This window comes from Polyodon spathula, chromosome 6, assembly GCF_017654505.1.
Source record: "Polyodon spathula isolate WHYD16114869_AA chromosome 6, ASM1765450v1, whole genome shotgun sequence".
Classification (NCBI taxonomy): domain Eukaryota; kingdom Metazoa; phylum Chordata; class Actinopteri; order Acipenseriformes; family Polyodontidae; genus Polyodon; species Polyodon spathula.
Genome location: NC_054539.1, coordinates 11,569,115 through 11,857,472, shown reverse-complemented (window position 1 = coordinate 11,857,472; position 288,358 = coordinate 11,569,115). Strand labels below are relative to the sequence as shown.

Below are 288,358 nucleotides of genomic sequence, written 5' to 3'. Positions count from 1 at the left end.
ATCACAAGAGTGCCTAGTGTGGAAAGGGTGCTTCCAGAGTTTTTGATTTGAAAGATTGGAGCCATGTCTGCACATTGTGAGTAGAAGCAGGGCCCTGTTCAGCTGCAAAAGGTGATCCAGTCTCTAAAGAGGCTAGAGTTCTTGGTATGATGTATTTATCATGTCAGAGAACCTGGCTTAGATGGGACAGCATGGGACACACATTAGTATTCCAGCAATGTAGGTGTCATAGTTGCAACGGTGTATATATATATATATATATAATATATATATATATATATATATATATATATATATATATATATATATATATATATATGGCAGTACAGAATGGGAAACATGTCCACATCTAGTTGTGTAGGCTACAAAATGTTTGCTCACTGTAATTAAACGGATATGTGGATTATATTCTCTGTACCAGGGGTAGTAGATTTATTTTATGTGAAGGTCAAGGTTAAGGTGCTGAGCAATATTGTTGTTGGTTTTAGGGTTCTTCACTAGATTTGTAGGAGTGTGGTGTGTGTGTGTGTGTGTGTTTTTTTTTAAATCAATTTTTATACTCTTGTGAGGTTCCCCCCCCCCCCCCCCCAAATAGTCTGCCCACCCTCCGTGAATTGTGGAACTATTCTAAGTTGTTTCTGTGCTAGCAGACCCAAACGTTGTGTTCCACCATTGCAAAAACATAACATTTAGGACTATGCTACCAAACTTGTGGATATCGGGGACTGGACAACTACATTTTAAAGACAAACTACGTACCAGTACAGTGTGCTCTTAGGTAAAGCCTCACGGACATGCTTACACACACAGAGTCAAAAATTCACAGTGGCAGCTAGCAGGAACTTTGTGTCCAGAGCTGATTTGTAAAACAGGTTATTCAGAAATGTTGCAATAGTTGGAATGACATATGGGACAAATTACTTGCTAAGGACAGTTGGGATTAAGAGTGGCATGATGAATAGAAATCACTTTTGGTAGTGCTTGAAGCTCTTTTTTGACAAGCAATTTATAAGAAATGTTGTGGCCCTGTGTCGAGTCGCATGGGGGTGACTGGAAAGAACAGAATTTTTGGAGACAGATTTTTGTTGGCAGATATAAAACAGTGATAAGACAGGATATCAGGTTTGCAGCAACAAAGCACTTGTTATCCATTTAATTCAGCCTGGATCTCTTCTGTATACATTTTTTTTTAGAATGAATGCCTGCAGGAGAATGTAGGCACCAATCTACGTGTGTTTGTGGAGTGCCCAAATAATTCCGGACCAGGGTACTATTGCATGGAAATGTATTCTAAATCTTAAAACAACCATGTTCATATCAAATGTATACATTTAATATACCAATAAGATAACACAAATAAATATCATATTCATCTGTTTGGTAGATTATCTAGTTTCTTCACACATTGCCCTCTGCTGCTCCACATGCAAATATTAGGTAAAAAAAAAAAAAAAAAAGCATGGTAAAGAATAACAGTTGGTGCCCAAACAAAGCAATACGAATACCTTGTTCTTATGCAACATGGTGAGAAGATGCATCTGACCTACTGTCCTGCTAGAATCATCCTCTGTATGAACTCATTGAGCCATCTGGATTTTTACTCATCACTTTTTTTCAGCCCCAATTGGATGCAATTATAATAGAAGTTAACACATGCTTCCTCTGTCTACGGTACAGCAGGCACCATTGTACTGAGGGCTAGTTGAGTTAATTGCTCTGCTAACAAGGTGCAATGAGTCTTTCTTTTTTTTTTTTTTTAAACCGAGAAGCTCATGCAGGTGTGAAGGTTGAATTATTGAATTTAATGAAGTTAGTCTCACTCTTACCATCAGAACTAACTTTGTAATTAATTAATTAATTGTGTACACCCTATTTATACTACTTTTTAAAGGTGCAGCATCATAGTTCAAACATCGTGTTGTACATGCATTCTTTTTTAATTGTAAGTAATTTTCATGTTGTGTTTTGCCGTTTTCCCATTTTCCCATTTTGTAAAATAAGTTCTTAATCATGTTTGTTATTAATATTTGCAAATTTAAAAAAAATAATAATACAGTATTCCTCATAAGAAATCCAAAAGTTATTTATAATCAAAAACAAATGATCTAAGGCCTCGTGTCTCGCCACACGCCCTGTCATGCGTTTTTGCTTACACCCTTGTAGTGCTGTGTGAACCAATTATTCGGATTGAGTTCTCCACAGAAATCTGGTGGGGGTCATTGGTGTTGATACTAGTGAAAGCGACAATTATTAGAATGTTGTTGCTCTAATAAACATAATAATGATAAACCTTTGTAAAAGAAAAGTGAGATCCTGTTTTATTTCTTGCTCCTCTTTCAGATTTGGTTGATTTTGTAAGTGTTATTATTATTACAGAACATATTATTTTAACATAAGAAAATTAATGAATAACTAGCCAACACCAAATGGCGGAATGACCATTCAGTATGACCAGGCATCTGCTAAGGAAAAGGGCACGAGATTACAACCAAACACTGATTTACAACCAGAGTGTGGTATTTAAATTTACTGTATACAATTACCATTGCAGTAGACATTTTACAAAACATTTTAAATGTACGTTTTTAATCATGTCTTTAATTATACAAAAATGGAACATTCCTAAAACCAATAGGACATTGGGTTCCTTTATCCCAGATGAGACTGCTGCACTTGATGCCAGGCAGCTACTGTGATAATAGGTGCATCTACTGACTTTTATCTTGGTGCACCTCCTACTACCTGAGCAGAAAGAATTCTGGGACTGCAGCAGTAACTGTAAACATACCATCAAGCGTGATAGGTCAGAGTCACTAGTATTTGTAGTTGTTGTTGGTAGTAGCTTATTTGGCACACACCTTTGTCCAAGGCAACTTTAAGGGCAGTACAAGTTTACAGTTGTACTTGATTCATTTATTGCTTGTTTGTTTTTAGTAGACCTATTTATGTAGTGTGTGTGTGTGTCATCATATATATATATATATATATATATATATATATATATATATATATATATATATATATATATATATATATATATATATATATATATCAAGCGATTAAACTAATAGGGTATTTGTGCTAGACTGTAAACAGTGCAGTTGACAGTGGGGACAACATAGCTGCTTCTCTAATGAAGCTATAGCTTGACACACCCGTAAAAGTACTAGATCAATCTATTACCATGCCTGGTTTTAGTTTGGACAGACAGACAGCTGTTTTCTCACAACTTCTTGGGAAGAAATGGAACAGACTTCAGTTTTGACAAAAATATTCCTGTCGGTCAAAGTCAAATAAGGAAAGTCACCTACAGTGAGCGTGGGTCTGGCGAGATGTTGCCGGCGCTGTGCTAATATGCCTAGTTATTTGCCTAGCTGCCTTTTTAATTAGAACTCTCTCTCCAGAGAGCAGCAGTTAAAGCACAGAATTCTGACAGTGCTGTGAAAGAGAAACCTTGGTCAGCTGACTTTCCACATTATTTCAACTGTTTATACTGTGGGTGACTTACTGCTGTTAATGTAATTCATAGGATGAACGTCCATTGGCAGCTGTGGAAGGAGAAAATGTGATATGTTTTGCACAAGTATCAAACTGGCTACTTAATTATCCATGTCTGCAGAAATAAACAACTTGGGTTGGTGGTCTTTGTGCTAATGCACCAATTCAACTGCAAAGTGTAAAAATGTACTTCCACACAAAGCAATTTCAAAGCTGTTTTTTTTTTGCTGTAATTGACAATTTATGCAAATCAGATTAAAACAAGAATAATATTAATTATATAAAATCATCATTCATAAATGCATTCTTTTTGCAATGCTGAAATCGAATGACAACATTATGCAAATCACACTTAAATGCATATTTTTACATATTATATTTGTATTCATTTTAACAAGATTCAGCTGGTACTTAGTTACTGTTGATGTATCAGAATTGGCAGAAATGGTGTCCAAACGTGATGAAATCCACTTCATAACACTTTCTCATAAAAACTCTGTTTGATAGAATTTTGCACTTTTAAGTTTGTACGTATATGATAAAAGGCAATGTAGTTTCTCACTTGGCTAGTATTGCATTTGTCCACATGTCTGCTTGATGGAGAACACTGTGTGACTGTGGTAGTTACCAGTTTATGGCCCAGCCTCCAACAAATGAATTTCAATTTTAAAATTAAATGTTCTTTGAAAGATAATTGAGCAATTTAATGGTATTCTGTGTATTTAATTATGCCTCCTAGCTATGCATTAAAATCAATTACGCTTGTATGTTTCCCCCTGTGTAAATCAGCTTTTTTCGAAGCTGAAAAAGAAAAGTTTAAAGTAATTTGAACCTAATTTTATATACGTTTGCCTTGTGTAACAGTACTGCATAATATAACTACAGGGAAAGGTTGACCCCGTAAAACAAATTTTATCCTTTTGAAGGAACATGCTTAACTAATATGGGTGTCTACCAATGGTTCTGAAATGCATGCCATTAAATATACACACTTAATTATCTAGTAAAACTTTCTTTAAATGTCCCCCATGTCGACTTTTGTACTGTTTTCACACACTCCAAAAGGTGTATATGCACTTCTCGAATAGTCAATTTGCAACCTTTCCTCGATACCTTCACGGTGTTCCACTTACATACAGATTATTGCGTTTGACAGTACTTTTTAAATTTACATTTGATCTCTTGCATACTGTACGTACAAATCCCAAAACCAAGGTGCATGGATTGGATGTTTTTACAGGAAGAATTTCATCTTATGCAGTACGGATACAGTTTGCAGTACTTCTATTAAACAGTAGGTTTCGTTTGGGAAACTCGCTTCTTGAATATTTGTAATTGAGACATTTGTGCAGCTTGTGAACACTCCAATTTTTATTTAGTTTTTTTTGTATTGTTTTTTAAATCCTCTCCCTGCTCATATTACTCTTTACTGTATAGTATATAGCATTTTGAATTTATTTATTACAAGAAGCAGATCATATGTATTTCATGCTCATAATAGGAGAGAACTGCAGAAATACCCAAGTGAAAGACACAGCAGCATGTTGCCAGCACAGTGCAGTTGAGAATATGTTCCTTTACCTTTATGGTTTTGATTTAAAACCCGAGTTGAAACTGAAGGCAAATTCTATGTCCAAGTATCCTTGGCAACAATTTGTTAGCATAATAAGGAAAGACTGGCATTTGTAACGGATTGTTGATAATAGCAGCAGAGATTCACTCTATTGAATGCAATCTGTTTTTTTTTTTTGTTTGTTTGAGGAATGTACCCATGTTACTGTTAAAGGCAGACTTACAGATCTCACTTTTTTTTCCCAACAGAAGGTAAATGCAGTAGGAAGTGCTTACCAAATGCAGTATGTTTTTGTGATTTTATTTCGATAAATAATTTTTGTTTTAGCCCTCTTTCTCTTTCATGTTAAACCTTTCTCTATTAGCAGTTGGGATTCCCTTTTAAGTCTTTGGCCATCCCACTTACACAATAGCAGTCGGTTTCTTAGGTGGCCCTACATTTATGTTTTGAGGGTTACAAGTGATTGTAAATATAAATACTACAGAGAAATATAAGCAATAATGTTTATTGCCATTTTTTTATTTGTTTCATTGGTGGAGAACAATCATTTCTTAGAGATCACATTCTGCATTGCCGAATAGCCCTATCCTAAGGTATTATATGTATTTTTTTTGTGTTTACATACAGTATATCATTTTGTTGTAAGTTTGTTTTATTCAGTGTGTTGTAATGAGCAAGAGTATACCTAACCTTTGTTTTTTATACGATTTATAACTGCAACTAAAAACTGAAAAAAAATGTAACTACTAAATCACACCCAAGTGTAAGGGGACAAGTTCAATCCCATCTACAGAAAAGTGAGTTGTGCTAATGTGTGCAAATATAATATATGTTTCACACTGGTATGCCTAATTATATAATAGCTTATGTAATTCACCAACCTTTCCATAGGTTGTCGAGCAGAAAAAAACATGTATTATCCATGCTGTACATTTTAGGGATGTAATAGGTTAAACGGTTAACCGATAAATAAATGCGTACCGTTTTCGCATAAGTTAACGTATTGTTGCGTGCACAGGGGAAGGCAGCAGCAGGGCTGGTAGGTGACGCAATCACATCTGAAGACATAAGCCTGATTTTATATGCTCATTTCAAAAGAGCTGGCTCTTTTGTACAGCGGTATCGGTGCTATGCTTTAGCTCGAGAGGTCCTGGATTCATGCCCGCCCTCTGCCTGTGTGTGGATTGCCTCACACTGTGTGATGCACCTGCCTGCGGGAACCAGGATCGCTACAGTATAATACAAATTGATAAAATGTTTCTGGCATTTTGTAAATATCCAACAAAACATGTGCTCTTTATGCACTGCCTCTGCACTCTGCAACTCCTCTGCCTGTAACTTTTTATTTGGCAACACATGACGTCGGGTTAGGCATGATTAGTCGACTGAAAACTCATCTATCAAACTGGTCTCAAGCTGTCGATTTCCGGTGTTCATGTGCGGAGCAGAGCAGCTGGCATCAAAATAGAAAAGGGAGGAGTGTGTAAAGATGAAGTGGTCAAACCAAAGTTTTATCTGTCGGATACCTGCAAAATAAAAAAAAAAAAACATTTTAGTTTAAGAAGCAGGTACGTTAATATAGTATTTATTATTATTATTATTATTAATATTATTGCCACCTTTTTTACTTAGTTGTACTCCCAATGAGTCCCTCTCCCTACCTTCCTTTGTCTGAAAGTTCTGAACTGGTTACCTAGCAACCAACTTGCCATGTCAGTAGGATGCACTTCTGTAGTCTCTCTGATTTTTGTTGTGAAGGGAGTTCAAAAAGTTGCTTTATAAATATCAAAGAATTTTCTGAATAAGTGTTGGAAACAGGAGTAATGAAGGAGAATCGAATGGTAATGCAGCAAAAGTGCTGACAACAATGACCTGATCAGCAGTAAAAAAAAAAAAAAAAGCTTGTGCTAAATTACTTGCTTTGCATATTAACATTTCACTCAAAGGATGAGATATATTTGTCTTTTCTCTATGAGAAAATCGAAAGCTGGATCAAGAAGTTGTCCTTCTGGTACGAACGCTTAAACCATGGCAGTCTAGAATCATTTGTAATTATATACAGTGCCTTGCAAAAGTATTCAGGCCCCTGACCAATTCTCTCATATTACCGAATTACAAATGGTACATTGAAATTTCGTTCTGTTTGATATTTTATTTTTAAACTCAGAATCAATTATTGTAAGGTGACATTGGTTTTATGTTGGGAAATATTTTTAAGAAAAATAAAAAACTGAAATATCTTGCTTGCATAAGTTTTCAACCCCTGTGCTGTGGAAGCTCCCATTTTGCACCAATGAAAGAAATTGCCCTAACGAGGACACAGTTACCTTACCATTGGCCTCCACCTGTGAACGATTAAAGTTGCTGTCACATTTTCTGGATAAAAACCCCACTGTTGAAGGATCATTGGTAAGGCTGTGAATCTGAAGGCAAATGAAGACCAAAGAGCATTCTACAGAAGTTGGAGATAAAGTAATACAAATGCATAGATTAGAGAAAGGGTACAAAATAATATCCAAGTGTTTGGATATCCCAGTGAGAACAGTTGGATCGATAATCAGGAAGTGGAAGCTGCATCACACCACCCAGGCACTGGCAAGAAAAGGCCGTCCCTCAAAACTCAGCGCTCAAACAAGGGGACTTATGAGAGAAGCAACAGAGAGGCCAACAATCACTTTGAAGGAGCTGCAGAGTTCTTCAGAGAGCTACAGTGGCTGGGAGTGGAGTAATGGTGCACCAGCCAACCATATCAAGAGCTCTGCATAACACTGGCCTGTATGGGATATATGTGGAAAGGGTATTTAGTGTGCCGGTATAACTAGGGTTAAACGGTTAGCCGATAGAAAACAAAGTTGGATTTTTTGTTAAATTATATTTACATCCCTAGTATATTTTAAAAGAAAGTAGAATTAAATACCAATTACATTTTTAAACTTGATTGCTGCTTCCACTTGTTCTTGTGTGCAGTACAGTCAGTAAGTGTAATCACTGCTTGATCATCGTGTATTCTTAAGGGCTTTTCATACTTGCAGCACGTAAGTGTCAATCCTGTTTTAAATCTTTGTTGCAAAATTAATTGGCGGCACACTGGAAATCTTTTGGCAACTCCAAAAATAATGTTTTTTTTTTTTTGTTTTAGCACCTTGCTTTTGTCCACCATCAAATTCTTTTTCTCCAGACACTTCTATTTTTAAACCCCCAGTTATTTCAGGATAAACAATTAACAAGTCAGAGCTGTAATAATCGGCAGAAACTGCTAATGGTCTAATGTACTTTCCCTGTGGACTGTGCAGTTCAGCAAGATCTATAGTCCTACACACACGCTGTTCTGCATCACAGGGGCTGTAGCTCCTGGCTCACTAAAATTTCTTTACAATTTATTTTCCTATAATTGCAATTTCCATGGTTTTTCTTCTGTTACCTCTGCATATTCTTTGTAAATTTACGGTACGTCCTCTTCTGCTTGTCACTGAATATTGTACAACCACTAGGATCAAAGGTTTACTTATTACCAAGATTGGTATAGGCAGCGATAAATGTTCTTGTCTTATATACACACACTAGTTTTTATGACAGAAAACACACTGCCAAATGATAGCAGTTGTGTATTAGTGCTTTACAACTCATAATTTATGCGGTTTTATTGTATCCTGAGTGCATTTGTTCTTTTAAAAGCACTTTTCCATGTAAAAAGCTGTTGCCATAAATATAGTGATTAGTGTAGTCGTTGGCCCGCCTTGCAAACTATTAGAACAGCCTTTCATTTTCGCATTTAAATTTTTAGAGCCCATGTTGAATGCTGTTATTCTGTCTCAAGCAGGCTTTATAAAAATGTTTCCAGCTCTGTATTTACCCCCCATTCCCAGCCTCAGTCTGCTGGTCATTTCTGTATGTTTTGGGTTTTGTAGGGGTGTAGTTTTCAGGGCAAGGAACTCTAAAATGTTAAATGATAACACTGAGTGTAGACTCACTCCTGGATACCCATTTAGTTTGAGGCACTATTAGTCATCTGATGGGACTCATGGAAATTAATAAGGCTCATCGTTTAGCAATGGCATTTTAATCGGCACTCCCTTCACATGGTGTTACATTGGAGGTACCGGTTCAACCAGCATGGCTATCATAGCATACTTCAGAGGCATGCCATTCCATCAGGATTACAGCTAGTTGGGCAGTCCTTCATTCTTCAGAAGATAATGACCCAAACACACCTCAAAGTTGTGCAAGAACTATCTAGCGAAGAAGGAAAGTGAAGGACAACTCAATCTAATGACCTGGCCTGCCCAGTCTCCAGACCTCAATCCCATTGATCTTGTATGGGACGAACTGGACAGAAGAGTCAAAGCAAAGCTACCCACAAGTGCCCAACATCTCTGGGAATTGCTGCAGAAGAGCTGGGAAGACATGTCTGGTGATTTCCTGCTGAAACATGTTAACTGAATGCCTTGTGTTTGTGTGGCTGTTATTAAGGCAAAGGGTGGCTATTTTGAGGAATCCAAGATTGAGACAATTTTCTTGAACATTGCTTTGATACTCCTTTTATGTTTTATTTTGTATACTGTAACATGTGTTTTCATTTTCAAGTATTTACAAAAACGTATACGACGTAAAACATTGTCAATTCTAGCAAGTGTACTCAAACTTTTGACTGGTACCATATAAATAAAAAATAATTAGGGCTGCTCTGATTAACAGGTTAATTGGACCGATTTTAATGAACTAAAAAGTTGATCACAGATTTTGTATTTTGCAATTTAATTGCGCAGATTTTTATTTTTTTTTAAATGTAAAACTTTTTTTTTTTTTTTTTAAATTAACCAATAGAAGCTCTTCATTTTCTCCATGGCAGTCCAATCATAAGTGAGCGGAGGCGGGTCATAAACAGTTTTAGGTCTTTAGTAGGTTTAACCAGTAGGAATAAGTCAAAGATCTGCCCAGGTTTTGCAGCTGTCCAATCATTAGTGAGCAGTGGCAGGATATAAATATGCTAGGGTAAGGGTGTAAGATTAGCTAAATTTTGCACAGTATTGCTTATTATAGAGACTGTTATTGAGAATTATATTGAACTTTTTAAAGTAACAAATAAAAATAGAAAAATAGTCGATTTGGTTATGAATCGATACCCGAACTGACGCAGGAAGGGAAGGCATACTTCCAAAATTCAAATTGTTAAAGGTATCCGTGGCTGACAGTTAGCTGTCAATTAAAAAAAGTATACTGCTGGAACTGTATTTTGTTCAGTACAGAAAAGGTGATATGGAACAGCACTGGCTGCAGCAATCTAGGATACCTATCAAAGTTAGCACAAAAATATGAGCATTCCCAAAGTCACTTGCGAGCCACTATAAGATTCACAACTTTGACAAAACACTGGATTGATGTTCAACTGGATGAGCAGAAGTGTAGGAATACAATTCATCAATGGGCAAGCAAGAAAAAATCATTGTGAGTTTCTTGGCATTCAGAGGGCCCGATGAAAGCACCAATTCCTCAAATAGTGTCTCAGGTTTTGCTAGATGCAGAAGTACAGAAAGCCAGGTATGTGACTGACAGTGGCCTGAAAGAACGGTTGTTCTCTGTAAATTGTTACATTTACTAAATAGAAATAATAAAAAGCCTTTAAAGACCTTTTTTTTTTTTTTTTTTAAATCAACTAATGCCATAAATTAACTGATCGAAATTTTTAACCGAGTGACAGCCCTAATATAATTATAAATATTTTATATTTTTTACACTAAGTATTGAGAATGTATCAGTAATATAATAATGTGTTCTGAAGTTCATTGTATTCACTTTATTCCAATCATACGTTACGTCAATGTAGTCTCTGTATAAAGATGCTAGGATATTCTTAAAGTAGAGTATAGAAATATTGACCCAGATGATCATATAATCATGTCTCAGAATTGGTAAGAAACGATGAATAATGTTAATTTAATGATGTCTTACATGTAACAAAGTTGTTACTCATTTTGAGATACTGTGTTAACAGTTGTGAAATGCTTTACTTACAAAAAAAATATCTATCTGGTCATAACATCTGGTCAGAAACCAAGCCCTTTGATTTTTGAGGATATTGACTGCAATATATACCAGCCCTAATAGAGTAGGATATGAATTGAAAAATTCTCTCTAAATCCTATGAGCATTCATATAATTAATATTTGAGTGCCATGTATTTCTATGTTTTATTAAAACTTAACCGGCGGTCACCTTGTCAAGATCAGATTTTATTGTGGTTTTATTGGATTATGATGATTATTTCCATTACATGAGAGTAGGTGTTAAAATTTCATGCTGATATTTGGACTCTGCTCTTGACAAGATAAGCACCAAATAAGACATAGCTTCTTTTACTGTAAACTAATGTGATCCATCTGCGTTTCCTTCCATCTGATATCGATATCCTCCTGCCTGGTGTTGATGTCTGAAGTGTAATGCTGGCTCCAGGGATCAAACACTGTGCTGCCTCCCTAGCACATCAGCATGACAGCTGTCTGGACTGAGCTGAGTAGGGTACTTCTCTGGGGTCTTCAAATGGGCACCTTCCATCCTTGGTGTTTCGTCAACTAGCCCACGACACTTTAAGAGGATTCGACAGTGATTGTGGCATACCAGCATCACCCTCCTCCATCTCCAACTCACCCCAGCTTACTTACTGTGCTTGAGATCCACAACCAGAATCTTTGTCTCAACCAGAGTCAGTTGCTTCTCCTCTCTGCTGCTACAGATAAGTTCTTCACTATGTGGCGCATCTCTTGACCACTGAATCCGATGTCTGTGAAACCAGGTTGTGGAGTGTGCCACAAATCCTGGACAATCCACCTCCACTGTGTAAACCAGGACTCTCTGTTCTGCTTCACAAGCTAGTTGAGCAAGCCAACGTTTCTTCCTTTCATGTGCCTCATCCACAGCATATCAGGTCGAAGGTTAGTGGTGGCAGTCTCAGGTGGGAAGATAAGTCGTTGTCCAACATCTGCCAGCATTTTCCAGTCTTTAGCAGCTTCCAGTTGTCCTAGATGAGTTTTAGTTTTAATACCTGTTCTTGGTGGTTGCTTGGATGGGGGAATATTGTTCTTAGTGTGTCATACGTTCCTGGAATTGGTGGCAACCTGTTGGTCATGCTGCACATGTCTTCCAATGCGAAGGCCAAACATTGCAGCACCTGGTCATGATGCCAAGTAAACGGTCTTTGGCTACGACTCACCTTACATCCTGTCAAAGTGTAGCTCTTAATGTAGCTGGCGATGAACTCTACTGTTGTTAAAGAAACCTGTGAGTGGCTAGAAGCCTTTGCAGTAGACCAAACTGAAAGCACTGGAATTTAAGTTTGCCTGTTAAAGCGATTCTGTCTATGCTCTTCAACCCTTGCACTGCTTATTGTCTCACTTCTCCCATACAAACTGTGTCCTTTAGGTCCCCATCATACCATCTCCGAAAACTTCTAGGCTTCTCAGACACTGTTGGTATAGTCTAACCTTCAATGTAGAACCTCTTATCCACTACTTTACCTTTTAGTTATGGAGATGCTCCTTGATTTAGTGCCCATTCAATGTTATTAATTAGTTTGCCCAATAATCAGTTAGTGCAGGCTACTGTTGTAGTCATGGTTGTCATGTCATCCATGTATGTTGTAATTGGTGGTGGTCACATTCCAGAAGCCAAGCATTTTCCTCCCATTACCAATTTTGCTGCCCTAATAATTACTTCCATTGCCATGGTAAAAGCCAGTGAAGAAATGGTGTATCCTGCCATTATTCCAATTTCTAGACCTTGCCATGTAGTGGTGAATTCAGAAGTTGAAAAACAAAAATCAAATGCTGCCCAAAGAAGTTCATGTGGTACTGAACCGTATCATTGGCTAAATCCAGGAATGTCACATGGAGCTCCTTCCTCTCCTTATTAGCTGTTTTGAATTTGCTGCCAGATCACACCGATGTGCTCTAAGTGTCCTGGGAGACCTGGAATACTGTCTTTCTGTACTGAAGTGTCAATGAAGCAGTTCTTCAATATGTAATCTGACAATCTCTGAGCAACAGTGCTGAAGAAAATCTTGCCTTCCACGTTTAACAGGGAAATAGAGTGAAACTGACCAATACTCAGAGAATCGTTTTCTTTGGGTATAAAGACCGCACCTGCTCAGCACCATGCTCTTGGAACAACCTGTTTTTCCCATGCTACTTTCATCAATTTCCTCAGGATTCATACAACACCAGGGGCACTCTTGTACACTCTGTATGGAACTCCATTAAGCTCAAGAGATGATGACACCCTTGCTTTTCATACAGCTTGCTAAACACAGACTTGATTTAATTATTTCTACCCTCTTCTATAAAATACAATGCTGATTTCCCCCACGTATGGAAGTCTCTTTCCCATCTGAACTGTAACTATGGGGAGTATTTGATTGGTAGATTTGAGCCTACAACTGAACTGAAATGCAATGACCCCCAGCTAATGTGCTGTATACATTTTAATGTTTTTTAAGTATTAATGTATTTTTGGATGGATTGACAGTATACCTTGGGAGTTGGGTTTGAATGGTAATAGCTTGAGCTTGAATGGTAATAGCCTTCTGGCACCTCCTCTAGAGTCACCTATTCAGACAACACCTGTAAAACTCAAATCTCCCTCTGGACAATATAGCACTCTGCCTTTGAATGCACTTTAACTTGCACTTATCTGCTCCCTATTTTACTGTATTTAATCCTGCATTTAACCCAATCTGTAATACTTTTGTATTTCAGTTGCACTTGTATCTAACCCTGGTCTGTCAACACTTATCTGCTCTGGAACTGCCCGATATGAAATTGTACTGTGTTTTGTATTCACTGTTATTAGGACTGAAGTCACTGTATTTTGTATTTTGCTCTTAATTGTACTGTATTTCTTTATGGTTTATGTACACTTGTATGTAGTGAAGAGTGGTGTTGGATTTGAGTATTCGGAAAGTGTAATGCTCAAGCACTCATGCTATGTATTTATCGAGAACCGCACCCCTACTATCAAAGACTGCAAACGTTTTAATGTCTGAGGCAGACCTTTTAATATCAGTCACAGTGCTCTTTCCAATTTCAAAATCTTATGCTATTTTTTCCCTGGTAACACTCTTTTCCAGAAGTGAAAGTATATGAGTTATTTTTTATATATTTTTTTTAAACGGAAGAGGTTCCTGTTTTTGTTTTTGTTTTGTTTTATTTATTTGTTTTTTTGCTTAGTTTTTTCTTTTTTTATAAATGAACTTTTAAAGAAATAAACTATTAAAAAATAAATAAATAAATAAATTATACTATCCGAAAAAATGTGTTGAATATGTATATAGTTCTCCACTGAAAACTTTTTAAATACAAACATTGGTTAATTTGAAGAGGACATTTAAATATTAACATTTCAATATATACTTTGAGTACATGTTTCAATGTTTTTTTATTTTTACTTTGTAGTTAAGTCTTTGCTATGTTAAAACGTTATTTGCTTATTTAGGGTTTCTTTGCTTATAAAATACTAACATGGGCTGTCCATATACATTAGAATGTAATATAAAGAGTGTGTGTGTGCTGACACTGCATAGCATTTAAATTTTCATAAAAATGTACCAAAATGTCTCTAATGTGAAATGTTTTTTTTTATATATATATATTTTGCAATGAGAGTTTGTGTCCTGATAGACAGAAGTGAGACTGTTAGTAATAAGATTACTGTGCATTCAATCACACCGCAGCAGAGCTGCAGTGTCCAGAATCCAGTCACATCTGTCTCGATTTAGCAACACTCCTGCAGCAGGTACTCTCCTAATAGCTAAATATTTCATCCCAGAAATACCCGACATAGGAGACATGTTGTATGACACTTGCTGGAACAATCTCCATTTTTCTGTCTCCCTCTCTGCCATTCAGTTTGACAAAACGTATGCCTACAGCATCCGCCACAGCTTCGGCAAGGAAGGCAAGCGCACTGACTACACTCCCTACAGTTGCATGAAGATTATTCTGTCTAACCCTCCCAGTCAGGGGGACCATCACGGTGAGTATTATACTGAGAGACTCAAAACAAACACAAAAAACATGTTCATCAATTGAAAGTTGTCTTTTTGCCCTTCAAAGAAAATAATGAAGTGGTGCTTGTCTTTGTAGCATTGCGCTTTAATCCTGGCTAAAAAATGACAATTGGAAAATGTATGGGTTCAGCTGAGATTTCATGTTGTCTACAGTGGAGATTGTAGCTTGTGCAGAAGCGTCTGTGTGTAGACATGTTAAAATCCCAGCGGTTCCACTTTTTAAAAATTTATTTAGTCTGCCTTTTTGGGGAGATAGGGTTAGCAGACAGGAGGTTTACAGGAGCGTGTTGCTATGTGACCTATGCCTCATTTTAGAGAGAATATGGTTGTGATGCAGCAGTGGTTCCCAAACACTTTCCTGTTCATCTGCTATACCTTGTCTTCCAAAACAAGCCTGACCTTTTAGATGAGTTAAACAAAACCAACTAGGCAGCTGTTGAAGCTTTTAGAATGCTAAAATATTATTTCTTGCCTTGTCTGATTAACTCTACACCGAGTGAACTGGTCTCCATGTTGCTTGGTCAGGAGGAAACAAACTGATCTCTTACCCAGAGATCATTTGATGTTATCATTTTCAGCACAAGCTCATGTCACTTCCTCCATAAGGGGGGGCGGGCGAGGGGGGGCGGTCACCAAACACTCTACCCACCCTAGCGACCTTCCCGGCTAGTTAGCATGTTGGAAGTTGTAGTAATGTGAACATTGATGGCGGGTAAGTAAGAACCCCTTTGAAAGATATTAAATGTAGATAGAAAGACTCCCAAGTCCTGCACTGATCTTGGGTCGCACAGAGGGTAACTTCTTTCCATTTTTCCAATCATCTGTATGGACCTAAAACCTGAAGGGCCCCCCAACCCCCTCACCCCACCCCTTTTTGTACTTGTTCAGATAGCCAAAGCTTTTCAGTAGTTGCCCTTTGGTCTTCAGACAGCTAAAATCAACCGCAAAGGATCATGGAAAATATTGTCTTGTTCTGGACAGCAGATCACTGCTCCACTGTAGGTGCATAGACTGCTTCCTCTATTTCCAGGATCTCAGAAATCCAACATTTTTAGGCCCAGTGAGGAACTGGGTACAGGACTGGCTCACTGTTAATTTACTATCCAAATATTGTTGGTTAATTGTCAGGGACGAGTATGCCTACATATGCCAGTCGATAAAGAAATGGATTGGATTCTGTGCATGGCTGCTCCCTGCTAAAAAGTCGAGGAATTATAGTGGCAGCTGGTGTTCTATTGTGTGAAAAAAAAACGGCTACTCCTTGTAAACTAGTAGTTGAATACTTCCTGTAGCACATCTGGCAGGTCTGTTACTCGTGGGGTAGCTTCTATGCAGAGTATATCCAGGATGCTATTAGTAAGTCTGGCAAGTAGGTTGATGGATTGTGGTGTCCTTTGTCTCATTGATTGAAGTAGGGGTTTCAGTACACAGCAGATTGACAAAAGTCAGGATGATTTTAGTGAAGGTGTTAGTTGTCACCTTGTGGTTCATGTTGTAACTCCCAAAGAAGGATTGATGTTGAGGGAAACTGCAGTTTTGCTTCTCTTATCAAGGAGATTACTGCTGACAGTGCCCAGAAACTTCTGAAATAACTGTGCTGTTGGCCTGGCCCCTATCTATAAGTGTATAGAGTTAGGTTCCCAGAAATGCAGAGTGTATGCTTGTGGCAGAGCAGAGCTCTGCCCTATATAGATTGGCAGGGATGGGTTTAAATTCCCCTACCTGCCTGGGTTTATTGTGTTCAGGTGGCTGGGGTTGATTGGAGTAATTAACGATCAGTCAGCACCCAGCCACTTGACATAAAAGGAGGCCTCAGCTTCCCATTAGGGAGAGGAGGGAGCTGAGGAAGCAAGCAGATGGTTGTGCTTGCTATTTTTTTTTGGTTTGCGTGTTTTTGTGAATAGTATGGTCCAATGAAGGCATCGCCCAGCCTGGAAACCTTTATTTTGTAAGTTTTGCTTTGTTATATGTGTTTGAATATCTTTGTTTTGGCCCTTGTGCCCTTTTATTTTGTGTTTATTTATCATAAAAGTATTATTTTTTTGAACTGCAGTCTGTCTCTGGGCCTCTATCCGCTCGCCAGCCTGTCACAATGCTGTAGAGAGAGGTGATATTTCCCTGTAGACCAGTAAGCCTCTGTCCTGGAAAAACTTGCTGTGCTCCAGGGTTTACTGTCCTTTTTATTCTTTTTTGAGAGAGAGAAAGAGAAAGAACTTGGCCTCAAAAGACCTCTAAGGATGTATGTCTATGCCTTGTGAATGTTATACTTGGTGAATACTTCAGCTATGGAGATCCCCAAGGAAAGGGGGGGGGGTTACTGCAACAGATAGCTGGAATGGACCCCTTCTGAAAGAATGAGAGCATAGATTTAATCTCATGCATGGAGTAAAACTCTCTAGCGTAACCAGTTCTCAGTGTGCAGATATATCCGTCGCTGGTGTACTCTGTTCTCAGTGTTGTTGGCTATTTATCCTGTGGGGTAGCTGGGTCAATTTAAGTTCTAGGACCGTAGGGAGTAAATGTATATTTTGTCCACTTGGGGTAGAGATAGGAATATCAGGATATAAAACTTGCCTGTTATGTCCATAGAAAGATCAACATCCCTGGCCCAGCTGGAAGTGAGCTTCCCTTCCAAAGGGTACTAGAATCACTGATGCCTGAAAGGCAGCTGCTTGTTAAGAATCCCCTACTGGAGAACACGCCTCTCACAGCTGCTGAGCAGGATAGATCGCCTGTCTCGCCTCTTTCATATGGAACAGGGGATCCTTCAGACCAGTGCCAAGAGGGAATCCCTTTGATAGGGGCAAATTACAGCAATTTGATTTTGTGCTGTGGATGTCTTCATCTGATCACACCTCCTACCATGATAACATTTGTCAAAGCCATGACATTAGTGTCAAATGTAGAACATGTAGCCTCTATGTAAAATACACTCCAGTTTATAGCTATATAGTAGTTGGTGTAGACCAGGGGTTCTCAAACTTTTTTTTGCTGGGCCCCCCTTTGGAAATGTTTCAGGCTTTGACGACCATCCCCGCAGTACGTTATCATATGAAATGACTGTACATACCACACGCTAAATGAAGTATGGACATGCAGCCATTATGTAACTGTAAAATAATTACCAAATGGAATCATGGCATCATACTAGACCCACAGAGGCAGACGTGTTTAAATCCGCAGCAAGTCTGTCATTTGTTTCTGGTTCAAGATGGTGGTTCTGTGTGAATTAAGACTTCATTTTGCCATCAGAAATGGAACAAAGCATCAAAAGCTTGCATGTAGTATCCTCTGATTTGTAAGTAGCACCTGCTTCTTTTTAAGTTCTACTTTCAAAGTCTATTCTTCAGGGTTATGTAGACAGGAGGTGTGGCTTCATATTACACCATTTAATGTTAAGGATTAAGTGTATATGAGCTGTACTGTAATGCTAAGGATATCAAGTAGGGTTTCTGTTTTTTTTATTATTATTATTCTGTGCCTGTATTTTGGGATTAGAGGCAGCATAATAGGGTTTTTGAGTTCTTGATGAATTATCAATAATGCCACATTTTAGGCAGCTTATGTCAGTAAACTGTAATGTAAATAGAAAATGTGTGTTTTTTTTTTAAAACAAAATGGCAGTTTTGTGGCACCCAGTGAAATTAATAGTTTTTTTTTGATTGTCATTCATGAATTTCTTTAAAAAAAAAAAAAAAAAAATAGCATGTATTTTTCAGGCCCCTAGTTATGACATGGGCTTTTGTAGAGGAAGTGACATGGGCTTGCGCTGAAAATGATTACATCAGTGATTTCTGGGTAAGAGATCGGTTTGTTTCCTCCTGACCAAGCAACATGGAGAGCAGAATTCACTCTGTGTGGAGTTCATCATCCTCAGATGAAACCATATTACAGGTAATTTAAACAGTTGATCATTGATAAATAATCCCTTTTCTATACAATATGACATACATATTGTATAGAAATAAAGATGTAATTTGTAAATGAAAAAAAGTGAAAATTGTGGTAGTGTTGAGTGTATTTTTTAAAGTTTGGTTATTACCCTTTTAAATATGACACTATTTTAAATGTGAATTATTCTTAGTTAAATTACTGCTTATTTTTACAAAGGTTACGTAAACTGCAGATGACTGTAACCTTCTGACAATTAAGTAGGTGTCAAAAAAAAAAAGCAATCAATATATTTAAATAAAATGTGTTGTATTATTAGCTTTGTCTTCAGTTTATCTCCAGTGTACAATATGGTGATATTGTCTTCCAAGTGATGCTCCAGCTGTTGTCTTTATACTTTCTTTCCAGGCTGCCCATTCCGACACAGTGACCCAGAACTGCTGAAGCAGAAGCTGCAGTCATATAAGATCCACACCAATGGAATAAGCCAGGTGGGTCAGGAGTTAGCTTCATTATGCTTTCATTAACACTTTCAGGACCAAGCATTTTTCAGTATGTTGCTCCCCAGGACCAGGTGTTTTTTGTCTGTATTTGACACTCTTCCTATAAAAATTGACACATTTTTTTACACTAGCATCTTGGAAATGCTGTCTTTTTTTCAGAACACTCTGGGGAACACTATAAAGTACTTCAGTAACCATATAATTAACTCCCCCCCCCCCACCCGTTCCCGAACACAATATTCCGTTTTTTTTTTTTTTTAAATGTTAAGTACATGCATAAAAATGTGTTATTTTATGACCCAAGGGACATTACAATACTTCCTCAAAGTGTTGATGAAAAATATTGATGTTTGGGCACCTGACTGATTGCAATGACACAGTACACGTTTATTCTCAGGGTCTTTTATAAGCAATAATAAACACTACTGGATTTTATTTGCTCAAAATAAATTTGTATAAATAAAATAAGTTATTAGTTTCATTATTATCAGTAATAAGGAATAAAATATGTATGTGATAACTTTAGTACATGAAATAGTATCTGCTTATATCCATTCCTTTCTTGATATTTATAAATGTTGTAAAAACATATGTTAAAGCAGATGAGACAGAATAAATGTTCTAATATAACTGTCAAATACATCAGATTTACAGCGTTTTTCCATGTCTGTGGAAGCAGGCTGTGATATTTTTTCTCTGTGCTGCCAAAACGCCCTCCACCCTTTAGATACTGAATCCCTCTCTGACGTCACACAAAAAAAAAATAGAAAAAAATATCAGGAAGTGAACGTCAGCCCTTCCCCTATCCATTGATGTGTGTTTCAAGCCAGTACTGCAAAGTACGGTGGCCCTGTAAGTCATCAAAACAGAGAAACATCCTAGAAGCCCGCTTGAGTATGATTGTGTTAACACCTTAAAGGGTTAATGCTGGGGCTGTAGTAATTGTTCTGCAGCTTAGTGGAATATAACCAGCAGGAAAATACTGTTAGTGTCCCAAACCACAAGGCTTAAAGGATAAATAGCCAGGCACAGGATCTTAGGGCTTAAGCAAAAAATACTTGCACCCACTTGGATGACTTGCCTGTACAAGACAGAAATGTATATCTGCCAGCCTTTTTTTCTAATACTGTACATACTAGCTACACGCTAGTTGAAAGAGTCTCAACGGTAAATAGCATGATCATTCCACAGGATGTAATGTTAATAGATGTTGACCAAAGCTATACTTTACATGCTGAGAAACTGCTGTTACCGGTAATATTACTGTTGTTGTTAATATTGTTATTGCATTTTCTTTATACACTGTTTTTAATACTTCAGTTCTGGATTGCAGATTACCTTATACTCAACAGGTAATTTGTCATCCAAGTATACTCCATTATAATGTCTCTTGCCTTGTTTCTTGCAGTTCCTTAGATAGCCTCTGTGTTTGGACTATTTATCAAGACTGTCACTTTTAAAGACACTCTCTTTTAATACACAGATCTGGATTCAATTATTCTAGTAATGAAATTAGAACGCTGTAAGAGCTGGCATTAATGTTCTCAAAGAATTATGAACCTCTGGATGCTAATTTAATTCAGTGTTCTCTTTTAATTGGGCTTTAAAGTTCACTGTTTAAAATATCTCATTCAGTTCACATACATGCAGCAAAAATGAGATATAATCAGAGGACTTAATATTCAGAACATACATTTTGAATGCAAGCATAATGCCACTAGAAAAATAATGCAGCTGAAGTAATGTCAAGATTTATTTTTATAATCACAAAAATAAGAAGTAAAATCAGTGGTGTGAAAAATGATGGAAATGTCTGAAAATTGCTGGTGTAAGAAATTGGTACTTCTGTATAAGGCCTTGGATATGCCAAACCTTTTTATGAACAGCCAAATACTGTATCACTGTCTCACATATTGTGCATAAGTCAAAATGCAAAACTTTGTTTTAGTAGTCATGTTAATGTTTGAATTCACCAAATTGACTTGATTTCAGAGAAAACTGCATATGTATTTAATTTTTGAATATACAGTTGGAAGCAACATAAGAGAAATGCAGAAGGCTAGTTTGTTTTGAAAGTATAATATGTTTTATATATAAACAGAAAGGCTCATAACATGGTAGCATGATTTATGTCAAACTCCCCATGTACGATACAGATTCAATCACGAGTCCATTTGAGGGTGGAGCAGTAATCATAATTGTTAACTCTTGCAAACAGTCGAGAGTAAAGATGAAATATGGTATTACGAGCTGTAGTACAAGCATGTAGACTACTACAATTGTTTCCATTTATTTTAAGAGTCCTTTATATCAAGGTATACAATTATGTTTATGATTTGAATAGTACTAAAATCAAAATAATTTTGAAGATCGGTAGGGAAATGATTTTATTTGAAAGTGAACATTTAGTTCTATTCAGTGCCTCCCATCTGAGTGACCGTTAGGTGAAGCAAGTTCCTGTCCAGTTAGTTGAGTCTGTATACCTGTAAATGGTAAAGGTAAATGTTATTTTGGAGTAGTACGTTGATTTTGTATCATTTTATTAATATGGAACAACTATTCTTTGCCTCTTTTGGGTGGAATTGTTGAATATAGTGATGTTTGGGATGGAATACATAATCCACCTTTTTTGTTAGTTCTTTTTAGAAATCTCTGAAGTTGCTGCTAAACAGGATACAACAATTGGGAGCAACCTTGAGAAACCAAAAATGCAAAATCTAGTAGCATCTTCCTTTCAATAGGATACAAACAACTTTTTTTTGTCACTTAGTCGATATTTTTGTTAAAATACAAATTTGATCGGCCAGGGCGTCCCCTGTAGCCTGGCTGGGCGCCTGCGGGCCTGCCTGTAAGCTGTCTCAAACTGCGTGGTCCTCCGACACTGTAGCTCTGAGGTGGCTGCATGGCAGGCCTGTAGATTGAAAAAAAAACGTGGATGGCTGATGGCATACGTTTTGGAGGATGTGTGTGTCTGTCTTCGTCTCTCCCGAGTCAGCGCGGGGGTGGGAGCAGTGAGCCGGGTTGAAATAAAAAAAAAAAAAAAAGAATTGAGCTTTCCAAATTGGGGGAGAAAACAAGAAAAAATATTTATTTTTTTTTTTCAGATTTAAAAAAATAAATTTAAATGTAGTAAATTAAACATTGGATTGCCCGAACTAGTAGTTCTAGCTATGCACTATTTACATGTTATCGTCTTGTTTGAAAACCAAACCTAGTCTGACCTCAATGCTTTTTTTTTTTTTTTTTTTTTTTTTTTTTTTTTTTTTTAGGTAATGTTGTGAGAACAAATGGATGATTTGCTCAGAAAGAGCAGCTTTACTTGTTCCATTGAAATCATATGATAATATGACCTTTCAACTCTGCTAGCCGCCTCTCCCTGTCCATATACTTTATATGTAGAGTAAGTGGATCTGACAAGGTCATGTGGTACATGATTTGGATGTTTTCCCCAGACAAACTCCAAGCCAAGTAAAAACATATTTTTCTCTTTTTGTATTAGTGCTGCACTATTGATGTACCTGTGCTGGCCCTGAGAGCACAACGTGACTAAACTTAATCCAAGTTTATACGAGATCTGTTGTTTTTAAATGGCACTTTTGGGAGAAGTTTCCATGTCTTCTATAGCACTAAGGGGTTACTGAAGTGTGAGTGCGTACTGCTTTTTTTCACCAAGTTCCAGAATATGCTTGTAAACAAGCTATTAGATAGTCACATTTCAGAACTTTTATAAAGGTTTCAGGGCAGAAGGCTGCAACTTTTTGTGGCTCTGCCTTTTTCCACTGGAGGAGGGTGACAGAATCTGCTGTTCAGGCATTTCAGCACAATAAACTCGGACACCCCCTCTGGACATTCTCATAAAACAAAATCTAGCGCCTCCACCCGGCCCATATCCTCTACTTTCACCTTGTGGGAAAAATAGTAATATTAGGAAAAATTAAGAAAATGTTTTGAGAATTCTGTAAACAGAAGCAGATTTCCCAGGTACCAGCTTCTATCTGGTTTGACTGCTTCTCATTTCAGTCTCCCCGTCCCAACGGCGCAGCAACAAAAGAGCATATTGGTCAGGCTTATAGACATTTAACAATGCTTTTACATTTATCGACCGGTGACTCTGGGCCTTGATCTGTAATAAAGGATTTAATAATGCCTGGCAGGAAGCCACAGCATGCAGTCGACAGGCTTGAAGTGAAACAGTGCTGTTGGGACAGAAATTGTGTTTACCTGTCAATAACCTTTCCTGCAGTATATCAGTAATGAGCACAACAGGGATTTTTGGCAAAATTCAGTTTCTCATCTTGGATGCATTTTTTTTTTTTTTTTTTTTTTAAAGTCAGCACTTAAGTTATTAGGGGGATGGGGAGTAGGGATTTCATGTGCACATAACAGCTTTCAAGGAGTAGTCGAGGGAAGCATCCTAAATCACATGTTAAGTTTATTCCCCAGGTATTGGTTTGAAATATCAGTTTATATTGGCAGATTTATGAACCATGGTCATCTAAGTTCAATGAGTGAAAGGACAATTACCCTCTCAGTTTTTATACACAGGGCAGTCCCTCCGGAATTGAAATGGCCTGACCTATAGCTGCCAATAACATACCTGCTGTATGGTGAAGTAGTCATTCAGTCTTTAGTGCTGCAATAGATTTAAGTGCTTAATTGCTTGCCAATATGAGAAGTAGTTAATTTCACTTGATGATTGATTGGAAGAATGACTGAAGCAATGACTACCTTTTTTTTTATTTTTCTCAGTGCATTTTTCTTTTTTTTCTTTTTTTTTTTGCAGGTCCTGGATTTAGTCAAGGGGATGCACTATCAGCTGGCCTGTCAGAAGTACTTTGAGCTGACACACAGTGTAAGGAGATGTTTCATTTCTGCCACGCAATAACTGGGGTGCCTTTGTCAGCTTTAGAAAGGGCCAGGAACTCATGCATGAAAACTCCAAAGGCTCAGCACTGTAATCGCATCCATCATTAGCTGTCATATCTTGTTAATTTTTATGGGTTTATTAAAGCACTTTAAAATAATTTGCACAATGAATATTTAAGTTGTTGAATGCCTTTTAGCACAGACCTTAGGATCAGCGGTTTTTTTGTTGGCCAAGGTTACAATTGTTCTGCCTATTTAAACGTACACAAATATAAAGTGCTCCCTTTTTATTTCAGTACCTGACTTACAAATAAACTTGTGAAATATTGAGATGAAATTTCTGAAGGCTGATTACGTAAAGTACAGTGTATGAAATGTATAATTTACTGTCGCTGTGGCCTAACCAGGAGTTGTACTGTAACTTGTTTAACTTTAGTTTTGACTAAGAGAAACAATTTATAAGAAAGTATACAGGTATTTTAATCTTCAATTTGAAATAATAAAATACTTAAAAGCAAGGAAGAAAAATAACAAACACTTACACAGTATCACTATTTTTTTTTTTGTCTGATATCCAGTATTTTCTGCAATAAAATATGCACTTTGCAGGTGGACAGAGTGCCTACAAAACAGAACAAGATGTTTTCAAAGTAACTGCTGGGACCATTTATTTTAAACCTGTGACTATTCTAAATAAAAAGTAAAAAGTTCAGTTGACACTGTTCAAACTAGGTCAGTTTCAAACAGTGCCTTGATTAACCCGTGCTCTCGTAGCAATATCCAACCCTGTTATAGCTTGACAGATACAAGGCCTTCCACGTTTTCAGCAGACACACTTTTCTCACTCAAGATGTCAGTTGGATCACAGGTTTCGAGCGTTTTTGCAGGTTGTTTGATTGTTTGGAGTCTTTTAACACTTTTATATAAGCTTTCCATTTTTCTTAATACATATAGAATAGCGGTTATCGAACTGGGGTACGCGAGCGCTCCTCAGGGGGTACGCAAGAAAAATCCTGTAATGGTGGACAACTGATTTTTTAATTTTATTTGTGTATGTATTTATTTATATATTTATTTATTACCACATTTTAGTACTTTGCGACTTAGCAATCGAATTAACAATGTTGACTCTTCTTTCAAATAAAACCACAGCCCTACTGATGTACGTTTCCTTTCTGTTGGGCGCGGTTGACTATAAACACCCAACCGGCTGCTGACAGCTTTGAGTGCACATGGCTAAATTACATATTTAAATAGCATGGTGGTGATTCTGCAGTCTGTAGGCTAAAAAGAAAAGAAAAACATATAATCATTGTATGATGTTGCTTCTTTTAAAAATGTGTAGTATTTACTAGGTACGTTTGCTTTCTGGAGTTTAAATATTCAGTGTTTGTAGTTTTAGTTTAAATCAGTTCAGTGTGTTTTATCTAAGTTTATGTTTTTAAATAACAGTATTATTGAGTTTAGCAGGCAGCTGTTCTGCCCTCCTTAGTGAAATCACTGCGCTGGAGCGTACACGACTGTTATCTTTACTTGCATTTTTTTGCGTTTTTTGACTAATTTGTTAGATAACTCCTTTGTCGAGTGATTGCATTAGCCTACGCATGTACGGTGATAATTATTAGGCTAATAAAAGTAAAAGACATGATATTATTATTATTATTGCAAAAATGGAATCACAGATTTGAAAAAAATAAAAATAATAATAATAATGATAATCAATCCCTAACTCCTGGATTGGGAAGTGTCTGAAATTGGATTCCCTACTCCAGACATGTTGAGTGTGTTCATATCATATAGCGAGTGCCCATCAACAAGCTGTCTGGCAGCTGATTGGCATGAACCGACGACTGCACTAAACACTAACGTGTAAGCATTTTGCTAAAAGTCATTTTTGACTGCATGATATAAATGTCACCTTTCTACTTCAATCAAATTTAGTTTTTGGAAATATTCACTTCAAAACAATGTTATACTGCACAAGACACAGCATTTTAAGTGTTAGACCATATCATTTAAGTTAAATAAGTAAAAAAACAAACAAAAAAAAAAACACACACACTCATATTTAATGTGTTATTCAATATTCACATAGTTCTGCATGCTACCATCTTTTTTTAAAAAGATGCCTGTATTTGTAAATTTTAAATAGTTTTATGCAAAATGCCCCGTCTCTCTTCTCTCTGCACTTCTGCATTTGTTGGAAGAAATGCGTGACTTTTGTTGAATTGCTTTTTGATTTTGTTTTAAGTTAGCATAACCTGTTTTGGGACTCGTTTTGCCACTTATTGGTCTGGATTTTGAAATAATTTTAGCATTTTTAGTTTTATTTTAATTGGTTTAACAGCAGTTTTCCATAATTGGCTGAACTCTAGCCCCTCCTCCTTGCCTGTGCTTCTGAGCCAGCAAGCAGAGTCCTGTTTGTTTGTTTATTTATTTTTAGTGACCCACTTAAATGTTTTTGTAACTTGAAGTCCTATTTGTTCATTTTAAAATACAGAACATCATAACCTTGTCTAGGGGCTGCATTGTTTACTAATCAGGGTGTAGTTTTACTGAAGTCTGTGATAAAAAGCAGGCACATCCATCACATTGGTAGGTATAAGCATTAAAAAATATATAATTTTTTTTTCTCAGTAAACATTAGTAAGTACTTAAGCCTAGTAATTAGAAAATACATTTTTTTTTCTATTTTCATAGGTATATTAGACTCTATGGGGGTACACGGTAGACTAGATTTTTTGGAAAGGGGTGCAGGGCCTAAAAAGTTTGAAAACCACTGATGGAAAAAATACATTCTCTCCCATAAAACAAAAATGGAGTAGTCTGTTTTGGTTGTTTTTGTTCCCATTGGCAATAAAAAAAAAGTATATACACTTAGAAATACCCATGAATGAGTCCGTTCTCTGGTAGTCAACTTAGCAATAAAAAGGGATTCCTCTCTGGTGGACAAAAACGAGATCCACATTTGTTTTGAGTCCTTGTACAGCAGATGTTGGATATGGCATTTATGAACTGATGCAGGTAGTAGCAGGAGCATGCCTTTTTGCAGCTGCCTTGACAAGGTCTCTCCTTGGGGAGGAGTGAGTGTTGTCTGCAATGAATGAACAATACCTATTGTGGAATGTAAACAATTTAGACAAGTATGATTTATAAGTAACATGAAATAAGGTTGAGGGACACCTGTGGGACAAAATCCTCAGCCCCCCCCCCCCCCCCCCCCCCCCACCCCAATTCTATAATTAAAATTAATTTGATGTCGTGTGTTGTCAATACACCTGTTTTTTTTTTTTTTTTTTTTGCTTTGGAAACGCAATCATAAATAAAACTTGTTCTTTTTATATAAAAAGGTAATTACTGTGGACATGAATGTGTTTTATCTACATCTTTGATTATATCACATATATTTCAGCAACTACAGCTATGAATAATTAGAAAATACATTTAAACATTTTATGTAGCTAGAAAGGTGGGATGAGCAGGGCCGAAAGGTTAAAGTAGAATGATAGTCGCTTCAGTCCCAGCAATTTTTAATTATTCAGAAAAGTTAAACGTTTAAGCCAGGTAAAGGCAGATAACTTAATACTGGGGAAACAAAATCCAGAGCCACTCAAATTGATAGCAAACTTCATAAACAAGTAAATCAGATAGCTATGCAAGTTATCACTTCATGAAACAACAACAACCCTGGTATAGTCGAGCTGGAACGCTGTTCCGGTTCTTTTTTTCTATAGGCAGAACCTTGACTTAAGAATTAACTTAAGAATATTTACTTGTTATGAAAATACTTATATGGCGCCCGACTGGTTTAATTTCAGTGCCTATCTGTTTAAAGCTGATTTTGTATATGGTCACTGCAGAGACCCGGGGATTGGAATGAACAACTGCCCTTGCAACTGGCTTAATATGGCACGTTGTGCTCTGGGGTTAACATTGTACATTTCCAGGGAACAAAAGTGTCTGTTAAGCTATGATTTGGTGTGGGTGGAATGTGCGTTCATGTTTTTGCTGTGTCTCTGATTTAGCTGGGGGGAGGTTAATCAAGGGGAGTGCTGCCAGAATATTTGTGGTTTTTTATTTTTTTTTTGCAACACCCCACCAAATATTGGAAGTAATTGGCTAAAAAGTAGCCAAATTTGTATTTTTTAAACCAGACACAAACCTTACTTTTAGATTTAATATATATTACAAAAGCATAAGTACGTTTTTCAAATAAATTTGAACAGAGGTGCCTATTTTCCAGATACAGCAACTCATTATTGTGAACTGTTTGTACGCACTCATTTGTCACAAAGGATTCAGTGCCTTCAGCAAATACTGTGCAAAGTAATTCAGGGAAACAAGTGCCACTTGACAAGCTGACAAAGCATCTTGGTAGAGTGGACAAGTGGAGCAATTACATTTGGCATGTATTAACCAAGTAGAACCCTGAGCTTTGGCATATGGCAACACTAGACCTTGTGTGTAGAGGAGCGTAAATGGATCACAGCAGTGCCGAACAACTCACCCTGTCAATGTATTATTACATGTGGCCAATTAAACCCCAGACCAGGTCTTGCAGCACATGCTGTTATCCATATTAAACACTCCAGGACCACTTAAGTTGCCCACCACATATCAATCTACCATGTGGTTGTCTGATGCGTGACAAAGTGTATTGCTACTGTATATGGGAATATCTGCCAACTGGTCAAGTGGATTTGAACCTGACACTTTCAAATTTGTGCCCACTTCACTCCATCAGCTAAATTATATTTGTGTTTTGCGTTATTGCCTCAAAGTATACTTATGTAATGCAGAAGTCTCTCTCTGTTTTTCTGTAGCGTTTACAAACCGCTAAAAAGACATTTGGGCCCTACTTAAAGTGATGAAATCGCAGGGATTGAGTATATTGGCAGATTTCCCAGGTTTGTTTTCATTTAGACAGCATTTTATTCCAGCTCGATGCAGCTTGAAATTGTATATTCTTCTCCTTGGTCATTTTTTACATTTCCAAAACAATCCCTTAGTATTTTCGTAAGATTTTCTTAAGATGTGCATTTTCTACAGTTGAGACAATTTGTTTCTGTTTCAGCCAGTCCTGAAAGTTTTGTTTTTATTTTGTTTTGGTTTTCATTTCTGCTATCTTCCAGTTCATTTAATTGTTTTGGGGGTTTTTTGCTGGTAGTTTGTCACTCACTTTTATAGTTACTGTGCCTCTAACTGTAAACAAGATGGCTACCGGTAATATAAATTCTGTGAGGCAGAGCGCAGTGATTTCTAATGTGACAAGGCTCCAACTGTCTGTATCTATAAAATATATGGAGAGCTAGGACCTTGTCAATCACATTGCTTGTTTCATGTTCCATTGCCAGTCCTGGATTATAATGCTGTTTGTATGCACTATTGGAATTATTTATTGTATTTGTGAATGAGTTTGAAGGCCTTTATCACCATTTCAAATTGATAGAGTACTTCTCTTGACAGAGTAATATTGTCATAATAAAGAGCTGTTTCATAAACATCTCAAACTTCTGCACTCTGTGACTCTTACACTCGGTACTTGATATTCTTGTGAAGCGCCATTGACATTTAGTTTGAAATATCAGTTTGAATAGATTTCATTAGAGACACTGTTACAGTCTTACTGTTTTAACTGTTATTTAGCAATATCTGAAAGGCAGAAAAAAAAACATTTATTGCGCGCAGACATTTCTAAGGATGACAATGCTATGGCAGGGCATGAAGCTAAGCTCATGAAGGGCAAGGCAATGTTGCCTTCGTTGGGTGTGAATTCAGGGGCACCAGGCAGTTCTAGAAGTCAAGCACTACATGGTCACATTTTTCCTCTTACCACTTAAAGGTACATTAATTAACACCAACTGTGCTAAACATTTTTGTACAGTCCTTGGTAAAACCCAGACCTTCACTAATTGAAGCAGTTGTTTTTTGTTTCAATGTAAAGGTATTCACCATATCAGAGACCTACTTGTATATGTTGAAATAAAGAACAAAACGAAGTCTCTGATTCATTAATAATATGCTGTGACAGTGTACCATTAACGTACACATTTTCCTGATTTTATTTTTTATTCCTTGGTTATAGGTCGATGATTGCGGATTTTCTCTAAACCATCCTAATCAGTACTTTGTCGAAAGCCAGAGAATACTTAATGGAGGGAGGGAAATTAAAACAGAAGTGACCCAGAATGAAACTCCACAACAGACCAACCCAGCCCCAAAATCAGCCTCTGCGCCAGAAGAGAACGCTGTCAAAACCAAGGTGCCACCAAAGACGCAGGCTGAAAACGAAATGGAGGATTTGGATCAGTTCTTTCAAGAGTATGACTGATTGATATCTGAGGTATTCTGTACTTGCAACCTATAGTTTAACACTTTAATGATATTAGTGATGTGTACAGTAGGCATTGGTTTTGTTATCTTCCTTTCTAATTTGTTACTTTCATGCCTCAGTTGTTTTAATGTTCTCTATGATATGATGCTAAGGGCTTTGTTTGTGTTCCGCAGGTGTGTTTAGTAATGCGCTTTCCAATTTGGGCATCAGATCCGACAGTGGTTGCTAAGAATTGAAACCCTTGCCATTAAGAAAACTGTCATGAATTATTTTCACTCGGTAGGCTTTGTATTAAATCTTGGGAGAAGAACAGAAAAGATCATTGAAAAAATGTTCAATTTTCTGTTGTCTGAAAGGCTTGCAATGTACGTTATTCTTATTTTCATTGTAATAAAGGTAAAAAAATCTGAAACCTTTTGGTATGTGCACGTGTGTCTGAGGCTGGTATTAATAATACAAAGTATGTGAAAATAAACCCAATTCATTTTTCATTGTGATCCTGAATGGCATTGTGGTTCAAGAATTTGAGGCCTGTGTTTGTTTAACATGAATTTTATTTTAAATAGTTTAAGTTCAAATTAAACAGAATTATTGTGTTAATTAAAACTATCTTTTTTTTTTTTTTTTTTAAGTAGGCAAGCCGCTCAGCTTTTGAAGCCTAATCCCGATATGAAACTCATTCGTTCATCTACACCAGTGCTATTTAGTTACATTCACTGGAGGCCATGGTCAAAATCTTGGAGGGGCCATAAGGCACGCACGATGTGCGTATCGGATTGATTGGCTGTTTTAATAATAAAAAATACAAAGCAAATATATTTTTCACAGTAATGCTATTAAAATTGCATGCTATTAGTCTTCATTTTATTAAAACTATGAAAATAAAATGGACATTTCCCTTTTGTCTAAAATTCACGCTCGCACCGTCTTGTTTTCGAAAAATGACTGTGCATCAAACATACAAGTTTAGTAATGAATGCACGTTAATCAGTGGCAGTGCCAGACTTTCCCTGATGAGAGGGCTAAGAGGGGAGGGGGGCAGAACAAAAATTTGAGGGGGCTACACCCAACTTTGTGCAGGCATACATAAAACATTCTAATCATTTTCCATGTTAGAAGTGGAAAAGGCTGAACAGCAAGTGTTTGAACAGCAACCTTTAGGGAAGGAGTTACAGGAGAGGAGTAATTATTTGGAGAAGTTAAATTGTAGTAAACTGTTAAATAAATAAATAAATATTCACCGTTAGGTTATGGAGTGTACTGACGCGAAGGGAAATGAATGTGCATACCGAGTGTGTGACTAAACTAGAGTTCACTGATTGAGGGCAGCTTACAATGAAGGAGAAGGGCTATTACCAAATAAAGTGCAATGAACATTTATTCCTGTATTATGGCATTTTGGCAATAAATATTGCTTCTTGGGGGAGCACAAATGCCCTGTAGAGAGCGACGACCTCCCAACTGTGCTTATCTGCAACTAGCATTTGTAATAAAGGACAGCTGACAGCCGATGGGCCAGATGGAAGGTTGTCACGGGCCGCCAGATGAAGAACTCTGCTTCCACAATCCTTGCACCCACCCATAACAGTTTTGTGCAGGCCACTTTTCTGAAAGCTCCACAGCTGCTCCTCTGCAAATGAAAACCAAATCTTCACTATTGAACAAACACATACAAGCATGTCTGCCGTATTTAGAGAAGTAGCAACTCTCAGATCTTGAGTTTGGATTGACTTCTAATTAAAACAATTAAATGTCTGCAGAATGTCAATATACTAATATACAGGTACACGCAGTGCAGACAACTAATTTGATTTTTGATGGCAGTTATCAAGTCTTTTCAAAGTGATTACAAGAGATAAAGTTGCAACTGAAGCTGCCCAATCTTAATTCGCAGGCTAGGATTAGTTTGTTTATCAGTCCATGACAGGAAAATATCTGATTTGGAACAGAAAATGCCTAGCTCCTCACTGAAACAGAATAACAGTAAATTCAATTTCCATAGTTCAGTCTTGCTGGGGATGGAAATATCTAAATCCGAAAGATACGCTTTTACTGCAGTCTCATTAATTTATTGAAGTTCAATTTTGTTTAGAAAAAAGGAAGCATGCTACTGTACCCAAACGATTTCAACGTGTGGGGTATATCGAATACAGTCAGTGCAGTCAAAGAGATGAGTCTAATGGGAGTGAATTCTACAGTTCAATCTACATTCAGAGCAAGAGTGTACTACAAATGAGCACAGGACAGCTGGATCCAGAGAGGGTGATGACCATGCTGTTGAATAGAGCATTATGCCTAGGTTCTCTTCTATTTCATGCAGCTAGTTTGTTTTGCAGTTTAAAAAAAAAAAAAAAAAAAAAAAAAATAAGAAATTTCATTTATTTTAACTTCTGATTTAACTGTTCATTGGAAATAAACCCTGATGCTCCAATGTGCATAACAATTTAAAGTGTAGTTGTAAAAAAATACTGCAGATGTCTTTTAAATTACAGCCATGTTTTCACCAAGAAGTCTCTCAAATAGCCTGGTTGCATTTCGTGTTTCTCAAGCCATGCAGTTTGAAATTACTTTTTTGATTCCTGCAGTGCTTATTCATTTTCAAGGTGTGATTCTAAAAGCATCTCGTAAAAATAACAATTGTGGTTAACAGGTTTTTTTTTTTTCTTTTATACCTTATTCTACTTTTGCACTTTACCAAGTTTGCAGGACAACTTTTTTCAGATTTTGCTGTACTGGCTTTGAATGTCTTGGCACAGGGAGAGCTTTTTTCCTTGCTCACTGTTTGTTTTCTCCCAATTTGAAATAGCCAATTGCATTTTTTTAGGCTCAGCTCACTGCTGTTGCCCCTACGCTGACTCGGGAGTTGCAAGGACAGACACACGCTGTCCTTTTGAAACGTGTGCCATCAGCCGGCCGCTTCTTTTCACTCTGCAGGCCCGCCATGCAGCCAACCCAGAGCTACAGCGTCGCAGGACAACACAGCTTACAGACAGGCCCGCAGGCATCCAGCCAGTCTACAGGGGTCGCTGGTACACAGTGAGCTGAGGACACCCTGGCTTACCTAGTAGGCCCTCATCCCCTGGGTGGTGCTCTGCCAGTTGTGTTCCGCCCCCTGGGAACTCCTGTCCACAGTCGGCAGTGCTATAGCCTGGACTTAAACCGGTGACGTCCAGGCTATAGGGCGCATCCTGCACTCCACCCGGAGCACTTTTACCAGATGCATCACATGGGAGCCCCCACAATTGTATTTGATATTTTAATATATATATATATATATATATATATAATATATATCTATATCATATATGTGTATATTATATATATATATATATATTATATATATGATATATGTGTATAATGTATATATATGTATATATTATATATATATATATATATATATATATATATATTATATATATATATATATATATAATAATAATATAATTGGTTAATAATTAGTGGTTTCCACAAGTGTTTCGTTGAACTGACCTCCTTAAAGTAGCACCTAACAAGTGTGACAGCTGAGTTACAATTTCAGTATCTTGTAGCACTGAGAAGCACTGTTCTTGGGATTTACACTAGAGAGACAGGCAGACACTGGAATTAACTCTTACCTTTTTATTAAAGGTGGCGAACCATCAGCCAGCCAAGCAATTAAGCACGACTCATAACCTCATTCCACGGTTTTAGCGAGCCACTCCACCACCGATTAACACTGTACAGACACTCATGGATAGCATCCAAAACACAAACAACAGAGCCAAGCTATCAATCTCTGAATTACATAATCCAATCCAACAAGACAATAAATGCAAAATAACAACAATAATTACCCCCCCCCCCAAAAAAAAAAAATAGTCCCAGCATCCTTTGCGTCTATTTACATTATTTGCATAATCCTCCTGGATTTCAGGGTCCCGAGCTTCCTCTCACAGGCAGCAGGTAACCACTCGACCTTGCTTGTTACGAAATGTTCACTATATCTAAATCAGCTAGAATTTGCTACCTGTGTCTGTGGTTGTTTTTCAAAGTCATTTTTGATTACTTTAAACAGTGGAGCCTGCATCTGCTATAGCAGCTGCTTAATGAAATGAGTACTGACTTATATAAATAAAACTGATTTTATAAAATGATTGCAATCTCACCGATGGGTTATTTTCCTGTGCTTTTAATGTTAAAATTTATCTGCTTTATTCAGGTAGTGTACAACATTATTAGAATGACATTAGTTGTAGTATGTCAAGCATGAAAATCTGCAGTGGGGGGTTGTGCTAAATTTATCTTTACTATTCTGATGTTTAATATTTTGTACTGCTGACAGCGTTTGACAAAGCTGTCCCTTTCTTCTCCAGCGGTCTAGATCATTTTGTTGGGGTGCAGTTCTCCGACAAACAGATTTACAAACATTAGCTGTATTACAGGCTCCATTGCTTTGTAATGTGATTTGTTCTACATAAGAACATAAGAAAGTTTACAAACGAGAGGAGGCCATTCGGCCCATCTTGCTCGTTTGGTTGTTAGTAGCTTATTGATCCCAAAATCTCATCAAGCAGCTTCTTGAAGGATCCCAGGGTGTCAGCTTCAACAACATTGAAGCTCATTACCTGATCAGGTGGACCAGAATCAGAACCTAATGGGTATATGAACAGAGCCTAAAGATATTCACTTACTCTATTTTAAAAATGCACCTTTCACTGTGAGCACATCCCAAGGTTGTTATTTAAACCAAACACAAACAATACAAAATATACTTACCTGCAAAAGTAACACGCCAGTTAATGTTATTATACGCAAGGAAATGGCCCCAGCTAAATTAATAACTATATACAAATAAACCAAGCTATAGTATGTGTCTCTTAAAAAAAAAAAAAAAAAAGTTGCTATTTATCCATATTTTAGAAGGTTATACAATCACTTCAAAACTAATTCTCCAACCACTACAAAAAAAAAAAAAAAAAAAAACACCAACTGTAACCACATGGTGCCTTTTGCAATTATAATCCAACTTTTTTTTTTTTTATTGCGCTGTAATAGTCTAACAAGAATATCTAAAGTACCAGTACTTTTTATAGTCTGTACTATAAATATGTATGTTTTTGTCCCATACTGTTGGTGGTACGCAAGAAGAACCCTGAAACTGTGGTTTCCAATGCCTTAACTCTCTTCTAATGCATATTTGAATATATAATATTTTAATATCCAAGGCAACCCCCCCCACACCACTATGCTGGTAATATACAAACATAAGTTAATATTAATTTCTGAATAGTTAGCATGACATCAGGTGGAAGCATTCAGAGTTGGACCAGTCAAGCACTTATTAGAAGCTTAATTGGTCCAATTAAGCAATTTAGGGTACAGTTGGAACAAAAACCAGGAGGACATCGGCCCTCCAGGACCAGGATTGGGCACCCCTGCTCTAAAGGAATTATCACTTCTTGATGTCACTAATGTGGTATTATCACTTTTATTCAAATGGCTCTGGATACAGTCTGGAGCTCTGCATTAAAATTTCACATTTCTCTGTGCTTCAGTGGTACAAACATATTGATACATGTTGGTGCGATTGACAGAGCATTGTGTTTTGAGGACTCACATTGTCATAACAAACTGTCGGCGTGTACCAATGGAAAGCCTGTCGCATACCAGTAAAGGTACGTGTGCCACAGGTTGAAAACCACTGGTCTAGCCGATCAAGTCGAGTGGTTCCGCTAGAACAGGTCATGTGGAAAACTGAGACATTCGATTTATTAAAAAAAAGGGATTCTAAGAGGAATAGAATTCTGAAAATGGATTTGGGTAATATCGAGAACTGGGTAACCCAGGTACTCAAGTACCCTATGTCATCCCTACTTAATATCTAGGACAACACCTCCATTATGTGATTCTTATTTAAATCTAGGGTTTAGTCCTTGACAAATGTCATATTTCTTATAAAATCATATTTACAATTCTATGTTTGATTTAAATGTAGACACAAGCAGGAATAAAACATTTTAACAAACATTTTCATAAGCAAGCAGCGTTCAGTATGGTTACCTACATGAGCATGCGCTGTTTGTGCACATTACGTACAACAGCGATGTTAAGCAGCAGCTGGTACTATCCCCAAGATTGGCGTGATCTCAACGGCACCACCAGGTAGCTGTTCGTTATCAAAGTCATACGGATGCAACTGAGATGAGGCGTGATCTCAACGGCACCACCAGGTAGCTGTTCGGTATTGGGACTTTGTTTCCTTTGCTGCCCAACCAAGCTTGGCAGCCGGATCTTTTTAGAGACAAAAGGAACTAAGGTGGGGGCAATGTAGCGATTTGTGTAATTGTGTTTCCCTCCCTGTATTCCTGCTGCTGCTGTGTTTACCTCAGTATGTGTAATTCTAGCCCTGCTTGTTTGTGTTCTGTGTCTCCCCTGGGATTTGTCCCATCTCTGTGTTCCCATTGGTCCGAGTGTGTGTAAGCTCTACACCCTGATTTACATACATACGCAATTGGGTCACTGTTTTGGATTCTGAGTTGCTGACAGAGCTGTGGACTCTGGTGTGTAATTGAGAGAGTGTCAAAATAAATCTTTTAAAAGAACCAAGCGTCTTTCCTGTTTTCTGCCTCTTGTGAAACGCTACAATACAATGAACATGCACAGCCAAGAGCTATTGCTAGGAAATTAATTAAAAAAAAATAATTAAAAAAAAAAGTGGGATTCTTGCCTTATCTAGAATATGAACACTTGCTGGATTAAACTTACTGTATTTTGTTTTCACAGTGCCTGAATAATTAGTATAATACAAACTAAGCCCATCAAAGAATATGTGGATTACAAGATCACTGTGCCCTGTTTATACAGTAGTACAGCTTCATTTTATGTTTTTTTTTAAATAATCCTTTCTTAAACTGTGTATATTAATACCTGTTTACAGATAAACACATTAACTAGCCTACTTTATCATAATTCATTATACCTGACACATTTTTCCATTACAGTGCAAACAAATGCTTTATTACAAACGTAGCTTTTAATTTTCTAGAACTCACACCAGAAAAAAAAAAAAAAGTAGAAATGTTTTTACTATGTTTTATTGGTGAAGGTTTTGTCCCCCACTAATACATTATTATGACCCCTGGGATCAATTAACATAGTTTTCTATATATAAAATACTATATTGACATAGAACTGTACTTTGCCAGGGCCTTTAAAAACAGTACAGGTTATGGGCACCTTTGTTGTTCCAGTAAAGAGAAACGCTAAGAGGACTTAAACTTCCACCTGATAATTACTTCTTCTATTTGTCAGCCTTTTTTATAATGTTAAAATCTCTGGGAGTGCTGGAGCGCTGATGAGGGCAATGCACACCTGTCTGCTCTATGTACTACCAGCCTGGTGCTCGGCTTCCATATGAGCCAAAATCTTTCAAAACGGAAACAAGGATGGCTTTATCAAGGGGTCGACTTATACCAGACAATAGAAATACACTTGCACTGAAGGCGATACCCTCGATCCAACCTCAATAGTACATCCCTATGGGCATGCCCATTGATTTCTTTGCAGCACATTTTACGTTTTGTTCAAAAGATTAATTATGCTTGCTGGGTGTCACAGTGGCTCATCTGTTTAAAACCTAATGAAGACAATATGTTTTTATTGTCAATAGGATGCTTTGATTCTATTTATCTGTATATAAATTAACTCTCAACCAATAAAACATATTGCAAATATAGCACATTATATATATATTCTTTATATATAATGCTGAGTGGGTGGCACAGGTGTTACACCATTTACCCAACTCGCTGCTTACTTCTTACTTCTTATCTTGATATCCCTGAATAGATAAACGTCTGCTCTTCAAATAGAAATGAGCAAATCTCACAAGAGCAACGGAACCCCAAAATGTTATCCATTTTCGAGGAATGACAAACAAATAGATGTTGGGTGTTTATTGCGCTTTTAACCCCAATCAAACCTTATTTATCAAATGTATTGGTACTGCTCAAAAGAAAATGTTCCCCTCTACAGTAGGAAAAATATTTCAGTAAGCAACACATCCCACAAGTCTAATAGCACCCTAAATGTTACCTGTTTACTACAAATGGAAAAGTTATTTTGGTAGACAATTAATTTAGTCATGTTTAGATTTATAATAATGAAGTGCTATAATTGTTCATGTTACCACATTAAAAAAAATCTGAATACTTTGGCTAGTATAAGTAATCATTGAAACTATTGCCTAATTGATTAGTCACAAATGACAAGTACATATAGCAAACAAATGCATTAGATAGAGAAGTTAAAAGGTTGAATTTATGTAATGTGTTTTGCCACAGCCAGCCTGATCCTGCTGCATAAGGGCAATATCTAGAGGAACATGAGACAGTAGGAAGGAACACATATTTAATAAGACATGAAACTTGAAAGCATTGCCCTGCATGGCAGAAACAAAGCCTGGTTCCCTGAAGCAGGAATGCAGTCAAGATTCATTTGATGACGTGGTAACGTTGAGGCATTTTGTACTGTAGCTGGTGGCAGCACGTAAGAAACATCATTGACCTGAGTCTTTGCCAAGGCAGTGCTTTCCCCTGTAGGGAACTACAATCCCAAGTAAAGTGCTTCCCACACACCAAGTATGAAATTTAACCCTGTACCGAATGGGTATTTACTTCCTGGAGACCCGAAACCTGAAAGGAATGTATCAAAGCTGCGCATCAGAGCCTGTGACGCAGTCATGGCCCGCCCCCGAGGGCATAAAATGCCCGCGCTCACAGATCTCAGCACTATGTTTTGTTTTGGTGAGCCTATCATATAAATACTTGTTTCTTATGACTGTACAATGTTTGCTAATTATGGAATAGTTTGTTATAGTTTACTGTTGTTAGCCATCAAGCATTGGATTATACAATGAAACCATTCTTTGTTTGTCTGATTATTGATCATCTGCATACTGTTAACAACTTTGCCACACTCTTTGTGCTTGTCTAGAAGCTAGCTTCCTAAATATACAATACCATATAGTCAGCTTGTTGAGGCCTTTATTTTCCTTTACCTTGCTGTTTGGATTTGTTTCCTTGTTAAGATCTTAGAAACATATTCAAGGAATGTGAGCGGATAATGAGCAACATTTCTGTTGCCGGAGGATGGAAATTAAAGCTGACTTTATTCACATCTTTATTTAATTTACTGCTCAAAAGCTCAGGCACTGTGACCTTTGGTTCACAAGAAAAAAAAGCTTTGCTCATAGAAGATGTGAACTACAAGATCCTATTCACCTCTGCAGACAGGGGACTGATATTAACTCCCTAGTTACCCTGAACAATTCATTTGACATCTATTCAGACACATAGTAGCAGTCAAAGACTGACATTTTAGGTATGCTGATAAAAAAAAATGGTTATTTACGCTATCACATGAAACCATGGCAGGGTTTCCATACAGTTTAGAAACTCCAAATTCTCTCTCCATTGTTGTGAGAATGTAATGTAGCATGCACATACCACACACATTCCTTATGCTATAGGAAGTGTGATGCCAAACCATGGTACGGTTTAAAAGGATGGGTAAATCGGCTTTTTTTTTTTTATAAATTTATCCAATTTTTTTTTCCCTGGTTTTCTCCCCAATTTAGTGTGTCCAATTATTATATGTATCCTACGCTCACCGCTTGCAAACCCCCCCCCCACTGACTTGGGGAACAGAGGCTGGAGCACGCGTCCTCCAAAACATGCCAATCCGTCATTTTTCACACTGCGGATCCACAGTGAGGCCACCAGACTTATAGCAGTGGAGGACAACACAGATCTGGTGGCTCCACTTCAGAACTACAGATGCCCTATCGGCCACAGGGGTTGCTGATGCGTGGTGAACCATGTATTCCCCTGCCAACCTAAAACCTCCCTACCCGGGCATCGCTCGACCAATTGCGTGCCACCCCCTGGGGACTCCCGGTCACGGTCAGCTGTGACATAGCCTGGACTCAAACCTGTGATCCCCAGACTATAGGGCACATCCTGCACTCCACATGGAGTGGTTTTACTGGATGCGCCACTCGGGAACCCGGCTTTTTTTTATTTTTATGGAAATATGTCTGAAGACATACCTTATGCTCACAAGACCTCAGCAATATAAAATCCTGTTTGGGATGTAACCTTGTGCAACTTTCTACTATAACTAAAGTCTGCGATGTGGATTTGGAAGGAGAATTTCTCTCCCAAAAAGAAAAACTAAATGGAAACCCCTAAAACAGTGTGAGACTTATTAAAATGTTTCCATGGAAACCCCACCATTGATCACTTTTTATATTAAAACCTTCATCAGGCACAGAAACCTATTTCAATGTGTCATTGGAAATCTAAGTGCAGTATATTAAAAAGACTATAAGAGGTAACATCTTGATAAAAGTGGCATGCATTAGATAATCATCAGTAACTTGTGAACATTACAATACATCTGCAATAGCAACAAATCAATACAAACACACTAAATGAATAGATTAAATAATTAAATCATCAAATGACAATAAATCATCATATGTCATGACAACAGCAGCAGCAGTTTATGACTTATTTACAATGAATATCAAACTGGGAACATATTTAACTACATTCAAAGGGGAAGGGAGGCAGTTACAGTATTTAATTAAGTGCCTCTATAAAACATGAGTGTGGTGATTGTTTTAGTCTCATAGTCTGGTGCATTCAATGACACTGCAGCTTCATGTGCAAAGGTAGGCCTCCAATGAACAGTGAATGCCCTTGAGAATGTCTATTTGCATTTTGGATGCAGGAGGTAATACTTTACGTAGGAGAAAACTGTATAATTAAATCTCTTAGTAAAACGGAATGATACAGAGACAATGGTGTTATTGAGTGATGGATGGCCTTTTAAGGTTTGATGACCCAGTTTTTCAGCTGAATGCCTATTATGTTTTTATCACCACCAAAAAAAAAAACAGTCCAAGTTTACATTTGACAGAGAAGGTAATAACAGAGAATCGAAGTCTCATGTCAGATTACAACTTGTTACTTTACCATTTAAACCTTTACCGGTGCTGCTTTATTTAGAATACCTTCACAAGACAAGCGAAACAAAATGCTAACAGACATTCCCCATCTGTTAGCAAGTCACTCGGCATGCCCTGGTACATTTCAGAGCACATGTGAGGGTACATGCGGAAGTCATGTTTTTTGGCTCAGAAGAGATGCTCGAGAACAATGATTTTGGACATAGCAGTGTGGCATTATGCAGCTGTTTGGGGGCATACATGTTATTATACAATGACCAAATACCTTCGGAACAGCAAGGTGGGACAGTTTATGTTTTATCTTTCATGTAGTGCTGATGTACCCTTTAAGTTTTATTCATATTGTTCTATGCTTGTTATTTTTGAAAGGATGAATTGAAGGCAAAGTAAACCCGAAATTAAGCTAATATTAAAAATAAACATCGACAACTGGAATTTTAAAGCCTCTATTCACACTTTAAATACCCATTTTAGAATGTTTTTTCAAAGTCTGTTTTATGAATAAAATCAAGTTAGATATTTCTGAAACTGTTCTGGACTATTGATGGCTCATTAACAACAGTAAAGAACAGTTTCATAAACAGAGACTTTGAAAAAATATTATTTCATCAAGTCATTAGTTAAAGCTTTGTGAATAGAGCCGTATGTATTGTATGTGGAAAATGGAAATTGAACAGGTACATATGGAAAATGATGATACTTGTCACATAATCCACCAGAGTACATGCACAGGAATAGTATAACCTAATTACAGTTACCTAATCTTGACTGAGAACAGGAGGACTTGGCCTTTGGGTACATTCTTCCCTTAAAAAGTGTAAAACCTGTAAATAAAAAAATAAACCACACACACACACACACACACACACACACACACACACACACACACATATATATATATATATATATATATATATATATATATATATATATATATATATATAGATATATATTGTGACAAACCAAGGGGCCGAGTGATAAATGGCAGGTATGTGAGGGCAGAACTGCTAACGGGGCTCTGGAAATGCATACAGCAAAGGAGAAGCAATATTAATGGGGGATTTCAACTTACCCCATATAAAATGGGAAAACCTGATGAGGAGCACGACGGATGAAATTGAAATGGTGGAAATGACAAACGACTGCTTCCTAATGCAATCTGTCAAAGCACCGACTAGAGGGGACGCATGCCTTGATTTAGTCTTTTCAAATAACGAAGACAGAGTAATTAAAACAGAGGTCAGAGAACCATTGGCAAACTCAGACCACAACATGGTAACATATGAAGTGCTTTCTAAAACCCAAAAAGTAATGACTAAAGCTAAGGTTTACAATTTTAGAAAGGCAAACTATGAAGTTATGAAACAGAGACTAACAGAAGTAGATTGGAGTAAAATAGAGAAAACATCCAAAAATGTAGTACTAGAGGTGCAAAAGAATTACATCCCAAAAGTAGACACATCTAAATCTAAAACAAAATTGCCAAAATGGTTTAATAGATCAATTAAAAAAATATTCAGAGAAAAAAGGCACTTTACAGAGCATTTGAAAGGAACCAAGAACAAAGTACACAGAAAGAGTACTTAGAACTATAAACACAAGTCAAAAAGGAAGTTAGAAAGCCAAAAGAGAGATAGAAAAGAACGTTGCTAAGGGGGCTAAAACCAATTCCAAAAAGATTTTCCAATATTGCAACATCAAGAGAACATTCAAAGAGGAGGTTAAATGCCTGAGAGATACACATGGTAAAATCATAGACGAAGAGAAAAAAATAGCAAATATATGAAATGATTACTTTTCACAGGATTTTACAAAGGAGGATATGGACAACATGCCCCACATGTCGACTTGTTCCTATCCAGGTTAAAATAACTTGGCAGAAATGTTAAAGGGACTAGGATCTCTTAAAATAAACAAATCCCTAAGGCTGGATGAGATCCTCCAAATAGTACTCAAAGAAATGAAAGAAGTTATTTACAAACCGCTAACCAAGATCATGCAACAGTCTCTTGACACAGGGGTTGTACTGACAGACTGGAGAATTGCAAACTTAATACCAATCCACAAAAAGGGAGACAAAACTGAACCAGGTAAGTGCAGACCAATAAGCCTTACTTCTATTATATGCAAACTATAACAAGATCCAAAATGGAAAATTACCTATGTGATAACAGTATCCTGGGAGATAGTCAGAATGGTTTGAGGAAAGGGAGATTGTGTCTAACTAACCTGCTTGATCTTTTTGAGGATGCAACATCGACAATGGATGACTGCAAAGCACATGACATGGTTTATTTAAATTTCCAGAAAGCTTTTGACAAAGTCCTGCATAAAGATTAATTTTCAAACTGAATGCAGTAAGAATTCAAGGAAATGCATGCACATGGATTGGGGAGTGATTAACATGTAGAAAACAGAAAGTACTGATTAGAGGAGAAACCTCAAAATGGAGATAGGTAACCAGTGGAGTACCACAGTATTAGGTCCTCTGCTATTCCTAATCTACATTAATGACTTAGATTCTAGTATAGTAAGAAAACGTGTTAAATTTGCAGACAACACAAAAATAGGAGGAGTGGCAAACACCATTGCTGCGGAAAAGGTCATTCAAAATTATCTAGACAGCATTCAGAACTGGACAGACACATGGCAAATGACATTTAATAGAGAAAAGTATATGATCCTGCACACAGGCAATAAAATGTGTATTTTTACTATATATGGGAGATACTGACATTGAAGAAGGAATCTATGAAAAATAGACAATGTGGGGAAGCTGTGAAAAAGGCCAAAAGGATGCTCAGATATAATGAAAAGCATTGAATTTAAATCAAGGGAAGTAATGTTAAAACTTTAAATGCATTATTAAGCCCTCATCTGGAATATTGTGTTCAGTTCTGGTCAACTCGCTACAAAAAGGATATTGCTGGTCTAGAAAGAGTGCAAAGAAGAACGACTAAAATTATTCTGTGTTTAAAAGGCATGTTATATACAGACAGTCTTAAAGAATTGAATCTATTCAGTCTTGAACAAAGAAAACTACGCAGTGATCTGATTCAAGCATTCCAAATTCTAAAAGGTATAGATAATGTTGACCCAAGGGACTTTTTCAACCTGAAAAAAGAAACAAGGACCAAGGGTCACAAATGCAGATTAGAGGCACATTCAGAACAGAAAACAGGAGGCACTTTTTTTACACAGAGAATTGTGAGGGTCTGGAACCAACTAATGTGGTTGAGGCTGACACCCTGGGATCCTTCAAGAAGCTGCTTGATGAGATTCTGGTTTCAATAAGCTGCCAACATCCAAATGAGTATGATGGGCCGAATGGCCTCTTCTCATTTGTAATCTTTCTTATGTTATTTGTGATTGTACCCTCTCTTGTGTGTCTCCTGTACCGATTTGTGTACAAGTTCTCTTATCAAGCGAGAGCTTTGTCACAATATATATTTAAATAAAAAGTATGTATCCATGTATTCCTGTGTTCAAAGTACAAATATGATGAACTGTTGGATCTGCCAGAATTTACCTTTTCACCTTTTTTTGTGAATCATTCACCCTTTTCTTTGGGGATTTCAATTAAGCAGTCATGTAGAAATAAAAAATCTACCACTTTCCTATTGAAACTAATAATTAAATTAAACCACAATACTTTCTACAAGAATAAAAATAGTACTTTCTAAAATAATTCATTTTTAAGGAAGTGATCTTTGAATGTACTGTTTCTACAGTAGAAACTCAAAATTTACGAAGTGAACGAACCGAACGACCCACTTTTCAACAGGATGTATGCAATCACAACCATGCTTGCAATGCAACCAGATAGACACTCCTATAAATGGTATGCTGGTCATGGAATAGACACAATTACTGAACCAACAAATGTATCCAGAATGGTGAGGCAGATTTCACAGTAAGTCCAGACAATTTTACTAGGACAGTTTTAATTTTAAACAAAGCACAGGTTAAGGAGTCTGAATGACTGAGCAAGCAAACTGCACAAATGCATTTAGTTTAAAAACAAGCAGTACATTAACCCAGGTTTTCCTGCCTGTTTAATTGTTTTTGCTATGGTTATGATGTAGATGGTAACTAAAATTTGTCCGTTTTCCGTTTATGATAGTTTTAAAGACTTTAGAGCATTAACAATATGACTATTGCATTACTGTGCTTTATCCTTGTATTATTCTCCAGATTACGGGTGTAGATAGCAGTTGTAGACATTTATTAAAACCACTGAAAACTAATTTTCAGAGTTAGGGACTTTTCAGACTTACGAACAACCTCCACTCCCAAGGTATTCGTGACTCTCAGGTTCTATGCATTTTTGTTAGTGAATACCAAGGCTAGACTGACAGGTTACAGCTTAGTTACATTATCCTTTATTTTAGGCCTGTGACGGCTAGAATGTTAGGATCTGACCTTGTAATCCGATGGAGGTCCTGTCTTATTTTAGCCAGAATTGATAGCTCACGCTTTGGACTGCCAGAATGCGAATTTTCTGGAAGGAGAATAGAAACTGTTGCCAGAAACCCTGTTTAGTATATAATTATTCATCTGGCTATATATGAGTTCATAAGGTTTACAAATGTTAATAAAACCAGACTTATAACCTTGAGTGATGAAATTAGATGCTCAAGAGTGCTGGCAAACAGAGTAAATGCCCAGAGGCTTTTATACAGTTCGGTGAGGCTAGGATTTTTTCTCTTACAATATATATATTTTTTCAGAAAGTCTTACTTTTCTGTTTATATTATTAAGCTACAGCAAGCCGACAAATGATAAATAATGCATATAGAGCATTCGAATGAAATGGAGGCTGCTTTCAATGTGGTACATAAAATGATAATGAAAAAGGAAGAAAAAAACATTGCAATATAATAATTGTTTGTGGGTTTTCAGTAATTGGAACTGGCACCCTCAATGTGGGAACATAATCTCTCAAACAGAATTATTTACATTTCCTAGCGCAGGTTTCATAGGGGCATTAGAGTAAAGGTCATGGTCATACCAAAGTTCTTTTCCCCCCCCCCCCTAACTAACCCCCCCCCCCCCCCCCCCCCCCCCCCCCCCCCGCCAAAGTATGATTTTGACAGATCTGTGCAAATCTAATGAGCTGTAAACTTTTTTCCCCCATAATGTTATCTGCATTAAGATTTTTTATTTTTTAAATCACAATATGTATGTTACTCATACCTTGTGTAGGTGTTACAATAGCTCCTGCTGACATCACTACCTAGTGTCTAATCCAATTCCGTTTTCTCACTCTCCTCTCTGCCATGTCTTTATTATTAATCTTACAATGTGTGCACATGCACAGCATAGCAAGATCTTATCTACATCAAGAAAAAGAATGTTACTGTCTGCAATATTTTTGTCCGATGGTTCTAGAAGGTTAAATAATATATATTTGTATACAGAGTTGGGTGAGTCATGGACAACAGAAAAATAATTACTTTTTGTTTATTTTCTTTTCAGATTGGATTATGAACAATAGCTAGCAAATCCATTGTTGCAGAGTAGGTGCCTACATGAGGATCTATTGAATTAATTTTATTTTAGCTCTGATATATGAAGCTGTTATCCCGTTGTTTGTAACAATGTACATTAATTGAGCTATTTTCACAAAGCTTTAACTTTAATTATCAACAGTAAAGAACAGTTTAATAAATATAAAACTTTTATTTATTCATAAAAACAGACTGTTGAAAAAACATTCTTTAAACAGCTCCTGAATTAAGCTTTGTGAATTGAGCCCGGTATCTCTTAATTACATTAATTACTCTGCATAATATAGCAAATATACATGCTGTTCTGTATTTTACAGTGTGATCTCAATGCAACAACCATGTACAATTATAGTGTAATTGCAATGCAATTAGATACGTTAATGTTTTGACCAAGAAGTGAATCCAGAATGCAGTGTTACTAAATTATAAACACATCTTTACTGGTTATTATTAACATTTTGATGCAAACTATTTAGTGGTTTGCACATTTTTTTTTGAATATACACAATGTCCCACATGTATACTACATGTACGAGCACCTAAATGTGAAGTATATTCTTTAGTTAATCATTACTGTACTCAAAAGGAGAAAACGATATGTATTGTTACTTTGGAGGACTAAAAACACAGACTGAATCCAGTAAAATGATTGTCCTGCTTCTGTACTAAGTTTAATTTGCATGACCATCATTGCACCTCTTCACAATTCCAATTCTCAAAAGAATAAGCAGCTGCTTCACTCCAATATCTTACATCTGGCAAACACGTACTGTACAGCAACAGTGGCATAAAAGAACAATATGCATACAACCAAAGTAAAATCTCTTTCAATGTAAGTGCACTTCAGCCTTGAATCTTCCCACTTACGATAATCTAAAATACTCAAATACTATTTTATTTTATTTTTTTTTGTTTAGTTTAGTTGGTTGGGACCACGTACAATTAAAAACATTCATGATTAAACAAGAGATGCATTGTACATCCGATTTTGCCAAAGCTAATTTTCATCGGTAGTCCCAAAAACGAAATAAAACAAAACATATAAAACAACGATAATAACAATAAAATACAATAAAGAAATCAACAGGGAGGGGGACTAATAAAACAACAATAAAATACAATTAAAAATACAAAAAATAACAATAAAAATATGTAAATATCAGTAAACGACAAATGAAGGGGGACTACACGTGGTCACAAAACTGGTCCCGTTTGAACCAGTATTTCAGTTCTGATAAAAAGCTCATGTAGTCTGATATACTTTTCATAAAGTCTGGTAGGGTATTCCAGAACATGGCACCCTTAATTGAGAAAGCTGTTTGTACAAACTTTGTGCGACGTCGAGACACTGTACAGTCTCCTCTTGATCGAGTGACTCTAACAGCTTTTACTGAGCAGGGCTGAACACATTCCCTTAGGAGCAGAGAGGCAAGTTTATGTAGAGACTTAAAAATCAGACATACATTGGAAAAATGTATAAAATGATCAAAACTCAACAGATTATATTTCTTAAGAATGTAACAGTGATTTACACTTGCTTTTTGTCTAGCACTTTCAAACTCTGTTTGCATAGAGAGTGAAGTGCTTTTAACATAGTCGACCCAGCCTGTGACCATATAGTTATACAGTAGGACATGTAGGGTAAAATCATAGAGTGCAAATACATCTTAGCAGCAGTAGTAAATGCCCTCTACACCATGAGTGGGAAAAAAGAAAGATATTATTACAACATCTAATATGTAATTTTTGTTTATGGAAATTGCTCTTTTAATTTCCCCTGCTGTGCTGAGTATTTGTTTCACAAGTATTGCCAGGTAATGACTGGACTGTCCTCTTCAACATGACACATTGTCAGATCACCAGCTTTACATTTTTTCTTACCAGCACAGTGTGATACAGATGGTTTCTGCATAGTGCCACTTTACGAGCTGTAAAAATATTGAACTTAATGAGATAGTCTGAAGCAGCTGCTAATTCTGGTGATGACATGGAATTGTGAAGCGATGTATGATGGTCACGCAAATAATACAATAATCTTTTTTGGATTTACTTGTCTGTTTTTTTAGTGCTCCAACATTTTTAACGTTTGAGTGACGTTTCTGTTGGTAAGTAAAACAGACATTCTTCTTGAACTGCCCCTGTTCTGCAACCCATTAAGATGTATGCTCTAGTCTAAAATAAAAACAAATAAAACAAAAAACCAAAGATGAGAAGAGTCCTATTGCCCACAACAAACCACCTGTTGAGAAAAACCGACAAGTTGGCCTTGGTGGAGTGAGGGAAGCAAAATGAGATCTTTATAACAGGCAGCAGATTCCTATGTCAACTGGGAGCGGCTGAGCATAGAAAACATTCACACTTCAAGTGTAACACCATTTTCCTCTGTCTAAAATGCAAATGAGTCTCTGACAGGGTCATGCAGAACTTATTACAGCACAACAATTTTGCCACAGGTAAGCTGGGCAGTGTGTGAAAGAAAAAGGCAGTATGGGTGAGATGTGCCTCTGAGAAAATTAACATGTCACCAGGACATATATTAAGAGGCAGCCTCTAACCCGCAATACTGTAAATGATTCACTTAATGTCTGACAAGGGAGCTCTGTGCTACTGGCTTGCTCTTGACTGTCTTTGTAGAAACTGTCTTGAAAATACAAGTGGTAAGGTTTCCTGGGATGTCTGGGAAGATGATTCCATTAGTTTAAGCAGCCATCACAAAATGACCTATTTAGGCATCCCATTTTCTATTTATTTTCATATCTATGTTGTAAGTTTTTGGTGCTTTATAAAAAATATATTCCTGGTTTTTCCACTCATCTCATATGATGGATTCCATTATAATGTAAATCACGTTAATGTCCAAGGTGGCACAGAGAGTTGTGTTTTAGCAGATGGTAGAAAATGCTGAAGTGTTAGCTCTTGTTACTTGTTCATACAGTGAAATATTAAGGTCACCAACCAAAGTCATTAGATGCTCTAGAAGTTGCATCTAATCTTCTTCATTAGCTTGGTGTTGTGGATGTAACTCTTGGAACATAACAAATTCATTTGTATGCCTGATTGTATTCTTTTAAAATTATGTGACTGCTTTGGATACTGTATAATCATAAGCTAATGTTTATTTGCTATGACTTATAGATATGACCTTGAGAAAGGGGTGTGGGTAATTCACTGACTAGGAGACAGACAGGTGTAATTGAAAACACCACATAGGTGCCCAGTTTTATTTCAGGGGCGCGTTGGGTTTCTTTAGCCCGCAGAGGGTGCTGTTGGTCCGTGGTCTGCTTACCAACTATGGTAAACAGAACCACGGGAATGCCAAGCAAGGGTAAACAGTTCAGGCGCACTCGCAGGTGCTTCAAAATAATACTACAAAAATCGAAGGCACAAAGAAACAGGAAAAATAAAACAGTAACAAAACTACAAAGAAAAGGTGCTGCACTCTGCAGCAATATCCCGGTCGCCGCTGCCCGTGCGACCCGGATCACCGTCCTACGCTGCCGGCTACCTAGCCTGCTCAGAATTCCTTATTCAGGGATCTGCCCAAGGGTTCCCCTCCCTCACTGTCTCGCTCTGAACCTCCGTTCCGTTCCGTTCGGTCGTGGACCAGCGTTTCCGCGCACTCTACGCGTTTAAAAGGGCAGATCTGAGGAAACAACAGAGCGTTAATTTATAGGGCTAACAATCTCCCAAAACATGCCTCTCAGCCATTCAGAGAGGGGGAAAGTCCACACACCCACTTTCCCACCTCCCTGTGTCACTGCCATGACTCACAGGAGGTTGTTGGACGACTGCCGTCCTCTTCCTGCAGCCCGTGAACACGCCAGCAGAGTCAGCACAGATCTCTCCCTGTTACAGACCTATACAGTTTCCATTACTGCAGTACATGTAATTCCACTTACCTTCTTGGATAGGGGTGCTGGCCTAGTTGGTACAACTGGTATTTTTATGCCATTATGCAATAAGTCATTTTGTTCACCAATATGAGGCTGGAGTTGGAGTTAAGTGCAGCAAGCTCAAATGTAAGCTAAAATTGGTTACAAAGAGCTGTTTCACCTCACAGAACATGAAAGCTGGAAGCCAAGATAAAGAAAGCAAAAACCTACTGTTGTGGAACAGTGGCAATGATGTCCCCTCTGCAGCAATTCCCCACACAGCTCAGGAGAACTGAAGGTTCAGCATGTCTCCTCCATTGCCACAAGCAAGCCAATTTTCTTTTTTGCACCCAGGACGTTGAGCAGATGTCAGGGAGCTACTGGCCTCTGGATGACAAAGGCAAGCCCTGCAGGTGTCAGCTTGAGCTTACCAAGCGTCTGGTCAGTAGATGTCCAACAGTCCCTTCTGGTTTTGCCTCCGTAACCTGCGGGAGTGCCAGTGCCAATACAAGCTCCCTCAGGAATCCCCAGCAAAGACTAGTTGGGTGTTGCTACTAGTATTGTCTGAGAAATTGTTTTAAGAAGTATTTGTCAGCAGATATTAAATACATCAAAATACACCTTTACCACTGAGTACCAATTCATGTTAATTAGCTTCCTCATTAAGTGTTTTGAAATCAAACTGGAAGCTAATTTTCCTCTCATCCGGGGCGCTGACATTTTTACTGCCGTACAGAGGCAGCAAGCTAACAATGGAAATACCTTGTAAAACTAGCAAGTGCAAATGATTGGTCATGTAAACTTGACTTTTTGCTTTCTTAAACTCGAGCTTCCGTTGTGGAAACTGGGATATGTTTTTACCAGGTGAGCCAGGTGAATTTAATAGTATTCTCTTTTCTTCCTTCTTTCCCCTTAGGGCTTCTCCTTGTAGAAAGCCTGTTCTCAGCATTCAGATGTCCTCTAGATTGTAATGCATTAGGTGGCAAGCTTATGGATGCTGATGACACAACGCTGGCAGTTTGATAACATTGACTGTAATACTTTTGATCAAATCAATAACTGTCTTTACAGCATCCAGAAACAGATGGAATTAAATTTAACTAAATTCAAACAAGAGTCTATTGGTGCCTGTGGAATTATTAAGAAACATATTCTCATCACCTCACAAAAGCTGCAACATGCTGTATTTGATTTTCAGTCTCTCAAAGCCAAGGTTCTATTTATTGTTTGTTTCTCTTCCCTTTAGCAAAGCATGTTTATTTAAATATTTCCAAATCTATCCATATCTTACAGATGGACTAATGACACAATGATGCATGCTTTTGTAAATCCTGTATTGACTACCACAAGCATGTGACTTTGCAATCACTTATCATGCACTGTGTTTCCAGAGCTAACAATGCAGTTTAATGCAGGAACAATGCAGAGATAGACTTGCACAACATATTTTTTAGGTAGATTTCTACAAGATGATTCCTCAATTTGTGAAGTAAAAAAATGTAGAAATACTAAATTAAACTAAAATTTAATGACTAACATTTCGACTGGAAGTCTTTTTCTTGTTGAAACGTTTGTTGTGGAATTTTATTATTTTATTATTTCTAAATTCAGCACTAGCGAGTGTTTTAATATTTATGGTTCAAATAAACTTCTGACAACCATGCCTTCTACAATCTACTATTAACAATGTCTGCAATATCAACAGTTATGAGTCAGAAGAATAGAATGGGATTGCTGTCTTCTGATTGGTTGTGGTAGAGGGCACATTCTGAATGTCCACAAAAGCATTACAGATAAAGTACAGTAAGGTATCAATCAGTTAAAAAGAACATCTAGTATAACTGTCAGAACCAGAATAACCCTGTGAGGCGAGAGTGTATTAAATGGAATGTCCAGACAGTAATTTATGTGTACAGAAATAAAATAATTTATTTTTATTTTCTATACACAACAAAAAGGATTAAATAACAAACGAAAAACAAAATGGTGTGAGGGAAGGAGTGCAGGGGTGAAATCCAAAACAAACTGATGACTCGTCTTTAATTTGTCTTCGTGGTGACCATAAACAAAAAAAAGACAAAAGAAATGTTAGTATTTCAAAAAAACCCGCTGCACAAAACCAGTCTCTCCCTTCACCCGTTACTCCTCCTACTTTTTCTTTCGGACCAACCCCGAACACAGTAGTACGTTCCCTTTAGTATGTAATGTCCCGCCTCTGTAGTCAGTGGAACACCAATCCCCAACCGACACGTGTCCTTCTCCTTCACCTGACTCCAGTGGCTGGAAGTTACATACTCGTACTTCCGCCCCTCACCAAGGTGCCGCCCCTCAAAAGATGACTTTTGCCATGGTCACGAGATCTTGGTAAGGGAAGTCCCGAGTTGGTTTGATGCCACCTACTGTCGGGAGGCTGAATCACAGACCGAAACCCCTTTGACTCATCACAAACCCCATGAAATAACCTTTCACATGGGGGTGTTGATATTGGCGTATATCACCATGGGTTGGTACATTTTCAAAAAGGGGCAAATCAATGGCAGATATCCATACATTTTGGGTAATCAAACTCTAAAAGAGATTTTCGGCGAGTATGTATTAGACACCAACGACACCAATTCAAACCTAAAAGTAAGTAGGCATCTTGAACTTACTGACACTGACAAAGGAAAAGAAGAAAAAAAATACTCAAAGGAACACTGCCTGGGCACCGGGAGTCCTGTTTGACTGCTTAAAACAAACATTGTTGCACATTTAAAATATTCCCTCTGTCTGACATACATAATCTGCTACAGGAATTTTATGCCACTGTCCTTAGTTTGGTGGGAGGGGGGTATTCAGTGTCAAGATAAGTGAATCTACAAGCCGGTTTAACTTGCTTTTTAAATAGTCCTGCCACACTAGACTGTAAGGTCAGTGGCCCGGTATTCCAGAGTAAAAACAATGTATTTATTTGTCAAAGTTACTTGGATTCCGAAACAGTGTGGTACACAAGGGAGCCTATAGGAATACATTACTTATTTGTTAACCATGATGCCAAAAATAAGCAAACTTGTATGTCACAGCTTAATGCTCAACCCCTGAAAGTTAGCCGGGGGTGATCATGCCATTTGGCTGTGACACCTGACTGAGTCGTCGATACACAACCCACAGCATTGGATCAACAGCTGGCCATCTCCTTGCTGATGCAGGTCTCGAAGCACAGCAAATAATGTCTGACACTCATCAAAGGTGTGAAGGAAGTCTTAAGAATTACTGGAAACCTTTATGTGATCAAAAACAATGGAGCCACCTCCTTTCTTGCACTCCCTCAGGCAAGAACAAGGAAAGGAACGAACAAACAGCAGGATCCTCCAGTTAGCTTGCTACAGTACACCCTGCTGTTCAGAATGACAATCTAGACAAAAGGCTTATACAGCTTCAAAACTGCACTTTCAGTGGCAATGTTCAATTCAACAGCTATAATTAGCTCTTCTTGTGTTTAATCAATGCAATGTCTATAAAAATGTGTTTTCTAATTTAACAAAGTTATAAGGGACTATTTTGTCTTAGGTCAGTCTTGGCGGAAGGATATTTTATAAATGTTTTAAAAAAATGTTTCAGTTTAGTTCACCCATTTTATAAACGCAATAAGCTACTTCAGGTTGTGTGTAATATCATCACTTCCTAGGCTTTGCCTCATGACATCCAACGCACCTGGGTCATGGTGATATTAGAGTACAACACACCCCCTGTCGTGCCTTATTGCTTACTTATTTACTGTACTCACTAGTAGTCCCTCATTTTCTAGAGTCCCAGAGACGCTGAAAATAAATATCAGTGGAGAAGGCGAGATCATTCTTTTCAAGCTGTGCCACTCTTTGTTGACGATGACAGGGCAGATGCTTGGAGTGAAATTGAGGTGAAAACCTTAAGGAAGTAAAGCAGCCTTTGAATAAAAAGGAGACTTGAAACAACGTTCTTTGAAAACACTGGAGCTGTTTTATTGACTACACAGTATAACAAAGAAGAGGCGCACAACTCGGCAACCTACTGCCACTTACAGGTCTCTTTATATAGCCTCTGACCTTGTTACATTTATGCAAATACAGTCCCAAGCAGTTTATCTAATCATGCAACAGTTCTGCAGGCCCTGGGGCCCAATCAGACCTTAGCCCAGTGTTACTGATGGAGCATTAAATTACTTGTTCAAAGAAAATAATGTATATGTTTACTAGATACAGTAGTAAAAGTATGAATATATAACTATGAATATATATTTCACATATGAAACAACTGAATCCAGAAAATAAACGTATGTATTTCCTCTGTTGTTTTTTGCATGATAATTGGTGCAAGGAAATGCTGCAATACAATACAGGTTGGTTAGTTTAGAAAAGGAACATGTGTGAATAGTACACTGTTGTCTACTTGATTTCTTTTGATGTCGTGTGAACGGTCCCATATTGACACCAAGGACCACACTAAGCCACATATTTCTAAATGCTGATGTCAAATGAGATAATTTAGGTTCTCTGAAACACAGCGTGGTGCCTCCTGTCACACTATTGGGGTATAACATGCCCTTTTCCTGCATGAAAACACTCTGGAATGGAGGAAAGAGGGACCCTGATTGGCTGGCCAATCGACTATTATATCAATTATGAAATTAGCTAACCAAGTCCCCTGCAAGACATAAAATATTGCAGTCAGCTCACTGTATAATAAGACATCTTTTGATTTAAGTTTGTGTTTTTATTTTTGCATTTCATGCCAGCCAACAAAAACAAATACACTGAAATCTATCGTTTGTTCTGGTGTTTGCTGTTTTCACCTGCCTGACCTCTGCTCATCCTGTCACAAGCTCCAACATGCAACTACATTGTTGTACAAATTGATTTAACACATCATCACATGAGTTATATAGAAAAAGACAAATCAATTGCTGGTTGCTTTCAACAGTTCCAGGCAGCTTCTAAAACTCCTTTCCAATTGCTGTGTCTCCCTTGAGGCATGACTAAATGACCGTGGCTTCCAGGAAATCAATGCCACACTGATTCGCCTGTTACTGTAAATTGCAAAACAAAATCTAATTCCCCTAGGAAGTGTGGTTTTGTCGTAACCAATAATTAATTTTGTGAATTATTTATTACCTTTTACTCCTTTAACTTGCTTTAGCTGACTGTGGTCAAAAGTTCAGTATTCATACACTGCTAGTGTATAATGCTGTAGTATTGCATAGAAATGAAGGTGGACTCACACCGGTATTTCAGTTTCTCGAATGGACAGGCAAAGTGTGCTGCTTTACCAATCAATGGTACAGCAGCATAGTGCTCGGACTGAAACGTGAAAGGATGTCTCAGTCCAGCATACTGTTTTGGCCTTGTGCTATGCCCAAACTTAGTGCTGTCTCTGGCTTGCTTCCTTATTTGTTCCTGAGTCCCGCTTTTCTCTGGCTCTCCTTGGCAGTTTCTCTCCAATTCTCTTTCTCAGTTCTGCAGCCAATCCCAGGCATGCATGGCTTCCCACGCTTGGCCCCTGGTTTCCTGCTCAATCCCTTGCAACATTGTTGTAACAATTTACCCCTGATTTGTGACACCAATGTTGCAACCGGGTCCCACACGCACTGCAAGCCCAACTCCTGATTGGTGTCAATTTTTGACATTCCTGATCACCTGCTGCTGTTGAACCATTCCTAATGTGATTTCAGAAGACCCAGGGTCATTACAATATGAAACTTTTTTTTTTTCACCATGGAACGATAATTATAATGATAATTATCAAGTAGTGTGTTTAATGAGCAATAAAAATACAATACAAAATTCCACTTGCATTTAATGACACAGTAATGTTACTTTCACATAATGTGCAGTTTGTAGGTTTTTTTTAAATTAAGCAATGTCAAATAATCTGCTATAACAGACCAGGAGGAGTGACTGGCAGTTACAGATATCATCAAAATATGAAATTTGCTCAATAAATGTGTGGGTCAGCCTTAATGCTGTTCAGCAGCTGGATGTTGCTTCCAGAGTTGTAGGAAGGAGAACACAGTAGTGTTTTTGTAACCATCACCATGTATACAGTTGAGAGTGCCCTTCTTAAGGTCTGAAACAAATCTAACAACCTCCTCAGGAGCTGCTGTATTATGTTATGTGAATGAAAGTTATAAAATATTCACTGTGGGTTTGAGGCCTGATAGTTACCAAGTTTGATCTCTCTGCCTTTCACTCTCATTGGTATTCCAAATCCTGTTATCCTACAATAAAACAGTACAGTACAGTTTGGATTAACATAGATAAGACAAATGATTGATTCAATTGAAGTCAAATTCAGAGTGGAAGCAGCACTTACCTGACTTTGTATTATTATTATTAACAACCAATACCTTAAAACAAAGAAAGACCAAAGCACTTGTCATATAATAGCTCTAATTAGAAGACTCGTCCCAGATATGCCCTGTAGGTATCACTTAAACAATGTAAAAAGATGACAACCCTGAAAAATAGGACATAGAAGTTTGAGGTTTCTGTCTAGGAAGTAATTGGTGGTATTCTTTAGCAGAACCTTATACAAGTGACATGAATTGTAAAACCTTTAATAAATTATATTATTATTTCCTACTGATCTGAAAATGTTGATTCTAGACTCCAGGCATAAAATGCTAAACCAAACAATGCTTTTAACTTGACAGAGAAAATAAGCCTCTCTAGTGAAACAAAAAGTAATTGAGAGAAGTATTACTGTCTTTAATGTACCCCCATTTCAACATAATTATGGCTAGCAATCATGCTCACTTTTCTTCTTATAAATGGCTTTTGTTTTTATATATTTTAGTGTGAACTAGATGTCTCATTGCTATGTGATGCAGATAGAAAATGTGGCACCGGAATCCGTCCTTTTCAGCCTCTAGCAAGAACCCTGTGTTTTCATTGCAGGCCTCACAACAAACACAGGCCTAGCTTCTGAAGTTTGTAGTCCTTAATAATACCATCTTTCTTATTCTTCTTCTGGCTCTTCAGCTTGTCTCTCCTGTCTATAGACTGATTTAACAGCCCTAACAAGCCCTGCCACACCAGCCACTAACCAACCCACATCCTTCAGTCTTGGGCAGATTAAATACACTGGTGTCTTATGAAATAATAAAACAAAAAATGAACAGTGAGCGTTATTAAAACTATTTTATGTGTTTGTTTTGTTAAAAAATACATAGCTAGACCTAAGTAAGATAACATGAGTATCAGGGCAGCTTTTCCTTAACAGAAGTGGCCCTACCAAAACACAATTAACCCTTTATACACCATAATATCCTTAATGGTAAACACAAGTGAAAACTTTTGAAGTTAATATAACTGCATGCTGAATGTTTTCCAATGTTGTTAGTTCAGACAGTGCTGAAAGGAGACGGTAAGGGACTGCTGTATATTTAGTGTGCTAAAAATAAATCAACACATTTCTGAACATTTCTACCATAAAGAGAAAATAGAAGCAAATATGTAAAGATTATTTCAGTCTTTTGTATTTGTTTTTACTTGGATGAGTTTTCCTTTCTGATCCTGCACAAGACCAAAAAAATACTATATGTTTCTCACTATAAATGAAATTACCAAAAAAAATATGCCCAATATAATTTTAATCAGCACTTTTCTTTTTGTTTAAAATATCACTTATTAACATTCTTTCTTTACTGCCTCTGCAAAAGGTTAATTATAAACACTGTTGAACAGATGTTTAAGAATTCTTGTCTAGAGTTTGGTTTGTTTGTGTCTTGATCCTCATCTCTGTGCTTCCTGTCCTTTATTGAAGGGCGTTGTGCCTACATCATTGCATCCATGCTCATTAACATCTGCTTTCTTACAAAAATATACAATGATTTGATAAACAGCATGTTATAATATACTCTCAAATACAAAGGTCTCAGTTGGCTACACACATGGACTTTATTCACAGATGTTTAATCAAATAAATACAATTATATCTTGTGACACTTCGTTAATATACAGCTTTTTAAAATAAATCATAGGTTAAAACTGTGTCAGCTTTAAAAACAATCCATGTTCAGATACTTACAAAACAGATTTTTATTTTCGAGCAGGGATATCTTTGTAACAGCCTATGAAATTCAGTATGTTTCCTGTATTTTGTATGTATTGTATCTCTTCTTGTAACAGACATATCCCCAGCAAAACATTTGTGCTAATGAGGTCTGAAGGGGAACAACTGCACTTCGAGGATAAGTGATCATGGCTTCAAGATACTTATCTACCTTCAGATCACAGTATCTTATTTCCAGCTCCAGCAGGTGACACTTTAAATATAAGGCTATTACATGAAGTGGAAATGATCTAAACCTGAAGACATTCCTATTGAGAATCAAATCTACATTACTGAGACTAGAGCTGGGGAATATATAGAACTGATTAATCCATGGGTCACAAAATCATTCATATTGTAACAAAGGGGCTGGAGGCGGGACTGTGTTATTGTGTTTGCATTCTGCAGAGCTGTGCTGGACTGAGCTGCACAACCCCACAGCTGTGCTGTTTGTGAGCTCTAACAATGTTTCCCTGTTTGCAGTCCTGTTCCCCACTCTGTGACTATACATGCAACTCTGCACCAGCTCTGACCCTGCCAAGTGTGGGAAAGGCGCCTCAGGGAACGCTGGGCACACTGGGCTAGGGGGGGAGAGGGAGGGGGTCTGGCAGCTTTCTGATTGGCCAGGACTACTTCTGGTTATTACACTGTTGCAGGGTTGGTGGTGTGGAGTGCTTTGGGGAGCACTGAATTGCTGTTTAACCCTTTATGTTACCTGCTTCTATGTTTATTTCTTTCTTCTTCACTTATTACAACATCATTCCTCCATTTGAGATGTATGATGTCTAAGGATTTTATATTCAATATAGGAGCTTGTCTTTATTCACAATTTTTGGTTTCTATTCAAAATATAATGCTGTTAGCACATTTCATATACAGTATTTCAGATTCAAGATTACAATGATTGTGAAATTTAACGTAATGCTGACCTTTTCTTAAACAATTCTGCATCAGTTATTGTGGAATAAGACAAAAATCTGTACGATATTTTCTTCAGTTAATTCTGTATGATGACTGATCATTGATTAACAGGGGGTAAAGGAAGCAAAGCTGGTTAGTTTTATACAGCAGTTAATTCAATTGAATTCTATAGTTGAGTGTATTAACACTTAGAGAAAGTGTCAGCCATTAAAGGACAGCAGGAGCACTATACCCCTATGAAGACTAGGAATTGCAATTAATCTCAGATTAAAAGGCAAAGAACACATTTTTGTGTTGTATTTTAACATGTTTTCTTTGTTACATTACTTTGGTAATCATGTCAAATCCATATGAAAAATATAACACAACACATACAGTACATACTAAATGGATGCAGAAAAAAAAAAAAAAAGATTTTACAAATAAAGCTGCCCCAGAACACGCTCCTAGAAAGGGTCTGCTGGTGGGATAGACGCAGGATAATGATGGTTGGCGTTTGAAGAGTTAACAGACTCAAAGACACCTAGAAGGTCATGCCTGTAGTAAAATGAAAACCCTAAAACCATGGACAATATTTTATTGAGAAGGGTCAAAAAGGAGTCTGTTGAAGACAATGTCCCAATGGATTATGATTCATACAGTGAACAAATGCATTAGATGTCCTTTGAGGCATACAGCAGTAATGCACAGCAACATTGCCTCTTTACAAGTGTACAAAAGTAACAGCTAGAGAATACAGGTCAGTGAAGTTCTTTAAAAATAGAATGAGGAAAAAACTAAAATACATTACAAACACAAGTATATACAAAACCTGCCATAATATCTATAAACATACTTTGCTGGTAGTTTGCTTTCAAATGGTTTGAGTGTGTCTGAAAATATGTTTAAGTTTCACCTAAATATAATGCTATTAATGAACCCAAACAAAGTCTGTTAAGTCTGCTTTTGGTATTATGTTTCCATGTACAATTCAGACACACTTTAGGGAGAATTAGTATTTTTGTAATGAGTGGTTTATAACAACTCCAATAAAGTAAAACATGTCTATTGTGTTACAATTGTTCTTCTTCAAGGTAGTGCCTAAAAGGCCACAGTAACTGTTAATTCCCCTTGTGCCCTTTCTCTCTCTCCCGTATGTGTTAACTCATTTTGCGTAAGAAATATGTTTTACCAGATTGATATTTAACGTTTAGAATAATAAATAATAGCAATAAAAATGATCTTGAACTATGGATTGGCATTTTATTTTACATATCTGTAAGAAGAGTGTCTGGGTCTGAAAGAAAATGTTCGTGCATCAGGTAAATGGATATATTTTTCTAGCTTCACTACTATAATCTGGTTCACAAACTGGCTAAGTTGAAATGTGTCATCATTATATGTGAAATGGTGGCAAGACATCTCAGCAGCTATTTACTATTATTTAATGTTTAAAAATCAACAGGGATCATATTTGGCACAAGGATTAATGGGCAAACTACAGTATGTCAGAGTGAAGTGCATATTCTGTATATGACATAAACAGGGATGTAATTTCAGAACAAAATGTAGGGGGGGAGTTGTGTCAACATTGAACATTCTCTGTCCCAAATAGCATCATGAATGAAAAAAAAAAAAACTGAAATTGCACCAGTTTATAACGAGATAGTGATATTCTTACAATAAATTATTAAAACTGGGCAATGCAAGTATTTTTAAAACACATGTAACTAGGGCTTAGGGTTGCCAACTGTCCAATTTTTAACCAGACATTCGGTTTTAAGGGAATTTGTACAGTTTCCAGTCAGAACCACTGACAGGACAGAAAAAATGGAACGTTGACAACCCTAGTTTTAACTGATAAAACTTGATAAACCGAAAATGTCATTCCACGAAGTCTCATTTTATAGTTAATAAGTGTGTAATGTTACGATCGGCGTTCCCTGAAATTTTTGTGTTTTAAAAGGGGGTAAAGGTTTTAACATTAACCAAGCTGCTCTGCTGCCAGCTTCCGATATGCCAGTTAAGTCAACATTTCACAGTTCCATACTGTAATTAGTGCTACATTATAGATCAGGCATCTGTCAGTGTTCTATGTCAAAGATACTGACTGATGTCACAGATGCACTTTTCCATAGTGCAGGTGAGTATATATAGAACCAAAATACAAACTTTATCAGTTGTCTGGCTTCCCAAACGTGTAATATCCCCAGATTCAAGGAATGAAATTGCTTTCTGAAACAGAAAACATTATCATTCTTTAACTGTGCAGTTTTATGTGCTGCTAAATGTATTATCACTGATGTAGGTGCCAAGTACTCTGGCTCATGCCATGACTCATTTATCGTGGAGAACAATGCCTTGTTCAGAAAAATTCGAACAGGGGCTTCTCAGTAGAGGCTGTATCATTTTAGAATATCTAAAATACATAATTAATATATGACCATTCTAAATTCATATTAATGGTTAACATTTTTATTATGATTTTTCACAAACTTACAGAAAAATTCAGTTATTGCATGTAAGGAATGTGAATATTAATATTGCTTTAGAGAATATATTGTTATATTAAAATAAATTAAGGATTGTTTTTTTCTATAGGCATGCTGTATTCTTCTTCTTCTTCTTTAGTCATTTAACAGATGCTTTTATCCAAAGAGACTTACAGAGGCTGCTGTTCTACATTTTAGGTCTCAGAATCTTTTTTGGACTTCTTTATTTGACCTTTTTATTGAAGGTTGCGTATATTTTTTTGGTTATATCCTTCAGTATTTTAAATTTAACAATGGTTCCTGACCTTTTACTGAAAAATAACAGTTTGATGTGCTAACATCTCATTGAGCAAAAGCTTATCTCGGGTGGCTAAATGGCATTCCTCGTTGTTTTCCAATTAAAAGAAAATGCAGACTATTGAAAAGGGTTTGCGAGGAGGAGAAATGAACCTGTTAAAAAAAAAAATGTAAAAAAATAATAATTATTGAGAAAAGGATGATGTTTGAGAAACATTTTGTATTTGTTTGTGAAGAAAACTTCAACCTTCATGTATGTGATTATATTATGTCTGGACTGGGGAGGGGTAAAAAAGTGGAAGGCATAATGCTACATAGGTCGTCGGGGTGGGGGTGGTGGTGTGGCAAACCAAGGTCTGACCAGGGCAACTGCCCCCTCTGCCCCATAGTAAATGACGCCCCTGGGAATAAAGTTTACAAACTTAGCTTGTGCGAAATAAATAACAAGAAGCCTCGGTATAGCAAGTACATCTTACTATAATCATTTTGTTATGATCACTTTAACTTAATATTTTATTGCAATGGCAACATTATTTTATAACCATGAGTTGGTCTTATTCTTTTTACAACAGCTCATCATTACAATATGTTTTAATAATGATGTTAGTCAGACCAGTTTACAACCGGGAGCTTGGAAATCCACATGGACAATATTATTCTCATTTTATAGAAGTTGAGAAGTATCTTTAAATATTCTAGGAACTTGCATGGGCTCAATGATAGTGCAGCAGTTAACGATTATCTCATTTTATTGTAAAGTGATTCCGTGCTGTTGATAGTTAGACCAATATTCTCATATTTACAGTAAGTCCATTGACTAAATTAGCAACATTAACTATTTATTATTGTATACTTTGTGCCAACCAAATGACAGAGTGATGACCACAAACTGCATCTCTGGAAGGTGATATCATTGCTTGGGTCTCCAAATAGGGTTAAACCAGTCTTGAAATTATGACTGAAAGCATCTGAGAATTGGTAGCAGCAAGAGATCCCACAAGCAATTTCACAGAATACTCATCCCAGAGCAAACAGAAAACACTTGAGTCAACACTTCAAAATTGGCTTGAGTCCCTTTTCCTGCCCCAGAGTGAAACTTATCATATCTCAAAGTATGGATTCAGGCATTTCTGAGAAGTAACTGACTGCTCTGATTTATTGTCAGCAGACAATCCAAAATGTTATTATATTAGAGATCAGTACTTCATTATGTTAGTGTTTTAGGGAAATTAAGTATTATACATTTTTAGGATGCTGTTTATTTCGACTGACACATTCTCTGATTCCTTTTTAAACAATTTTGACAATTCGGAAAATCTCTAAATTTACTGAACATCTGTGTGGGTATTTTTGTGTTGTCATTAGGTTGTTTTATATTTAGAATCATGTAAATGCTTGCTGTATGTGATGAGTATAACTTATATGAGAAGTATAGCCCTGACTGCCAGGGGTGTTCTGAGAGGCAAATATATCTGGCTGTTCAAGGTTGTGGTTCATTCTTTGAAAGAAAAAGGATAATGAGGTTTCATGAGAGTTCCTTTCTGCGAGGGCACCTGTCCTGATCTGAACACCCTGTACCTCGCTCAGTCACTAAAATGAGCAACACGTTTTAACTCAGCAGTACACTGCTTTATATTTTATTTCATTTTTATTTAGTGGTATACAAAAACATGTGGGGTTATTTGCAGAGAAATACAATAGCCTTCATTTTTCCAGTGCTTAAATACTTGTTCTAATCTGCCCTCTGATATATACGATAGATGGTCAAAATACTGTATCATCTTTAAAATATTCAGCTATGGAAAAATATGTCTGTCATTTGCTTCAAAAGAACAAAGTCCCATTTAGTATGAGAGTCTTCTCTGGGACAAAATCAGCCAAGGCTGTGGAGAAGTTAAAATCCTGCTGCTTGTAAAATTGGAAAATGGCTTCCTGGGGCTCACTCTAAACTCACTGTAAATTCATTATTACAACGAAACATGGTTCATTAACAACCTGATAGACATGTGACCCATGCACATTTGATTAACTTTCACAAACTCTTCAATCTTAGTCATCACCTGGAGCAATCCTGTCAGTCAGTACAGATTAAACATTATGTTAATGAAATTTTGTTAAAAAAAAAAAAAAAAACGATTCCTGTTTAATAGTGACACAAACTGGAAGGCCATTTCTCAGGTGCTGCCACGCTGAGGTGAATAAGAAGATTACCAAGTTTTCGCCCACAATTCAAGTAGGGAGAAACAGAACTGGTAACACATTAAGTCCCAGATTTATAAAAGGATAGTGCATGTTTTACCATCGTAAAACGGGCGCTGAGCGTTCTGAATTCATGGATGGGGTTTATAAAAAACACGCAATGTCATAAACATGTAATTAAGATTTGATTTGAAGGGCAATGTCTCTGTGCGCTTTAGCCCTTGATGCATACGTAATTCTGTATATGCATATGTAATTCTGGGGCGTTTCTGAACGAAACCGCTAAAATTGGGAGGTGATTTTGCAAATGAGGTCTGTTAAATATTCTGTCTAATTTATTAAAGCTGCATTAATTGCAGGCCTCGTATTTGCTTAATTATTTTAAAAAGTCTTAAAAGCAGACATTAATTTGCTGCAGTCAGAAAGTAGGCTATATAAAAGGCAAGGTGATGTGGGAGCCTTGTCTGCAGCAAAAAGGAGACATTGTTTTCAAGGACAAAGAAACATTTAATAACAAATTTTGCAAAGAGCTCATTTTTTAAGCCTTCTAATCAAGTCAGTTTGTAAATTGCGGTTTATAATACTGTATTGTTTTGCAAACTCCAATTTTCAATACCTTTCATAGCTTACATAACAAAAAAGAAAGTCTGCAAATAGAGAATACAGAATCCATGTTAAAAAAGCCTTAGAAGCACCTAAAAAGGTGTCCCCACAGTGGCAAAGTAAGATTCTAACGAGAGCCTTTACTTCTAGAGTGTAGGCATTATTATAAGAACAGTGGAGGAGATTAAGAAAAAATGGAACGATATTCTGAGGCGCACTAAAGAAAAAGTCTCATATACATGTAATACAATGAGAACTCATCCTCCACAGTTATTTTAGTAATGCCTACAGAAATTATATTTTGTAATATGGCATTCTGGTATTTAACAATACTGGTTCAGGCAGCATTGTTAAATTCGAGTTTGAAAGAAAATGGTAAAAAAAAAAAAAAAAAAAAAAAGGACAGAGAGACAGATGACGCAGTTAGTTTGTAGCTAGAGCAAATACAGTATAGCTGGTTGTAGGCACATCTGAAAAGTGTAGCTATATTATAGATCATACAGCTATGGTTTAAAATCATACATAAGAAACAGGATAGTTGTAAATGCATAATAATTTAAGAAGATATACTATAAATCGCAGTTAAACTGAAGACTGTTCGTATGAAGCTGTATGGAGTTATTGTTGTTGAACATATTGCTGTATAATGGAAGGATTTTCCACCCGTTTGACTGCCATGGATGTAAATAAATAAAACTTATTGTTTCTGAAGTTTGAAAAGTCTATATGCCTGGAATTATTCTGTACGAATTAAGAAATTGAACTCATATGCGAAGCACAGTAACTGGATGATGCGTCGTAATGTATAAGCAACCTACTACAAACTCTGAAGTGGTCCATTTGTTTATTAAGAAGCCACCGCACATTCCATATTTTATTCCTTTGTCCTGGATTTCGAGCTTGTAACACATCTTCATGTGCTACAAGTACTGCTGCTTCACCTAATTAGTCAAGTTGTTATTCTGACGCGGCTGTTCTGAACACGCACATTACGTGGCTTTTTGCAGTCGGTTTTTCCCTTTTATAAATCCGGGACGAAGTGTCTGTAATTACTGTGTATTTACATAATAGTTACATAGTTAATACATGTGTACTCATTGGCGCCCACAGCAGCACGCGTGGTACGCACGGTGCGTACCATTGGCTTGCAAAATTTCAGATTCTTAAGTGTGGACCTGCATATAATCTCGTGCGATCGTTTGAAGTGAAACAGACATTTTAAGCTTATAGGATTGTACTGTTTGTTTAGAGGTAGTAATGAGCAAACAGAAGCAGGTATGTTTGGTTGAAGCCTTGAAAAATAGCAAAAATCTTTCTTCTAATGACCCAGATATCAGACGGAAAAAATCAGTAAAAGCACCGATCTCTGTTTCCTGCACTAATTGTGGTGGAGTTTTAAGCGCCAAAAGTACATTGGCAGCATTGAATGTTAGTACTGCATTAAAATACAAATAAAATTTTAAATTAGCTGAATTCTGCTGCTTTTACAGGATTGGGCATGGTAAGTGCACATTTCAAGTTTAATTTGTATTTAAATTGTAGGTGTCGTTTATAAAAATTATTAATACATGTCCTAATCATTAATACAAAATTGACAAGTTTTGTTATTATTATTATTAGCTGCCTGTTTTGTCACAACATGTTGTTTATCCCTTGGGCTCAATTCACAACAAGTTTCTTCATAAAATCCAAAAACCAATGTGTTGACTTCACAATAATAAACTATATCTCCCTCACACCGGATGTCCACACTCATCAAAGAAGCAACTTCAAATAATTATTAGTTCATATTATTTTATTTTCAAGGTTAAAAACACAAAAAATGAACATTTGTTACAAAATATCACAGTACAAAGTATCACATTGTAAAATATCACACTATAGAATATCACATTACAGATAAGAGCAAAATAATGAACACAGTAAATAATTACATTTAAGAGTGAGTTCAACTGAGAGCAGTTAAACGTGCAGTAAAGCCCATTAAGAGCACGTAGTATGTAAGATAGATGGATAAGAACGATTTCAAATAAGAGCAATTACAAAAAACGTGAATATGGATACCTGTAAGAGTAAAATCAAGTACAAGATACAGGAAATAATTATATTTAAGAGCAGTAGTAGAATATGGCAAGGTATGGAGCAGTTCATTACAAGTGCAAGCTAATGTGCTGCGTCTTTTCTTTTTTCGAGAGGGAAAGGGTGATGCAATATGATTGCAGTTTTCTAATGTGACAGTGTAGGTGCTGTGCAATTCAGGAAAGAACAGAAATGCAGCACTCCAGTTGGCTGAAACACTTTCCAGCCGTTATCAGCATGAGATGGGATGTCGGTGTGGTTCATCATATCATGTGTCAAACTTAGTGAGGCGATTGACAGCACTAGTCCATGACATAAGTTTCTGGCTGTTTGCATAGCTATATGCAGTTGGCTGAGATGTGTTGTGGCTTGTTGAACCTTGCTTGATTGCATCCCTACAATTAGTTTTGTCATTGGGCTGTTTTTGAGTCCAGCACCAGATAAGCGCATATGGGTTAGGTTAGGATCGGTCTCTACAGTAGCCTGTAAGAGAAATGCAGGGGTGGTGATGAACTGTATTGGCTCATGTTGAGCTCCCACTCGATGTGGCCTATAAGTACAGTGTTGGGAAGCAGGCCGCTGGCTGCTGTTGTTGCCATAGTTGGGGGTGAGACCCTTCAGTCAGGAACATCTTTTCATCTGCTGCTTCACTTCACTGCAGTGTTGCCCACAGTTTGCTATAACATCTTGGTTCAGCTTGCATTCCCTTCTATGGACTCCCACGTAACAGAGAATGTAAGCAGGAGCTTTGCCATCATGAAGTGTGTGCAATCTGTGCAGCACCGTTACTGTCAGAGCTACCTGACCAAGCAGAACTGTAGGGCGCGCAAATGCTTTTCAATTGGAACATTACCTGGAAATCCATGTGGAGCACTTAATCTTCATTTTACCCCCTGCCATATTTTAGACATATTTATCACATTAGTATTTACTCATTCTAAAGCCTTTTCACCAGTTTGTACCTAGTTTTTTTTCCTGGATGATTTTGACAAGAGCGCACAGTGTTCCCTTTTTTACCATTTGTTTTTTGTTTTTTGTTTGATTCACAGTTAGTTTGTACATGTATTGTACTTTGCTGTGTAAGGGCTCTTCACTAATTCTCTAGCCTAAATATTAAAAACGTGGAAGGTTGTTATTAACAATTACTATGCCAAACTGTCTGATCTATGTATCATTAATTATTTAATTTAGAAAGTAATAACTGTACTGTTGTAGGAACCTAACTGTGTTACCTTTTATATTGATGAAATAGGTAAAATTGTAGAAAATATTAACAAGATAATGCTACAGAAAATCCATAGATTGCAGTATGTTGCTACTTCAAAGTCATGCATCTGAACAGTTTTAGAATATTATTCTTATACTTTGTATTCTGAAAAATGTTCTATTAGCTTATAGCAACTTTCATTTTCAAGCAATGACATATATGCACAGTGAAAGAGCATAATTAAATGATTGACGTTGAGTGCGTTTAGAAATAATAACGTCATAATATGTTACCTTCCACAATATTGCACTATTTTGTGGCAGGGCAGAAGCCCTGCTGCTATAAATGGCGTGTGTGGGAATATAAGGTTGGCAGGGATAGGGTTAAATATATCTAGGGCTTCTGATTTTCAGTGTTTTACCTTGACCTCTCCATTGTCCTTTAAGAATTATATTGGTAACTTTTAAGCCATTCGTGTATCTCAATCACAACTGAGAAAAGTGTTAATAGCAAAATTGATTTAATTATTTTTTTTTCTGTCAAAGAACTAAATTGGCTTTTAAATTGGACAAGCATTCATTTTTGATTTACAAGCAGAACTTGGAAATGAGATCGCAACATGTTAATAACCATCTAATCTTTATTAAAGCTATAATGAAAAATAAAGTATTTTATGCTGGGACACACTTTATTACAATCGTTCTGCGTGACTGTATTTACATTAATAAAAAGGAGTCGCTTCTGCTTTGAAATGAAAAAGTAAGACCATTTAGTTGTTTCATGAAAAAAACCTGTAAACTAGATCAATTTTACTATACTACTAACATGTTTCTCAGTTCAGACACACAAAAGGCTGAACTGAGAAACATGTTTTGTATCTGTAGTGAAGGCTAATGCACAGCCTACAGGATAAAATCTCCTTTAGACATTTGCTGTTGATTAACGTGTAAATAAACAACCATCCACAAAATATATTCCTTGACCATTCATTAGCACATTTATAAATGCAAGCAATTAACATTTATTTTCATCTTAATTAATATGTCTGTTCAAAAGGAATGAAAGGAGAAGTAGTGGATCTGAGACCAAATCAGTCCCTCATGTTATTGTACATAAAGCATCACAAACACTAGCAAAATACAAATGCTATTTATTTCACGGCATGTGGGTGTAAAGCCTCATGTGTGGGCATCATAACACCTGTCAGCTCAGAATATCACATTTTGATCACATCATTAAATTTCATTAACCCTCAGGTCCCAGAAAAAAATAGAGGTCTATCCTGAAAACAAAATGTTCAAATAACATAAAAAATGCCATGGTGATGTCAGTCACTAGGTTGGATTAGGATAGCTGGTTGGCAGCTGATCTGCTTAAAGACTTCAGTGATTTGGAAAGGTAGTGCTGCTGACACAATGACAAGTACATGAATACTTTTGGTCCATTGCAATAGGGTATGCTATGTATGAAAATATAAGTTAACTGTGTATGAAATATGATTGCTTAACAACCTATAAGAAAAGATTGGGAAAAACCTGGGTGGAGTCCTGTACTGGATAGCCTCTAAATATTAGTTGAATACAGAGAGCTGAATATCCTGTCAAGGAACATCAAATTGACAATGATTCTAAGGAGTCTGGAGCCGCTGCAGCTGTCCACAGTGCACGTGCAATGCTGAGTACACTAACAATATACAGTAATAGGAGGCTAAAAAGTCACTCCAGGGGAGACCACTATGGTGCCGGTTATGGCGTTGAGATGAAGATCAACAGTTCCCGCAACTTTAAATATAATCACAAGCAATCCTTATCAATCCTTTTTTTAACTATAGATTTGTTTTGTCTAATACGCAAAAGTTAACGTAAAATCTTCGGTTTTATTTGATTTATTGGCTTTTGTCAGTTCAATTTAGTTTGCAATGCCTCTAAAACCATCAGGCAAAAATTTGATGGCTGCTGATCAACTACTCTCGCTGTTGGGTCTGGCTACAGCTCCATGATGCTTGAAGATTTTCGCAGGATTGTCAAGGAAGTTATACGACATGAGATCCATACATGCCAACAGTCCCTATATGGTTGGGACAGTCCCGATTTCTTAGCAAAGCCCCGCATCCCGATGCATAGGAAGAATGTCCTGGTATTTACCCATAGAAAAAAAATTATTTATTCTACACAGTAGAGTTAGTGAAAACCCCATGCTGTGCTGTTCATGCTGCTGACACATCTGCTGATCACTAACTTACACAAAGGTAAGAACGCTTCATTATGTCTATTTTTACTGTGATGCTGGGGTTGTGTCGTGTTGAGTTGGGGAGGATATGTCTATGATAGGATAATGTTTTTTGCGTATGACTCCTCACATGTGTATGATGTGTATGAAACCCCCCCCAACGGAGACAAGCGTTCCGCTGAACAGTTTCCAAATGTTGGCAAGTATGCAAGATCGCTACCCTTCAAACTAAAATACAGCAGGCAATTGCTCCCATCCAAGCCACGTTGTCCTAATGCACAGAGTACATATGGGAGGTGGAGGATTCCATGAATGCTTCTGCAACCTGCCTTGCTGGAACTGAATCAACCTGCAGCTTGCTTTCCTATAAAAATAACAAGCTCTGTGCAAAGACTGATGATCTGGAGAACGGAAGTAGTAGAAACAACCTGAGTGTTTTCAGAGTTCCAGAGGTGATGGAGGAAGGCAGACCCACCGAGTTTATTGAATTGTTTGGGCAGAATGGCCAGGACTCAGCACCTCCACTGGACCGCACACGCCGCTTGCCAGCTCCGAAACAGAGACCGCCCAAGTCCTTTCATTTTGAGAGTACACCATTTTCAGGATTAAGAGCAGCTTTGGCAAGGGAGAGAGATAAACTTACATTCGGCTGAGTCTTTATTTTTTCTGATTTTAGCGCAGATCTGGTAAAGAGCAGACCAGCTTATAATGAAGTAAAGGCCCGTCTTTCTAATGCAAAGGTGAGATATGGCTTGTTGCATCCAGCCTGTCTCTGTGTTTATTTCAATGGAGATGATAAGATCTTTGATATGCCAGAAGCAGCAAAGTAGTTTTATTCGAGAAAGATTTTCTGAAAACTACCTGGCACAGACTAAATATAGATATGAAAATGAGGACTCATTAGATCCTTTTTGACATAAAATGAATGTTGTTTGTGCATATTGCATTTGTATATTTGTTATTTATTATTATTATTATTATTATTATTATTATTATTATTATTATTATTATTATTATTATTTATTATTATTATTATTATTATTATTCATTTCACTGAAATTCTGAGTGTGGGATGTAACTGTTGCTGATGCTATCTGTGGGGACATGACTTCTTATGTCCTTGATTTGGTTGCTGCATGCTTTACTGGCATGTGCTGATGAACGGGAATTATAGCTGCTTCTGAACTACATGCCCCAGGATACATAGTGATGACCTGAGTTATGATGCAGAGGTTATAGTTAGGGGTTAGCTTATTCAAGCCAGATGGCTTGTTTTGTAGCCTTACTGTCAAGCAGCTTATACACTAGTTATCGCTCAGAGGACTTAAAACAGGATTCTTAAACCATTTATTTTATTTTGAGGATGATAATGGGAACAACAATATGTGTATGTATGTATGTGTATGTGTGTAGTATGTATGTGTGTGTATATATACATACATAAGTTTGTATGTACATATTACGAATGCACCAAACCCAAGTTTTTGGGATTCATCCGAATACCAAACCAAATACCGAGTCTACAAAAATTGTCAAGATAATTGAAGGAAACTGCTTATTGAAAAACAGACTGGCAGCTGCTTACAAGGGACGCACACAATCTATAGTTTTGAGGCTTTTAGTTAATAGTATTTTTATTAACGAATGGAAAAATATCCCTGAATAGGATTTTGGTTTGAAATGTACACAATTTATCGCTAGCCCCCTCCCCCCACAACAGAAACTTCAAAATACAGAACAGTTTACTTTACCTTTACAAGAAAGGAGAGCTGCATCTTTTCCATAACCCACTATTTTCTTTAATGACGTTTGAACCTATGTCACCTGATCTGAGAGCTACGAGGAAAAAAATACTGTGATGAGTGACCTGAATGATCTCCCTGCAAAATAAAACCCATGTTGATGTAAATGCACCGTGTGTGTAACACATATCAAATAGGCTACGAAATAGTTAAAAAATATATTTTAATAAAACACAGCAGTTCCCAAGTGGTTCAACTCGTATTGGCACAATAGAATAACGTAATTTAATTTACTAAAGCATATTGTTCAAAAACGTCTTGCACATCTGACAGTTGTAAAATTATATAAATATATATATATATATATATATATATATATATATATATATATATATATATATATATATATATAACGACACGTGACTAAAAAAAAAATTAGAGTCGTAATAGAGATCTTGTCTAAAACTGTTTGTTTCGACAGGTCAGATGTTCAAAAACGGCTAGGATATATATTTGCCGTCGAAATGACATTAGTATTGAAAATTGGTGTACTTACTTTTACCACTGAAAAGTGTGATGACAACGTATACCCCACACATGGGGGTAAGTCGTTTGCTCTTGCACAAATGACACACGTTGTTTAGTGTGTGATTTATCAGTAATTTTTAGAAAGTTTAGAGCTGTGGCAGAGTTCATCAAACGTGTTCTTCTTATTAAATACAACAGTTGCACTCAATACCAGATTCGTGTCTTTCTTTAAAGAACTGAGGATCCTAAGTATTTGTCCGAAACCGAATCCTGGACTCGGTGCATCCCTTGTGTGTGTGTGTGTGTGTGTGTGTGTGTATATATACGTATATGTATCATTTTTATTATTTTTTTATTGTTATTATTTTTTATTACATAGACCTAAACCTAGGGCACTGTTTAATGTTACTTTTCTTACTGTTACAGTATGGGGTTCTGTGGCAGAGTGAGAGCTCTGGCTGAAAATATTGTGAAGTTTGTGGGTGGTTTGGTGGTGGTTGGCAAGGATGGGGTTAATTGCTGTCCCAGCCAGAAAAAAGGGTGAGGCTATGGCTGCGTATTAATTGAACAATTGGTGATAAATGGGAGCAGCCACATCCTATAAAGGTAGCGATCAAGAGACTACCGGGGAACAGGCACCAGAGAGAAAAGGTACAGCTTTTTTGATCAACTTCTAAACAGTAAATGTTGGAGTTTTGTTTGACCGGGAAACAGCTTAGCTATCTGGTATAGCTTAGACTTGCAACAGTTTAGTTAGTACTCCTGGAAGGAGGTAGGTTTTTGGTTTTGTTTATTTTGTTTTGGAGTTTAAAATAAACACAGGCCTGCCCTGTTGAAAACCTACCTGTGCTTGTGTGAAGTACTACTCCTTTTACACAAGACAAGTGAAGACGCTCCTGCATGGGGCAAGCTCACCCTGGGTCTGTCACAGGTTCCTTGAATGTACTGAACAGCTCTATTGTTTTTTTGCAGTGTTACAGTATATATGTCTATGTAAACATAAGCCAATAGTTCTTATGCATAACCTTTTTTTTTTTTTTGGAGATATTTGATAATTCTCCTGATAGGGGGGTGGGTATGTTGATCATAAAATATGTGAATTTATTGCAGTTAACTATTTATAAAGGTTGCTCACATGTTCATAGTTTAGTTGTGGGACTACCAAGGTGTACAGAGGGCTTTGTGGTTGGTTAAAAATCTAAGCAAATTATGCTTTGGATAAGCTGCCACCTCATCTCAAAAGGCGGTATGGTTTGGGGGGGGGGGGGGGGGGGGTTATCTTTTCTATTGCTTTCTTTTCTTTCACTTTACTCTTTTGTTGTGCTTGTCGGTGGCTCCCGAATGGCGTATCCAGTAAAAGTGCTCTGTGAATGCAAGATGTGCCCTATAGCCTGGAGGTCATCAGTTCGATTCCAGGCTATTCCACTGCCAACCGTGGATGGGAGTACCCAGGGGGCGGCGCACAGTTGGTTGAGTGCAAGGTGTCCTTGGCTCACTGCACACCAGCAACCCCTCTAGACTGGCCAGGCACCTGTGTGCCTGCCTGAAAGTTGCCCAGAGCTGCTTGGTCCTCCGACACTGTAGCTCTGAAATGGCTGCATGGCGGACGTGCAGAATGAAAAGAAGAGGATGGCTGACAGCACACATTTTGGAGGACGTGTGTGTCTGTCTTTGTCTGTCCCGAGCCGGCACGGGGGTGGCAGCTGTGAGCCGGGTTGAAATAAACAATAATTGGGCTTACCAAACTGGGGAGAAAATAAGAAATAATTGGTGATTTCCCCCCAAAAATTAAAAAACAAACTGAGGCGAATATACTATGGAGGTCCTTGGTACCTTGTCCCATATTTTCTTTACATCCCTAAAACTTGATGATGACTGCTGGCACTAGCTCCAGCACAAATGAGTGCTATGTTAATTTTGTAAGCTGGAATGTCAAGGAACTTAATCACCTGGTGAAATTTAGTAAAGTATTGTCTCAAACAATTTCCTTAAACAACTCAAGGTGGGCATTGCTTTCCTCCAGGAAACACATCTTCATAACTCAAACAGCAAATCTAGGATGTGGGTGGGGCAGCTATTAAATTCCAAGATTCATGGCAATTCTAGTGCATAAATCTATTCCGTTCATTGCCTCCCAGAGGACTGCAGCTACCCAAATGGCTGTTATATTGTCATGGGTACACTTTTCAACACCCCATTAATTTTAACCAGTGTATATGCTCTAATTGGGATTACAGGCAGTTTTTCACTAGCTTTCTATCCTCCTTACCTGATATGCACACACACCACCTAATACTTGGGGTGGGGAGGACGGACAGACACAGGCACATGACATAAACTGCATGTTAAAAGCCTGGAATGCTTTTCAAATCCAGCACCTCCTTCAAAGTCTTCCTTGACTATTCGTTCAATTTTTGACATGTATGGGGTTTCTGATCTATGGTACTTTCATTTTTGCTTTGCAGTTTGCTTTTTGACTTATCCTTCAATTGTACTCTTGTATTGATTCATTTTTTCTGGATTAAAATATGCTTCCCATTGTCCACTTTTGTACTTACCATAGCATAGTTGTATCAGATCATGCACCTCTGGTTTTGGAGCTTGTTTTTCCCAGACAGATGACTCCTTGCTGTTCTTGAAGACTCCACCCCCTCTTGCTCTCAGATCATAACTTTATCCAGTTTATTTTTTCACAAATGCAGCTTTTTCTTGACACCAACCCAACTCCAAGGATATCTTCAGCCACATTATAGGGAACCCCTAATGGCATAGTTACATGGACAAATAATCTCCTACAACACTCAAATCAACAGACCGAATGAGATGGCTCTCAGAATTAACTGACCTTATTTTACAGCTACATCAGCAACATGCTAATTCTCCCACTTTGAATCTCTACAAACAACGTTTGACTTTACAAACTGATTTTGACCTTCTCTTCACTAAACAGGTGGAGCAACTCATGATCAGATCACGGCATGAAGCGTATAAACACTGTGACAAGGCAAGCAGAGTTTAAGCACATCAGCTATGTCAGTCTGCTGCATCACATTTGATCCCACAAATTAATTTTCACTCTGGCCTGCTTACAACTGACCAGCAGGAGAGCAATTTAAAATATTTTATTCTAACCTTTACAAATTGGAATCACCTGCAAATCCCTCTTTAATTGAATATTTTTTTGGGAGCCTTCCAGTTCTGGCTGTTGACCCAGAATCTAAAGCCCACCTAGAGAAGCCTTTTGCGCCAGATGAAATAACTCAAGCTATTAGGTCAATGCAGAGTGGTAAATCTCCTGGCCCAGATGGGTTTCCCATAGAAATTTAGACCTTGTTTATCACACTTGTTGAGTGCTATTAATCTTTTACTTCACTGACCCTACCCCCAATGCTGTGCTAAGCCGCTATATCATTGTTAATGAAACAGAATAAGGACCCTCTTGACTGTGGATCATGCCGTCCGATTTCGCTTCTTAATGCAGACTTTAAAATTCTTGCTAATGCCTTAGAACACCATCTTGAATCTGTTCTCCCCTCCATAATCTCTTCTTACCAGACAGATGTTGTGCAGGGCAGACCCTCTTATTTAATCTTCGGCATCTCTTGCCTGAGGTTATTGTTTTACTAGATGCAGAAAAGGCTTTTGGCTGTGTCAAGTGGGATTGCCTATTTGCTACTCTAGATCGGTTTGGAATTGTATTTCATGGATCAAACTGTTATATTCCTCAGCTTCTGTTTGCACAAATACCATGCAATCTAAATATTTCCCTCTCCACTGGGGTACACGACAAGGTTGCCCTCTCTCTCTCCTCCTTTTTGTATTAGCCATTGACCCTCTTTCAATATCCTTTCCTGGAAACCAGGATATAAGGGGAGTAATTTGGGGGAGTCAAGAGCAGAAGGTATCTCTCTATGCTGATGACCTTCTTTTATATATTTCTGATCCTATCTCCTCTCTTCCCCATGCTTTAGCTGTATTAAAGCAATTTAGCAGGTTTTCTAGATATAAACTCAATTTACACAAGCCCAAACTCTTCCCTATTAATTTGGCCGCTCTCCATTGTCCCCTTGATAATTTTCCTTTCAAAATTCCATCCGATAGTTTCAACTATCTGGGAATCTCAGTTACATGCTCATAAAGCAAGCTTTTTAAATCTAACATCACACCTAGTAGAACGCATTAAACATGACTTTCTTCATAGGTCCATTCTACCTTTCCCTAGCAGGTCGCATTAACTCTGTCAAGATAAACGCACTCCCTAAGTTACTCTACCTTTTTTAAATGTATCACTGTTTTTATTACAAAAAGTTTTTCAACACCCTAGATGGAATAGTATCTTTGTTTATCTGGAACAACAAATCTTCCAGAATCCACAAAGTATTTATCCAAAGAATAAAACCACATTGGTTTTATTCTTTGGAGAAATGCTTTGTGGAAGTGAACCAACAAGAAGCAGCTTCCAAGACCCTTCATGCAGGCTTGTCTAGCTGGGGGTGAGATTGTGACCAATACAATAGATTTTGAAAGGCTCAGTATTCTCTACTGCCTCCCAAATCTAATGTAGAATTCAACCCTGACTGTAGGAGTGTTATATCAAAAATGTATTCTCTACACTGAAAACCACGTGGGAACAGGAATTAGGATTCAACCTCACAGATGATAGTTGGGAATCCATTCTTGCCCATGTGTATTCCTCTTCAGTTTGTGCTCAACATGGGCTCATTCAATTTAAAGTTTTACATCGCCTCCACTTGTCAAAGGTCAAACTGGCCAGAATCTACGCCGAACAGGATCCAACCTGTGACAGATGCAAACTAGCTCCTGCTTCTCTCATCCAGATCTTCTGGTCTTGTCCAGGGTTGGCTCCATTCTGGACCTCTGTCTTTGAGACCCTCTCTCAAACCTTACAAGTGCCCATTGACCCTGCCCCACTCACTGCACTTTGCATTGTGGTACCTAACAACGTTCTCTTATCTAGGCTACAGTCAGACACTGTGTCCTTTGCAACCCTTATGGTTAGATGCCTGATTCTGCTTGGGTGGAGGCAAGCTTCCCCACCCTCTTATGTTCATTGGATCAGGGATCTGATGCATTCCATTACATTGGAAAAAAATAAGTTCACACTAAGGGGATGTACTGGAAAATTAGGAACCCTTTCTTTCCCATGTTGATGAACTCAGACTGTCCTCTCCTGTAATTTTCCTTCTAAGAAACCAAGCGGGACAAGTCTTATACAAGTCTGGCCACATGTATGGCCATATGGGAACTGTGAAGCTTTAAATAGATTTATAATGTAACCCATTATTCTAAAGCCATTAATCTTTAAGTAGCTTCAGAAGTCAAGCCTGTGTAGATAGGTATACAAAACAGATATTCCATAAATAAATAAATATCCAATTTATTTTTTGAGGTCATTATAATTTTCTCTACAGGGATATACATATTTTACCTCCCTCACCATCTACCAAAAGAAAAAGGTTGGGTTTCTTTCAATGCTGCACACTTACTTTCCAGGCAACAACAGGAAACAAAGTTATCTTAACTGATTTTTAATCTTGTGAATCCAAAATACTTTATTTATTGCTTATTTTCAGGAAACACAGGAACCTGTAGTCTCAAAACCCCAGATCTAATGTGTTTCTTTCCAACACTGTTGTAACACACTTCAACGCCAAAGTAATACATTATCAGTTAAAAGTGCATTACTTGGCATCCCGAAGATCTACTGTGCCAGTTCAAGAAAAGCTCAGACTCCAATATTATCACAGAGTTTCTGAAGACTCAATAAAGATCGAAGAAAGTACATGTATAAGGTAAAAAGAAAGAACCATATTCACCTAAATGCAAGGCAAATATTGTAATGTAAGGTTCTCTCATGCAGGAATAAAGGGAGGTGCTTTATTTATTTATTAAATTGAATATGCTAAATATTTTAAATCTGGCATTTCTTCCCAATTTAAAATCCATTTATTTTCCCACATGGCCAGTAGTGATAATTGTGAGGAGAAACAGTACCTGTCAATTTTGCCTCCTAACCCATGGGCGTGCCAGAGCCAATGCAAGTAACTGGTGGCCTGTATTCTGACCAAGAACCTCCAGGCTTCATGCTACAGGCCTAAACTTCATAAGCATAATATAGTAGGTACAATATGTACACATGATTTTACTGGCGGATCTATGTATGTTTTGCTCTACTGTTGTTTTTAACTATGTATGCCCATGCAATTTCCCTTTCAATTCGAAAGTGACCACCTAAACATTACATATGGGGATATGCCTGCCTATAGGCCCTTTCCTGGCATGATGCCCTCGGTCCTGCCTACCGAGGGTTTAAAACCATCATTCCACGGAAGCCATTTCTCTTTCTGCCCTCAAGACAGTAAGGTAAGACCCTCTGTGTTGGTATCTGAGTGTTTTTTGAAAAAAGCTTGAGTTGACTGTAGTTCCCTTGCCTTTTAGGCTGAAAGCTGGCTTGCCACTTTCACAGAATCAGTGACTCCTGATTCAGACTTTTTTCTTTCTTTCTGTCTTTCCTCAGCAACCTGCGCGCTCGAATTGCAGGCTGCTGCTTTCTATCTGTGGTACGTGAGTCGACTGCCTGTGCAGTATTGATAAAGGAGTGAATGTTGTTGTCTCTTCCAGCCTTCACTCATTTGGAAGTACGCCAATGGGGCTAGGCTTCGCCTTACCCCTGCTTATACTTTAAGCACAATCTTAAACTCAGGAGAGATGTTCTTCCAAAGTATAATGGAAGTGTAGAATATAATGTAAGGACAGAAACTGTCTTCAAAGGCAAAGATTTCTCTATACAACCCAAACAGCAATCAGCTTGATCAGAGATCTTCAGAGCATGGATCACATCAGCTTGTAGTACCAAGCTGAGTGACACTTGACTAGGATTTTACCTCATTTTTACTTTGCCTTTTACTTCAGAAGGGGCCTATCGGCAGCTCTGGTATAGAGTTCAGAAAATACCTACCAGCATATCCCATACCTAATGTTTTGGTGGTCATCTTCTCTTCAGGGAACCAGGGTTACAGTAAGTAACCTAGTGTTTTATTCCTTAGTATTACTCTTTTAATAGATGTCTCTTTTTTGGTGGTTGAATTTTAACATTCACCTCAATTTCTACACCACCATCAGAATTTATATATAGACCCGTATGGTTTTTAGATGTGTAAAAAAAAAAAAAAAAAAAAAAAAAAAATCATTCAGTAAAAACACCACGAAAAGTTTTTATCTTCAGTGCTATATGTTTATTCAAAAAGTGTTGAGGGATGTAGTGCTTAATAACTTTTACTATTCAATGATGTCTAAACTAGCCATATGTTAGTATAGAGCTGAACATCATTGTAGAAAACACAGCTTTAGCTGAGATGGTGCACAACCACAGGCTGTTGTAAGTTGCATACAGGGTAACATTTTTCTGGCAATATCCAGCCTTTTATCTTCTCTGAACTTTATGTTCTGTTATTTGAATGTCTACATTTTTAAAAAAGTTGCCTACAGTAGTTGTTAGTATGGTTTCTTAGGGTGTGTATCTAGTTGAGGTATGTCATGCTGTAAAATTTGTGATTTGTATATATTAATAATAATGGTTTTTATTTGTAATAACTCACATTGGTTTTGATTTAATAACTGTCCTTTCTGAATTTAGTGAAAGTCTACTGTTGCATGGCAAAGCACCTTGTAATTTATAACAGTTAAATCCCCACATTCATTTTAAATTATGCATGCTTCTTCATTAACACAGTCAACAAAAACTGTAATTAAATTATCTTACAACTAAGTGACAGGTTTCTTTTGTATTGTTGTTGAGTGATATATGGAAGCAGCATTTACAAATCTAATTTGAACTCATTTTTGCTGCTATGATTGTTTCTTGCTAACAAATTATGTTTTTTGCTTCTTTCTTTGTTTTTTAAGCTGTCGCCTTAGTACCAGTAGTTTGCAAGCATTACATGGACGGTATTCTTTAAAATGAATACAATATATATTTTCTAGTACTGATTCATTCATGCCTGATGAGTTACCTATTCACTGTGCTGACTTTAAGAATACAACAATTTTCTTCGTTGTCTCCGTGGGAACTGACAGAATGAAAACATTTTGTGACGGATGGCTGTGATGTACAAACCTGATGCCAGCTGTGCCAGGGGTTGCTTCTTTGTGTGTGAAAAGTGCTCCCTTTAATGGAGCTGATGTGCACAGAACTGCCACCTCTGGAGAAAGTAATCGACATGGATTGGTTTACCCTGCTGGTTTCCAGACACCAAAGTGCAACATGTAAAATAGAGGGCCTTTGACAGGTAAGCCCTCAGCTAGAACCTATTGCACTAATAGATACAGGACATGGCTTTGCCTATGCAAAGGCATAGGTTCCATAAAGTGACATTAAAAAGGGAAACACTTTTACCATTGAGGAGTTTGTTGTGACCGGAACCCTTATGTTAAATTTAACTTCATTTAATAATTTGAATTTAAAGTGAATGTACAATAGAAAAATGACAGGCCAGAGGAGAAAACGTCTTTTGGTGAGATTTGCCATCATTTTTATTCTCTTTTTTTAAATCTATATTTCACAGCTGTGTGTAGGCTCTTTGGCCTTGTCATTTTAGAAAATGTGTTTTGTAATAAATATAAATCTGTTAACATTTTTTGTGCTAAAGAAATAAACACACAATAACCATGTTTAATTCTAGAAATTGTGTTTATTTAAAATGTAATACAAATGGCAACATCTTTAAATAATTGTTGGATTATTCTGGTGAAATGAGATGCTACAGGGTGGACTTGATATACTATAATACAAATATATACATCAATACATAAGCATCAACACATAACATTCCTTGGGATTAAATGGTTTATGCCATGTGAAATATGCCAAACCATTACTCTAACACAGTGGACAGCTAGGATAACTTTGTTTTGCAGTCTTCAATGGCCCATTTACAATGTAATGCAGTCAAAAGTTAATGTGTCCAGTTTCATCTTTCTTTGTTGTTTAAATACTTGCAGACATTCATACAATGTACATGGTTAGCCAAAAACTAACTCACACTCGCTCCACTCTTCTCTCTCTCTCCCCACCCCCGAACATCAAAAGAAACTTATCACTATAATAACACATTTATCTAAAAAAATAAATTAAAAAAAAGGTATATAAATTATGGACATTGACACAATGTTTTAATGGTTTCTTTTTAATCACTCGATCATTCATCCTTGACAATGACACGCTTGAGTGACTATGACTGAAGCATATGCACGTAATCACCTAATTAGTGAGAGTTGATTGGACACGGGATATGGAGTGATTTCAGCTGTTGAATTGCAAACTTGAATAAAAGCAATAAAGAAAATCACAGAAAAACAACAATATGCCACGTCTGTCAAGAGAGCAGCTCCTTCGTGCAGTCGGCATGTTGAAGGCTGGACTAGGGCAGCGTACTTTGGCTCGTGGGTGCTCACAGCTAGCAATTTCACCAGAAATAACCAGACACACTTTGTCAATGACAGGCCATGATCTGGGAGACCAAGAGTCACACCACCTCCCCAAGATCGACAGATCATTTTGCAGCATCTTCGTGATGCCAGTTGTTAATCGGCACAATAAAAACTCACTGTACCTGCTCTAAAATAGAGTTTGTCATTTTTCGATCACATCTAGTGAATTTTATCCAAATATAAGTGATACATTTCTTTTGATGCTCAGATTTAAGTGCTCAGTATACTATATATATATCTCCTTTGTACTGTAGTATGAAGTTCAGGTTTCTCACACTGATTGATTCAAAGCTTATCTGTACCTGCAGTGTGATTTTAATTTATATTAATGTGTGTCCATTCCTGTACATGCCTGCATTATCTGCACCATTGCATCCTACACACTTGAGGGAGAAGTGGCATGAAATGATCTGATCTAATTGCAGTTCCAATGACGGCAGACATGCTTGCTTTGAGTTTATATATTCAATACAGTCATCTTACTTGCTACATTTATAATTAAATGTAACATTCGTCTGGTGAGCCTTACCCTGTGGGCTTTTGATTTGTCTGTTACATTTGAAATCAGTGTTACATTTGTAAGTTTACAGACATCAATAATATTTGCAGTGTGTGCAATTTTGGGATACAACAATACTGATGTTTCTTCTGGTTCAATGATAAGTTATGTGTGGGCAATTGTGAGAAGCACAAGGCGTAAGTGCATGCAAAAAAACTTAAATTATATTATTCACTTTTATTTTTCTCAATACTTTATTAGATTTTTGATCCTTTGTGAATTTAGTTTTCTGGGCTTTGGGTTGTCAACTTACATGGTAGATTTGATTTCTCCAGCTTGAGACCCTCTTCTCTATGAAACTGCTACTGACTTGTAAGAGCACTGGTCAACAAGGCTCTCCCAAACATCACACCTGTCATGGCATCTTCATCTAGTTAGGGAAGCATTTCATCAGCTCAATAGACTGAGCCTTTTATTGTGCATAGCTAATTTCTTAAACCTACCATGCTATTCATGTTATGAACTGTACCTTTTAAAGCTGTAATATATTTTAACAATGCAAGAAAAAATCCTTCTAAAAAGAAATTTAGTCTGGAGCACTAGGCCTTTGTTCAACAAGACTACACTTGGTGGGGAATGATTTCCGCCCACTAGTCCTGGGTGGGTAAGAGCCCTTGTATTCCACCGGGAAGCAGTATTTATCACCACTGATTGGCATCTTCAGTTGTCAGGAATGCTGTATAGAGTACTCACAGCAAGAATTATAATGAGTGGCTTTTGTATCCTAACAAAAGTCTGTGCCTTGCAATTTCCTCCAGTTGCGTATTTCTCTTGGCGTTTGATGTCTGAGCCACAGCAGATCTACCTTTAATCCCTACATGTGTAGCTTTAGCAGCAGTTCTTAGTGGAACATAAATTGAGCACAGGGACCAGAGAATACAAAAAAGCACTTCTTTCCTCTAAGGTCCCCTTGGGCTAGCAGTAGTCTCTGTTATAAATAGATTGTTTTACATAGAGCCAGACCACAGAAAAGTCTGCCCCACTAAAGAGAGAATTCAGATATGACTTATAATTTAAGCAACGACCTGGTGTAACCTTTTGTGGTAAACTAATAAGGTCGATGTAAAACGGAGTACAAAGCAGGCCCACCCAATTACCTCTATAATAGTTACATTAACTGAGCTAATTAAAATGAACATCCCTTGGGGAAACAACAGTTTTTTTTTTCATATAGTGCAGGAGAAAGGAAAACTACAAATATTCTTCGGAGAAAAACATGATCTGTGCTGGTTCAACAATTACTTTAGGCCATACATTTTTTTCTTGCTGCTCTTGTCTTCTTGCATACTATAAATTGTACAGGGAAATTCCTACATCTATACCCATCCATTTTAAAACTCATAATTAAATTGTGCGCTGATATTTACAAAGCGTTTAAAGTGTTTAAAGTACTCAAAGCTAATAAAGGAATGTGGTGAATATCACCTTGAGCAGTTACAATAATTGTTAAATACTTGGTTAAGAAGTCTGCTCTGAATGCCGCCAAGAGATTGCCAGCAGCCTTATCTAGCAACAAGAAATCACTGTGTCTCCATCTTGCAATACAATTGAGGACATTCTGAAGTATAATTAAGGGTTTCTGTTTATCTGTTTTTGTTAACTTCATTTTTCGGTGTTTATTTTTTAGTTTTATGTAAATTGCTGTTTTTTATACTGTATGATATTATTGTATTTGGTTACTTGCCAAAATGCTTGATCATTTTTTTCTGTCACAATATGTATAGTAACTCCACAGTTCCTGCACATTTAAGTTGTACCTTCATTCCTTTGCTGTCGCATACAACGTAATCCTTATGGTCACTGGCACATTCTTCTGGGGTCATTGTGTGTCTAAGCATTTTTTTACATATCGCCAGAATTTGCAATTCTATTTTAAATTCTCCCTATCTAACTGTATTATAGTGGACTGTTCTTTTTGTTCAGTTATGTGTAAAGATCTGATTAAAATAAACCAGCAATGTGTTTCAAGGACCAACTGGCTTCGTCTAGTTCTCTATTAAACACCACCTACAATGCTACAATAGCTTTAAATCCCGTGGACAAGCCTTCTAATTGTAATCTCGTTTTAAATCTCGTAAGCAGAGTCTCAGATAGAAATGTTGGAATGTACTGCTACTCAGATGTTGGAATAGGTTTAAAGTATTTAGACTGAATCAATGATTATAAAGATTGCAAGGTTTTCTACAAGCCAATTACAGGCAAGTTCCCATCAACCTATAAATAAGGTATATAACCCTTCTTCCCAAACTCAGCCCTGCCGTGCTTTCAAATTGCCACGTCCTCCCCAACCACTACCTCACCCCCAGCCTCGTCTGGAGGGGGGTTATACGATGCAAATATTTTTTTCACCGGGATGAACATGTCGCATAGATTTATTATGTTATTTTATTATTATTTGTTATTTTTTAGCAAGCGGCACTGGGATGCGCTGAAGGATGAGGCTGTGCTCCAACTATTTTTACTCTAATTATTTTTCTTCAACCATTGTTTGTGTTTAATGTTTTTGGAAATCTGTAAGATTTTATATTGCAATAAAGGTGGTTATTTAATGCAAGACTGTCCTGACTGAAAGAGACATCAAGAAGGAGGGACATTACCCAACTGCATTGGGAAAGGTAGTTTTTTTTTTTTTTTTCGTAGTAGTAGTTTTTTTTTTTGAAGTCAGCATGAATTGAGTAACCATTTCCAGTGTTTTTCCAGGGTTTATTGAATATACACCAATATGATTATTTTTTTTTTAATCAGGGGTGTTTTATCATTTTTTATTGGTTAAAACCAAAAAATTGGAAGCCCTAAACATAATATATATAGCATTTGAAATATATAGGATTTGATTGGTGTTTTAACCTATATCCTATTAACTTTTCTTTTAGAACCTTGGATAAAAATAGTACCAATAAGCTGCACTACTGGCATCCATGCACCAAATTATCAGTACAATCTAAATGTAATTTCAATGCCATTGACATTCTTTTCGGAAAGAAAAGATCTTCATTTTCAATTTCAGTGACTTTGATAGGAGAGCCGGGGCAGACACAGAACCAAGCAGGTATCACACTAAATATGATATGTACTGCATTTTACACAGATGTGCATGCTTATTGTTTTCCAATGTCAAATAAAGATAACCAGTTGAGGTCTTCGGGTTCTTAAAGGGAATGCAGCTTCTTCTGATATAGATACACAGCTTGTATCTATATCTAGTTGCAAAGCTTGTCTCTTACAGGGGTGGGTGCAGCGCGAAGTAGCCAAGACAGAAAATGTACGGTGCTGAGTAAAGCAAGGTAAACATTTTTAGCAGTTTATATTTTAACAGTAGTTGCACATAGCCTATACACTACAAATACAAAGCAAATATGTGTATACACCCTACAGAAACAAACACACTGTACACAATAATTGCACAAACAGTTTCACTTTACAAAACTAAGTGCAAACAGAAAAAAAAAACGAACAAAAAAGCTGTATTGCTTGTTTCTTAGCTTATTGTAATAACTTGTGACCACTATGGACGCCTTTCAGCTTAGGCCGAAAAGAAACTGAACTGAAACATCACAACTGAGACGATTATTTCCTTGTAGTTGGTAACTGAGTACAATTTGGTTGAACAGTGTTTTTACAAGATTTTAAATCAAATCAACTCTGTGGAATAAATTGCTTTGCTAGTGTCCCAATTTTTCTTTTTCATATATTCATTTTCAGAGATGTCAGGATACAAAAAAAAAAAAAAAATGCAGTGCTGATGAAGATAATCAGATGTCAGGGGAAAACTCTAGACACAGATTAGATGCAAGAGTCTTCAGTACAAAGGAGGGGGCTTGGCAGGGCTGTTAAAAACAGAGGTGTACCAAGAGTTTTTACTCTTACTGTAGCAATTTCTAATAGACTTAAGACGCAGAGATTTACTTTTAAAGTATGTACATTGTACAATCATTCAATGCTAGTGCTGGCTTTACAGTCCACATATGATTACAGATTTATGAGATTATCCTGCTCTTTTCATGTATAATTCATATTTGGAATTAAATATCTCTGGTATGTACTGTGATGTATACAAGGTACTTGTTATGTATGCACTGGTAATGTTAAACGAAGCAGGAGCTAGAAAATGAACCTCTGAAGATGATTCTTCCAGAGATTATACCTATTATTCAACAATACCTGCAGAACACACAGCTCTAACCTTTTCCATCGTTCTATTTCAACCCCTTGTAAAATGTAAAGTAGACCTTTTACTCTCAACTAGGTGCTCCGAACACCATGCTTATTTTTCTATGTTAAAAGCTGATTTTGGAGATTCGTGGGCTTCTGGTTAAGAGCCCATGGTCAAAGATTGAACAATACTTGATGTGGGGGGCAATGGGTCCAGGTGGGATACTGCATGCATTATAATCAGAACTGATCAACCCTGTTGCAAAGTCATTTTTTCACAGCCTTCTGCTACCATTCCAGTGCTTTGATGGTCAAGGAAACAAATTGAGCACATTTTATTATTAATAAAAAAAAAAATATCTATAATTGGGTTGTGTTGCTTTGCTTTAGGAACAGCACCATTGGTTTATTTTGTTTTATCATTAAGTGTGAATATAGAGATACAAAGTCACAATAGTCAGCGGTATGTGTTTGCTTAATAATGCATTCATGGAAAATGTAGTATTTATTACACACTTTTTACTTATTTGTACAACTTATATTTCAACATATCACATGTGCTTCAATATTTATGGTCTCTGGGTCAACTGAACAGTTACCTGTGCTAATCTAAACCAGAGAATTGTGTACCAAATATTTACAAGGCTATAAAACTTAGTGTTTCATTTGAATTCAAACAGCTCTTCATGTTAAACTAAACACAAAGACACAACATCTTTCCACAAAGTAGCGTGTCTAGTTAATTGTAATAAAGAAACAGCAACTTTGTTGTCAGTTCTGTCTATAATAACTTTATTTTGCCAAACTAATTTATCAGTCCCATTGAATGATTTTGGCACAAACATGCAACATATGTTATGTAGAAGTAGCACCCCGCTAATTTTAGAATTACATCAAAAAAGACTAGAGACTCATAAAGTGCTTTCAGATGGAGATGAACCGTTTCAAAATTGGTGCATTTTCACAGTAATTAATTCCTTCGAGGCTAAAGAGAACTAAGACATGCAGATATCTAGTCTCGTTGTTAAACCGAAGATTGATCTATCATATTTAAACAATTGGGAATGGTACCTGCATGTGGCTGAATAGGAAAAAAACATCCTCAAAGCACTGAAATAACTGCCAAATTTAGTCTAAATTTATGATTTTAATGTGATCGTTATAACTAAGTTTGGGAGGATGTTATTAACACATGCAAGGCCATATGAATGTATTGTAACATGTTGGTATGGACTAAAGTTAGACAATGACATGCCAATTAATAATATACTGTAGACGATTTTATAATGTCGCAATTGCAGTACTATAAGGCAAAGGGTATATCCATGATCAGCTGTTAAATGTACAGCATTCATATACATTATAAGAGGTGGAGCTATAGAGTTCTTAATAAATTACAACCATTGACGCCATTTATTTGAACTGATTCAATTTAGATTTATTACAACAAATGTCAAGATGCAATGACTACATCTGTAGATGGAATATCCATCAAAGGCTCTACTTACATACAAAGTACTGTATTCAGCACATCCAAATAAAGGTGAACAGATTAATACCAATATGTTGCCAGTATGGTATGGTGTACATTATTAATTGTATATGTTTAGTTAAATGTATTAAGTATCCATACATTATTATTATTATTATTAACCACTTAATAATTTTACATGGTTGCGGTTTGCCGGAGTCTATCCCGGCAGACACAGGGAGCAAGGCAGGACTACACCCTGGATGGGACACCAGTCCATCGCAGGGCACCACACACACACACACACACACACGCACAGAGGGCAATTTAGAGTGACCACTCAACCTGAACAGCATGTCTTTGGACTGTGGAAGGAAACCCACGCAGACATGGCAAACTCCACACAGACAGACCCCTAGGGCCGGAATCAAACCCAGGACTCTGGCATTGTTAGGCAGCAGTGCTAACCACCACGCCCTGTAATGTCAGTAACATGATACACTTACCTTTGTCTGACAAATACCTCCTTACAAATACATTTTATGGAGACAGATTTTTCTCATTTTAAAATGCCAGGGCAATGTTGACAATGTCCAAAGGCAATTTTGAATCCTACCCAACACAAATACATTAAATAACTGCAGTGTGTGTTTTCCTGGATTTCAGGCTCTGTTCCTACCTGCATTTTATAAATATGATTAATTCAATATATTGGCAGTGAATGAACACAGTAGCATATTATATTATTAATTTGTTTCAAATTTCTTGTCACTGCTGTCATGACCTGTTCTTCAAAAGAGGACATCTTTGGTTGACATGGTTATCTTCAATGTAACTATAAAGCAGAAATGCATGTAATACACTGGCAGAGATCATTATAATCCAGATAACCACAAACTTGAATGGACAAGTGTAGACATTTTATGCGAAAAAGCTTGCTGTGGGTCACTAAGCTGCACAGTTAAAATCGATAACTGGTTAATAAATGAGTATCTCAGTTGGATGACAAATACACATCCAAGTCACTTTAGATCTATTTAATAGCTTGGACCAAGTTCAATAATTGTATGACATTTCCCATTCACTAAATCATATTAGCTGTTTTCTTGCTTAGGTTTTTTTTTCATGCAACATTTTTCAATACCAATGTTGCTGGGAATAATGAATATGCCAGGCATTAACACCAATGAGTCATATTATCTGTTTTCAGGCCTCTATATAGGATATTGTGTTAACAGCATATTATCCTACAATATTTATATCAATTACTAAGTTTATTCAGGTAATGTATCAAAAGATTAATTTTTCCCCCCTCATATATAGATTCCAGATCCTTTGAACGACCTTTGGGATTGTAGACATCTTAACAACTACATACATACAATCTAATAAGATACGTTGTGAGCTAAGGATTTCTGTTATACACCACTTATTAACAAAATTAAGATTGAACTAATATTAAACAGTACAAAAAATTGTACATTTTAACAGTGATTGATTTATCATGTTTGATGTATGATAAATAAATAAATAAATTTAATATTTGACACCATTCTGAAATGCAGAAACTTTGTGGGAGTACATCATAACTGAATTAGAGATGAGTGGCAAATCCAATGCATTTAGCTGGTTAACTTCAAAAGAATATTTAGAATAGGCCTGAAAGGCAAAGAAAAGATAAGGGTACATTACTAGACTACTGGATTTTGACTCTTTAAATAGACACATGCTTTCTCAATAGAAAACACTGTCCTTTTGGGGGGATAATATAATTCTGACTTTTCTTGCATCTCAATTGTCCAGGCACTGCTAAAACATTTGAAATCAGGAGCCATTGTCTTATAACCTCATTCATATAATTTGTATGACAATAATACTCTACGTTTCATTGTACTGTATTAGATCACTTATTATGAAGTGTATGACAGTGAATGAACAGTCTACTACTATAAACCCAAACTCATCTGTACTTGTGCACTCTCACAGTAAGGTTTACTGCTTAATGTATGTCATAGCCTTCCACAGTTTAGCATTCAAATGAACTTTTTGTGCTGTAAACAGAGCTGATTTTGGCTCTTTGAGAAAGTATGATGATGAAAATCATAGACATTACTAAGTAGTCTGGGGAGATGAACATAAGATAACTGTTTTTTCACCATTTTGTATATTTTTTGAAAAAGTAAATAAAAATAAAAAAATGAAATTCCAGCAAGCCTTTGTTTTATAAAGGCTGTAAATATGTGCTGTATTACACTGTTTATGTATGCTGTTGTTAATTGTGAAACAGCATTTTAAGATGTAATTGATTTTCAACAAACTGACCTCCAAATTAAATAGGCATGTTATGTTTTTCATTGCGATTTGATTCAATCTTCAAAATGTTAATACAAATTAATTGGTATGTATCAAAATTCCACCAATTATAAACAAAATCCATAAAGAGACAGATATCATCTGCCATGCAGCTATTGATGAACAAAGATGAATTAGGAGTGGGCATGTTACTGACCCTGGCCAATTCCCTCACCAATTCTTGCTTCTGACTTCCTGGCCAGTGTTGAACTACAGCTGAATTTAAAAGTGAGTAGGTTGAGGTAGGTCAGCCATGGTCCTTAGAGAGGACGAATCTGACAAAGAAAAACTGCCAAGCAGTCTTGTTAGCTGTTTGGTCTCAAATGTGTGGGGATGCCAGTCATATAGTATTAGACCATCATGGGTTGCAGGTCATCCCAGATATTACAATTTATCTGAGATTAATGGCATGAAAAGAGACAGAAAGAGAGGATTTAACAGTAAACAGAATATGCATTTGTGGCAAGGTGCCCGCCCCTTTTATTATTTAAAAAATGTACGACTGTGGCCGTTTCAGCCCTGTACCTTTTGTTTTGACTGCTTCCTGAACCTGACGTCACCACCCACATGCCACATAAAGCCATCCATGACATATGGTGTCATTGTGGGATACAGCATCTCCGGAGGAGGAGTCAGGTCAGGAGCAGTAGTGCAGGAGCTTGTTTTGTGTTTAATGTAGTTAAAAAAAAAAAAGGGAAAGAACGGCAAAAGAAGGAATCAGCTGTAACACCAGTCGCAGCCTGGGTGTCACTGCTGCGCTGAGCCATGGCATTTGCTGAACTGTTGCTAGTAACCCCTTGGACAGCCACCACAGCTATGCCCCATCTGTGGGGGTGGGCACTACATGACCAGGCACCTTGTCCATCAGGAGAAGGAACAGCAGGGGCCGAATCGGTCTCCACCACCAGCAGAGGGGGGTAGACTGCTGCTCCTCCTACCCCAGCAGCAACAGCAACAGCGGCCAGAGGAGTCAGAGAACTCCCCTGGTGTACCTGTTGTGGGAAGGAAGATCACCGCTGGAGGGCATGCTCCGAGGTTCCACCGAGCTGGTGTGGGCGATGTGAGGAAGAGGAACATGACTGGTGGGGATGCCCCTATGCCAAATGCCTAGGGTTGCCAAGCCTGCAATGCCTAGGGCTGCCACGCCTACATTGTCTACAGCTGCCGAGCCTGCACCGCCTAGGGCTGCCATGCCTGCACTGCCTAGGGTTGCTGAACCTGCAATGTCTACAGCTGCTGAGCCACCATCGCTATCACCCGGGGATGCCAGTTGGCCATTACCTGGGGATTACCTGGGGATGCCTTCACGATACCACCCCAGGTGGTGTTAACTCCAGCAGCAGCCTTAATGCCGCTGGAAAGTCTGGGACCGGAACCCCAGAAAAGGACACTGTCAGCTACAGAGCACAAGGGAGAAGTGGAGCTCCCGCTGCCGTCTTCATGGCCAGAGGCTCACCTCCCGAGTACACCTCCAAAGCTAGGAGGAGAGGAACAGGAGCTGCCGTGGCCGTTTCAGCCCTGTACCTTTTGTTTTGACTGCTTCTTCCTGAACCTGACTTCACCACCCACATGCCACACAAAGCCATCTGCGACAGCATTACATCAAATTGTCGTATATCAAATATACTGTAAATACATTATGGATTTGGTAACATCTGTAAGACCTATATGGCATACAGTATGACATGTCAGATATACTGTTATATATTTGTAAAATAAATATATATACACAAATCCAACAGTATTCAAATAAGTATTAGTATTAAGTATTGTATTAAGTATTAAATATATAGTATTCAAATAATTGCTTATGGGAACTACAACTCTCTTGGACTGCACTACAAAATACTTATATATTTTTTCGTCTCCAAGGTACACATACAATTCTGTGACAAGCTGGCAGTAGGGGTAACGTCAGACCTGGAAGAAACACAGCACTGTGAGGTGATATGGTGAATGAAAGGGAATCCACAGCAGACTGGGGTATGAATGAAAGCGCTGATGTGCTGATTCATTAAATGAACAAAATAAAAGGTTTGAACAAAAACACACTTTGTAAAATAAAACAGTACAGTAGTCACAACAGACAAACAAAACGAACAATAAACACAAAAAATATTGTTCTGGACCGTCAGCATGATAGCAATTGTTATTTTCTTTATTCGAGTCTCTCGTTCCTTCTCCCTGAACACCCAACCCAAAGTGAATGCTTCATGGGTGTTATAGTAGCAGTTTTAGTGGAAAGCAAGAGCCTGAGGAAATCTCTATGTGAATATAATGAAAATAAATGCAGGAATGTTGCTCTGCCTTTTTCCTAAATAGGTGAAATAAGTTTTCTTCATTTACTATAATTATCTTGTTTATTCAGTGTACAGTACTTTAATACACAGTGGGATCAATAGAATTGATTGAAACAGTAGCAGATGCACTAGCACAATTTCAGTGATTACAATGGCCCGATTGTGTACGAAGGTTATAAAAAACAATATCTGTAAAAGTATGTAAAACCAATGAGAGCACTATTTTATCTGCTAGTTAGATCAATTGAATAGACTCCAACAACTCTAATTGGCTGCAGTGTTGTGATTGTCAAAGCCAATAGAAAAGAGTAACAATGGATGGACTTTCCTTCAGTGTGTTGCAAAAAACTCCCACACTCAAAAACATATTAGCACCCACTTTCAGGAGGACAGAATCAACCCAATTTATAAATATAATCCTATTAAAATCAATAAAGCATATAAACATCATTCAGCAACCTTACCAGACACTGGGTGCAAACAATGGAAGCTTCTCCACTCCATGTTCATACAAGCTCTGTTGAGCAAACTCTGTTGCATCAGCTTTTCATCCTCACTCTATCTTTTTAATCAGGGTCAAGCAGTGGTGCCCACAGTTGTGTTACTGGGCTGACATAGCATGACTGCAATTCAATTACTCCTTTGGAAGGCAGTAGATAGAAATTACTTTGGGACCATCAGAACTCAAACCAGAGATCAAAGGCGAGTGCCTTTGTGTGCAGAGAAACCAATTGAGCAGAAGAGTTGGGATCGGTGTACTCTGTCAAGCACACTACAGGTATTCCCTTCTACTTCTTTTATCACCCTTACATTGCAACTTTCCAGGAACTCTCTGGCCTTCCAGAGTAGGAACATCAGCTGCAAGCAAGAAATAGCTTACTTCCACAGATAACACAGCTTCCAGGTGATTGGTTAGCTGCTCAATATGTAATCATTTAAACCAGTTAAATGGGCAGAAATTTTCAACCAGCCTGTTTCTTCACCAACATTATTACTACTATGTGTTTGCATTCAAAGCTATGTTATCCTATACGCCCAATGGGTTTTCTTCCATGGTTTTTAAAACTTACCTTTTTCTGGTAAGCTAAGAGATTCACAGATACATTGTTTGCATTTGGCTCAAAAATGTTAGCATTGAAAGAAAAAAGAAATACATACTCAAGTAAACACTTTCTGTGCATCACATCACAAGAATAATAATAATAAAAAAAACATACTCAAGCAGGCCTTGATGTATGCAAAGAGAAAATTAGTGTCTATATCTAAACCAAGGGTTTGTGAAATCAGTTCCTTCCATCTTGTGTACATGAATAAAGTAGAGTAATTGTGGATTAGGAGTTTGTCCAGACGAGACTTTAAGCTCCCTTTCAGCTGTTGTATCTCCTTCAGATAATAGCCACTCTCATATAATGTGCATAAGCTCTCTTGAATTTGGAATAGAATTCTTGTATAACTATTTCAAGCCCACTGAGAAATTATATCTTTAGCCATCTTGCATTGCAGCAGCATAATTCAGAACACATTCAAAAACCTCTATATGCACAATCGGTGTGATTTTACAGGTTATATTAAAGAGGCATTCAATTTGCTTGACTGTACTCTAAGCAGAAGGAAAATGTTTTGAAACTGTAAAATGGAGCCTGAGGTGGCATACATTACCCTGGGAAAATACAATGTTAAGCATTTAACACATTTATAAAACAATATTAAAAAATAAACTCATCCATTCCCTTTACTAAACCACTGTATTCCAATTTTAGTGCCACTGCTTTTCAAAGGACCTAGGCTTTAGAAATAACAATTAAAAAGTTACATATTTTCTTGTCAGGTTTATACAAATCTATGTACATACTATTTCAGAAGTAGTGCTAAAAATGCATCCAGAAGAGAGACCATTTTCTCCAGATGATTTGATGATGACAACAATTAAACTAATGTGTGCTTTTACTGAACATTTTACAGTAGAAAAGGAGATTGATAATTGTCAAACCTTGAGCGTAAATGCCAATAAAGGTCAGTCTCATTTGGAAGGTAGGGTTGTGCTTTAGGGTAGGAAAATTCATTTATTTTCAACCATTTGTCTGTCAACTAGCAGTGAGGAGCACTCAGTGATTTATCTGGGGATCGCCTGATTTTTGTAGAGCAAATCATTCTGCATTTGATAGTGTAAATTAAATGCATTCTCGAAGCCAACGACAAAATTGCTGTGTTGCTCAGCAGATGAAGCTTCACATAAGGAAAGTAATTGTGCTTGTTACAGTATATAAACAATATTACATGAAAGTAAAAGGAATGCTGTTTTTATGTCTCTCAGGAAGATGGGCATAAACTGTCCACTATTCGTGGGACAGCATTTATCAAAAAACAACCTTACATTTGGTAGAAAGTCAGAAAACTGTCACAAAAAACAAACATTTCAAGTGGCCATCTTTTAGTTTAAACAGCTTCTGTTTTTATACCTTCAAAATTGTTAAACTCATCTTTGCCCTTACACTCAAAGCCTAATAAGGCCCTTCAGTTACACAGTATTTTGGCAGGATTTTTCTCTGATTTAGAGATCCTGGATTAGGAGGTTTGTGACTGCCCAAACTGGTAAAACAATTATAGGACAGAAGGATAAACGGATCTGAGTTAGGTCTGGTATAGTAGGCAAAACAAAATTAACTGCCGGTAATACGATAAATGTTAGTTTTATTTTAGCTAAAACTAATGGCAACATAAATTGAACGTATAAACATAAGGTGAAGCACAACATACTTTATTGAGATTTCAGCTCCCTCTAAGTTTATGACATGCTTGTTATAAAAATAGATCTGAAACTGCTGCTGCTGGCAATGTCTGCTAGAAAACAAATAAATAAACAAATAAATAAATATATAGAGTATATACAAAACCTCACCACAGGATGAAATCCATTCTGAAAAACAACCATCAAGCAGTTCATGGCCAGGGGAGTTTTCAAAACATTTACAATACTTGAATTATGGGTGCATGATCATATGTACAAAAATAAAAGAAAATAAATAGTACAGTAATAATAATAATAATAATAATAATAATAATAATAATAATAATAATAATAATAATAATAATAATAAAAGAGTTAGTGTGAAGGATTTGTTTGATTCACTGAGTTCTCAAGGTCCTATGATACATGTACCTTCACCATTTTAGTATCTTTAGTATGTACCTCACCCAAATATATAAGCTATATACATACATACATACATACATACATATATACTCTATATTTGGAAGGCTTGTATTAAGAAAACATATGTAGTGTCAGATTGAGTCTTCCCAGCGACAGCGAGTGGAAGCGACAGCAAGTGGGAGAAGTACAGCGTGGAAAAGTACAGAGCAGTTTCGAAGCAGAAAGGAGAAATTGCATCTTGAATTGCTTTAATCGGAAAACAGAGGACATTGGGGAAACACAGCCGCGTGTGTTTTTCTGATAACAAACAAGCTGAAACTCGGAGCAGCTGATTCAAATTCAGCGCCGTTCTGAGACACGGGCGAGGGGAGGAGCCGACAGCACAGCAGAACAACGCAGTTAAACGAGGCAGTCTTCCCAGCGACAGCGAGTGGAAGCGACAGCGAGTGGGAGAAGTACAGGCGTGGAAAAGTACAGAGCAGTTTCGAAGCAGAAAGGAGAAATTGCATCTTGAATTGCTTTAATCGGAAAACAGAGGACATTGGGGAAACACAGCCGCGTGTGTTTTTCTGATAACAAACAAGCTGAAACTCGGAGCAGCTGATTCAAATTCAGCGCCGTTCTGAGACACGGGCGAGGGGAGGAGCCGACAGCACAGCAGAACAACGCAGTTAAACGAGGCAGTCTTCCCAGCGACAGCGAGTGGGAGAAGTACAGCGTGGAAAAGTACAGAGCAGTTTCGAAGCAGTTTGAAAGCAGGTTGACGGCTGCAGAAGAAACTAAACTTCAAAAAAAAAAAAAAACCCTCAACATGGTCTTCAAGCCAGTAATTTGTGACACCTGCTTGATGTGGGAAATCCGAGAAAACCCAGCGGAGCTAAACCAAGTGTGCGTAAAGTGCCGCGCGATCCAGGATTTGCATAAACTAGTAAGCATGCTAGAAATGGAGCTGGAAGAAGTGAGACAGCAACAAGATCTTGAGGAACTGGCACACCCACAATTCATGGAAGTCTGCATCACCCCTAACAGACTGAAAGCCACCAGGGAGATAGAAGGTCAGAACAGCTGGGTTCAGGTAGGCAGAAGCAGGGAAAAAAAGAAACTTCGTCAAACACAACCACCAGAAATCAAAACAACCAACAGATTTGAGTCACTTCAGAATTGTGATGAGCAGAACCAACAACAAGAGAATGAAAGGAACAACATCCAGGACCCCATTGACAGTGGTGACCAGACAGCAAAAAGAAGGGAGGTCATGATTGTTGGGGACTCCATATTGAGAAACACAGCAAGTTCAGTTCGCAGTTTGGACCCCCTTACTACAACAGTGTGCTGCCTTCCGGGAGCCTCGGTCAAGCACATCACTGAGAACGTGGACAGGCTCCTAGAACGAACAGGAGACGACCCGGTAGTAGTCGTCCACATCGGTACAAACAACATTGGAAGAGACAGACCAAAATCCCTGCAAAACAAATTCAGAGAGCTAGGAAGGAAATTAAAAGAGAAAACCAAAACTGTGGTATTTTCTGGTATACTACCCGCACCTTGCAAAGGACCATATGGACAGCTGGAAATAATAAATCAAAACCAATGGTTGAAGACGTGGTGCACACGGGAAGGCTTCACCTATCTTGATCATTGGACCACTTTCTACAACGAGGACTATCTGTATAGACGGGATGGACTGCATTTAAATAACAAGGGAACCAGTCTACTTGGAGAAAAGATCCTCGAGCAGGTTCGGAAGCATTTAAACTAGAAAGGAAGGGGGGAGAAATCAACAAAAAAACAGAAGGGAGACCGCATCAAAACAAGAACAACAACTCAGGTAAGACAACCATTAAATGTATTTATCTAAATGCTAGAAGTATCAGAAACAAAATTCTAGAACTTGAAGCTACTGCACTAACAGGTAACTATGATGTGATAGGTGTTACAGAAACGTGGTTATCTGAGAGTGATGGGGACGAATATAATATTTGTGGGTATACACTGTATAGGAAAGACAGGCAGGACAGAAGAGGAGGAGGGGTAGCGCTATACATAAGAAACAGTCTTGAAGCCCAGGTGTTAAACCTGGACAAAGAAAATAAAACCGAATCAATATGGGTCAGAATAACAGACAAAAATTCAAAAGGCATAATAATAGGAGCATGCTATAGACCGCCAGATTCAGACGGTGAGCACAATAATCTGTTATACAATGACATTAGAAATGTGTGTAGCAAAGGAGAAGCCATACTAATGGGGGATTTCAACTTCCCCCAAATAAAATGGGAAAACCCGGTGGGTAGCGCGAAGGATGAAATAGAAATGGTGGAAATGACAAATGACTGCTTCCTAACACAATTTGTGAAGGCACCCACTAGAGGGGAGGCATGCCTTGATTTAGTCTTTTCAAATAACGAAGATAGAATAACTAAAACAGAGGTCAGAGAACCACTGGCAAACTCAGACCACAACATGGTCTCATTTGAAGTGTTTTTTAAATCCTCAAAAGTAAAGACTAAAGCTAAGGTTTACAATTTTAGAAAAGCAAACTATGAAGGTATGAAACAGAGACTAACAGAAGTAGATTGGAGTAAAATAGAGAAAACACCCACAGAAGAAGGATGGTTGTTCTTCAAAAACGTAGTACTAGAGGCGCAAAACAATTATATCCCTAAAGTAGACAAATCTAAATGTAAAACTAAATTGCCAAAATGGTTTAATAGATCAATTAAAAAAAATATTCAGCGAAAAAAGGCACTTTACAGAGCATTAAAAAAGGACCAAAAAGAAAGTACACAGAAAGAGTACACAGAACTGCAAATGCAAGTCAAAAAGGAAGTTAGAAAGGCCAAGAGAGAAATAGAAATGAACATTGCTAAGGGAGCTAAAACCAATTCCAAAATGTTTTTCCAATATTACAACAGCAAGAGAACATTCAAAGAGGAGATTAAATGTTTAAGAGATACAAATGGCAAAATCGTAGAGGAAGAAAAAAAAATAGCAAATATGTTAAATGATTACTTTTCACAAGTTTTTACAAAGGAAGATACTGACAACATGCCCCACATGTCATCCAGTTCCTATCCAGTTTTAAATAACTTTAGCATAACTGAGGCAGAAGTGTTAAAGGGACTAGGAGCTCTTAAAATAAACAAATCCCCTGGGCCGGATGAGATCCTCCCAGTAGTACTCAAAGAAATGAAAGAAGTAATTTACAAACCGCTAACCAAGATCATGCAGCAGTCTCTTGACACAGGGGTGGTACCGACAGACTGGAAAATTGCAAACGTAATACCGATCCACAAAAAGGGAAACAAAACTGAACCAGGTAACTACAGACCAGTAAGCCTGACTTCTATTATATGCAAACTTATGGAAACTATAATAAGAGCCAAAATGGAAAATTACCTATATGGTAACAGGGTACTGGGAGACAGTCAACATGGTTTTAGGAAAGGGAGATCGTGCCTAACTAACTTGCTTGATTTTTTTGAGGATGCAACATCGATAATGGATAATTGCAAAGCATATGACATGGTTTATTTAGATTTCCAGAAAGCTTTTGACAAAGTCCCGCACAAAAGATTAATTCTCAAACTGAACGCAGTTGGGATTCAAGGAAACACATGTACATGGATTAGGGAGTGGTTAACTTGTAGAAAACAGAAAGTACTGATTAGAGGAAAAACCTCAGAATGGAGTGTGGTAACCAGCGGTGTACCACAGGGATCAGTATTAGGTCCTCTGCTATTCCTAATCTACATTAATGATTTAGATTCTGGTATAGTAAGCAAACTTGTTAAATTTGCAGACGACACAAAAGTAGGAGGAGTGGCAAACACTGTTGCAGCAGCAAAGGTCATTCAAAATGATCTAGACAAGATTCAGAACTGGGCAGATACATGGCAAATGACATTTAATAGAGAAAAGTGTAAGGTACTGCACACAGGAAATAAAAATGTACATTATAAATATCATATGGGAGATATTGAAATTGGAGAAGGAATCTATGAAAAAGACCTAGGAGTTTTTGTTGACTCAGAAATGTCTTCATCTAGGCAATGTGGGGAAGCTATAAAAAAGGCTAACAAGATACTCGGATACATTGTGAAAAGTGTTGAATTTAAATCAAGGGAAGTAATGTTAAAACTGTACAATGCACTTGTAAGACCTCATCTTGAATATTGTGTGCAGTTCTGGTCACCTCGCTATAAAAAAGATATTGCTGCTCTAGAAAGAGTGCAAAGAAGAGCGACCAGAATTATTCCGGGCTTAAAAGGCATGTCATATGCAGACAGGCTAAAAGAATTGAATCTGTTCAGTCTTGAACAAAGAAGACTACGTGGCGACCTAATTCAAGCTTATGTTCTTATGTTCTTAATATCATTCTGTGTATGAAATTAACAGAAATGGAATATACAGGGGGGTGTCTACTTGGTTTCTTGTCACAAACTCCCCCACTGACAAAGAATGCTTTTAAAAAGAGTCATAAACTAAAATGCTGGACAAGTGGTTTCTCTTCACCAGCGCTGAATAAATCCTGTGGCGCCGGTGGTGTCTTTCAAAAGGTAAAACCAGATGGTTTAGAATGCCTTGACACCACTGAGAGAGGACAGGACACCTCATAAATCCAGCCGATAGGGCGAAACAGCGGACCAATAGAGAACACTGTGCCATCTCGGAACAAGAACAACCAATGGGAAAACACCCCACGTGGACTCAGCCACAGCCCAAAATAAACAAACTATCCAATCTCAGGGGTGAAGAAAAGAGAAGAAAAAGACAACGCGACTTTCAATCAGGGCTCCCGACATAAAACCAAAGGCTCTTGACAGAAAGACAAGTCTCTGAACTTTGACAATCTGAAGACCCAGCCTGCGACCGGCTTGAACAGAGATATCATTTTCAGAAAATCTGATACAAAATAACTAGTGTTTGCCTTGCTGTGGGAGTCCACAGACTAAGATGTCTAGAATCCTAAAAGTACTTGTAATCAGATCTCTAAACTTAGCCCTGACTGATCACAGGAGAAAGAGTTGGATGAACATTTGAAGTCGATAGAGATTGAAATATGTTCAGTCTTGTATGAGCTAGCAGTGCCGGTATCTACGATAGAATATCCCAGATATACCCGGATGAAGAGTGTACATTTTGTGGAGGATCTGCTGTTTCAGTGGAACACCTAAATAGTTATTGACTTGTTGTTGCAAAGACATTTCTTTAGTCCCCTGGAGACACAGAAGCAAGGAAGACAGACCCCGGAACCTAGACTTTCTCTGCGCACCTGCTTTGTTGAAGACACGAATCAGCTGGAGGAGGAGCGAAAGTCTGTTAAGTATTCAACACGTAGGGCCTCATTAACTAAACAGTGGTAATGTGTTTTGCACACAGTAAGTCACTTTACTGAGTGTTTTGTATATCTGCTGTATTCACTAACCACAACCTAGGGCATGGAAAAAAGTGTGTGGAAAAAGTACCATGTTCGAGTCATTTCAATATAATGAATAATGTTCATGTGTGGAAATGTTTGCAAATTACATCACAAAATACTACAAGGGAGGTATCTGATATGCAAACCATATTCACTTAAGGGCGCTAACTTTACTAGGTGCCTCAGCGTGTGTTAAAAGTACCGCTTATTGAAACCAAGCAGTGTCACAGAACCAGCACAAGAGCTGCACAGGAGAGCGAGAAGAAGTCAGAGAGAGAGGATTTCAGACCAGGCAGACATTACTAGTGCTGTGTGAGAAGGAGATGATAACTAGATACAGACTGAGCCGAGATCATACTAGCCTTATATGTAGGGCCCCGGGAAATTCACAATATCACGAATTTCACGGAAATCATATATTTGACTGCCTACCGTGAATAATATGCATTTTATTTTCCTTACAGTATTTGACATTACTGTACTCTTCACCTCCCCTGTTCATTTCATACTTTTATGAAGTAGAAGCAGCGCTACAGTAGCTGTACACGGTCTGGTATCAATGTCATGCATTTGGTTACTATGGCAATGGGGTCAAACAAATACTGGCGTTATGATTGGTGAATTCCTCATACTGTGCATTGAAGTAACATGCGAGTCAGGGACGGGATGTTTAAAATGGTTGTTTAAATAGTGTTGATTGATTATCTTGCAGTGTCTGATTAACATTAAAAATGCAGACAACTGACAAATCAAAAAAAGCAAAATTAATTACAACAGAAGATCGCGTTCAGAGCTAAGAAAAGGGGACGTTTCATGCAGCTGGAGGGATTCTGTTTTGCTCAACTTGTCATGTGTCTTTAGATCATCTAAGAAAAGGTACTATTGAGAAGCAACTTGACAGAGCAGTACACAAAAACAAGAAGGTGTCAGAGGACCAATTGAGAACAAGGGGACGTCTTGGAACGAGAACAACCAATGAGAAACACCCCACGTGGACTCAGCCCAAAATAAACAAACTGACCAATCAGGGTGGAAGTGAGAATCACAGAAGCAGCCACGCGACTGAAGTCGTGGGAGTATGATTGTTCGAACTCACGGAAGGCAAGGAAGACCCAATGCTCTGAAGAATGGCTAAAATCAGCCCTAGGTCTTTGCCCTACAAGAGGCTGAAACAGTAAACGGGACACTGCCTTGATCTGAAAGAGGGTCTTGGTTTCCACGTCACTCCACAAAATGGACGGAAGCATAGCCAGCAGCTGGGCCTAAGGTCATGTACTAGCTGTACCAAAGAACTGCAACAAGAAAAACCTCTATGAACTATATAACTTTTCAACTGCAACGCATTAACTGAACTGAGCTACGTCTGATCAACTGAACTATTCCCAGTGGGAAACTGCCAACAAAGACAATGCTGCCAGACTATTGGAAATCAACAAGCTGATCTCCATTGAAAATAACTATTTGTTTATTGTGAGCCAATGCAATACAATACGTACCTCAAGCAAAGTGCCACCTTCTGTCATTGGAACGTCAGATCCAGGGAGCTGCAGTGTTCAACAACAAAGAAGATTGACTTCTTTGTTGAAAATCGATAAGTATTAAGCATATTAAATACTTTGTGACTCAAGTAATTAACTGTAGCAAATGCTATCAAGTTAGAAGATAAACTGATCTAGGAATAGAATATAACTTCCTGTTTTAGAGTGTGTAAGAAATGTAGTTGCCTCGCAAATGCAGAGAATTTGATCACTTGCCCCATTTCTGAGTTAATTTGAATATATAATCAAATGAGGTTGATAACATGTTATTTGTTTTGTACATCACGTCTAAACTAAATTAATATGGTAAAACTAATTTGCTAAATTAGGTACTGGAATGCTGGATTCCATTCTGAATGGGAAGTTGAATTAATTCTCATGCATATTGATAGGAATTACAGCATGAAACAGGTACTGAAAATACTAATGCAAAGTAGACACTTTGTGATCAGACATGTGTGATCAGCCATAATTAATATTACTATATTAACCATGTATGCTAATGATGTTATGGTCATTGTAATCTTTTGACTATGAAATCAATGAACTGTATACTATTCACACATATCTCTAACCAATATCCTTTCCTTTCTGTAATATTATATTAGTTGTACACCCCTTTTTATTCTTAAATAAACTATTGTTTTATATTTCTGACACGTTGTGTGAATGTCGGTTATTGTCAAGGGAATCTGAGTTCTACATGATCCAGAACTTAAATATGGTATGTCTCATTTCTTATATTTTGACGTCCCTGAGTTGGTGAGACTAATTTATATTTAAATACATTGTATACCTAATTCACTATGCTGCTTTTCTGTATGACTTTAGTTTAGTTGTTGCACATTTAATTTTTCCTTTATTTAGTTTTATTTCCAATAAAACTGTTCTTTTATAGTCACTAGAAATGTTGTCCAGTCTGATTATTTTAATATTGGTGGGTCCTACATGATTTTGAATTCAAATAAGGTATTATATGAAAACTTAAACTAGTCCAAATACAAATATACCTTGTGCATTACACATAAAAATGTCAGAAACAGCAAAAGTAGCTTTGCTTAGCTTAATGTTGTTCAGTCAAAAAACTGAAGCTCACAGGTTTAGACACAGGTTGATATTCATCAAAGTCTAAGATGGATTTCAAACAATTACCCACACAATTTTCCACTGATGCAACAATGTCCATATTCACTGCCAAAAAGTAGTTCCTTCTCTTTACCTTTTGAATGTATCAGTATGTAGCTGTCATGAGCAAGCAATGAAACAGTCGTCAAGGTTCATTTATGGATGAAGTACTTTACTGGAATGCTAACCAATTCAAAATAAATCAGATGCCTAAGAGGCACTTCTGTGCACATCATAGGACACTGACAGTGGGTTTCTTGAGCTCTGGACGCCTGATATATGCTAATTCATAATGACTTCAATGTATTTTCTACAACATCGGGAGGTCAAGTCTGTGGAGTGAAGCAACATTTTTAAATTATTAGTGTTATTTGTTTATTTAGCAGACACCTTTATCCAAGGCGACTTACAGAGACTAGGGTGTGTGAACTATGCATCAGCTGCAGAGTCCCTTACAACAACATGTCACCCGGAAGACAGACCACAAGGATGTTAAGTGACTTGCGGTGATTGAGCTGTGATTTGAACCGGGGATCTCCTGGTTACAAGCCCTTTTCTTTAACTACCAGACCACACAGCCTCCTATTATATGATAAAATACAAATAAAAAAGCCCTAATTCATACTCACTTGAATGGTGCAGTTTTTTTTTTTACCATTCTGCTCAGTACCTATCAGAATCGAATGACAGCTTCATTCTTCTAAGCAGCCATTTCTGCTTGTCCCATTAAGGAAGTGTTCTGCACCTGCCAAGTAAATAGAATTCACAGCTAACATCAAAAATAGCTGCAGCACGTGTTCCTCTTAAAAAGGGAAACCCCCCTGAGAAAGCTTGGCATCACATTTGTGCTGTTTATCCATGTAATATCTTAAGAAAGGCCCTACATTTGCATGGAACATGCAGACAGCGGTCTGCGTTTCCATCTTTTTGCCATCACTTTATAGCAATTATAGTTCAGCAGGCTTCAGTTGCTTCCGTGGCTTCAGTTTACAAACAGTCAAATCTACCAAACCATATTACAGTATTTTGATGTTAAGCTCAGCTGTTTTCTCTGTGAAAGAAATGAGGTAAGAAGGAACTATCAGTCAAACTATTATCTCACAAAATAAGGGCCCGTATGTATACAACTTACTGTCTCCTTTATCATGCCAGTAATAGGGTTTAACATGACATTACTTCATCGGTGATGGATAAACACTGTTTACAGTCAAACAACATCACTCATCGCAACGCTACAATAATGTGCCCTTAGAGACTTTATTATTTGTCTGATATTAAATCTGTATTGTTACCTTAATTGACCCTTACTAGCATCACAATGACCAGCGTGCCTCAGACCAGGCGGAGAATGAGATGTGTCTTAATGGTAGCATTTCCTAGCATAATTAATGTGTTTAGGAACATGTATTTAAACTTATAGCAATAATAATAATAATAATAATAATAATAATAATAATAATAATAATAATAATAATAATAATAATAATAAATGTTTACGTTTAATAATCCAATAATTAGATTTGAGCTGTGACTTGACTCTGGATTACTCTGATGAATTGAGCAGGTATCAACTTAGTAGGAGCGCAATTACTCACCTTTGAGGAGAACGGGAACATGAACTGAAGAATTGAACTGCTAGAAACAAATCTGTTCCCATATAATCAAAGTTTCAAACTCACTGTCCATGTACAGAAAGCTAATACTGCACTTTACTACTCTACCGAGAGAGGCAGCTCAAGTCATTTTAAAGTCGTATCCCAACAAGTATGTCTGTTTACTATTTACAGCAATGGCCAAGTGTGTTGCATCACTCTATGGAATTAACTAATTTTGCTTCATAAATTTGAATGAAAGCTGATGAATAATGTTACAATAACATATTGAGGTACATAGCGCTTCGTAGTTTTCCAATGATACTTAACAAAAAACTGACACAAATTGAAAAATGTGACATTTCAAAATCTGTCAAGAAATACTGTGATATGGCATCCGGTAGACTTCTGGTATATCAATATTTATATTTTTTATTATGTCTCAATCAGTCTAAAATTCGAATTGATGCAAAACGTATGGCCATATGTGACGGGGAGCCCCTCCCCTAGGTATACTGTGCGCTATTTTTATAAATTATTATTATTATTATATTATTATTATTATTAGTAGTAGTAGTAGTAGTAGCACTAGTCGTAGTAATAATATGTATTGTGTTATGAGCAGATGGACTAAAGCCATCCAATATTATTATTTGTTGTGTGAGACCGGCGAAAAGACGGTCTCATAATGTAATCACACGAATGGGGTTAAAATCCCCATTCATAAAAACCTTTTGCAGAAGGTGGCCATCAATTCCCAAGTTAATTCATTGATTAATTGTTGCTAATTAAGAAATGGCCACCTGTATAAAAGCCTACAGCTGTCTGTCAGGTGGAGAGTGAGGAGAGACTTAAGTCTGTGCAAGAGGATTAAAAACTAAAGTAAAAACAATTGCTACAAGTGCTGGCTAAAACCCAGCACGATACTTGTTTGTTTCATTTACTGCGGTTTTGTTAATTATTCGTTTATGCATTTGGCCAATGCGCCCCTTATTTTGTGAGTGTTTTGTTTTGTGCACACTTTGTTTATTATTTAATAAAACACTGAGCGCCGTTGCCTTTCAGTTTTGCACCGCCCTTCACTTGTTTTGAGTCTGTTTCTGGTCTGACGTCACCCCTGTTCACACCATAGCTGCTTAAAAAAGACATTCAAGGAGATTTATATTAGCAACTACAAATAAATTGCAAGAAAAATGTAGTGTTTTCTAAACCAATTTCGCTATGAAACCGAGTAGTATTGTGTGATGGGCAGGATTCATCAATCTAGCTGTATTTATTTATTTTTGTTTAAAATAAGCTTTTTGTATGGTAAGGTGTACTTGCTGATAACTGAATTAGTTCAATACATGTAATGGTTGCTAGGAATGAGTGAAAGTGCTATGCAATAAGAGTCTTATTTCCACTTCTGTGTGTGTGTGTCTGTGGGTTTCTTTCTCTATTTCCCTCCACTCTATCTGTGTGTCTCTCTTTCCCTCCCCCTCTAAATGTCTCTCTCTATCTTTTTCCCTTCCCCTCTTTCACATTTTATTGGCACCTGAGCGTACTCCACAATGCTTTCAAATTAGACTGTACATGTAGAATCTACACAAACTACTCCACATTGATGAAGTTAAAAAATGCATATAGAATATAAATAGGTAAGATTTACAGAGAAAAAAATGTGGATTAATCTCAGTTGCATAAGTATTCAACCCCTTTGCTACTGGAGCCCTAAATCAGCTCAGGTGCAAATGATTTGCTTGAAAGGTCACAAAATTAGTGAAGTGGTTTCAACCTGTGTGTTCTCGAATTGGTTTAACTTGTAGATAATTTCCCTCAGGTACATAAAGACTTTCAAGCTGCAACTCACACAGTGATCCAACAAAGCAACCATGAAGACCAAGGAGCTTTTGAAACAAGTCAGAGATAAAGTGGTAGAGAGGCACAGAGCTGGAGAAGGGTACAAGAAAATTTCAAAGGCGCTGACTATCCCTCTCAGCACAGTGAAGCCCATCATTAAGAAGTGGAAGATGCATCATACCACCTAGACACTACCACGATCAGGTCCTCCTCCCAAACTGAGCAACCAGGCAAGTAGGAAACTGGTTTGGGGATGCTTCTCTTCAGCAGGGACTGGGAAGAAGGGAGAATGGATGGTACAAAGTACAGGCAAATCCTTGAGGAAAACCTGTTTTGAGTCAGCCGGCTGAAACTGGGGAGGAAATTCACATTTCAGCAGGACAATGACCCGAAGCACAAAGCCAAAGCCACATGGGAGTGGTTGAAGAAGAATATTAATGTTCTTGAGTGGCCCAGTCAAAGTCCTGACTTGAATCCAATTGAAAATTTATGGCGAGACTTCAAGATTGCAGTCCATCGATGATCCCCAACAAACTTAACAGAACTGGAGCAATTTTCCCTGTGAAGAATGGGCAAACATTTCACCATCCAACAGTGCAAAGCTAGTAGAGACCTATCCAAAGAGACTCATAGCAGTAATTGCTGCAAAAAGTGCTTCTACCAAGTACTGCCTTAATGGGCTGAATACTTATGCAACCGGTAAATTTTATTTTGTATATTTTTTTTGCAAGTTTTGTTGACATATAACCCCCTCCTCATACTGTATAACAGTGTCAAGTTTAACCTCTACAGCTTTGAATAAAAAAAAGATTTTTGAATAACTGAACATACATTCTTTGTAATTCAACAAAATGTGACATTATTAGTAGGGGGTGGATACTTCTGCAAACCACTGTATGCTCCTTGTTGGAAGTTGCTGATAAGAAGGGGCTGCTTGTCAAGGAATGTATGGGCTGTGGATGGAGGCTGCAGGGTTTATGTAGTGTTACAATGTTAAAATGAGCACAGCTGGGAAAACAGGAGAGAGGCTGACATCCACCAACTGTCCAGAGCTAATAGCTAAGTATTTTACTCTGTATCTGGGCTAATTCATAAACTCTATAAGTAGTGAATTTCTCTGTATAATTTTACCTGTATGTTGATAATAAAATCTGATTATTGTGATTTGAAAGTGTTGTGCCTAGTCATTTTCACTCTCATGTTTCAATAAATATTAAGAACATATTAGGCCTTGTTTTCTTACAGTACTGCATCACTGTGAAAGCAAATGATTAACAATTAAGCATTGAATTAAACAGCTACAAGAAATAGATAATACGAATATGAATGGGTTATGATTCACCTTGATCAAAAACACATTACAATTATACTGAACAGGGACAGACTTTTCTATGTCACCAAAGAAAGAAAGAACGAGAGACAGATAGACTGACAGAAATAATCATTTACATTGTATCCCATTGTATGTCATTGTTTTTGGTCGGTTATATAGGCTTTAGACACATAACTGCAAAGCTGTTTTAAAAATACAAAACATATTAGTGTTATTAAAATGAACATGCAATGCATCTCTCGCATTTAGTGATGAGAAACAGATTGAAGATGCATTGTTATTCTATATGAATGAATTGTGCCATTAACAAATAAAAAACAATAAAAATTGCCATTTATCAATGATGTGTAGGCTATTTTAATGTGACTGTGTGGTTCAGCCTTGCTGTGTCATTTGCCATTCAAACAAAAGTTTTAAAAAATAACCAGAGCTTGCTGATGCTCCAGGGCCTTCTATGGGACATGTCTGGAGGCAGACAGGTTGTCCGAAATATCGAGCTGTCATCTTTTATGCATATGGGCCATAATGTATAAATGACTGGTGTATATGTTCAATTTCAGATACAGAGATGTCCAGAAAAGCAGCATGATATTCTTAGGATCTTTTCAGAGCTTTAGCACAGCAAGAGAAGGAACTGAACCAGAAGAGTGGAACTGAAAACTGCTATTGATGATTACACCGGGTAACAATTTTATTATTTTTTTTGGTTCCTGGGTAGTAAGTGTTATTTCCTAATTGCTTATGCCTCAAAGGTAAAGAAAATGGCTATTATTCCCCACAAACTTTGCTTTTGTGACCAGGACAGTGATATTTTTAAATTTACCTATTTTCCAGAACATTCCAGATAGATTCAGTGCTGAGTAAACTTGGAGTAACTTCTAGAACTTTCTAGAACTTTCCAGTAATATAAATAGTAGTATAAATACAGGGGCCTTAAGCCCACCAGTTCAGTTTAGTTCCAGCTGCCTAAGTGGACACATATCTGCATTTTTCTGAGATGGCATCAAGAGGCTTCAATGGTGGCATTCCTGACGGGTCTCCAAGGCGGTTTTACCAAGTTTCCCTGCTATCGTTGCCTTTGGGACAGCAGGGACACGAAGGCGCACTACCACAGGCAAGACTGGCCACAGCGGACCGAGTTCTCTGTGGGGAGGAACAACGTCAAGTGGGAGCCACTGGTGGACCCCCGGAAGGTGCTGATGCCACCACTGCACATCAAATTGGGCCTTATAAAACAATTTGTCAGAGCTCTAGATAAGGAGTCGGCAGCCTTCAAGTACCTTCAAGACTTCTTCCCTAAGCTGTCTGAGGCAAAGGTCAAAGCTGGTGTCTTCGTCGGACCACAGATAAAGAAGATCATGGAGTGCAATGAATTCCCCAAGAAGCTCACTAGTAAGGAGAAAGCGGCTTGGAACAGCTTTGTCGCAGTGGTTCGGGGCTTCCTGGGCAATCACAAGGCCAAAAACTATGTGGAGCTGGATGAGACTCCCTGTTGAAGAACTACGGCACAATGGGCTGTAGGATGTCCCTCAAAGTCCATATCCTTGATGCTCATCTTGATAAATTCAAGGAGAACATGGGAGCGTACTCGGAGGAGCAAGGCGAACGCTTCCACCAGGATATACTGGACTTTGAACGCCGCTACCAAAGACAGTATAACGAGAACATGATGGGAGACTACATTTGGGGGCTGATTCGTGAAAGTGATTTACAGTATAATCGTAAATCTCGAAAAACTACTCACTTCTAAATCTTTTGTAGTCATTTTTGTATTCAGTATAAATACATGTTAATTTGGATTCATATGTTGTTTTTTTCTGACTTTATGTGAACGAAAAGACCGTTTTCTCATTGGAAATAGGTACATTTCAAAATATCACTGTTCTGGTCACAAAAGCAAAGTTTGTGGAATAATAGCCATTTTCTATACTTTTGAGGCATAAGCAATTAGGAAATAACACTTACTACCCAGGGACAAAAATTGTGTTACATAGTGTTATTTATAGATCTAATGGTAACATGTCCTGGTAATGTTTGTAATTTGGATAGTCAACTGGCCACTTTTTCCACCAAAGCAACAGGCAAAGACAGTCCAATAATTTGTGCTTGGCATCCCAGACTATTCTTCAAAAAAGCCAGGCATGTTAGCAGTTACAAACTAGACTTTATGTGCACTACTGCTTGCTATGCATATTTGTTTATTGCACCCCCAACAAGCTACAATTTGTTAATTAATGTTTTTGCCCAGTACTTTATACTCCAACAGGATACAGCAAAGCAAACTTATTCGTACTGTTTTGCAACACGGCTAAAAACAGTAATGCCTGATGTCTAAAACCTGACAAGTTACACTGTCTTGTGGTAAATGATTTATCCACTGAGGAACACAAAGAGCCATGCGAGTATGCAGCCAAGCCCTTCTATAAATATATATGTTCTAATATTAAATAATAATAATAATAATAATAATAATAATAATAATAGTCATCTTAATTTTCTTATAGCGCCTTTCGTAGTGGACTACCATCACAAACTGCTTTACAAGATACATGGCATTAAAAAATGTCTATTTGGCACCATGAACATCCTAGGTTCAATTTAATATAAATGAACTGCTATCCATCTGGTAAAGAACATTTATTAGCCAACACAACGTCGACTTTATTGCTTTCACTACAAAGTATGCAGTTTTAATGTATATGAAACAACAGCCAGACTCCTGGCTTAATAGTGGCACGACTAATATAGTGCTTTTTCAAGCAGATAAAGAGTAACTGTTCCTTTGTGCATTCGGGACCTTGCAGGTTTAATAAGACCAATAAATCGATCACAGACTAACTTTGCCTTCGAGCAGCACAGCAAAAAAATATAAAATTACAGACTAAATTTGGGGAATTCATTTGGGTTTTAGCCCTTTGCGCATTTACGGAGATTGCAGAGCACAGTAAAACTTTTTATTATAAAAGATTTGTTTGCACAGATATGTATTTACGTATCTTAAATTACTAATGTAAATTGATTTAGGTGAATATAGTAAGTGTAGTAAATTCATGCAACGCTTCCCTTATTAATTCAGCCTTTTGATCTACCTGCTGCTAATAATGTGTTGCAAGACAGAAGTTCATGGACACAAAGACCATTAATCATTAATATTCCTTAGTCTCTATAGTGACTTGGCTTTAAGGAGGTCTTTGGAAGTGGGTACAGTTACAAAATGATTCTGTGACAGTCATTTGTTACCTTTAGTATATGTGAAACGTTCCACTGAAACTTAAATGCTTTGTTACCCAAATGACTGTTTATTTTACTTTGTACCTGGACGAATTAGCATGGGACTCCTAAGCATAGACAAATGAGATGCTAAGTGCTTGGGCTTCAAAGTTAGTTCTTGACAACTCCCTACCAGGAACACAGCTGAGACGTGACAAAGTTGCCACCTGTGTGGCACTGATTAAAAGAGATTAAAAGGCGGCTTTAATTAGCAGGGACTGATGCTTTCATCATTGTTACCAGTCTTCTCAGTGTATTTTTTTTTTTTTAATTTAAATCTTTTTTTTATTGTAGTATTGAACTATTTACTGTATTCTTTATTTTGCTCTTATTTTAATTTGATCTTATTTGCTACTGATTTTACTGTACTTTATAACTGCTCTTATCTGTAATGTGATATTCTGTAATGTGATATTTTGTACTGTGATTTTTTGTAACAATTGTTTGTCGCCCTGGATAAGGACGCTTGCTAAGAGATAAATCGGCTCAGTCCAGACAGTTGTCATGCTGTTGCGCTAGGGAGGCCGCATTGTGGTTGATCCATGGAGCCAGCATCGCAGCAGTCGTGTGTGCTGATGAGCCAGGGAAGCAAAATAGGCTGATCCCTGGAGCCAGTACTACACTTCAGCCATCAACACCAGACAGAAGGATATCTACATCATCAGATGGAAGGAATCGCAAATCATAATAATAATAACATATTCACTATTATTAAAAAAAAAAAAAAACGAATAATAAAACAATTATAATTAAAAATATACAGTATGATAAGCAGTTAGTTGATATATGAGACCAATAACTGCAGAATTATATTTAGATATTTCTTCTGGGAAAATATACATTGAACAGTACAAATAAATTACATTAATTCACTCAGAATCATGTCTACACTTTCAGGTACCTGTCCACCAGGTACACAGCAACCATTAACCTTTTCTCCTGCAGCATTCTGCCCCAAGTTGAGGGAAGAAATAGCACACAGTTGTACCTAGAATTTAGATGTGTTTCTGAGAGCGCACAAGGGTTTTAAAAAGTCATCAGGATGTATTGACTGAAACAGAAAATGCTATAAAGTGAATTTAAACAAGAAGAATAATACTTTAGTTAAAGTTATATTTCATACTCATATAACATTGCTGTAAAAATTGTTTACCAAAGACATCCATTGTGCAGAGCATTTACATCTTTCACATTGGGTGTGAATGGATGAATTTACAACCTCGTTATCTTGCCATGAAGTTAATGTAGGATTCATCCTAGTACTCATTTGTATTCAGCTAATTAATATCTTAAGGCCCCCAGTGTATTAAACATCATTTTTTTTCTATTCAGATAACAGATCATGTATTCTGCTGATCTGTGATAAGGCACTTATCGTAGCCTGTACAGGGTGATAAATGAATACAGAAGTATATCTAATATTTAAATCTAAACTAGCAGAGGCATAATAGGACTCCATTAAAAAAACTGGAACATAATGGCAGGCTGCCAACAGAATCACTGGCATGCTGGTAGACAGGCAGTAGTAAGGACTAAAGAAACCAGCAAGTTGTCCCTCAATGACACAACCACAATCCTAACTCAAAAGCAGAGGCAGACAGCATGATATTAATTAAAGCAGAGGATTCATTACAGAATGAAATATTTATGTTCACTGTAACAGCTTTATTTTTCCTGTTCTGTGACTGTTGCTCGGGTTGACGCAATACTTTAAAGTAAACGGCATGCATAAAAGGTTGGATGCCCAATTCCTCATGTTAAGTCTGTAGGTCTGGGATCCAGTTTAAGAGGAGGCAAGGTGAGATGACACAAGTTGGAGTTTGTGTTCAGTTTGTCAGGAGTATACTGTACCTATTGTATTAACCCAGAGAATAAGCTAATTGGTGCTTGGATTCTACATCTATGGTACATTTTTCTTTAAAAAACTAGCAGGGACAATAATCACACAGTATCACATCCTTCAGATATCTTCTTTTAAAACAGGGACACTTACCATTTGATAACAAATTACAAGTAATGTGGGCTATATATATATATATATATATATATATATATATATATATATATATATATATATATATATATATATATATACACAAGTATCAAAAGAAACATCACTTTTATAACACATTTATTTTCGGAAAAAAAAGGTATATAAATAATGGGCATTGACAAAATGTTTTTGGTTTCTTCTTAATCACCCGATCATTCATCCTTGACGCTTGAGTGACTATGACTGACGCATATGCACTTAAACACCTAATTAGTGAGACAGTTTATTGGACACAGGATATGGAGTGATTTCAGCTGTTGAATTGCAAGCTTGAATACAAGCAATAAAGAAAATCACAGAAAAAAAACAATATGCCACGTCTGTCAAGACAGCAGCTCCTTCCTCCAATCGGCATGTTGGAGGCAGGACTAGAGCAGAGTACTGTGGCTCGCCGTCTTGGGTGCTCACAGCCAGCAATTTCACCAGAAATAACCAGACACACTTTGTCAATGACAGGCCACGAACTGGGAGACCAAGAATCACAACACCTGCCCAAGATCGACAGATCATTCTGCAGCGTCTTCGTTATGTCAATTGTTAATCAGCACAATAAAAAGTCACTGAACCTGCTCTAAAACAGAGTTTGTAATTTTTCAGTCACATCTGGTGAATTTTATCCAATTAAAGTGATTAGTTTCTTTTGATGCTCAGTATATACAAAAGTATACCCCATGGATAGATCACTGTATATTATATTATATATATATATATATATATATATATATATATATATATATATATATATATATATATATACAGAAACACATCTTGAAAGAACACCATCAACGGTCTCATTTCTTCCACAAAAAAAACATCAGCTTTTCACTACTAAAGAATGTATTCTTATTTAAAGTCTTGGCAGAAAAAAAATGGATCAACATGCATAAATAAACAATCTTTCAAATTTGTAATGCATTCTTTAATGTTTCTCTCATTATACTTCATTATAAATCTGTGCAGGGTCGAAGTCTAGTGCCATTTTCTAAATTCAATTATCCTACCAGGTAACTGTAACTATCACAGTATCATTCAAGTTGACGAATTGCAATTCAAATATTTCTTTATAACACAGTCACAATGACAGCACATACTTCAACAGGGTGTTCATGCATAACACAGTTTTTGTTCCTCAGCACCTTTCTGAATATATGTGAACAGGCTGGCTGTAGGAGTGACGTCAGGCCAGAAAGCAGGCATTACTGGGGTTGAGGCTGAGACGCAGTGGCTGCGCTCAGTGTTTTAATGAAACAAATTAAAGATTTAAACAAAAACAGAACACGGCACTTGATGCCAAAATAAACAGACAGATAATCAAAACGAATAGACACTAACATACAGGGACGAATACTAAATAAATTCAATTACTAATTAATTATTCACTTGAATCCCAGCATGTGAACTTATTTGTGCAACCCCGTGCTCACGTACTATTAAATACTTTAAATACATGTGAAGTGAAGTGCAATCCCCGTGCCTAAATACAATTATATATTTTAAATCACTTGTGCTACACAGATCCATTTATATCCCGTGCACCAATACCTATGCACCTACTGCACAGTGAGGTGACACTGGCTTTTCATTAGATAACTTTGAAGTTTTTCCTCCCACATTTTCATCTGCAGTCCTCCTAAAGGACACTTTCTGTTACACATACAGTAATGAATGGTGTAGTATTAGTTTGTTAAATGAAGAATCAACCTTGTTCACTCACACCCCTTTATCTTCAACTAACCCAGTTTTAATTGTGGTAGTTTCTTTGTAAAACCATAATATTTTTGTTTTGTTTTGTTTGCGCTAGCTTAGCTGGCACATGCATATATTTTACTATTTAACAAACACAGATAGAGGATCCAGAGTGCGAAGCTTTGGCAGACTGCCTTACATTTAATGGGAACAGATTAATCTATCTTTAAAAGATACTTATGGCAAACATGGAAAGAACCAGTACTAAATAGGCTAAGCTGCTCATTTCAAATGCAATTCTACAGGACTTTTCCAATGTATGTAACATTTCAGGTGGTACCACCCTGTAATGCCAGCAGCTAAGCGAGTAGAGTGGGTTGGTTGTTCTAGTAGCAGTAGTATTTGGGGCTTAGTTTTTGGCTGCTCTCTGTAGGTTTATATGACCAACCGAGCCCCTGCTTAATTAAATCCTGTATGTTTTGTTTCTTATTGGAGTTGCTTTGGGTTAGTCACTAGGGATGCATACATACAGTGGTGAGGATTGGTTGTTGCAGTGAGCTGGACACGTGCCAGGAGTTCAGTAAAGTAGTAATACAGGATCAAGGTAAAGAACAAGGGAAAGCTGCTTGTTAGCTGCCATAATCTGTGTGTGCCATGTGGTCCACAGAGAAAGTTAGAAATTAGGCTTCTCCACTGTGGTTTGTGTATAGAGCTCGCCTTTCTAAAATTGTCCTTGAGCAGTAAGCAAATTGGTCTGAATTCTCCCTGAACTCGAGTTGATGGACAACTCAACTTGGTGAAAAAGGAGGCGTTTCCATGATTTTGCAGACGATATTATAGTCAAATTGTCAATGATTTAAAAGACAAATCCACCTATATATTCTTTTGCATTTGTTTCATGCAGTACATATACCTCTGGCAGACAGGTGTGCAGAACAGAGAAAGAAGCGCTAGACAGGGGAAAAAATGTGTCAAATGTCAAAGTGGATATGAGAATGGCAGTGATGAAGCCAAATTGCTTGAGAACATTAAAAGTAGACCGGACATTTCCATTAAAGGATTCTGGAATTGATCTGAGGCAGTGTAAACAGTACCTGTTACTGTAGTAGGACTCTTTTTTTTACAAGGGTTTAATTAAGTAACAGACAAAATTGTTTATGCCAGACTTATTAGAAAGTCTGTAACAAAATGGTTGATTGTTATTGTCGATACGTTGTAGATATTACTAAATACACCCACCGTGCAGGTATCGCAAAGTCCAGAAACAAAACAAAACTTGAAAAAAAAAGAGTTCTGCACTGTATAAACCAGAGCTGATTTTACCAGTGCTTGCGAGTCTAACTGATTAGAAGGCCTGTTCTCCAATTTGCTGCAGTGACATTGTAGATGCTAGTATAACGAGTTACTGTAAACGAGAAACCGTTTTAGCAGACTAATATAAATGTTTGAACAATTTAAACAAAATTGTGTTTTCTCTGTATAACCAGAAGAAAATAATCCTAGAACAGATTAAGGTTTAAACCTTTGCAAAGACCGGTAGAGCTAATCAAATTTGAAATGTACATTTTCATTGCTTTTTACCTTATTTGAAATTAGCATTTTTCACTGGATATTGCTTCTTAGAATTCAAGGATTATTTCCCTCAAAAAAATCTTCAAACACTTTCACAAGACAACCTTCCCTACAGTCAGCCTCTCCACTATCAGCAAACTAAAATTATGGGCAGGGGTACCTCGAAGGGTGAGGCTAATTTTATAAATATTGTTCTTTGTATTGACTGGGTTTTCCTGACTAAACTTATCTTCAGCATTTGCAAAATGAGTGGGTAAATGCACAAACTATATTGACAAAAGTGAGATCTTAGAACTAGAAAATGTTGTGGCTTACCTTTTCTCTACCTGTGGCTTCTATTGAGGATCTCACTTGATATTTGATACCTGTAAAAAGAAGGTGTGTCATTTTGACAGAAATAAACAAAATGTAATCTTATACAAGATGTTATTACAATTAACAAAACAATTATACAATATACGGTATGTCAGCATGCAACTTAATTTGAGACATTTAAATTACAAACTAATTAAAGGTATATGCCCTTGTTACTATCAAAAAAGTAAACCAATCAATAGAGACAAAGAAGCCATCTTCATTTAAAATATAAAATTGCATTTTTAGGATTAACCGTTTTGATTACCCTAAACCATACTTGCAATCTTTTTTTTTTTTTTTTGTAAAACTTTAGGTTATCTGAAGTTTAGCAGGGTATTCGTTAATATTAATTTTAGTTTTGTTTATTGATTACAGGGTTATGTTTTGTAATCATTTTGATGTCACTAGTTAATGTTAATTACCGGGTTTAAAAGAGCCTGTATTCCTATTTTTTTGTTTTTGCTTGGTTAAGTTGGGAAGGTTTACTTTTTTAACTATTAGTAACTTTATCATTTAAAATTGTCGTTGCATACGCAAAATTATAATTACTGTTAGGGTTACCTGATTAACGTTTAGTCATCCTTTGAGTTCTGTGACATATTTCCTTAATAATCATCAGCCATCAGGTCTGATAGTCACAAAAGAAAAACCAGCCCTCTACACTGCCTTCAACAGCAGTGATATTTAGCACTGAAAATTACAAATACAATTTTCTGAGATTGAATAAGAAAACAAAAAAACAGCTGGGCAGTGATGCTGATGATTCGTTGATAAAGACACTTATTGAAATCTAAATAATAATGCATTCAACGCACTCCTTTGAGTGAAGACAAAAATGTGACTCTATGCAATGTTCACATGTTTGATGGGATATTAATGTGCTGGAAACTCAAAGGTTGAAGGTATTTAGACAGTCTAATAGTGGTAAGTGGCAGTCTTACCTCTTTAATCTCCTTTACATTCTCACGAGAGACATGCTAATGCAAACAAGTCAATCAGAGTTTGTGTTTAGTAAGATCAAGCTTAGAGGATAGTTTAAAATCCATTTATTGTTCTAAACATTTTTATTCCAGTAACATGTTATACATTAATAAAACTAACCAAGATTCAAGGAACAGTTTAGCTGGTTAACTTTTAAATTATTTAACAACCACTGCGTATTAATACAGCTTTTATATCCTTACACAAAATATCTTAAAACCAAAGTTTCTTGAGTTCATTGTTTTGTATAATTTATATGTATAAAACATTTTAGCAATTTCCTGAAGAAGAAATAAAGCAGGCATTTAGTGCTAGAAACAAGTAATTCCAAAAATTTTAATGTTTACAAAAAGATTTCAGCTTTATTGACAAATTATGGCAAAACATATTTGACAAGTTATGGTTACCTATTTAGAGAAGCTTACACATGGAACTTTATGTGCTTTTTAAAAAAAACAAAAAAACAACAAAAATAACAAAAAAACAAATACAGGTTAAACACCGAATAGATCACTTAAAGTTAGCTCCATACATAGCTCATTGCTTTCAATCATCCCATTAAACAACATTTTAAATTAAATGTACAAAGTTAATATTGAACATCTTAAAATGAACTAACAAATATTAAAAATCAGACAGTTTAAAACAAGTTATCTACAGCTTGGTTATCATCTAATTCAAAAATCTTGTTCACAGTCTTTTCTTGCTCCCGAACGAGAACCCAGATTTAGCTTGTTTGTCAAGAGGCTTTAGCTCTGTGACAACTGCATGCGTTTTTTGCTGATTGAAATACACACAATGACTGACAACCAAGAGTACAGCATCCCATTGCATGGGTTATCGACAAAGCCTGCCACAGTTTTTGCTTCGTTTTGTTTTAAGTCTGTGTTAAAAAACAATAATGCTGACTTTGTTGCAGCATTTTAGGTAATACAAGATGTATGCAAGGTACCCGAGAGCAGAAATCCCAAGGGTAGAAACGAAATGGACTATTACTTGTCTTGTAGTGGCTTATGTGGTGACCACAGGATATTAATGCAGTCTTTGAGAGGTCACAGAAGAGGAGCATTTTCAATATCTACCATAGGGGTGTTCTCTGTAGCCCCCTCTGGATAACCTTGCTGGTGGTGCTTTGAGGCTAGGGCGGGTCGTTGGCCAGTCTTCTTCAGCTAGAATTTGAACAATGTAATGCGTTACTAACCTGTAATAACATTTTTCAGTAACTTGTAACTATAATTGTTCCTTTTTCAGACAGGAAACAAAAAGTGGTTATGGATTCCACTTTAAGTGAAAAAAATAACATACTTACCTTTAGTTGTATTTAAACAAAGGACAACAGGCTAATGCATAACATGGAAATCACACAGTGCTTCAACAATGCAAGCCAAATCTTACATATCACAATTAATTTATTTTTCATATCATCTTGCTAGAAAATGGCTTCAGAGGAGGAAACGAGTAATAAGTTACTGTAACTAGCAACAATTTGTAACCACAACGGGTTACTTTTTAAAAGAAACTACCCCAACACTGGGTACTAGGAAGCAACTTTTCATCTACGGTGTTGTCTTTGATATATAGAGGTTATTTAGAGCATCTTCCTTGTATACAGTGGTGCTAGAACAATTTTTAAAGTGGGGGTGCTGAAAGCCATTAAAAAAAACTAGGGATGCATTGAATCCAGGATTTGGTTTCGGATAAGGCCCGAATACCTACTTTTTGAGCAGGGTTCGGATTCAGACAAATACTTAGGATTCGGTGAACCGATCCGAATCCTATATCCACCCAGACACACACCCATTTTAATACATCCCTCCAATGTGTGCAGTTTCAATTTAAATAAAAGACATGAACCTGGTATTGAATGTAACTGTTGACATATTTAATAACAAGAACACATTTGATGAATTCTGTCGCAGCTCTCGACTCCCTAAATTACTGCTGGCGCACACACTGAACACACTCAGCTGCTGAATGCAAACATACCCCCGTATGCAACAGCACATTCACATCACACTTTTCTGGAGTCAAGTTATGGAGTAAACCTGTAATATACAGTAACAGCAAACTGTTGTAGACTGTTGTGCTTTGTTGCTTTGTCTGTCAAACGTGTTCTAGAGATCATACTGAGATAAGAAAAAAAATTGGTGCTCAAAATATATATTTTTTGTAACTTTACAACTGTCAGATGTGCAAGACGTTGTTGAACAATATGCTTTAGTAAATTAAATTACGTTATTCTAATGTGCCAATAGGAGTTGATTTATTTGGGATTCTTATTTAAATATTTTTAATAAGACTAATAATACTATTTCGTAGCCTATTTGATATGTGTTACACACACAGTGCATTTACATCAACGTGGGTTTTATTTCACAGGGAGAGTCATGTCACTCATCACTGTAATTTTTTCCTCATAGCTCTCAGATAGGGTTGTCAACAGGCTCCAGAAGCTCAGGACACTTTAAGGCAGGTCAGGTTTTTTAACTCACCTCTCTAAACTTCAATGTTGTAAACAGCTGCTAAAAAGCTGCTGTATAGGTCTGATTGTTAGAAATGATCCTCGCAGGCATGTGTGTGTTTTTGGTAACAACTAAGTAAAACAATTCAGTTAATTCAGCGACAGTTCTCACAATTCACACTCACTTTACTGAATACATTGCAGTTTAGAGAGGTGAGTTACAAAACCTGACTTTCCTTGAAGTGTCCTGAGATTCTGGAGCCTGTTGGCAACCCTACTCTCAGATCAGGTGACACAGGTTGAAACGTCATTAAAGAAAATAGTGGGTTATGGCAAAGATGCAGCTCTCCTTTCTTGTAAAGGTAAAGTAAACTGTTCTGTATTTTGACGTTTCTGTTGTGGGGGGAGGGGGCTAGCGGTAAATTGTGCAAGTTTCAAACTGAAATCTTATTTAGGGATATATTTTCATTCGGTAATAAAAATACTATTAACTAAAAGGCTCAAAACCATAGTTTTTTGACAGATTTTGTATCTTTGGAATTCGGTTCGGTATTCGGCCGAATCTTTTGAGATGGATTCAGTATTCGGCCAAATCCCAAAACCTTGAAATTTGGTGCATCCCTAAAACAAACTGCAACCCCTATATATGATGGCAGCCATCCAAAGCTGCACCCCCAGAACCCCTAGTCCCAGCGCCCCTGCTTGTGTACGAGAATTATCCCATGAATGAGTTGTAGGACATAGTGGGTAGCATTGAGGGAGTTGTTTAAGTCCCGTGGATCATATGTGGGATAACCTGTACACAATGAAGATTCATTATATAACTTTGTATACCACGATTGTGAAATTTCTCAATGTATAATTTAACTTTATATTTGTTTTTTATGCATTGCGTTATGTGGTGATCTCAACAGAAAAACAGAAAGCAATGGGAAACTTTTCAGTAAAAAAAATAAGACAGAGAGAAAGTAATTAAGGGATTGTTAGATGCTTATCTTCAGTCTTGTGGAGGTAGAGGTACAATGTCACCGTCACCACAGGTAAGACTGCATGTAAGACACACAAACCACCAGGTGTGAATATTTCTGCCTGCAGTAATGTTATGTTGATGTTTTGGAATAAGCTAGAATGCAGGTTTTTCTACAATGGTAAACATTTTATTTTAAAGTAGAAAATATTATGCTGCTTACAATTTTATTAACAAACTGTGCTTACTGTTAATACTATTTTGTTCATAGACTGCTATGATTCATAAAAATAAAAAAAATGCCATACCGGAAATTATGCCATGATGTTTTTAACATTAGAATATATCAATCATGGAATAAATATGCCTATTCAAAAATACAAGCAAAGAAACAAAAATCAAAAAGGTGGCAGACTGGTAGAAACCAGGTGGACAGCTGTACAGAACTGTGTACTACAATCATGTAACTTTGGCAGGTCATCAGGTACGATCACAATGAGACTTCCTATTAATACCTTGTTTCGTACAACATTAGATTAAAAAAAGCCTTTTAAGCCTTTTAATCTATTTGCAGTCTTGATTAGGCAACATATCAAATTAACTTTACTCACAGATGTCGCTGTATAACAATATCCAAGATTTATTCTGATAACTATTACTGATTTATTGATTTAAATTACTATTAAAAAATTATAGTCAGAATGAATGCACTTAAAGAACTGTTTTAGTCTACTTTTTTTAACTACTGACAAAACCTACCATGTTTAATGGGATAGAGGCCATCAGGTTAAAAGTGTTGTTGAATTATTCTGCAAGGCATGCATTACTCTGAACAATGGCACATTAATTATACCCGACTTGTGTTTATATCTCACATTTAGAACTATCACTTACCAACTGAACATTCCAAGTCAACATTTCCATCAACGTATCCCATATGCTTTTTAAAATTGCAGTCTCTGTCGTCTAAGGATTTGGCCTACATACAGTGACTGACAGATCCTATTCAGCCTCATTGCTTTGCCAGTGTCAAAGATTAGTCAATGCAGTGCTACATTTGACATTGACGTTATTATATTAAGCATTCATACACCACAAAATGCCCATGTCATATTTCTGTGTATTAATGCTCTGTTGGGTTTAAAATCCATGTGCAGTATGTGGCCAGGTGTTTGACTAACTATCAATTAACCCTGGCCTTTAAAAAAGGGGCTAAAAAGACAGTCCTTTGTTCTTCACAAGCCTGGAGGTAGATTAGTGGAGAACCCTCATGACTGGACCAGTTTGAGTGAACCAAAACCAAGCAACCAACGCACGGTCACTGTGTGTACACCGGCATCATCCGAACAAGGATCACTATGTGTGTTAACCGGGATCCTAGTGTGTAGCATAAGGACATTTTTTTAGAGGTATGGCGCTCGACCACTATGTGGTCAGTTTTTATTTCTAGTTGCTTTTGAACAGTGTTTTGTTTGGAATGTTTTGTACTTTAGTATATGTTCTCCCACACTAGGCCTACCATTGTTGGTACCCTAGTGTTGGACACGTACCACTGCAAAATTGTAAATAAAACCTGGACGCCTGAGCGGCGTTTCAATGTCAACCTCATTTATCAGCGGATACTTACACCTGTACTACAACACCTCTGTTACATGCTCCTAAATATATTATTTAATTTTGTTTTGCAATCAAATGTGAATGTTTTAAATAGGTATGCTTTGTATAAAGACTTACTAGTGTATTCAATAAAACCAACCATAAGATGGGAAATACCAGCTCAAGTAAAACTGTGATACTTAAATTGTTTTCTTCAACTGGGTTTTTCCAGTCTTAATCCATTTTGAATCTGGCTGTGAGGGAGGAATTTAAGTGAGTGCATCTTGTGCTGAGCAAAAACTATTACATTTTTCAGAGGATAAAAAAAATGTACTGTACCTTTAGTCTATTTTCAAAAAATGTAAAATAATTGTATTAGTAGTTGAGCAATAAGGTTTTAGTCCTGTATGTGCTCTAATATCACAAGGTTCCTTTAAACTATATTTGGTTTGAGGGATGGTTATAAATTATAATAATAAATAAGAACACAAAACTTTCCAATAATTTTTGATCCATAGTCACTGGCACAGCTGGAGCAGTGTTGTGACATCAACAGAGCTGACACTTGGCACTGTAGAACACACACCGGTACTAATCTGTGTGTTCACTGTCCCGGTGGAGATCAATGTATTAAGGCTGCTGATTAATTGCATGATGAATTTTATTCAACATTGATCTGTCGAATGTTCTGGCCCAAAACACTAAGTCAAATCTCAAGTTGGAATCAAACAAATGAATTGTGTCTGGGGTCCATGAAGACCAGGCAGGGAAAAAGAAAGAAAAGCAAAAGCAATTTTTGTGATGTCAGTGATTGATTTGTTTCCTCATAGAGAGCCTTACCGTAACTGTCATAGGCTTCTTCGCTTGTTCCATGCTCATACTCATAATATTCAGGGACACTAAAACATAATTGGAGAACAAGAATACAGCAAATTCATACAGATAACATGTACTTTTACAAAAATGCAATTTTTATTAACTATTGACTTGGTCTTAAATGTAATCCATAGCGTGAAGTGTATGTAAAAAGAAAAGCACTTGCAGGGTCTCTGTAATCTGGGGAAGGTCTTGGTACTTTTTCTGCAACCACACAATGGCTATACTACCCACCGAAGAACTGAGGAACCTGCCATTTTGTATTTATGTTGGCTTTGATGTAGCCTTAGAGTTAACCCATACTTAGCACAAACTTGGATGACTACATTTTACTTTACGTTAAGTAATCCAAGATTTGGGCTAATCATGATCCGTGAAACCAGTCTAAAGTTGTTCTATCCTGAAATTATCTCAGACTTTTAACATTACATTAAAGACACTATTTATACTGCACAAGACACCAAACCATGTTTTCCTCAACTACAACAGCACAGACCCAGTCTTTCCTTTCCTTTTAACAGGGCTGATTGAGTTCTTGTGGTATTGTGTGCACACAGCTACTAAGTCAGACATGATGTTGTAGAAGACTGGAGCCTGGACACGGTTCTGTAATGCTGAGAATGAACTTCCAACTTCATCTTGTCCCATAATGTAACAACCTTAGGCTGCCAGCAGTGTTAAATTTTAACAGCCTATCTAACTTAGGGTAGGCATAATTCAACATTGGCTGTATGTTTATTTATACTGTACATATATATTTACTGTTGGTGATCTACAATATACAAGGCCTAATGTTTATATAGAATGGCTGGTTGCAGCACTGAACACTAATTTAAATTATGCAGCAGGACATTAACATTCAAATTAAGAATGTTTTTTTCTGGATGGCATAATTTATTGAAATAAAAAAATCACCCATTATAGGCTTTAGTAATGTTCCATAATTCCAACAATATTGTACTGTATCTGTAATATGGCGTAATTTTCCAGACAAATGAATGCTTTATAACAATTCATAAGAACAGGTGCTTGCCTTGACCTAGTGTTCTCCACTAACTAACTAGTGGAACCATCTGGAAAGAATGATCACATGAAGTCTATTAGAAAAGTCAACCAACATCTAAAACAGTTGTTTATCATGATAAAAAGGCCTATTTTGACGCAATGTAGACTGGAGTTCAGGGATGTAATGCTGTAAATTCATGACCAATTGAGTGGTGACATACTCAAGTCAGGGGAGGAGAATATGTTATCAATCCATATTGTTCCTGCTGAGTCACTGAGACCTTTTAAGAGTCGACAAGATAAAGTGCTACAGCCAGTTCCTATGTTTTAGTCACCTTCTGGCCTTTCCAATACAGAAACCAATATTCTTCAGTTGTTATGATAGTTGTTCAAATGTAACTAATGTACTTTAAATAGAACAAAATTATTCAGGTTTGTTTTTAACATTAAAACAATGACATATATATATATATATATATATATATATATATATATATATATATATATATATATATATAAATGGTATTCACGATGGTACCACATGTAGTTGATTTATACACACATGAGAACATTTTCATGCAGAGATAACATGCATTATGTTATTTTGTATTCAGTTCAATAAAGTGAAAAGATTACCTTTGAGTCTGGCTGCCATAACTTTTGTCATATGTGTCATATGTCTGATCATCATACTCCCCATCATATCCATCATCATATCCCTAGTAGAAAGAATACACATTGTACATAAATATATCAAACACATCTCAGAAAAAAGCCCAACAAAAACAACAATTTTTTTTTTTTTTTAGATGCAATCTGAAAACTATTGTATCACACAACTTTACAAATGACTAATTATTTTGTGCTTTAGCATTTAGAAAATCAATTATTAATTCCACAGGCCCTCATCCCTCCCATTAATAAAAGCTTTGTGAACAGTAGGTGTGATAATTCCAATACATGTTTCACTCCAAATATTGACAGATGTTTACAAAGACAATTGTTTTCATGGAAGTCAATACGGGAAATCTGCTTCATACAAACTCCGGCTGTAAGGCTGCAATAAACTCTGAAAGTGACCGAACACAGTTCAAATTGCACTGACTGAAACCATACTGATGACAAATGCTTTCTTTTATGGCTAGTCAATTAAAGGGGTTGAGATTTACTACAAAAATGATTATTCATTTCTGGAGAAAGGATATTTACCTTGAAGCTACGATAGCTAGACATGTCATCTTAATCATATATACAACACAACATTACACCCATTTTGGACTCAGGAATACAATGCATTTTAAACAGACTTATTAATAATAATAATAATAATAATAATAATAATAATAATAATAATAATAATAATAATAATAATAATACATGTTACCAACACAGTCTTTGTGATATAGCAAGTACTATAGTACACATATTCCTTGTTTAAAAACAAACAAACAAGCAAATAACATAAAAACCATCTGATTCCAATCTGTGCTGCTGTTTTGCAGCAGCAGTAACTTGGTTTACTGATTTCTATGGACAGCACTTCCTACACAACTATTGCTGTTAACCTTAAAGACTTGACTTAGACTTGAAAGTGTAGGATACTGATCACAACTGAGATTTTAAAAAGAAATCCACTTCATAAACCATTTTCAGCACAGTTTCTGCCTTTAACAGGGTTATCCAATTTGCCTTGTCTTTATTTGTATCTTTATAAATTAATACATTATGAGCTTGTGGCAACTGAAATCCAATTTGGATATTGAAAATTACATTGTATTAGTCTAACTATATTACAATAGACCTAGGTCCCCAGATAATATGGTTTCATATGTTTAAAAAATGTTTTAAACTAAGCTAATATAATGCATCACCCAGACTGTATATTATTAATAAAATATAAAGGATGAACAAATATGTCCACATTTTTCTGACAAGCTAAACCAAGGATGATTAGAGAAAATACTTTTTAGAATCATGTTTGAATCTTGCACTGTGAGTCATGGTAGTTACTCCTGCCAAGTTATACAAATTCAGTAACTACCATGAAAACTAGGGTATCAACACAGTGTTTCAGTTATTTTAATGTGTTTTTACTTACGTTTCTGTACAGATCAAGACTCTCTAACAACAGATACAAGACAAAATGATGTTAGACAGATTAGGAGAAATAAGCAGTCGAAAAGTGGAAAAAAAGGTTGTTTTCATTCTCTCTGTTCTCCTTGTTGATGCAGCAAAACATACAGTGACTGGAGATGGATATTCATGAAACTTGGTGTATGTGTAGGGATTGAAATGAAGTAGGGCTAGAAAAATGTAGGACTGTGTAAAATGTAGCACTGGGCCTAGGGCTGCCTTGTAGATAATTAAGATCCAAGGGCCCTTGCCAAAGATAGCAGGGCCATTAATCCAGTACCTAAAAGAGACTGTCTTCCCACCCCAGAATAGTGATTAATGGAAGGCTTATTAGAAATGACCATGCATGGTCACACATTCACATGCAGGGAATATCAAATCCCTGTAACCCTGTCTCTTTAAACCCTTTTATCCTGGATCCTCCAGCGGTTGTAGTTGGTGTTAAAATTCAGATACAATCTAGGATTCAATTGGAAATTATATTCTTGAGTGTTTCAGCAAGGCTACAAGTCTTTACTTATGTGTCAGCTTAACAATCAGTCAATTAAACATTATTAAACACTTTTCCCTTTTTCATCTGTTACCTTCAAAAAGGAATGACCAGGGAAACATTTCTATGAACTTCATGAGATTGCCAAACTTCGGCCCGGTGTACTTTCTACAAAGGCGAAGGTTGACTTAAGTACTATTCTCACTGGACTAAAAATCACCAGATTTTCAGTTGACTTTTTACTGACATCGGTGAAATTTAGTGTTGTGCGAATTGTAAATTTAGTTTTACCACAGATCATTTTTCCAGTGGTCATTGGCTTGTTTTACAGGGCATCTGGACCTCCTGTTTTTCAGTCCCATGCGAATAGTACTTTAGAATATGACCCTTCACAGCCAAGTCCAATTACTTTAGTTAAAGCTGGATTTGAACCTATTCCCAAAAGAGAACTTTTAACTGATTAATACTACTGGTTTACTGCAGCCATTTGTAATAATGACAGAATGGATAAAATAAAATGTACACACCTAAAACTTAATTGTTTACTGATTGTCTTTTTATTGGTTCAAATGTATCGGTACAACAATTAAACAATTAAAACTCCTTAGGGCATCATGAAAAAAGTACAAATTTAAGCAGCAGGAATCAGGGAAAGCACAACAGGGAGCATCGCTGTCTTTCTGCAGAGTATAAGTTAAAACTGGTTGATTCTCTTTGTGGATATACTGTAATAAAATTTAGGTGTTTCTATGCAGCAAAACATTATACATAATTATTTTGTCATTGACTGTTCTATCACAATTTATTATTAGATTTCATTTAATATAGTAAGACCATGTTCTATAATATCACTTGTTGTAATTATCCTGGTTTCATAGTTCCCTTTTACTCTTAAATTACATTTAGCTTACTATGACATGTCCCTTGAATGGGGAAATACTGAAAGAAAAAAGATAAATATTAATATAAACCCTATCAAACGGTTTGCAAAAAGGTTTTTGTGAACTGAAAACTTGATTTAATGGGCTTTTTTTACAAAACCAAGTGAAGTATATAGAGCAAATTATAACTTAAATGGAGCAGCTTAAATAATTTAATTAAGGAAAAGTAGAAATTCCAGGCCAATATTGTCATATTTTCTATAAAGGTATTGTTTCCATAGTTACTGTAGTCTTTGAGTTTCTGTCGTTGCTAAGAAAAGAAGCCATCTCAAGTTCTAACTGGAGTGAAGCATAGAACAAAAATATGAAATATATTTTGTGCAGAAAAAAAACAACTGTTTAGTGGTCAGGAATTGTAATAATAATTAATTAAATGCCAGACCATAGCTGGCAGTGCTCAGTTGCTGAACATTAATAACTAAAGTATAGGCACATAGAAAACGGAATATGCAAATAAATGTTCAATTGTACAAAATATGCTAGGACCGGGTTTTGGTGGCACAGTAAGTATAAATCTTATTAAAATATTGATATATAGTGTAACATTTAAGGGGGGTACCCAGAGCTCCAGATAACATTTTGGGTCTGGGTGTAATTTACCCTCTAATTTTAACACAGAGAGTAAAATGTATTTTCTGGGGGTAAAATGCAACATTACCTTGAAGTCACAAGTAATCTCGATAAATACTGTACAATTTTGAATGGCAATGGGGTAGACATTAAAAAAGAGCCTTCCATTTAAACTGCAATGTTACTTTAAACTCCCGTACAACCACGCATGTGTTCTACAAGGTTCTTTATTGGCACATCGCATTTTTTTCGAGGTATCACACTGACTCTGCAAATTAATTATGTTATTTATTCTTAAACTCTGAACATGTTAAAACTTTAATAAAAAGCCATACAGATAAATAAAATAAGGCAATGCTTTAATAAATTATAAAAACATTTTTTTAATGTTACAGTTACCTTACTTTAGAGGTTGCCTCTGACGATGGTTCCAGTTGGATTTGTAGCTGGACTGGGGTGTTTATGCTTCAAACTGTGTAGTGTCAAATTTGTCTTATTCTTACTCTGACTGCCTACAAAGACAACAGGGCTAGCCAAAGGTTGGACAATGTTTGTTGGGTTGGTTTTTCTTGTGTACAGTTTCATAGTAAATGAAGTTATTGTATTCTGGGAGATATAATTGTTAGTGGAAGTTTGAGGGGAGGCGGGAGGAGAGGCAGATAAGTTGTGCAGCAAAATTGAGATGTGTATTTTTACGCATTAAATTAAAATTTACTGCGTATTTCAGATTATTTAAAGTGTAAAAACATCAGGTATGCAGCTTATTTTGGACCACTGGGGTTACCCTCTATAGTGTTTACAGCTGTGCGTTTGGGCAGCACAGTTGAAGCTAGTTCTCAACTGGGGACTAGGCTGTCAGGTTCACTTGGTGTAGGAATGCATCAACCAGCCTGGGAGTGCACTGTCATGTTAATAATTGGGAGGGTTCCCCTGCTAAATTAGACCCGGTGCATTGTTTGTCATTGGGTTGTTTTACTGTCACTTTAGGCTGAGCATGGGAGCTGGGAGGAGGTGATTGGATTGGTATGCCGCTTGTTACGGAGTTTAGTTATATAAAGAGGATATGCCAAGTGACTTAGATACACCACTTTCATGTTTTGTTTTTTTTCTATTTGTATTGCAAGGGTCTCGATGAGGGTAAAAATGTTTGAAGTGAAAGGTAAGTCTTTGTAACCCTTTCACTTTTCGTGCAGTATTTTTTAAATTGAACTGCAGTCAAACTACCCGCCCGATTATTTTTTTTTGCTGTGATGGGCACATTTTGCAATAACGCATCATAAGCACAAATAACATGGATTATCTATGAAAATGTATTATCATACGCATTGTATTAACTAGGCATCTACAGTAATTCGTTCTAATTCCATTGTATGGTGGCAGGTAAACTTAGGTGGTTTTTAAGCCCACAGCATACTGATGAAAACATACATTTAAAAACAGGTTTAATCGGGGTGAGCAGAGTCCCATTTCATAAGATTCTCTGGTATATGCTGTGAATCGTATCTCTGCGTGCCAATTTTGAAATCTTACAGAAAAGCTATTATGTCTGTCTTATATTTTCTCCAAGTGTGACCTTAAGGCATCTAAGACACAGTATTACGTTTTATGATTTTCTCTCAAATGGAATGCTTTATTGTTTGCAACGGGTTTAAAATTAGATTTTACAATGACTTATATGTTGCTTCCACAGGCAAAATAAATATTTTTCCATTTGGTCCACCTGGTACAATACTAGTGTGTGCTCCTGCTGTTACAACTGTGCCTATTAAAACAAATGAAAACATACACCAAGCACATTGCTGTTGAAAGTAATTGTAGCTAACAAAATAATTCCATAAATCTTATATGTTTTTCACTTTATTTAGCTGCATAGATATCAAATATGCATTTTTCTTTTTAAAGTTTGCTTGCCTTGCCTTCAAGGAAGTATGTTACTTCATTACCTCTTTTGCCATTTTACACCCGCAGTGTCTTCTTGGTCAAATCATGTCAGTCAAAACATGTCAGTCAATAGGTAAACAGACGATTGGTTATTGACAGGAAAATGAACCAGGAAGTACAGTTTGAAAGCATGGTTTGCAAACAGAAATTTCTTTAACTTAACATAGTACCATGTTTCATGAATCTTTGGATTAAGACATGACTTAAAACAAACAAACAAACAAAATAACTATATGATCAGCCTTTAGATTTTTATTGAACACTATGTAATCAAAGAAACTACAAAATGATATTGCAAAAGTCTACCAAAAGCCATAATAGTAGTACAGTATTTCATATTAGATTTTTCATAAGGTATATGGAAAACTACAAAGCGGTATGTAATTCAATATGTTAAAGTAACATTGTTCAGCAGGTTTCATTCGACTTTATGAAGCAAAATTTGTTAATTCTATAAGGTAATGCAAAACTTTTGTCCATAGCTGTATATACACAATGGATGTGCATGGCGGAAAAAAAAGGAACTATTTTGTTAGCTAGCTACTTAAAACAAAATTCCTCTTCCTGTTTATATTTGTAAGTGAATATGGTCTGAAGTTCGTTATTCGGTTTACATTTGTGTGAAAGGGAGCGACAACAGAAGTAAACCAGAAATGGCTTGGAGACTCATTTTCACTCTGCTTGTGTGACATTGATATAAAACATTTCTACTTTAAACTTTACAGTACTGAATCTGTTGTATATGCCTGTGCTCAAATAACTGCAACAGTTTATAATTCAATTAATCATCAATCCCCGTCTAGATCCTCTTACCCTAGATCTTTCTATCCATGAGATAACTGCTGACATGTATGTGCTCTGTTATATTTATGTGATGTGATCAACTTGGCAATGTTTACGTAAAGTTGCCCTGAATCAGAACCAAAAAAAATGTGTTGCAAATCTTAATATAAATTTGTTTTCAGGCTCAGTCCCTGTCTTCTATTGGATTTTAATGATTTCACTATTAGAAGAGCAGGAGAAATTATCTAGTATCCTGGCCTAAAGCAATTCAAGAAACATAATTTTCCAACCAGAGCACAGCTTGAATATTAAACATAATAATTACACTAGCACTGTGATGTTGAGAACTTTAAGAACTGTATCTGAATATTTCCAACTCTGAAAATAGTTTTCAGGGCCATACAATGGCATAGCTTTCTCTTTAGAGATCTAATGTAATTGTAACCCAATGCTACAAAAAAATACATTTAAAATTGAAACACACACAAGAATATTCAAAAATAAAATTATTACACTTCTGAAATGTTACATATTGGACCATATTCCAAGTGCAATTTTGAGTATTTTTGTGAAAAGAAACTGGAACTATTTCAAAAGGTATAATTTCTTGCTACTAGTTTTGTAAAATGAACTATTTAATTGTGTTGTGAAATAGTGTATACACCCGTATATTTTTATATTCTGTTACCATAAACAAATGCTGTAAAATTACAGAAAATGAGCCCTGTAACCACTGCTAAAACTTGCTGATAAAACCTAAGCCTCAATAGATATTGCAGAATGGTGGTAGATTCCAATTTGGGTCTAAGCTCCTTGCATCATTCTCATACGTCCTACTATGGGAGGTAAAACCTTTTAACAAACACGGTAAACTGTCTACATTTGTTCAGGGTCCGATATGGGGCAGATGGGATTTCCCCTGCCTAGCTCTTGCTCTCTGACACCTTCTCCGTATCCAGAGAATGGCAGGCACCTTCCTACTACTCCCATTTATAGAAATGGGATAATGCCTCATTTTTTAAAAGCTGACGTCTCCGTTTTAATAACAGTCCATTGAAAAGGTGATAACAAGTGTCCTATGCCTTTGTGAATTGCACCTGATAATACAAAACACAGGAACACCCCAACTGAGTTCACAAAGAGCTGTTAGAAAACATGTTAATTACGCTAACTCAAGCACACAGACTGACCTTGTGACTCTGTTCTCAGTTCTTTGCCCTGTAGTGTGATGTAGTGCTGAATTTTCTTTTAAATGTACTGATATGTTTACAAAGCCTTGGCTTTTCATCTCACTAACTTTTACACAGACTTACAACCCGCTGTGCATAATAAGTGCAGCACCTACTTAATGAAGCAAGATCTTTATATTTGAACACTTATTTGGAAAACCAATCAACTGCAGCCCTACTGAACAAGTGAATAGGAAATAAATCAAGTGGTAATACATCAGCTGAAAGCCCTGGCTCACTGTAATTAGGATACTGAAGGTGCCCAAGGTCTTCCTGTGTGGAGCTTTACTATCCATCGACAATATGTACTATCCATAGCAAGCCAATGTATGTCCTAGCATATTTTAAACAGGAAAATAAATATTACAGTCTGCAGGACAATGGTACAATCATTTCTAGTTATCAATCTAACATGCAGTCCCATGTATTATACATAATTTACTTAACTGACAATTGTTATTTTGAAACAGTGAAATAGCACCTTTATACAGTAGCTACAATTCCACAAGAAACAGCTGTAAAAATAAAACACATAACAAACACATGCCCTACATTATTTCCTTATGCAGTCTGTGTGGACATATCAATCAGTTGGCATATTGTATATTGAGCATACAAGCCTTTGAATCCTAAGGCTGTGAGTTTGATCACTGTCATGGGGTAACAAAGCTCAAATGAAGGAGAACGCAGCAGTTTTTTGGCTGCCTGTTCAGAGAGTATGTGAATCAGACTTGATTGGACTCGGGGTTAAGTACTGTATGAACTCCACTGTCTTTGTAGATTCAGGCTGGCAAAATAATATGGTTTTCAGGACATAAAAAAAAGCTGTGTGTGGCTACTACCATGTTATCTTTAACCTCAGTGGCCAATAACATACAGTAACTTGACAACTAGATTTCAACACAGGCTTTTTGGATAAGTCAGACACAGACATATCGGTAACTGGCATTTCTTCAGTTCTTATAAAAATTACATGTCTCAGGGTTATCATCATTGCATTTCAGTGCTATTTTTAGTTACCAGGCCTTATAAATCAGTTTATAATTTGCCCCAGCTTGAATGAGAAAAATCTTTTCCGATTGAAAATCCTAGAGGTAATTATTCAATGCCATGTATAACTGGACGGATTCTATTAAAACATGCACATTTATAAACCCCTAAATTACACTGTGCACTGCATGTAAATTAAAAAGTGTGCCTCATGTTTGGCAAAGTAACAGGGTTAAACTAAAACTACTGAATTAAACAACAATGAGTAGAACATCCACATTTTGAGATTGTAGGAGGGACTGCTTTAGATGTAGACTTTTCATTAGTTTAACGACATACATAGGTATTATCTCTTATGTAATATACACCTATTATATTATTACAGAAAAAAACAAATGGCAAATAGATAATTGAGTGTGTCGTTATATTCATTACATTTACATAAATATGTACTTCCTGCTTTAATAATAGACATTTAAATAACATAAGGAACAAGTACTGATATGTTAAAGACATACACCCCCACCACTGCAATACATACAGAATTAAAGATCACTCCTGTACAGCACCATGAAAGTAAATCACCTTAACATACATCCATCCACTGTATGTTCAAAAATGAGAATGGCAGTAACATGAGCAAATAGGTCACACATGCACAGTATGTGTATATACACTGTATCACATGGTATAGCAAAAAAAAAAAAAATCATATGTTTATTCAACTAATCTTTAACTATTAATATCATAATTGATAATAGGTTTATTAAATTGTATAAAACCACTAAAACAGATCAAAAAGTCAATGTGTTTGGTTTAATGGAATTCCCCAGTAAATGTATATAATAAAGACAATTGTTGTGCTGGCAAATTTTTGTGTAGGCACTTTATTCCTTTGTAATGAATTGGCTATTGTTTTTCCTTTATCAGTATTAGAGCATATTGGAACATGTAATTGTGACAGAAAGACAATGATTCTTGGTGGTAAATCTCCCTCCCGACCTGTGAGGGCACTAAGTAACGGGAACAGATTACCCTGGACTGTTTGGCCTGACACTTCTTTACTAGGGTTAAAAGGAAGCTGTTCACTTAGAAAGGGGATGGAGCTTTGGTGCATTAACTCATCAACCCGGAAGGGAAATGATGTGGCAGCTGCGGGTTGGAGGAGCGACTGCAATCGTTTACCAAGGGGTCATGAGTGTTGGTATAAATAGGGGATAAATCGACGTAATCGTGTTTTGTTTGTTTATTGGAATTATTTTGACAGCTAAACTCGACCCAGGAGCCGTCGCTAAAGGCCAGCACAAACCTGGACAACACTGCAGTTTGTTTGCTCTAAAGTACTATATTTTCACCACGAGCACCAGAGCACGCACTGTGGACAGGTGTTTGTGTTTGTGTAGGTGTTACGTGTGGGTGAATTAAAACAGGGCTGTTATTATTTCGGGGCCAACCCGCGGATTACAGACATGCATTACACACCACTGTATTGCTCCTCATTGACATTGTTATTATTTACTCTTGTTTGCCATCAAAATACAACCATTAAACAACATTGCACCTGGATTATAATTGTCTGCCTGTTTATTGATCACCTGCACCTGCACACTGTTAACCACTTTGCCACAGTAATGCATTACCCACATTTTATAAAATATGTTGATAAACGAAGCACTCTGATTTGCAAAGACCTGCCTAAAAATAGCAATTCAGTGGATATGCAGTTTCTGAATTTCTGAGAAACAGTGCAAGGTAGGACAGCAGGATCCAGGGAAGGAAAAAAGTTGAATAGGAACAGAATACTCCCGTGGAGGGTTCAATAGGAAGAGCAAGCTCTGTTTGATTTAAAAGTGCAAATATCTCAAGGAAAGGATTGAGATTCTTACTTATAGATCACAGCAACCTTGACTATTTTTTCTATATTTAGATAGCTGAAAGAAAAGATGTTTACAGAGATTTAAAAAACAAAATGGCACAAAATGTATGTGTATTGTAAGAGTACAGACAACTAGCCACATTCTTCTTCTTCAACCTTTTTAAAAATCATTAACTATTATTACCTTGTAACTAAAGGTATTTGTTATTTTATGTAAATGTATCCATGTCTTCAAATCCCACGTGTATTCTAACGTGAAACTGAAGGTCATATAAAATTAGATTTTAAAAAGCGGCACACTGGTATTTGTAAACATACAGTAACAAAATGTTAAATCTAGTGACTGCTCTTGTTGTGTAACCTGGGAGTTATGCATGGCTAACTGTGAAAATCACATTTACATAATTACATAACCTCCAGAACTGTAATCTCCAGTGTGAAACCAAACCCATTGTTAAAAAGCAATTACAGATGTAAGTGTAATTCTTAAAAGCTGTAAACTGTTCTCTAGCAATACCGTCTTTTTTGGAGCACCTGAAGCAGGAATTTCCTCAAGCACCAATAGTGTTTAAGAACCAAGTAAGATGAAACGGCATACATAGCGGGGGTAGTTGCATAGCTGTTGTTTCTAATCCAGTCACTTCGTAAATACGAACTAGTAGAATGTCATTTTGATCAGTACAAGCAGGGCTAGGAGAAAACCCACAGCAGTCGCACCCCCACCAACAAAATTTGTTTTAAATATGCCATTGCCATTTTACAAGGATTTTAAGTGGAAATGGAAATGGAAATTAAATAGTGTTGTCCAGGCAATACCCCTGCAGAAAAAGTAATATTTCAACAGTTTATCTGGTGGCACGGTTTGCTTAGGTAACATCTTAATCAAATAACTTTTTGATGAATATAAATAAGTGGGAGTTATGTATTGAATCCTTTTGAAGAAGAAAAATGTTGAGAGCGTGACTATGAATGTCCCTATGGAAATTGCTTTGGTAAGACTTTAAAATTGAAGATTTTTGTACTTTTGTACTACTGTAGAAACTCTACCTTCACTATATACAATTAGCTTGTACTGGTGTCAGCACCTCTTCAATATTAAACATTGTAGTGGTGGACATATGACTCTTCTGTTACAGTATATATATATATATATATATATATGAAAAATCACTTGCTTAAATGATAACAAATATTAACAAAGAACATTCTTGAGGATCAGAAGTCAAACAATATAAGATGTTTCCTGGGATTCACTCATATATCTTTATTAAGACCTTAAAATGTTTTCTATATAGTACAGTTGTCATATAGTACAACTCTGCTGTATGCTACTTACTGTAAAGGTTGTTGATGGTATTAGTGAAAAGGGCTAAATAACAAACACATCATAATCTTACTATTGTAAACCAGACTTTACAGCAGTAACAGATTCAGCTTCCAGAATGCACAGATGTGACTGATAATACAAAAATGTATATTATTACTTTAGGTCCTCTTTTGAAGCAAGTGCAAAGGCATTTTATATTCTCAAATGAATACAAAATATAACATCATAATACTAGCAATAACGAACAACTTGACTGACAACAGTGACTTCTTCTATTGACTAGCAGGATTTTTAATTATGACGTATAAAAAAAAATGGTTCTCTTGCACGAAAATGTGTTTGGAGGATTTACCATTCTGTACTTTCAGCTTGCAAGCAAAACTGCTGACAAACCAACAGTGTCCACTGTCTTCGACTGCATGCACAGTACACGTGAATCCTATCCTGACGAAACTGCCTGATAATCTCTCACATTAACCACAAAACAACTAATCTCCTCCTACATGAGGCATAAAAAAAGCACAATGAATTATGTAAGATTTCGGTATTACCTTCTCAGTCATTAATCATTTAAAGTACCTGAGAGACAGACAGGCGAAACAAAAAAGACATGAAGGTTTTCATCCAGAGCTGTAGAAAGTTATTTGGACACAGGTGCTTCTACCAACAGCAGATGCTGAAATATTTCCAACTGAAGTAAAAATAAAAAGTAATCTCCAAATTATAATTGGCTCTGGAAAGTACTTTGAATGAACAGATATATAGATCTATATATATTATATATATATATATATATATATAATATATATATATATAATATATATATATATAACTATATATATATATAAAATATAGTACTCAAAAATGTTGCTCAAAAAAACGTATCTGATTACATGTAGCTTGTCAGTTTGACACCCCTGATTGCCAACATAACAACACAAACCCTACATCTTTATTTAGCTGTTTTAAAATAGTCCTGTATCTGTATAAAACGCTTTCTGTTTTTTTTTCCTCAGTCACAAAGTATGGTTCCTCTCTTCAATTAATTCCCCTCTATGACACCTCAGTGGACAAAGGAATTTGCCCAGGAACTTCAACACCTACAACACATTATTTCATTTAAAGTAATTCTGCTCAACTTCAAAAAAAAAAAAAGTGTGAATCAATTTGTACCCCTTGAAGCATGAAAGTGGCAAAGTCTGGTTTGTACAAGGGATTAAGAGGTTGTCTGTCAAAATTAAATTACCTTCAGAAAAATCTCAATATTTGCCAAAATAGTAGTTCTCAAATACATCAATGTAGGACCATTAACCAATATGACACAGGCTAATACATGAGTGTAAGCCATTTATGACCATACAGTACTAAAGATTAAGCTGATAGGAGTACAAAAATATAGTGTTATAATTACTTGTGTGTGCATTCTTTAAATTGCATCTGTATAATGTGTTGAAACAAGTAGAGAGTACAAACCTCAACAATGAGAACTTTATTTACTGATCTCTTTGAAACATGTTGGCACAACTTGGCAGTTACAGTCTCCCTGCCACGGACATGCTTGGTGGTAACGTATGACCAGGAAGACACAGTACTACAGGGCATGAAGCGCTGTTGCGCGTGTTTATTAAATAAAATTAAATACTTGAACAACCAAAACAAAACACTTTTCAAAACAAAAAGCACGATGGCCAAAACAAGCAGACCAAACACAACGAACAATAAACAAACACGTATCGCGCTGTTTTAAGGCCAGCACTAGTATCAATTGCTTATACTGCATTTCTCTTTAGCTCTCTTTACCTTATATTCTGCCTTTGAACAACCCAACCATGATGTGCAGCTGATCTACTCTTTTATACAGCCCTGCCTGGACTTGATTGCTTATTAATAATTCAATCGAGCTCAGGCACATTCTGCACGTGAAGTGATTTGACAGGGAAGGTAACTAATCCTTCTCTGCTGGCCTAAAAGACCCATGCACCGCAAACATTCATTTTAAATAATAACACAACACAAATACAAAATAATACATATAAACACAAGGGTGGGGTATACCCATCACATATGCACCCCCCCCCTTGTGCGATGCGCACATGGCCTCATAGGCCCCCCCCCCCCCCTTAAAGGCCCAAAAGTCTGAGTCCTAGCTCCTGACGGGAGCGACTACTGGGCCCATGAGTGGCCAATGCTGACATTAGCTAGCCGGAATCACTTTTTTTTTTTTTTGCAAAATATATTGCTGCCTTTTTGCAATCAGTTAAGCTGTTTTAAGGTTGCAGTTTATGAGAACTAAATGCTGCACAATTGTAATTCCCTTCATGTCTCCTGCTGTCCTTGCCCTGTAAACATGCTTTGTAAACTCCACCCTTGTGTCATTCACAAAAAACTCCACTCCAGTGTCATTCACAAAAGCTGTTTTATTACTTCACCACAACATATAATCTAAAACAAGTTTACCAACTGTTTTCCCACTAGTGACAGAACAAAAGCCAGGTTAATGTTAACTTTAATATCAAGAGCAAAGTGATTTTTTGTAGTCACCAGCACTATGCCCATAAATTAAGACATCTACAGTTTTGATTGTGGCACAGCTTAAGCATTTACAGTATACCAAATGTTATAAGACACAAAAAATAATAAAAAAACGGCTATATTCATAGTGTCATGAGCAGGTTCCAGGTGCAGCATTGTGTTCTAAGCAGTCAGAATAAAGTTCAATGGGTGCTTAAATTATCTGTCAATGTTGAAAAGCCATATTGTCATATGACTTGAATGGAATGTGGACAGCTGATCTGTGCTAGAATGTAAGAACTCCTGCCTAGCTCAAAGCAAGCACTGAGCCAAATGGAGATTTTAAGTTATAATAATGTAATAGTGGAGCGACAGAACCCAGAACCTTTAAGAATGAAAACATCATTACATTGTAAGGAAAATGTAAAATAAATACATAATAATTGAATGATATTTGAAGCTACATCTACTTGCTCATTAAAAATATACATGTAAAGAGCTGATGAGATGTGTCTTCATTAACAAACAATGGTTTACTGTCCGTTAATGGAATTTAAATTACACTAACTGCCAACAAAAAAATGTATTATTAAGAACCTAAATATGCTAGAAGGTTATGGAACTTTGCCAAATAATATTGAGTTTGATATCACCAACATAGCTTTAAATTGTAATTTCAGCTGGATGGATATCTTAGAAAGGCAATATTTAAAAAAAAAAAGTTTCCCAATAAATAAATAAAAAAAAACAACCTTTTCTCACATTCACTTTATGTCTAGAAATTTCTGTTTTCCAGTAAAGGCCTTGTTTTTTCTCTCCATTAGCAGATCAAGCCTCTTGACATTTCATCTCATTAAAGCCCATCTTGGACCGTTGAACAGTGTTCCAGTAACCATGCGGGGAAAAAAGCTCTGTCCTTTTTACGAGAAATGAACTGGCAGTTTTTCTGACTAGGCTGCCTACCTAAGCTTTGGCTGTCTGCTAAAGCTTAATTGCATGACAGATAACTTGACCAAGAGATCTCCTAAATTGCATTTTAGGTCTACCAAACAGATACTGTACTGTACATTTAATACAGTGCTTCCTTGTTATCGGAAGTAGAGATCAAATATTTGTGAAATATTGAAAACAGTGTATTTGTGAAAGGCCTTTATAAAGTATAGTACATGTAACAGTACTGTCAGCATGGCCTAACTGGAAATTAGCCAAATTTGTGAATTGAAGAGATGATTCTGCACTGTAGAAGTCCTGCTGACTCGATAGACTGTTTTGTGAGTGGAGTTTTGCTTTGTTGTATTCTTACTCTCTAGTTTTATATCATGATAAGCCTGTAATTTTTTTGTGTTTTCAGTTTATTTTCTAAAAGGAAAGTTTGGAGGACCATCCAGGCATGAGAAACAAAACGGAAACAAACTAATTTTAATTTTGTCCTAAGCTAAAGTCATAACCCAGGACTACCACTGAGAATGATTAATGCATTGATTCAATATGCCATCTGTTTAATCACCAGGTCCACACATAACTTTCTCTTCTATGCTAATTTTCCATTCAGGTATACCCACTCAGCCTATTTATTTTCTGATAATTTAAGGGCTGGTGAAAATTTGTTTTGGTTCAGCTTTTATTTTTTCAGAACACATGTAAGAATCATATTGCAAACTGCCCCAATCATGGCATGGAGTGGGCAATTTACAGCAATTTGCCACAATGGAAAAAAAAAACCCAAGCCTTTTAAGGTTTTCCCACTGCTAGCCAAGGAGACTTAAGATAAGTCTTAAGAACCACACAACTGCTCTTTCTCTTGAATTGTTGTCTGGTTTACTAGGTTCAAATGTGTGGCAAGGTTTAGCTGAACAAAAAAGTGGGGCATTGTAAATAAATAAAGAACACGCATGACTTTGGCCGTGCACCCACAATCTTGATGCATTGCTAAAAAACAAGATACTAAATTAACTTGCCTACCACCTATAAACACAAAGAATAAACAACAAAATACAGTGGCTGTAGCAGCTTGACATTAATTTGCAGCACTCTGCTTGATAACTGGGCTTTGCACTTAAAACAGATTGTGGAAGATTGGTGAAATTAAAAATTATTGTTATTTAAACTCTGAAAATGTATCCACGCTGCATTAAAACACTGGGATGCTCTGTGCTCCTTTTAACATAGAACCTAAGAAGCTCTTTTAACTCTATGTAATATCTAACAACACACGCATAAATACCTGTTCAATTAAAAGATTTTAACATGCCACTAGAATGCTGCTTCCTGACCATTCTACTGAATTTGAAGAAACTGCTCACAATTACACCTTGTCCTTGTTAGTTTACTTATTTCCCTAACCTGAAGTTCTTAAGCACTGTGAAGGTTAAAAGTTATTGAGGACACTAACAGGAACAGATCTCATGACACAGTTATCCAACCACGTGGAGGATTCATTTTACAAAGCAACACTCTCAAGTCTTGCAAATGAAGCACCTTTTAATATTTTAAAAAGAACAACAGCTTTATAAAAGCTTGCAACTGAACAGTCTTCACTTACGTATTCCTCGTATGAGTCGTGGGTTGCTGGAGGTGGGACTGGCCTGTACCCTGATGCTGCTGGAGATCCCCTTGCACGTGGGGCTGGCACTCCTCTGGCAGCTGGCAGACCAGGCAGCGATCCGCGGCTCACAGGCACTCCTCTTGCTGCGATGGCCCCTCTTCCCGGTGGAGGGGGTGGGACTGCTCCTCCACGGCCCCTGAAATAACCAGTAGTTAACTGATAAACTTTCATATTACCAATTACTGTCATAACGATAAATTGGTACAGTATGCACAGAGTTGGAACCACACTTTGGACACTTAGCCAATGTCACACAGTGAATCAGCAGCTGAATACGATTGTGAATTGTTGCATACCAGGAATACTATGTAGTTACTATAGTTACCAGGTCTAAACAACTGAGTATAATATAGTCAAATTGAGTGCACTGCAGGGTCACTATGTGCAGGCCAAACAACACTGAAGTTCTGGTGGTGTGCATAATCATCTCTCATTCCACAATTATCCCTTGGATACAGGAGTTCATGCCATTCAAGCCCCACAATCAAAGTCTGTCGGTTCTGCTATCTGACTCATCATGATTGAAACTGACACATAGTGAGACGGAGCATTTATATATTTTAGACTAGAATGTTAAACTACAGTACACAGAAAGTATAATGTAGATTAAACAAGTGCACAGACATGCAATCAGTTTCTATCATAACAAATGCATCATTAGGCCAGCCAACACAATCAGATGATTCCCATATTTTACAGAAATGTAGAAATGTGGCATTCCAATTAGCATTATACAGTACTTTGTACCACAAATGTGGTGCTAAAGCACAGACAAGCCGTAATGAAACAATTCATGCTATTCCACTGTGACACTAATCCACACATGGATAATATATCATTTTAACAGCTGTCCATTCTTGTTTTTGAATGGCTGCTGTAAATGTAAGGAATTATTGTCAGGGTGGTTTTGCATATGGAAATCTTTGCTCATCTTTGTTTGAAGAAAGAAGGGGTTGTGTAATACATTTGTCACAGCTTGTCTATTTCTGACAGTGTCTCAAGAAATTCTACTTTCAGAATGATTTCTTTTTTTAATTTTGTAAGGGATTATGGTGATTATATTTACCAGTTTGTTTGTAAGCAAACATAAATTAGATGTATAATTCATGTTGCAGACGTGTTCTAGAGTGTTCACCTTTGCAACATAATTGTCATAAGTACATAAAACTAGGCTGGCTCTCCCTGGAGGCTTTTTCATTGGTATCATTTTGTGTTTAAGGATTTTAAGGCGTGTTACTTCCTTTGTGTACTCTGGCAGAAAGGACTAGCTTTTGCAAGGGTTCGAACATGTATGGGAGAATTATCTTTGCATATCAACCCCTGAAGATGCAGAATTGTTTACATCATTGTATGAAGATGAAATCTGATAATCTTTCTTTCTCTGGTTTAAAGACTGTATTTGGGAATTGCTAAGAACCTCTTGCCAATGCTTCTCCTTCAGTCCACATTAACAAATAGATATGTTTTATTTATTATAGTCTTTGATCACTGTATGCTGCTGATGAAGTTTGAACCACACATGTTTTTATTCTGTGTTGGTTGTACTTTGTAATTGTCTTGTTATTGTTTTCCAGGACCCCCCTGGAAATGAGGTCTCGGTCTCAATGGGTAAATCTCCCGATTAAATAAATAAATAAATGAAGTAAACTAACATTGTTGTTAGCTGAAGAATTGAGTGACAGTACTGAATTGGTATATTAGTCCTATTTCATCCTGGTATGACCTTTTTGTGACCGCAAATAATAATCCCAGGCAATACACAGCAATGTCTATTGCATTGTTTAAATACGGGTTACAGTCCCAAAATAATAAACACAGTTATTAAAACACACAAGACACACACATGATCACAAGTCCACAGTATGTGCTAACGTGCAAATGGTGAATATAAAATGAATCCATGAACAATAGTACAGTGTTGTCCGGGTTTGTGCTCGCCTTAAGCAACAGCTCTGGATCATGTTCTTTGTCTAATAAATAACAAACTGTACAATTAGACTCGACAAAACAAACAAACACTAAACACTCATGATTACATTTGGCTTGTCCTTTAGCTTTCTTTTAACCATAAACGAAGGAACAGATTACCTAGCCACGCCCCCTATCTGTACCTTCAGTTACGTCCGCTTGGTTAGCGAGTGCAATCGTTTCTCTTCCAATCTGCGGTTGCCACATCGCTTTCCCTCTGGAGCAATGACTTAATCTACTGCAGCTGTGCACCCTTTCTACGTGGCCGACTTCTACCTAACCCTGGGAATGAGTTGTCAGGCCACCCAGTCCAGGGCACTCTGTTCCCTTTATACTGCAACCTCACAGGTCGGGAGGGAGATTTATCACCAAGAATCATTCTGTCTCATACACACATAAATGAAAAGTATATTCAAGAACCCAAATAATATTGATGGATTAAAAGACCTGAACGTGAATTGATTTTCCTGTGGCTAAGGAGGTCTTGAGTTTGATCCTCAGTCTAAGATGACTCACACTGAAGTTAGTACTCTGCAGACAGCAGTTTGCATGCCTAGAGGATTTAGGAATTTCTACTTGGTATGAGAAAATCACCACAAGGGAGCAGATTTTTTACTGAACTTATTACAATGGGTACTAACGAGTGACATTCACAATTAACGTTGTTGTATTACTTTAAAAATATTTTTTGATAATGCATGGAACTGTGAATAATTTATGGTTCATAATTAGGGCTTGAACCTTTCAGTGCATCACCTTGCAGAAACTGTAGAAGGGAGCCGAATGCCCCGTCCACGAACTCCTCTCCCTCGGCTAGAGTCTTCAGAGCCATTCAGATATGAGAGTTCCCTTAGCTGCTCTTGGCGTATCTCATCATTATAATCCTGCCAAATAAAAAATAAATTGTCAGAATAATAATGATTGTCTGTCATTAATTCTACCGTTCAATTCTAGCCCGCAAAGTCAAGTGGTTAAAATCCAGCTATGCTTTCTCCCTCTCAAAACTGACCACAACAATTTTTGAGGGCAGGGTTCAATCAAGTAATTGGGCAGGATGGGAAGTTTTCCACATGGTAATGTTTATATCAATGGCTAAAATAAAAAAGAAACAAGGCTGCAGCCTGACCAATCTAAAAATATATATATATCTTGGTGAAATGTAAACTGTGCCTAACTGTGACTGTACTTTAATTCAGGGCTTCAATTGCATTAAGCAGATAGTGTGGGGATGTATTTAATGCAATCTAGCACATTAATTAAACAATGTCATGGTTTTACAGAATGTGTTTTAGGAAATAAAAAGTCATATGTCTATGTAGAAAAATGGTAATAAACCCAGACATTATCCTTGACATGCACAGCAACATTCAAAATAATATGACACCTTTCATAACTATTAGACAAGAAGACTATAGATAAAACATTCTGCTGAATATTTAATTTCATTGCAGTTCATAACCTTGCATTAAAGACAGCTCATACTTCACAAAGACCCCATCCCCTGTGCGTAAATACTGAAATACTGAAGATTTAAAAAATCCTTGGTAATAAACAGCATTGGCTTTAACCGCTCTATTCACTCTATGCTTTCATTGAGATAATTGTTCTTTATAAATCCATTGCAAAATACATATGCTTATTATGTTCCTGAAGAGAGGGTTGCAGAATAATAAAACATCTTCCTCTGCAAATAGTATAAATCATATTCATGGCAAAATGTGTTGATTAAAAAAAGGTGTCAGGGAAGTCTTCGCTAAACTGTATTCAAAAAGCTAAATCCAGTTGATTTTTATACTATTTGAATGTTGAATATTGCTTCACCACTGCAACCCTCTCCCACTTTTGAGCTAGTGAATTATTTTCACCCACCAAACCTAAGGATAATCTACTGGACTCTGGAGGCCAAAATTTTGGGAGTTTCTATTTGGGGTTGCTGAAAAGTGATGAACTAAACCAAGGCGGTTTTCCATCCCCCACCCCAAGGGATCACAAAGACTAATGCATAAATCCCTCTGGGCCCTCTGTCAAGAACAACTCAGAGCAACCAGAATGTGAACCAGTGAGCTCCTGTTCATTTAAATCATCCAGCACACATGCAGTAGCCCCAGTACATACAATACATGAACACAAATATGAACTTACAGTACAGAAGCATGTGGGTGTTATAAAAGAAGAATGTAGGTTGATGTTTTGTATTTAAGTAAATACATGACTCTAAATTATACACCTGTTTCTTTACATTTCCTCTTATACCTGAAGAACAGATCTTTAAGGTCTTGAAAGCTAATGTTTGTATATCATAGTTAATCTAAAAAACAGTATCCATTCTTCTAAATCTATTATCACCATTTACTATAACTGATTTACATGGCAACAACACCCACATTTTCCAATTTAATCTAAAAAACACACAGCTTTCAGCAACAACAAAATGTAAGCTTGCAATTATGTAACATATTTAGCTCCCAAAATAAACGGTGAGAAGGGATGGTGTGATGAAGAGACAAGCCATTACTGTAACAAGTAGTGGAGGATAAAGGAATCAGTATGGAACCATTACCATTAAGGCAAAGCAGACACATACCCTCTGTGATTCTCTAAAACCATTAGGGTAGCGGGGGAGACAATTAGTAAAATGTTCCCGTTGCAACATGATTTGTTCCACTCCTGGTTTTGCAAAAAGACAGCGAAGTGTTTAAAAATGTGAGGGAATGTCAATGAGACAAGGTTGGGTTTTGGTGGGAGAATCGTCAATGTCTAACAAATGCCAGGGAAAGGAGGCAGGTTACTGAGACCGCTAGTGCTGAAGCTACAATAGGCCAGCTTGATATCCTGAAATTCTGGGTTCTTCACTGGCTAACTTCCTCACCACATTATTGTTGGGCATTTACTATATAGAGTATCCCAAGCCTTGGTCACATGTCAGACTGTAAAGCAACTGCCCGTTTCCCAGTCTTTTCGAAGTGAGATCATGCTGTTGGCTCATGATGTCCCTTGTTCGGAACATCTAGGTAGCATAAAGACTCAGGAACAACTATTGGCTCAATTTTATTGGATGGGAGCGTACATTGAGGTGGCGAGATATGTGGCGGAGTGCCCGGAATGTCAACAAGTAGCGCCGGGCGGGTTTCCCTGGCCCCACTGGTCCCACTGCCCTTGGCTAATGTCCCCTTTGAGAGAATTGCAATAGACATAGTGGGCTCACTGAGTTTGTCTGACTCTGGATATATTTATATTTTAGTAGTGCTAGACTATATGATAGTGCTGGATATCCAAAGGCAGCACCATTAAGAGCAATTGAAAAATAGTTAGTCCTGATCATAGCGAGAGTAGGGATCTCCAAAGAAATCCTGACTGATAAAGGTACTAGCTTCATGTCCAAATGTTTAAATAAACTGTATAAATTGTTGCAAATTTGGTCCATTAGGACCTTCGTTTGTCATCTGCAGAAGGACGGACTGGTGGAATGCTTTAATAAGATGTTGAAACAGATGCTGAAGCGGTTTGTCAGCCAAGAGCAGAAACATTGGGCTAAACTTCTTCCCAACCTAATGACCCTAGACAACCTGATCACTGAAAATAAGTGCAAATGTAACAGAGAGGCCCTGTTTATAGCTAATGACAGTATAGAAGTGGATTTTGGTCCCATTGTCAATTCACCAGCAACAGATAACATTCAGATGGGGGAACAGTTACTTCCTGATCAGAAGTGTGAGCTCCAAAAGTTTGTGAAAAGGTTTTGTGATGTTTTTTTCCAACATACTAGTAGAACAAAATGTTATTAAACATGCTCCTATTACTCCAGAAGGCGTCAAGGTCAGAGAGAGACCCTACCGGATCCCAGAAAGCTGCAGGGATCCCGCAAGCAAGGAGGCAGGGGATATACTTGAGCTGGGTCATTCAGCCTTCCCGGAGTGATTTTGCCTAAAAAGGATGGCTCCACTTGGTTCTGTGTGGACTTTTGTTAGGCGAATGCTTTTTCCAGGTTTAATGCGTGTACCTATGCCCTGAGCAGACAAACTCATCGACCAACCAGGAAAGGTGCGGTTGATCTTGACTTGATCTGATGAAGGGATACTGGCAAACTGCTTTCTCTACCCCACATGGCCTGTTCTATTTCCAGACCATACCGTTTGGACTGCATGGGGCCCTGGCCACCTTTCAGAGACTGATGAACCAGGTTTCTGGACCCCATCAAATTTCGATTTTTAGCTCAACCCGGAGAGGGCATATTATTAGACTTTCGGCCATCCTACAGTCTCTAAGGGAGGCGGGGCTGACAGCTAATCTGGGCAAGTGTGCATTTGTCAAACAAGAGACCAAATATCTCAGCTACATCACTGGTAATGGTCGGGTAAAGCCGGTCACCTCTAAAGTCCAGGATTTGGTGGAAATGGCGATCCTGAAAATCAAGTCTCAGGTGAGATCACTACTGGAGTTAGCAGGCTATTATCATTGCTTTACCCCTGAGTACTCCACCATAGTTAACCCCCTGCAGGATCTCACCAAGATGACTGCTCCAAAATTTGTTAAGTGGATAGGGTAATGTTAGGGGGCCTATGATATGATTAAGAGGAAACTATGCCAGGCAACAGCTTTCATTTCACAAGATTTCATATTGATATTGGTCTAGGGGCGGTCCTGTCCCAAAAAGTAGAACACAATATTATTTACATGAGCAAAAAAAATGGCTCCTAGGGAAATAAAGTACTCTGTTATTGAGAAATAGTGTTTGGCCATCCATTGGGCTACACACGCTCTTCACTATTACTTATTGTGATGTTCCTTCTCTCTTGTCACGGACCATGCCCCTTTTAGATGGCTGCGGGACAGGCAGCAATTGCATAGACCATGGCGCCGGGCTGATCACAGGGAGGAGTTTGGTAGTACAAAGGGGACGCCGCACAAATCCCTGAGCACTACCCTCACTGCACTGCACAAAGACGCACACTGCATCCCGGTTTGGAGATCACAGTTCTATGCACCGTGAATTACCTGTGTGGGATTGTTTTCTATATTGTTTGGGACTGTAAACCCGCCATGTACCCCCCGATATCACCGCTGGTAGAGGGGCAACTTGACTGATAATTTGTTAATAAACAAGGACGCCTTGGATTCCGAAACTGCTGTTATTACCACACCACTCACATTCTGTCACACCATCATAGTTGTTATAACAAGATGGAAATGAAACAAGTAAAGGCAAGACTTTTTAACTCATACTTTACAAATGAAAGTATCTAAAAAATAATTTTCACAATGAAAGATATTGAAACTTATGGCAAACTTGATTCCAAAGGAAGCAGTTTATACAACAGGATTTGAGATCAACAATGAGTTGCAGCACAGAATACAGATTTTTTTTTTGGGGGGGGGGGGACGACTTACAGAGAATTTTATATGAACAGGTCTCACAGCAGAGCCAATTTTAGTTTCATTGAAAAAGCAGTCATGTGCAACAACCACATTTTAGTAATTCAGATACTGCAAAGCTAATGTATAATGAGTTAAGCGTCTATGCTATCCAGGCTTTGTATTAAATATCTGCTGGGCCTAACTAAGCACGTAAAACATAGTTAGTCTAGAAATGATTTTATTAATATTTATTGATGGGTTTAATCTGTATTTTATCATGAGCAGATCTTGGCCTTACATTTTTTTTTCTCATTAATTTCATGTGAGGAGGCCTGGGGGACTTTATAGCCTCAGACATATATTCTGTTAATACAAACACAAAAATCCATTTATATTATAAAGTTAACCCATCACATGTTACAAACTGTCTCCGGAAAAACTACCCCTGGGAACTATGAGTTTTTACCGAGAGCCCAAAGGAAACACTGAAAGACAGGACTCTAAATAGGACAGGTTACAGTGTGCAGTAACTCTAAACTGTTATATAATTATTGAGCATTGCAGTGGCAAACCACAATGAGTAGGGTGCAGGAGAAAAATGCAGCTCTGTGTAGTGTGATGGGGTGTACGTGCGCTACTATAACTTGGGGTTTTAGGACTGTTGTAAGTGGTTGCTGGGGGCCATTTTGGAACCCACATGGAAAGTTTCCAAACAATTGGACAGGTGTAGCTAGTTAAGCATGGTGTAAATTAAACTGAGGGTGTTTGAGAAGTGAAAGAGAGGAGGGGAGGTTAGGAAAGACTGAAGAGCAATGTGAACAGAGACTGCTAGGGAAAGGGTGCATGGTGTTTGAAAACAAAAGGAAGGTATTATAAGGATAATTAAACTTAGTCAACAATCAACAAACCCCCCCCCCCCCCCCCCCCCCCCCGATCTGTGAGGGAGCTGTTTAACAGGAACAGAGTGCCTTGAACTAATCTGACTGGCAGTTCATTCAGTCGGAAGACAGACAGCTAGGAAAGGGGTGCATCGACCCTAAAGTGGTACGCAATGTGTCAGTCATAGATTGGAGGAGACATACTGAACTAGCTATAGCAGTGGGCATGACTAAGGGTATAACTGGGGATATGACAATGTAATCTGTTCCTTTGATGTGGTTATGAGACACTGTCTGTGTTTGTCACTGATGGACGGCTAACACAATACTGGAGCTGTCGCTACAGGCCAGCATTAAGCCCGGACTACACTGCACCACTGTCACTGCAAATTACCTGACACCGGACCTGCACTCAGAGCACACACGGTCAGGAGAAGTGACCATGTCTGTGTTGTGTGTTGTTTTGTTTTGTTAATTATTATTTCGTGACTGAACCCCATGGTTTAAACGCTGACAATATCCATTGTTGGGTAGTGTCAACATTATTATTTCACGGTCTCAAACAGAGAAAAAGAGGAAAAATAAAGAACTGTTTTGAACCGTAACTTTGTGACTGTCGTTGTTAGAGCACCTGCATCACCTATTCATCTGAGCACACGTTCATAAAGGTATTATAAGAAAGGTATTATTTGAAAGATATGTTTTGGGTTTTTCAAGGTAAAAGGAATTAGCCTTCGATGCCTTCAGTTTGGGTTTTGTATAAAAGAAAAAAAAAAACGTGTTAGTATGTGCTCCAAGGGAGTTTTTGTTTGTTTTGATTTGTACATGCCTGTAAATAATAAAAGTGCGCAAACCGCAATAAAATATAATTAGGGATTCTTTTGGCACACCCACATAAAAGTGGTGATCGAGCCCCAGGATGTCTTGACTAGAAGGGATTCATCACAGAAGCTATAGATGACCTGAATAAAACATTACTAAAAAATTAATTGCCTCAGTACTTCAACTATCATTTTAAGACACTCAATAGTGGTTGTGAAAGGGGGGTCATGGGTATCCGCTGACAGAACAGGAGAGAGGGACACAGAGAGTGAAATGCCTTGTAGGCATCCAGTATTTATTTGGAAAAAAAAAAAAAAAAAAAAAAAAAAAACCCTGTGACACTACCAGGGATGTAAAATGAAAAAGAGAATACAAAAATGCAAAAACAAAACACAACTTCAAATCAAGGTTGCCATTATAACAGCTGAGTGCTGCTCCCACTGTACAGGGAGTTCCCCCCTTACACACTACTAAGTATACTCAACTAAACTAAAAAGCAATTCTTTATTCACAGCCATGACCCTGGTTCCACACACATTGGTCAGCGGCTTTGTTACCTAGTCATGCTCAGGCTCATCAGCCCGGGGGGGTGTCAGCCGCTCTCTTTTATAGCGAGATGTTCCGTCGGGACAAGCCCACCTAGGCTGTCTCAGAATGTTATGTGTGTGCTTACACATACATAGAACAATGAAATAAACTCCAGAATTCTTTTCCCTGAATTCATAAACCATCAGAATGACAGCGATTACAATGCAGTCCAAAACATTTCCTTTATAAATACAGGTCAAGGTCTCAAAATTTCGAAAAATCCACATGCACTAAAATAAAACACTGCTACTGTCACTTCTAGAATTGTGTGTGGGTGAGAAGGTAGTTACCGCTCTGACATTGTGGCAGCTTAACCATTTCAACTTGTCAAATACAAGTTGAAATACAAGTGACAGGACACCCCATTCCTAAAGTAAACACTCTATTCCTAAAGTTTTCCAAAATCTAAAGCTTAATTCAATAGTTTTTTTTTTTTTTTACTTCTCAAGTAATATAATGTGCTAGATTCATGGTATTTGTGGTGTGGAAGAAAATGTATGCTTTCTCCAGTAGTAAACTATACATTACATGGTTGTTTTGTGAACAAAGACAATGCACCTCAAGAGGCATAGTGTAAAGGGAATGCTACCTTGGATAGAATGGTTTGTAAATATGAAGTAAATTGGAGGAAAACAGTAATTTGGAGGAAAAAGTGAACGACACACCCTGGATTGTGTTAGTGCGCCCAGTAACCCCACTAGATTTTAAACTTTAAATTGTATTGTGTGTATCCTGCAGTGCAAAATAGTCTCTATACTTTGGCTGGTGAGACTACAAATTGCCTTGAAGAACTGCTTACTGCTAAATTAATGGTTCATTAAGTTCTGTAGATAAGCAAATGTATTTACATGTACTGCAGCTTGAATGTATTGGCTTTCTGTAAAATGTTTCCTTGTATCTTTTATATGCATTGAAATGTAAATGTGATGTTTGAATTGATTGTGTCTCTAGAATAATGACACTCTGCACTTTTAGATTTTAAACGCCAAGCCTTTGTTTGTTCTCACCTGTAGACTCTCGGGATCAGCGTATCAGGTGAACTCACCCAGAGGGGTAGGGAGATGTGCTTGTGTGCTGGGTGTCACTCCTATAGTCATACTGTTTACTGCCTTTTAATACATACTGATGGCTGCAACCACTGCACTGGTGTTTACCTGAATATTGCTCACACTGACTTTAGAATATGAACCTACTTGTTTTTTGTTTAGGATTTTTTCATACACAATTCCTTGTTGTTAAGGTTCAACGCAACCACATTCTACCCCAGCTTAGAAACTGCTGATCAGCTATATTTAGTACTAACAAAAAAAAAATAACATCCAAATGTTTGACTAACATTTAAAATGTATAAAATTCTATAAAATGTTTATTTTCTGATATTGTCAGACTTATGTATAATTATACATATAAAAAACTGAATATCTAAGGCCTGTAGATCTTAATCACATGGCAGTGCAGAATTGTGAAAAAAAAAAAAAAACACTCATGTGATCACTAACAACCAATCAGAGCACTTAGTTTTCCAATAATAGTTTATAAAAGTGCAATAGTTAGGCCCTTCTGCTGGGTTGATTTGGCTTTTACCCTTATCTTACTGACAGGGATCAGACTCACAACAGTGCATCGTACTACCCATTACATTAAGAGTAGAATATTAAAAGTACCTGTTTATGAAATACTCAATTGTAGATGAACTATCCTTCAATATTCAATAAATACGTGGCCTGTCACACCTTCGTTACACTGAGTGACAGGACCAAGCAGTATTCAGTTAACACCTAGAATTGACATTTTATCTTTCAAGGTTAAATTAAAGTATTATGATCAAATTTTTATTATATGTTTTGATTTTTGTGTAATGTGTTTAACTGTTATTGTATGTGCCGGTACATTTTTATTTATAAAACGTCATTTTGGTACCATTTTTTAAGCCAAGATACATCTAAAAAATAATACTTTTTAGATTTTCCCAGGGCTTTCAACAACATATATGAGGCAGAGTAAAACCAGCTTATCAACTTTTAAACAGCTATGGCGGATAAACTTTCTCTTGAATTCTTTTGACTCTGCAATCTCATTTAACACAGCTCTTGCCTAAAATTAGTTCATTCTTGATGCTCTATCTGATATTGAATTTCTAAAGGGCACAGAACAAAACAGAACAGAAAACATACAAATCCCACTGACACATATATGCTTTTGTGGCAAACGTTGATTACCATTGTGTTGCAAGATGGCTTTGTGGTGACGACAGGCCAGGAACTACACAGACAGACAGTGCTGGAATATAATTTAAAAATAAATAAAAATATTTAACAAAACACAAAACACTGGCCAAAACAAAGGCACGCTGGCCAAAACAAACAAACGGTGGATGAACCCAAACAAGTATAATGCAGATAACCCCCACACAAGTAACAATTCTTATTCCTTTGGCTTTAAATTATTTCTCCTCTCTCTCCCATTCTCTACTGCAAACACCCAAACCCTGTGAAACACTCACTATTTTATGCAGCTGTGCCGAGACTCGATTGCTAATCAGTCATTCAATCTGCAAACTACTTTGTGCACTCCCTGTGCCCAAATACTGATATACATTTTTCTGCATGTAAAATAATTGTGCAATCCCTGTGCCTAAATACAAATATATATTTGAAATCACTTGTGCTACATAGCCCACATTATACCCCGTGCACCAATACATACACACCCCTCATAAAACATAAAACACAAAAATATGTACAGGGACGGGGCAACCCACCACACATGCTAACACCCTCAGTGTTGTATCACCACCCCCACTTTAGGCCATTCAGTTGGTGAAAAGACATTCCAAAACACCCTTTTTATTTAGAATTATCAGAAAACAGGTGCTTTTGAAACCTACCTTCTTCCTGGCAGGCAGCACTGGCAGTACTGCCATTTCTGCCTTCCAAATGAGGCCATAATGCTGATAATTGTGAGTGCATTATTATCATAATTAACAATACAGCTAACTTTGTATTATTTTAATCATCATTTGGCTCTTTCTTCAATTGCTCATGGGTATAGTTTCGACTAGAGTGCAGAGTCTGCTTACTATAGATACAAGTACTGTACAATTGTCTGTCTATGGATGGTATTCATGAATGTTATCATCTGTTTCAGTAATGGGCTGTATAACATCAAATGACATTTGTCTTGACTTCCCATAGAGAAAAGGTTTTAAAAGTTTTCTGATAAAAGTCCCAAACTGTTGATATACAATGATATAATGAAAAATGTTGTGTTTACAGACATGCACTGCAAACTTATATTACTTAAAATTCAATGCTGCAAACACAGTAAAAGGTTAGAATAAGATGAGCAGTGTCCAGAACATCAGTATTTCAGATAAGATGTGGCAAATCACTATTACTACTCTGTATGTATCTAAATACAGAACAGTAATGGAATATTCACTGTCACTTGCATGTACATAAATAAATTTGAATATCGACATTTTGAAAACCCATATTAAGAATAATTTAATAAATAGGGTACTAAATGTTAATGTTGAGCACTACCTCATGTTGGCTTTAATTTAAAACTTTGACAGACACATGCATATTGTTATGCTTCCATATTTATAATTTGAAATTCTTTAATTGGATTTGCTGATTTCACTTTCTAATAATAACAATATAGTAATGGTCCTGGGGTGGGAGGATGGGTTAGGGTTAGGGTTAGGACAGCTCATACTTCACAAAGTCCCCATTCCCCTGTACTGTAAATACTGAAATACCAAAGAGAAAAAAATCCCTGGTAATAAACAGCATCAGCTTTAACCGCTGTACACTCTTTGGCGGGTCAGTGAACACCAATTCAGCTTCAGTTTTATTAGTGCCGGCTTCCCTTTGAATTATTTTGAAGTAGCTCTGTCGGTTGTGTTTGACACTTCAATGATTGGAATATTCTTCACAATGGCAATTGTTTCTGATGACATTTTTCAAGCTGAAATACAGGTTGCATATTGTGAAAACAACAGTAATAACATACTGAATTTTGACCAAATATCAAGTAGTATATGCTGCAGTAAGCTCAGTCACCTCTGATAAAATGGTATGTTGTTTTTCCTTATGGCACATAACACATTTCTGAAGGTTTATGGAGATGATAGAAATGTTACTGAGATCATTACATTGAATATTGCTCCAACAGATGAATAAATCTAATCTGGACAAAGACTGCAGACAGCTCTGTGCACCAGCCTTTGCCTTCAGTAATTAATTTCTAAACAGGGTTAAGATCCAAGTTAACAGGGTTAAGATCCAAGATCCAAAATGGCCTTTACATAAGACACAGAGAAATAACTATAAGGAGAGTAGCTGTCACAAAAGACAGACACAGGGGCAAAGTAAACAGGACTGGCAGCATTTGATTCAAGGGTTGGTACTGAGGGCTCAGATTGCATGTGGAAAGGGATCGCTCAATTGTGGTCCCTTTTGGAGATAAGGTCAAAATAGTATGCAACACTAAGGAGATATGTAATAATTGTAGCTGATGTTCTTCAGGTAATATAACATTTATAGCATTATATGCTGAGAAAAGGCCTAAGTGAAAGTCACTAGGTTATGGTTATAGGTTGTGGTATATTTGAGAAAGTTAAACCATGGTGTATAACACAAGGTATGCCATTGCATTGGTATGGAAACCTTGAATGATAGCTGGCATTTGAAAGCTTTATAGCTTTGCTGGGCAACTAAGAACAACATAATGACATGAAACTAACTTGAAAAAAAAAGAAAACACCTAAGGCTAATCAAAATAGAGACACAATGTTTTATTGAGTAATGATATGGGCCAGTACCTACTTAGGAACTTGTAGTAATATATAGTCTAATTGTAAGCTATGAGGGTTAGGGTTTGTTTTAGGGTTTGGTTTGGCGCGTTGAACCGATACAGCTTCCCTGTGTGAAAACAGAATGAGGTAATACTGAACCTCTGAGTCACACTGGCATCTACGCATTGCATCAGAAAGCAGACAGAGGATGCAGATACTGTCATATTTAAAGGACATGCTTTTAAAATGTAAAAAAAACAAAAAACAGATTGGAACAGAAATTAAAATATGAGACAAAGACAAAATGCATATAAACTGACATTGCAAAGATAAGACATCAAAGACTGCTGCCTCTAACCGGGTGTAAAAACTAATTTAGGAGCTATGTGTTTGTTGTTTCTACAGTCATACCTCCTTACTATCCTCATACTATCCGCTTCAGGAATTTTACACCAAACAAGATGCTCAACCTTAACTGCTCTAGACATAACTTGTTTTATGGACATCTGTGATAATGGTCGCAATTCATGCTTAAAATAACAAAGATATTGATCACTGGTTCTTATGTGCTAGATTTTATTTGTTAACCTCTATTAACCTCATGTTTATCCTTGTGACATCTTTTTTTTAGCAAGCATCAGCAAAGTTGACAATATTAACCACTTGCTCTTTCTGTAATGACATTCTGCTCTGAGCACAGTAGTTACTTCTGATAATGAAAATGAAACAACATCTGCTAGTTTTCTTGCTGACTCTTCTCATGATGTCTCGTGGCAGTTGCATGTTTCATGCTTTGGTGTTTGCAGCTGGTGTTTAATAAAAAGTCTAATAAAAAAAACGGCCATAAAGTTGACCTGTTGCGCACTTCTTTCTGCTATGTCAATCTGAAATTAGCAGTTTTGAAAGAAGAACATGTAATAGTACATTTTAATATATACAAATTATTACTGGTAATACAGCACACAATTAAAAATAAATCACTGTTTGAAAACCTAGTCGTCGTCCCCTCCCCCAATTAGCCAAAGTACGTAATTAAGGTAGAAGACCTGAAAGTAAAGGAAACCAACTGAGTTTTTTTTTAAACTTATTTCTGTAACAGCCAATGAAAATATTGTTTAAATTGTTATGTGCATAAACGCAAAGCAAGACACAGTAAGCTTTCCACCCATCTGTCTATCAGCTTGTTTTTACAAATACAGTCTACAAAATAATATTAAATAATATTTGAATCTGTAAAGGATAAACATGTTTTATGTAGCTTAAATACCTCTCATCTCTTGGTTGCAGCATATGACATTTTATTTATATCTAAGTGTTTTTACCTGGTTGCTTGATAACCAGATCTGTTTGCCTGTCACGTCCATAAAAACACTTTGAGTTCCGATACAGTCACATGTTTTGTTTTGTTTTAATAAGCCACCGTTTTTCATGTATGTTTTCCCCTTATTAAAGCATTTGTTTAGATTGATGAGTGCTTTTTCCAAACATAACTGTATAGCTATTTGCTGACAAAAGTGTATAATTAGAGAACATCCACTGCTGAAAGTGAGAATCTGAACAATCAAACTCAATAAGACACAGAAGAGTCTGTAGCTCTTGTGGGAGGATTGCTGTACTTGCAAGGCATCCTTTTTTTCTGACAGCTGATACAGTAGTTAAACTGCTGCATGTGCCTCAGGCACATATTCAAAAGTGCTGCTCTGTCACATCCAGACATCATGGATAAACTTGGAACTCCATTGCAATTCTTTGTTATTTACCAGTGAGAGCCAAGTGGAAAATATAATTTTACTTCCCTGGTGGAAAATACCACCAACTCGATACTGCTGACACTGCATGCTATTTTCAAAAATATTTCATTCTCTCCTAGGCTACAGGAGGTTTGTAGAGGAGACACAAGAATAAACACTTGGAAACCTCCATATAGCACAGCGACCCAAGGGATCAGTGAGCTTGGAGTGAGGCCCCATTAATATTAACATGGTTGGCAATCCAGACTAAAGCTGTGCTAATATTAATTAACTGCTCTAGGCCTAAAGACTTATTACATTGGAAACCTTCCTACACTTGTTAATTAAAAAACAAATTAGCTGCAACATTAACATCAAACAGTGAAACAGTGTAAATGCGTACCATATTACTGTTTGTAACATAACATATATATATATATATATATATATATATATATATATATATATATATATATATATATATATATATATATATATATTAGAAAACATATATGTTGCCGCTAAAGTCTGAAGTTAGATACTTTGTGTTAACTACGTTATTTGAACATTATCTAAGGCCATAAGCAAGATTAGTCTATTAAAGTTAGCTTGCTAAGTTCTTGGTGAAAGCGTTCGTTGCAAATGGAACTGCTGACAGGAGAATTTGTACTTTTATGATTACAATAAATTAAAATATAAAACGTCTTTAGACTTAACAACTTAAGAGCACATCGCTGGATACTGAGCATGGCTATTCATATTTTAGATACACTAGCGTAACAGAAAATAAAGCTTACTCTAATCACAGTGCAAATGCTTAAATCTAAAGCTGATGCACCGACTTACCAAGTTTATGTACTCTTTATACAGTATAGTGGCCTTAGGTTGAAGAATTGAAGTATAGAAAAGAATTACAGGGGTTTGATATTCAAGAACACAATGATATCGTGTTTAAGACATTGTGGTTTAACCAGGATCACAGGTACAGGATTTAACCACAGTGATTATTTTACGTTTTTCTATCACTGAACACATTTCACTATTTGACATTTGGCATAAATGTAAATAAATACCAAGGACAGCTCATACACACATCTCTGCCACTGCCATGGTTCATTATTCATTTGCAATTCAGTATTTTCTTTTTTGGTATGCTTTCCAAATATTGTGTATGAAAGGTTATATATCGAATATATATATATATATATATATATATATATATATATATATATATATATAAATGCAGCACTTGACATATATGTAGACTATACAGCTATCCTTTAGAATTAAACTCATAATAACATACAGTGTAGAAAATAATACCCAAACCACCACCTAAAATGTGGTGTACCTAAAACAGTTTAATATACGTTTAGTTTGTGTCCCCCTTTGTTTGTCACTCTGTTGCATTTATCTTAAGAATTATAGTGGAAGAAATAGATTCACTTACTGGAACTAGGAATTTTTTTATCTCCTCCAAGGCATGACTCATTCGAGAATAGGCTTCTCCAGGTGGAGCGAATACTTCAATTAACACATGCAGATCATTGTTCAAGTGGGCATACTTTGCTTCTCCACTTTTTCTAAGTGCTTCCTCCTGTGAACAAAAATATTTTAATACATTTGAAATTAGCACTCAGACAAGATTTTATTTAACTAAATAAAATACACTTTCCAATCAGAATGCTCATTGGGTTAGGTGGGAAGTGTTTTTTTCTTCCTTCCTGTAATAATTTAAAAAAATTGATGTGCATCAATCAGTGAATTTCATGCAATCCCATGAAGTTCTATGGTTTCAAAACCCTAACTTGTGTAGAGTTGGGCACAGCTCCCTGTTGGAGAAATAGCAATATCTGTTTTTTCTATGCTCAATATCCATATTGGTTAATTACAATTCCAAACGGATTTGCCAACATCTTGCTTATCATTATTGGTGCCTTTTGAAGAAGCATTGTCCCACTTCCTTCTCATAATAACTTTCCTAAACTGCCCAATTACCCAAGGTCATTGTCGACTTCAGAACACCAATAATTACAACCTATTGAGCATCTTCTTGCTTCAGCTACCCTTTTAATAGTACGCTCATAGCCTTGATTATTAAACATAAACTCACTTCAACAGTGAGGGATGACACAGACCTAAGATCACTCCTTCGAGGTGGTACCCTGTACTGTATATGGAAAGTAGGCCATGTGATTAGTGAATAGTGATTACTGATACTTAACTATTTGTCCAAGTACCAGAGATGTTTACTCCAGTATGTTTCTACCAAGCACAATCAGTGAATGCAAAACCCATTTTTACAGTAATGTCTTTAATAATGTAATTTCATTTGATTAGCTATTCTTTTTTATTCACTAAGTACACTATATTCCAATCAAGCCATAACACCTTGCATTCTCAATAGTTTGATTAAAATGTGATAAAATCAATTAAAATATACTGTGTGTGTGTGTGCGCGCATATATATATATATATTATATATATATATATATATATATATATATATATATATATATATATATTGATTGTTAACAAAATTTTTTGTAAACATTTGAACTTGACTCCGTTGTTTTCAACGTTACCTCTTTTCGTTTTTTTTTGTCTGTCTATAGACAGAACATAAGTATTAACCGGTATTTCATTTTGTTCGAACCCAGAACAGAAAAATATCAGCCGTTTGAGACTTTCGGAACCGAGCTGAAAAAACAGGAAAAAATCTGGTTTGAATCCCTGGTTTTGATGTTTTTATACTGTTTTTGTCTGAAAAGTACATCTCGTTTTTAAATACCGAAAGTTCACATTTAAACCACAGCGTAAGTAATCATATAGTCAAAATTCAATGAAACGCTGACGCCTGTGTATATCTCAATATAATGCAAATGATAATGTCACTACACCAGCAACACTTTACGGATGGCATGCAAATTGCATTTGGCACCTAATGCCAATCAATGGAATAAAATGATTAAATAACATTTTATTGTGTGTGAGACCCAGATGGCTTGTGGTGTCAAGCCAGGAAGTAGACAGAACACAGTATGGTGAGTGAAGGTGCTTCTGTACGGTTTATTATAAATCAAAGATGTAAACAAAATAAAACACTGATACCAAAACAAAACGGCACGATGGCCAAAACAGACAGGCAGATACCAAACACAGGGAACACTAACCAAACAAGTATAGTGCTGAGCTATGTCATCATGAGTAGCAATTGTTTTCTCCTTCTATATTTATTTCTCTCCCGACTCTCTCTTGTTCTTTCTCCTTGAATACCCCAGCCCTGTGTGAGTGAAAACTGCCTTTTTTTATGAAGCTGAGCCAGGACTTGATTGCTTACTAATCATTCAATCGAGTTCAGGCACAGTCTGCACGTGAACTACTTGGGCAGGGAAAGCAAGCAACCCTTCCCTGCCGACTTTAAACATCCATGCCCAAATACATACATTTAAATAATAATAATAACACACCCTGTGCATCAATACATACATATAACCTAAAATACCCACAGTGCACCAATACAGACATACATATAACATACAATATGCCCAGGGGTGGGTGTACACCGCCACAGTGTGGTGTTTATTTGCCTATGAGACTGACAATGGTTGGTATGTATAGGGTTTATTGTATCATAATATAAATCTTGATTATACTGTGTTTGTACTAAAATCCCACAATAACATGATATGGAAATTATTATCAATATCGAACAATACTAATATCATATCAAAATATCGATGTTGGTGCCCATCACTAAAAAAAAAAAAGTTTTGTTGCCATATACTGCAGTGAAGAATGAGAGCATGGTTTGCCTTTGTTTTTCATAGTAAACCCTATTGTAAATGTAGAATTAACAACGGGAGGTATTCCTTTTCTGCTAACTAGTGTTTGAAGATGTCCTTCAATTCATTGCATTGAGATTAATGCAGTTCAAATAAACAGATGTGTATAATGTTTTAATAGGTGGCAGGTGAAAGCAAGACAGCTTAACTGAGTGACTTTTTTTTAATATGTTTGAAAGTTTCAAATGTCTTGTCTCTAAGTAAAATATGATTTTGTTTCATAATTAATCCTGTTTTTCAGGCCTCTTTCAAAGATTAGAGAGGTGGTTTTGTCTACCGTAATACTTTTTATTATTCTGTAGTACTACTATTTTTGAAGGCATTCAGATATAAAAATGAGTACAAATGCACAGCAGTAATGGGAATAGGCATAAGACACTGATAGACTAAAGCAGGCAATCTAGATCATTAGAAATTCATCCCACCTGCAGTTAAACCAGACCTTAACCAGGCTTATATCCTCCAACCTACTACTATATAAAGAGGCCCTGATACTTGACAGTCATGGTAGAGCACACATTCATAAACCACTCATGGCTCTGGACCGTCTACTTTCCAGCCTCTCATGGACAAGAGTTATATTAGATCAATAGTAAAATCAATACAGTAATCAATTTAATGCCAAAGATAATAATTTCAAAGACACAGCTTGATAGATATCTTAAGGATAACCAGAAAGCTTAAAGTCTACATCAAAGACCAGGCAGCCCCAACAGCTGGTGGCAATCTCATTACTTCACAGAGATACCAGGTTTTATCCTACCACTAAAATTAGGTTGATGGTGCGTCATTGTACCGCTGACGTAATCGTCACGGTCATGGAAAGGTTACTGTATTCCATAATAATGACTTTTTTTTCTGGGGCATTTTACTTGTTTAGGTCAGTCAGGGGAACTGTCTATAATAACTCACTAGTCCCAACACTGACCTAACCTTTTAGCAGTACAAAGGGGATGCAGCTAGGTGAGTATGACCCCATACGCTGATGCTGACAAGTTGAAATGCTACTTGTTTGTTTTGTGTATTGGCAGGGGAGACCACGGGAGCTGAAGCTACTGAGCCAGCACTACCACCTGGATCACCTGCACTGTCACAGCACTGCAAACGTATTACAGCAACACGGAGCACAGGCACCTGCACCCTGGATGTGTATTTATTGTTTATAATTTTATTATTTTTTGTGAGAGGAAAAACGAGATTGTTTGTAAATAAACCCTCTGTTGTGGACACTGATTACTTCCTGCACCACTCACATCCTGCCACTTGGTGTCTTCGTGGGATTTTGTAGAGGGGAGGATGGACCCCAACATGATCACTGTGCTGCTGGAAGCCCTATACCAGCGGAGAAACACGGAGGAGAGCAGGAGAGAAGCCAGGGAAGCACAGTGGCAGGAAAAGATGGCACCGCAGTATGCCACCTTCGACAAGAGGATGGGGGAGCTGTGTCTGCCTGGCCCACTAGGGGACGTGGCGGCAGTGACGTTGGAGGTACCTTTGTTGGTACCCCCCAAATCAAAATAAAAGAAAATGCCATTGGAAGATGATCTTTAAGCCTAGATCTTCCCATTTGAGCGTGTGGCGGTGGTGCGAAACGGCCTCGGGAATGGTGGGCCACCCAACTTGCCCCCGCTTGATCGTGGAAGCACTGGTGGCTTACTGAGCCATGGTGGATGAAGCCGCCTTGGATTACGAACTGGTCAGGCAGACAATCCTCCAACGCCACACTGTCACCGAACAGACGTATCACAACATCTCAAAGACCAGCTAACCCAGCAGCTCTGCTCAATGTGGTGGTTGAACTGCTGGCCATTGAGCAGTTCAACCATGTGGTGAGAGCAGACACACAGGCCTGGGTCAGCTGCCACAACCCCACCCCGGTGGAACAGGCCATCTTCCTGGCGGAGGCGTTCAAGGACTCCATAACTTCGGCACTGTCCACCTCTCCCTCCTCCCAACCCAGAGCCCCTCTTCCAGTCTCGAAGACCCCTCCCCAAAGGGCACCCATCACCCCCATTTTACAGACTGCAGTAGTGTCATCTTGGATGAATGAATTCAATGGTCTATCGGTTTTAGACACCACTTTCAAAATGCCTACTGCAACGGTAATTGTATGCAGCTAATTAGTTGTGTGGTTGTGAGCTGAGGTCAGAACCAGTGTTCAGTTGTCATCTTGTGCAATGTTGCTGATCACAAGCCAAGTCATTCCAAATTGTTGTTCTGAAATTCTGCGAAGGCTATTTATTCATTCTTTATTTTTTATGTTATGGTAAAGTTCCTGTAATAATAGGAAAAAAAGACTTACAGATATCTGAATTATTAAAACATCAACCACCTATTCCCTAATAATGTATTTGTGTATATTGTGACAGCAATAAATAGAACAGCATTTCACTTTGACTAGCGTATGTTTTGACTAGACATTATCGTTTATATTTTATTTTGCCTATATTTATCATTTTATTCTCGACTGTGGCCAGGACCACAAGTCTTGAAAATGGTTCTCTTAATAAATAATTTGCTATAATATTTTTAACAAGCCTGATTCTTAGAACTTATTTAATTACTAGTATTTTAGAAAAAAGCTAACCTGAGTGTCACACTCCTCCACTGAAAAGGTGGCAGTATTTGAATGACACATTACTTCTATTGTGGTGAGTAGGTAAATCTTGATTCTTGCAATCTTTTGAAAACAAGTTAAGTGTTATTTTTAAGTTGCATTTTGACGGCTGTAGTTTTTTCTTTCTGGGATCTAAATAAAAAACACACAAAGAATTCCCTCAGGTAACCCAGAACAGGCAGGTGTCTGAAATGGAAAAAAAAGAGAACAACAAACCACAGAACAGACACTTTATCAGAGGTAAAACTGTTTAGAATTGAAAAAGAGTGCATATACATCACTATCAATATTACATTGTGATACTGGATTTTTAATGTCAAATCAGCACAAGCTATTATTATGCCTGCTTGTGTTTGAAATTGCTCTAATGGGAAATTAGAGAAGCTAAGTCTGATATTTAATTAGGGGCAACACTTCCATATGGCATCTTAGTGCATTGTATTATGTGAAAGGTGGCTTTGTATATTCCCTGTGAGTGCAACTGTTTTTGTATTCTCTAAAAGGTGCCATAATTTGAGGTTACAAACACAATAATATAATACAACAGATTTATCATTAGTGTTATTGAGAAACCACAAATTACATGAGACATGCATAACCATGCCAAGATTATGCTCCAGCAATAGAGCTGTATTGATTTCGTAAAGATATAGAGATAGCTGAGACACAAGTGTTTTACAATCAAACAGAAAATCTAGAAGCTAATCAGGCTCCTAAATGGGAAGAAATGTATTCCTGATAGAGAGAAACATACTGTGTTTCAGCTGACTGGCTTCAGTTCTGAGTTCAGGTTTAACAGCTGCTCTCTAGGTCTTTAGCCTTAATCTCTCAACTCACAACTCCTTTACAATGATTTAGTACTATGAATGTTACTTCCATTTAATTATGTAGCATTCTTGAAATATGTTTTCTTGCACTAATCAAGAAGATTAACAAGTATCTCACTTGTAGGCAGCACAGCTGATAAATGATCAGTTCTTTCTTCATCCATCATTACTGTAGATTTACATTGTACAGTAACTGCAAAATTTGCAGTTAAACACAGCTCATGTTTTTTGCACTATTTTTCATTGTACCATTATTATGTTGTGGTGGTGTACTGTAGGTTACTATTGCACAGTGTGTGAGAGTAGTGAACGGCTATTTAATACATTTAATCCTCATGTAGCATAGGTAAAATGTTCAGATAGGGTTGGAACACAAAATAAGGTAAGCTGAACAATAAGGTATACGATCAATATTGTAATGTTTGCTAACTATATGTCAGTCGTTATTTGTGCATAGGTTTTTTTGCGCATGGTTATTAGAAACAGCTAAAAAATTATATTCAGCTAAAAGTGGTGGTGGGGCGATAGTTCAAACATGGGCATTGACTAAGCAGTAGACCATTATATATATATAGTGTTCTGAAAATCAGTCCCAGTGAGCTCATCAGCCTTCAGGGCAGATTGTTAAGGCGCAAGGATGACTGTATCTCTCGGATACAAACTATTTCCCTGGGTACAGTTGCTTGCCTTCTTACTTGATCCTACTGCTTATGAAGCAGTCTGTACAAAAGGTCACATTCCATGTAATTACACATCAGTTTTCCATGCCAGGTAAAGTGCTACCAAAAAGTCCATATACATTAAAGGAAAAAAAGGGGGTGGCCGGTGAGCACCAAATAGATGTACAGTATAATATTTGTATTGTTGTGGATTGCCTGTAACATGCACAGCATGTTTGGAATACGTTTGTAATTTGTAAAGATTATATTGGTACTGTAAGAAATGCTGCTGAGAGCACTTGAAGGAGCTAATTATAAGATGACTGTTTATACTCTCCTGTTACATATTACATATTAGCAAAGCACTTATTCCTGTGCGAATTTTAAAAATCTGTATGGGTGGTCGAATCCCCCCTTATTCACTGGAGTAAATGCTTCATGAACTTGGAGCTATGAGTACCATCCTAGTAATTGGTAATGTAATGCTATTTTTAAAAAAGTGTCAAATGTCATTAATAACAGGACCAATATGGAGAAGCTGTAGTCACAAACACCAGGAAGACAATCACAGACAGACAGAAGTAATAAAAATACATTTCAAATACAATAGCCAAGCTACACTGTGCAAATATAAAAATCCAGTCACCAGTGCTTTGTTAAAAAGGATTAACATACGTTTGTTTCAATAATACTTTATAACAGCAATAGCAATTGAAAGAAATCCTTTTATCATGGAATAGGAATATTGTATAGTAATCTGTACCAAATTTTTTAGATAGGTCTGTACCAAAACAACACAAAATCTGCATATGTCTATTATGTCAGATCCCATGTCTAACAGCGGATCCAAATCCAGTCATCCTTTAAATAATTAAAATAGGTCCCTCTCTCGTATTTGTATTTTACGTATTTTTACAAACATCTAACAGTACGTACGTCTTGGTAAATTTATGTTGTAAAAAAAAAAAATGGTAAAGAGGGTCTTATTTTAATTATTTAAAGAATGGCAGTATTTAGATCAATCCGTCATTACACTGTCAAAGTTAGAAGAAGAGTTTGTAGAAAGTTGAAAAGATTCCACTGTGTACAACAAAGATGCACAGATTGTCCTTCAGGTCTGGATTTATAGGTATCTGTGTTGGGGTAAATGAATTTCCTCAAGGATAGCCTCTTGGTGGCTTCTCTGACCAATTCCTTTCTTACCCGGCTGCTCAGTTTGGCAGAACAGCCTGCTCTAAGCAGATTCTGGGTGGTGTCGTATACCTTCCACTTCTTAATGATTGACTTGACTGTGCTCCAAGGGATATTCAATGCCTTTGAAATCTTTTTAAACCCCTCCCCTTATCTGTGCCTTTCCACAACTTTAGGAGTTGTTTTGAAAGCTCCTTGGTCTTCATGGTAGTATCTTTGCTTTGAATGCACTACCCAACTGTGGGAATCTGAAATCATGTGAACCACTTTTATTGCACACAGATGGACTCCATTTAACTTATTGTGTGAATTCTGAAGGCAACTGGTTGCACCTGAGCTTATTTAGGAGTGTCATAGCAAAGGGGGTGAATACTTATCTAATGAAGACTTTTCAGGTTTTTATTTTTAATCGATTTGTTTTTTCACCACCCCCCCATTTTTTCACACTTAGAAAGTGTTGAGTAAGTTGTGTAAATCAAAGTGAAAAAAAAATCCCATTTAAACGCATCACGATTTCAGGTTGTAAAACAACAAACTGTGAAAACGTCCGGGCGGGGGGGGGGGGGGTAATACTTACTATAGACACTGTATTGGTGACGATAATACTGCTTGTGACTTCCCACAGTATCATTAAAAATGAACTGATTAAGTCCTAGTAGGAAGTTAAACTGATTACAAAATGCCATCAGCCTTAAAAATAAATTAGAGTGTGCATTTTGCTATTTAATTATTAAGTTGCAACAACATTATCTGCAATTATTATTTAGTCATTAAGTAGATTCTTTTATCCAAAGCAATTGGTGAACTATGCATCAGCAACTGCTGCAGTCATTTACAATAGGACCTCGGTTTTACGTCTCATCTGAAGGACGTTACACAAGGCGGTTAAGTGGCTTGCTCAGGATCACACAGAGTGAGTCAGTGGCTGGAACTGAACCTGGTAACAAGCCCCTTTATTTAACCACTGGACCACCAAGCCTCCTACTAGGTGGTAGAAAACCCCTAAGGGTGCTGCTACAAAAGCAAGAAGGATCCATTTCTGTAACGCATCAGAAGGACTATCAGAGTGGGACTGACAGTGCTGTTAGACATGAGATTTTGGAAAAATCCATTAACTTCCATAAGACTAGACTAATCTGGATTATTTATCCTCAAAGTGAACAGGAACTTTCATCTTGCAGTTCTATAAGTGCCTGGCTTCCACTGAGGCTGTTCACTAATGCAGCAGTAGCTGACAATGGCATCGTCATTTTATACAAGTGTAATGTGGAATGCTGATCCTGCCCAGAGTCTGATAAAGTAAGGATTATCTCTTGGGATCGTGATCAAGGAGTATGAAATGCTTCAGCAGGGAATGAGATACGTATAGTATATCAAGCCCTTAACAGCACCAAGTACAACACAGTAATTGAGCAAATACGTAATGAAAGTTATTAAAATCGGTGCCTTGGTTCCCTGCTTTGAGCACAGATATTGGTTGCTCATTCTTTTTCAGATGCATCTTGTTGTATACTGTATGTTTATAGCATTTTCAAGAGCCTAATATCTTGAACTATGAAGTGGGTATTTTTGTAAACTTCCTAAAACGGAAATTTGTCACAATACAATAGTCTCCACGTATAGGAACACCTCCTACGAGAACACTTCGGCTTAGTGAACAACCTTGTGGTGAAACAGAATTTTCCTATTGTAAATGCTCTGCCTAATGGAAGAGGAACTTTGCTTAAAAGAACACCTTTTTGGCACCGATAGCGATTAATTGCTAACCACTTCAAATACTGATACAATACTGTTTTGTAACCTGATAACTCACCATCATCAAACTCAAATTCAATCTTTTCAAAACTGACTCGTCAAGCGAGAGTAATCTGAAGCTGCCGCTGCATTTTTTAATGTGTGTACTGTGTAGGGGGGGTGCTGTGTTAAAATTGATTCTCGTATTCATAATTACTGTTAGAGTAGCTGCTGCATTTTTACCGTATGTACGGGTGCTTTGTTAATTTAGTTTTTCATTTATTTCATTATCATTAATTTGTGAGTTAGTTTATTATTACAGTTTATTAACATGCCTATTGTTTTTCTTACTTATTCTGTTCATTTCATATATTGATGCACGTGCATCATGACATAAGTAATAAATATATTTGTATTTATTGATTCATATCTTGATTGGCCTTGGTCAACTCTATCTTAGAGAACACTAAAGCTAAAATAACTCTTTGCTTGCCTCCCGATGGGTGTTCCCTTAGCCGGAGGTGACTATTTATACAAAGAAATAAATATGTCATGTGTGAGTAGAAATGCTCATCCTGGCTGAGTCAGAACCTCTCCCTTGACTGTTCTCACTTTACAGTCCTCACGCCAAATGTACAAGACAACACTCTGTGCTCTATATAAAAAAAAAAAAAATAAAAGATTGCATTGGGCTGGGCATTGTGGGACATATTTTCATCATCTAAATCCTTGCCAGTCTTTTTTTTAGATTTTATATTAAATAGCTGAATCAATACTGTAGTTCCAAGTGGGAACAAAAAACTTATGTGTTCTGAGACAAGTTATTATACAAAAAGTTGGACAGGGAAGTAAGGTAAGAGAACACTATACTGTGGAACTGATATATCCTTTAGAAATATCTAATCTAATACAACACGTGTTGAGACTTCCTGCCAATGTCAAACTTTATCTAAGGAAGGTAATTCTCCAAAATCACCTTTACATTTAAAGATTTATTTTATATACAGCATTGTTATATAAATGCTCAAAGAGTGATGTGGTAAATCCCTCATGGCTGTAAATTAATACTGTTGAGCAATCATTGCAGTAGATACACAGTGGTTTGAATTCTACGACACTAGAATAAACAACCACTCAAGCATTTTCTTTTTAATTATTTATTTTCTTACAAGAAGACTTCTCTTTGATAAATATATGTATTTATAGCAGGGTACAGGAAGGACGAGACTCACAAACTGCAGTGAAAAGTGCTGGGTGCGCACTTTAAGAAATAAAATGATACAAATAACAAACAAAAGGGTACAAGGGCAAAAATAAAGGCTTAACAAAACTTGTCCAGGCTGAGCAAAGCCTTCACTTAACTTTTACAAGCAAAACAGCAACACACAAATCACACACACACGCACACGCACACGCACACGCACACCTCCTAGAAGCAGGATTTCTGCCTGCTTTTATGCAGGTTGCCACTTCCCAGTTAGCACCAATCTGCATGAACTGGAGAGTGGCCACACCTGTGGTTGCTGGCAGAGACATTAACCCTGTCTCTGCCAGATCATCACAATAGCTATTATCAAGATGCACATCCATTACCATTGTATAATGGCCAGGATCCCAATTATTATTGGTTAGAGTATTGTATATTGCTCCTGTTATTTTGTATCCTATTTGTGGCCCTACATGTAAATAGTGGGTGTGGGTGTTGGGATATAGGGTTGTCAGGAAAGAGGTTAAAATGTGTGAGGATGTGGCTGAAGCATTAATTTAATGGTTGATGGTTAATTAGGCTCCAGCCACATGGTATATAAGGAAGTGAAAATCCTTTTTTTGGGAGTTGGTGCTTGAGAAGAGAGCTGGTGAGGGTTTATGAGCTGTGTGTTTATAAATGGTCAGTGAAGGCGAATGCCCAGCCAGACAGCCCAATTGTTTTAGTTTAACCTTTTATTTTGGCCCTTGTGCCTGTTTATTAGTTTGTGTGTTTTTTGTTTGTTAATAAACATACGCACCAGCGCTCTAAACTTCAGCTTTCTGTTCACTCTCATTCCTGATGCTGTCCTGTTACACTATTAACAAAGGATGTTTTGTGTGATGGAAATATGTTGACATTTTATGTTTAAAAAAACAAACAAACAGGAAAAATGTAACAAACGTATACTGCTTAGGTAGTTGCTATTTACAATTGTTGCATCTTCTTTCCAATAGTTATTAAGATGGATAAATATTTTACTCAGCTGTTAATATATTTTTATGACTGTTTAATCTTAGCAGTGATTTGGTATAATAGCTCATAAATTAGATTAATGGATTATTTTAACATATTTATCTCTTATTACGTAACAGGTATCTAATTGTTTTAGAAAGTACAACAGAACCTCCTTTATCCAAACCACTCTATGCTGGAGGCATGTGTGATAAAAGTGACTAATGATTTTCAGTTTTTTAAAATATAAATGTTTCAGTACTGGTGTGGCAGAGCAAAGCTCTACCCTTTAAATTGGCAGGGATGGGGTTAACTTCCCCTGCCTGCCTGGGTTTATTATGTTCAGGTGGCTGGGGTTGATTAGTTGATTAGGTTGATTAACGATCAATCAGCGCCCAGCCACCTGATATAAAAGGAGGCCTCTGCTTCTCATTTGGAGAGGGAGCTGAGGAAGCAGGCTGGTGTTTGTTTTGTGGTTTTTGAATTTTCTAAATCCAGTGAAGGCATTGCCCAGCCTGGAAACTTTATTTTTGTGAGTTTTGTTTTTGCTTTATTTGTGTTTGAGTATCTGTTATTTTGCCCTTGTGCACTTTATTTTTGTTTATTTATAATAAAATAGTTATTTTTTTGAACTGCAGTCTGTCTCTGGGCCTCTATCCACTCGCCAGCCTGCCACATTTGGTGTCAGGAGTGGGATAGCGCCACCTAGAGGCCCAGAGACAGACTGCAGTTAAAAAAAATAACTATTTTATTATAAATAAACAAAAATAAAGTGCACAAGGGCAAAATAACAGATACTCAAACACAAATAAAGCAAAAACAAAACTCACAAAAATAAAGTTTCCAGGCTGGGCAATGCCTTCACTGGATTTAGAAAATTCAAAAACCACAAAACAAACACCAACCTGCTTCCTCAGCTCCCTCTCCAAATGAGAAGCAGAGGCCTCCTTTTATATCAGGTGGCTGGGCACTGATTGATCGTTAATCAACTAATCAACCCCAGCCACCTGAACATAATAAACCCAGGCAGGCAGGGGAAGTTAACCCCATCCCTGCCAATTTAAAGGGCAGAGCTTTGCTCTGCCACAACTGGTTATATAATGGGGAAACTCCTCCAGAGTAGGTTGGATAAAAGGGTTAAAGCTGTAAATTATTTCCCAGTCATATAAATTAATGTATTTAAAGAATGTTGCCATACCTTGGCTTTATCCCTCATTGATCCTTTCCCTAGGATGGACATTTTTGCCCCTGTTTCTTCTTGTAACCTCTTCAGTGAGTTGCCTCGTGGTCCAAGCAATTTACCCACAAAATTAAACTGCAAAAAAGAAAAACGTTAGAACAGAATTTGTTAGGAGGATGATATTATATCCCTGCAAAAGTTTGAACACTTTTAGCAGCTGTCTACAAAATAATTAATTAACAAACCTGCATGTATACAGTTGGATGACTTGGTATCTTTCTGCAGGAGTCTTACTTTGCAAAAACTGAAACATGTTTTATTTGTTCTATTTGTATTATTGCATTGCATGACATAATGTAAATACGTAGAATTCAATTTATTCTTTATTTTAAAAAAATACAACGTTTTAGTTATGCTTATTGTACTAATTAGCCTATAGTTATTGTTAGTACTGCAATGTCGAGTACATGTCTCTCCCTGGAATGTTCTGCAACTGAAAACTAGAAATAAACATTAATGGACATTTTTCTCTTGCAAAAACTCTTTGAAAATAGGGTAACACTTTACATTAAGTGTCTCTAATTACTGTGTATTTACATCGTAAATACGTGTGTACTTACAAATGATTACAATGTTATTATGCATAGTTACAATGTACGCAACGTCTAAATTGTTTTGCACGATATATATAAGTACCCAATTGTATCAGAAAAGAGTTAGGTTTGAAGTTCGGGTTAGTGGGGTTAGGGTTAAGGTTCGGGTTATATTATGCAAAAAGAATAACACATTAAGTACATTGTAATTATGCATAATAGCATTGTAATTATGTGTAAATACATATATTTACTAAGTAACTACTATGTAAATACACAGTAATTAGAGATAATGTAAAGAGTCACCTAAAACAGAACCAGTGACTTATTTAGTGTTAATAAATACATTTCATCGATGACTGAAGTGATGTATTGATTTCAATATAGAAGAATTTATCATAGATTTGAACACATGCAGGTGTCTCTGGGGGTGGGCATACAAAAACCAACATAGTGATAACATCTCCACAGAAGAACACAAAGAGGATGATCCAGTGGTTTTCAAAGGTTAGCAAAAATGTGCTAATACCTACAGAAATATCAAACTGTACATCTTGGGAACATTTCAGTTCAAGAAAGTTGTTTGGTCAGTTTAAAACTATTACTTCTTTCTCAGCTCCAGAAAGCATCAAGAAGCATCTCATGCTGATCTATTGAAAGTGGGGATACAACGAAACGATGCTTACAGTTTAGACCACCTCGTGTGTCTTGACAATATCTCAGCAATAAGAAATGCAAATCAACTGAAAACAGAAACCAGAAATCATATAAGTCATGTAAAGGTTGCCGTGTGGGTAAATTAGCTAAATGGAGGGACCATGAAACAGAACATCACCTACATGTAATGTTTATTTGCTTTAAATAATTCCACCAATACCTGAAACACACTTCACAAAAGTATATTTTAGTGTAAGGTATAACTGTCAAGTTTCACACGGTACCTCCTCAATCTGCTGTCCCGTTATGTCCCTGCCAGTAAGCTGAGGTCCTCTGACTCTGGCCTGCTTGTTATCCCCAAGCAAAAGTGCAGCACACTTGGAGAACGCTCATTTAGCTTCATGGATCCGACTCTTTGGAACTCTCTCCCAGCTTTGGTGTGTGAGCTCCCACTGTCGCTCACTTTAATTTAACTCCCAAGACCCACGTGTTCTCTCTTGCTTTCCATGCTCGTTAAGCCTGGTATCTACTATTAGCTGCTGTGTTGCTGCTACTATTTCAAATTACATGTTACTATAATGTATTATGCACTTTCCGTTGTATTTAGTGTCCTATTTCATGTATTATGCTACTATCATGTATTATGTTCTTTCCACTGTATTCAATGCATTATGTATCATTTTTTATTCTTTTTTAATAAACTATATATCATGTATTATGCATTTCTTTGTATTTGAAGTATTATGGATTTTCTTGTTGTTACTGCATCTTGTAAAGTGTTTTCTGATGGTGGTTCACTATAAAATGTGCTATATAAAAAAAAGATTGATTGATTCAGTAGGGTGCAAATCAGACATTTTGTGAATCATGATACCATTGTTGGCCATGATTGTTTCTTGGTTTCACAGTATGACAATGAATAGTCATGTTGTATAACTATGAAAAGTTGCTCAGGTATGGACTTGCCAGATAATTTCCTGACAGTGCTTACCAATATAAATATGTTCCTTTATTATATACTGCTGCTCTGTGCAGCTGGGTTGCTCGCAGGCAACCATGTATCACTGCTTGAAGCCAACAAATGACACTGTGTTTGAGAGAAAATACTGTATGTGCAAAGGCCAATTAAAGCTCTAGTGTCATCCAGAGGTCGTGTGAAGGAAAAATGATGAGCTCCTCTAATACAAACTGGAAATCAAGCAACATTTTCCAGATGAAGCACTATTAATTACCAGCCCTGGGGCTCTATGTAACATTTGAAGAGTATTGTGCTATGGTCAAAGTTCAGACTATATTGTATTGTCACAGATATGGAAGAGTGTTCTACAAACACATTTCAGGGGTAGAAAATTTCAGAAATTTTAACATGCCTGGTCGAGCATGTAGCTTCAATTTTTACATGCCCAATGCAAAACTTTACATGCCCAAAGTATAAAACTAAAAATGTGAGCAGGTTTCAGCCTCTAGGGAGCCCTCAGTGATAGATGACTTCTTAACTGCATGTCCAGCTGCGTGCTTAGTGCCAAGAGTCTCAAACATCCAATGTCCCACAGCAGCATCTGGCTGAAAATCAGCAGGATGAGGTCCATCTATGCTGATTCTCATGAAGTCATTCATGGTGTCTGTTGAAAGGCGAGAGCGCAGTGGGGTTTTCAATCTGTTCATTGCACTAAACCCTCTTTCACATGCAGATGTACTTGGAGATAGAGCCAGCATTATTTCAATTAAGAGAAGAATATTTTTAATGTTCTCTGGCTTGGTATTGAGCAGGTATGTATATACAGCAAGCATACTGCAGGTGTTCTCCTTCATTTTATTTACAGTTACTTTTAGAACAATCCACTCATTTTGGGCACAGTCTTTTTCTTCATTACTTAAAATTGGCTGAAATTTAATTATTTCAAAATGTTGCAAGAGCTTCTGCATTCAATATAGGCCATAGAGTAAAGTCGAAGACATTGAAGTTTAAGAGTGGTTTCTGCAGTAAAACTTGAAAACATTTTCCAATGCAGGCAATGGTTTCACTCAGAAGGACTTCCAGTTCTTTTTCTTGATCATTTGAATTTCCAGACAGCCTTATACCTTTAAAGGTTTTCTCAGCATAGCCACTAGAAAATACTGATATAGTTTTAAAATGCCTTTGACTGTATCCTCGAACATTCCTTTTAAGTAGCTAGATTTAACAGCATCTGCAATAGCCACTTCAAGATTATGTGCTATGCAAAGAATGTGAATGAGAAAAGGAAGCATTCTGCCATTTCCCATGTTTATAGCAGTGCCATTCATATTCAAACCCACTATTTTCTCTAACCGTTGTTCTACATTTCATTTAATTTCTTCTAGAGTTTGATAAATGGCCTCATGCACACCTTTTGCGTCGGCACTTTCTACATGGATTAACCCTGCTAGTTTTGTCAATGGTTTACCATCATATATGCAGTGAACATAAACAATGTCTTTCTCTACAATATTACAATCGTTGCTCCCATCTGCCATTATATATATAAACCTTGTTTCTTTCAATTGTGTTACTAAATCTTTCTTTAAGACTTCTGCTATGTGGTGAACAAAAACTCCTTTGCGCTTTCGTTTAAATAGTTTTGTCCGCAAACAACCCCATTTTTCACTTGCAATGCACAAGGTTTTTCGATTTTTGTAAATGACATTTTGTCCTTTGCGATGAAATATGCATTGTTAAATAACACTTTCATTTTCTGTATTTGATCTTCAGTCAGTCGAATCAAACATTTTTGAATGGGTATAGCTTTAGGATTCTATCCTTTTTTTCTATCATGCACAAGCTGTGCTTTTTTGTTTTGTTATATGCTCTCACAGAAGTAACTTGAACTGCATCACCCTATACACCTGATCCCAAGAAGTATGATCAGCAATATTGGGAAACAGACAACACATTTTGCACCACTCGCTTTTCTTTCTATCTCCTGTTCAGTTTGTGTTGTTGGAGTGGCTGTGGAAAGCTCTTCAAGACTGGCATGAGTTGACATAGATGGCCTTTCTTCTTGCTCTTCTTCAATACAGTCAGACCTTGCTTTAAAGAACTTGAGAATATAATAGTTTTTAAACTTCTTAGATTAAAATCATCAAATAAGTGGAATTATACTGTATGCAATCAAACGATTTTGAAAAAAAAACTGTAAAGGTATTGTTTACGAATGTTAAATGACAATGTAAAAATGTTTTCAAAATAAACTTATGTTTCTTCTGCCCATTTTTAAAAACTGATGTACAGCTGGGATTTGGGATCTGGACCATGAACTTCATTGTTCAATGCTGAAAATGTTGATATTTGTGCTCTCTCTTTCTGTAGTATTTAATGTGAAGGCATCAAAACTATGAGTTTCACAGAATCAGTATTGTACAAAAAATATTTGAATATGACAATTGTAAAGACAAATCTATCTATACACCCAGCTTCTGGCTCACTCCTACAAATCCTTCCTAATAATTACCAAGTCTATTTTTATTGAGTAGAAAACAAAATATAGAAAAAAAGTCACTAATCTCTTTCAAAGAAAGTAAACAATCATTCCCTTCTCTAATTAGAAGTGTGACTGTGTTTTACCATTTGCAACAAACCAACAGTGGACCCAAGCAGGTCTTTACACAAAGCAGTCCAACTGATATTAGCTGACCACCACCAGCTATGGCTTCAGCAAGATGTCCTTCCAACTCTCCATTTAGCCCTTCAAGCCAACCATAAGCAAATTGCTTACTTGGGCAAAACTGAGGAAATATTCCTTTGTGACTGGCCGAGAAATGAGATACAAGGACAACACCCCTATTTTTAGGATACTTCTCCTTCTGAAATATATTGCAGCAAACTCCAACTCAAGGTGCAACACTTTTTATGTTAAAATCAATGGCCAAACTAATGCAGTTTGTTTTTACATAAGGATGAGTATTATATATTTTTTTTCTTTTCTTGCTCACTTCTAAATAATTTCCCCTTTACTCCCCCTTTTGTTGTTGATAGGCCACCTGTAACATTAAATTCACTATGATATGCCAATCAGTGAAGAAGTGCTATTTAAATAATTGACGTTGGCTGTCCTGGTTCATGCGTGGCTGCAATCACCAGTAATGAAACATAAAAATAATATCCTGCCAGCAGTATTACAGCTGTAATGAAATATAGGGAAAGCAGTCTGTGAATGTAATTGACACATACAGGTATCACCACTCTTCTAGCATTGTTCAGCGTTATTGTGAGCAGCCCATGTGGAATGTTATGTGATTGTTTAGGAATCCATACCAATGAACATGGTTTATAATGTTAAAGGCCAAATGCTATAGAATAATAGTCTACTCTTAATATTACAATTACTGTATATGGTAGACAAAAAAAAAAAGTGGTTCTAACTTTTCTTAATTGAAAATATGCTACCATCGAGACCTCACTGTGGTTGAGATAATTACACCTCAAGGGTCTTCACTGGTTAAATATGTTCCAGGAAATGCAAAGGTAATAAAAGTACTTTATTTTACAGAAGTTTTAGATTAGGAAATATGCAATAAACAACCTGATAACTGTATTGTGGTATTAACTGTACAGAATATGTATTAATGTTTCCAATAATGTTTTCTTTAAAAAAATTACCTGTTTATTTTGTAAACTTGACATAACACTAGTCACAAAGCTATCAAGGTGTGCTTATGTGAATTTGTATGTCCGAAGCTAACACTCTGATCCACAGTAGTAGCTTCAAAATGCAATTTTTTAAAAACAAATCTATTATCCTTTCATAAAGTAGACTTACCAGCTGAAGTGTGACACTGCTGATAAGACGTTCCTACCAGCTGTGACACACAATGACTTTGGAACCTGGGTAAATGGAACACTGCATCTCTTCTTATTTGCTACCCGCCATGATTTGACACCTATACAAAAGCCTTCACTGTAACAGCCACTAAAAACTAATTGGTAACATAACTTCATTAACAATAGCACCTTGAAGTGTAGAGGCTGCTTATCTACCAGCACTGTAACTACAAGTGATGCGATTTGACAGGAATACTTCTGCAGAGGTCCCACAGGCACATGCAGTTGGCTGGGACTGTGTCTTAGTAAAACACCACCCTCACTATAACTCCATTGGGCTGGTACTTAAGTGTGTTTTCATTAAACTAATGAATGTCTGGAGCAACAATCAGACTGTGCATTTTTGCTAATGTTTTGCAGGACAAGATAAGTAATTTGAGGGGAGGAGTCATGTTCACAAAAGAAGAATTATTACAGTCACCTTATGGAAAATCCACAAATGGACACCCTCAACAGCATGAAAGTAGTTCAGGAGCATAATGAAAACAAAGACCAATAACAATGTGTCTTCGTAAAAGAACCAGCATACTGAAACACAATATTATGATAAACAACTTTTAAAAATACAGCTTAAAGATGGTATATAATACGCTACATATTTAACAGATTATTATCTGGGGGTTTTAGGCAATATCTGCTTTAAAATGTGAATCGTGTATATTTACTACCGTTGTTACAAGAAATTGCAAGATATGTATTTAAATGATCGCCCAAACAAAGGTGATCTGGAAACTGGTTTATCAATGTCACGCAAATATTGTTTATATGTCATTCTCTGTTTCTTTTGTTACAGTCCTTGATAAGCCATCATATCATGCGTTTTTTCTTTAGTAAAAGGCAATCAAATCAAAAAATTTGTGAAACCAAATCCTAATTATGCAAGTCACAACTACAATGACCGTAGTTTCAAAAGTGCAGCTTTTCATCCTGCTCCGTGCGCAAACCCAATATGACACCTCATTCTACTACCCTCAAAAAATGTCAAACGAGTCAGTTTATTTATTATTGAGTTAACGAGGTTAAGATATGTTATCAAGATGCACGATAAGAAAGGATAATACTGGGGCAGATTAATCGAGTTAAATAAATTAGTACACTTGCCAACAGTCCCTATATGGTCGGTAGATTTCCTAATAAATGTCCCATGTTCCGATGCATAGGAAGAAAGTCCCAATATTTACCCATAGGAGAAAAAAATCACTTATTCTGCACAGTAAAGTTAGTGAAAACCACACGCTGTCCTACTCCGAGTGTCCCCTGAACAGTTTATAAATTTTGGCAAGTATGAATTAGTGACTGAAGTTTCAGAGAACAGTCAGAATTTGTACTGCAAAAAAACAAACAAACCCCCACGCCCCCTACACACACACACAAAGCTGGGAAAGTGACAGATAGCTAAAGAAAATGAAAGATTGTATTTGATTACAATTGTATACAATTGTAACACTTAAATTGTGTTGGCCCTGATGAAACACCCGCTGTGTTAAATTTAAAACATATTTTCGAGTTTACATGTTATGGTTTTATATTATGCATTTTTAGTCAATTAATGTTTAAAATAATGGCAGTCCTAAATTCTATTCATTACCTGCAGATAACAGTGGAATGCATGTGATACTACATTATCACATATGAAAACCAATATGTGAATGACCACATGTCGTTATATGTGAATGGCCAAACAAGATTTTCTAAAAAACATCTGTACACAAAAAACATGTGAATGACCATGTGATATTGCGTGTGAACAATCACACAAGATTTTTGAAAATGTGCACATTTACCTATGATCCACAACATGTAATCACAATATGGAATCCAACACTTAAATAATTACATAAGATTGTCCCAAAACTTTGTGTGTAAATGTACATGTGATCACATGTTTGTTTTGTGTGTGTGTGGTCACATGTGTTTTTTCTGTAAGGCTATGCAATTTTGGCTTTATTAGGGAACGCTTACCGTTTCAAATTAAGTTTGAAGGCCCACAAATTGCACCCTGCTGTCCTCTTCATTAGTGTCTGCCAGGTAAAATATTAGGTTCTAGAAATATTTTCCAAGTTTTAAGTATAGGCTGATAATGAATTTTGGCTACATTTGCCAAAAATCTAGTCAGTTCTGTTTAACATCTTTTATGACGCTCCAGTTTTGGACTGGGCAGTCTTCCATTTTTGTCCATGTTGCATACGTATTGACAGTTTGTGTTTCCCAGCAAAATGCACAACTGGGAAAGCTCTCTAAATGTCAGAAGAGAGGTGACACAAAAAGTAATGCAACATCTGATTTAACAGCTACAGTAAGTATGTACATCCAGAAATTGTAGGAAGGCTCCTGAGAGAATGTGTCAAGAATTGAAATTGAACTTTGGAGGTGAAACATTTAGCTCCAATGCTAAAAGCATTGGTTTCACCATTGAGGTCTGTGACAGAGAGACCATGTCGCTAGTTCGGGGATTGCAAGGTCCCTTGAAAACACAGTTAGTATCTTTAGAATAATGATAATGCATCAGCAATTTGGAATTGATCTATTTGCAATATACCAGACAGCTGACAAACATATAAATATCTCAAATGTATTTAAAAAATACATTTGATCAATATTTTTTTTTTTTAAAGCTTTACCATGAACCCTTTTTTTTGTATATGTACTACATGCTTTCTGTGCTCAATAGTTGCTGCTAAACTCCTTATCACTTCTTTTCTGATTTAATAGCTTTTTTTACACATTAGTTTCCAGCACTATTCATGTAAATCATGTTATTGGCTTTATTTATTCTGTGTAACCAGCCATTACAATGTATTTGGAACTTTTGAAGTCCAATTACATTCTCTCACCACAGCAATTCCCCACAATAACTGAAGGTCAGTGAGCATTCTTGAATCACATGACCATGTTGTGTATGTATGATAAGTTGCTTCCCCAGTGGAGTATTCTAAGGTAATAGATTTATGGTGTTGCTAAAGAAAACAGATTGAAATGAAATATTCAAGATCACATCATCTCTGATGTATTACGCTATACCCTGCAATTTAATTTCTGACAGTTATACACCTACCCATTATGAAGGGAATACCAGCAATGTATTTCATGTTCCTATGTTTGTATTTCATCAGCATAATGGGTGCATTATTACACAGATGCTGGCAAGCTACTGGCCACTGGAGGACAAAGGCCAACCAGGCAGATGTTCGCTTGAGCTCACCAGGTGCCTGCCCAGTAAGGTCTGCTGTAGTGTCATGAGGAGAAATAATTCCTGCCTTCCTCTCTAACCTGTGGGAGCACCAGAGCCAATGATACACTTCCCCTGGAATCCCCAGACAAGAAGTGCAACTCTGCACATCAGGCGACCATGCTTTTACCAGGTGAACCAAGCTGAGATGCAGATGGTGATTGGCAATATTCTCCTGCTATAGTATTCAGGGATTTGGAATGGAATGGAGACCGGAACAATAAACAAAAAACAATAAACATTTTTCATGGAACAGAAACAAAAAACAAAACGAAATGATTTATTATGTTCTGGAACGAAAATGATATGGAAGATTTTGTTTATTAGTTTATTTTTTTCCCATTCACCCTGTTCTCTCTGTCTCTTTCCATTGTTGTCAAACATACAATCATTTGGAAAAAAGTGCTCTTCCCATGCTCTTACACCCCAGTTGTCAACACGATCACTCACAAGTTATGTACACAGAAAACAAGCTGTAAAATATGTGTGGCAAGTGAATTGCTGTGTTAATAAATGGAGGTTTGCTAGTTATATTGCTGGATATTAAGAGTTAAAACATTTACAGTAGACTTGAGAAAAAAAAAATTACTGTATAACAAATTTATTTTGTTGTGTTCTCAATCATTTAACGAGTCATGATTTAATTGTTCAGTGTTTAATTTTCATTGTTATAGCCAACAGAAGTATGTAGAAGCTACATGTGTTGAATGCGTTGTATGTCTTCCTGTGAAATGTGCATAAAGATGATAACAATGTTCCAATTAGTAATAATAAAGTGTTCATACGTAAGGTTATGATTTTGTCACTGAGGTCACGGAGGTCACGGAGATCACGAAAATCGCGAATTGAAAAAAAGCTTGTGAAAATGAATGTTTCACTCAGCATTTATGTGTAGCTATATGTCAGTGAATGAGATCGCTGAGCGACCATGTAAATTGATGGCAGCTAAAATGCAAAAAAAAAAAAAATGTGAGTGACCTGTTTTCTGTGAAGACAGACTAACAAATGCATCAGACAACAGAAGTTTACCAACTTACAGAGGCTTTCTTTACAACATGCTGTTTGTTTCAGAATCATGGAAAACAATAAGCCTGGTTTTTGCAGCACCTGTGTTGCAGATGAATGTGACAAGTTAGGCGCAGAAGCTGTGCAGCTTCACTATTTGCTGTACGGGACGCATCGTGTCGCAGCCCTTTTGACTGAGCAAAGTGGTCGCAGCTGTTGTTCATATAAATACAATACTTTAAATACAATCTGCCTTCGTGTAACTGGATAAATGTACATTTACGTAGATGTGCAGAGTTTGAACCTCTATATAAGAAGATAAAAAAAAAATCAAGTGTGATGTTGTTGCTCCGTCCTCTCAACTAACAGAGAATCCGAAAGGGAGAATTTCAAACATGCTTTAGAGAGATGCGGGTATGTGACAGTAAGGTCTTTGCACACTGGATCTGTCGTCTGCGTTAGTATCGTACTGCAGAGCGTTGGTGTGCAGTGGAGGCTTTGTAGTAAATATACTTAGTTTCAGTATTTTAATTTAAAAAAGTGCTGATGGAAAACACTTGATAACACCGTGTAACAATTTTTTTTTTTTTTTTTGTTCCTGGGTAGTAAGTGTTGTTTCCTAATTGCTTATGCCTCAAAAGTATATAAAATGGCTATTATTCCCCACAAACTTTGCTTTTGTGACCAGGACAGGTACATTTCAAAATATCACTATTTCCAATGAGAAAACAGGCGAATTTGTGTCTTTTTGTTCACATAAAGTCAGAAAAAAACAACGTATGAATCCAAATTAACAAATTAACAGTATAATCGTAAATCTCGAAAAACTACTCACTTCTAAATCTTTTGTAGTCATTTTTGTATTACTTTAGTATAAATACATGTTAATTTGGATTCATACGTTGTTTTTTTCTGACTTTATGTGAACGAAAAGACACAAATTCGCCAGTTTTCTCATTGGAAATAGTGATATTTTGAAATTTACCTGTCCTGGTTACAAAAGCAAAGTTTGTGGGTAATAATAGCCATTTTATATACTTTTGAGGCATAAGCAATTAGGAAACAACACTTACTACCCAGGAACAAAAATTGTGTTACATAGTGTAATTATTACGTTTCTACTAGACTATAATAATGTTGTAACGCAATACATAAATAAATAAAATTTAAAAAAAACACGATATTCCACCTTCTACTACTCTGTGTATGGAGCCAGAAATTCCATCACTTTCATGTAGTGCCCCTCTTTTCTGATTGTTAAGCCCTGACTGCTCTTGCCCTGTCACGCTTCTTTCTGTGATATGTGTCTCCAGGTTAGGCCATTGTTTCTTTACTGAACAGCAATCACCCCAGACATCACTGAAACTACACATTTTCAAAGGCCTGGATTCCTGGAGCATTCCCAAAACATATGAACTACACCCTGGGTGCACCTCTGACAGAGAAGCTCTTCCACAATTCTCATTTGGTATTTTCTATGTGGGGTCGCATAAGCTCTATGGGCAGTACTGTAGATTTTGAAAACTATTGGTGTGGAAGTTAGCTTAATGTGAACTTCACCAAGATTTCTAATATTGGTGACAACCTGTGGGAGAGACATTAAAAGGAAGGGTCTGAATGGATTGCAGATGGAGAGATAATGTATTTTAAAAAATCAGGCAAACCCTGCTTGGTGTGTGCTTGTTCTACCTCCTCCTGATATTAAAGTAGAGGGATAACCCCCCAGACTCCTGTGGTATCAATAATCATTTCTCTTATTTGTATATACAGCCTTATCTTTAACATACACATTTTGAGCAATGTTGGCCCTCTTTTGTATTAAACAGCTTTCCCTTATAGTTCAGGCAGTGCTATTGTTTGAATTTTAAAAGCCTGTCTGGACCTTGATGTAAAGGTCATAGTAAAGTGAAGCAGATAAGCCCATTGTGCACTAGAGCCAATATCAACTGTTTTTGTGCGTATGTGTGTGTGTGTGTGTGTGTGTGTGTGTGTATGATAAGTTGCTTCCCCAGTGATGTATTATATGTAAATAGATTTATGGTGTTGCTAAAGAAAACAGATTTAAATTAAATATTCAAGGTCACGTCAATGCTTCTGATTTATTACTCTACCCCAGAGATTTAAATACTGACAGCTATACATCTACCCATTATAAAAGGCATACTAGCAATTCCTTTCATGTTGATATGTTTACATTATGTCTATTATTATACTATACAAAGCATTGCAGTAGCATCTTTTCTACCTGTATGTTTAGGTCAGATCAACTTTACTAATGCTCTTCAGGAAAAATGTAACCAAATAATCACAACAGAGGGGATGCTGAGTTTCTAAGCTACTTGGGGTTGTTGTTAAAACATTAGGAGAAGTCAACAGACAGATATGTGCTCTATCAAATCTCCAGGGGAATAAAACGGTGTCTGAAAATCAATTACATATCGCTGTAAACCCTAAAGTACTGGAGTACCGGCACACATTTTTGTAAAATAAATGCTATGTATTAGCAGGCAAGCAGGTTCAAACAGGTTAATTGCTAGCTGTGACTGCATGGGGTGAGGAAGTGGTACAGTTTTGCCATATGGTAGAGATGACCCGTAACCTCAGTGTAAGTGCATTAGTGTTGATTTTCCCAGCTGGGGCTGCTGTGAAGTGATGTGACAGTCTCCACAAGGGAGAAACAAAAATCAAAATAAGAACTGTCTCTGAAACACACTGGCCATCCATGAGTAACATACAATACAAGTATTACAAACAGGGTTACTGGTACGTATATGTATTTTCATAAACATTAACTTGTTATTATCAATACTTAATATTATTATTAACAGATGATACACAACAATAATACAACGTAAATGCTACAGTATACTGCATTTACTCCATATACTGTGATGTTTCAACAATGTTGTGCACAAATATAGACCTTTAAGCATGCACAACTCTTGCCTGACATGGGTGTCAACTTGCTTTGTTTGTGAACGCAATGTAGATGAACACCATCCTGGAGTGTTTTACAGAGTGTTAAAAAAGAAATCCCCACTTAAATTAAATTTAAATTAATAAAATGATTGGACTAAAATTGTAATTTCACAGTGCTTGTGATAACATGTATTAGTTAGAAAATATAATGCTTTCAAAATATATATTTTAAATACATTGAAAGCATTTCATGTTGTATTGTTTATACCTAACTTAACAAACAAAACAAACAATTCCCTTTAGATCTACCTTGACAAAAAATTAAAATGATTTATGAGAAACACTGTGGCTACCTATGCAGTTAACAGTAGGTACCAAGAAATGTACAGAATGAACATTGCAGTCTCTATCAAGAACATGTATATATCCCTGGGTCATACATCAGCACGGCTTTCAGGAGTTGTAATGACTCTCCTCACTTGACAAGAAGATGATGCTCCCACTCCACAGAACTAATCAGAGACAGTAAAATGCTTCAGTGACAGTGAATTAGAGGAACAAAGCTGCAGTGGTGGTTATCTCAGTTTAAAATCCCAGTCTCCCATTTTATAATTTCATATCACATCCTTGTGGACTGATACCATTAATAAAACACAAATGCCAATGTTGTAATGTACAGAAATAAAAACAAAAATATGCTAAGGGTGTTAAATGAACAATGAAATGGTGCTAAATAAAAGCTTTTCTTTGTGTGTTGGAGATTCAGACATTAATAATTTCTTTAACGTTTTACAACAATATACAATTATAATCTGTGCATAAATCAGGTACTGAAGGTACCTCAGTTAATTGCCTTTATAAGAAGAATATCTCTGTAAATAAACAAGAGCAATTAAAGTGTAATTATAATTGTTGTTATGATGTTTCACAACAATTCTTAAGAACCTCAAAAAATCTAATGCAGGCATTATTTAATATATATAAATTATATTTACAATATTATATGACATACAATCTTTTCATTTCAGAGACAGAACAAAATAGATTTCAGCAATAATGTACTGTGCATAAATCTAGCATACAAGTACACTGCCACATTTCGAAAGGTATGAAAGAAGGTAATTGCTGATACACCTTTATAATCTGTATATAAAAGAACTGGTATGTATTTTTTATAGGGTTTAGAAATAGAATATGCTATAAAAATGCTATATTAAAAAAAAAAAAAAAAAACTTTTAATAGCAGTGCCTTGCAATTGCCACCAAATGGGCTTGTACTGCATAAATCATAACTCTGTTTGGTAAATTAGTTTATTTTATCCATGTTTCACTACTAATGTCTATCATCAAATTCAACAAAAGCAAACCTTATGCTAACCCTTGATCAAACCAAACACATTAGGCTACATAAAGTCTAATCATACGTCTCAGTTTAATGATTTATATCAGAATAATCTTTAAAATGCAAAATGCTATAGGGAAGTTTCCATGGTAACTGTATCTTTGACAGTACTGCTAGTACAGCAGGCAACACCGGTAATCAAATTCGTTCCTAATCCTTCAGCAAACAGACATGAAACTGCAGGCTGAGATTTCTGCTTTGCAAGGAGCTAGTGTAAGAAGCTTTGAATTCTGTGGTAAACTACTGGGCTGAAGAACGAAGAAAACTCATTTTGCGTACCACAAAAGTGTGAAGGTTTTGAGAAAAAAAAGAATACAAAATATATAATCATTGTCCAATTATGCAGCAATAAGAGACTAATACTGTATAAAGGGTGCTGTTCTACAGTGTCCCCTGGAAAGGTTACAGTAAAGCTTTAGGCTTTTTTGGAAACCACACATGCTGTTCTTATTGGGGTTTGTCAAACATCTTAACCGTTGTACAAACAAGCTTGCTTGCATGAACAGTTAAAGACCTGAGGTATTGCCTTGTGCAGGACCTTATTTACAACACTCATTTTTCCTGCATCTCTTACCCGGCACTAGACATGCATTCATATACTTTTCTCATAGAACTTCTTAAGCACTAAATATGCCCTGCATGTAGGACAAACATACAAAGAAAGAAATGTAGACTGGTTACTCAAGGGTTTTTGTGATTAAAATACTGCAAACTTTGAAAGTTACAGGCTAAGATCAAGAATCAACCTGCCTACTGTGCATTTCATTTTCATTTACAGATAATGCTGTACTGAAATGTAAGTTTAAAACAAACCTTTGTTAAAGATATGTACCAAATTTTACAGATCTAATATAAAAAATCTGAAAAAGCTGTAAATGCAATTATAGATAAGCACAGCATGCATTATGCATCCACAATATTTTTAAATTATGTATTGACTGACATTATAATTACATTTATAAACCATATTTAGCAGAAAAGGTCTGCCATCAAACTAGTAACTGAACCAATGGAGACTATTGTGGAAAGATATTGACTCAAAAATTAATGTAAATCTGCACTCTCCGCATAGGTGAAAAGACAAATTCGTTACTGGTGCACAGCTTTAATTTTATACAGTAAAGTATTCAGTACATTGGATAAGCTTCCTGCTTCCTTATTGAAATTATATAATGTTTTTTTTTGCATCAATTAAATGCATGCTTGCTTATCTTAAGTATCAATTGCCATGTCAAGTGTTTTCTTATAAAAATAAATAAATAAAAAAGTAAGAAAGTATAGTCAGCCATGAATTATCTATAACTATTAAACACTCAATACTGCTGCATTTATTTTGTTTCTTTTAGTATTTCTAAGTACATATTTTCTATGAAAAAGTTTAAGCATATTGTAAGTAGTAGTGGATAAGCCATACAAGTCAAAAAAACTTACATTGAGGAGCCCTTGCCATAGTGTTAGAAAGCCATTTCCACTCTCTTTACTCTTCTGTTCTTTAATCATATTACCCTATTTCCATGTCTTCAAGTACATTGTGATGGACTGTTATGCCGGCACTATCTCATGCTATCTGTAGTTTTGTAGCTTCTCAATTTGTGGCAAAGGACAAGTGCTGGTCGAGTTGCTAAAACCCATTACTCTCATATGTAGTGTGACAGAGAGACAAGGAATCTGAGCTGCAAACCTCCCTCCCGACCAGAAAGGGCGCTGTGTAAGGTTGGTGGTATGCTTTCCTAGAGACGAGGCGACTTGATGGTAGGTGACAGCTGGAGGTAGGCTATTTTGAAGAAAGCGCGTAGCTGCGAATTTGATAAATAATTCCATTGTGGTCAGCTGCAGGGCAGGCAGTGATTGGATAGACCATGGCGCCAGGCTGATCACAGGGAGGAGTTTGGCAGTACAAAGGGGCCCCTTAAGATGCACCCCACATCCCAAAGTTTTGTGCACTGTGGAACACAGATGTTTTTCAAATCGAATACTGTCTGGACCTTCCTTACCACACCACTTACATTCTGTCACAGTAGACAAAATCATTAAATGATGGAAGACATGCTTTTTCAACAGCAAGCAGCTCATCTCAAGAAAAGATTAAGTAGAAGCAGTTCCACTGTCTCTCTTGGCCCTGGTTGAAACGCAGGGTACATGTCCAATTATTTTTTTGTGACATGTGCTAACTATTGGAATGAGCACATTCCTGGTCCTGTGTAGTTATTGTTACTGGCATGTTTTGCAGGTTTCACCCACCCTCAAACAGACAAAGAGCCCACTGACTGACGGCTGGTCACAAGAAACAACACGATATGGCCAGCACTTGATCTCATGAAAGTACCTTTTTTTCTTAAGCAAGCACAAGCTAGAACCACTGCCTGTCAACACTTAGGATGAGAGAGCAGCAGACAGCTGTCTAAAATTAAACACGCTTAACATCCCTAATGATGGTACACCTTGTACACACACCAGAAGAAATAACTAGTAGCCATTGTGGTATATGTGAGTTTAGAAAACTGCTAAATTGCTGAATTGTGGCTATAAAAAGACTAGTATAAAGGCTTTTGGCACTGGTGGTGTGGTGGCCAATTCAAGACAAAAGTAGTCAACCAGCACAGGTTAGCAAAGGAGGTAGCCCTAGGTCCAGTTCAGCAGGAATTGCACAAGTCTCCCAGACGAAGATGACCATCCACACCAGAATATAAACAGACAGAAGCCCTTACTAAAAGGAATTTGCAGAAGATTGTCTGTGTGTGTTATGGTTGCGTGGTAGCAGCAGAAGCAATAGCAACCAGATGGGAGTCTAGCTGGCTGCTGAAAAGATAGGTCTAGCGGTGGCTTCAACAGGAAGGATACAGTGGAATCTTCCACTAGAAACTTGGGACAAAACAGCTGATTTAAAAAGGCTTCAAATTGAAAGCTGGATTCAACTGTTGCATTGCCATTTAATTTGATAAATATACACCCCTGTTATTTTTACATCTACACCTGGGCTTGTCTCTTTGCTCCACTTATCCAGATAACCACATACATAACAGCATTATCACATCTCTTTCACTAAACAAGCACACAATTCTCCTCACTATTTCACTGTAATATATATGCATGTCTGTTGCAGAGGTTACATAACTATTAGAACCATAGACCATGCATGTTGAAATAACTTTCAAAAGAACAATTATTATACAGAATATTGTATCTCACCTTTCTTCTAACAATCATTTGACAATAAAAATGTCTTATCTTTGGTTATTGCAGTACGTGTCCCAGGCTAACAACCACTTTCTAGAATTTGAGTAAGTGCTCTTTGCAGCAGTATGTTCATTACGTCTACTCATAATACATGTTTCCACTTATTCCTGAGGTCAACGTTAAAGTAATTGAGCGTCTCAAGCATTCCCCAGACACTCTTAGTTCTAGTCCTCCAATTTCATAAAGGCTGCGTCAAATCCAAATTAGGTAGCCGTGTATAACAGAACAGAACAGTATAAAGGAGTTTTTTTCTATGTGTACTGATGTGTCTTAATAATTATTATTGTTGTTGATATTATTTATTTATTTGGCAGACAACTTTATTCAAGGAAACTTAGTGGTGTAACTGGGCAGTACAAGGTTAAATATAGGGCAATACAGGGTCTTGTGTACTGTAAATAGTATATAATAATCCATTTTTTTTTGGTTTTATCTTTGTTCATGTCACACAAGTTATAAGGGTAATAAAATATGTAATTATTCTGTTTGTCAGCTCACTGCAACACACATTATCTTAACACTTGCTGTACACACTATTTTATAATTAAAAGGTATGCTGTTACTGTAAGAGACGTATGAAAATGTTATATGATGAACAATGTTTTGTTTTATTTCTCCAGCCACTGAGTTATTGTACCTACTTACTAAATCTGACTCACCAGTCCTCCACTTGACAAGCCAGCATAAGTGAAATCAAGCTAAACGCAAACAAACACCAAAAAATGAATACACAGAAGCTTTCCACTAACAAAATGAACTATTCTCCAAAACATAAACTGGTCACTTGTTCAAGGTACAACCACATATTGTGCAGATATTTGTACCCTGGTAGTGCCAAGTTATCCAATATTAGCTAGGGAAACTAAATATGAAACATTTTCATACCATATCCTTTGCGTCTCTTTTCTTAATAATGTAATTGGATAACTGTACATTTTCCAGTTAGTGAAGTTCTTGTTTTATTAATACAGTCGGCACCTCTTTATCGGGACACCTCAGGAGAAGTAGAAATACCCTGAATAAGAGGCCGTCCCAAATAACGAGAGGCATTTGAGATGACCTTTGTCATACTTCTTTGTTTCTAAATGAAAAAAAAAAAACATTTAAATCACATCTTATCACAAGGTGAGGCACCTGCGATGTTGACATGCCAGTTTACTTCGCAACAGCAGCCTGAGAAACCACAGGAAACTCCTTCAGGAATTCAACGTGGTTTACGCAATTTACACAAGTCACAGTGTAATCACTGTCACATACTCACACATTTTTTTAATAAAGTGAGTGCAGAATGACACACTTTTGGAAAAGTAACTTTTCTGGCATTGAAACATTACTTCTTAGCTTCTGAATAATCTGGATTCCCCAAAAGATAAGCTGCAGTCTATATGCCTTACATTTGCAATAATGACCATAGTTGAATTACAAGGTGGAAGAAAGATGAGGAAACAAAGCTCTTTTTATTAAAGAAACACTCAGATCTGGCACCAACTTACATGGATACTGTGAACTGTGTTTTTGCAGATACAGTTTCTCTTAAGCCACTTTCACACTGGCATTTCTACCAGGGTCCGGACCCGGGTTCTGGCTACCCGGGTCCCAATCCCGCATAGTGTGAAACCACGTACTGGGTGGTACCTGGGTTAACCTGGGTCCCAATGACCCATCTCAGGATGTGGACTGACATGCTTTGACCCGGGCTGAGCAAGATAAAATGCCTGTCGGCCGACAAAATAACAAACAGTCACGTCTGAGTGACAGTTTCACTTCTGCAGGGAATGTTTTTGTTTATTCTGATTAGCCATATTTTTGTTGCTTGAGACACACCATGAGCCAGATTGCAGCAGGATGAAGAAACATTTGCTCTAATCAACAGTTGGGCCGACAGTTCTGTAAGAGGTTTGATTTCTTCTTAAAAATAATTAATTAGTCTTCTTAAATTCAATCAGAAATATTTTATTTAAAAATCTAGTTAAAAACAGGAACAAGAACAAAGAACACATACAGCATACGGTAGGTGTAATGTCTGAGGTGCATCAGTGTAGATGTTAGTTTCTGAGCCCTGGTTTCATGGCATCAGTGTAGATGTTAGTTTCTGAGCTAAGAAATTACTTCGTACAGCACAGATATATTCAGCTAACTTATGTAATTTCCTTAACCAAATTTAGTCTTATTTCCCTAGCATGAGACGAAGAACATTAAAAAGTTACATTTGCGTTTCTTCTTCACTGTACCAATGTCAGCAGAAACACAGACAACAAGAAGTTACATTTAAGAACAATGATATGAGTTTTGCTCAATTTTCACAGGCAGCAGAACGCTATACCCACGCATCACAAGGTCAAACAGCAAGGCTGGGGACTGCAAACTGCTGATGTACACCAGCTATGTACAGATTAATTTTAAGACTTCATTAACCCTGTGTTGATTCAGAGCTTACATTAAACACAGGAATATCACATAATGTTTACAGACAATTTCAATGACTTGAAATTTAATTTAAAAGGGAAGCATAAGTAACGAGTTGTATAATGAAAAGGAACAAAGACTGATGAAACAATAAGAGCTTGTGCAATTTAACTGGAACAACCTTACACAAGGTGCATGTTTATCAGAAAATGCCTGCGCGTTCCAATAGTGTGTTTCAATTGGTTTGATTATAGTTTGTACATAGGCTCAAAACACTTTATTAAGAAGAAACAATTTATGCAAATACAAAAGTGTTCTCACCTGTCCCGAGGACACAGCTGCACTCTGAGTTATGGAAAACCAGTTACTCTGAAATGGGTGTATTTCAGGCCATGTGCCAAGTTAGAAAGCTACAAGGTCAGGGAATCCAGTTCGATCCACAGACGCTTGTCTGTAACAAGCTGCTTCCGGGGCATTGATCCGCGTATTGTTTACTTGCGTCTGTCAGGTCAACCCTGCTTTATCAAAAGCAGTGTGAAACAGCGTAGCCGACCAGCATGACACAAGGTCCTGATCTGGGTAAAGCATGCCAGTGTGAAAGTTTTTGCTCATTTTCACGTAGTTTATAGTGTTTCATTTTATACAACTGGTATACTTTTGAAGAGAGTGGATTTTATTTATATTACATCTTTCTGTATGCCTGCATGAGTACTGTGGGTACTCGAAGAACTTTATAAAAGCAGCACAGATGCCAGTTTAAGTCTGTTCTCCTCATAGAGAAGTATGCACATTATTTATGTGTTCAACTAATTTCCTAGAATAAAATCTTATTTTTTGAGCGCTTTACAGAGGTAGACTGTGAACTGTGCATTATATGCAGAATCACTTACAATAGGACACTGATTTAACATCTCATCCGCAGGATGGAGCACAAGGAGGTTAAGTGACTTGCTCAGGATCACACAGTGAGTCAGTCGGTGTTATGGTGGGGTTTGAACCAATGACCTTTAACCACTGGACCACACAGCCTCAAGTGGTCTCTCTTAACTGTGCATTGCAAGATCCTTGATCTAAATTTGAAATGACAGTTGTGGCGGACTACTGGATTAGAACCCAATAAAAGTGATGAGGCTTTTTTGTTTATGGTAGCGGTCTTTACCACAGAGTTGCAGACCAGCAATCCTGCATCCTGATTGGCCGAGCAAATGTCCAACATTCCAACAGGTTCAGAAAGTTATTACGTTCTGTAGAAAATACTTTGTGAGTGTCAGCCCCTATCTTTTAGGCCCACAACTGCTCTTGCAATGTTTAAAATTCTTTCCATTCATAGAAGCTCAAAGAATGAGTATTGTCTGAGGTGACAGCTTCTGTTCCCTTGGTCACTGCTGCCCTTATTATTCCTACAATAGATCTGTGTATAGCTGTGAGACTTCATAACTCATCAGCATAAAACTTACCACACAGTCCCCAACCGCGATATTTCTACTTGCATGGCAACAGCTCCTTGGGGAAATAGTACAAATCATCCTCCTTTCCAGTCCCTTTCCATTCATTTCTTTAAGGAACTGTTCTGATCGAAGGCATGTGATTCTTTAAAATGTTAGTCCTTAAAAGAAGTCCAAGTCATAAGTTGAATATTTTTGTTTTTTCGTACTCTTTTTCCCCAAAATGCAACTGTAACAGGTGAAAGTGTTATGTGCGTAGGTCGTCACTGTATAATAATGAGTCTTACACTGGGTGCTGACATGCCACACATGTGCACAGATTTATTAACACATAGGTGCTGCCACTAGGGTACCAGCAATGGTAACCCTAGTGTCAGATTTAATAAACAAAACAAGGTCAGCGCTAGCCTCATTAAAAGAGACGCCTCGCTCCAGGAACCTACTACACTATGAAATTATCTCTATACTGGTTGGGATCAGCATCCCCTAAACTAACCTACTGCCTCCCAGTGACTCAGGGTCTTTATGACAGTCCTGGCTGGGCAGAGCTTTCACAGGCACCATCTCGCAGTTTAAGGGTTCCGTAGTCGTCATCTTGAGGAGCAGACGCTCTCCTCCTCGATGTAAACAAAGCACCTCTCTGTGTAGCATGGTGGTGCAGTCGTCTCAAGCTGTGGCACAGATACTTTTGAGCTGTGCGCAGCCTCCCCGGACAAACCCCAGCCAATTCGAACCTCCTGATCAGCTCTGCACCAGACGAGCCTACCTGCTCAATTAGTTAACTATCAATGCATCTCATGTTACACGTCACGGATGCACACATCCATGCAAGAACAAGCGACAGGGTCCTCCTTGTCACATACCCTTCCCCTCAGAATAGCACCGTTGGTACATTCGATATTCTTCAGAAGGTTACTCTTCTGTTTTGGGGGGAGGGGTCAGCAGGTGATGGAAGGTCCAGATATGACGGTGGAATGTCTGGAAGCACAGGCCGAGGGAGCTGACCCATAGCCGCTGAATTGGATTGCAGAGGTTGTGGTCGGGGCTGTGGTGGACTCATCTGCCACAGAATCCTGCTCTCTCCTACCTTTCGGGAGTTCCTCTTCCTTAGACTATAGGACAGCAGCTCCTCCTCAGGCTGTCGGGATGGTAGCTCCTCCTTCTTTGGCCCTCAGGATGGCAGCTACTTCTTGGACCATAGCTCCTCTGGCTCTGAAGTAGGCAGCCACTCCTACACTGGCCTTAGAAGACGGTAATTCCTCACCCTCTGGCTTTCGAGGCTCCAGCTCCTCCCCCCTCCGACTTTTCACCCATGTCTCTGTTGCTCCTTCAGCATTGTTTCCTTCAGCATCTTCACCTGGTTCTGCTTGTGCATTCTGGCAGCCAACTGCTCTGTGCCTATTCTGCCTTGACTCAGCAGGATATCTAACAGGGAGAAGTCTTACCTGCGTGAGTCATCACTTAATAATAATGAGTCATACACAGAGCAATGGGTGTTGACATGCCGCACATGCGCGCAGATTTATTAACACACAGGTGCTGCCACTAGGGTAGCAGCAATGGTTACCCTAGTGTCAGATTTAATAAAGAAAACACAACAAAACAAAGCTAAAAATAAAAGTTTGCCACACAAGGCGAGTGCTAGTCTCTTTAAAAGAGACGTCCTTATCCAGGAACCTACTACACTATAAAACACTCTATACTGCTTGGGATAAACATCCCCAAAACTAACCTACTGCTGTTGCTCCCAAAGTACCGGCCTCCCAGAGACCGGGACTTTATGACAGAACATTGAAGGATTAAAGACAGTTACTGTATCTGTGAAATATTATAATTGCCATCTCATTAAAAAGTAGAACACAAGATGCAGATTCCTTGTCCAGCCATCCACCCACAACGACATTTCACTGAAGAAAAAAACAAATCCCTTTTTCATTAGACTTTCAGAGTGAAAGCTTTTTTTTTTTAAATCACTGGAATGTATTTTTTAAACATCTAAAATACTGTAATTAAAATCAGACTCACAACCTTGCAACTTGAACCTTGTTTGTTAACAAACTATGTACCATCTGCTTATATATTTCTTACTTTTTTCCAAATAGGGACCACAATACACACAGATATTAACTTGAGGTAATGGGATATGTCTACTAACCACAATGGACCACCACGGTCATACGAAATGTCTGCCATATAAAAATATAATGACAGAAATAAGAGCTTGTTTACTTTGAAACAGTCAATGCATTAGGATTTTAATATTCAGCAAGCGTCTTCACACACAAGTGCCAGTGAGACCTCAATACAGATGCCTTCAATTTACACCGTCTTTACAGGCACAAACTGTCAATCCATGATAGAGCTGCATATAGAAGAAAAAGAACAGCACGCTCACTCTCCGTACTATAAAAGGTACAGTATGTGTGTCTGCAGTGAGTACTGTATTGAAATATAAACCACTTGTAATGCAGTGTAGATTCCCATGGCCATCAACATAAGGGTCACTAGCTACAGTATGCAGAGGCAACAAATAGGTTAGCATGTAACTGCTTTAAACTTACATTTAAGTCATCTGGAGCACAGAGTGAAAAGGATGAATGTGTACCCCGCTGCAGTTCTTTTTATGAAAGAGCTTTTTAAAAAATATATTGATCCCTTGTTCTTTCAATGGTCGATAATTTACAATTCCGAAATTTACAGATACTATACTTTACAGTTAAATCACCTCTCTGTGGCAGCTTATTCAAGATGCCTCTTTGATAAATTTGTGGCTTCAGCTGCCTATGGCTGGAAATCAAAAGAGCGTTTCGGTGCGTCAAAGGCCACTGAGGGATTGTGGGATCGTATTGTGTTTTCTTTTACATTTACACAAATACATTAGCCATAGGCACATTACAAATAAAAAAGGAAGAAAAGTAGAGGTTAAAAAGGAGAGCACATTCAAGCAAACAGCCTGGTTTTGTCGTTGTGTTAATCATTTATAAAAACAAAAAATCAATATGACTTCAGACTTTTGTCTTGTATGCCGAAGCAGGTTGAACATTGTTCAAACAAAGTTCTATACTCTCTGTGTATATAATAAAGTTTAAAGAAAAAACAATAAAGAAAATGTCATACGAGTGTGTAAACTATATGAAAGAATATCAGTCGGAGTATGAATAATCAGAAAATGGAAAACAGGACAGAATACATGTCAATAAATATCCACTATCACTGAGACAGGGATTACAACTGTAATAACCAGAATTAGAACCTACTGTACCTTTGGATACTGTTGTACGGGAATCAGTATTCTTTCTGACAATTTAATGTTTTTGTTGCTGATGACATCTAGGTATTTCTTCTCCTCATCTTCCTTTTTGACTTCATCACCTTCGTATTTATCAATTTCTGTAAAGAATTAAAAAAAAAATTGAAAACAACATATTCTCTTTTTTTGTGTGTTGATTGCAAGGCGGACAGTACAAAAGCAGAGCAAAACGGAAAGATGGAATACAAAATTCTAGAACTTGAAGCTACTGCACTAACAAGTAACTATGACGTGATAGGTGTTACAGAAACTTGGTTGTCTGAGAGTGATGGGTAGAAACCATACTAATGGGGGATTTCAACTTCCCCCATATAAAATGGGAAAACCCGGTGGGTAGCACGAAGGATGAAATTGAAATGGTGGAAATGACAAATGACTGCTTCCTAACACAATTTGTCAAGGCACCGACTAGAGGGGAGGCATGCCTTGATTTAGTCTTTTCAAATAACGAAGACAGAAAAGCTAAAACAGAGGTCAAAGAACCACTGGCAAACTCAGACCACAACATGGTCTCATTTGAAGTGTTTTTTAAAACTCCAAAAGTAATGACTAAAGCTAAGGTTTACAATTTTAGAAAAGCAAACTATGAAGGTATGAAACAGAGACTAACAGAAGTAGATTGGAGTAAAATAGAGAAAACACCCACAGAAGAAGGATGGTTATTCTTCAAAAATGTAGTACTAGAGGCGCAAAACAATTACATCCCTAAAGTAGACAAATTTAAATGTAAAACTAAATTGCCAAAATGGTTTAATAGATTAATTTCAAAAAATATTCAGCGAAAAAAGGCACTTTATAGAGCATTAAAAAGGGACCAAAAAGAAAGTACGCAGAAAGAGTACACGGAACTGCAAACGCAAGTCAAAAAGGAAGTTAGAAAGGCCAAGAGAGAAATAGAAATGAACATTGCTAAGGGAGCTAAAACCAATTCCAAAATGTTTTTCCAATATTACAACAGCAAGAGAACATTCAAAGAGGAGATTAAATGTTTAAGAGATACAAATGGCAAAATCGTAGATGAAGAAAAAAATATATATTAAATGATTACTTTTCACAAGTTTTTACAAAGGAAGATACTGACAACATGCCCCACATGTCATCCAGTTCCTATCCAGTTTTAAATAACTTTAGCATAACCGAGGCAGAAGTGTTAAAGGGACTAGGAGCTCTTAAAATAAACAAATCCCCTGGGCCGGATGAGATCCTCCCAGTAGTACTCAAAGAAATGAAAGAAGTAATTTACAAACCGCTAACCAAGATCATGCAGCAGTCTCTTGACACAGGGGTGGTACCGACAGACTGGAAAATTGCAAACGTAATACCGATCCACAAAAAGGGAAACAAAACTGAACCAGGTAACTACAGACCAGTAAGCCTGACTTCTATTATATGCAAACTTATGGAAACTATAATAAGATCCAAAATGGAAAATTACCTATATGGTAACAGGGTCCTGGGAGACAGTCAACATGGTTTTAGGAAAGGGAGATCGTGTCTAACTAACTTGCTTGATTTCTTTGAGGATGCAACATCGATAATGGATAATTGTAAAGCATATGACATGGTTTATTTAGATTTCCAAAAAGCTTTTGACAAAGTCCCGGACAAAAGATTAATTCTCAAACTGAACGCAGTTGGGATTCAAGGAAACACATGTACATGGATTAGGGAGTGGTTAACATGTAGAAAACAGAAAGTACTGATTAGAGGAAAAACCTCAGAATGGAGTGTGGTAACCAGTGGTGTACCACAGGGATCAGTATTAGGTCCTCTGCTATTCCTAATCTACATTAATGATTTAGATTCTGGTATAGTAAGCAAACTTGTTAAATTTGCAGACGACACAAAAGTAGGAGGAGTGGCAAACACTGTTGTAGCAGCAAAGGTCATTCAAAATGATCTAGACAAGATTCAGAACTGGGCAGACACATGGCAAATGACATTTAATAGAGAAAAGTGTAAGGTACTGCACGCAGGAAATAAAAATGTACATTATAAATATCATATGGGAGATACTGAAATTGGAGAAGGAATGTATGAAAAAGACCTAGGAGTTTTTGTTGACTCAGAAATGTCTTCATCTAGACAATGTGGGGAAGCTATAAAAAAGGCTAACAAGATGCTCGGATACATTGTGAAAAGTGTCGAATTTAAATCAAGGGAAGTAATGTTAAAACTGTACAATGTACTTGTGAGGCGAGAGTGTATTAAATGGAATGTCCAGACAGTAATTTATGTGTACAGAAATAAAATAATTTATTTTTATTCTCTATACACAACAAAATAATTAAATAACAAAAGAAAACAAAATGGTGTGAGGGAAGGAGTGCAGGGGTGAAATCCAAAACAAACCGTGATGACTCGTCTTTAATTGTCTTCGTGGCGACCCATACATAAACAAAAAAAGACAAAAGAAATGTTAGTGTTTTTTGTTTTAAAAATCCCGCTGCACCAAACCAGTCTCTCCCTCCACCCGTTACTCCTCCTATTTTACTTTCGGACCAACCCCAAACACAGTAGTACGTTCCCTTTAGTATGTAATGTCCCGCCTCTGTAGTCAGTGGAACACCAATCCTCAACTGACAAGTGTCCTTATCCTTCACTTGACTCCAGTGGCTGGAATTTACATACTCGTACTTCCGCCCCTCACCAAGGTGCCGCCCCTCAAAAGATGACTTTTGCCATGGTCACGAGATCTTGGTAAGGGAAGTCCCGAGTTGGTTTGATGCCATCTACTGTCGGGAGGCTGAATCACAGACCGAAAACCCTTTGACTCATCACAGTACTAGTAAGACCTCATCTTGAATATTGTGTGCAGTTCTGGTCACCTCGCTATAAAAAAGATATTGCTGCTCTAGAAAGAGTGTAAAGAAGAGCGACCAGAATTATTCCGGGCTTAAAAGGCATGTCATATGCAGACAGCCTAAAAGAATTGAATCTGTTCAGTCTTGAACAAAGAAGACTACGTGGCGACCTAATTCAAGCATTCAAAATTCTAAAAGGTATTGACAGTGTCGACCCAAGGGACTTTTTCAGCCTGAAAAAAGAAACAAGGACCAGGGGTCACAAATGGAGATTAGAACATTCAGAACAGAAAATAGGAGGCACTTTTTTACACAGAGAATTGTGAGGGTCTGGAATCAACTCCCCAGTAATGTTGTTGAAGCTGACACCCTGGGATCCTTCAAGAAGCTGCTTGATGAGATTCTGGGATCAATAAGCTACTAACAACCAAATGAGCAAGATGGGCCGAATGGCCTCCTCTCGTTTGTAAACTTTATGTTCCTATGTTCTAATACCACTTGGGCAAACTCTGACATACTTCATAAGTCTAATGCCACGTTTCCATCAGCAGTAGATCGACTGGGACCCTGTAATGCCCATTTAGGATTGATTTATTCCTCTAAATTATAATGATGGACGAAATTACCTACTGAGAGTCAAATGCAAATCATGGCAGCAGAAAAACCATGTAGGCTGAATATTATCTGAGAAATATAAGTGTAATGCAAAAAACAAAAATGGCTTTTTTTCTCTGCTGGGGTCCTTCTGGGAGCATAGACTGCATTCTCTCATAAGAGCTCTTGAAGTTGAGTTTGTTTACCATATTGTTATGTGTTTCAAATCAAGATAATATACGGTCTCTGAATATACAGCTTGGCAATAAATATTAGGTAAGAGTTACAGGAATTATTTTATAGGTTTAACCGAACTATAAGGATTGATGACGAACCACCAATGTAACGTTAAAGCGCCTTTAGACTCATTAATTAACATGCTGGACCCTTGCAGATCTCAGTTCATAATTATTTCAAGTACATAAGCATGTTATGGAAATTACAGCATTAACAAACACGAAGTACTGCAAGGCTACGTCACTCGTAGCTGCTGAATCCTTGAATAATCAGGATTCATCATGCTGTGATTGTTATTCAAGGCAAGAATTTAAAAAGGCAATCAAACAAACTACCTCCTTGAACTGAGCTTGTTTTAATCACTGGATAGTTCTAATCTTTCCTTGAAATGCACGGGGGGTATAGATCTACTGCAGTTGCTGTTTTTCAACAGATTTCATCTTTTTAAGATGTTTAATCTCAGGAGGATTTTAACCAGTATAATTAATTATTTTACTCAAATAAAGGACAACAGATATTCAGAAGGTCGTTTTCGAACAGTAAACTCGGGTGGGGATGAATAACACTTCTTTCTGTCCACACTCATGGGGTTTCCATGCGGGTCAATTTACATGTGAAATTGTGATGTGCGTGCATAGGTAAATCAGGTTTGTGGCCGAAAAAAACGGCCAAAGAGAGGGTTAGGGTAAATCTCATCTTCTCGTGTAAATGACAAAACACATTGGAAAATCTACGCCCAGTTTCGCATGGAAACCCACATTTCACGTGTCAATGTTAATGAATGTGTTTATTCTTAACTATAAATATTGCAAGGGAGAGGGTCAATTGTTACTGTGGATTCCAAATGGCGATTTTATGGTTAGCAGTGGTGTAGTTCTCCTTAATGATAATGCGGCGGCTTTTTTTATTATTGTTTTTTGCTGTGTCTGGTCCGTCATGTTGTATACCACTTGTGGTTTTACAGTTCTGTATAAAACCACTTACCATGAACTGTGTTATGCCCTTGTTAAAGTATTAAAGCAGCAGTTTGAGAATACCCTTGCTGCTTAAATGGCTAACTGAATTAATTCTTTTCCTTTTTTTAATCTCAGTTATGTCCAAAGACAACGCCTGTCTGCCTTGCACGTTAGTAAATATAGTTGGTGAACTGGATGTCATGAGCCAGCTCGATCGCCCAAAACAGCACAACAACATCCAACAAGTTGTTGATGATCTCTCAGAACTGAACAAATAAAATTGAAAATTAACATTTTGACTGTGTTTTATTTGTTTGCATCATTATTATTTAACACAACAGTAAATTCAACAGAACTTAAAATTAAAGAGAGAATCTCTGACAGCACGAGACTCCTCAGATCGCTGCTGTCCAATTGAAACTGGCGGCTGAGGTAACCTTCACAATCGGCTTATAATAAACAGAATTGGGCTTTTTATTGAGAGTCGCTGGTTGGAACTTGCATAAACACCCATACTCTAACATGCGTTTGTTTGTTTTGGGCTTGTTTTGGAAGGCATTGTCGCTTTTTTTTTTCTCGTGAGACTTGGCAACACTGGTAACCTTTGTCTGTCTCTCAGGCAGCCACTGATTCCTGAACACCTCATTTTGTTGTTGACAGGAGTTTGTGCAGGATACAGCAGGCAGTGGTAATTTTTGGAACGAACTAATGCTGCACTTCAGTATCCGCCACCTCCCTTTCAAGTGCCCACTATCCGTATTTGCCCAAGCGTGGTGTTGAATGCTTCCTCAGCAGTGGTCAGCCATCTGGATGGTAGGGTTTCTAAATCAAAGCCAGGGTAGTACACGCAGCATCACCTGATCCCCTGCTGCATTGCCTGAAAGAAAGCGATATCTATCTATCTATCTATCTATCTATATATATATATATATATATATATATATATATATATATATATATATATATATATATATATATATATATATATATATATATATATATATATATATACACACATACACACACACACACACACACACACACACACTGTACACAAGGCATTTTTGCTTTACTACAGCAGTTCAGATTCACTCATGTACCAGTTCTCTGTGCATGGAAACCACATTTTCACAAAATTTCACTAGTAATCTTCAAAAACAGCATGAGTACTTTACTCACAGCTAATTTAGATATAATCCCCAACTTTTCCTGTTCATTTGCATGACATCGGGTGAAAAGCCTGGTTTACGTGAATAAAATAAACTGAGTGAATGGAAACCCAAAAAAGCATTTTACACAAGACATTTTTCTCATGTAAATGTCTCGAGTTAAAAAAAAATTTTTGCATGGAAACCCCATGATTTATGTGTATCTAAACATCTACTAGAGACACATATTCTATAAAGATCACGATAAGCCACGAATGCACTAGAAACAAAATACATAAAAAAAGACTCATTTATAGTATGTAGAATAACGTCTTGTGTTCTCAAGATACATGGAAAAGTGTAAGCTTGAAATACAAATGGATGAATGTGCAAACAGAGCTACCTCCTTCAATCCCCACAATCTGATAGTCCTGTTAAAACCAAAATATTATTTAGACCAAGTTTGATTACATTTTAAGCAGTTTTCCAGATATATGCAAACATATATATGAAAACACTTTAAAACGACTTTGAATCACAGCAAGCAAATGTATAAACTCATAGTACATACAGCAAAATATTAATTTCACACAATGGCAGGTTGTGCTAAATATTTTTTAAGGTGGTGGAAAGAAAACTCTAGGCCTAGAAGTATGTGGTTCCACCTTGTCTTAATTATTAAGAAACACATTATAGACGATCCATCCATCCGTTATTTAATTTACTTTGAACTGCAGAAAAGCGTTTTAAAAAGTGTTTGCAAGAGTGTCAAGCCCAAAGACTCTCAGCAGTAAAAAACACTTACTATATGTAGACTTCCACCCATCCCTGGTTTACATCTGCAGTTTATGCAAGAATGGCTTCAGGGTGACTTAATTAGTTTCTATTTTATTTTTGTTTTGTTTTGACAAATACACCCACCCCTCGTTATATCACCCCTCGCTATACTGCAGATTTGGATATATCACAGTCCTGGAGTTGGCTCCCCATTTTTACTGTCTAACTGCGTATGCCTTAGCTGCACTATACATAGGCACTTAGGCGCTTTATTTCATACTGCACATCACAAACAATTAAAAACAAAGCCTAAATATCGTACTGTTATCATATACACACGCATTGCACAATAACACAAAGCAAATTAAATATCTACTTGCTGAAACGGTTTTTATTTTAGCCAACAAGATGTTCACGAGTGGCAGCAATGCACCAACAAAAGTCACAAGGCAGTGAGGTCAGCTCCCTAGCAACAAGCTTTCTATGTTGGGAATGGATTCTTTCAATGCAGCGGCTTTGGGCATTTGAAAAAGGAAAGGAAGACTTATGAAATTAATTGGAGAATGAAGTTGTTGAGAAGCATTTACCATCCGCTGCACAAATTAAAACGGTGTGCTGCTTTTTGTACAAGCAATTTGAAAAAAGCGGGTGCGTAGAGGATTTATACTGGACCCTGACACCCACGATAAAATGAGGGAGTGGTTGTTCGGTATTTGTTTGCCTATTTGTTTTTCTAAGGGTCTCTCGCTATATCACGGACCTCGATATATAGCGGATTTATATTGGACCCCAACACCGTTGATATATTGAGTGGGTGGTGTACTTGCACACCGTAGCTTAGTTTTGCTTAGCTGACCTCTGAAGAAGGATTTAAGGCTGATGAAAATATAACTTGATGCGCTAAAAAAGTTCTCAAACATTCTAACTTCTATCAAAATCATTCTGATCATGTTGCTTGATTAGAAATATACTATTTCCCTTAGAAAGCTGAACACAATGAAGTATGTTCTCCTTTTCAGCTAATAGCACAAAAGCTGCAGCTCAGCACTGAGATAAAAATGAATGATAATGCTCTGGACGTGTGTCACAGAGTTCTTTGAAAACCCATACAACAATGTAAGATGTGCAATATCATTTACTAACTTCAATGTCAAACCTTAGAATGGTATTACTGGGAACAACTTACATTAAACACATCTGTATACGTCCTTGCACTGCTTACACAGCTAATACTTTATACAACATTTATTTTCTTATTATGTGACTTGATGTCTGCATGATGTGTAAATTTTAGAAAATGAACATACTACTGTATATGTAGCTATCATGGTAGTTGCTAGATAATAAGTGGCTGTTTTAGTAAAGCAAAAGCAAGCCCTTATGGAAAGAAAATATATTTGTAAATATATTGACATACAGCACATTGTCATTTTAGGGTTAAGGTTTTTAACATTCTTGAATGTTTAATTGTTGTTGTTTTTTTTTTTTTTTGCATTTGTAGAACTACTAACTACTTTAAAAATATTCACATGCCAAAAATAAATAAAAAAAAAAAATTAGAGTATGATTTACATATTGTACAAAATTGTGAATATATATATACATATATTCTATAATGCTTTTTGTAATCTTTAATATATTGAAATATATTAATCAATATATTACATTATATTTCTCAATATATTCAAATATATTTTTGTTCCATAAGGGAGGGAACTTAAGGAAAGAAAATAAATACCTGCAGTGGTTTAAAATAAGTATACAGTTGTAGTCATTTTAAAATGATGAAACCATTTGATGTATTTTCTTATTTGAGCCACAACTCTACATAAGAATGTATCTTTTTCATCAGGGAGGTAAGGGTGTGCAGAAAACCCTTTATTCATACATTATTAATTATTCAGAGAAGTCATACTCATACAGTAAAAGAGTGCAGAGCTATATTAAAGTGACAAAACAGTGCTATAATGTTTATTCAATAAGAATTATGAATTGTGAAGACCTAATAATTATTTTTTCTTTGTTTTTTTGTGCACTCTGTCTGTGTAGTCACAGTTCCTTCTTACACAGATTAGCCCTCAATCCTGAGGCTTGAGATTCAATCAGTGCTGCCCAATTGCAACATTTTTTCATAATAAAAAAACACAAAAAACTTGTTTATTATCTGTAGACAAATTGTCCAAATCATAACATGTTATAATTGTCGGATGTAAAATATATGGACTGTGTGATTGTGGATATAGAATTAAGTGCAGGCGTTTTATACTATATATAATAAGTACTCCAGGGGTAAGGGTCTATTAACACACAACTTTTTTCTCTGTAAAAAATGTAATGTAAAGCTCTTTACTCTTTGAAGAGCTGCAGGAGTTGATTTGGGTTCCTTTATGTGTGTGGCACATTGTTCCCTAGAGTAAAATGCAATAATATTAAACATGTCTTTTACAATCATGGCTTGCCAAATGCATTAACAATGTGGTGGGAATCACAGCATCTTTCAATGAAGTAATCACTTGTGATACATTCCACAGAAAGTCATACAAACTCATAATAACCAATACTATTAATACGAATTCCCATAAAAAGATAGTTATTATAATGTCACCCTAGATAGTTATTATACTGTCACCCTAGATTATTTTTTAGAGATTATTAAATGTCAAGTATTCCTTAAAGCTTGTTTATATTATACTGTGTACCATACAAGATGCTTTTAATGGAATGTTATTATATACTAGAACATAGATAAGGTCTCTGGGTAATTTTGGTTTGCTATCCAATTGTTTATTATGTTGTTCTCAATTGATGTTCAGAAATACCTTACGTGTACTTTGCGCAATCATGTTTTATAGCCACAGAGGTGATACAGAACAATAACAATTTTCTGTGAATATTTTGTTGTATGGGGTCCCAAGATCATGTACTGTACATATTTCAGAACAATATGTGCAAATCACTAACTGCTATCATTAGCTATAGCCAAGGGATATTTTCTTCTGATTTCTCAAAGCCTGTCCCCATCAACCCTCTATTAACATATTGCTTTCTTCACATTCAAGGTACCTGATCTCTTTGAAACTGAAAATCGTATCTGATCTCTTTGAAACCCAAAATCATATCTGATCTCTTTGAAGCTGAAAATCGTACCTGATCTCTTTGAAGCTGAAAATCGTATCTGATCTCTTTGAAGCTGAAAATCGTACCTGATCTCTTTGAAACTGAAAATCGTACCTGATCTCTTTGAAACTGAAAATCGTACCTGATCTCTTTGAAACTGAAAATCGTACCTGATCTCTTTGAAACTGAAAATCGTACCTGATCTCTTTGAAACTGAAAATCGTACCTGATCTCTTTGAAACTGAAAATCGTACCTGATCTCTTTGAAACTGAAAATCGTACCTGATCTGATCTCTTTGAAACTGAAAATCGTACCTGATCTCTTTGAAACTGAAAATCGTAACTGATCTCTTTGAAACTGAAAATCGTACCTGATCTCTTTGAAACTGAAAATCGTAACTGATCTCTTTGAAACTGAAAATCGTAACTGATCTCTTTGAAACTGGTTCGACTGTACGACATTATTTGGTTTCTTGAAACAGAACCAAGTACTGGTAGCTGTTCTTATGGACTTGCTATTGATAAAATTTTGAACAAATATGAAAGAAATAACACACTCCAGGTTGTGTAGTCATTGTGTAATATCCTATGCCTCTGGTGTGGTGAGGCACAAAGCGAAGCCAGGTTCCTTTTACACACCAGAAAAGTGGTATTGTACACTGCACACCCTGGTGAGTTATTGAGCTTATAAAATGCACTCGATTTTGAACTTTAAATTACTGTAAGATGTGCTGAATGTATCCATCCGTCAATGCAAAACGGTATAGCCTATGCATTTGCTGTAGAGGCTAGAAATGGGCTTGAATAACTTATTGCTGCTGAATTAATTGTTCATTTACTTTTGTAGATATGCACATTTATTTATTTTATACTGCACCTTGAATGATTTATAAAAAAAAAAGTTAATTAAACTTCTTACATTGATTGGTATGTAAATGTCATGTTTGAAATTCCTGGTTCCCTACAAAAATCCCGTTATGCACCTTTAACATTTAAATGCCAAGCCTCCGTTTGTTCTCACCGCCAGTCCAACAGACTCAGTGGATCAGCCGATCTCAGAGGGGCAGGGGCAAGCTGACAGACTGGCTTGCTTGCTTGGATGTCACTCGTAGTCAACACAAACAAAACTGCTTACTGTATGTTAATGCACGTTGATGTCTGCAAATGTTGTACTGTTGTTTACTTGAAAATGTTTTGCACTGGCGGCTTTAAAATCTGAACCAATTCTTTTCTATACAATTGCTTCGTTGTTGAGGTCAAACGCAACCACGCTTAACCCTGGTTTTAGAAACCGCTGATCATCTGCATTAGGCACTTAAATCTGGGCCTGCACAGAAAAATATGATTAACATTAAAGACACTGAGGAAGATCTTTAATCGAAATGTTTGTCTTTTGAATTTTATATACATGATACATGTTTTATGCATTACTACATATATGTATATAGTTATGGATTTAATGTGAAAATGTACATGTCAGTACCCTGTTTATTAAAGGTGCATTTTATTTATTAGCCAAAGGAATCTTCGAGCTAGAGCTAGGAGGGTGTAGGAAGCTGGCACACCTTCAACTCTGACTGTTGTCAATTACAACGATTTATAGCTGCCATTTCTCAGTGACAATGGAAACGCCAGCTGTCAGGGACAGAGCAGCCAATGCATCAAAACTGATAAGAAGGAGTGACACTTTAATAGTTATTCTCCAAATCTATCTATATTGTAATTAATAATGGACTGGAGGTGTACAATTTTGATAACAAAGGTTGTGGCTGAAATGTATAAATATGCAAAGTAGCATACACAAAGAACTTCTGAAAACTACTCAAGAAATGTATTGACCAGTTACTAAAGTGCTACAGTGTTTAAAATATAATTCAGTAGCATTACAAAGTGTTTTTTAAAAATCTTCAGCTCAACCACTGTGACTTAGATATATACATAGGGCTTCTCCATTATGTGCATGTTGCCAGAGATTTCCATTGCCCATGGGGGAAATCCAAACTAATTGCTGTCTCCACCTGTTGATCACTCCCAGAACAACACCTGCACACCAAAAAGCGGTAACTGCATTTCCAGGTTGAGATGCTTACAGTTATGCTAGTACAGTCGACTCTGAATTAACCATTCACCAAATACACTGAACATTTGTGACAGAGATGTCTGTCATCTATTTTACTTGAAACATTGTGCTTAGTACAGGAGAAAACTGTAAGGTTTTACTGCATTTAAGTCTATACAGTAGTAGGTTTGCTGCAAAGTAAGAGTGATGCACCTTTGTCTCTTAATCTCTGGTCTTAATCCATAAAAATTGTGGTCCTCCACTGGTTAATTTAGTCAATGTGCTTAACGTTTCAAATTACAAAAACAAACAGACCTAATACAGTCTCCCAACATTACTGCTCCAATGACTTCTCCCATTTACTTGTGAGAATATTTACAATACTCTAGGCATTAAGTGTGTGATGGGGAGGTTGGAGAAAATCTGTAAGTGTCACATGTGATTCATGAGAGGTGGCACGTGTGCATAACCTTAACGACAAACAGAGGAGAACTTGGGATTCAAACTCACAACCTGCTGTGTTTTAAAACAAAAACATCTATAGGGTGAGCTAACACAGTGAGCCCCCAGCATGAACAGTATGAATCCTCACAGTACACATTACTCAAGTCCTTATACCACACAACCCTTATTAAAACAAAGACAGCATCTGCATAGGAAGCATAGCAGTTTAAATAATGCAACATATTTTCTTACAAAACCATATTTTTATCATATGTATATTAAAAATGCCCTTAACTTCTCCTTTTTGTCTATTTATAAACTCACCGCACCTCTATAACAAGGCCATAATTGAAGTGCGTTTTTTTATTTCAAGGGTAACCATGGAAATCATATAAAGATTGCAACATTTTCAGGCAGAACATCTATAGTATCATGTGACAAAGTGCCCGCCCCTGTGTATATTATCTGTTATGTTGCGTGTGGTTTGTTAAATGTTGGTGTGTAGTCATAGGTACACGGGATATAAAAGGGTCTGTGTAACAAGAGCGTTTAAAATGTATATTTGTATTTAGGCACGAGGATTGCACAGCACTTCACGTGCAAGTAAAAAGTAATAATATGTGAGCACAGGAAATTGCACTTTATTAATTCACGTGCAGTTGTACCGAGACTCCAATTGAATGATTGATTAGCAATAGAGTCTTGGTACAGCTGCATAAAAACAGCATGTTTTCACCCACTCGGGGTTGGTGTTCGGTGAGTGGAGAACGGGACAGGAGACGGAGGTAGAAATAATAATAAGAATAGCAGTCATTGTTAAATAGAAGCTCACCGTGTTTGTTTGTTAGTCCATTGTTTGTTTTGTTTAGTCCGTTTTGTTTGTTTCTTTTATTTTGGCATAAAGTGCCGTGTTCTGTTGTTTTCTGTTTGTTCAACTGTTTTATTTTACAATAAACCGGCGCAAGCAAGCGCCATCATCATTTCATTTCACATCATCTGTCTTTGTGTATTTCATTCCCCTGGTTCTGACGCTGCCCACTTCGGCCGTCTTTGTGACATATCATTAATACTGTTCCTAGTACATCGCATTTATTCATTGGTCAAACTACAAGTCAATTACAGAATTCCCATCAACCCACTAGGTATATAAATCTACCTTGCAATCTGTAAGATTTTGTATTTTAATAAAGGTAATGAAACGAAAGTTAACGAAAGATTGTCCTGACTCAAACAAATTTGATAGTTAAGCAGGCTGAAATGACTTGTCTCTCAGCCCATTGAATTGAATGGAAAGGTGAGGGCTGGACACTAACCGCTAATGTCACGTTCAAACACTAATGTTTTACCATTCAACTAAGCTCCTTGGCAAACTTATGTGAACAAGCTGATACAGTACCACAGGTAAAACAAAATATCAGATATATTGCTTTTAGATTTTACACATCTCAGCCAAATAAATTTCATTTACTGTAGATATTTTAGGCAGCCCACAACTTAGCAGTCTCTCAGTGTGTGACTGAACATTCCAGTAGATTCTTCTGTCTTTTACTTAATTCTGCATTATTGTAAATTCTATAAGATATGGTATAGAGTGCTGAATACAATCTGTCATTCCACAGGGCAAAGCAGGGGCAGCTGCTCCTCTCTCAAGGTGCTTCTGCATATGCAGTAGCTTGTAGTGTATACCATCTGCCACATTTATGACAAACTTGTAACTTTACCTCTCTAGGCTATACACATTTGTGTGATAAAAGTTAATCATGTTTTTTTTTTCAACAGCCTAGAACAGATATGAATATCAAAATGTATTTTATTTTACTTTGGTCAAACAAAACTTACAGAAATAATTATAGCTAATGAATCAATGTTGGTCTAACAAGTAGACTTTGTTGTGATAGACACATTGTGGATACACTAAATCCTTTCTATAAAACATTTGGAGAGGCATATGGTTGCTGACTTTTTACGATTTAGGGACCCGCTCCCCCCTGAAAAAAAAGAAATTTAGCAGCATTATAAATCATTTGATTTGGTACTGAGTTAAATATGCAAAACTATCAAGCCCATTACTGAGGTGCAAAAAAGTATAATCCATCCCTAAGCGACCTAGTTCCAATTTTGCCGTAAGTGTTCTAAATAGACCTGAACAAGTTGGATAAAATACTCTGACATCACCTTTCCTGCTGTTTTCCAACCCCAACATCATAAAATATCACATTACTTCCAACACAAGACCTCAGGGGCAAAACATTTTGGAGACCTGCAGTCAAACACTCTAAAATGTCAAAGGCTATAAGAAGTACAGGAAATGAAAATGTATTATTAATATACAGGGTTCTCCCCAGGAATTCTGTACAGCTGGGTGGCAGAGGATTACAGCCAAAAGCATGTCTAATGGAAAACAAAAATGGCCTTACCTTAAATATATAATAAGACAAAGAATTTGAATAATAATAAGATATTGAATAATGAATAATAATATTCGTACACAGGTTACACTGCTTCGTTTATCCCTGATCCTTTGCAGTCTTTTTTGTGTTTCTGGTAGTGCTTGCACATCGTAACACCCAATTCCTTGCTGTAAAAAAAGCATATAACATCATATCCACTACCACAATGCTTCCTTTTTTTACACATAAATTCGCTGTTGTTATATATTAACCAGGCTTGAACATTGAGGTGAATAAAAAACAAGTATTTTTTTTTTTTCAACTAATACACACACCGTCAGTCGTTCTAGCATACTTCTGTACTCTCTACATACATTTGTGTTGTTTTCGATAGTCCCTTTCGGTTTTTTTTGAGGTGTGATAGGAGGTGATAAAACTCTGGAACCCAGCGGGCCACTGGCATAGTCTCTGAGGCCTGGCGAGGGCTAAGTTGGGAATAAAAACAAGCGCTGGTGCCACATTTCCGATGAGCACATCCAGCAACAAATGGTCTGCTGTGGAAATTGGGTTACTTGGTGGGGGCACTTGTGTCAGCCGACCTGCATGCCACCTGTAGCCGTCCTCTAGTTGGAAAGTCGCAGGCCCTAATTGCTTGGTAATCCGCAAAGGAGAAGATTACAGGGATCCCGGTTTTGGACCTCGACAAGGTCTTTTTCTCTGACACAATCCTCATTTCTTAGGCTTGCAGGTCAAAACCTTGGAGATTTATCAAAGCGATGTTTTATTACTTGTTGAATGCTCTCAACGGTGGCGGCAGGTTCCGGTGCTGGAGGAGGAAGCATCGGAGGGCGGAGACGATCCAAGGGTAACTTAAATTCCTGCCCAGTCATCGGGAAAACCGATGAAACCCTGTTGAAGTCTCACAGAACGGAAAATTGTGGGTTGGTGTGCGATGCTTGGTAAAGCTGCTGTGCTGGCACATATGGTGTAAGAGAGGCATGGAGCATCTGCACCTAGGTCTGCTCATTATCACTAGTGTGAGGAATGCTCTCGTGGGAAACGGGGTTGTGAGAGGCAATCAGCAACAGTGTTCTTATTACCAGGTGTGAACTCTAACTTAAAATTGTACTGCTGCAGGCGGTCTGCCCATCTATAGAGGCACAATGGCTTATGTCCTGTTCCAGATGTTGCCAGCAAGGTCATGCATGCTTGGTGATCCGTGTAAAAAATTCGGGCACACAAGTAAATGTGCCAAGGTTTGCACGTCCAAACACAGACTAGGGTCTCTCGCTCTCTGAATATTTTTGTTCAGCCGATGAAAGGGCTAATGAGGCAAAAGCAATCGGTTTTTCCACTCTGTCCTGAATCTGTGAATGGCGTGCCGGAGGCATCACATGTGAAATAGTGGGCTCTGAAAGGCTGAAATGTGCTATAAGACAGGGGCTGTTCTTAGGCAGCGCTTCAATTCCTGAACAGCAGCGGAGCAGTGTGAAGTCTAGTATCAGAAGCTGTCTTTCTTCAACAACTGGCACAATGGTGTGGTGTGGGCTGCATATTGGGGAATGAACGCCAAATAATAAGTGGCCATTTCTAAGAAGGAGACTAACTGAGGGGTGTTGGCTGGCTCTGCGGTGCGATGAACGGCATCCACGTTTGACTGCAGAGGAGTAAGACCTTGAACAGAAACTTTATGTTCCACAATTCAATTTCAGGTACTTAAAACAGGCCTTTATCTGTATTCAGTATCAGGTTCTACTGACTGAGTTTCTATAACACTTGCTTCAAGCGCTGGTCATGTTCACTGATGTTTGCTCCATGCACTACAATATCATCCAGATAGATGGAAATGCCTGGTATTCCTGGCAAAACTAAATTATAATCTTCTGGAAACAGATAGGAGCCGAGCTGAGTCCAAACGGCATTCTTTTAAATAAAAAAAACTCCAACATGGGTGATGAAAGCTGTCAGATCCCGTGCTTCTGGCGCCAAAGCAACTTGTAACCTTGCCACAGGTCAGGCTTGCTGAATAAGGTTGAATTGTAGAAATGGGTTGTGACCTCTACAGCGGTAGGCAGTGGATACTTATTCTGTATAACCACTTTGTTGACAGAGACAGGTCAGCCATCTTCGTCACCAAAATGTTATATACTGACCAGGCTTCAACACTGAAGTGAATAACAAACAAGTAATTTGCGCAAGTCCACACAAAGGCGGATGCCCCCAACCTTCTTTGAAGACACTACAAGATTTGAGATCCATGGGGAGGCATCTATCGGTTACCTGTCCTCAGACATTATAATTCTGCTGACACCTGGTCTCACATGGAGAGGAGTATACGCCATATAGGTTGAATGACAGGGGGCACAGAAGAATCAATCGTTGGGCAATGCTGAAAACCTTGCAGAAGGCCCAGGCCATGAAAAAGCTGTGGAAACTGCTGCTGCCAGGACTGGCAGACCTGTACGATTGGCATGCTGTGTTTGTCTGTGAGCTGGAAGTGTAATGCCTGAAAAAGGTCAAGTCTCGTCAGACTGGAGCCCTCAATTGTCACAAAACAAAAAGAAAAGTAGTCAGTAATTTTCTTTGGTATTGAACTTGAAGGTTGACCGTTCCTCTTATCTAAATAGTGGAATTGTCATAGCCAGAGAGATGCACAGGTGTAGGCTACAAGGGTATCCAGGGGAAAAAAGTGGAGTAAGCTGTGTCACTGAGCAACGAAACTTTTGCTCCGGTGTCTACAAGCAGTTTTACTACAGCCACACCATTCAGCAGACATTTGCATGTTTGAAAAACAGCTGATAACGGTGACACTGAGTTTACAGCGGCTGGTGAGCGTGGCTCCGAGCCCCGCAGGCTTTCACTCTGTTGCTGACTTGCAGACCAGCACCAGCGAGCAAAATGATTTACTTTGCAACAGTCTGGCACCAGTGGGGTGCTGAAAAGATCTACAATTTCTACAGCGCGATGCACAAGCTGGTGGAGCAGCCTGAACTTTCTACACTGCAGTTTCAGATACAGATAAATCTGGGATCTGGGAAATATTCCATGATAATTAAAGCTGTGGTTATATTGAATGCACTCTAGTGCATTACAAGCTCAGAGGGAACGTGAGGTGGCACTTCATGTCCCACTAGAAAATTAATCAGCTGCTGCTACTGGTAGACAGATCAGTCAGGGTAGTAAGTATTATACACTTTACATGTAGTAATGCCAAAGCCATGAAATAATGTACCTTGCATAATTATTATAAATAATAAATAACTGCCCTACGTGCCTCTATTAATATAGCAATCTCCTGTGTCCTGAAGTATGGTTTACGCATTCTCTCGGCGAGTGACCTACTACTTGCTGTTCTGACTTGTGCTGTTTTTCTTGCTCTGCGCTACTGCCGCTCGACATGATCGCCATTTCTACATTCAAACAGGAGCCTTGCGGTGATGCAAGCGCATTCTGTGTCTTGAAGGGATTGTTTGGCTGGGCGCTGTCACTGCGCCACTAAACACGCTTCCACTCCCTGCAGGGAGGACGCGTTTGACTTTAACCACTGCGTCTGCAGCCGTTTCATCAGAATCGAGTCCAAAAGATTTAAAAGGTTAAAAAATATTTTATTTTCAGGACGTTACATTAATATATATATATATATTATATGCTAGGACAAATATTTGAATATTCGAACAAATATTCCCCAACTTGCAGGAAATGTTGTGTAGTGAGTTTTATATAGATTGTATATATTAATTATTTTTGTTGCGACTTTCTGTTATGTGGAATGTAATAAGCGAGAACCAAAACAATGAGTTTTTTCCCCTTTTGTTTTACAGCACCATTTCCACGTTTGTTTTATTTGAAGTGTTTAAAGTTAAATTTCAGTTTTCGTTTGCTTGTTCAGCTACAAAAAGACACAAGTAAACCTCACGTTATGGCTTTATAAAAACGTGTCTATGGTCACTGTGTACTGTGAAAAATGGCAATGGCAAGGAATGAAAAAAAGTACAAAATAAATAAATAAATAAATGCAGTGTTAACTTTACGTACTATTTATTTCGGAAATAAACAAAACAACGTTTAACTCAAACTGCTATTTCTGGCATAATTTGTTTTGTAGTTAATTCACTTGGGTAAAGTAAGTCCTACACAACGTATTCTTTACTCCTGGGATATTTTTCTTCTGTAACCTGTTGCATACTGTACCGTAATGCTGTAAAATAAAGGCACACACACAGGGTGTGATATATTTATAAATCAGTTCTTAGAAATTCTGGCATATGATTGGTTAAAACCTCATCACTTGACCAAACATCCAACTATTGTCCCTGTGACACTGCTTACGGTCAATAGTTTTTTTTTTTTACAAACGCCCTCAAATTACGTCATCACGCTGAACGTCATACTTCTCTTCGTACAACAAAGCAAAATGGCAGACAACAGAAAATTAATTACAAAATATAGTACAAAACAAATGCTCCAAACACTAAAATCTCATAAAACTTAAATTCCTAAAATTCAAACAAATCCAAATCGACTATGTAGATAAATACAACGTTCCCACACCCAACTTTCTCCTCCGAAAATTCTATGCCGCAGTGAGGAATTCAGTCGGCAGTTCAATGCCAAAAGAACTTTAATAACTCTGCGCTACCGAATTCAAAAACATTACTTTCTTGACTGAATCATAAAACAAATAACGACTGCAGACCACGGCTCATAGTGGGAAACTAAAAGCCCTAAGGGAAGAACTATAGTTGATTCAGGCATTATGGTCCCTTGTTGGTAACTATAGTTCTATCCTCGGGGGCCACAGTTTCCCGTTAGATAGCAGTATTAAAAATAAAAAAAATTAAACAAAGTAATCAGCATATAAGGGGATAAAAAACAAATTAAAAAGTAACCATTTAAAAAAAAAGGAGAATTTCCAAAATTAATAGAGATGGGTGGGCTTGCTAGTTGCAGTAGGAGATTTAATGATCTACTAATTTTCATTTCTGTAAGCTATCTATTCAGGGAACTCTATCTTTCATCACTGATAAACATATCATTCTCATCTCCCATATGACTTCACTGTGCTTCATCTAACCTTGTAGCTGCATTATTTATTTAACAGCAGTGAAAAATCCAAGGAGCTGTCTCTTTGCCCTGATCCTTATCTGATACAACACAATGCATTACATCCATTCGCAACACCTCCTTATCATTACAGTGGAAAAACTAACAGATAGTCAAATTCAAATAAAACAGCACACAGTAGCATCCTATTGAACATCTAACAGACACACTGATTTCTTTACCATTTTAGCAAATTTTTGATGCATGTATGTACAGCATTGGCAGAAACATGGAGTAGTATGTCTGTAATGTGGCATACCCAGATTTACTGTATGTTTCTTATCTTGACATAAGGATATCTCTGTTGTGGTTTAAGTATCATAAAATTATATATATATATATATATATATATATTATATATATATAAAGCATATAGGATATCTGTTATATATATATATTAGTCTGTGGCCTATAGACAATGAGTCTATATATAATTGGACGATTAATCTCTAATTAACTTTGCTAATTGTGAATAATAATTTAACACTTCTTATAAAAAAATAAAAAAAAAATATACATTTTATTTTAGTCGGTTATCTTTAGACGTAAAAGAGTCACCTGTCAGGTTAGTATTCACTCGACTCCAACCTGTATTTGTAATAACATCCAGATTCATAACTAACCAATGGGAGAGTCAATGATCTTAACCTTGTTATCCGGTGTCCAATCATGGTTGAGCAGAAGGGGGACATAATTGGGAGTTTAACCAATGAGAAAGTCAAAGATCTGCCCTGGTTTTACAGCTGTCCAGTCATTTATGAGGCAAGACATAAATATGCTATTGTAGGGTAAAAGACTTGCTGAATTCGGCATGATATTGCTTATTATAGAGACCTGAGAATTATAGTCATTGAGAATTGTATTGATATCTTCATATATTTATATATATAAAGAACAACAATGATATTACTTCCCCTCACTAACCTTTTCACTTACAACCTCCTGTGGTTATCATCCAAGACTGATACATCACAAAAACATAGAAAACAAACATAGTTACATTTTGATTACAATTTTATTCCAGAGCTGGTCTTGTTTTGATATGAATGTCTTTGTTCTCATATTTTACCTGTGGCAGCTATGCTATCTCAGGTCCATTAGCTTACCATTCTGAGCATATACTATATTTCATGCATTGCTTTCTAAACAATTCACACTGAATTAAGAGGGAGTTCACATTTAAATGTCATCCCCGCTGATGAAATCACTATACTACGGTATGGTTGAGCCTATTCTTTTCAAATTTAGTTTGTATGTACAGTATTTCATTTGCATATTAAAATATTGTTTGGTATATTTCCACTTTAGCTCATTCAGTAGATGTTTACTACTGCACTATTTAGGCAACCAAAACCTTTTTTAAAAACAATATTATTACAGTTTACTGAAAGCAGCTTTTAACTGTATATACTGTATAATGTAAATAACTGAAATGTATTTACATATTAACTGACATGAATATACAACATAATTTACTATGCTATTTATGCTAAGTATTTAATTTACTTGCTATATTGAACCCTAATCTAACACAAAGTCAGTGCAATTAAATTAACTGTATATGAACTTAGTAGGCAATGTTTTTTTTCATGAGCAATTGCATTGCTTTACTGACAAAAAGATAAAAATATATTTTTATATTCTATGATTTAAAATCTTCAATTTTTTGATTTTGTAATTTAAAAAATATATTTCGAATGGGCTTCTGGTAGAACAGATTAACAGACTAATTTGAAAAATAGCGCCTCCGCTCCAAATGGGCTACCATAGGTAGGTAATTTGGAGAGGCAGAAATGACAGTTCAAAATGGGCTAACCTGTGTTTTAAATAAAATGTACATGTTTTAACTCACTACCCAGGCAGCTCATCTGGAGAGGTTGAAATGACCCGTGTTGACTAAGTGTCTTTACTTTATATAATATTATTATTATACAACGGAAAAAAACAACTGTACATAATGAAATAACCAGTATAATCGAATCCTCAGGGAGATCAAAAAGGGTAATGCTGACCCTAAATACTCTCCCTTCTTCCCAGTACTCTTCCTCTGTTCCTGGGTTGTTCAGGAAGGTTAGGAGCCTGCACTCTCCATCATAAGAAATACGTTATGACTGCTGCCATAATGCTCTTTCCTATCAGCTGCTTTCTGACTTTTTCTTTGTGCCCAAATAAGACCAATTTGAAATCAAACTTATTTGTGGACCCTTTTAGAGCAGCTGTTCTGCAGCTTCATAAATCTCATTTTAATATCACAGACTAAATTTACAAATGTGCCCCACCTACAATTTGCTCATGCATATAATTAAGTCTTGACATGCCTTAAAATGCATGGCTAATGAGTGGTGGAGCGCATTGCACAGCAGAGCGCATTTTGGCGGTACTAATACAGCCTTAACTTGCCAAAAGTGTCATGGTAAATACGGAGCAATTTTAAGGCTGGAGTAAACTCGCTGCTATGGCCTTAATGCTGTCGCAAACATATATGACCCCCATTGTTATCTCAGAATGTGTGTGGGTCTTGGTCGAGTAGTATTTTGGGATTTAAATATTTAAGCCAATTTGTGCTGTGATGTGCAGTGGTGATGTCACATAAATGCTAAACATCATCATCTAGCTTTTAATTAAAGTCAGGTAAATGTGACAATTAGACACCCAAATAAACCCAGCATACTAACCTTAAAACCCATGGCTTTCAATTAGTACTACAGTTATAGATAGAAAGATAGATCATTTCAATTTCTTGTCTAACATAACTGTACAAGGCCAGTCAAAAGTACAGTATAAAGAATAAGCTGAACCATCAAATATTTAATCAAAAACATAAAAAACATATTTAAGTAGACAGATGCTTGCCAGCAAGCTCGTTATTCTCAAGTTATTTGAATGACATTGGCAAGAAATGTTAGTTTGGCACAAAGCATATGTATGCACATGACACTATTACTCTAACAAAGCACTGGACTGGGTTCAAAAAGACTTACAGTAGAATGAGTTAACTAAACGTAATCTCTCCTGAAAAGCAGTAAAACTAAAGCAACCTTGCCTTTTCATACCAAACCTTAAGAGCCTTAAAAAATCTGAAAACTATTTTTGTCTGTGTTAACAAGTTTAACGTAAAGCAGCATGAGGAAACTTGGTAGATTCGAGAGCACTTGTAAGAATCAATGGGTTGTAAATTTAGCATAAATCAGATTATGCTGGAGTGTTATTACCCTGTATCATTGACTTGGTTGTGAAGCTCAGAGTCCATGCATATTTGCTTTTCTGGGCAAAAAGTGTAAAAGCACCTTACATTGTTTTTCAATACAGTCTTAACAGAAGGATTACAAGACCACCAGTGTGTATCGGAATTTGTCAAATGGCCAGTGATCTGTTTTATCTTATTAGTCAGCAATGCTGCACATACAGTACAACTGTTTCACTTACTGTTTGTCAAACTTGATACTTCTCCATAGAAGTTCAGATCTATATCAGTGTTGGTTTAAAAGCTTTGCACGTCATCACATCCAAATTGCAGAAGTACAGTTAAGATGGTTCTTTGTGTTGTGCATAATATGTGTACTGCTGAAATCATCTGCCCTCGGTCTTGAGGCACAAGTACATTTGACAAAAGCTTTGCTGCATCTTCCAGAATCATTCAGCTCTTGAACCACTGTCTAACATTGATGGTAGTTCAAGGTTTGGACCTTATACATTAGGTGATCACAATTGGGGCATGAGATATCAGTACAAGGCAAAATAACCAAAAGTGTTTTCTGGAGTTATTTCATATTCTCTTTAGGAGTTTTAACTGAGCTCCAATTCCAGACTTTAGTGAGCAACTAATTCCAAAAAATTATTCCATATGAATTTCTGTCATGTTCAAAAAAAAATCTAGGTGACATTTCGGCTCACATTAAAAATGGAGCATACATTTTTTAATCTATTTTTTTCTATTCCCTATACACACTAATGCCGTACCTCTTTTGCTGACAGCACAGTATTTCAAAGTAGACAAGTAACAGCAGAACATTTGTGTCCCTGCAGAAGACAAAAAATCTATTTAAAAATAGACTTTGCAGCATTGATTGCAGGTAGGATGATTCTGGTGTTAGCTTCCTCTCAGCTTTTGGTGATCCAGGCTATCCCATGCCATGGAAACCATCAGGTTTTGTGAAAACCTTGACCGCTAAAAATTCAAAAAGATCTGACTTGTCTGCCAGAAGAAGGTCGGTAAATAAACACTTCATTCCTTTGATACAGGTAATTCCCTGCTGTGTCCTTGGTAAATGTGTCTATGATGGGAAGAACTACATGATTCCCCTTAAGCATACTTAACTGAATCAGGCTTGTAGTGATAAAGAACCACATCAATCAAACTGCTAAACATCACTCAAGTGATTGAAAATAGCTTCAGCATAGGTCACCAAAACTGCTCATACCATTCACTTTAACAACATATTTGGGTACTGAATGGGTTAACTAAATGGGTTAACCCAAGAGTCGGTGCTTAAACCATAATGGTATGACTGTATTATAATAATTGATCAAATACAAAAGTTTATTTTGTTTCTTGGCTCCATTAATATACCTCCATCCACCAAATGATATATGCCTAGGAGCCAGAACAAAACACAGATCTGGACTGAGATTCTGTCACCAATCATGTCAAGACCAAAATGTAGCCCATAAATGATATCTACAGCCAAGGTAAAAAAGACTAGATTCACTTTCTGCATACATCTGACTAATCACCGTTTGGGTGTTTTTGGTACAAATTAATCTAGAGGCAATCAATAAACACAAATTACTTAGTGAATCACAAGTCTGAAATATGTAATGTAGTATCACTTTTTAAATTTTTAAGGAAAAATGGTTCAAAGAAAAATCTAATGCCTGAATGCACTGATTAAACTGTGCACGTAACTATTTCATTTATGACATGACTTAGATGAAACTATACAGAATAAATACACAGTTGGATGGCACATTCTTGTCGCTTTTATAATACAAAAATATGCATATGCTAATTGCATAGAATGTTCAGACCCAAATTGTTTCAGCATGTTTTTTTTCCTAACCAAATTACATTACTAGGCCTAAATGGATTGTAAACTAGGCACAGTGTCACATTATAAAGTGTCAATTTTAGGGTTGTAGTATTGCAGTAAAAATGACAGATAAGTTTTCCCAAACTGGTTGTGGCCAAACTGGCTTTTTCACATTTTAAAGGACAGAGGAAACAAACTAGATGTTATTACATGACACTTGTTTACATTATATTCCTGAATCTTTCTATGTATAGCTATTTTTTTTTAGTTCAGAGGGTTACATAACATAAGCAATATTTTTCTTCATAGATGCTTACTCCCAAGTGTGCAACACATGAATGGGTGGTTTAATACAATGAACTAGGTCAGTAGAAATTAATAGGAAAGTCCTACCAGTAAATCAAATCTGGCAGGCAACCAATGATCCATGTAGCCCAGTGGACTGGCTCAGTGTCTTTCTTCAATTTAATATCAGTGTTTACTGATTCATGATAAACAAAACAGAAACGACTTATGAATCAGAGGAAACAAAATAGACTGCATAATCACATAACTTTATTTGTACAGAATGGTTGTCTGCTAGAGATTCCACTTAATTATAAAGGACTGACATAAGGTTGCTTGTAGTATATCCACACATGCAGTGTTATTTAGCCGATGTGCAGAATTTTAGCATAGAACCCTGAATATCTGCCTATGATATAAAAAGGAGGCTGTGTGGTCTGGTGGTTAAAGGAAAGGGCTTGTAACCATAAGATCCCCGGTTCAAATCCCAGCTCACTCCTTGACTCACTGTGTGACCCTGAGCAAGTCACTTAACCTCCTTGTGCTCTGTCTTCCGGGTGAGGCGTTGTTACAAGTAGCTCTGCTGCCGATGGGTAATTCACACACACTAGTCTTTGTAAGTCACCATGGATAAAGGCGTCTGCTAAATAAACTAATTATATGATGTGGTTAAAGATAAAGAGTAAGTAGCTTCAGAATTTGAACGGTTCCTTTACCTTCTGTATGATGTTGGCAAATTAGTCATTATTAATGTGCTGCTCTTCAGTGCAAGTTGACAGTCATAGACATATGTAACACAGGCTAAATTTGAGTATCACTGATCTAGTGCAGAAATACTGTGCCAGCTAGCAAAAGGAAACCTCATACATAGTAGCTGTTCACTTGACGGCAATGACTTTTACCAGTTCAAAGACATTCTACGTGGGCCGGTTATTTAAGAACCAAAAGATCATCAACAGATAAAAAGAGAGGATTAGAGATACTGTTGTTATAGCAAATACTGCAAGAAGAAAGAGTTCATTTGTTCATTTAAAACGTTAGACAGTGCTGCAATAATTACAGCAAAACTGACAGTTTTTTAACCTTTAGTCAGTGGCAATAATTGAGTTCACATGGGTGGGAAGGGGTGCAAATGCACCATGCATACACAAACATGGCAAACCTATTATTTAAAGCAAAAAAAAAAAAAATAAAACTCAAATCAGGTTTATATTATTATTTAAACAGTTTTGTATTAAATAAACTTTGTTTTAAAGTGCTAAACATTTTTAAAATATTGTATTTATTTATTTAAAAAAATGTGCTATCAACTGTAAATAACTGTAAATTGTCACAAACACAAATATAAGCTACAAAAAACCCCATTATATCATAGTTGGAAACTTAGGTGTACAAAATCTAACAAAAAATGATTTGTCTGCACATATCTGTGCTTCAACATGAAGTCGATGTGCATAAAAAAGCAGCTTCTCTTTTTGTCAGAAAAAAACCCACAAAGACAATTTGTATACATAAGAAAACAACAGTTTGAAAGTCCTGTAGATAAGGGTACATTTACTCTGCACTGAGGTCTTAACCTTCGACCAGACATTGTCTTGTAGTCTGGATCAGCACGCCTTGTTCATCTGGTAGAGTTAACAGTGCCATGGGAAGATGCTGTGGATGAGGCGTATGAGAGGAAGAAACTTTGGTATGCTAGCTGCTGAAGTGGAACAGCGAGGATGGAGAGTCTGAGTTTACCCAGTGGAGGTGGGTTGTCGAGGATATGTGGCACACTCTACAACCTGGTTTCTCAGAGACATCAGGTTCAGTGGCCAAGAGTTGCGTCGCACAGTGGAGAACTTATCTGAAGCAGCAGAAAGGAGCAGCAACTGGCTGTGGTTGAGATGGAAAGATGAAGGATGGGGATCTCAAGCACAACAGAACGAAAGCAACGCTGATGTACAGGTAAGTAAGCTGGGCTGAGCTGAGTGGGGGATGGAGGGGGGTGATGCTGGGATGCCAGAATCACTGTTGAGCCCTCTTGAGGTGTCATGGGCTAGTCAACGAAACACTGAGAACGGAAGGTGCCCACTTGAAGACTCCAGAGATGTACCCTTCTTAGCTCAATCCAGATTGTTGTCATACTGATGCGCTGGGGAGACTGCACTGGGTGATCCCCGGGGCCAGCATCGCAGCCGTTGTGTGTGCTGATGCGCTGGGGAGGCAAAATGAGCTGATCCCTGGAGCCAGCATTACACTTCAGCAATCGACACCAGACAGAAGGATATCTACATCATCAGATGGAAAACAACGCAAATGGATGGGGATGCAGTTGGATCACATTAGTTTACTGCAAAGCTACGTTTTAGTTGGTGCTTATCTTGGCGAGAGCAGAGTTCAAATCAGCATGAAGTTCAACATCTACTCTCATGTAATGGAAATCATGTCATCTCTAACAGGCACCCATTCTACAAGTCATCAAGCACTAGTGGTAGACCAGTTTAAGAAATATGTCTTTTTTGTAATGTGTGGAATAAAATAAGATGTTTTTCAATAATGTACCATGGAAGGTAGTAAGCAGGATACAATAAAGAATGCAGTAATCAAATACAGTGCCAGAAACATATCATTATACACACATAGATGCTCATTCTAAGATAGGAAATTGACTACATAGGGCTAAAAATGTATCTATAGGGCTAAGTCAATAATTTTAGAAGTGGTATGTTTTTTCTACATCCATTCCAGCTCCCCTGCAACTCTCAGCACTCGATAATACAAGTAAACAGGAGATGCACGTGGTAACCTGCAATATATGAAAGACACATCTTTTTTACAACTTTCTGAAGATGGAAAATATAATACAATCTTATTACTGTACTTATGAAGTAATAAAGAGGATATGGTAAAGATTCAGTTATCAAATACAGTGCCTGAAAAGAATGTTTTATACTACATAGATGCACAGTTTCATGAAACTGTCCATTGGCTAAAAAAAGTAATCGATTAATGTTTAATCACATGTTTAGATATCCTACGATGTTCAAAGAGTTATGAGATATGTTTATTTTAAAAGCACTGGGATGCATTTGCACCCATTGCCACTATCAAAAGGTTATCACAGAAGATGTCTGAGGCTTTTTAACACAGACAATGTGTTAATGCAATACTTCCTTTAGCATTAATGTATGGAATGTATGTTTTATAAAAGGAGAATGAATAGGGATTTGCATAAAACTATTATTATTGCTTTATTACTCTTTTCAAACGTAGTACTTGTAGTACCATCTTTGAATGGATTGAACATTTCTAGTAAGGTGCATTTTTAATATGCACCAGTCCTCATTTCAGGTTATTGTACCACTTCTGGAATATAGGATAATACGTTGTATTGCTTTCTTAGTGTAATGCAAACTGTATAGAAATAAAACTAAATGTCCTTGAAGAACATATACAATATCAAAATACATTAAGAGATTTTCAATGTTTTCACAAACGAAGAGGAGGAAGATGACATAAACAGTTAATAATTAATGTTCATCGAATGTAGAAGTGCTTGAACAACAGTTATCTACAAAATATGCCTGAAGGCCTGTTCGCTGAATGTATGAGAGAGAATAATTTGACATGTTTGGCACCTGTTTTTGTATATTGAGGCACCACAGCAATAATAATAATAATAATAATAATAATAATAATAATAATAATAATCATCATCATCATCATCATAATAATAATATGCTTATTATTATTATTATTATAATACAAAAAAATATGCTCTGTTAAATGATGAAGCCCTTGTACATTCTGACACACTGGGGGACCACTAATGAAGGAAACAACAGTGACAGGTGGAGCAATGGCAGATGGCACCAAAGGAAAACAAAGGTAATCGATAAAAGTGATGCCTAAGGCAAAAACAAAAGAGAGGGCAGCATCTAAGAAAATGCACAGAGAGATGTGTGTAGATGGATCTCTGAATGTTAGAAGACAGAGGAATACCAAAGGACAGAACATTTGGTAGCACACCTGCTACACACCTATGATTGCTAATACTGTGGGATCCTGGCTGGAGGTTTGATTGAATAACATGAGAGGGAGATAGCGTGGCACAGTATTTAATGATTGAATTTACCTCTAGGTGGGAGGTTTTACTTTACAGGTATTATCTGAAAAATGTTCCAAGTTTGCTGTCTGACAATAACAGCAACCAATCTGAAAAAAGAGTGGTGTTATTCTACATTAACACGTGCCGCATAGCAATTACCATCAATGTACTATTTTACAAGTATGTGTAAATGTATAACATTAAGTATAAACCCATAGACAATGACAAACAAAATGTGCTCATGTCCATAGTAGAATTCCTTGAGATACTTTGATATTGAAAAGTATTGGTATATTAACACCCTTAATTTAACAACTCTCATGACTAATTAATGCCCCAGTGTCCTCTGCAGGGCACATGGGGACTTGGTGTCAAACTCTGAGAATACATTATTCAATGTTACATCCTCTTTGCACTTGCAGGTCATTTAGATACTAGAGTTTTTATGTATGTATGTATGTATGTATGTATGTATGTATGTAAGCCTTTGTAATTGCTTGTCTACAGTATTTGGATCAGCAATAGGAACGGTTTTTAAACCATTTAGTTTAATTACATGTCATATCTTGAAAGAACTTCGGAAAACGACACTCTTGCCACTTGAACATAAAAACATGCTATAGTTAATCACGCATGATCAATTGTTGCCAAATCAGCCAATATATACTAACATTTTCCAAATAATACAAAGTAATAATGTTCCCAAAAACGTTCCTTATTTGGTTTAACACAATTTATAACATGTGTAACATACAATATAGTGTGATCAAGTATGCCTTGAGTTACGAACAAAGCTTACACTGACACATTATGCACAATCCAGCTGTTGTACAGTATCTGTCTGGGCACCTCAAGGTTTAAAAGATGCTCGAAATGACTAATTACACGAAAATGCCAACACCAGTAACACCTTGCATTCCCCAGCTGCCTGAAACCACATACTGTACTATACAAAAGACGAGCAGAGGAAGAGAAACTGCTTATATATGATCTTATAACGCTACTAGTTATGTACAGTGCGATTCGGTTTTTTTCTGTCAGATGAGCAATTCCGTCACACACAACTTAATATATCCACATATAATCATAAAATGCTACAACTATGATGTCCTGTAACGCACATAAAAATAGTCTCTCATTGAAAATACAGTATTTATAGCATATAAGGGAAACTTGCATCATAGCATTCTTTTGAAAATTGTAACAAATAAGACAGCTATCTTGTCTCCCACATTCTTGCACTGTAACAAACTTACCTTCAGCCAAGAAGCGCATTCCATGAACAAAAGAAGGATCCAAGCTATCTTTTTCGGCCATCAGCTCTGGCAGATATTTCTCCTGCTCCATAATACCACTCTCCTTCATTAAATTGACTGCTTGTGGAGGTGAACCACAAAAAAAAGTAGTCAGTCTCGCAAAATGCACTTAGTCTCTACTTTGCAATTCTCTTCACAACCACTGTGTAAAATGCTGTAGCGAAATCTTCCAAGTGAGTACCTATTGAACACCGACTCAGCGTTTGAGACCCATTTGTGGCGTCCACTCAACTCTCTCCTGTTAAAAGAACTGCTAGCTAGATTCACAGCTGAGGCGGAAAATATGCCCAGCCCCCTTTTAGAGCAGATTGGTTACATAGAAACACCAAGAAGATTCGCAGAATACAAATGGTCGGTGTGACTGTCAGACAATGTGATTGACACTGAATCTGGAGCACTGTTGAGCTGCTGCTGTCCATGGTAGTGAATACTACCCACAGTGGTAGTACTCCCCACACGCGGGAAAACAAGAACACAGCTGCTACAGTGAGAAGTACGCAGGTTAACATCTGCTTCGTTTCTACAAACATAAGACGCAGGTTCGAATTGAAATGGCCATCATAAGAACATGGGTAAAAAAATCACCCCCCCCCCCCCCCCCCGGTTTACGACGACCCGCGCTCCACCGGACTGTCTGAGATGTAACGTGCTCGTTAAGTGGGCGTAAAACGCTCAGGGGTGAAAATTTGGTTTACCTTATATAGCGCCAGCAACATAAAACCTGGCGCCAGTAGACATGTTTAATTTTTTGTAATTTTTTTTTCCTCTTAGCAACTGTAGATGACGATTTCTCATTGGGTCTGGACTAATCACGTTAACTGCCCCACACTCATTCACATACACAGGAGAGAAGAACGTGTTGTGTAGGAAAGTGGTAGCAAACATGTCGCAGGGCACTTTTACAGTCATCAGTTAAATATTTGTTCAGCAAGTCAAAAAGATATGTGGGCAAAAGTAAACTTAACAGGTAACAATACATTATAAAATAATGTTTCGTGTTCGCAAGCCATTTACCGCGAAAGTTAAGCTTTGCTTGTTTATAAACACATGCTGTTTATTTAACAAATACTCCTGCTTTGGTTAGATGCATATAATCACGGATTTATGTTAAAACCAAATCAGTTGTTGCAGCTAATGTTAATCGAATCCATTAATACAATTCAAGGAATTCGCGAGCTATTGTTTTGTTAATATGTCGACGCTTGGGCTACTCAGATCTGCCGTCTTAGGTTTCTTAATACTATAGCAATGTTGGTGTTAAGTGATTATATAAATATACAGTACTATTGTTTCTAATACCGCTCATCGTTTTGTGAATTAGAGTTTATATTTCTTACCAAGTAAAATACCCTATTTTTGAATGGAATAATAATATGACAATAATAATGACAATTAAACTACACTACCCACATCTAAAATACCCTCTTCTTAAGTAGATTTCTTTACACACACACACACATATATATAATGATATACACATATATATATATATATATATATATATATATATATATATATATATATATATATATATATATATAATAGGGGGATATATATATTATATATATAAAATATTATAGAACGGGACTTTAAGTCTTGCCCTGGATGAGAGATTTTTTTTTTTACAAAATATGTGTGCCACACGGGTGTGATCTAGACCAAATGGGTAAACTTTTGTTAAAAAAAAATAAAAAAATGCTGTAACAGAACACACTAAAAACGAATTGAGATGTTGGGGTGGGGATGGAACTGATCAAGAAGTGTTTGGCCATACTGTCAAAGTGAGTGAAGTTGCCAAGAATACTCAGATTTGATAAAGGACTTTGTTGCCGCTAAAGCTAGGAAAATGTATTTGTAATGTATGTTCTTACATAATTTAGAACATACAAAGAAAAAAAAGGATTTGATAATGCACAGGTATTTTTTCGTTATTATTTATTTATGTATGTATGTATTTATGTATTTATTTCTGCCTAGTTATTCTCTCCTCCGACTTGTCAGAACCTCATAGTCAGGCATTACGATGTTTTTCAATAGGCCTACTGGGGCATGGTCATTTTATTAAAAAAAATGAATACATGATATGTTTCAAGTAGACTGGAATTGTGAGTGCTTTAAAGTTGTGAATTGTATAAAATTCTAACAAGCGAACAGAAACAAGTATTCATTAACATTTGAATATCATTCATATTATTTACCACCTCTTAATAATAATATAATAATAATAATAATAATAATAATAATAATAATAATAATAATAACTGTATAAAACTAGAAGCAAACTACTCAAAACAATCATTTCATTGCCCTACACCCAATTTTCACAGGACTAATACTTCGACAGAACACAGCCTTGTGCTCCAGGAACTACCCCTAGTTGGTAAAACACTGGCTTTTTACAGAGATAACTTTAAAAAAAGTAAATATCATTTTAACATCTCTACATCTTTACATACAAGCTAAACACCTCAGCCAGGGAAACGTATCCGCTGCTATCTCTGATAAGAAAACAAAAGAATATTCCATTTACACTTTATTGTGAGCTGTACCTAACCATTTAACCTGATCGAGGTGCTGGAAATTTTTTCGAGGGATGTTAATCTATTCAGTTATTAATTCTAGAGAGAGAGCTAGGCAGAGGATCAATGAGTGACTGCCTTATGACTTGATCCGCAACAATTCTAATAGACAGGTCTCAATAACGTGATCAGGCAGTTTAGATAAACATTGATTTTCAATGGTTATATATGTATGATCTACAATACACAGTTATGTTGGTCTGTTAGAACTCTCTGTAAAAAGATAGTAGCACAGTGCATTGAACTACACAATAGAAAACTATCCTTAGAACTGACTGGTATGGGTTATTGTTAAAACAATTATGGCCCTTGAATTATAAATTAAAATAAGACATTTTTGCATGTACAATAAAAACATGAAATAAAAGTAATTGTTTTGAAACCATTTTTATTTCTGATGCCTTCAATGTGTCTCTAAGAGGACAAATTAACATTATGTAGCATTCTTTGAAAATGGTGTTCCCAATTTATCAAACATTACCAGTGCAGTTAACAGACTGTCAGTATGTTTCCAGAGGCCGCAAGGACCGGTTTATCAGCACTGAACGTTGCTCAGTGTTTGTATCAGGATGAATACTAATCAATGGATTTGTTGTATGCTTCAGCTTGCCAAGATGGATTAGAGCATGGTGACAGTCTGTCTAGGCAACACACAAAGCAAATGGACAGCTTGTCTCTGCTTAATGACATGATGAATTTTATACCCATCTTCTTCGTGTTGGCAAACAGCTGTACTTTGTTAAGCAAATATATTGATTGCTTAACAATGCATTTTTAAATGAAAAGGAAAATAATTACGTGTTATTTGCACCTATAGAAGGTGACATATATATATATATATATATATATATATATATATATATATATATATATATTGGTGGAGCTACATTAAAAACTAAACACATTTTGTTTTCACTCAGTGTCAGGTTTTTGTTTTAGCTTTGGATGTTTGTAACTGCATTAATATTTATTGTAAATTAATAGCATATTAAATACTGTAATACTTCAATAATAATTGAGACAGTTATGCTGTACCCTTCCTTAAAACACATTAACAAGTTGGAATTCAAGGGCAACTTGTATAGGTATGAAATATCAGAGTTGTCTTAACAAATGTATGTATCTTCTTATTTAGATGTTTCAGTCAACACATCCCGGTGACTTAAAGAAGTTTAAGCAGCCTCAAAGTGGCTTGCAAACATTTCTTCTTTCTAAATTTACAAAGTATAGCAGAGAGTAACCATTCTCCTGCAGCCTCTTGCCAATGGTAGATCTAAGAAGTATTGGTGGTATATTTTAACGTATTGTTTTTTATTTACTAAACATTTTCTGTCAGTTTCTGAATGTAGGACAGTCACTTGCTGCTTATTGGTATTGGTCAGGCAGCAGTTTGATTCTAAAGAAATGGTGTAAAGTTGGTGGTTCAATTGCAAATCATGGTGTTCAGTTCTTTGAGTTCTTCATTGGTCTCCACATTTCACTGTTTACAGAATTGTACATTGCATGTTACATTGAGCCTGGGGACGGAGAGGTCAGTCAACATATAGCCTCCTCACTAGTTGTATCAGTTTTCTAATTAATAAGTTGTTTTCAAGCTTATAAACATTTCTGTTTGAAAAAAAGCTTTTAATCAGTGCTGAAGTTACATTAAAGTAACATATTCTCAGGCTGTAAAATGACACCTTTCTTTGCCTTCTTTGTCAATTTTTTAAATATATATATGATACATACCATATTTCTTCTGTCTGTTCCTTTATGAGATCAGAGAAGAGAGCCATCCCAGGATATGGCTTACCATTCATATAGCTACTTAGACCTTATAACTCAGCTGTCAGAAAATGTGTTAGACATGCATCAGTATTTTCTTGTTTATATATATATTTTAGACATACCAGTAGACAGCTTCAATTGCTGTAGTGTACAGTAATAATATAATTTGCAGTTTGCAAAAACATGCACCCAACAGTAACGTTACAATCAAAATTATAATTAGGTCAATAATCAACATCCACAGTGAAATTGAGTAGTTCCAGACCACCCGTGGCCTCTCTTTTTCAAGACATCCTAGAAAGGTGCTGATTGTACCATGGTTTTGTGATGTGAACTGCTCTCTGCTGAGGGCCCAGAGATACCATATTTATTTAAAATTAAATCAGATTCAGTCTCTGTCTCCTTGGGTGAAAGGGTAATAATTTAACCGACTGTGTTACTTGTGCTTATCTTAGTTACAAACATGATATACAATTGATGCCAATGTACTTAACCGTTTTACATATATATTATACATATAGTATATATATATATATAATCAGATTTCAGTCTCTTCTCGCTTGGGTTGTATATCTGGTGAATATATATAGTAATATTGCCTAATATTATAATTATAATAATGAATATTTTTTTTTTTAATGTAAAATAGATAATGGATGCCACAGAAAATTGTATGACCACCCAAGTAATTTTGGTGTATGACTATATTAAGGGCTCATTAGAAACAAGGCAGTCTTCATTTAAACAGAGCCATTTTAGATGGATTCTTGCAGCTCTCTAGTGGAGAGTTTTAATACTGCAGGTTTTTTTGTTTTTGTTTTTTGTTTTTTACATTTCAACTAATAATTGCTTTTAGCATTTGGGGCTGTTGAATTATAAACATGTTTAATGATTGGTTTAAATAGAAGCATGTAAGGTCTTTCTTTGTTCAGTGAGTTCTGCCAAAACCTGTAGCTATGTGTGCGATGGCAGCACAAATTAAACAGTCCACAATAGCTTTCATGAAGAACAGAGCAGGATATCTGCCAGAGACGGCTGCAGGAGGATGGGGAAGAGGAAGAATGTGAAAACTAGATGCTAATGAAGCAAGAAATACAGTGGGTGAAAATAATGTGATTTGATGCATATACATTCTAATTGTGAGCTATAATTAGTTATGTACAGATATATATATATATATATATATATATATATATATATATATATATATATATATATATATACACACACACACACACATATATATATATATATATATATATATATATATATATATATATATATATATATATATACACATGAAACCTTTCATGAAACGGACATATTTTGTCTAGTTATTTTAATCTAAATGTTATACTACAGTAATAGGTACAACAGGTTCAATAAGGTGATTTACATTGTATTAAATGATATAATTAACCTTAATTGGAATGAATGGTAGATAACTAACGTTCACGATTCTTGTTTAAATTAAAAAAAAAAAAAAAAAAGAAAAAAAAAGCTTTTGATTGGTTGTGCTTTAGCCTTGCAATAATAAACCAATAACCATGCTGTCTTCAATGTCTACATTGTTAACATTTGAAAGTCCTGCCATCTCAACACCCCTAAACAGCCAGGAAAGTCATTTGTGAATTCATGCTGTTTTTATTATTATTCATATAGATATTAGATGAGCAGACAATGATTGTATACAGGAATAAAAGGGTGTAGCTCATAGTGTGACAATGAGGACATCGATAATTTGTTTTGTGCAGCTGCAACATGTCAACATTTATTTAGTAAATTATGCTAGAACTGAGCTAAATGATTTTATAGTTGTAGCCATAAATCACATATTGTACCAAAACTAGAAACTAATTTTTACAAATGCATTTGTTGAAATAATTGAAATTGGTCTTCAGTCAGTGTTTAAGGTTAGAAAAATACTGGAATACCTATATATAGAACAAATATAGGTGTGGTTTAAAAAATTAAAAAAAAAAAAAAAAAATATATATATATATATATATATATATATATATATATATATATATAGTTTTATATATCAAAAATCTGTATATATATGTCGAAACGAACGACATCACATGTCATTATTATCTTAAACGTCAAACTTTTTTTTTGTACGTGGGTTGTCACGACATGATAAAATGTCTCAACAACCAGATTAAAAAAAACAAACAAAAAAGAAACACATATTGCTCACAGTTCTTCTACGAAGGAGAATCTTTACGGTCTCAGTGTTCTACACAGCGCTGTTATATCGTTGATATTGGTTTTAAGGTCTCAGAAACAAAACTGATTAAATCTTTTCAGTTTGTTTGCAGTAAATATATTTTATTAAACAGAACAGAAACCTGTTGATTCTGTGTTTTCACACTCTTTGTATCTCTATGAGAAAAAAAGGTACAATTACTTATTCTGCAGGGGCAAGTAAAAAAAAAATCAGCCAGACAAGTAGAATTGATAATGTGTGTTCAAAGACTGCTTTGGGATTAAGCTGCTGAATTGTGGCACATGGCTGTCTCCTGCAAAGGGCCGGCCTTAGGCTGTGCGGGGTCCTAGGCTGTGATGATTAAGTATGGGGTCCATAACATTAAATGAATGCTACAGTAGTAACTGTGTCTTAAAGTTAGTGCATAGGTGCATCATGTAATCACATGAACCTGCTTATACTAATGTTAAAATGTGATAAATAATATGAATGATATTAAAATGTTAATGAATACTTGTTTCCGTTTGTTGGTTAGACTTTTATATAATTCACAACTTTAAAGTACTCACAATTCCAGTCTACTTGAAACATATCATGTATTCACTTTTTTGTAAAATGACCATGCCCCAGTAGGCCTATTGAAAAATACTGTAATGCCTGACTATGAGGTTCTGACAGGTCAGAGGAGAGAATAACTAGGCAGAAATAAATACATAAATAAATGAATAAATAATAAATAATCCCTCTTTGACACACGCTGTGTGCAATGTCCCTTTGTACATTATCAAATCCTTTTTTTTTAATTTTAAGTTCTAAGTTACGTAAGAACATACATTACAAATACATTTTCCTAGCTTTAGCGGCAACAAAGTCCTTTATCAAACTGAGTACTCTAAATTCTTGGCCACATTTGACAATTTTCTTTGAGTCATCGTTGAGCACAAACACTTTTGATCAATTCCACCCCCACCCCCAACACCTCAATTAGTTTTTAGTGTGTTTTGTTAAAGCAAGTATTTTTTACCAAAATGTACCCCATATGTATTGTCACCTGTTAAGTCTACTTTTGCCCACATATCTTTTTGACTTGCTGAACAAATATTTAATTGATAACTGTGTAAAAGTGCGCTGCAACATGTTTGCTACCACTTTCTCACACGGCACGAACCCTCTCTCCTGTGTATGTGTATGTGGATGAGAGTGGGTGGGTCATGTGAGTAGTCCAGACCCAATGATCACCTTCTATGGTTGCTAAGGAATCCAAAAAAAAAAAAAGGAGTATTTCTTAGGGGCCGGCCCTGCTCCTGCACATTGTCACAAAGTCTAGCCTCATTAGTTCCTTGCTTCCCTTTCATTGTGTTAAAAAGTTGAGAAGCCCTGCACAGACTTGTCATGTGTTCATCAGAACCTAATAAATGCTGTGCCTTATGACTGGAAAGATCTGGAGCTGCTCATAACCAAAGTGGCATTGTACCCCAGGGCATATGGTCTAACAATGTCCATTATTACAGTAGTACCTGAATGATGTTTAGAGGTTCAAAACAGGACCCTGTGGTACAACCATGTGTAGCAGAGTACATATGACATGACCTGAGCTAATGAATCTATAGAAACACATAATTTACATGCATCAAGGGAAAATACAATCTAATACAAAAATACTAAATCATCACTGGCCTTGGCTTTATATCAATTTCCCAAACAGCCGTTAGCTTTAGAGCATATTAGAGACCAGTGAATGGCTGAGTAGTGTACGTTCAACAAACAAGGAGGTGATGTATGTTATTTCAAACAAGCTCCAAAATGTTGAAATGTAATAACCCTCCTTCTTAAATTATAACAACCCTGTTATATTCAGCAAGAAAAGGCATGTTAAGGCTTGATACATTTTCAAGCTCATGTTTTATTTTGACAACTGTATTTTTCTTGAAAGTCTGAGTGTCCTTTAGGCTACAACACTTTATCTTTCAAGCATCCTCACTGAGCAGGATTAATATTCTACATGTGTGATAAACTGTGTTTATAAAATATATAAGTCCAAGTGTTTTGAACTTATCAAGTACATATTTGCCTATATTCCCAAATCACTTGCTGTTTTACAGTACATATTTAAAAATCAGATGTATAAAGCTTGCATAAAACTATCGAGAACAATAAGAACTGTCTCTTTCTGCAACTATTGCTTCTTGCTAGCTAGCTTTATACCATCTGTAGTTTTATTCTGATAACTTGCATTTGCTTCAAAATAGACTCCTTATGTATTTCACAAGTATTAATCTGGTGACACAGAACACTGAAACCCCTTACTTAAGCCAAAATGATCCTAATGTATTACTGTTAGCATCTGCATAATCTGTCTCTGAAAAAATAATATTGATACATATGTATTATGTAGTCTGAAGAAATGTTTTGATGAGTCTGCTGCTTCACTTGCACCCTCACTTTAACAGACATACAACGACACCCAGTTTAGTTAGCAGCAGATACACAATCTAGTAGAATCTCCACATTTTGTTTTTGCTGCCGTGTCGTATTATCAGATTCAGTTAGAATTAAGCTAGGCCGGTTGCACACCTCGTGCCTTACAGACATATCTGGCTCAGTAAGAAGCATCAATATGTCACATAGCTGAGCATCACAGATCTGAACAAATCCTCGATTACGCTTGTTATAAAGGGACACCTTATTTGTTTTTAACTGTTAGCAACTCTCTTACTAGCATGTTAACAGATGTTGTTCAGTATGTGTTCACAGTTTGTCAACAAATACAAATAATAAAAGGTATAACAATGAAAATATATCTCATTTGAAAACTGTTATGCCAGTAACATATTTTAAAAAGCCCTTAAAAAAAACGTATCCCCATGAAATAGGTTACGAATGTAGCAGGTGGACTGCAACCGGCAGGATAGCAGGACCCAGGGGAATCCTTTTACTCCTTTCACCCTATACAATTACACTAGCCATATCTAACAAACAGGAATGGGCACTGCATGAGGCTAGGATGCTGTTGTGGTTTGCTTCGGTAAAAGAAAGGAATCAAAATTCTCCCATTCTGCTAAAGTTGTAAAAGTTGCTCACTGAACATTTGCCATTACGACAATGCTACACTAATAAGTGTTGTCTTATAATCCGGGAGTGCTGAGGATTGCTCTTTGATGCTATGCACTACGACACCGATTACATGGGTGTTTGATAATGGATACTTATGACACTAGTGATATTTGTATACACTTATTGCACCTTGAGATTTTGTTTATGCTTTACACTTTTTTAAATGCAAATCTAGTTAGTGTTTTAAAAGATTCATCATTGGATACTGTTTTTGGTACTGTGATAGTTTGCCATACTGTTACACCAGCCCAGTTGGTGTTTTCTTTACTATTGAATTATCAATTTTGTATGATTACGCTATGTAACACAATTTTTGTTCCTGGGTAGTAAGTGTTATTTCCTAATTGCTTATGCCTCAAAAGTATAGAACATGGCTATTATTCCCCACAAACTTTGCTTTTGTGACCAGGACAATGATATTTCAAAATATCACTATTTCCAATGGGGAAACGGGCAAATGTGTGTCTTTTCGTTCACATAAAGTTAGAAAAAAACAACATATGCATCCAAATTAACATGTAATTATACAAAAATAATACAAAAATGACTACAAAAGATTTAGAAGTGAGTAGTTTTTTGAGATTTACGATTATACTGTAAATTTACCAAAACCCAGGAACAAAAATGGTGTTATATAGTGCTATCAGTATGGCAGAAGGCTAGCCAATGATGATTCAGATATTAGCATATAAGGGAAACAATTTATAACAATGCATACGTGGTATATAGCTAAGCAAGCAAATAACAGAATGGCTGTTTTGTGTGTATAGCAAAAAAAGAAAGACAAGTCTAGCTGATCTTATTATCCATTGCCTCACAGCTGCAGCTGCAATGTAGGCAAAACTTTATCTCAAGCAAAGCGTACAAGGTCATGGGAGCAAGATTACAGTACTCTTCCATGGCAGGCAAAACTTTATCTTAAGCAAAGCATACAAGGTTGTTCGAGCAAGATGCCAGTACTTTTCCACGCTGAGCAAATCCAATTTTTCTATAATATTTATCTTACAACACACACTTTGGGAAAACGGAACATGTTCAAAATGGACACAGTGCCAAGGAATCCGCGCGCCCGAGTTAATACAAAAATACCAATTCTTAAGCAGAGTCAGAGCTTGGTCTGAAATTACTCCATTGACAAAACGTTTTAGCGAAAAAAATCCAAATAAAATAAATAAGAAAAATTTAAGCAGGAAAATAAAGTTGAAGAAAAAAAAAAAAAAAAAAAAAAAAAAAAACAGGAAAATAAACTAAGGGCCCAAGACCACAAAAAGAAAGCAAGAAAAGGAATCCTCCATTTTAAGCAAAGCAGTTCAACGAACAGGAAGAGGAAGGGACAAAACAAGGTTGAATTGAGCAACGGAGACAACAGAATCCGTTTTCAGAGGTACCCACCCCTGCAACACAAACTAACAAGACTGGTGAGCAAAGCGGAGTTCAAGACTTTTTTTTTTTTTTTTTAATTCATTTTTTAGTCTTATTACTTAATTTTCATTAGTGGGAGGGGGATACATGTCGTTATAGGTATGGGTAAAGTTAGTGTGAAACGTTTTGGATGTTTGAAGCACTGTCAACTAAGTAAAAAGTGTAAAGGTAAGATGTGTTGCTTTACAGTTGAAGTAAGAGAGAAACAGAATTACCTTTAGCCTTCAGGGGTGTGCAATTCATATCGCCCAATTTGCGTGAGGGACAACACGTTTTGTCGTTTAATTATTTATTTGCAGGCGGCCTTATCCAGGTCGACTTACGAAGTATGTACAGTCTCACATTACAAGTTGTCGCATTTTAAAATATTACATTACAGAATATCATAATACAGGTAAGAGCAGTTACGAAAGTACAATAAGATCAAATTCAAGTAGAGCAACAAAAGAATACAGTCAGTTATAAGTAAGAGCGAGTTCGGCAAAGAGCAGTTAAATATATTCGTGTTCTATTGCTAGAGAAGCATATAATATATATATATATATATATATATTATATAGTATATAGATATATAATATATATATATATATATATATATATATATATATATATATATATATATATATATATATGGGTGTGTGTGTGTAATTGCTGAATGAACAAACAGTATACAAAAATTGCACAAATAAGCGTTACAGAACAATAAAAATACATACATGACAATGTTAGGGTTAATTTGCAGTAATAATAGTGTTAACAATTTTGGGATTTAATCAACGGTTATCAAGAGTATTCTGAAAGTTTCCCAGATCTTGTTAAAAAGCCTAAAGCTAGGATTATTCTAATCACTTCTGATTGGCTAGCTGCGGGAAAAGCTGATTGCTATAATGCTGCCAGCTGATTGGCCAATAAGTGGTTCGAATCCGTGATATAACCCCCGGTGTAGTAACTATGTGTAATTCACTAGAACCGTGGCAGTATTGTATTGCTGTGCCTTTGAAATAATGGTAAAAACAAAATGTAAAAATACCTGGCAGTCATGCAATATACCACTGAAGGAATCACGTTTGAGCTGTTAGCACCGATGACAATCAATAAGTGGGTAGAAATAGAAACAGCATCGGCTCATATTTGCAAGTCTCCCGAAAGTGAAGAAAAGAAAGTTAAACCGTCACGCTGAGGTACAGAACTCTAACATTGTTGTGCTAGAAAAAACTAGAAATGAATACCACCAAACAAACCAGTTGGGCTGTTAAATGCTTTAATGACTGGCTGTCTGGGAAAAATAAATAAATAAATAAATAAATAAAAAACATATTGAATTCATACAACTAACAAAAGATCTAAATAATATCCTTAGAGATTTTTAAAGCACAGTCCGAAACTGTAAAGGCGAGCAATATGGAATCAGCAGCTATGTTGGGATCCTTGCTGTATTGAACAGGCATTTAAATGACCCACCATTAAGTTTTCCTGGTGTCTAATCATCGGCACAGAATTCACAAGTTCAAACAATGTGTTTGTGGATACAATTAAAAAACTTAGAGGAGAAGGCCGGGATAAAACATCATGCAATAACTGAAAGAGATTTTCAAATAATCAAACATCCTGAAGCCCTGAACCCTGACACAGCTGTTGGTCTTGTGAGTAAAGTTTGGTTTGATGTCCAGTTATATATTGGACGCAGGGGAAAGAAGGAAACAGACACCTACTGGCAGATTCTTCTGTTATAAAAACAGATTGAGATGGAGTTAAGTATGCCACCATGACCTTTAACGAAAGTACAAAAAAATCACAAACATCCCTACAGACAGGACAAAATGTAACCGCGGATTCATGTTTGAAGAGCCTGGAAATCGCTTGTGTCCAATAGCATCACTACAGAAGTATTGTCAAAACTTCCAGCAAATCTGCCTGGCTTTTATCTTCACCCTAACAAAGGAGAACAAAACATGTTTAATTACCGTTGTGCGCTTAATATGCTACTTAAATTTACTAGCAAATGTGTTCCAAAATGCACTGAAAGGAACGTTTCCTTTTAAAGCATGTTATAAATTTGTTGAGGTGAGGTGGGGTCACAGGGAACCTTTTTTTGTATCTTGAAGAATTTAGTGAATCAGTCAAGTTACAGGGTAGATCTGCGTCTGTTAATCACTAATTGATTGATTGTGTTCACTGTTAAATAAAACCAAAATCCTACAAGTTGTATTCTACTTTTTTGTGTGTTTTGTGCGACGGGGGAGGGGGGCAAGAAGAAAACGACTCATTATCAATGTATTATTGTTGCCATTCTTTTTACAGTGCACCTCCCAGCACTAAGCCACGAAAAAGATGTACAGTATCATTGGTTAATGAAGGGCAAATAGAGGGAGGGAGGCTGATAGACTGAGCTCAATATGACTGTGTTTCCAGGAATTTTCAATCGCACGTGTTCACTGGCAGTGTCACTGTGATTTATTTATTTTTTTACCATCTGTAAGCACCATGCCAAGTCCAAAAATGTTTAAAGCGAAAGCAGCAAGTCGGCAGGGAAGTGTTCTAGGATTTACCTGTAAGAAATGGACAACAATTCGCCCCCGATAATAATAATATTAATGTGAACTTAGTTTGTCAAGTATGGGAAAAAGGACGAGATTAGACAGAATGAAATTGAATTGTGACAGAACAAGCTTAAAATCGCAATACTTTAAAATGCAACATTGCAATACACTTTCTAACACTATTTGTGACTTCAGTGTATTCACACTGCCTGTGATGCGACGGGCAACACTGAATCGATGCAAAATAAATAGGATTGGTGTCTATTTTTGTGATTGTCGCGCGGCATTAAGGGAATTGACCAATAAGGAACAGCTTACCTTGCGCGCCTTCAGTAAACAATAATGTGCATTTGAGGAGATTTTCGGAATCGGGTCCGACCCGGGTATCTGTCATTGAAACCGGGTATTTTGAGTCCCATTCCAGTTCCGAAACAATTTAGAAAAACACGTCTGTGACTGTGTGTGGGCGGGTGGTGTACGTCAGCATAAAAACACACCAACAATCGCAGAGCAAAAAGTAAGTCAAACTAAACATCACAGATGTGATCTGTCAGTAGTTCAAAACAAGGACAACACAGTGCAAATATGTTTTATCGTTTTTTTCTAAGTATGAACGTGTCAATTATAGTTCTCGTATTTGATAAAAATTAAAAGTTTGATAATGGTTTTATTTTTTTAATAGTCAGTTTTATTAGTACTCAATAGAACCAGATCCCTGATATTTGTATGTGGTTCGTCGGTTCCAAAGCAGGAACCGGGTGCCCTGTTTCAATGGAACCAGTTTGCACATCTTTAGAAGAAATATTCATTCTTACTGTATCAAAATACTGGGGGCTGTACAGTAAAGGACACAAAAATTATAAAGACACGACAAAGAGGGAGAACATCTGGCAGTCAGTCCATTTCCAGGGAACTGGCTATTGCTGGTGTATATGATTCATTTACCTTTACTGAAATAAGTATTCGGAAAAGCGATTATATTTTCTACATTTTTATTAGCTGTATAGCAACAGGACTGTCATATGTGTGATTTATTTATTTATTTTCCCCAGATGATGATACAATCGCCTATCACATCACACCCACCTGTTGTAAGGTAGTGTCGCAGAGAAATTACCATTTTATTGCAAATTGCATCACGTCCGGTGTGTGGAGACCTTTACCCTTTTAAATGCATTTGGCCACAAAGATTGGTAACCTCAAAGATAGCTACAGTGTTTGCTGAGAAACAGTGGAATACTTTCATACTGTACCTGGGAGACAGAAAATCATTAGCTTTGGAAATAAATACATAAACAATTAGAAACTTAAGTCAATCTGCAAAAGCTTCAGAATGGGGGAAAATGAGGCACCAGTATCCACTGAACATCTTCTAATTATGCATTTTCCACATTTTCATATCTTCAGATGACAGAATATCTGTAGAACAGTGGTTCATTAGTGTACTCATCTCTTTCTGTATGGGAGGATGCATTCCAAATTAGTTACCTATTAACTGCAGAATAACATTTACAAATGTGTTTCTCCCGTTTTATGTTAATAATTCTAAAGATACATTTTGATTATCAATTTCATTAGCACAACAATAGCATTCTAGATTACACTGTTGTAGTTTGCTATTGTATTATTTTCCTTTTAGAATTCAACCTAATTAATTACAGAGAATGCTCAAAGAACCTTATAAAATATTCCTTGAAAATCTATGCAATTGATCCTGGATGCAGTTTGTTCTGAAGTGCAAATGAGCTTGAAGGAACAAATGATGTGTCACCCATATATGTCGATACAGCGCAGTTTCCTTTATAAAATGACAGATGGGATTGCACAAAGTTTGAGATAAAGGAGACAAAATGCTAACACTGCCAACTATAAGAAAGACAAGCTAGTGTTACAGTACTCATTAGTAGGAACCACATCTAAATTAGGAATCCATATCTTAAGCTTGACCTCCCCAATGTTTTAAATGCAGAAGTTGTTTCGATCAATAAATAACGCTACTGGAAGAAATACGAAGCTTAATTCACTATTCCCTTGAGATTCTGTTTGCATGTGCACCTCGGTAAAGCAGGTTTTAACTCTTTTAACAACGCTTTCCCTGCACTTTTGTCATCCTCCCAATGACAGCTTCAATTTCTAAACAAAGAACGGAATATTGAAAAGTAGCAGCAATTAAACCAGCCTCAAAGAGAACAAATACACTTCATTCTTACTGGATTATTGAAGGGCTACCATTCTACACTGTACTGTTGGGTAAAAAAGAAGGGAAAATCAAACCAATGTGCTCTTCCAAATTATTTTGTTCATAGATATATTTATAGACCGAGTGTGGGAGTCTTGGGGGAATCATTTATTATTAAAAGTACATGATGGTAACAAAATCATTTCAGTAAATCTTATCTAATAGGTTCTGCTATAATTTTGTTATTCTGAGATTTTCCTATATGCAAAATACACATATGTATGTATGTGTGTGTGTTTTTTTTTTTTTTTTTTAATTTGAAGCTGTATTAGTGAAGACTATTTATTGAATGCTCCTTGCAGATACTTCATTGTCACTACTGAAAACACATCAATCATAGGAAAACAGTGATTGGTACTTAAATGTGAGTAAGTACATCTAGCTTCTGGGAGTTTGAGTTCCTTGTGTCATCAATAGCTCAAGTACTTCACAAATCTAGCCTGTATGGAAGAGTGGCAAGAAGGAAGCCATTTCTGAAAAAGCCCATGTAAAATCCTGCATGGAATTTGCAAAAAGGCATGTGGGAGACTGAAAAGATGTGGCAAAAGATTTTAATGCATCAAGATTTCAGGTTGTAACACAACAAACTGAATACTTAATATAGGCACATATATATATACATACACACACACATCAATAATAATAATAAATAATAATAATAATAATAATAATGTGTGGTCAGGAAGATTTAGTTGTCTAAAAAACAACACATTCAGAATTGTTATTCCTTCAAGGACTCAAACTCCCAGAAGTAACTGGCTTTTGTTAGTTGATGTACTTTAGGTAGAATTGAACCTTTTCGTTTTACTGTCTGTCAGAAAGGTTGTTACGGTGTGCAACCTACAGAAAAAAAATCGATGTCATAATCAACTGGGTGTAATGGAGGAAGGATTAAAATACAGATGCAAGGTTACTTGATTCATATTCAGAAATAGGCCAGGTTGTACCGTAAGTGTAACAAAAAAAATATTCAAGTTTTTACATAACTTCATATTGTGGCACTGCCTCTGTGTGACCATGTCAGCTTCCTGTTTGGCCCTGCATTTTACAAATCACAATCCTGCACTCAACTATTGGAATTTCCACCTATTCAGAATTCATCTTGGTCTCTGAACTGAGGAAGAATTTGTTGATCGATGGGGGAAAAAGGTTATTTCAGTCTGAATTGAACAAGAAAAATAAAACTGTCGGAAAACAAATATGAGTTAAACACTAAACACTGTAACATTTGTGTTCCTTAATGTTGCACAATTTGCTGTACTTGCAGTTGATAGTAATGGCTACGAAATATTATGAAAAAATAAGAAAGGTTTAGGCATCCATATCATTGATTTTTGACAGGAAAGCTGTCTATTTCAAGCAATTTATCCCGTTTCTTCAACTTCCTCCCTGATCATTTTCAGCTTTGTCGTCCACCCCTCACCTTCCATTATGGTATTCAAAGTAATGTTATTCTTGTATTACTGAATCAGAAGGGGATTAATGATTTACACAAGCACTGAAGCACCATTCATCTATATATCATGGTACTTGGTCAAAATACTCCTATATAGCACCAACAATCTGTATTGTATTACCTTTCTATGTGTAATGCACATGAAAAGAAATATTGCTAGTTCCATGGTTGTGTTATAAGGGGTCATTGGCACGCAACTCTGTCATAGCACAAAGAAAAGTATTAATCTCCTTGATATAATAAACCAAAATATTTGTAACCTGTATTACTCAATTTTTACCATCTCGGTCTCCCATACAGATATGAAATAACATTCAAAGTTAGTGCTATTTGCGGACACAGTTATACCATACACAGAGGATACAGTGGGATTCTGTGATATATCAGCTTTTCCACTAAAAGCAAGGCAGAGGCAGAGCCTATACCAGCCTTTACTTACTGTATGGTATGTTTTATAGCTTTCTTGTGTGATTTGGCAATGTGACTTGTCTACTGGGACTTGATAAAGGATTATTCTTGCTGACATTACAATCATTTTAGAAATCTGCTTTGGACTTTCCTTGGTAGTAATGTTTTTTGGCAGTGGTTACATAATATAGGACAGAGGATTAACAGCAGTGTTAATCTTGCTGCCTGCTGAAAGTCCAAAACACATTTTAACACCAAATAAGTTCCAAAAACATGATTTCCAAACATTTTCCAAATATATATTATTTGTGATAAAATACATTTAGCTGGAAGTCAGAATACAGTGAAAAAACGTTTTGGCATCTTCACCAGCTGGTTCAAGTGGATTAGTCATATTAATAAAGAGTGGTTTACAGCTCCTTGGATTAATGTTTCCATAGTACTGGTTAAAGTACATTGTGTCACATGTACTGTAGTGCTCCCCCAGCCCCTCCCTTACAAATTGTGTCTTCACACCGAAAAATATATTTCACTGAAACATGAACTGCTGAAGTACCATACTGTAAGTGTTTTGTTTTTGAGAAATTTGTATAATGGGAAATATATTAAGGGAACAACACACTTTCTTCAGAAATGATTGTAGAACTGTTTCTGGGAGGGGAGGGGAGGGGAGGGGGAAATAGCAAATCAGAAGAGAGTAAACATTTTAGGGCTGCAATGAAGGGTACATTTTGCCCTTGGAAGGTTCAGAACACATTACTGAGTGACGTTTCGAACCTTCGATAGTCTAATTTGCATAATTTACTGGCGACGTGACCACAGCTACTTGTTTATATTCATTGAAAACACTTATTTTACAGGTAAGCCATATAAATGGAATATAACATTCAGATGTGGTTTAAAAATACATTATGTAGAACAGTAATCATGTTTTTATAATTTAAATAAAAATTAAAAATACACGTTGTTTATTTACACATAATTGATGTTGCTTGCGCGTAAGCTTGCATTGCAGCAGCAGTAACTGCAGCGGACTTTGGTAAAACAAAGGTTATCTATCGGTCACGGTCATATTTTACTACTACAATTACTACGAATATGACCTCAGAGATTGGTTGTGCCACCATGACAGATCAACAGCCGCTTGCAGCGTTTGCATGAAACTTTTTTTTTTTTTTTTTGGTTGTCTGGGCATTTAAGGGGGTTTCGAGACATTTCTTTCAATACAGTTTACGCTGTCGAGCTGGTGAATGAAGATATTTGCTTCTGTTTAACACGGGCTGGAGGGGGCAGGGACGGGCAGTGCTTGGTTTTTTCACAATTTAAATTATTAATGTTGGCGTATATTTTGTGTGTTTCAAACATTCTACGCTAGCACTTTTTTTTTTACACTGTCTTCTACACTAGATAATAAGTACATATTGTACAGAACCTCAACAACCGCCATAGGTACCCCCAGTGCTTTGGATAATATACCCTGCGCCATACATGGCAGCGGCACATAGAGTTTTCACGTATAAAGATTTGGTTGGATTTTAATACAACAACTTTTTTTGTTTGTTTGTTTTTTAAGTAATATGCATTATACAAATCAAAAAAAAAAAAAAAAATTCACGTAATATGTAATGTGTGATTTATAGTAGTCACACATTGTCAAACGATTCAAACACAGCGCGTGAATGGCGACTGACGAACGTCGAAGGTTTAAAACAATCTTCGAATTCCTGGCTAGCGAATCAACCTTCGAACCATCTCATATAGCCCAAAAAATTGTATATTGGATTTGGTAATTGCCTTTCCACAATAAATGTGTTTTATAATTGGCCATACCTGCATTAATAATAATAATAATAATAATAGTAAAATAGAACCTTGTGAACAATTACTGTGTGGTCAAATATAAGCTTTTTTTAAAACTGGTGTGTATAGTAGCATCCCTCAACTTCAGTACAGCTTCCAGTTATGTTTTTTGATTATTTTACCATTCTGTATCGATTTTTTTACAGTAGTATTAGCCAGCTCATTGAGAATCAATAACTATTATTATTTGATATTGTATGCAACTTGAGCATGCCTGTAACAATAATTTTTTATGTTATTTTTAAATGTGGGTGTATAAAGAAATCACCTTCTGTAACAAGAAAAGAAACATACCTTTGAACACAATTAAAAATAATGTTTAGTGTTTTGAAAGTTTAAAGCACCCTAGTGGTCTAAATTGATATTCCTGAACATTTATTCTCTTCAGCTACAGCTGTTACAACAGTGTAATCATAAACATTTCCCCCTGAATCAGTGTTGTAAAGAAACACATCTGTAAGAAATACCACATAGAACAAATGTGGTACTCTGAAGTTTACCAGAGGCAAAGCGTTGCAGGGTTATTGTTACTTTGGTGTGCCAGCTGTACATAGACAAGACATGTTTCAGAGCTCTAAAGATGCCAGGGGGGTGCTTTTAATATTTATGATGAATATGATGGCTGAACATGATGCACACTGTGGTTCTAAACAACAAGAAGATGCATTAATTAAAATGCAAGTCATACTCACCAGGTTGTTCTTTAAGGGAATTCAGTATTTAATTGTATTTTATTTAGCTAGCATAAGGACTGCAAGTTATTTTTTTGTCTCCTTGGTTTTTGTTTGACATATAAGGGAGCCAGGACACGGATTTAAAAGTATATAATTGGAAACTGTAAATGCAGGACTTGGGAGGTGTGTGTGTGTGTGTGTGTGGGTTTTTTTTTTTTTTTTTTTTTTTTTTTTTTTTTAAAAAGGGGCTTCACCATAAAAAAAAAAAAAAAAAAAAAAAAAAAAACATTCCCCACCTCAGTAATGGTAGGGTGTTCATGCAGCAGCAATGCTATTTAGAAATAATTTGCCAGGGTGGAAGTATGTTTTTCAAAGCCAGGGGTGTGCAATTTTCGAAAAAAAAAAACCAAAAACACCTTGTCCAAGGGACAAAATGCTAGAAAAATCTACTTATCCCTAAAATTGCATTTGCCCCCTCAAAAATACACACAAAAAAGTAGAATGTAACTTGTCAGGTTTTGGTTTTATTTAGCAGTGAACACCATCGATCAGTTAGTGATTAACAGGGGCAGATCTATAGCTTCGCTGGTTCCCTATACTCTTCAAGATACACAGTAGGTTCCCTGTGACCAGGGGTGAAATGCTCAACAAAAAAAGTGCAGGCAATTTGAGTGCCGATGAATAGATACTTACAAAATGTATACATGTATTGCAAATGTATTACATTTATAAATACAAAATAAGCCTTAAATAACTGATCAATTATAACCAATTCACCATAAACAAAGAAGCTGAAAATACAGAAAGCTTTCTACCCTCTGCTTGTATCACTCAGTCATGTACTGTAATATAACAGTTAAGTTAAACCTAAAATGACAAGCAATAATAACTATTACACAATGCAGTAACAGCTGTAGAGAGGGAGTTTTGTTTCAAGATATCATAAAAAAAACTTTCATTTGTAAGCACAACTTCCTTTTGCTTTTCTGTAGCCATTTTTTGTACACGTGAGTGTTGTTGCTGAAGAGCTTGATCATGGTGGATAAATGATTAGGGCGAATACGCAACGGATTTCTGTATCACTTATTTGCTCATTTACAAAAAACTTAAATAATACCTTAAGTTTAAAATATTAGTCTGTGCCTTACCAGAGGCTCTCTTGTCAGCCGTTACTTGGTTTCTTTGTAACCTGTAGAATATCAGCTGTCTCCACAGCTAGTCAATCAAAAGGGACAGAAACACTTTAAAAGGTTTATTTTTGTGTGTAGGTGCTAGGCTGCCGGAATTCAGTTTTCAGAAACTTGCGTGTCTCTCTGGAAATATACCCAGAGTGTTTTCTCTAGCAATGGAACGAACATGGGAAGAATAAATAAATAAAAACTATTTGTCAAGTGTGCAAAGTATAATGGCAAAACTTGTTGCCTCTCACACAAATCTTGCTGTCTGGGGAGTCGGGTGAATTGCACACCCCTGAAAGCACAAGATCAATACTGATGTATTCGTATGATGAATGCCTAACAAATTCATGTTTACCGACATGAAGAGCAATCTATAACACTTTCTTCATTTTTATATGACAAAAATAAAAACCTACCGGTAAGTAGTGTGGTATTATTTAGACCAGTTGTGTCTGGCTTTATTGTAGTTTATAACCCCTGGTAATTGTTATACCCCAGATATTATGCTTTATTAGTTTTATGATAAAATAAATGTGTGGTATTCTTCAGTTAAAAAGGCAATCGTATGAAATAGCCAGCGTTCTGAATGCTGTATGGTGGTTCTTCACTTTTTTATTGATAATCCTTCAGTTTTATGACCCTTCTAACTCTTAATAATATTCTGTAAATATGTCACTCGTTTTAATATATCATCAGCAACACACATTTTGTTTATATTTAAGGAAGTTATTTTCTCAAGAATGGCTGTTCATTTATTTTTCTCAAATATATAGGCAAGTTTATAATACAGCTCTGTATAGAAGCCTAAACAGGAAACAAACTGTATTAGTAAGAATAGTATAGTAAAAATAATTCACAATATGAAAAAAACTACATCTAATGATCCATATCTGTTTTCTTTTTACTTTAAATTAATTTACAATCTGATTACAAATGGAAGGATATTGTGAATGACATTTTATGAAGCAAAGTTTGAGAACTCCTCAAGTGATTAATGAATACTGAACAATCTGCCCGCTTTTTTCTTTTAAATGAGCTTTCAGTATCCAGTAGAAGGTTTTGTTTGTTTGTTTTTATATCCATACTGCATCAACCCTTGACAGTGATTTTATAGTCAATTTTATTTTCTGTCAACAGCTGCTGCATTCATTGGAATTGTAAAACAGTTGAGGATGAAACCTGTAATAGTCGTTCATGGTGGCGCCTGGGCCATTCCAGATAAAATAGCAGAAGACAGCATAAGTGGAGTGAAAAATGCAATCCTGGAGGGTATCAAAATACTGGAGAAGGGAGGAAGTGCACTTGATGCTGTGGAACGTGCTGTGAGGTCTATGGAAGACAATCCGGTATTTGATGCAGGTAACATGTAAGCAATAAGGCACGACAGGATGTTGGATATACTGTAATATCACCACGCCCCGGGTGCGTTGCAAGACACGAGGCGAAGCCGAGTAGTTTCAAATGCCCGAGTGTGGTGATATTAGGTTTAACTAGCTAACTTGAAAAAAAAGAAAAGGAAAAACATTTTTTAATGAACAAAAAAGTAATTTTGTAATGTTGAATTGAACATTACCATTGAAAGGGCAGTTTTTCTTTATTTGATTTGTTATACTTCTTGTAATTCTTGGTTTATTCATTACATTTGAAAGTAAAATATTACTGCCCATTTTCATTATGACACAGAACAAATGAGTGACTTTAGTCACACAGACCCATCTTCACAAGATCCGCGACAGTATCAGGTGACGGTGCTGTTTTTATTTTTTAAATCTGCCTTTGTTTTCCGTGGAAGTGACAGGAGGTATCCATACCAGATTAGAGCTACCTCTTCACAGTGGTGAGACAGATGTTATTTGCATTACCCAGTCACTTGTCAAACTGACTTTGAGGTTTACGGCTGGACAACGTGGAGAATTGCTGGGCCCACGTTAAACAGCAGTAGAAGAGCTGTTGCCATCGTACCTGGAATAATTTGTGGAGCGAAAGGTACGGCAGGAATTGTCAAGATGCTTTTATAAATACTCTGCATCACAGATCACGCAGCTGCAACAAAACATCCATTCAACCACAAAAGGGTCTTTTAAGAGCCACCCAAATCTTTTTTAAAAAGCTGAAAGTTGTAATATTTTTATAAAAAAATATGCATTTTCAGAATGCCATAGCGAAACGCTGTAGTTCTGACAGAGTTCAAGGAGAAGGAGCACAGCGATCAGAATGGCGAGTTTTGAATTGATCTGAATACTTTAGTTTTTTTTCACTGCTTGAATTAGTCATTCATGTCCGATTCAGAGTCATTCAAAATCTCACCTGCACTTCGGTTTCTCAAAAGGTCAGCATTTATATGAATCTGGTTAGTTATATTTATTGGCTGCCGTTTTTTCTTTTGTTTTTTCAAAATTCTAGTGGTGTATGGAGATTTACCAGTGATTTGCCTCTTTTTGAAAATAAGTGCTGACCCCTGGTTATATGCTGTAATATCAACACCCCCTTGTGACCTATTTTCACCAATCAGGATAGAATATTTAAAATACTCATTTTTTAACTTCTAATAACTCCTGATATATCAGCACTTTCATGTCTGAAACTGTTTTTACTGGTGTGTGGAACTTTTTTTGAAACACTGAAGATTGATAAGTTACTTCTGCTTTATATTGTAATATATACCCTGATGAAATTAATGTGGCGGAAGATGTTAGGTGACCATATGAGTTCAGAATTCCAAAAACACATTATGTAAGGCATATTTTAGCTGTCTCTTTTCAGTAAGAGAAGGAAGACTGCAAGTACCAGGGTGCACTGCCATGTCGGTTGTTCCAAACTGCTCCTGGTGAACATGAAGCCAGGTCACCCTAACAATGGATATGGAATTTTCACACCAGAGTTGTTCTTATAAACTATTGTTGACCTTTAGATTTTAAAAAGTAAATATTTCAGAAAGTAGAAGAAGCAGGGACTGTTTATACCACATCACTCAGGGAACCGTAGAATGTTGACAGGTTGATCCTAAAAAGCTCACACATGTTTTTTTTTTTTTTTTTTTTTCCCTCCAGTGCAAGTTTCTTATTCATTTTCTGTATTACTGACTTCAGATCCACAGTGTCAAGTGAAGAGCTCATAAGTCAGCATTAGTCACTTCAGGGTGACTTGCAGCCCTTGATTAAAAGGCAAACAACATACAATGTCCTGCAAAGATGCCTCGGAATTATTTAATCAGGTGGAAGACTATATTCTGCTTAAGACCAGTTCTGTTTTATGTGTTACGATGATATAGTGATTATGTCAGAAACATTTGAGACTTTTCAGATAATTGCCAGGTTATGAGTAAACAGTTCACTTCATTAGCACACTTAGCTTGTCAGAATATATCTCATTTGTGATGACTCAGTGCCACATTCAGTGAAATGCCAGAACCTTTCCACACCATAAAAGCATTATCAGCACATTGCTCAGATCATTTTATACACTGTACTAGCAGAGTCATAATTGATCAATAGATACTTATGCAATCATACATACTGTAGAAGTTGCTGAAACAGGCTTGTATAACCTCACTGTCTGATAACAATGTGATGTATAAGAGGTTGTTTGTTATTTATAAAGTAAATGTAGGATATATATTTAACCAACTTAACTTTTGTACCATACCACTACCATATCCATAATAATACAGGTGAATCCACTTATTAGAGGCTATGTGGTCCAGTGGTTAAAGAAACAGACTTTTAACCAGGAGGTCTCCAGTTCAAATCCCAGCTTAGCCAGTGACTCACTGTGTGACCCTGAGCAAATCACTTAACCTCCTTGTGCTCTGTCTTTCGGGTCAGACATTGTTTTAAGTGACTCTGCAGCTGATGCATAGTTCACACACCCTATAGTCTTGTATCTTGTAAAGTGCTTTGTGATGGTGAGTTACTATGAAAGGCACTATATAAAAATAAGATTATTATTGGAAAATTGCATAAATCACTTACAGTAATTGCATAGAATGCAGCTGGTCAGGTTTTTTAGGACATCATTTTCTATGACTGTATGATATGGTTAAATTCTTATTGGCTAAATGCATAATTCGCTTAATTGTATGAAGCTGCACGGTTTGGAAGTCCATTAATTTTAATTTGGATAATTGCATAATGCAGCAGGTTCTGCCCGACTGGATGACTCATTCTAGTTGCTATGTGGTACAGTCAGTTAAAAAGCAGCAATGTTACAGATTGACACTGTATGTCCACTGTCAACGGTCTGTTGCTAAGCGTGTCTTGTCAACATTGTATTGCTATGCGCGTCATTTCTTCAGCTCCACTCGCTTTGAATGTTCCAGTGTTTTTTAAAAAAAAAAAAAAAACACTATAAAGACAGTAGTGTTTCAGAAATAGCAGTGGCGTAAAGCAAGAAAAACACAGAAAATGGCACAGCGAATCAGTAAAACTTGAGCCTCAGCACACTACAAGCCTTCAAAGTTTTTAGTTTGCAATCACTTGTTTATCATCTTAGTTGACCAAATACTGTGCAGACTTCCATCAAATATGTTTTTGCTACATTGTAGTCACAAGATGCAAGTTACTGTACACACCTGTTCTTTCACTTGTATGTGTAACTGCACTGTATTACAATAATGTAGTTTATGCTGGCTGTTCTATCCTGTGCATTGTTTTACTTTTCATATTGTGTTGCCGGAGAAGACTGTGTGCAGTGAGTGTATAATGTATTCAAGTTGGTTTATTTTTCTGAACTTGTTCAGTATTTTAAGTTACATGTAATAAAATCTAAGGCAAAAATAAAGTTATGAATATGATCAAAATGAGTCCTATATACATGTACACGTACCTATAGACTTATTGTCATTGTATTCCCTCAGTCCGGTTATGTGCATGACCTCACTCCGTTCCCAATCCCATGCAATTACGTGGAGTCGACTGTATAACATTTAGAAGCCGGACACTAGGACTAAATCTCCAAACTGATTATTCTGCTTCTCACTGTGATGTTTAAAAAACAATATATCAAACCAATAAAGAGCAATGATAAAATACCTCTGCATACAAGACTGCAATCCTGCATTTGTGTATCAGACTACTGACAATGTTGGGAACAATAAAACATTGTTCCGTAAAATACAAGAAAAATCTAGTGTAATGATGAAGTTAAAGCAAGCTATATCATCCAAAGGTCCCATGACTGACATTACTGATTTAATCTTCAGAACGCCCAGCTTGTTGAGGATTCACCCTAATTAATATAGCATGGCCTGAAATTCTCATATGGAAGAAAATAAATAACCTGCTAAATATATAAATATCTAGACATTTAGTTTTTTCACTGACAATATACAGTAGGTTAGATGAATAACTGATGCAGCCCTTTCATGTAGAAAGAAGTATCAATATTTTTTTTTATTTGAAATAAAAGCATTAAAAAAAAAAAAAAAGAGAAACAAGCTAGCAAATAAATAGTCTGTAAACTAAGAAAACAAAAATCACTATCATAATGTAATGCTGCTCTTGGTGTGAGTGCCAAAAAAAACCTTGACAAAAATAGGTTCAGCTCATTAACATAAAAAATAAATACTTCAGCTTTCCCTTGTACAGTGTTATAAAGCAAACAAGCATACAAATCATGATGAAGGGAAGAAGTAGTCGTTCATACATACTGTGCAAAAACAGAAAATGTCATACATCAATTAGAAAATAAAAATGATACAGTGATGAATTCTTGGGAAACAGGTAAAACTGTTGTCCTTTGCATCGTTCATATGAAATGTACTGTAAAAATACTGCTGAGTGCCATATCACTGCTGAAAGTAATGTATCTCTATCAAACAACTCTAGCCATTAATCAAATCCTTACTCTACTTCTACTATCCCTTAGTTCCATTTGATCAAACAGATCACTTGTTGAAAAGGATTTTTTAAATTCAGGTTTATCTTCTGGTATTGGTACTCAGTAGGCCTAGCATCATTTTTTTTTTAATAGTGCCATTGACACTATGGCCGACAGACTCCATTTTGAAAAAAGAAAATCCTTGTTTAACTTTGTCAGTGACATTCAAGCTCCCACAACAGCTACAAACACAAAATTGGAGCCATCAGTAGCATGAAAAAGTACACCACCAAGACCTACATCTACAAGTTTGACATAGTGACAGGCAGATGCCTGCGTATACCCCCAAATTCAGATCATTGAACATGTACTTAAGAATATGCTACCCAGGTTTCTTCATACCCCTCTCTATATATATATATATATATATATATATATATATATATATATATATATATATATATATATATATATATATATATATATATAGAAATGTAAGTGTAACATATGGGCAAGCAGCTGGACAGGTAATCGGGAGATGGTGGCTATATCCCTGCCTCCACTATATTCCTGGACCCCCAGCAGGAGATATTAACCCCAACTTTCTTTATATATAGCTGTCGTTGTTAAGACCACTGGCATTGACGTTGCCATATCTAGCTGTATTGCTCGATAAACTTTAGTTTTCTGTAATTTACGAAATAGACACCTCATACCTAGCAACTGCTTGAAGAAAGGTATTCAAATGTATAGTTAATCATTTACAGTCTCAGGAACAGTGTTAGTTTTACAGAAGCCTGCTTGCAATATTTAAGAAGGTAAGCCTGGATTAATAAAGAAATAAATAAAATAAAGTTTGACTTCTAGCAATTATCAAATGAGGCGTGTACTTAAATTATAACTGGAATATGGTCATACAATAATGTTTGGAATAAAAATAGGGTTAAAAAAACAATTGCCAAGTTCTGATGTCTTCTAGGCTAAATGTTTTAAATGCATACATTATAAAATAATTAGTTTTCTATACTATAGACAGTTATTGAAGCACCAGTTTAGCACTGATGGAAGTAACTATCTTTAAAGTTACCAGGTAAATTAATTTATTAGGAAGGCAGTCAGTACAATACGCTGTAGTTTGTACATTTGGCTTTCAGTTAATTTATAAAATCACTTACATTATGTATCAGCAGTACTAAACTTTTTAGCCAAAGGAAATATATTTACCTACAAATTATTATTATAATTATTATTTATTTTTATTTTTTCTGGCGGATTGATCAAAAGCTGTCAAAACGGGGTGGTAATAGCTTCACCATTGTTTTCTTTGTTTCGCTTCAAAAGCTTAGGGCTAAGAGGGCTTAACCTTTTACAAATTGAATGGTTTCCTGCAGGACACGGAGCAGTGCTGAATGCTAATGGTGAAGTGGAGCTTGATGCCGTGATCATGGATGGCAAAACTCTGGCTGCTGGAGCAGTCTCCTCCATCAGGAACATTTCTAATCCAGTGACATTTGCTCGTTCAGTCATGGAAAAGGTACTGCATTTATTTTCCATTCTAAGTAATTGTTTGAGCCAAGGCCTCTGACAAAAGGAGAAAGATTTTGTAATTGAAAGGAAAGGAACGGGCAACTCAGAGAAATGCAAGACGTTACAATCACACCCCCTTTTGGATTAATCTTTTTTTGTTAAATCTATTTTTTCTCTGCCTTGTCAAAGCAGACTGTATGGTTGGTTAATTTACTTGACCTTTTCTCACTTGCTGCTTGAATGTTTAATTTTCTACTGCTTTTCATAGTGTCTTACAGCTCAATAGGAACCAAAGCAGTTTGTTGAAATGTTCAAAACATAAAAACTCATGCATACATATATATGTTAGAACTAGTGTTGCTTGTAACTATAGAACAGTGGCCTTCCACAACAAATTGAAACATTGAATAAATGGTGTCACAAAAAAAAAAAAAAAATATGAAGAGGTAATAGACCCCATGGATAAAGGGTCAAAGAAACTTGCCAGGGCTATTTTCAGCAGGTCTCTGTTAAAGAATTTCTTGGTATAGATTTTAGTTGCGCGAGGTTACATCACAAACTGAAGTCTTGTGAATATATGGTTCGACTTTTGAACTTGTTGCCATGCAAATAAACCTTAGCTTTTAGTCAGTTTTCTTGGCTTTTTAGCATCCTGGTGATTTACACACACTTTAGCCGTATCGTGTTTTGGCCGCACAGTTCCTATAGCGTGAGGATTGTGTGTGCTTGTCACGAAGACGGCTGTAGAGGGTGACGTCAGACAGGAACAGGAAATAAACAGAGGTAGAGTTGGGTTGAGCGATTGGTTTCGCTCAGCATTTAATAATGAACAGACAGAAAATAAAAGGTTGTAAAGACAAACAAAATACAGGACACGGCACTTTCGACAAAATAGAGAAACAAACAAACTTTCGTAAAAATAAAGAATGGACAAAGCATATGACATGGTTTATTTAGATTTCCAGAAAGCTACAAAGTCCCGCACAAAAGACAAACTGAACAGTTGGTGGAGGGAGTGGTTAACTGAAAACAGAAAGTACTGATTAGAGGAAAAACCTCAGAATGGAGTGTGGTAACCAGTGGTGTACCACAGGGATCAGTATTAGGTCCTCTGCTATCCTAATCTACATTCATCATTTAGATTCTGGTATAGTAAGCAAACTTGTTAAATTTGCAGACGACACAAAAGTAGGAGGAGTGAAACACTGTTGCAGCAGCAAAGGTCATTCAAAATGATCAGACAAGATTCAGAACTGGGCAGACTGGCAAATGACATTTAATAGAGAAAAGTGTAAGGTACTGCATAAAAATGTACATTATAAATATCATATGGGAGATATTGAAATTGGAGAAGGAATCTATGAAAAAGACCTAGGAGTTTTTGTTGACTCAGAAATGTCTTCATCTAGACAATGTGGGGAAGCTATAAAAAAGGCTAACAAGATGCTCGGATACATTGTGAAAAGTGTTGAATTTAAATCAAGGGAAGTAATGTTAAAACTGTACAATGCACTTGTAAGACCTCATTTGAATATTGTGTTCACTGGTCACCTCGCTATAAAAAAGATATTGCTGCTCTAGAAAGAGTGCAAAGAAGAGCGACCAGAATTATTCCGGGCTTAAAAGGCATGTCATATGCAGACAGGCAAAGAATTGAATGCAGTCTTGAACAAAGAAGACTACGTGGCGACCTAATTCAATTCAAAATTCTAAAAGGTATTGATAGTGTCGACCCAAGGGACTTTTTCAGCCTGAAAAAAGAAACAAGGACCAGGGGTCACAAATGGAGTAAAAAAGGGGCATTCAGAACAGAAAATAGGAGACACTTTTTTACACAGAGAATTGTGAGGGTCTGGAATCAACTCCCCAGTAATGTTGTTGACACACCCTGGGATCCTTCAAGAAGCTGCTTGATGATCCTACTAACAACCAAACGAACCAATGACTATACACCCCTGTGCTAACAAATATACATTTTAAACAACTCGTTTTCCACAGACCCATTTATATCCTGTGTACCAATGACTATACACCAACATTAAAACACAACACGCAACATATAACACTGAAATACACACAGGCGGGCAACATTGCCACAGTGCTGCGTCTTGTTCTCATGACAATGGAGAGAATTAAGAGTTTCTAAATTGGATGTAAACAAAGCCGAAAGTACATGTTATAGACATTTGTATGTGGTACAGTATTTCAAATTGATTGTTAATGTTTTACAACCTTACAAATATATCAGATTACTAAGAATTAGCACTGCCCTCAAATTAAGGAACCAAATCGAACATATTTAGCTTGTATTCTAGACTGTAAAATAGTAGCATACCTATAGACTATTTCCAGTTGAACTTGGTGTAACACTACTGGACCAAAGATGCAGCCTTTGCAGAAAATTATTTCCTAAACTACATTCCACCCTATCTCATACAGAGATCTACAGTATGATGATGGATGACCAGGCATACAATTCTCCAGCGATGAAACTCTGCATAATGTTTCTGTGTGCATGGGAAACACAATCACACATTTGGGTACATTAAGGGGTAGATGTACTAAGATGGGCCAGTCACAGTGCAAACATGCCACAGTTTGCATTTTCGTAACGACAATTTCCAGAGTGAACATTTTTTTGTATGTACAAAAAAAAAAAAAAAAATATGCTAACGAAGAGAGCCGCAATATAATTTATACTCATTTTTGCTTTATCTAGTGACAGTTGTGTGACATTTATTCAAATAAAATAGCAGCAGTTGAGTTGTGGTTTGCTGCAGCAGAGGGTGCCCGAAGGATAACGTCTATACATGCAAGGGTGCAAGAATCTTTTTGTTAAATGTAAATGTCATCTTTACAATGCATTCCATTTCATCTTCATTTTATCTGTTTTAATACTGGTGTGTGTGTCTATCTGTCTATATGTAAATGAAAGGCAGTTTAATCCCATCAGATTCTTTAGTGAGGCCCTAACCCTCACCCCCAAAAAGCTTTTCATAATCATACAGTAGACACTCACTAAACCAGAGATATTTGTCTGAAATAAAGAGGTATCAGGTTTAAAAGCAATACAGTAAAATCGCACACACACACACATTTACAGTTCAGTGTATTTAAAATATAAATCATTGCACTGAAATAACACTAATGAGTTTTGGGTAGGCTACACATTACATTATGTAAAAATATCAATCTGTATAGTAGGCCTATACAGTACAGTAGTAAAATCAAATTGTGGCAGGCTGGTGAGTGGATAGAGGCCCAGAGACAGACTGCAGTTCAAAAAAAATAACAATCATATTATAAATAACACAAAATAAAAGCACACAAGGGCAAAACAGAAGGATTCAAACACAAATAAAGCAATACAAAAAGCAAACTTACAAAAATAAGGTTTCCAGGCTAGGCGATGCCTTCACTGGATTCAACATTTCAAAAATACAAACAAGCCAAAAAAACCACCAACCTGTTTCCTCAGCTCCATCCTGTCAAATGAGAAGTAGAGGCCTCCTTTTATGTCAGGCGGCTGGGCGCTGATTGATCGTTAATTAAGTTTAATCAACTAATCAACCCCAGCCACCTGAACATAATAAACCCAGGCATGTAGGGGAAATTAACCCCATCCCTGCCAATTTCTAAATGGCAGAGCTTGCTCTGCAACACAAATGAATACCTAGCGCATTTTTTTTTTACTTTAGCCTACCAGTAACACAAAGTAACCCATGCTGCTGCACCGTACACATTGGCGTACAATGCGAACAAAAGATTATTTTAAATTGAAACTAAATGATTGTAAGGTTTTTTTTTTTTTTTTTTAATTAGGCTTCCAAGCTAAAGGTTGGGAAGCCTATTGTTTGTTTGTTTTTTTTGTTTTGTTGTTTTTTTTTCTTGTTTTTTTTCTTCCCAAAACTTTAAACTGCTGCTGCTTCGAGGCTGTGTGCCTGATCAGGTTCTGACTTGACAGGTAACAAGCTGGATAGATTGGCTGTCTGATGCTGAAAAAATGTTGCTGCTGCATCCTTGCAATTGGCGTCGTGACGCATTTTTCGATAAAACCTTTCAAAATCTTCTTCTAGGGAACCGGTGAAGTGATTGATCTGCAACTTGGCATATATCATCAGCATCCAAACCCGCATCAAGTTTGTGACGCAGAAGTTGCTGTGATGAATTTTAATGTTAAAATGGCTTCCACAGATCTTATCGAAACGCACCCCTAACAACAAACTGCTGCTGTTTGAAAACCATTTGTCCAACAAACTCCAAACTTGGTTGTTGTCGTCCTAGTAACAAGGGGATACAAATATGTGAAAATGGTGATGTTTTATAAAACAAGATGGCCACCACTTATACGTTTACATTTGAAATTTAAACCTGCATCAGTTGACAAACGATTTACTTGAGTAACTCCAAACTTCACAAGCATCTTCCCTGATACTGTATCAATACAACTGACTTTTAATAAATTGTGTTGACTGGGTACGAAAATGGCCGTTTGACGCATTTTTTAAAAACCTTTCGAAATCATCTTCATGGGAACAGTTGAAGCGATTGAACTGACACTTGGCATATATCATCAGCATCCAAATCCGCATTACGTTTGCGAAGCAGGAGTTTCTGCAATAAATTTTAATGTCAGAATGGCTGGCACAAATCTTATCGAAACGTGTCCTTAACAGCAAACTGCTGCTGTTTGAACACCGTTTGACCAACAAACTCCAAAAGTGGTAGCTACTGTCCCAGTAACAATGGAATACAAATGTTAAAATGGTTATGTTTTATAAAACAAGATGGCCACCAGTTGACAAACGGTTTACGTGTCTAACTAGAAACTTCACAAGCATCATTCTTGACACTGTAGCAATACAACTGACTTTTAAGAAACTCGCATTAAACAAGATGGCTGCCTGATGCATTTTTGAAAAAAAATAACTTCCAAAATGTTCTTCTGTGGAACAGTTGAAGTTGCTGATTTTAAATTTGGCTCATTGAGAACTAAACACTCTTAGACAGGTACTGATACTGGGGCTTGGGAGCCGTAAAACACTCATTATCATGTCATAGACATATCCCCACCAACTCAACACGACACGACCATCATGGTAATAGACATAATGAAGCTTTCTTACCTTTGTGTAAGTTAGCGATCAGCAGATGTGTCAGCCGCACAAAGAGCACAGTGTGTGGTTTTCACTAACTCTACTGTGCAGAGTAAATGATTTAAATATCAGGTAAATACTTTCTTCCTATGCATCGGGACCCGGGACATTTCCTAATAAATCGGGACTGTTGGCATGTATGATATTTGGCAGTTTTTCATTAACTATATGGAAAACTTAAAAGTGGTATGAAATTAATTATGTTAATGTAACATTATTCAGCAAATTTAATAAGACTTGGCAACATTAGTTAATTTTACAGTGTGATGCTAAACATTTGCCCTTAACTGTAGATGCTAATGGTAAGTGATACTGATACAATGAAATGGTGGCGTTTACAGCAAGAGGAAAAGTTTGATTAAGTAAGGTATTGAAGATCTAGTGGCAGGTAGGGAAGCATGCTTTACTGATGGGAGTATTTGTGACAGCAAGTTTCTCTAACAGTGGTTTTTGAGTCGATGTGTATTATTGCATGTGGTTGAATAGGATTTAGCACAGAGTAGCCAACTATTGATTAAATATGTGCATGGCTTCACTCTAGGTGAGATAGAAGTGAAGATTAGAGAAAAACTCATTTTGCAAACTTTATTGAAATCAGTACATGTATTGTTAGGTAAAACGATGACTCTGCTTGTGACAGCACTTGATACTTGGATATTAGTTACACTTACATTCATTGGCATTTATCAAGATCCATTTTGCAATACTAAATAGATTTTAATATGTGAGATTTCCCATTTGTTTTCTACCAGGTTGCATATTAGTATGTTTTTCTATTAAATAAGCAGTGACACTGTTTAATTAAGTGTATGATGAAGTGTGGCGGAGTGTCCCGCCCCTGTGTATATTTGTGTGCTGTTTTTATGATTTATTTGTATTCTGATTTATGACGGCGAAAAGCCATGTTATTTGTATTTTCTTATTGTTTGACCGGACGAGCGAGATGTCGTCCGCCATGGTATTGTTTTGTGTTATTTTAAAATACTTTGTGAGAATGCTACTGATTATTTAACTGGCTGGCAGTCACACAGACTTAATTAAACTCGTGCAGAATGTGGCTGAGAGATAATAAGATAATAATTACTAGCTAGGTAACTCCTCAGCCATAATAGAAAAGACCTGGAGTTTGCCAGTGCAAGCTGAGGAGTATTTGGAAGGAGGTACGTAAACGAGAGAGAAAGGAGGAAAAATAATAACAATTGCTAACGTGCTGGCTCCAAAACCCAGCACAATACTTTGTTATGGTTGTTATTTTTGTATTAACATTTGTTTGGCCAGCGTGCTTGTTTGCTTTATAAAAGTGTTTTGTTTAAATCTTTTGTTTATTTAATAAAGGCACTGAGCGCCGTATCTTCTCAGTTTCGTCTCGCAAACAGTTTCTGTTCCGGGTCAGACGTAATCAAATAGCCAATCTGTATATGACATATATATGAATATATGACATTTAGAGCTCACACCTTCACATATAAAATAAAATGTAAAATAAACAGAACCATTATAACTCGTGATAAAGCATATGCCTAAATTGCCATAAAAGACTTTGGTCCAACTTTGGGCTGGCAGATAACGTTAACAGCTTAATATTAAAAATGAGCCGGCCCTTGATCAGTGTAGCTATCAAGCTTCACTGACCTCTTGCTCCTTTTTTTGTGGTTTAGAGCAAGTTTAGCCTGACAGAGAAAAATGACTTTAATAAGCACTTTAATATTTAAAAGTTTAGAAGCTGTAGTAATATTTTAACTTTAGACAGCTTGTATCCCAAGAATATGGGGAACTGTGCAAAGCATTATTTTCTGTATCACAGTAGATATATCTTCCTGTGCAATTGTTTCTATCGGCAGGATCATTTGTAGTTGTATGTATGGTTACATATATTTCCCTGTCACAGCATTCAGTACACTGTATATGCATATATGACTTTACACAAACACATATATATATATATATATATATATATATATATATATATATATATATATATATATATATATATATATATAATTTTTTAAGTTTTTTTGTTAGTATATTTCTCTTTGTTAGTAAAAGTTGCCGAAGTCAAGATAAATAATTTCCAATTTTACAGAAAATGTAATCAATTTCTTCAATTGTGTATGCTCCAAATAGAGACTATTTTCACAATAATTAATATTGAACTGATTCTGTATGTGCCTTGAGCACACTATTCTCATTCTACAGTGGCTTTGCACTTTCCCAGTGAAATTCTGATATTTGCTATAATGAAAATGTTTTTAAGGTATTAATCAAAACCAAAACAAAAAGTAGACAGATATTTTGAATGCTGTTGTATGTTATATCCTAATGCACATTTTATTGTCTTCACCAGCTTGTAACCCATAATGGCTTTTCACTGAAGACATTCAGTAAATGCATATATCTTTTTTCAGATAGAAGGATATTTATGTTGAAGACGATGGTATTAAAATTATGAATTGGAATGGTCAGTCCAAGTTCTCCAAGCAACTAAAGGGGAATTATTCCCAATGAAAAACTTGGATCCTAATTTGTAAAAGGGACATATATTTGATAACTTTTCACAGATTTACTTCAAATGCAATAGTAGCAGTTTGTATCTATCTCTGTAGCTTTACAAAAATGTATCCATATTGGATATATTGTTAACCAATTAAAAGTTACCCACAATACTTGTATGTCACTTAGTTTGTGAGATTATCAGCGTGATGGATGGATGTACAGAAAGAATCATTTTGTTATACTGTGCCTAGCTTCAGGTGGCTGCAGATAACACCTCGGACATTTGATTTAGGGGTTTGTTAAGTAGTCTAAAGTTGTTAGCTTTGCAGTGGTACCGGTACTGTACCAATAACAGTTTTTAGTAAGAGGATATAATACTCTTCCCCACGGTTTATAATTGTCATTAGAAATATTAAAAACTGCATTTACACAGGAATTTACTTGAAAATGAGAATTTTATACACTCCACACTCCATCTGCCTTTTCCTAAGTAAAGATTCATGGAGGAAATTCATGGAGGCAAGTGGGTAGAATGGAGAGTTCATAAATACTATATTGAAAAATCTGTTGGGGAATTACACTTTGGTGGATTGCAAACCTCTTTTTTATTAGTTGTACTATGATCTATCTGGAGAAGTTGTTTGTGAGTGAGGAAATTCACACTGCAGTTATAGTTTTAACTGCAGATGTGACTCAGAGGTTCTAGATTGTGTTACCATACATAATAGGCAGGTTGTGATCTGTCACTCCACTGACAGTCTCATTGGTTAGCTTAAAGGGGCTGATGCTACATGTCAAATACCTAATTCGTTTCATTAAGAATGACATTTGGAGCTCTTAACATAATGGATGTTAGCATGTGTGGACAGGATGGCTTGGTGGTGACGTCAGACCAGGAAAAGACAGGCACAAGTACTGCAGGGGTAAGTCGCAAATGTGCTTGTTTTTCTTTATTCCCAAATAAAATATTTAAACAAAAACAAAAGACTTTTAAACAAAACAAAATGGCATGGTGGCCAAAAGAAACAGGCAAAACAATCAACAAAACAAGTACCTCAACCACATTCTGCACTGGGCTTCTCATACTCGTGGTCGACAGGCAGTTTGTCAATAAATCATTAGCTGCCTGCCACGCATTCTCACGAGTTTAGCTGGATGGGGAATTTTAACCCCATCCATGCTGTCAAACAATAACAAGAAAACCTCTTTCAAACAAACCCAAAACAATACATCATCATAGTAATAATACAAAACAAACACGTGCGGGGTGTACCCTGTCACAGAATACTTTCATGGTAGCTAGAAAACCTGACATGGCTTTTGTACTGTCAATACAATGACATTGTGCCAGAAATAAATACTCAGTGTTGAAAGAGAATAAATAAGAACCCCTAAAGCGCCGTCCCCATGTTTTTCCAACCCCTTGTTACACAGATCCTCAATCAATCCTGCATGATCCTCAGTCAATACTACATGTTTTCTCCTGCAATAATCAACAATCACTTATTTTAATTGTGTGCAGACGGACCATGTCATGCTGACTGACAGAGGTGCTAACCAATATGCTGACTGCCAGGGCATTCCCAAGGTTGCCACAGATGAGTTAATTACAGAAGGTGAGAGAAAGGAGTGGGAGCATTATCAGAAGTATGCACACAGTGTGAAAACACTGTTTAATTCACAGTTGTAAGTTGGAATATTATTTCATTCAATTAGGTGTTTTTTTTTTAAATCTACTGCAATTGATTTTCTGCTGGATATGTGATAATGTTGTGTAAAATATTACATTATTCTATCAGTTATAGGAATATAATAAGATCTAAGGAAGTATTTCTCTCCTCCAGAAACCACCAGATCATGTATTGTATTCCCTGTCTCTTAAACAGGAGGGTGATGTCAATACTCTGCATGGTGAACCAAAAAAATATTTTCTTGTGATCCTAAAAAAGAAAACCTTATTTGTCAACTATTCTCTCTACTTACAGGGTAACCTGTAACATGTCCCCCTATAACACTGACCTGTAAGAAAACAATATTTGTTTTATTTCCTACTTTTGTTTTTTTTTCTTATTCATTAGAGCAGTGTTGAAGGGGGACAATTTTTATTTTATTGATGAAGGGGAACATTTTAATAGTTACACCCTACTGAGACACATCCTGGTTACTTTTTAAAAGTAACCAGGATGTGATGGCTGAAACATAAAATGATACAAAATGAATCTAAACAAGAATAATAATCCATAAGTTAAGAGAACTTTAACATGTTACATTCATACCAAGTTGCTCTTTAATGGTATTATACTTACAAAAGTTAAAAATATGCAAGGTGAAAAAAAATACATACAGATTTTGAAAAAGCCCAACCTTATCAATTTTCAATTCTGGTATTCATTTTGTAAGGTAGGATCTGCATAAAAAGAAGTTGTGCATAGTTTTCAAGCTCACACAGATAATGCGATACTTGTGTTATTTATTGAAACTGAAAACTATATATATATATATATATATATATATATATATATATATATATATATATATATATATATATAAATAATTGTTTTCTATGCTGTACTTCCTGTTGAAGGAAAAAAAAAACATTCTATGTTATATATATATATATATATATACTAAATTTATATTGTCTATATATATAATGTGACAATTTTCTATGAAAAAAAAAAAACATTCCTATTTAATTTCCTTAAATAACTCAAACTCCCATAAGCTAGACACATTTATTTTCAGCTTTCAATTTCTCATTTAAAAGAATGCTAACCTAATTCGTCTTACTTATTTAATACATGTACTTACAACACAATTATTGGATTGGGAAATTACATGTTGTAAGGAGAATCTATATATATACAGTACAAATGATGATGATGATGATGATGATTATTATTATTATTATTATTATTGGTTTTATAAATGTCTCAATGGTAGTAAGCCAAATACATAAAATTAAATATTTATTAATATTCAGAAAGGAGACATCCACAAGATTTGAAATGAACGATTCTTTATATAATTTGACAGATGACCATTTCCATAATGAAACTTAATGTGATTTGGCCCATGGCCTTGTCCATTGGCACTCGATAGCCGCCTTTATACGCTCGCTGTAATGTAATGTTTAGTGATTGATGATAATTAACACCAGCAGGCAGGACAATTGGCACTCTGGGACACCTTCCCCCTAGACAAGGTGCACTGCAAGGTGGAGGCAGGGGAGGAGGAGGACCAAACAAAGAAACGACAAGGAGGCATAGACTATAGGGCTATTTATGGGAACAGTTTGTTTAAGTAATTTAATTAGTGGGTGGATTCCCCTTTCAGAAAAACAACATAGTTTCCAAAAAAAAAAAAAAAAAAAACATTCAACGTGAAAAGCAGTATTTCTTTTGATACAGAAATAGTATTTCTATTGATACAAACAGCAAGAACAAAATTATTCATAAATTGAACAATGTGTGAATGTCAGATGTCAGAGGTAAAGTGGTGTCAGTTTCTTGATAAATCATCTGACAAATACAGAATGATGACTTACTCTATGTTGGAGTATGGTCGGTAGTGTTCCTGCTGGGTGATACGCACTACTAAACAACCATGATACACTGTTGGGTAGAATCATTGCCAGCTAATCTAGAGCCTTCTGTGAAAGTCCTTATAAACTGTAAGACAAGAAGAAGAAACACTTTGTGTGTGTGTGTGTGTACTTTTGTGTGTACAAATCTCTTGTTTGCACAGTAACAGTCTCTCAATTCCCTTATTGTTTTGCTGACGGTACTTTTGTTTTTCTGAGTTTATTTTCACTTTGACTCTGGACCATTTTCTTTCCACAGTGCTGTAAATTCACACTAAATGGTGACCACACACACTGCAAGCTAGCGTCATAACCGCTGTGTAAAAGAGCCGGACTTATCGACTAGCTGTTACAAAACTAACCGAAGGGGTCAGAATCCGCAACAGCAGCGCATCACACAGCACTGCCTGTTAATCTATTCCACCTTTTACTGTGGTGATTGTCTGAAATCCGAGTCATGCCACCAATGCAACCGAGCGAAGGCTGGGCGCAAACCAATGATCATGCACGCTGAGTGCCTCAAACGCTATGTAAATAGCCAGGCTCACCTGTGTTTGTGGATGTAAAGATTTTAACCCCATCTCACAGACATCCGCAAAAGTGCATCGCACGACACTACCAGGTAGACTTACATTACATGCTGCACTTAGGAAGGCAATGAGGAAAGTACTACATGCTGGAAGTCATGTGAATTTTGTCTATAATCTGATAGGAGATGGAATTGTTTTTCTGTCTCTTCATTATATATTGTACAGGCACTAGTTGCCTGTGAAATGTTCTTGTGCATGAATCCTAAAAGGATTTTATATTGTGGGTTTTTTGTTTTTGTTTTGTCATATGCTGGACAGGAAATACAATGGAAAGTTACAATGAAAATACCTCTAAGATATTCTTCCATCTGCATCCATCTAAAACCCTTTTGTGGTTGCATCTAATTTGCCCTTATTCACAGCTGGGTTATTACTTTGCATGTTTTAACTGTGAAGGTCAACAACCATCTGTGGCAAAATGCGTTATCAGCAATTGTGTAAATGCTGGTATCTGGGTATACACAAAGACGTATAGGTGATGTGACTGGCTAATTCTACTAATTCCAGATCATGGATACATGATCAAACCCCAGGTTTGTACACTATATGCCCTGCACAAGGTTATGGGAGTTCAACCACAACACAAAGTGGCTGATATCTACACAATATGGCATTGAGGAATTGCTAGTTCATTGCCCATGGGCTTCAGGATAGCAACTGGAGACACCATAAGCATTCAAACGGTAAAGAAAACCCAGAAGGAACCCCTGATTTATTGTCAGAGTTAATTATAGACTGGAGTTAAGGCTTTGAAAATGTGGCCCAAATGGAAGTCATCTTATGTGATGTGATGTTTTTGTTTGACAGTTTCTAAAGATTTACCGATAAAAAATGCTTGATATATTTAGTTGGAAGTAAACCGTAAATTATTTGATATGATTGTTAGCTTGATTTACATTTTTACAAGCCACTATTAATACTACTACTACTACTACTACTAATAATAATAATAATAATAATAATAGATAGATATTTGAAATATGTATATTGTTCTTACCAGTATGTGCAATTGTTCAGCAACAGTTGGGTCATGTTAAGGTCACAGTTCCTATAACTGAGATGACATTCAGTAAAAATGGAAAGAAATCATCTTAGCCTGCAGAGTAATGTAAAAGCATTTTGTTCCCTGTTATCAGCTTTTCCTTCTTAATCTTGTTTTGAGAAAGCTGTAATCATCTTGTCTGTTGCTTCAGGCTTTTTGTAGCATTAAAATTGAAACAGACTGAGAAGACAGCTTTCAACGCCAGACACTGTAGGACTTTGGCCCATAGCACAGTGTGAAACAATTTGTGTTGTATTATAGCCTAAACTATAGCCATATGAAATATGCTCAAAATGGTCCAGCAGGCATTGTAAGAGGGCTGTCAACACAATCTCACTACAGAGATCTTCATTGTCACCTTCACTTAGAGATAAAAGCTGAAGAGCAAACATGTGAGTGGCTTCTTTGCTGGTTGTGGAGAGTAACCTCAGACCCTAAGGGAGCCTGTAAAAATAAACTGCAGCCTTTCATCACTGTCTCGCTTTTATTATTAATGACACTGCTCTGAGTTAAGTGTTCGTGTAGGGAGCTGTCTCTTTATTTTAATGAATTTACTGACAGAATGTGCTGGTTTTATTAAGATACACATGGGTTTAGTTTTATTTAACTCAAAAGCTAATTAGCCATTGCACTAACCATTTTTAAAATGCCTTCATATATTGTGATTTTATTAAAATAGCCATTTGCACTAGGGGACCAGAAGTCTTCTATCTACAGTTCTACACCATGTTCACACTAAAACATTTCTGTGGCGCAACCCTTTGATCCTTCAATTGATTAATTCTATAAATCTCTAATTAAAAGTGGCTGTGTGGCTTTGAAGAGATGGGAGTGCAGGGCAGATACAATGTTGATTGAACAAAATCCAGTTTGTGCTCCCCCCCCTTCACATTTCATCTGGACAGGATCAGGAACAACAACAACGTCATCATCACTTAGTAAATATCCATCAATTACACGGATGTTAGATGTAAACTAAGTGTTTGCTTCTCTTTCGTTTAACTGTTGTTCAGATGAGCTTACAGATCACTACAAGTACTCCAAAACCAATCTCTTGCAATGATATTTAGGACGTCCCTATTTTAGGGTAGGCAAAACAATCAATAACTTTACGCTCTGTTCCAGGTTCACATTCCTTTTGGTTTTTTACATTTTTATTTCTCATGCCATTTTCATGTTGTACATCTAAAACATAGTCCTTGCTGCTATATTTACTTACAACAGACATGTTTGTCTTTGTAAGTGGAATTTCAAACTCAAACTTTGAGGAACTCATGACGCCATTTCTGCAATATGAGAGACAAACATTTTAACTCTTTGAACTCAGTGTAACAAAAGAGCAAAACCCAATTCAATTACCAAATTAATAATCGATTGAATCTAATTATCAAACAAGTATCAATTAGGAAACGTTTTAAGTGGCATAAAAAACGGAATTATTTTTACAGATTCAACACTTACAGTTTATCCCTTACATAATACCCTTGTAGTTAGTTTTTATTTGGTACTGTAAATTAATTTAAATATGTACTAAAACTAGTATCAGTTCATTTGGGAGTTAAATTTTCTTGTAAGAAGACAGCAAGTTTAGCCCTGTTGCCTTCTTGAAATCCCTGGATTGAAAACTGTATACAGTAATTTATAATTCATTCTTTCACTATTTGCTGTAATATTTTTTTTCTTTCTTGAGTAGCACAAAGCATTTGACTAGTTTCTTGAAAAGCAATACATCTCTTTAGAATATGTTGCTGGCTTCATGGCCCATTAGATCACTTCAGCAAAAACTTAGATTTAGTACTAGATACCTCAATCAGAAAATTTGAAATACAGCCTACCATCACAACCTTAAAAAAAAAATGCACCTGACCTGATGAGCCAAATCAAACCCATGGGAGTGATTTAATGGAGCAATCAGCCATGTGTCAAATCTGATTGATGTCTCTCTTTAGTAGTTTGACAAGTGATTTTATCCCAACTGGTACAGACCAATATCCCCTGTGAAGAGCTTGTCGCTAACCCAGGCCACTAAGAGATTAGTTAAACCATTATTTCTTTCTTTTGCCCTTGAATTGAAGGAGTTTTATATACACTGTCCTTTTCACTCCAAAGGCATTGTGCCTGTCTTGTGCTTAGCACTTTACATGTAAAAGGATACATGTTTAATAACAAGTGAATAATTTTTTCTGATTTCGAATCATGTCTACAATGCAGTGAGTGTGTAAGTAAGGTCGTTAAAGTGCTTAAGTTAGACTGACAGAACTTAATCTTTAAAAAAAAAAAAAAAAAAATCTCTTTGAGGCTCTTTAAAAGACCTAATGAAAAGCAGTCATTATTAAAGTTTTGAACTTCCTTATAAATTTTATATAAAAAATTTAAGAAAAGCTTTTTATTCCTTAAGGAAAGTACTAATTCCAATTTGAAATTGAACAAAAATGATTCACATAGTATCCGTAGACCCATTCACAGCTATTAGTTCTGATTTGTAGAAACCTCAAATGCTTATTGAGAGCATGACATCTATAAAAGTAAATTCCAACAGAGAAAAAAAAATCCTGTTTTGCAGCTGAAGGTTGGTTCTGGATCTTATTTTAAAGACATTAATCCTGTCAATTAATCCTTGAAGTAATGATTTATTATTATTATAATTTTTTTTTTTTTTACATAATCTTTTAACCTCAAGGGACTTTACTAGTATTATTAGGAAAATGTACCTAGTCTGATTCAGCCATATATATCAAGTTGCCTTTGTCAGTTATATCCCTATACACATCTATATTTTAGAGGCTAGATTTGTTTTCCGTTAGTGTAGGGGTGTCTAACTCAGTTCCTGGAGGGCTGCAGTGTCATCTGGCTTGCGTTCCACCCGAGCTCTCAGTTACTTAATTGGTCTAATTGTTTGATTAACGGGACACATTTAACTCTTCTCTTCAGCAGCGTCTTAGCACATTTTTGAGAAGTACCAAACAATGAATGACACATGCATGCAGTAATTGGAGCTCACTTGCTTGGCAGCAGCTACAGTAGAATTGTCAAACTACCTCCTAAAACATCCCAATGAAAACTATATTTTTCAAACAAAAAAATATAGTTACCTGCCATTTTTTTACTAGGAATAACAGTATTTAGGTGATTAAAATAGACCCATCTGTCTGTTTACTGTAATGCTGTCCCTGATCATGATAAATTCATATTACGTTTGGAGCTAAAAATGCATAAATGTGAAATCTGTATATTTGCAAATGCCACTTTATTTATTACCTGATATTCTAATGAAACTTAAAGGCTGAAAAAAAGTCAGAATTATGCCCAGAGCTATGATGTTTACCATGAATACTGATGGATCTTGTGATCTTGTATGCCTTTACTGCATTTTTATAAACTTTTTACTGCAACCAGAATCTCTTGATACAAATACACATACGTTTACCATCAGGGACTAAGATGGAAGAAAAACGTTGCTGTCTTTAAATGAAAAGCATTATTTTTTACCTTGAACACTACGTTTGCCTTTACTGTTGTGCCTTTACTAGCTATTTATGGCCCATCCATTAATTCAAGCTAAGCCATTTAAGAGTACCTTCATTGGTACTCCATATGGCAATGGACATCCTTAAAACACATACAAACTCACAATATCTTGCCCTAAAATGAGGGCTAATATCTTTACAGGGTCCACGACACAGTGGGAGCTGTTGCGTTAGATTGCAGTGGAAATGTAGCCTGTGCCACCTCTACAGGAGGGATCCGCAACAAAATGGTCGGCCGAGTTGGAGACACTCCTATTATTGGTAAGAAACTATCTCCAGAACTACTGTTTTTTCTCATTTCTTTCAAACTGTCAAAAAAAGGAAATAAAAAGGACATTAAATGATGTACCTCATATTCCTGAAGCCTAAAATTGTTGGTTAGAAGACCAGAATTGTGTATCATGGAAACATAGATACAAGTCTCTATGCAAAAAATACAATAGATACAAAATCTATGCAAACTATTGTTACAAATAAGTAATAATGAATGCAAATTCTCAGAACATAAGGAAATACTGTCAGAAGTACTGTAATTGCTTATGTAGGCGTAGGAAAGAGATGAAGCAGAAGGATACTTAACATTCTACACATCAGGATGATTTATTCAGTGACTGACCGGACCTTAAAGATGACAACATGGCCTATAACCACTTTTTTTAACGCACTGTCTCACACTTGGCTTACAAAGTCCTGCCATTTTACATTTTGATCCTTTAGGCTACGCTCAGGTCCCTAGCTCAGCCAAGTTTGGCTCACTGCTAGGGGTCTTTATAGAAGGTCTCATCTAATCAGAATTAAGTACAAGCATGAGTAATTGATAGGCTGTCATTACACTGCTGCCAATCACAAGCCTCCTTCCACCAATCAGTGTAGTTGTGCTACTTTCATCTGGCAGGGAGTGGATTCCACAAGGGAATATGTGAAAACATCTTGATAATGCTGTAAAATAATGGTCATGGATGGATTTATTTTTTATATTTTTTGTAACTGGAAACTGCTGATTCCATGACACCATTTTAAATGAGTTGCATATCTCTTAGCTAAACAATTACATTTAGCAGGGATTTCCTTTAGTGGTAACATCTTTGTAATGGCCACAATTTTACAATAAATTGTTATATAAAAATTGAATATGAGACCAATGTTTTGAACAATAAATTATTTTTTTAAAATCCAAGTATTTTCCTCTTCTTTTATTAAACACACTTTTACTAATTTTATTACGGCCAGGGGTTCAGTTAATAACATATAACTTTAAGTGATTTGAGAGAAAACAGTGTAAAGAATTGAACAGTACAGTTGCACAGAGAGAAACCTGCTCCAGCCAATTTATTGTCATGTTTGACCTACCCTGGTTGACTCCAGCAACCCCATTGTGAGTGTACATGCTGGGTGTCACAATGCTGCAGTGCCCTAAGCCATAAAAAGATATAAAGCTGTTAATGCATAGAAGCTTTTGAAGATTTTAAGATTACTGAACTAAAACTGTAGGCCTTTCATGAATACCAATGCCTCCTCTTTTACTATCTCTGATGAAACACAGCACGTGTTTAAAAATGTACAGTGTAGTCTGAGGAACCTATTGCCCTCAGAAATATCTTTGGAGCAAATGCTTTGCATATTCTTTAAACAGCTCCAGAATCAGTTCACCAGCCATCTATTGAGATGTATCTATTTCTGTGAACTCTGACTTTTTCTTCTATACAAGAAATAAAATTAATTCAGTTTTAATAGCATGCTTTTGTTGCAGTTTTGCTTTAATAACTTTCTTTTCTTGAGTAAAGGTTCAGGTGGGTATGCTGACAACAACATTGGAGCTGTGTCTTGCACTGGCCATGGAGAATCTATCATGAAAGTTACCCTGGCAAGGCTCATTCTCTTCCATATGGAACAAGGTAGTGACAGTGAAAGGGATTTGTTTTTGTGTTTCTTTTTTTATACAGTGTTACCATGTAGATGAGAGTAAGTAACACCATGTATAATACTATATGCTGCTTTTATTTGACTAGCAACATCAAAATGCATTAGAAGCATAAAACAAAAAAACAAAAAAACTAAAACAAAAAAACCAAACAGAATGTGCTGAAGTGTCCACTGTAGAGATATTCAGTCATGGCATTTAAGTTATTCAAATTACATGTATTGCTTCAAATAAGTTTAATGCCATAACGAAATTTTATATATATATCTATATATATATATAATATATATATATAAGGGATTTCAGATATCCTTTCCATTAATCGTAAAATGTAAAAGAATTATTATTGTAACTATACGATGAAAAGATATTTATCTAGGAAATCCTTGAATTCCATGTAGGATAAATAATATTTCTTTTTGACCTTGTTTTTTTTTTTCTTCCAGTCTATTATCACCTACATAGTTGTCTTGAAACAAGGCAGCTTCTTATGCTATGTTACCGGCCATAAGGCTCACAGCTCACATTCGCCTCATAATGCTATTTCAGTGACACTTGCGTTGTAGCTATAGGGTGGAGAACGAATAGCACAGATCTCTCTCAAAGTGATAGACATATATTTGAACAAATAAAGAAGGATTTAAGTAAAAAAGTTAGTAGTGTTGTAATATAATCTATTTCAGTGGGCATTAGTTCATGTTCAAGTTATTGATATAGCTGTAATTATTGTAGTTCAATCAATATTGTAATTAGGATTTGAATGCAATTGGCAGCATTGGCAAATTTCTTTATCACAGCTAAGTATTCGATTTTAAGGCTTGCCAGTTTGCCCAGGACAGTCAATAATTTGGTTGGATAAATGGTTCCAACATATTTGGTGTTCCGTAGGACAAGTGCTGTGTAAATATATTTCAGCAACATCTTGTATAAAAGGTAACTGCACATCTAAGCGTGAGTTTTTATTTATTTGTGGAATGAACTTTAATAATTCAACATGTTTTGCATTGATGAGGAGCGCGCTTGTTCAAATCTTGGTTCTGGTTGATTAAAATCAGCTGCACATAGTTCATGACATCACACTTCAGCAACCGCTATTGGTCAAGAGCCCATGAGCCCAGGCACAGTGTATTTCCTCCAGGTTTCAGCAGCTTTGTAACTTCTGTGGGTGAAGAGACGCAATTTGACTTGACAGGCAGAACAGAGGTCATCCATTGGTCTTCATCGTAGTGGTAAGGCAAAATTCAAGTTAGGCATTTCAATGTGGGTAGAAAAACCAATGAAAAAAATAATTATAAATGGTATCTTATACAAGAGAGAAGTACAGTGTTTCAGAACTCATAAATAAAAAAAAAAATTAAAAATAGGTGCTCTAAAACAGGTTATTTAAATAAGTTATGTTTTATTAATTACGTAACCAGCCAACATATTAAAGAGAGACTACAGTAAGGTACATTTTTTTTATTTAATTTAATTTTTTTATTATTTTTTCGTTAAAATACTTTCCAGTTTCAAATCAAATCAAATTTAATTGTATTTATAAAGTGCCTTTTGTGGCAAGCCATCCCAAAGCACTTTTAAGAAAAAGAAAAGAACATTCTGAGATACATTCAATGCAATAAAAACAATATAAACAATAAAAACAGCGAGAGAAAACATTAAAAAATTTAAAGCAAATAAAAGCAACAGATGAGGAACTCAAACTGAATGAATAGGAATAAAGCTATATAAAAAAATAAATATTATAAAGATAAAAATGTGCTCTACCATGTGCATGGTAGAGCATTCCAGAGTTCAGGTGCCCTGTGACTGAATGCTCTACTACCTGTCCTTTTGCTTTAAAATCCTTGGGACAGATAGCAGCCCTGTATCTTGGGATCAGAGTGGCCAGTCAGGGGCATACAGGAAGATCCTTCAAATAGGCAGTTTGCAGAAAGATAGAACTATGCAACTTGGGTATCAATACTGGCCACGTGTAAATACTTCGCTGGGTCAAGTTTATATTGATATTCACCTTGATCAAATGGTCTCAATATTTAAAACCCTTGATTAAAACAGAGCACCACAACATAAACTTCCTAACGAATTAAAAACAATGAAGTAAACAACTGTATATTAGATCATATGGGGATGTTTGTATTTTTATGAACCATGTTCACTTGCATTAGGATTAGAAATGTATTATAGTTATATAATTGTCATACTTTAAAGATTTTTTTTCCTTTGGCTCTTGGCCAGTTTTCTACATTCGCCTTGCAACAGTGACATGATGGATTGCTGTGTTTTTGCATTATTATTAAATGTAATTATCTTTGCTCACAGACCCAGATGTGAACGCTGTTGGGTGTAATAACAGAAATTTCACAACAGGAGCAGTACAATTTTTTTTACAATAACCCTTTACAATGACCGCTGTTAATTAAAAATATTGAATAATGTAAATCTTTAATTAACGATTGCTATTTAGGTCAAAAATATATTTAAATAGAAGCAAGAGCTATAGAAAAAATGACATCATCCAGAACTAAAAATATATTAATGGCTTACAATTGAAAATTAGGGAACTTACAGAAATCTCTGAAAGAGAATTAGCAAAATTGTAGGCTCGTGTTTGATCAGATTATTGAAGGTTGTTTTTGCGTTTATTATTATTATTATTATTATTATTATTATTATTATTATTATTATTATTATTATTATTATTATTATTATTATTATTATTATTATTATTATTATTACTACTAGCCTAACACAAGTGACATTTTGTAATGTAGTAGAAAAAAGCAAAGGTGGATGTTCTTGGTTAGAGAGCAGTTGAACTCAAAAGAGCGTTTAACTGGGGTTAAAAAATTAAAAAAAATAAAAAAATATTGGGCAGTTTTCATATGCTGAGAAATGTTTTGGTCAGCAGTGAGACCAATATAATAACGAGATAGAACGACTGTGTTTTAACATAGAACTAGTATATGAGCAGTAGGGATTGGCGAACAGTAGACTAGCTACTGCTACATTTTAAATTTAAATTTTCCTTCTGTAAATGGAAAAACGAACAAGAAAATTAATGTGTGGCTAGTCTCATAAGAATTGCATATAATATCAAGTATTGATTAAAAAATCTAATTATTCCCAGACTTTTTTGTATCGTGATATTCTGATTGTGAAGCAACTGCATTCTCAAACTAATTTGTGTGAACCCTTTTTAAACATTACTTTCATAGCCTGTTCTTTTTAGTGTTCCAATTTTTTCTGTTGCTGTTAGTTCCCTTTCAAGTACAAAATGTAATCATTACCATATGGGTATTTACATCTTAAAGACCTGAAACCTGAATAAGGTACATCAAAGCTGCTTGACGAGCCTGTGACGTAGCCATGGCCGGCCCCTGAGGACATACAAACACTGCAGTCCCAGATCAACACCATTTTTCCTTTCAAGAACTGACCTGACAGGAGAGCTGTTTCAGATCTTTTTTTTCTTCATTCTGTTTTACTGATTTCACCGAGACTGAGTGCAGGCCTGTCAGCAATGTGGTGCTATGGCACACATGTAGTAACAGCTGTTGGGTTCAGTAGGACCAAGATACTTGCTTCAGTTGTGGTTGCATGCAATCTCTCATACAGTATCTTGATGTCATTTTGGTGACAGCTTTCACATCACCATTGCAAGGGTTGTTAGTTCAGTCTAACAAGCAGCCTTCCCTTAGACTTGTGTGAGTACTGACTGGTGCTAAAGTCAGCTTCTGCCGCTGATCAAGAGGGCCACTGCCCTAGCCTACACAAGGTGAGACGGTAGTCAATCTTTGATGATGAGCCTACCACCTCTCCCGTGGCCCACCCCCAGTGCACCTGGATTTTCTTTTTGAGATCCAGTCATCCTGGAACCATCTGGCTACAGCTCCTGCTGTTTCCCGGCCAAGGGACACCCTATATAGGGTGCATGATATGGAGAAGCAGGTTCTGGCCCAATTTCCACCTGTGGATGCTTCAATTGCCACTTTCTGTCAAAGGACGTTACCTGCCGCAACAAGCAGTGCAGGGTGTCTGAAGTGATCCTCAAGCATGCCTGTTCCGCTAGTGCGTTTGCCGCATGGCTGGGCAACTATAACAGTATTCTGGTAGCCTACCAGTCCTATTTGGTGAGGTCCCGTTCTGACTGGTAGCTGCATGTGGGCAGCCTTGGCTTTCCAAGGCATGCGGGCTATTCACATAACCCCATCTAGTTGGAGGAAAGGTTATACTCCAGGTACTTCCTAGTGCCCAAGCGGGATGGGGGCCTCAGATCGATCCTCGACCTCAAACAGGTAAACCTGTATCCGAGTCAAAGGAGGTTAAAAATGTTGACGATGCAACAGCTGTTGCAGTTCATCAGGCCAATTGACTGGTTCACCACGATGGACCTCAAGATGCCTATTTCCACATTCCCATAAAACCAGTGCACAGGAAGTACCTGAGGTTCGCTTTTCAGGGAACAGCGTATGAGTTCTATGTCTTGCCATTTGGCCTCTCCCTAGCTCCCCGTGCCTTCTCGAAATGCATGGAAGCTATCCTGACTCATCTGAGACTCAAAGGCATCACAGTGCTCGATTACCTGGACGACTGGCTCATTTGCACCCAGTCGCCAGCACAGGCAGAGGCCCACATGGAACTTGTCACAGGCCACTATCAATGGTTGGGCCTTAGCCGGAGCTGGAAACCAGCTAAAAGCAGTTGGACCTGCAGCAGCAGTGTGGAGCTGCACTGGAGCGGCTACGGAACTGGAGCAGGGGCTGCTGGGGCCAGCCTGGAGCTGGAGCATGGGGTTTCCCTTAGGTCTGGAGCCAGCCTGAAGCTGGAGCATGGGGTTATCGTTATGTTTGGAGCTAGCCTGGAGCTGGAGTTGAGCTAGCAAAGCTGGAGCATGGCCAACCTTAAGCGGAAGCTTGCCACATCTACTGCCAGTCCTGTCCAACATTTCATTTCACTCTCCTCATCAGAGCCTGTCAACTGCCCAATGGATAAAAAAAAAAAAGAAATCACTCTGTATTGGTTAAATAATTCACTGTGTTCTTTTAAATATAAAATAAATTCTACCACTTACTGATAAAGCGCAAACACCTAGTACATCAGAATACAGTTTCTGTCTAAAGCAATCCTGCTGTCAAAAGACAGTTTCTGTCTAAAGCAATCCTGCTGTCAAGCCGTTTTCTGAGAACAGATAAAGAAAAAAAATCTAGTTTTGGATTTAAAGTAAACTACTAGTTCATTCCTGTAAAATGTTACAGTATAAAAGTGTTATAATATATATAGCTTATAAAGAGTCATTCACCAAAAACATTAGTTCTATAAGTTTTGTTTCATCATTTTGATTGAGTGTTTTGAAGTTGTGTAGACAGAAGTATTTAAAAACTTGGCTTGTGTATTGAATAAGGTTTAAGTGTATAAAAAGAGAGATTCATGAAGATCGGTCTTCATTTTCTATATAAAATTCATGTAGTGGGGTTGCAAGAGCTCCTTTTTATGTATTTTATAACCACAAATGGAGGAATTTGGTCCACTTTAGCTGGACCTGACAGAATGAAGTAATCATTAATAAAAAAAATTAAAAAAACGAAGCACATTTGTTAATACGTTAGTAAACTATTTGTTCACATTTACTAAACATGCCCCTTAGAATAAAGTGTAGTAATGAGGTCTGCTTTCTCTTAAATCAAATACAATGAAGGACTGTGAAGGACTAGAGTAAACAGGTACACCAAGCGATCCTGTAAATTCACATGACAGCTTTAACCAAGGTTTTTTTTTTTTTTTTCAGCATTTGTCATTTATTTGATATACTATGACATTCCTCAGAGGTGCATCTAGCTTTGATCCCACAGAAAGCTTGACAAAGAATGTAAGCAAGTCACTTGTTATAGATAAGAAAATATATATATTGCAGACTTATTTAAATGTTGTCAAAAGATGAATCTTATCAAACCCCATGAAGTCTTTGAAAGTGAGATTTGAAAGGCTTTGTGGAGTTGTTTCATTACCGAATAAGTCAGTCTAGAGATTCAGTTTGTTTGTGTTTTGGTTACATTACTTTGGTTTTATCAGGAGCTTCTTCCAGAGGTATATCTTGACTTGGTATATCTTAACCTCAAATATCAGACATGAATGTCAACCCTGACATCAACTAATAAGTATTTCAGACTTTAAATGAAAATGTTAGGATAAGTTATTCGTAGTATTAACAGTCACTTTGATTGGTTTATTTTCCTACATGTTCCATTGTGAGATTCTAAGCAACACAGTTTTACTTTGTAGATAATGAAGGAAAGTCAATTAGAAGTCAGTTGAGCGTTTTTCAGTTTCAATGTCTCTGGAAGTGATTGATAGAACATGTCTGAAATGTTCACTAGTCCATAGAATAAGAGTCTGGATATGGCTATATTAGCTAAAGTGTTAAGGGGTACCCAGTAAGATACTCGGTTTCACAGCTGGGAGTGGTGAGCCGAGGGGATTTTTCACTAGGATCCCCTGTTACGACAGGATTTAACTCCACAACATTTTTCATAATTAAAATGAAAACATCCGAGGAATGTCCCATCATATGATAAACCACCATGATCTCTGGTGAAATTATATATGATACAGTGTATGAAGAGACTTAAACATGTTATCTTATGTAAATCAATTCAGTGATTTCTTGTAAATAAGATAATAAATTGTAAGTATTTTAATGAGTGGGCAAAAATAAAATACAGAAATACTGTAAAAAGTCTGACTGACACTTGTTGAAGTCTTTGAAAGTGTATTTTAAAAAGCAAGCTAGTGTGCTTTTTACAATTGTATGTTCTTTAGGACATTTTGGATGATTTGCTTTATTATTTAAAAGAAAGACAGAACTTGGAATTAAATAAGCAAAATTGAATATGAAATCAAAGACATGGAACATGTAAACAAAATAACCTTGGTAAACTTTTATAGTGGATTTTAGTAAATAATTCTACTTTTTTATTTAGGCAAATCTCCAGAACAAGCAACAGATGAGGCTCTCCAGTACATGGGTAAGAGAGTGCACGGTGCAGGAGGGGCTATTGTCGTCAGCCCTGATGGAAAATGGGCTGCAAGATTCACCACTGAACGAATGGCCTGGGCTTCTATTAAGGAGGATACACTGTCATATGGTTTGAATCCCAAGGAGATGTTTAATGAAAAAACATTTAGAATAGCTTCATAAACAGAATAACATATGTGCATTACTTTTGTACAGTATCAGTATACTCCTAACAAATTATAAAAAGCCTCATGTCGGATTGAATTTACCATTTGTACTTTTTAAAACTGGTTACAATAGCAACAATCACTATTTTATACATATGATAACGCCAGAAGATGTTAATTGTGCTTTAATTTAAAAGTGTATTAGCTCAGATTACAAACCTTTCTTAAATCCAATAGCCTGTCCACACAACCTAAACAATATGTCACTTATTTAAACCATGCGAGTGCCATTCACAATTACATTTTCAACGGGTGGTGAACGTGTATCATGAGACAGTATGAATATGATATTAATAACTAGTTAGTATTAGTTTATATTAGAGGTTGGCAACGTTATGAAAATTGTATATTGATATCTTGCACGTAATTTGATATTGTTAATATCCAAGTCTTCCAAAACACAGACATATAATAACACAATTGCAATATCAAACATGTATTAACAGTAACTCATATTTACATATGAAAAGCAGACTTTAGCCAATCCAGAAGTAATTGAATCATCAACTGCTCTATGTGTGTAATTGCTGACTCACAAAGCCTCTAAAGGTGTAAGTATGGTGTCTTGGAAAATTTTGCATTATTTTGAGATACATTTTTATGTTTTAAAAGTACATCTCATTTATAATATCGAAAGTTCACATTTTAAAAATACATTAATAATCGCGTACGTAATGAACGCTAAACCCTGCGCATATCTCAAAATAATGCAAATGGATGGCCAATTTTGCTTAATGCAGTGTGCAAGTAAGAGCTACTTCTGTGACTATGCAAGGGAGTTATTAGGTTTAAATAGATTTGTTTATTTAAATTGTACCTGTCTTTAAAAATGTGTAATTAGTTTCAGCATTTCTCTGTTAAACTGTTTAATTTAGCATATACTGTTCATGTGTCATTGTAATTACATTAGTGCATAGTCAGTTTAGAAATGTACTCTCCAAACTAATCAAATTTTTCTGCCACGTGTTTTGTCATATAATGCAACTGCAGAAATCATCAGCCCGGTGTTTTAGATCCTTGAAGAATGAGAAGCCACATAGTTTAGAGTAGGGTGTAAAGATCAGAGTTCCAGTTCTGTTTTTGTTATTGTTCGTTGCATTACAGTAAGTATTATGGCTAACGCTTCTAATACATCTAATACCAATAATATACAATGTTGTTTTACTAATCACAAAACTGTTTAAGCACTAAAGTGTTATACACGATTGAATTTTGTTTGACGATTTTTCATAATAAATCATGGTCATTAATTGTCTGAAGTTGTTTGTGTGTGTGTATATTTAAATGTTTTTGTAGTTGTGCCTGAATGACAACATCCTTTTTTCTCTCAGATTACACAAACAATAATAATAATAATAATAATAATAATAATAATAATAATAATAATAATAATAATTATTAGTAAACCGTTTGAATACAACAAAAAAGATGTAAACAGGATTTCAATAAACCACTCATTCGCCAGAAATTGAGATACCGGTATCCTGAAATGTGACATCACTTGGTGCAAGTAGTGTATACAATGGTTAAATAATACTGTAGTGTGGTGTTTGCCAACGAGACTGGCCGTGATTGGTATGTCTAGGGTTTGTTGTATATTAATATAAAATAAATTTGATTATACTGCGTTTGTATTTTTAGCAGTATTAGCAAAAAAAATACGTCTTTGCGAGCGTACATGATTTTTTTAACCTACGATAATGCGATATGGAAATTACCGATATTGAACAATATCGATATCATATCAAAATATCGATATATGTTATAAATATTTAACTATCATGAATAAAAGGGTACAGGGTACATTTACAATTAAAATAGAGGTAACACACTACAATTGTCTCACTATTACTTAAAAAAAGTAATCCCTTGACTGGCTGTTATATTTTGACAAGGGTTTACAACAAACTAAGTGTCATGCCAGTGGGTGTAATTTTATGATAATTAAGGAGGGGCTATGCTGATATGTCATATAGCACACATCATAAGTACCAATAAACACGCATTCTATTAAAAAGGGTGTTTACAATGACTTTGCAAGACTCTACTGCATTTATGTAGGGAGATCACTGTAAAAAATATTTGTACTATTACGACTACGAATCACAAAGTTACGACTATGAATCAGAAAGCTACGAGTACAATTTACGAGTTGGATAGAGCGTGAAATCACTGTTAAAAATATGTCAGAGGTCACAGGACAGGCTGTTGATTGGGGCAACAATCAACAAGAACATAAGAAAGATTACAAACTGGCCACCTGTTGGCGACTTTGTGACATATTCCCGCTTTAAAAATCCCTCATACAAATTTCCAGTCCCTGCCAATGAGAAACATCCCCATAACATGATGCTGCCACCACCACACTTCACAGTAGGGATGGTGTTCTTTGGGTGATGCACTGTGTCGGGTTTTTGCGCCAAACATAATGCTTTGCATTTAGGCCAAAAAGTTCAATTTTAATTTCGTCAGACCACAAAACTTTTTGCCATATGGCTACAGAATCTCCTGCTTGTTTTTTTGCATACTTCAAATGGGATTAAAGGTGGGCTTTCTTGAGTAATGTCTTCCTTCTTGCCACCCTAACATACAGGCCAGATTTGTGGAGTGCTTGGGATGGTGTTGTCACATGCACACTTTGACTAGTCTTGGCCATAAAAACTTGTAGCTCTTGCAAAGTTGCCATTGGCCTCTTGGTAGCCTCGCTGATCAGTCGCCTTCTTGCTCTGTCATCGAGTTTGGAGAGATGACCTGATCTAGGCAGGGTCTTGGTGGTGCCATACACATTCCACTGCTTTTAATAATCGTCTTGACCATGCTCCAAGGAACATTCAAGGCCTTTGATATTTTTTTATACCTATCCCCTGATCTGTGCCTTTCAACAACTTTGTCCCGGAGTTCTTTTGAAAGCGCCTTGGTGCTCATGGTTAAGTCTTTGCTTTGAAATGCACTACCTAGCAGGGGGAATCTACAGGAACTGCTGCATTTATCCAGGCAGGGTCCTGTGGGAAGCACCTCCCGATAATAGTAGAAATGGTGTTGGCTACCTGTCCCTAAAATTGCTGAACATTTGGGCAGTCCCACTTTATGTGCAAATCCTTCTGGCAAATCGTCTGGCAAACCAGAGGGCTTGAAACGTTTACCCTCAGGAGTTTTTAGCGGGGATGCTGTGTTTTTTTTTTTTTTTTTTTTAGTTCACAGCCATCGTTAAAAGGACTCAATCAAAGAAATAGACACAGTTAAGCAATATAATTGTATATTTTAAACAAAAATACAGGAGCTCAATGCAGTGCGACCATTTCATGGCGTGTGTCACAAGAAGTCCAGCATGAAGAAATCTTTATAGTTTTATAAATAAAGCAATAACCAAGGATCAAATGAATGTAGCGAAATGGGTGTCATTTTCATTTGTTAGTATGCTGGAATTGTAAGGTATAAATCTCTACTGTACTTTTATTATCTGATTTTGGAAATATAATATAAATCATACATTGTGTTGTAATAGACAAAGGACCATATACTATGTGACCTACTAACCCTATAGAACTTAGCAGGGTTATTGGTACTATGACTACTACTTTGTACTTATGTACTAATAACTATTATCTTATTTCATTCTAAACAGATCTTTGGCCCTGGCCATTATATGTGGAAGTACCTTCTGAAATGTATAGAGATAGTACAGTATATAAGGTGCAGTGTATATTTGTGTTGATACACTACACAGTAGAACAGCATGGTCCAGGGAAGGGATCAAACTTGTTAAAGAAGAATTGCAAGTACTCTTATATAGAACCTTTTTTTTTTTTTTTATTTTAAAGTAAATAAAAGTTATTTGTTTTTTGTTTTATTTAAATTTGATATCTGACTGCTCATTTGAAATCCCCTTTGATACATCAACATAACATAAAAATAAAATACTGCAGTGTTACTTGTTTCTCTTAAATAGTGAGCTCTATGTGTAATATAAGTCTCCCAGTAATTATTCTTATGGGTTTAAAAAACACAAGAAAGTAGGAGTATTTGAAATCCTTAGGTACTAGAAAAGCTATTAGGTTTGCTTTCTGGCTGACAGTTTCATCAATGTCTGTAACAGAGTACAACAGAGATGGGTTGTAATTATTTTATCTCCAATGTATAGACATATTTTTCTGAAAAAAATAAATAACTGTATCGTTTTACAGCTCCCAGGGGGGTA

At 36.6% G+C, this 288,358-nt stretch overlaps 3 protein-coding genes across 9 annotated transcripts in view; 2 read left to right on the top strand and 1 right to left on the bottom strand.

Annotated features, from left to right (window-relative positions):
* The window catches only part of prim2 (DNA primase subunit 2), a 126,628-nt gene extending 95,358 nt beyond the window's left edge, over positions 1-31,270 (top strand). For 2 of the 4 annotated variants that reach the window (XM_041252090.1, XM_041252089.1), the window contains exons 11-14: positions 14,968-15,094; positions 19,428-19,510; positions 24,306-24,374; positions 30,474-31,270. In XM_041252090.1, coding sequence (XP_041108024.1) covers positions 14,968-15,094; positions 19,428-19,510; positions 24,306-24,374; positions 30,474-30,719 — 525 coding nt within the window. In that variant the 3' untranslated portion in view covers positions 30,720-31,270. The remainder of the gene's footprint in view (positions 1-14,967; positions 15,095-19,427; positions 19,511-24,305; positions 24,375-30,473) is intronic. The other 2 variants (XM_041252091.1, XM_041252092.1) reach the window with 2 other exon arrangements.
* An 88,815-nt stretch (positions 31,271-120,085) lies between these two features.
* Positions 120,086-230,026, bottom strand: khdrbs2 (KH domain containing, RNA binding, signal transduction associated 2). The gene is made up of 9 exons (XM_041251538.1): positions 229,754-230,026; positions 199,416-199,543; positions 174,439-174,555; positions 161,618-161,764; positions 146,750-146,877; positions 143,963-144,161; positions 127,266-127,348; positions 125,589-125,647; positions 120,086-120,893 (listed from the first exon to the last, which is right to left on the bottom strand). The coding sequence occupies exons 1-9, from the start codon at positions 229,860-229,862 to the stop codon at positions 120,796-120,798; spliced, it is 1,068 nt and encodes a 355-aa protein (XP_041107472.1). The 5' UTR covers positions 229,863-230,026; the 3' UTR covers positions 120,086-120,795.
* Positions 230,027-240,732: 10,706 nt separating this feature from the next.
* si:dkey-103j14.5 (isoaspartyl peptidase/L-asparaginase) lies at positions 240,733-285,404 on the top strand. Of its 4 annotated transcripts, XM_041252088.1 has the most exons (8): positions 240,733-241,078; positions 252,403-252,624; positions 258,474-258,616; positions 267,781-267,944; positions 275,143-275,261; positions 276,785-276,895; positions 282,707-282,787; positions 283,899-283,984. In XM_041252088.1, exons 1-7 carry the CDS (start codon positions 241,012-241,014, stop codon positions 282,754-282,756), a joined length of 876 nt encoding a protein of 291 aa, XP_041108022.1. In that variant the 5' UTR covers positions 240,733-241,011; the 3' UTR covers positions 282,757-282,787; positions 283,899-283,984. The 4 variants fall into 4 exon arrangements, with proteins under 4 accessions (XP_041108022.1, XP_041108019.1, XP_041108018.1 ...); XM_041252085.1 differs by lacking the exon at positions 282,707-282,787 and having other exon boundaries at positions 240,733-240,906; positions 283,899-285,404; XM_041252084.1 differs by lacking the exon at positions 282,707-282,787 and having other exon boundaries at positions 283,899-285,404.
* Positions 285,405-288,358: the final 2,954 nt, after the last annotated feature.

Bases quoted from the DNA above. Each gene is read 5' to 3' on its own strand.
- si:dkey-103j14.5 (XM_041252084.1), top strand. From the start codon at position 241,012: ATGGGTAAAGTTAGTGTGAAACGTTTTGGATGTTTGAAGCACTGTCAA. The intron at 252,625-258,473 runs GTAACATGTAAG...GGTTTCCTGCAG, and splicing joins CAATCCGGTATTTGATGCAG to GACACGGAGCAGTGCTGAAT. The intron at 276,896-283,898 runs GTAGTGACAGTG...TTTTTTATTTAG, and splicing joins TCTCTTCCATATGGAACAAG to GCAAATCTCCAGAACAAGCA.
- khdrbs2 (XM_041251538.1), bottom strand. From the start codon at position 229,862: ATGAAGGAGAGTGGTATTATGGAGCAGGAGAAATATCTGCCAGAGCTG. The intron at 146,878-161,617 runs GTAAGTGAATCT...TTTATTTGGCAG, and splicing joins TAAAAAAATTCCTAGTTCCA to GATTATAATGATGAGATACG. The intron at 125,648-127,265 runs GTAATCTTTTCA...ATTATGTTTTAG, and splicing joins TATGGCAGCCAGACTCAAAG to TGTCCCTGAATATTATGAGT.